This window comes from Malus sylvestris, chromosome 11, assembly GCF_916048215.2.
Source record: "Malus sylvestris chromosome 11, drMalSylv7.2, whole genome shotgun sequence".
Lineage (NCBI taxonomy): Eukaryota > Viridiplantae > Streptophyta > Magnoliopsida > Rosales > Rosaceae > Malus > Malus sylvestris.
Window position 1 is genome coordinate 9,465,954 of NC_062270.1, and position 273,209 is coordinate 9,739,162.

Here is a 273,209-nt window from a genome sequence, read left to right on the forward strand (position 1 = left end):
CGATGGAAATATCGTGATATTATCGATATCGATAAAAATTAAATAAAAACCACGGAAATTGTAAAAAAAACTTGGAAATTTTTATTGAAACTTTGCAGGATATTTATTTAGTCAATTATTTATTAGTTTATCACAAAAAATTGAAAGGAAATGCATTGCATGATAGATATAACTTATTTAAGTTGATTATATAGCGAGCTGGCAAACATTGTGAGTGTAGAAAATATGTAATAATTAATAAAAGAAGTTTAAACACACCATAATCATTTATATATAATGAAGTAGTACAATATTTTTCACTTTAGACATTGCATGGTAAGATAAATGAGTGACTTAGCAAGGTCTAAAATATCGATGATATCGGAAATATTGTAGTCCAAAAAAATATCGGTAGTCCAAAAACAGGGAAATTTCGATAGAAATATCGGGATATTATGGATATTTTAGACCATGGCTCCAGCGCATCGCAGGAATTACTGCTCTCTCTCTTTCTCTCTCCCCACCTTCAATCAACATCAAGCAGATACAAACACAAAACCAGGAATGCTGAATCGAAACCACGTTGCACCATTCTTGTTCATACACCTGTGGTGGCAGATCGAACCAGAATGGAAGAAATCTCATCTGGGTTTTTAGTTAGTGGATTAGAAGCCGTGAGAGAGAGAGAGAGAGAGCAGCACCGATTTCTCTGTAAAGCACGAAATTGCAGCTTGCTGGCTAAGCGAGTGACCATCGATTATGTAATTTGGTGGTTGCTTTTGCAAATTTGGATGCTTTAATTGGTTTCTGAATATGAAAGAAATTGAAGGTGGCAACGAGATCGAAAGCTAGCTGGGTTTTTTTTCGTGTTGGTGTAAAGGCTGTGTTTTTTTGTTGTTGGTGTAATGGCTGCTTGGGTTTCAAAAAACATATTTTTTTTTTGTTAAATATTCAAAAAACATATTCCTTCGTGGGGAAGTGGTGATGTTTAATTTTTTGGAAATTTTATTTGAACCTTTGTAACTTATTTCTACACCTAACTTACTCTCTATATCCATATTATTTTTAATTAAAAAATTAATATCTCTTTAAATCCAAATTTATTACCTAATATACCCTCACAAACTCAATTCAATATGTAAATTTATCTTTACATCCATTTAAAAAATAAAATTGCAAATTGAATAATTTTTAATTACAAAACTAATATTTCTTTAATCCCAAATTGAATAAAATCCCAAATTACATAAGCATAGAGTCGTATGGCGTGCTTTCGTTAATGTAATACAACATTACGTCATAGTTGATGTAGTACAACATTATGGCGTGTAGAAATTAATAGAATTTCTTAAGATGATGCGCCCCATTGCTGGAGCTGCGTACATCACTATGGCTCCCATGGCTGTTGTTGCTAATTCGTTTGTGTTTTGGTGTCTCTTTGTTGTGTTACCTGCTGCCTCCTGAATCCTGATGAAACAATTTTCAATTATTCCATGATCTAAGGTAAGTGGTAGCAAACATTATGTTCGTAAGTGGTAGCAAACCCTTGATTCTTTAGGTTAGCCCTAGATTTTCTACCATGGTGATGGAGTGGATTCGAGGAAACCAAATTGGCCGGGGAGGCTTCGCCACCATTTACATAGCAAAACACAATAACTCATATTTTCAACTTCCAGCGTTGATGGTTATGAATTAAAACCTAAAAACCTGTCTTCTCAACTCTAAAAAAAATTGAAATCAAACGTAAAGAATTGCATAAATCAATTCATATTTTAGTTGGATGATTTAAAACTTCAAATCACCATCCACCGATAAAAAATAAGAAGCTAGTTTTCTCTATAAGAGCTCTTAGGGTACGTTTACTAATCCGTAATCAGATTGAGAGGAATTGGATTTATGAGGAATTGAAATGAGATAGAATCAGAATCAGATTCCTGATGGAGTTGTTTACTAAAACTGTCTGGAATCGGAGTAGGAATGATGTTGAATACATATAAGTTGTTTACTAATTCACTTCAATCTGAATTAAAACTAGGTTAATTACTAAATTGCCCTTACATAAATAAATTATTTTCATACTAATTAATTAAATTTATATAATAAAATTCATCTATATCTTAATTAAATTAAATTTCTTAATCAGATTCCCTTCTCCACCCACCCATGCCTTTCCAAACTTGCCAATTACCAAATCCACCCCATTACGCCTCCATAGCCCGCCCTGCCTTTCCTTGCACTGCCCTTCACCCCCTGCCTTTCCTTGTCCAGTTGCACTTCGGTCTCGTTGCCGTCTCATACCCCAACTATCTTCTTTCATGGTCTGCACCACAAATACCCCAACTATTTTCAGCTTCCCCCCCCCTTATTTTTCCATCTACTTCTCATCTCCCTCCATCTCTCTCCAACCATACAGCCACTGGAATATACCCCACAACCACCATAGCAGTGGATCCACCACTACTGCAGGCTGCAACTTCAATTCCAGGTGTTAGAGTGTCGTTCAATTGGCAAATGACAACCCATTCCACCAACTAAGTCTTCGAAGCCCATCCATCTAGGGGTAATTTGGGTATAAAAGTTGGATTCATGGAAGAGCCTTCTCTCCAGAATCCAAATACCACCTCCATCTAGGGGATTCGATTCCGGGAGATTTAGGGATCTAATTCATGATTTTAAGTGGACCCCATCTTGTTTTTCATTCCGGAAATGTTAGTAAACGGCTTGAATGCCTGGAAAAGAATGCAATTCCGTTTCTTGCCATTCCGCTCCGGTTTGGTAAACACGCCATAATGGTTTTAGCCGAAATGAATGGAGGATAAACATTGTGTGAAATTATGGTTTAATTATTGGGTGTGAGTTTATTGATAAATTTTAGTTTTATTGTTGATCTTATTGTGTACAATACTTGATGGTAATTATACAATAGTATAAGAAAAACAATTCACATTTAGGTACCGTTTGGTACGCAGACGGGACTGAACATAACGAAGGTTCCATGACGGTTGTTCCGTTCTGCGTTTGGTAAGCGCATGATGGCACGGAACCAAAATATTAAATGACTAACTTACCCCTATTCCGTTTGTTATTTGGTGCAATGTTTATGCGTGGGAAGGGACGAGACATTTTTTAATTTTTTTTGTAACTTGTTCATATTTGAACACATATATGTTTATCTATGATATATTTTTTACACTAGCATTACTGGCAGATATAGACTTTCCTGTGTTCATATATTCGTACCGTGTATATAAGTTGAGAAAATTGAACATATGAAATAGCAAAGATGCATCTTTTTCTTCTCTGCAACCATTTCTAGCGCTTCTATATTAATGCGGGGAGGAATACAGAGAGAGGATTATTGAAATCTCAAGCACAACTAGACCCAAGGAACATATAGAGAACTAGTCCCTGTTTACATAAAATCATTCAAAATACTTAATCCCCCCATTCCTTAACAATTCTAGCCTTTTCATAGGCTTAGCAACAACCTAATTAAACACTAGCACAACTTCCTAGTCCACTACAACATAAGAAATAATAATCATCAAGTTCCAACCCAACCGCATAACTAAAAACACAATATTCTAAGTACTTGATTACTAGGATATTAACTAAATTTGAAAACTTAGACCATCCTGAATATCAAGATCCCTACTTAATCAACCTCCTTAATACATTGCATCATATAAATTGGAAGCTGCCGTGATATTTCCCTGATAAGGTAGGAAATGCATCAGCATGCATTGGTCCTCATTCTTAATCAAAACAATGAGTATGAGTAAGATTACATATATATTATAACATTCAAACAGTATGTATAGTTTATTACAATAATCCGTAATAAAACTGACTAATTTCGGAACACTCCCATCTTGAGGGGGCGGGTTCTGCTTTTGCAATTGCACCTGAAGAAGCAGCTCCCAGAAAATTTCAGTTACTCCATCATTAACACTCTGAAGATGCATCTTCCAATATATGAAAAAGAAGCCGTGCGAGTCCTGGCTATGGTGACGGCGTCGGAGAAAAAGGTGGAGCGCCGGGGGGGGGGGGACTGAATAGGCGGCGGTGGATGAGCTTCGACATCGTCAACGACGGTCTTGGTCTGCTCTTTGCTCTTTTTGTCGTCGTCGGTGCTTGCTATGCGAGTCCTCGGCGTCACTGGCGACGGTCTCGTCGTGGGACTAGCAAGAAGGAGGGAGGCGGTGGGAGGAAGCTGGGTTTGGGTTCAGATGGTTTGCTGGGATTGGGTTAACCATAGTTGGGTTGCTGGGTTTGTGGTGGAGGAGGAGGAGGCTACGTAAGAGGGAGGGTAGAAGAGAGGGAGGCTTGGAGGGATGGTAGACAGTGGAATTAACGAAAAAGAGGAGGGGTATTGTTGTCCAAAAAAATTATAATTTTGTATTCCACATGGTGGAACGAGTAGTTCTAGGGGAGAGAGGTGGAACGAAAAAATGACCAAAATTTGTTCCAAGGGATAGTGCATCCCACTCTTTTTAGCGCATCAAACGTGGGACGAGCGCATTTCGTCTCATCCCACGTACCAAACAGTACCTTAAAATTTAAGTTTTGTGTAGAAAGATGTTATATGGGTGAACAATACTTGCCTAGTCAAAGGAGTAGGAGTTCCTACTCAAAATTATTCGTTGTCGATTTTGTTGAACTTCGTTTTTATAATCAGAATCGTTCATTTTATAAATCATTCTGTAAATATCCCCTATGTAAAAAATCAATTAAAACTAAGGTTGTTTAGTCATCGAACTGTATAAAAACAAATGAATGAAATTGATAAAAGTATTACAAACCGTCTACGTGTTTGCTATAATAGATTAACTAAACAACCTTAGTATTAATTCATTTTTTACAATAATGATCTTTACAATGTGATTTATAATATGAACAGTTCTGATTATAAGCACAAAGCTCTGTGATTCAAACACGAAGAGTTTTTGAGTAGGAGTTTCTATTCATCTTTGAATAACCAAGTATTGTTCTATATAGGTTCGAATTAAATTTCCCATTCCTTTTTTATTTTTAAATTTTTTCTGTAATAATGTTTAATTCATTTTTTCTCTCTTTTTCTTTGTTTTTCTCCTTTTTTTCATCTTAACAACAATTATTATGTGAAATAATTTAAAAAAATTATTATAGTCCGACGTATTATCCGATGTAGAAATTAATCCCATAAAACACCAAACGCCTGATTATTTTAGTCAGTACAATTCGACGATTATTTATTATATTCGACTGAAATAGTCAGTACAATCCGAGCTGCTGAACAAGGCCAAAGTGTATTGCACTATTTGTTAAAAAAAAAGGTGTTACACTATTTCACCACTAAAATAATATGGATTTTTCAAAGTTATGGAACTCAACCACAACCTTCTCCATTGGCTAAGGTGTGCGATGGTGTGTTACGAACCATTCGTAATTTTTGTGTAAATTGACCAAAATATCCCTAAAAGAGTACATGTTGAACTTTGTTGACTTTATTTTTGTAACACGTGTGGCGTATTAATTAATATATTTTTGTAGTACTCATTACAAACGCGTGGACGCATTCGGAGTGAGAATCAAACTTAAAACAAAAACGGGTTGTTAAATGCAGGGGCATTTTTGTTATAACCACTAGTTGAGGAGCTGAAAATATTTACCATTAACAAAGAGATCTAATGAGTCATAGGCAAGGTATAAAATATCGATGATATTGGAAATATCGGTAGTCCAAAAACACGGAAATATCGATGAAAATATCGGGATATTATCGATATTGATAAAAATTAAATAAAAACCACGGAAATTGTAAGAAAAACTTGGCAATTTTTATTGAAACTTTGTAGGATGTTTATTTAGTCAATTATCTATTAGTTTATCACAAAAATTAGAAGGAAATGCATTGCATGATGGATTTAACTGATTTAAGTTGATTATATAGCGAGCTGGCAAATATTGTGAGTGTAGAAAATATGTAGTAATTAATGAAAGAAGTTTAAACACATCATAATCATTTATATATAATGAATTAGTACAATATTTTACACTTTATACATTGCATGGTAAGATACATGAATGACTTAGTACCACATAGAGTTCCTATGAGGTTCAAAATTTTCATTATCTTCATCATCTCTATGTGTAGAGTAAGTGTATTGTGAAGAGTAGTCAACAACCATGACAATGGCTTTCAAGAACCAAAACCCAAAAGTCAATAGGAAACCGAATACTTCAGTATTTTTCGGGATTACCAAACAAATGGGATTTGGAAACCAATCCCATATCAAAAATTTCGGTATTTTTCGGGATGGGATTCTTGAACTTCGGGATGGTTTTGGTTTGGGATTTTTCGGTTTGGGTTTGGGACTTTTTCGGTTTGGTTTGAGATTTTCGGGAATTTTTTCCAGCCCTACTACGTAAGTGACCAAATAAAAAATATAAAAACTAAAAACCACATGTCATTGACTAAGTAATTAATTGACACAATTTAAAATATAATACCACAAAAAATTTGGAATATGTGCAAATTTGTTTCTTGTAAAAAGAATTCAAAACAAAACCATATATATAAATATTTTAGCATATTATCACAAAAACATAAGTAATATGGTGGTTAAGGGGTTGAAGGAGTCAAATGGAAGGGGTTTGAATCATTCTATGCACAAAATTGAGACTTTTTAGAAATGCACAAAATTGAGACTTTTTAAGTATTTTTGGATTTCATATTGAACTTCACACATAAGTAATCTATGCTTTATCTTGCATACAAAGCCTCATACACCTTTTTTTTTTGCAGAAAAAGGGACTAGCTAGTGGCGAAGCTATGACAATGTATTTTTTTGGGGGCCGGGAAAACTTATAGAGATGTTTCAGCTTCCCGTCGATCACCATCATGTGATTTACCAATATCAAGAATCAAACTCATAACAAATCGTATGAAATATAGGTCTGAAATTCATCCCAATCATTATACCATTCGATGATGGTTTACAAAGCCTCATACTTGAAACACTCGAATTTATAGTCTACTTGTACTCATCCTCCACCGTCAAAACATCAACATCAGTTTGTTCCTAAAACTTAGTTTACCATTCCTAAATTTTTTATTTTTTTTAACAAACAATATTATATTCACTAAAGGAAAGAGAGTTGGGTTTAACCACACAATGTACTAATAATAATGTGATTTAAATTGACTTTTGACAAGAATCGAATCTAAGACCTTTCACTTACAAATTAAGAGCAATACCATTAGATTGTAGTGCTAAGTGACTTATAAAATTTGTTTAACAACCTCTATAAACAAATTTCACATTCTCCAAAATTTGAAATAGCTAACCAAAATTGCAGCGGGAAATTGAAAAAAAGGAAACATGGACCAATATCATGTGCCACTTTTTAATCACCAAAAATAAGAAAACAAAAAACCAAAAACAAAAGGACGATACTATCCGCACCCTAAATTTTACTTTTTACGCCTTGTTAATTTATGTTTTTTGACTTTCATTGGATCTGACGACTAGAAATTGAGAATAATGTGTGAAAAGTAAAAAGATATGTGAATAACACACCATTCAAACATATTTGGATCCTTTCCGAGGCAACTGGTCGGGATCCTCCTGATCAGTGTTTGTGGACCATTGGATTTTTATCCAACGGTTACAAACAGGGGGCCCTCTAAAAGTTATAATAATTGTAACTATTAGATAAAAATCCAACGGTCCATGAACACTAGTCAGAGGATCCCTCCCGACCAATTGCCACGGAGAGGATCCAAATCCCACTCAAACAAAAACAAAGCAAAAACCTTGCTCCCCATTGGTCAAATACTCACTACGCGGATGGCTACATAAGCGTCCACTACCGTCGATAAGACCCCCATCTGACGGCCACAATTCTCCAACCAGCTCCTGAAGCCTTCGATATTCCCTGAAACAATATGATCCACAATACATCCCACCCTATAAAGCGCATCCTCAAACAGATTACCTAAACCACTGTCTGAAAATTTTCAATTCTTTCTCTCCATTTCCGATTTGGATAATTGAGTCAAAAGGGTCTCAGATTCTCAGTGATTTAGGGTTGAGATATGGAGACTGGTGGTAAGTTGAAGAAAGGTGCCGGGGGAAGGAAGGGCGGTGGTCCGAAGAAGAAGGCGGTGACCCGGTCCGTCAGAGCCGGCCTCCAGTTCCCAGTCGGAAGAATCGGTCGCTACTTGAAGAAGGGGAGGTATGCTCAGAGAGTCGGGTCTGGAGCTCCGGTTTACTTAGCCGCTGTGCTCGAGTACCTCGCAGCTGAAGTAAGTTTCTCTCTCCTCTCTCAAGATTGATTTGTGGGTTTGATCTTGTTTTCTCGGCTAGGGTTTGAGTTTTGAGTGTCTGTGTTGTGCTTAATTTTGGGTGTATGTGTTAGCAGGTTTTTCCCCTAAATTTTGAGTTTTGAGTGTATGTGTTAGCAGGTTTTTCCCCTAAATTTCTGTTTGGTTGCCGAGAAAATTCCTGATGTGGGTTTTCTTGTTTTGTCCAGGTGCTGGAATTGGCTGGAAATGCAGCTCGGGACAACAAGAAGAACAGGATTATCCCAAGGCATCTGCTACTTGCTGTGAGGAACGATGAGGAGCTTGGAAAATTGCTTGCTGGTGTGACCATTGCTCACGGCGGCGTGCTTCCAAACATTAACCCAGTCCTCCTGCCCAAGAAATCAGAAAAGGCCGCCGGAAAAGAGCCAAAATCGCCATCGAAGGCTACCAAGTCTCCCAAGAAGGCTTAGGTTTCTCCATCAAATCAACCCACCAAATGTTTAGCTTTTTATGAATCAAACCTCCATGTTTAGATTTAGTTCGTGACCCTCCCCATTTGTATGTAATCTGTATGCAGGTCTATGTCTTTGTTGGTTGTAGGGAAAAGAGATACCAAGACTTGAAATTCCAATAATCTTATGTGATGATGATGTTCAAGTTTTAGGTTTATTGATCTTGTTGGAATCCATTTATGAAACCCCTTGTTTCTGGCATTACTTCCGTTTGGTATGTGTGTATGATGAGATGTGAGATTCTCTTATTCCCTTTGATTTGAGGTGCTATTTGTTGATGGGTTGCTTTATCGAATGCTTTTGAAGAAAGGAACCTCCTTTTTGCTTTTCTCAGGCATATGATTTCCTGTTTTATGCCATATTCCCTTTGCCTTATTTAGCACCTTTCTTAACTCTTAATCACTTGCGCTGATTTGAGTGGATTGAATAAGTCAATCTGGTTGATTACTGCGTAACTTTGTTATATTCAAGGTTTGTTAAGGAGTTGATTGAATAACTCAAACTAGTTGATTACTGAGTAACTTGTCATAGGATTAGGATTTTCTTTCTTTCTCTTTCCATCCTTCTTCATTTTCTCTTTTTACATTATTTATTTTGTCTTTTTTTTTTCTTTACAAAAAATTAATATAAAATATTGATGTAATTTTGTTCAAATAAGAGGGACGTGAATAAAAGAAGGGAGATAATTCTACTCTATGTCTCTGGTTATATTCAAGGTTTGTTGATGGCGGAAATGATAAAAATATTTTCATCTTTGAGGTTGAAGATGTATTACTCATGTAGGAATTTTATCATTTCTAGTGTTGTCAAAAGGTTTTTTTTAGTACCAATGCTTGGTGGTTCAAGTGTTAAGAAGTTTGTTCTTCTTAAGCAAGGTCTCAAGCAGGCCTGGCAATTCCTGACACGACCCGATAACCCGACACGACACGACACGAAATTAACAGGTGTTCGGGTCGACACGATAACGAAACGGGTCATTATCGGGTAACCCGATAAGCACCTGTTAAGATAACGGGTTTGTTCGGGTATACACGTGGGTAACACGATACACGATAAGCAGAATATTAATTTAATAATTTATAACCCTAAAAAAATACTATAATAATTATATATATATATTAATTTAACAATTTTATACCCCTAAAAACTATAATAATTATATATATATATATATATATATATTAAATTAACTATAATAATTATAATAATTATATATACTATAATAATTATACCCAAAATATTAACTATAATAATTATATATATATATATATATATTAAATTTTATACCCCTAAAAACTATAATAATTATACATACAAAATAAATAGATTTAAATCTACTTAATAAATAAATATATATATACACACACACACTATTGAACTTCATGGGATACGAATTATACGAAACTAATTTCAACGATCCAACCGTCAAACATGTCGCATACGCCAAAAATTGCAAAAAACAAACATTCAGAGAGCAAGTAACGGGACAAAACTTTTCGATGGTTATAAACGAAAAATCACGATTTAACGGTCATTTTAACTCCGATTTTGATGATTTTTTACAACCACACTCCTTGACCCTATATGAATACAATGATTGAATTCGATCTTCAATTTAAAATATTTACACTAGTGGATACCACAAAATCTTATGTTATACTTAATAAAAGTATGAATAAACTCTTAAGTATTAGTGAATCTATTGTTTTGATGGGATACTCATTCTACAAAACTAGTTTCAATGATCAAACCGTCAAACATGTTTGTATATACTTCGAGATCGCATACGCCAAAAATTGCAAAAAACAAACATTCAGAGATCAAGTAATGGGACAAAAGTTTTCGACGGTTATAAACGAAAAATCACGATTTAACGGTTATTTTAACTCCGATTTTGATGCTTTTTTACAACTACACTCCTTGACCCTATATGAATACAGGTAATGAATTCGATCTTCAATTTAAAATATTTACACTAGTGCATACCACAAAATCTTATGTTATACTTAATAAAAGTATGAATAAACTATTAAGTATTAGTGAATCTATTGTTTTGATGGGATACTCATTCTACGAAACTAGTTTCAAAGATCCAACCGTCAAACATGTTTGTATATACTTCGAGATCGCATACGTCAAAAATTACAAAAAACAAACATTCAGAGATCAATTAACGGGACAAAACTTTTCGACGGTTATAAAAAGAAAAATCACGATTTAACGGTCATTTTAACTCTGATTTTGATGATTTTTTGCAGCTACACTCCTTGACCTTATATGAATACAATGATTGAATTCGATCTTCAATTTAAAATATTTACACTAGTGGATACCACAAAATCTTATATTATACTTAATAAAAGTATGAATAAACTATTAAGTATTAGTGAATCTATTATTTTGATGGGATACTCATTCTACGAAAATAGTTTCAATGATCCAACCGTCAAACATGTTTATATATACTTCGAGATCGCATACGCCAAAAATTGCAAAAACAAACATTCAGAGATCAAGTAACGGGACAAAATATTTCGACGGTTATAAACGAAAAATCACGATTTAACGGTCATTTTAACACCGATTTTGATGATTTTTTACACCTACACTCCTTGACCCTATATGAATACAATGATTGAATTCGATCTTCAATTTAAAATATTTACACTAGTGGATACCACAAAATCTTATGTTATACTTAATAAAAGTATGAATAAACTCTTAAGTATTAGTGAATCTATTGTTTTGATGGGATACTCATTCTACGAAACTAATTTCAATGATCCAACCGTCAAACATATTTTTATATATTTCGAGATCGCATACGCCAAAAATTGCAAAAAACAAACATTCAGAGAGCAAGTAACGGGACAAAACTTTTCGACGGTTATAACGAAAAATCACGATTTAACGGTTAATTTAACTCCGATTTTGATGATTTTTTACAACTACACTCCTTGACCTTATATGAATACAATGATTGAATTCGATCTTCAATTTAAAATATTTACACTAGTGGATACCACAAAATCTTATGTTATACTTAATAAAAGTATGAATAAACTCTTAAGTATTAGTGAATCTATTGTTTTAATGGGATACTCATTCTACGAAACTAGTTTCAATGATCCAACCGTCAAACATGTTTATATATATTTCGAGATCGCATACGCCAAAAATTGCAAAACAAAAACATTCAGAGAGCAAGTAACGGGACAAAACTTTTCGACGGTTATACACGAAAAATCACGATTTAACGGTTAATTTAACTCCGATTTTGATGATTGTTTAGAACTACACTCCTTGACCTTATATGAATACAATGATTGAATTCGATCTTCAATTTAAAATATTTACATTAGTGGATACCACAAAATCTTATGTTTATACTTAATAAAAGTATGGTATAGTACTATTGTTTTATTTTTTTTCATAATTATTTTGGTAAACTTCTCATAATTTGAATGATTTTTAATGTTTGGTTTTTCTATGCTTAGTTTATGCAGAAGATAGTTATGACGTGGAAAACCTTACTGAAAATATCATCAACATAACTCTTGAAGGCAATAGATCAAGCCAAAGTTCCAATGCAATTTAATGATGATCGATGTAAATCGAGGATTTTGTAAATTGAGGTTTAAACTTTTGAGAAAGATTTCACAACCTTGAAAACAAAAACTGTTTCATTTTGCATATCCTTGCACATTTAAAATTTGTAATAGATTAGTAGTGTATGTATTATTTTTTTATTAGGCTCTTATTTTTTAGTGTAGATGTAGTACTTAAACGACAAATGTGTTTTAATGTTTTGAAGTAATATTTATGTGGCAATGTGTGGTATGTGCAAATTTAAGAAAAAAAATATATTTTTCTTAACGGGTCATAACGGGTCATAACGGGTCGGGTCACTTTACCCGTTGGGTAAAGTGACACGACCTGTTAAGGACCCGTTAAGATAACGGGTGTGACACGACACGACCCATTAAGATAACAGGTGTTACACGAAAACGACACGAACACGACTGACACGACCCGTTTGCCAGGCCTGCTCTCAAGTTCGAGCCTTGTGAATGGAGAAGTCAACATTGGGAGATCTTGCTCCCGAATGGGGTTCGACTTGGCTCAAGGGATTAGTCATCGCCTACGTGCAGGAAAACCCTAGATTCATCCAAAAAAGGTTTTTTTAGTTAAAATAGTTTATGAAATTGGTTAATTTCTTATTTTGATTCTTGACGATGGAAATCGATAAAAGTAGTTCTTGAGTTTATTTATTATAAATTATTTTGGTTATTTCACGAAAAACTTGTCAATATTTCCATTAAGATGTTGGGTTAACAAAAATGCTGTAAAAAGTGATCACATCATGTGGCTATTAATGTGACAATTTAATGAATGTATTGACAAAAGAACCAAAATAATTTATTGATAAATTCATGGACTACTTCTATTGATTTTCATTATCAGAGAATAAAGTAAGGAGTTATGTTAAACTTATGGACCATTTTGACACCTCCTTAAAATGATAGGATTTGTGAGTTCTTTCTCACTTTAATCGCTTCAGAATGAAAATTCGTCCAACTTTACTTTCAATGCACCTTTGGAGTTGATCAGCCCAATCCAATCCTTGATACTAAATGACAATTGGTGTTTTTGGGTAGAATTCCTTGCCCAAATTTGCAAGCCCTTTCTCTCCTCCAACAAACCCAGCAAACCCAGCTCGCCTAGCTCATTTTACTTGAACCACAGCCGGATAAACGAGCCTTCAGTAAGCTCATGACGGCGGTGTTTGGCAGCCATCTTCTTCCCAATAGACCGGCGCAGGGTAAGGTGAAATGAGATGCGCAAATGGCGTAGTTGGAATTCTGCGCATGTCTGTCTTGGCCAGGATTTTACTCACTCGCCACTCCTGCTCCAAATTGTTCGTTTCAGGTCTGCCAAACTTATCCCTTTCCTCCGTTTTATTTCTTTTTGAGTTTTGTTTTTCATTTTCTTCTGGGTCCATTTTATTTGAGTTAAATTTTGTGGTCGAAGCCTTCTTTTTTGGACAAACAATACGGATAATTTACGCTAAATTCATCTAAACTGTCGAAGAAAACTCGAACTTGGGTGCAGAGGGGGAGTGCACTGCTCTAGCCACCTCCGCCAATCCCAGGTTGAAAACTTATCACTAGCTAAATCAATCACTATAAAGGGTTTGCAGAATTGGCAACGGGCGGTGTGCCCGCACTCTTGCACCGGAATTTGAACCCCCTTCACTGCAGATAAGAGCAGTTTAGAATATCGCATTTGTATTTGAATTGTTGATGAAAGATATAACATTGAATTTTTGGATTTTAACTTCAAAGGCTTTTGATATTGTAATTACACTACAGCTTAAGTTGTCTGTAATATGCAGGACTTTCCTGGGATACAAACGAACCTGTTCTTAAGGAAGCTTTTGGAAAACATGGTGAAATAATTGAAGGTAACATTAAACTCTTTGTGGTTGTTATATTTGTAGATCTTTATTTTCTTGTGGATGATGTAATGATACCATGTACTTACTTGAGCAATTGGGTCATCGTATTAAACAGTTAAAGTTATATGTGATCACGTGAGTGGGAAATCGAGAGGTTATGGATTTGTGAAGTTTACTTCTGAAAGTGAAGCCACCACTGCTCTCAAGGAGATGGATGGTCAGGTAGTTTCATCTATCATGATTAATTTCTTTGTAATTGGCATGTGTGGAAAGCTTGAAATCAGCCCGCTACCTTCTTAGAAATGAAAAGTGGTATTATTGTTTCATGTTTGTGTTCTTTTCAGGTTCTGGATGGCAGACAAATCCGGTTGCAATTTGCACACAAGGAATAGTGACATTGATTTCAGGTAAAATTTACTTAGTAGATAAAAGTTTCATAGGATTTAAGTGCTCCTTTACGCTACTCTATGTTTTGGTTCTTTCCATGGAGTTCATTGATGAATTTGTATACGGCTAATTTTCATTGGTTGGAATTACTTTATTGGTTTGGGTGTGTATTCTTTGGTTACCACTTGCTGCTTCGCTGCTAGCTATGCCTTATATAACCAAGATCCAATTTTTCATGTGAAGGAAGTGACCAATTATTCATGTCTTGAAAACCTGGAAATTTCAACATTTTGGGAAGGGTTTCGGGTTAGAAAAATGATTTACCACCAAAATGTCTTGCTTCTCATGGATAGTAAAGGAGGTTATAGGCGGAGTTTGGCTTTTCATATTTCTGTCTCAGAAGATTGCTTGACCATCAATTGACACTGTTATAATGATTATTGCCTGTAGGATTTAGCTTACAATTGTCCAATTGATAATATATATCGTATAATTGGTTAGATTGGTTACAAAACATGGTGTTCTAAGGGAGTGTGGATGGTGGGAGGGAGCATAGGTTAAACTTTCTTCCATTTGCTCCCTGGACATATCTGTCTTGAACATGTAAGTGAGGACTATAGAGATTTGCATACCGTCTCAAAGTTGCATCTCCAGGGTTCCATTTGTTTTAGTACAGGGTTTGGTTGTTCTTAGAAGTTTTTCTGATCCAGTGTACGGTACTGTTGAAACTTTTGCATGATATAAGATATTAGCTATGAACCTATACCTGCGAGATCGTATTTTAAATGTAATCCAGAAAGCTGGTTTTTTGTTTATTTTGGAGCATGTATAATTTACGTTAGGATGCGCCAACTTACAGAAGAATACATGCTCCTTTTTCAGTGTATAGCGTCTCCCATCTGCCAGTATGTCAAATGTTTAAGTGGTAATGTCATGTCTTGGTGCTTTATTGAGCTGGTACAGTGGACTGGAGGGGGCATGATGTTGTTGGTGGTGGTAACCAGCAAGTCCAAGTTTGAGTCGCTCACAAATTTTTGTCTTCAAATGATAATTCTGTAAGTTCGTATTATAATTTTTTTGGAGTTCCTCTTGTTATCAATTCCGTAAATGAAATCAATATATTTGAAGAGACTTCATCAAACGTTATTAAGAAACATATATATTTCCCATGGCATTAAGAGACATTTTCCTCATGGTGGTCAATTGAAATTATCTGAATCGAAAACTTGTGTACTTTTAGTCTTACATATGGTTTGGATCTTTTGGTACGGCAAGGGTAGTATCTCCAAGGCTTAGCAGTTGGATGATCATGTTCATACACAAAAATAGGGAAAGGAACTAAGACCTTCACGCCCTTCTTGCCCCAGCCCTCCTGTCCATTTTGAGGTGGCTTTGCATGAGTACATATATCACATACACTGTGTTGGTTCTTGGGTACAAAAACCACGCAGGTATTGCTTCTGCCGTTAAAAAACAAAAATGAGAATACAAGTGGTGTTTATGAGATTTTGGAGCAAACTAAACGTGTTGAGATTGATTTAGATTATGGGTGGGCACTATTTGTTGGATTTGATTGACGAGTTCAAACCGGGACTCAATGTGTGATAACTTTTTCCTATTTTCCACATTGAAAAAAAATTGTCGATATCATATTAGATTGTTCAACCGAAAATGATAGTTCAGTGCAGTGTTAATTTGGTTAAGATGGGTGGATAGAAATGCCCTCCAAACAAAAAAATCCAAAGCAATCCAAAATAATGCATCAAATAATGTAGGGGTATTTCGTCATATAAACAGTGTTTTTTTAATAACTAATTCCTTTTATACAGTTTTTTTTTTTTTTTTTTTTTTAAAATATATAAATAGTACCTCACAATAGATTAGCAATAATCTGATTGTTTATTAAATATTATTTTCTCTATTTTTAAACACTTTCAAAACATCTTAAGAGGCACGTATAGTATAGGTTATAAAAAAAGTCTTTCGCACGCGCATAATAATGTGATTCAATTAGTTGTCAATTAATTCTTTTTTTTCGAACAAACGACAGAAAATTCATTTCCTGACATTGGCAATTCTGTCGCTTCTTATATTCGCCACTGCATTTATTTTTTGTCGGATTTTTCTTAATATTTGACAGTAATATATGTTTCTTGTAGGTTATCATAGCGACACTAATAAATGGTTTCGTAGTAGTGATTTCGTGAAAAAATTTCTCAACATTCTTGCTAACTAAAGCATTGGTTTGACAAAAATACCCTTGAAAGGTGATTATGTGGTCTTTCACGTGACAATTTAATAAGGATATTGACAAATTTTTTACGGAATGATCAAAATGATTGACGTTGGACAATTCCAAGGACCTATTTATCTATTTTCTTTGTCAGAGACTAAACTGAGAAGTTATGTCAACTTAATGACCATTTTGGCATATAAATGATCATTAATAATAATATGATCATATCAACATGTCTTCTTTTGATTTTCCTTTTTTTTTTTTGCATAAATTTTAATTGAATCTTCATGCTATGCCCTTGATCTTCTTCCATTCACCGACTTAAAATATGCAGGTTAATAGTGTAAAATTGGATCCAAACAAACTAACATTGGAATCATCTTTTTATGTTTTAATAAGTTTAGTTTAGTTTCCTCCTACGTACACAAATCTCAAAACTACTTAGGCACCTAACATTTGCATATTTGTATTCTCAATTTTTTTTTAACGCCGGAACTGAGACCTCCCATGGTCTTTTTAGCAGTAACCAACAAAGTTTATGCCATACATGCATGCAAAACTTCCTCAAAAGTTCAGGCGTGGCCAAGGCTACTTCTGATCTTCTCTTAAACGCTGTGACAAAAAATTATCTTCAATCTACTAGTTTTGTACTGAGTCTAATCGTGGTTGTGAAAGAATTTCTCGAAGATAAAGACCGGTAACGCAGAACAAAAATAAAGTTTTGAAAATTATTTTGGCTTTTTACAGGTAATTATCTCGTGGTTGAGAGTTAAGATAAGGAAAATGCTAGGAGACCAAGTTTTTGACCATGTTTTGGAGCAGGACCGTTGCTTGCTAGGGAAGATGGTAGGGAGTTTAGTTTGTTAAGATTTATTGCAAGGGTAAGGGGGGGAAGAAAATTATTTGTCTTTCATAGCATTAAATATTGGGGTGTGCTATCCACACACCATTTTTTACTTCTCACACACTCCTTGTTAATTTATGTCCGTTGATATTCTTCAATTCATCCGATCCAACGGTTAAAAATTAAAAAAATGTGGGAGAAGTAAAAAGGGATGTGTGGATATCACACCTCTAGATATTGAATTTTATCGGTGAATAGAGTATACATGTCAAATACTGAGTAGGAAAGACACAAAAGAGAAGATAAATAGGGAAGGTAGCTAGCATCTCAAAGAATATAGACAAATTTTGATTTATGAAGTCCAACATGATAGAAGCTTTCAGACCTCCTCTCACCATCAATTGTAGAACAAATTAAACTCTAAGCATTTAAGGGACATATGCGATGATGATAAAAAGTTGGGAACTTTAACGAAAAGCTCATAATACTGTTCACTTTAATGAAAAACCACATTTTTACTCTAAAAAGTCAATCATGATATTATTCATTTTACCTTTTATTTTGTGCTTATCGTTAAAACTCAAAGTTTTTAAATTATTTTTTATTAGTTTTCCTTAAAAAGTTTAGTTTTGATGAAAAGGTAATATCAATAAGAATTTCTTTAACAACTATAACAATCCCACGAATGCATAGAAAGAAATGGATTCACGTATGAGAAGCGATTGGCTTGAGAGAAAAGAGGGTGACTTACCAAAAATGGCTCATACCTGTTTTTCTATCGCTTTAATTTTTTGATAAATTAGCAATAATTGACAAACAAAAAGCAAGTAATCAAGAATCTATTAAGGGTTGTTTGGGATTGTGGTATTTTCAAATAAAGCAACTTATTAAAAAATTTAGAATATTAAATATGTTTGATAAAACAAAAAAAATTGTTAAAAAAAAAAAGAAAACTAATGAAAAGAGTTTGAAAGCTTTGAGTTTTAATGACAAGAACAAAATAAAAGGTGAAGTGAATAGTACCAGAATTGACTTTTTAGTGTAAAATGTGGTTTTTCGTTAAAGTGAACAGTACCAGAAACTTTTCGTTAAGTAGAAAAACATAGAAAAACAGAAGCAGAGTTCATCATACTTCTAAAAAAATGTTTTTTCTTTTCTTTTCAAATCATAGTAACCAATGCTCATATTTAATAAACTTTTTAAACGGTAAATATACCTCCACATGTTTTATAAATTTACAATCTTTACCCCTACATTATTGTCTTTGACAATTATTATTTCACATTAAATACTATATTCTTTTTAGTCATTTAACATATTCAAAGCAATTTATATAAAGTTTACCAAACAGTCATACACTGCTTTTTTTTTATTAAAAGCATTCTCACAAAGAAAAAGTTTACCAAATAGTTAACAACTTTATTTTATAGTTGTTTATTCTAATAGTATAGTAGAAGCAGGTTTTTTTTTTTTTTTTTTAAACACCGTAATAGCAAACTAGTCCTAAAGTCCTTAACAAACATTATAATCATAGAATTGATCACAATTAGTCCATATGAGCTTCATCTTTAGAATTTGGCACTAATTGCTCCTTCTACCTCTAGGATAGTCTTTGTAACATCCTACATCGTTCAGGGGAGTGGATCCTGTAAGCCTTATATGTATATTCTCATCTCTACCTAGCACGAGGCTTTTTGAGAGCTCACTGGCTTCGAGTTCTGTCGGAACTCCGAAGTTAAGCGACGCGTGAGAGTAATTCCATGATGGGTGACCCACTAGGAAGTTCTCGTGTGAGTTCACAGAAACAAAACCTTGAGGGCATGGTCGGGACCCAAAACGGACAATATCGTGCTACGACGGAGTCGAACCCGAAATGTGGTGGAGGCTCAGGTCGAGATATGACAGTCTTTATATGCATCAACCCAGCTATGCATATGCTAAATATGTAAATACTGTAAAATTAAAATAAAGGCTGCTCGAGTACATCTAAAACTTAAAGTAGACGCTCCTCAAGATTCTTTAAACATTGAAATAGAAATTCACTTAACATTTATAAGCAACAGTTCCTAAATTCCAGATTCCTAGCCCTAAAATTGATTTCTCTAAAATTTTCCAATTACGAAGTTCCTAACCCTAAAACTTAAGCTCAATATTGTGCTGTGAGAATAAACTCATCTTTGCTGTTTCACGTTTTCAGCTTATTTTCACCAAAAACTGTGAAAATAAGTTGTTTTTAAGTGTTCACCAAACACATTTTTGAGCTTAACTTTTTTGATACCCACTTTTTATAAAAGCACATCAGTACCAAACAAGTACTAATTCTCACATTGGAGAGAAAAAAAAACATATAAAATTAAAAATAGGAGAAATTAGGTTCACATCCTTCTTTTTGCTACTCCATTGATTAAAATCCTATTTATTTTCAATTTTTGATCAAGGTCCTTGGGTATTAATAACATTATTAATGATTTAAATAATAAAATATTTTTATTTTTAAATATATTCCTTTAGTGTTAAAAATGTTACAATTAGTATATTTATATTTATGGCTAAATTTTTTTATCATATATTTTTATTTTTAGTTTGTACCTATTTTTAATTTGTACCAATTTTTGTTTTCATTTTTAATTTGTAGCCATATATTAGTTTCTTTTTGTGCCCATATTTTTTAAAGTTTTATTTGTGTTTGTACCCATGTGTATGCCGCCATGTGACATTGTATATTTAATCAATGGTAGAAAAATTACATATGGTATATTTATGTTTTATGCCTAAACTTTGTATCGTATATTTATATTTTTAGTTTGTACCCACTTTTAATTTGCAACATTTTTTAAATTTGTTGTATTTTCTTTTTAGTTTTATTTTGTACCTATGTATTAATTTCTTTTAGCGCCTATATTTTTTTTTTAAATTCATTTGTACTTGTAATTTTTTAATCTTTTATATGTACCCTAATTTATTTATAATGTACCCATTCTTCTTTATTAATGTACCACTTTGTTATATGTGAAATGTACCAATTTTTTTAACACTATGGATACATTCTTTTGCCATTTATTATTTATTATTTATACTTAGTTTTTATCCATTTATTCAATCAAAATGTTTGAAATTTTTTATTGTAACCGTTTCTAATAGTATTATAATGAGGGATTTTAAATTTATAGGATTATAAATCTCATAAAATATCAAACAATTACTGTCAAAACTATAAAAATATAAATATTAATTGTAATATAATGAGGTGTACAAAGTCAAGGGACTTTGATCAAACTTTGAATACCACTGTATTTAGATGAGGGAAATAAACTTGGAATTTGGATAAAAGTTGAAATTTATAAATTGACATTCACCAATTCCTTGTTTGGATTTATAACATAGAAATTTAGAATTTCCGCGTGGAAAAAAAAACTTGGAATTTGGGGTCTTCAATTTCCAAGTTTAAATTCCACATAAGTCATTTCCCAATTTCTATGATTGAGAGTTTAAAATTAACAAATTCCTTTTCAATTCCATTATTCTTTTAAGTTAACCAAACAACAAAATTCACAAATTCTAGAAAAAAAATCCCTTCATTTCAATTTCCATCATTTTAAAATTCCATAATAATCTTAAATTTCTTCATTCAAACATAGTTTTAAGGTTTTAGTCAAAGAATGTTAGGGATTTAGGACAACATCCAAAGTATCCCTTAAAAATACGTAGATGAATACCTTATTACTGATGGTTATCTTCGAGAAAGGCTTGCAACTGGAGGGAGATCGACGAGGACAGTAGTCGTGCAGGAAGAACAAAATGAGAGATTTGCAGAATTGAGAGAGAGTGAAGATCGAAGAAGGATTGGAGAAGAAAAAGAAGTCAAGGAGAGGGAAAACTTAAAAAGTAGGTAATTCTTAGTTTACCATCCTGAAGTTTATTGATTTTCAACGTTTCATACATAAGTTTTTTTTTATTTTTTTAATCCTAGTCTAGTACCTAGAGTGTTAATTTTAGGATAATTTCATACATCCATTAAGTTTTCTGTTAACGCCGCTGTTAACTTGTGACATGGCGGCTACGTGGATTATGACTGGGCACCACGTGTCAATATGGGCACGTGAATAATAAAAAAATTTAAAAATTTAAAAACCTAAAAAACAAAAAAAGTCTCCAAATCTAATTTTTCTTAACACGTATCTAGCTAGTACATATTTTTTTTTTTAACAAAAAATAGTACATAATTAAATCACATATTTTTCAAACGCTACCTATTGCTCAACATTAGTGGACTCAACAATGCTATAAACTTGCAAGTGACTTTTTACTACAGTGATGAAAATGAGTTGAGTTATTGCATGATGATGTGAGTTTGAACTCCATCGATGGCTAATCTAACAAAATATATCGTTTGACAAAAAAAAAAAACAATGCTATAAACTCTGCCACTGTGTTCTCATTACCACCGTTGGTTTTGCAGCCATCTTTGCCGTTACTGGCCAGTATGTTAAGGACGAAACGCCAGGGCTTACACTTGGACAAGCTTATATGGCAAATAATGCAGCTTTCATAATTAAACCACCAAAACAAAAACCTAGAGTAACTCTCAGTTTACTACTATGAATGTTCTTTATTTTCAACATTTCATATATCAAGTTTTTTTCATCTTAGTCTGGTACCTAAAGTGATAATTCTTGGGCAATTTCATACATCCGTTAAACTTTCTGTAAAACAACAGTTAACATGTGACGTGACACCCAAGTGTATAATAACTGGGCGCTGTGTGTCAATCTAGGGCCCATGTGAATATTAAAAAAATTAAAGATTTTAAAATTTTAAAATTTAAAAAGTAAAAAAAGTAAAAAAAGTAAAAAAATTAAAAAATAAAAAATAAAGGGATTAAAAACATCGAGTTCCTAGTACGAGAATTTGTTCTCGAACCGGAAACTTACTTTCTAGGAAAACGAGATGGGCCCTCTTCCTTGGTTCGTAGTTAGAGCAATCAGTGCAGACTAAGTAAGTGAGCCAGACGAGATCACTGCCGGTATAGGTGACGAGAAGAAGGCACTGTGGAGGAGTTCCGATGCTAAGATCGATGAAGTTCTGTTGAAAATCAAGAAACTTCAAGGTAGTGAACTGAGATTTTTTCTAGTTTTTAATTTAAAATTTTTTAATGTCCACATGGCATGAGATTATCCACGTGAGCGCCACGTCATCAGTTAACGGGGATTCTGAAGAAAAACTTAACAAATGTATGAGAGTGTCCAATAATTATAACTTTAGGTACTAAACTGAGACGAAAAAAACTTTATGCATGAAATGCTGAAAACCAATAAACTTTAAGGTAGTAAACTGAAATTAGTAAAAAAAAAAATAAAAAAAATAAGAGCATCTACGATGAAGATGTCAAAGGATAAATGTCAAATGTTAATTTGATGACTGACATGATGATGTCAAATTTTCTCATTTTCCAACCCATATGTTTTTTGTTGTTATAATGATATTTATAGGATCCATTTTTAAAAAGAAATCTATTAAAATAAATTTTCAAGATTTATAATTGGTGCATTAATGAAACCCACACCATAAAATAATTTTTATATGTTAAATTTGACATCAAAAGATTAATATATCAATCCACGTAGAATTGATATATCAATTGAAGCTTTTCCTACCTTCAAATTGTTTTTTTTTAATAAACAATATTATCTACACTAAGGAGGGAGGGGGAGGGCTTATCCTTATATGGCTAGCATTAATGTGATTCGAATTTACTTTTGGCAAGAAACGAACCTAAGATCTCTCACTTGCAGGGAAATGATAATATTACTAGACCGTAATCTTCTATCTTATTTGGAAATGATTTAAGTTCCTCAATATCTCAAATCACAAAATGCCAAATTTCCTCACCTCCTGTATTACCATTCTTAGAAGCAGCAGCTCTAGCAGCACCTCCGCCGCCGGAATTTACAAAGAGAATCCAAATCCGCGGTTTTTTCTCTTTTGATTTGCTTTTGCTTCCTCAATCAAGGTGTACTTGGGGACCATGAGTGGGGGACGTGAGTTAAAAAATTACTCATTGTATGTACGCCTCATTGTATGTACCCCCTCTTCCTCAAGAAGGAGACAAAGTAGTGAGCAGCATCAACGAGTCGTCAACGTTGTGCAGGGACCTCTCATCTGCCGCCAACATGAAGATTGCGCGCGCCTCCGCTTTCTTGGCTAGCCTTGCGGCCAGATTCACGATCGTCGCCAAGACATTCGATACTGCCGGGGGAAGCTAGGGTTATTGAATTCGGGGTTCCGTGGGTGGGTTTCATGGCTTCAATAGATCAAGAACTGACCTGGGCAGAGTGGTGGCATGGATGCGGGTTGTGTGCAGATGTCGTTGGTTTGCAAGTGCAACTTGGCCCCATTGAACTCGAACCCATCAAACCCATTGAACCCGAAATCACGCCCACATCGCCACCTGAAGATCTGAAAAATTACAAAAGGCCAACCCATGGGTTGAGCCGACAATAGAAAACATTGAACAAACCCTAGCCGCCAAGTTCTCATGCTGCCGCCGAAGCACTTCTCGACGACCACAAACCAGCCTCCTTGCAACCGCTAGAGAAGAAGAAACCAAACCAAGCCCCAAACACAAAATGAGAAGCTGTCATTGTCCTCGATCAAACCTCACAATGAACCAATCTGCCACCACCAAGGGAATAAACCCAAGAAGGAAACCAATGGGACCATTGGCAACAGTGTCGAGATCGACACACAAGTGAAGGTGGTGGTGTGAACACCCGAGCCTGAGCTCTACTCACCTTCTGATGAAGGAGTGAAAAAGGGCGGAACAAAGTAGTGGTAGATCGGATCACAGGTGGAATCGAGAAAGGCCAAAGCCAAGTGGGAGGGGAAGAAGAAGAAGCAATTGGACGCATGGAGGGAAGGATAAGAGGGAAATCGGAAAAAGAGGTTTTCCGATCGGGGCAAAGCACGGCTAAAATTGTCAAGTGTGTTTGTATATAAATATTGTGTCAGAGATATCAATCAATTTAAGAGCTTTCATTTTTCATTTTCAATCTCTCTCTTGTTTCTCTATCGTCTCCTTCTGTACCAATTAATCTTTCATCTTTTGCAATGTAGTTAAGAAGGAGTTCTACTTTATTCGTCATTTGAAATTTAAACTTCATATACTAACTTAGTGTTAACATTATTTCCGTCCACAATATCATATTTCTTTCAGCTTTCTTGAGAAAACGTTTGAATCAGGATGTCGATTTCTTTTGGTACCTCCTTAGACCATCATTTTAATCTACAAATACGATACCAAATTGAACTGTCTATCCATCAATCCATTCAAAATTGTCTAGCACTGCCCATGCAAAGTATTCCTTAACTTTAACACCATTCCTGCATCCAACAAAACATAATTGAGAGAGAAGATGAATAATAAAATGCATTGATCATCAATGTAATGATTAACCAAAATGAAAGAGTGACATATATATATACACACTTACGTAATAGATGCTTGAAGATAACAGAGGTGCTCACGGTAGAAGTTGGTCGGGTAAAAGTGGTCTTCATAATTTTTTCAAGTTTTATATTTTTATCTTATTTTTAATTTGAAAAATAATTTTTTAAATAATAAGAAAGTCTCTCAAAATCTATTCAAGTCTTTAATCAAAGTCCATAAGAATTCTTGAAAAATCTTATGAAAGTTGTAAGGATTCTACAGTCCTTTGAAATCTTTCATTTAATTTTTTTTTAAATTCTCTGAAATTCAAATTAACTATACTCACTTAATTTTTTAAATCTTTTATTGATAAGCGCGATTATAAAGAATTTAAGTTTATAGATTGACAGAGAATTTATTACAAGCTAAAACAATTAGATGTCGTAGTATATTTTGCTTAGGAACCACTAGTAGAGATAATGTGGCCTAACGGCATTGATTAATTATCTGTGGCAATTTTTTGTCAAAGGCCACTGTGGGTGAGTACCATAGGCCAAAGGCCATTGATTATCAGTGGCTGTTTAATTGAACACTCAACAATAATTTATTTTCATAAAGAGTACATTACATTCATATAAAATTCAACCACAAAGGGGTACTAGCCATATGGCAATACAAATACGACACACACCAGCAACACATTCAACAAACTGATAATGAAATGAATTGTTGCAACTTATTCTAACTCAAAGTGCTAAACTATAAAAGCTAGAAACTTGTAGAACAACCAATAGAGGAGTTCTACTTTATTCATCATTTGAAATTTAAACTTCATACACAAATTTAGTGTCAACGACATTGCTGTCCACAATATTCAGATTTCTTCCAGCTTTGTTGAGGAAACGTTTGAACCAATATGTCGATTTCTTTGAGTACCTCCTTAGTCCATGATCGTAATCTACAAATTTGATACCAAATCGAACTGTGTATCCATCATTCCATTCAAAGTTGTCTAGCACTGACCATGCAAAGTATCCTTTAACTTTAACACCTTTCCTGCATCCAACCAAAAAAAAAAAAAAAAAGAGAGAGAGATAAGAATAATAAATTGCGTTGATATCAATATAATGATTAACCAAAATGTAAGAGTGACATATATACACTTACTTGATAGCTGCTTGAAGGTAACAGAGGTGCTCGCGGTAGTAGTCGATTCTAGCGATATCATTAAGGGCTTCCTCAAGTGGTAAGTTGGGATCATTGACCTCATCAATCCCTACAATATAATGCATTTTTTAAGTTATTAACTTTTTAACACACATATCCCACCATTTGTATAGTGACACATGGTGTACCACCTCGTGTGCCGGTTACATTGAAAAATCTCTCGAGAAATTGGCCTGACTCATATTACGTAGTTAGCCATAATAATTTAGATTTTAAAACAAGTAATTGTATTTTATGCCATTATATATGTGACAATTTGATAAATGTAATTAATTGTTTAAAAGTAATAGTTACCATTCTCAGTAATGTAAATGAATGGGTCATTATACTTTTTCATTGTATAGACCACCAGATCGTGAATTCCTTTTGGGTAAACATATAACCAGTCTGAACCAGCCTGCAACATCATAGAAAAAATAATTGTTATAATATTTTGGGTGGAAAACCAATTTATTAATAAATCCTCTAAATTTTAATAGCTTAAGCTAATAAGTTGATATGTACCTGCAGACCAATCGACTTATTATTACGCTCAGCTGCCACAACACATTATATAAATATGATCAACATTAGAATCTAAATTAATCTTTTAAGAGACCTTAATTAATTGGTCAAAAAGGTTTTCAATTTGTAATCACCTGTATTATTAACACAAGGATCTGATAAGTAGCTTGCAGGTTCAGAAGAATTTTGAAGTAATTTGCTCGCATATCTAGCAGTATAGTAATTTACTCCAATAAAATCAAATGACCCATTTATTAACTTTGATTCTTCGTCTGTAAATTTTGGCAATCGTTCTTTAACAAGACTCCGCATGCTGTGTGGATAGTCACCATTCGTCAATGGGTCCATATACCTACAAAAATATGGAAATTCTAAGAATGAACTTCTAAATATTATATAGAGTACTACTAGCAGCTAATCAATGTTATAATCATAAAAACAAAGCAAATATAAATATGCTGGTAAAAAATATGAATATAAATTAATAAATACACTTGCCATCCAAACACAAAATCCAAAGATCGAAATGCAGCATCTATATCATGCTTTGCCTTTGAAGCGGGTTCAAACCAAGGTGACACCAACGTTATTCCTATGACACCATTTTGGCATTCCTATAAAAGAAAATCAAGAACATTTTGTTGATTTAGAGATATAAAAGGTACAAACTTTGTATATCTTACTACACAAATTGTTTTCCTATTATATTGTAACTTAATAGTACTGACTCGTATAAATTATCAATTAGGACTAACAAAAGAAATTTAATCAACTGGACCTGATATTTATCCTTGTACAGTTTTACAGCAGCTCCATGAGCAAGGAGTAGGTGGTGTGTCACCAAATATGGCTCAGTAGCCGAATTTCCACCAGTGCAGTTTAAGTTTTGCCATGCAGAGCATCGTCCTGGTGCGTGTTTTCCAGTTGCATAACCATTTGTAGTAAATGTATATGGCTCGTTCACTGTGATCCAATGTTTTACTCGATCGCCAAAATACTTAAAACATAATTCTGCATAGTCCTTAAAGTGATCGCTATATGCATACACATTTCACAAGCGTAATAATTTGTTAATTAATTTGTATGATTTGTTTAAAATAAATTATCAACATTATACGTAGGATAGATTTTGTTCACTTACACAATTCGAGAGCTTAAGAAACCACCATATTCATCTTCTAAAGTTTGGGGAACATCCCAGTGAAAGATTGTCACAAATGGCTTTAGACCTATATATATATATATATGCATAATTATCAATAGAAGAAAATGAAAAGTTAGATCATTAGATGATGTTTTGTGAGTGCATGTAAACACTTATTATTTATTAATTAATTGGATAATGTATGAGATTAGACAGTTGTATCACCATTGTCTAGGAGTTCATCGATGAGATTGTTGTAGTATTCAATTCCTTTCGTGTTAACACCCCCAGACAACGTTCCATCTAGCAATTACAACTAAACAATCAAATATGCATCTAAATAAATTAATAGAAATTAAGTTAAGAACAAGTTAAACTATAAGTGACTGGTCTCAAATCGAATATATATGGATGTCGATGATCAACTTTACTTGGTAAAACTCTTGACCATGAAATAGAAAATCTATAAGCATCCATTCCCATATCCTTCATAATCCTCACATCTTCCTGTAATGACACAAAAATATACGTAATTTTATGAAAGAAGCTAAATTATTAAAGATCCCAAGGATCCAAACTTTGGTGGGGAATAAAATTCCGTGATTTTGCAACCTTATAACGGTGGTATTGATCAATAGCGACATCTCCATTGCTGCCATCCATAATTTTTTCTGTAATTAAACATAGAAATGTTTTACTACTTAAAGCATACAGTTGGTGGAAATCATACCATGTCACTAGTAAATGAACAGAATACAGAAACCTGGATGGTTGTGGGTGAAGGTGTCCCATATGCTTGGTCCTCTACCACCTTCCTTCCATGCACCTTCTACCTGAAATGTACATGCATATATGAAAGTACATTCAAAATGAAGATGTCAATATGATATATACTAATTGTTTCTGACATTGAAATTAATCTAAACCTGAGTATTATATGAAACTCCGAATAAACAAAAAATTATAATGAGTTAAGCACCAACATACTGACCTGGTAAGCAGATGAAGCTGTACCAAATATAAACCCTGGTTCAAAACTGCTACGGTTGAGAATGTCACAATGGACGGGTGGATATGTAGTATCAGCTTTGCTATTTGTCAATGAAAAGCCAGTGAGTAGTACCACACATAAGAGCAAAGAGCCTAACCGCATTGCCATAATTTACAAGGGTTTTTGATGGTCGAGATAACTAGGTTGGCTCTTGCCTGCATATTGCATGGGGTTTATATAGATAGAGGGACTACGTAGTACACGTGAAAGCATTTACTTATTTGTTTAGTTTCTATCTTTATTCGATATAGCAGACTTTTTTCTTCTTTTCAGACAAAATAAATAAATTACATCTTTATACTGTAAATCCAATCGGGACCGCATTCCACTATATATAGCATGCGTATGCAATACAAGAATTTAAGGGGTAAGAAATGTTTGACCATATTCATGAGTATTCTCATCAGATAAAGCAAGCAACATGTATCTCTTTTTTTTGTTACAAATTAAGCTAGCAGCATCTTTGCCAAAATTAATGTTAACAGTTTTCAAGGTAGAAATAACCATGCATGCTCATGAAGTTACTTTCTTAATTCATCACCTCAATGTGATGACAATTTTCAAGTTAAGTTTAGGATTTTTGGTTTCCTTTGTTGTTTATTTGACATTGAAAAAATATTCACTAGATTTGCTGAAAAGTTGGATGTCCAGTTGCACATTGTTCAGGTGAAGGTAGATATTGGATGGGGTTTTTGAACATTAATTAGTTCTTCAAAAAGATTAAAACTAAATAAATTGGTGTTAGATTATATACTCAATTTAATCCTTTGAAATACAGTTTTATTAAAATTTATATTCTATTTTTTATTTAAAGTGTAATTTTTAATGTCTCCACGTTAAAATTTCAATTTAATTAATATGCACATATTAGTTCTTTCAATTATAAATGAACGTAAATGAGAAGATATTAAAAGAAATTAGTGACACAGAAATATGTAAATACATAAGTGTACAAAAATATATTGAATTGATTTCTTTGTACCAAAACTTTTGTACCTAAATTTTTGTATCTAAATATATTATAATGAACCTGAATGTATGTTCCAAAATGTATTATATTAAATAGATATACTTAAATGTCAATACCGAAATGTATTTATCGAAATGTATTATTTGAACTAATGTACCTAAATGTAAATATTGAAATGTGTGTATCAAAATGTATGTACGAGAATGTATTATATTGAACTAAGGCTTTTTAGTCAAAATGGTCATTGAGATTTGCATAACACATAACTTTGGATCCTGATATTTAAAATCAATAGAAGTGGTTCCTGAGATTGTCCACCATCTATTATTTTGGTCATTTCGTTAAAAAACTCCGTTAAGTTGAGGGTATAACACATAACTTGGTCCCTGAGATTTGCATAACACATAACTTTTGTCCCTGAGATTGTCTACCATCCATCATTTTGGTCATTCCATTAAAAAGCTCAGGGACCACTTAACGGAGTTTTTTAATGGAAATACCAAAATAATGGATGGTGGACAATTTCAGAGATTACTTTTATTGATTTTAAATTTCAGGATCCAAAGTTATGTGTTATGCAAATCTCAAGGATCATTTTGGCTAAAAAACCTTGAACTAATGTACCTAAGTATTCGTAATGATGATGGACCAAAATATATCAAATGAATTAATATACCTAAATGAAGAAGATACAGATTGTATAAGAATATATTATATAAGAAAATTAGTTTACCTAAATGCCTACAAAAAAATATATATTGTGATGAATGAAATAAAATTTAAATGTAAAATTAGGAAGAAAAAAGAGAAATAAAACATCAAAATATAATTAATAAATGAGATGATTAACTGTACAAATACAATTTGGATTTCAATCTTACATAAGGTTATAGTCTAAAACTCATCTTTTATTCTTTCCAATCCCTATTATAGTTTTGTGAGAATTGGGAGGATTAATTTCTTCACAACTAATACGTCTTGTATCTTCACTTGACAAAAACTATAAGTAGACTTTTAAATTTTAAATTGAAAAGTCATTGACTTTAGTGAATTATAATGTGTAAGCTAATCATAATTAGCCAAAAGTTAACGACCCTAGAATTGAAATTACCAACATGATTTCCGAACTTTTTTTTATTGCAACTGAAAATTGCAATTACATGTACTTTTATTGTTTTTGGATATTGATTATTTTTATTTTCTTTCTTTTACACTTCAAATTTCTATATATATAAAGAGAGACGCAATTTGAAGAAACATTCAAAATATCAAAAAAAATTTCCGGCCCTAACTTAGAACTCCAAAAATCACAATTGAATCAGAATAGGTTAAATAGAAATTAAAAAAAAAAACCCACGCAGTTGGTTTCATGGGCTGCTTTATTTTCTTTTTTAATAAACAATATAAATCAATTTCTAAATTAAAATTAAAATATATATTAATTCATACAAAAACAATTGTCACACATATGCGCTTGTGATCAGAGACTGATGTATTGTGTAAAAGGGCAACTATTTGAACACCTTGCTAACCACTTCTAATATAAGTAGGTTGTACGTAAATAGGTAGAATATACTCCAATATAGGAATGACAACGTTCGGAATGGAGACAGATGTGCCATTTCCATCCTTGTAACTGCAAAAATTACTCACAACCATAACTATATGTTAACCATAGGGTAATCTCCATAACCACGCGCAAAGGTTATGGATCCCGTAGAGGTTAATGGGTTTATCGATTTCACCAATAAAAAATGTTATTTTCTCGTAATTAATGAAAAAGAAAAAATGGTTAAAGAAAAGTTATGACTAAAATATATAAAATTATACTTTCATATAAAATTTTAGAAAATATAGAAACGTGATGGTTACTGGTACAGTGTCCCTATTCGCATAACCATATCCCAAACGGCTTGGAAAATTTTCAGTTTCCCGATAATCCGTCCCCATACTCAATATCTATATTTAAATCTTGCCCAAATGGATGCGTAACAACATTGATCAGGTTTTACGAATGAAATGCCATCCCTAGCTACAAGTTCAATCCGCCAAATGCGTTTGTTTTTCTTGTATGCTTAGGTATAAATATGAGATTAATCTATCTTATGTGGTTAGGTATATAGTAGGTATATGTTATTAACCTATCCTGTATGCGTAGGTACATGTTATTTATCTGTGTTAACTGATTTGGGAGTACGATTTTCTCTCGAATGTTTTAGCATTTTCCCTAAAGTGCTATGCATGTATTATCGACACAAAGCAGAACTTTTGATTAGGCATGCGCAACTATTTAAAATCAGAATTTGTTTTTTATTTTTACAGAAAGTATCCCAACACACCATCCGCAGCCCCACCCACCCCAACCCAAAGCCACATACACTCCTCAAACCCTAGCCGGCAACAAATGGAGAAGCATGCATGTCGACACACGTAAAAAAATGTGATTCCATTCTTCACAGCATGCATGCTGCATGAAGAGCATAACTGAACTTTATAGAAGGAAACGAGAGTTTTAACCAAGGAAACCCAAAAAAAGAAAAGAAAAGAAAGGAATATAACTGAACTTTATAAAGGGATTCAGATCTTTTGCATGCATTTCGACACGAGGAGAAACATGCATTTCGACACGAGGAGAAACATGCATTTCGACACAAGGAGAATCATGCATTTCGACACGATGTGAAGCATGCATTTCTCTTTATTTACTGAAAAAATTATTAAATTTAAGTAATGTTTGCCGGGGTGTTAAAGAAAGTGACAAGTAGCCTTGGCCAAGCCTGAAGTTTTGAGGAAGTTTACATGCATCTATATCTATATATTGTAAAAACTGTGGAGACCTTACTTCTGCCATTAAGAATTCGAGTTATGCGCTAGTGTGCAAGTTGTTTGTGAAATTCTTGAGGAAGCTAAACTAAACTAATTGAACTAGAAATGATAGAATCCCAATGCCGGTAACATTGACTCTATCGTCAATGGTGTAGCATATCATATATATCTAAGGGTATGAGTTTTGGGAAGAAATGGAATTGGTGATATGGCGGCAAAGGCATAAGATATTATCCGGTCTAACGAAACTTCTCCATGTTGGATTTTCGTTTAAACAACACCAATCCACAACCAGCAGGCAACTTTTTTTTTTTCCTATTTTTTTCCTTGTTACACTGACTAATAGCTATTTACAGTATGTGAGAGATTTTGAAGGCCGGGTATTCTAATGATACTTTACATGTTATAATATAAGTAGAACAAATGATGTGCATTCTAAACTAAAATTATTTTCCGTATTTGTGTCGAAGTATGATATTTAACGAGTTGTAACAAAACAAATACAATGATTGTGACTTGCACAACGTAGGCTTGACTTTTGATGCCTCTCAACATACAAAATCCATGCAGGGTGGTTTTGAACCCTCCTTCGTCAAGGATTTTCTTCTAGCGAAAAGAGTGCATAAAGCAGGAACCCCTGTTGAAAAGCTGTTTGTTCTCAATAGGGAAATGTAGTCGATGTGAAAAATACCAAACAACAAATTAACAATTTTTGTTGTTGACAATATAGTTATTATTTAAGCTGAAAAGTCCCCGATGAAACTCTTCGAACCTATTTTGTGCATGAACAATTTGGTCTTGATGGTCTAATAGGCTTCCTTCTCAAACAATAAGATGGACTTTGGACTGGCTGAAAATAAGTTTGACTGATGGGTAGTCCTTGGATCGTATTTGTGTGTAGAATGCGCTCTTTATGATATTATGTATGATTGCGGTTCTGGTGTATTTAATTACTGCAACAAAAAATCATTTGTTCTTAATGAGATGATAGATATTAAGGAGTGCGTGAGTTTACAAATCATATTTTTCATTGTGGATAACATGCTGGTGCTGGTTTGAGAAAACCAAACATCAAGATGTCATAAATGAGATGGACAGAGCATGTCTAAAGATATTTGTTATGCGAGATGCTGCTATATTTGCAAAGGCATACATTCAAAATTTTGAGTGGCTAAAGGAAGCAACAATTTCTGTGGTGAAGATGAAACGGTCCTCGATTTTAGGCGCATCTTTGAAGTATTTTAGGGTAGGTTTTCATACTTCTTCCACTCTAATAACACGTCAACATTTCCCGTTATTAATATTCTGCAAGCCGTTTCTCATTTTTGTTAAACCCTTTCTCCACTTCTTCCTAATTGTACAGAGAATAACAAACAGAAATACAACAACTTTTCATTAACCACTTCCTTCTTCGTTACATCAGCTATTTATCCTCCCATTCCTAACTAACTACTAACACTCATGCACACGTGTCATCATTGTATTAAGCCATTTGGCAGCTACTAGGCCGTAACCTATCAATACCCCCCCCCTTAAAACTAATCTTACACAGTAAGATTACAAACAACTAACACAATATGTAAGACACAGAGCAAGAACACAACAGTCAACAACCAATATACTCAAGCTGTCAAAGATTTGCGATCGCAGGAAACTTCATCTTAAGATCATGGTAGAGTTCCCAGGTGGCATCATCCTTGGAATGGTTTTGCCATTGAACGAGAACCTCTGTTACTGCAGCATTATCCTTCTTGACCATCCTTCGATCTAAAATCGCAACTGGGACATCTTATAAAATTCCAGAATCTGTAATCACTGGTAAGGATACTGTCGCTTGGACTTGAGGTCCCAAGTGCTTCTTCAAGCAAGACACAAGGAAGACAGGATGCAACTTAGTAGTCTCGGGTAATTGCAATTTATAAGCCACTGGTCCGATCTTGGAGACTATCTGATAAGGTCCATAGAACCGAGGCTGTAGTTTATGAAACGAATGTGGTGCCAGGGATTTGAGTTGATAGGGAATCAACCTCAAATAAACCCAATCTCCTGGAGCAAATTCTCTCTCGGTGCGATGTTTATCTGCCTGGACCTTCATTCGACATTGAGCTGCTTCGAGATTAGACTTGAGAAGTGACAGCATTTTATCCTGAGCTTGTAAGGCTTGATCCACTGATTCTACTCTAGTAGTACCACTCTCGTATGGAATGATTGTTGGAGGTGTTTGGCCATATAGAATCTCATAAGGGGTCATCTTCGTAGAGGAGTGGAAACTTGTGTTGTAGCTGTACTCCGCCCATGATAGCCAGAAAGCCCATTTCTTAGGTTGCAGGCTGCAAAAACACCTGAGGTAAGTCTCTAAGCATCTGTTAAGCACTTCAGTTTGACCATCAGTTTGTGGATGGTAACCGGAACTAAAACACAGTGCAGAACCTTGTAGTTTAAAAAACTCCTTCCAAAATTTACTGAGAAAAACTGGATCTCGATCACTGATTATGGACTGGGGCATACCGTGCAGCTTAAAGATGTGATCCACAAAAAGCTGAGCCACTAAGGAAGCTGTATAAGGATGAGCTAGTGCGATAAAGTGAGCATATTTAGAAAATCTGTCAACCACTACCCATATTACTGTTTTGCCTTTGCAGGGAGGTAACCCCACAATAAAATCCATTGATATATCAACCCATACTTTCGTTGGAACTGGTAAAGGTTGAAGCAAACCAGGAGGAGACAGTGTCTCATATTTATTAACCTGACACACTGAGCAAGAAGCAACTCTGTCTTTGATATCTTTTTTCATCCCTTCCCAGTAGAAGGATTGACTTATTCTCTTATATGTCTTCATGAATCCTTCATGGCCGGCTATAGGACTTGAGTGAAGCTCAGTGAATATTTTTTCCCTTCACACACTAGTAGGGCTGATCACGATTCTTCCTTTAAGGAACCCATTATCAAACTGAAATCTGTAAGTAGCCAAGGGTACTGCATCATCCTCCTTACCAACCACCAATTTCTTCTTTTGAAGCACCCAAGGATCAGTTTCAATGTGCCTTCGAAGATCATCCAACCAACTTAAATAAGGATAAGAGATAGCAGCTAATGTAGCCATGTCTAAATGTGGATATGAAGATGTAATGTGGAGATGAGATCTCGACAAGACATCTGCAGCCTGGTTATCCTTGCCCTTCTTGAATTGAATTTCATAATCAAACCCCATCAACTTAGTCACCCATTTCTGTTGAAAATGAGTATGTGCTCTCCCGTGAAGGAAATATTTTAAGCTATGGTGATCTGTGAGTATGATGAAGTGATTGCCCACCAGATAGGATTGCCATTTATGGATGGCATGGACAATAGCAAGCATCTCCCGTTCATAGGCGGACAATGTTTGATTCCGTGGACACAAGGCTTTGCTAGTGAAAGCAATTGGCCTTCCATCTTGTTGAGGCACAGCACCAATGCCAATGCCGGAAGCATCACTTTCAATGATGAAAGGCTTATGAAAATTGGGTAAGGCAAGCACATGGGGGGAAAGCATAGCTTTTTTCAGTGTGTTGAATGCTGCAGTTGCCTCGGATGACCACAAAAAATTGTCTTTCTTGGTTAAAGCAGTCAACAGCCCCACTATCTTACCAAAATCAGGTATAAACTTCCTGTAGTAACCAGTTAACCCTAAAAACCCTCTCAAGGCTTTGACAGTCGTTGGAAATGGCCATTTGGAGATGGCATCCAACGTGCTAGGATATGCAGCACCCTTTTATCAGAGACAATATGCCCTAAATACTCCACCTGCGACTTGCCAAATGCACATTTGGATTGCTTAACAAATAAACTGTGCTGTTGTAATGTTTCGAAGACTGTTTTCAAGTGAGACAAATGCAGAGACCAAGATGAGCTATAGACCAATATGTCATCAAAGAAAACTAAAATGAACTTCCGGAGATAAGGACGAAAAATCTCATTCATAAGACATTGGAAGGTAGCTGGAGCATTAGTTAATCCAAATGGCATTACTAAGAACTCGTAATGTCCATCGTGTGTTCGAAATGCTGTTTTCTCTATATCATCATGATGCATACGAATCTGGTGATAACCAGCCCGCAAATCCAACTTCGAAAAATATTTGGCACCAAACAATTCATCCAATAGCTCATCTATAAGAGGGATAGGAAATCGATCTTTCACTGTGATGTCATTGAGGCCTCTGTAGTCCATACACATACGCCATGTGCCCTCTTTCTTCCTCATTAAAATTACCGGAGAAGAGTAAGGACTATTGCTGACCCTAATAAATCCGGACTGCATTAATTCCTTCACACACTTCTCGATCTCAGTCTTTTGCACGAGACCATATCTATAAGGTATGTTGTTGGGTGGTTTACAACCTTGTAATAGTGGAATTCTGTGATCTTGAGGTCTGTGAGGTGGTAATTGGGTTGGTGTAGCAAAAAGTGGCTCAAATTCAATCAAGAGTTGCTGCAATTGATAAACTTGAGTTGTAGAGAGGTTGTCCGAACTAGCATTCATAACTTCAGGTTCCATACTAGACACTGTTGCACCTTCAATCTCCAAGTGACACAAAATTGCCCCCACAGTAGTGTCTTGTTGCAGCAGCTTACTCATTTGTAAAGCTGAAATTTCCTCCAGTTGGGTAGTCGGTGATCCTGTACTAGCAATGCAATAAGTGGTTTCTTCTTCCTGAAACTGCATATACAATTTCTCGAAATCCCATAGAATTGGTCCAAGGGTTCTCAACCATTGAACTCCCAAAACAACATCACAACCTCCCAAATGTATGGCATACAAATCTGTAGTACAAGTATAATTCTGAATTGTCACAGGTATTTGAACCAAGGTACCTTGAGTAGAAACCTTACCCCCATCAACAATTTTCACATTAAAAGTGTGCCCAGTATCAAGGGTACCCTTTAACCTTTTAACCAATCCACAATTCACAAAATTATGTGAGCTTCCTGAATCGATTAATATGGTGACAGGACAATTCTTTACAAATCCTGTGACCTTCATAGTCTTAATAGTGGGTGGCGCAGGAATACCAAACAATGCACATGCTGTGATTTCCAGTTTTTCATTATTAGTTTCCTCATCTTCACAAGAGTCAGGATCTTGAACATCAATTAGTAGTAATTGCTTCTTCTCACAAGAATGCCCAATGAAGTATTTTTCCTTACAATGGAAACACAGACCCTTCTTTCGACAATTTTCCACCTCTTCCGGCGTCAATTTCCGTACAGTAGGAATTCGAGTTTTATTCTCAGGCAATGTGTATGTATTAGAATTTTGGAAAGGTGATCGGAAAGTAGACTGGGGTGCATGGGTCTTAGAGAAAGATCTCACCTTTAAGTCCGACAACTTAGCATCGAGTTGTTGTGCCATTGCTGAAGCTTCCAAGACATCTTTAGGATCACATCGTGCTTGAGTTCCGCTTTCAACCCGCCAATAAAGCAAGATTTGAGAAGAGATGAGCTGATGTCTTTCGTTCGATTTGCCAAACGTCTGAACTTCGTGATATAATCCTTCAAGGTACCGGTTTGCCTCAATTTCACCAAACTTTCTGCAGCATCTTCCAACTCGGATGGGCCAAACTCTTGGCACAGAACCCTGGAAAATTCTTCCCACGAAGGAAAGTTCTCCAAACAACGTGCCCATTGAATCCATTGCAGAGCCTCTCATTCCATATGGAACGATGCGAGCCTCACCTTCTTGGAGTCTTCAACGTTGAAAAACTCGAAATAGTGTTCTGCTCTGTAAATCCACCCCAATGGGTCATCGCCCACCATGAATCTCGGAAAATCCATCTTCAAGAATGGTTGTCTTGGCTGCTGATTGTAATTCTGCCCAAATTCAGGACGAAGGCCGTTCGTATTCATCCGATCACGAATTTGATTGTCGCTAAGAGTGGCTTCGGAAGATTCACCAATCGACCCACCATTGCAGCGCGTCATAAAGGATTGCAGTTGCTGGAGAATCGAACGTTGGTCTTGAAGTTGAAGAAGAATCGAACTCTGTGTTGACTTGAGTTCTTCCTGGGTAGCCTGAACGTCGCCGAGCTTGGATTCGATGTCTGAAACCCTAGACTCCATGGATCTTCTTGAAGCCTGTCGCGTCATACAAAAGGAAGGATTGAGGGGTGGAACGCCATGATTGTAAACATCTGACAACCATTGGCTACTTACAACTGACAGCTTTTTTTTTTTCACTTAGACAACTGACAGCTTTTTTTCTTTTCGAAGGTGACAACTGACAACCATGATTGTAAACATCTGGAGCGGATATTGCTATTAAGAGCACTTCCATTGGAAGGCCCCAGGGCAACTGCTTATTAAATTCCCTTTAATGAATAGTAATTACATTTAATGAACAATAATTATCTTTTGCATTTTTATCCATAAACTGAATAACTATGACAATAGATAATAACATATTAGTAATTTTTTTATTTATAAAATAATAAAAATAATTTTATTTGTAATTTCAGATAGAATTTAATCGGTCTCGTTGCGCCACGTGTCATTAAATAAGAAATTACAATCCAAAGTATTTGAAAAAATATAAAATTGTGGTGTAAGGCCATCTCCAACCAAGGGCTGTTAGCCCTCTGGCCCTCCAAGAAATTAACATTTTAATGAACAGTACAATGCCATATTTGCCTCCATCTCCAACCGAGGGCCAAAGGGCCATATGGCTCGTTTTAGCCCTGTCACAAAAAACCGTCTCCAACCGAATGCCAAACATAATTTTTGTGTTTGTTAATGTTATTTAATGTTGTTTCATATTGATGTTGTTTCATGTTACTTAATTTAATTTAATGTTGTATAATGGCTTAGGAAGTTATAGGAAAAAAAATATAATTTCAAAAAATATGAAACATATTTTGTAAAATAGAAGTTATAAGAAAAATATAGAATTAAAAAAATGGAACAAATTTTGTAAAATAGAAGTTATAGGAAAAAATGGAATTTCAAAAAAATATGAAACAAATTTTGTAAAATAGAAGTTATAGGAAAAAAATGTAATTTCAAAAAAAATATGAAACAAATTTTGTAAAATAGAAGTTATAGGAAAAAAATAGAATTTAAAAAAATATGAAACATATTTTGTAAAATAGAAGTTATAGGAAACATATTTTGTAAAATAGAAGTTATAGGAAAAAATGGAATTTAAAAAAAATATGAACCAAATTTTGTAAAATAGAAGTTATAGGAAAAAAATGGAATTTCAAAAAAATATGAAACAAATTTTGTAAAATAGAAGTTATAAGAAAAAAAAATAGAATGAAGTGAGATTGTATGGAATGGTGAAAATTATGTGAGAAATGGCTTAGGTATTTATAGGAAAAAAAAAGGTTTAAATTCATTAAAAAAAAATTGAATACAACTAGGGATGGGCAAATACCCATTGGTTATGAGTAACTGCGGTTACCCGCCCATTTAAATTAAACGGTTACGGTTATGGGTAACTGCTTAGATAAATAAACGGTTATGGGTATAACTGTTTACCCATTTAATTTATATATGTAAAACTAACACAAACTATGTTCTCAATCCAATAATACTTAGCACCCAATAAATTAGCAAGGAATTCATCGATCATTCTCTCAATAACACTGCTACAGGAATGATTGTTCTCATCATCAAGGAATTGGCCATATTAATTTAAATTCCTTGCGGGTAACCGTGAAATTAACAAAAATGCTTTGACAGAAATGTCTTCCAAACAATTTTTGTAACCCAATAATACTTAGAAATATTATATTTACCTTCATTGGTAACAGTTAAAAATATCATCCGTAAACTATTATTTCAATTATTAGAATGGTATAAGGACTTAAAAAATTAAAATATGGAAATGTATGATGAATGTACCTATAACGGTGTTTAATAATAAAAAAAAAGAAAATTATGACAATTTTTTTTTTAATTTTCAAGTTGTTAAAAAACATATAGACGGGTGAAAAGGGGGTAATGGTAAAAAAATAAAAAAATAAATGGGTTAAAAAGGATAAATGGGTAAACGGGTATTAAACGGTTACAATTAAATGTGTGTGGTTATGTGTATGGTTAACCGTTTATAAACGGTTATGGGTATGAGTATAACCGTTTAGGCAATTACCCAACGGGTAAATGGTTATGCGGGTATGAGCATAAACGGTTATGGATAAATAACTACGGTTACCCGCCCGCCATAACCGTTGCCCATCCCTAAATACAACAGCTAGTCAGCTAGTCGTTGGATTCAAATTTTTGTTTAAGCATTCTTGTCGGTTATAACCTACATGATTGCTCTGATTTTCTGGCCAGCTTTTTGGCCATTTCAGATTCCATGGGGTCCACAAGCCCTCTGGCCTAGCCCTCGGTTAGAGAGGGTTTTCAGGCTATTTTCGGCCTTCTGGACCCTTCGGTTGGAGATGGCCTAAGGTGGAAGATAATGATAAGATATTTATAGAAAAATTAAATCAATTTTTTTAAATTGCTTTACGATTTTTATTAATTTTTTACATTTTTTAAAATTAATTTTATAATGTGGCTGATGTTATGATCTTAGGCATTCGGGCCTTTGATTCGCAGCTCCTCTCTCACACGGCCCCCCTTAGCCTAATCGCCCATATGGACTGGAGTAAGGAAGGGAGGCAATTGGATTAAAAAGGTCCCTAGTCCACCGGGCATTTGCTAATGTTGGACTTGCTTATAAGACTGAAAATTGCACGCAGAAAATGATAAACCAATGAAATTGTGAATATATATATTTACATAAGATTAGATCATTCATTTGGTTAGGAAAATTGATGAAATGACAATTTTTTTTTATACCTTTGTAATGATATGTTATTTTCAAACAAAAACTTCTATTGATAGAAGAAAATGTTACATGAGATAACTTAAAAAAAAAATTGCTAGTAGGTGGACAAAAAAACCCAAGCAAATCATAAAATGATCCAATTAGACACCATATGTTAACGTGACGCAAATCGCCTTTGCCACAACCATCATGTACCTCACCAATCCTCCATCTAGTCAGCCGATACCAGGTCAACACCAACAAAACACAAGGGCCATACAACAAAAGCACAATTGCAAATAATTCCCAATTGAATAACAAATCTAATCTCTGATTTCATAACAACAAAGATGCAAAAAGAGTATACAAATTTGCTTATAAAATACTCAACAAAGGAAATAAGCAGCCAACGCCAGCAACCATATTCACCACCCGATGACCAGTAAGGTAAAACTTTTGATGACAACATTTTTAAATATGTTTCAATTGAACATTTTTAAATACCATTCAATGCATTTAATTAATATACATCACAATTTTTCATTAATCCTCGTCTGAACTAGAATGATATTATTGTCAGATTCAGACTCTCATTCCTCCTCGTCTATAGGCACATCAACATCGTCGTTCGTGCGCTTGGGTGCATTGTAACGCGGCAGATCCCTGAGGTCAATCGTACTGGAATCAATTGGTATTTTGATTTCAGAACCTCCAGCTACCTGATACGGTTCTTGTACAATAATCATATCCCGCAGTGTATATGCACCAAGTGCCATTGAAGTCTCCAATTGTTGGTAGTGTTGACCAATAGCAAACCATCGTCTCGCTTAACACCTCCAACCCGACGTGCGTTTGTATCAAACCAGTGACACTTAAAGAGGATAACTTGACACCAGTCTTTGTAAAGCAATTGCACAACACTTTTTAGTTTTCCATAGAAATCAATGTCTGCAATGTCGCCCACACCCGGTACATATACCCCACTATTTTGCGTACAAAGCTTGTCATTGCGATCAGCTGCCAAAAACTTGATGCCATTTACATGACAACCAGAGTACAATTCTACGCTTAGGGGCCCAATCGTCAAGTTGTACAATTCTTCACTGTAAGCGGGCGAATTAATTTCTTCAATTTCTTCACCTAAATAAAAGAGCAAAAGATGTCGTGTTAGTTTAACATTTACAATTATGTAAAAAACCCAAACACGAATAACATAAATTTTCACGAAACCATTGAGGAAACAATTCATGATGCTTTTTGGCATATAAATGTGAAGGATGTTCCTGCTTTATCAACTCTTCATGCTCATCTGGGTACGTAATTTTCTCGTCACAATTGTTAAGTACAAACCAATGTGCTACCTCAATGTCCTTTTTGTCAAACGGCTCCCTTCTGATTGGTTCGCCAAATGGTTGTGCAATTTAGGAAAAAACATAAACATTTTCACTTTTCACACCACTATCATTATTGCGTTGCTGTCAGTTGAACATAGTCTCAACGTCTTGTAGGTACATTGCACAAAATGTAAGGGACTCAAAGCCGACCCATGCCTCCACGATTGATCATTCGGGCTTTGCGCAGTTCCGTAACTCTTTTTTAATTCATTCAGTAGTCTTCATCAATAAACAAATTATCGTATAAAATTAGTGTAATTATACATGCATCATGAACTAAAGTATTTATGGCGATTATATACCTTTCAATCGGATACATCCATCGATGGTTAACGGGTCCGACTAGAAATGCCTCATCCAGCAAGTGAATCATCATGTGAATCATGCTTGTGAAGAAAGCTGGAGGAAATATTTATTCAAACTTGCATAGCACTTCAATAATATTGTCGCACAACTCTTCAACCTCGAACTTCCACAAAGTTTTTGCAATTAATTGAGAAAATATCTCGTCAACAGCATAATCGGCTTCATCACGTTTTCGGGTAAGAGGTGTCGAATTCCCACTGGGAGAAGGCGTTGAAGTATGACATGACAATCATTATTTTTTAGGCCAGAAAATTTACCTCCATCCATGTTTGCGCAACGACCGATGTTTGAAGCATACCTATCTGGAAACTTTACAGAAGATAGAAATTGCAAAAACTCTTTCCTCTTTTCCAATTTCATTGAAAACGATGCAAGCTTATTTCTGGTTATTTCTTTGTCCGTCGCCATCCATAAACCTGATCTAATGCCCATTTTTTCCAAATTGATTTGAGTTTTTATTGTGTCCTTTGTTTTTCCTTCGATGTCCATTATAGTTCTGACTAGTGTATCAAACACATTTTTCTCAACATGCATTACATCAATGTTGTGTCTCAATTTTAATTTGGACCAGTACGGAAGCTTGAACAACCTTGTCTTGTGTGTCCAGTTTAGATGTGTGTCTGGTCTTGTCTTATTTACGGACTTGCCCAATGGAGCAAAATCCAACCGATTCACCTGAGCCAAAATTTCATCGCTGGACCATGCTCTGGGTCTTGGCCTAAGCTATGTGTCGTTGAAAAATGTTGTCTCATTTTGACTCCACTTGTGGTCCCACGACAACCACCTACAATACCTTAGGTAACAAACTTTTCCCGCGTGCCAACTAGACGTTGTGTCCTGTTTGCAAACTGGGCATGCGTAGTAGCCCTTAGTGCTCCACCCAAACATTATAGCGTACGCAGGAAAATCGTTTATAGTCCACGTCACAGCTTCTCTCAAAGTGAACATCTTCGCGGTAGATTTATCATACATAGGAACACGGTTTTCCCATAATTATTTTAGTTCATCGACCAACGGTTGCAAATACACATCAATACACATGCTGTGATATTCGGTTATTAATAATGTCATCATCATAAATTCTTTTTTCATGCACTTCCAAGGTGGCAAATTATACGAAATTGCGAAGATTGACCAAGTGTTGTGGTATTTGTTTAGAACCCCGAACGGATTAAACCTATTCGTCGTAAGTCCCAATCTAACGTGCAAATTCGAGGTACAGCCGATCAAACTCTTTCCAGAACCTCTCCATCTGCAGGATGTCTCATAACATCATCATCTACCTGTCTATCCTTATGCCACCTCATGTCGCTTGCAGTGTGCATCGACATATAAAATCGCTGCAACCTAGGCTTTAATGGGAGATAACACATAACTTTTTGTGGAATCTTCGTTCTTCTATTCTGAGATGTCATTTTAAACCGCAACTCATTACATACAGGGCATTTATCCAACGCTTTATTCTCTTTGTAGAACAAAATGTAATTATTTTTACACGCATGAATTTTTTCATATCCCAATTCAAGACCACTCAGCACCTTCTTTTCACTTTTATGATCTTTAGGAAGGCAATTGTCATTTGGAAGCATTCTCTTAAAAACCCCAAAAAAGTAATCAAAACACTGGTTCAACATACGAAACTTTGGTTTTCCATGCATCAACTCAACAATGGCCGTGAGCATCGAAAATCCTTCGCAACTGGGATATAATTTTTGCTCTGCACTTTTTAATAGTTTTTCGTATTTTTTTAATGATTCACTGTCCATGGTGAGAGGGATATCATCTTCTACTTCCACAATCGTATTCGAACTAGCGGTTGGAAAAACGTCATTGATAATGTTCATAATTTGATCATTTGGATCCATAACAAAGTCAACTGTATCCACTACTCGGGTGGTGTCGGAGGATGAAACATATTGTATTTGTTCTCCATGATGATTCCATGTAGTATAGGTTTCCATCATCCCATTTCTCACTAAATGGTATCAAACAATTTCAAAATATTCAATCATTAAGTTGCTACACTTTTTACAAGGACATCGAATTTGAGTTGAACCGCAGTTGTTTGCAATTGCAAAATCGATGAACTGATTTATTCCATCTAAATATTCATCAGCACATCTGTTAGGATTATGTATCCACTGTTTGTCCATTTCGCCTGCAAACAAAAAAAAAATTACTAGGGTTACAACAACTTCAATTATGACATACCACCTTATGCCTCTGGTATGGGTTCTATCTCATTCGAGAATGCACAGTTATATGCTGTAATTTACGGTTCCAACACATTAGAGTTCGAGTGTGGAAAAAATTTGGCAGCATCTCCCTGCAGTTCTTCAAGTGCATACAAAAAACTATGAAGCACCCGAAGAACGTAAAGATATGCTACCACATTTCCCACGTTCAAATTCTAATGCGTGAACCGCAAACTACAACATGTAAATGTGCAATCTCAAACTGTCCAAAAATTTGGGACAATTCAAGAATTAATTGGATCACAGTCATGCTTTCGCATCCATTCGCGAAATCCAACTAATTCTTAAACGAGAAACTAAGCTCATATGAACATTGCAAACCATTTTTTGTACATCCATATAAAAATGATTGCATAAAAATACATAAACTCACAACACCTATAAACTACATAAAACACAATTTAAATGAATGGAAATTAGATAACTTAGTTGAGAAAAATTATACCTCAAACTGTTGGAAATTACACTAGGGGAAGGTAGCTGCTACAATTGTTTTGCAGCTTCTGCCTTCCTACAATCTGGTTAAGTTTAGTAAAGTGAAGAACTTTTGCACGACGCAACCATCGTCGCGCAAAACCTTGGGCTTCCACATTTTTGGCGCCATTCAACTACGATTTTCAGGGATTTTTGAAACCATTGCGCGACAAACTATAGTTTGTCGCACTTTTTTTTTAATTTTTTTTTTGACATTGACGTGGCCTTCAACTTTTTGCGCGCCTTTGACTTCCCGGGTTTTTTTAAACCCATTGCGAGACGAACTATGATTCATTGCGTGTGTTTTTTTATTTTTTGGGATATTGACAACATTTTTCCATTAACTCTTTAAATTTTTTCAAACCACATACATATTTAATAAATAATACCATTTGTGCATATTTAATTAATATACTTACTTATTAAAATGCATTAATTTCATTCATAATAAACCCTAATAAAAAAATTTCATACTAAAAAAACTTAAAATTCATATATAATTTTAAATAAGCAATAATATTAAAATAAGAAATCATATTCTACTCATTTGCTGGTACTTTTGGTTCTTGTTGTAGTGCTGTAGCCCATTCATTATCAAACTTCCACTCCCGGAATCTCGACTTGAACACATTGTCGATAGCCTTCATCAAATTTGGGTCATTTTTGTCAATGTCCTAATTGGCATGTCATGCAAAAATTAATAAATTAAAATCTAACTATTATATTATATTTAACAAACATAATTATTATTTAACTAATGAAATTAGCACATACAGCTAATTATCAATCATGTGCATCTTCATCTCCTCGGGGATGACTCTCTAAGACTCCCAATTCGCAGCACATTTGGTACACACCATTGCTCCTACATCGGACGAAAAGTTGGCGCGCTGATCTGACTTCACAACCCATATTATTTCGTCTGCAATGATTCGGTAATGGCTCCCCCATATGTGTGTCGGACCCATACAACATCTCTTTTCTTCTTGTCTATCAACAAAAAATAGGTTCATAATATCTAAGCTAAATAAAAACTTTATACAAAATGCAAAAATTTCAACGCAAACCGTTTCTAGAACCTTCTCCATCTGTTGCCTTTGATGAACGTGCATCTTTGTCGGCCATCGTACCAACACTCAAAGAACGAACTAATTATAATCGTCAGAACTGCAATGCGTTATTGAAACGAATTGTGGAGAATAAGGACAACAGAAGCGCATATTTATAGGAAGGTTAGGGACTTTGCTTGATGAAAGGTTTGTCGCGCAGACACATGCAGTAAATACGGTATTTATTTCTCTTATTCAGATGCACCAAATGCGTTGACCTATAATTGAATGCCCTTGCGCAACGAAACCTTTGTCGCGCAAGAGTTTGCACAACGACATCTTTGTCACGCAAAGGTTTTAGCGACGAACCTATTGTAATTATAAAGTTTACGTAAACACAGATGTCTATGTTTACATAAACTTTATAATTACCAACAAATTTTTAGTTCAATATGTATTCTAAAAATAATTACTACCTTAAATAAATTAATATTATATTCCATTCAATTAATACATTAAATAATTAGTACCTTAAATTATATTATATTTGTGACATCCCACATCGCCCAGGGGAGTGATCCTTAAATATATATTTTCATCCTTACCTAGCACGAGGCCTTTTGGGAGCTCATTGGTTTCGGGTTCCATAAGAACTCTGAAGTTAAGCGAGTAGGAGGCCAGAGCACTCCCAAGATAGGTGACCCATTGAGAAGTTGCTTGTGAGTTCTCAAAAACAAAACCGTGAAGGAATGGTAAGCCTAAAGAGGACAATATCGTGCTACGGTAGTGGAACGGGCCCAGGATGTTGTGGACTCGGGCCGGGATGTGACAAATGGTATCAGAGCCAATCCTTGGCCAGAAGTGTGCCGACGAGGATATCGGGCCCCTAAGGGGGGTGGATTGTAATATCCCACATCGCCCAGGGGAATGATCCTTAAATATATATTCCCATCCCTACCTAGCACGAGGCCTTTTGGGAGCTCATTGGCTTCGGGTTCCGTAGGAACTTCGAAGTTAAGCGAGTAAGAGGCCAGAGCACTCCCAGGATGGGTGACCCACTGGGAAGTTGCTCGTGAGTTCTCAAAAACAAAACCGTGAGGGAATGTTAAGCCCAAAGAGGACAATATCGTGCTACGGTGGTGGAACGGGCCCAGTATGTTGTGGACTCGGGCCGGGATGTGACAATATTCCATTCAATTAATACCTTAAATAAATTAGTATTATATTCCATTCAATTAATACCTTAAATAAATTGATATTATACTCCATTCAATTATTTAAATAACCAAACATGAATTAAAACATAATTAAGTCCAAATACATAACTTATAAAAAGTACCTTAAATTTAAATATTGTCATACAAAACATAACTTTAAAACTACTATTTCGATGGTCCTCCATTCCGCTAGACTTCATAACGCCACCTATTGTAACCTCTGTCCAATGCATCCTCTATTAACTTCATCAACTGTTCGTTCGTATCATCATCAAGAGTATACTTACACTGTTACACATATATGCAAATAATTAATTCTAACATATAACAAAATTTTCACAAAATTAATTATTGATCCATCAACAATATACTTACTAATAATTCATTCATCATCGCCTTCTTTGCATTCTCCAGCATATATTTCCAAGAACGTCACTCAGCAGTAGGACAATTGTTCCCCATGGCTACAACAATCGCATGCGTCGGTCATGTTATCGTCCTTGTTTTTATCCTACATCTCAGCACGAATAGAATTGTGAAGAATAAGGAGAACGTAATTGTGAAGAAAAAAGAGGGCAGAAGCGCATATTTAGAGGAAGGATAGGGCCTTTGTATGACAAAGGCTTTGTCGTGCAAAGACCTCACTAAATACTTTTAGATTTTGTTGATTCACATGCACTGAATGCTCTGACTGAAACTGATTGTAACTTGTGTGACAAAGCCTTTGTCGCACAAGTGTTCCTTGGTTTCCTAAGCGTTGAATGTTCTGCCCAAGAAAATGAACAAGCTTTGCGCGACGAAGCGTTTGTTGCGCAAAGATAAAACAAGCTTTGAGCAACGAAGCCTTTGTTGCACAAAGATATAACGGGAAAATCTTCGTTGCGCGTTAGGTTTCCCGCAAAAAAAAATCTCGTTTTGCTTGTTGGCTTTGCGCGACGAACATGTTTTTTATCGTCGTGCAAAAGGTTTTGCACGATTAAGTGCTCTATCGCACAAAGTTCATTACCCTTGCACGACGAAGGTCCGTTCATCGTTGCGCAAGGTCTCATTGCACGACAAAATTTTCTTTGTCGTGCAAGTAGTTTTTCGTACTAGTGGATGCGGTTTTTGTTGGGTTTTAAAGAGACTTCACTACTTTGGAGATGTTTATCTCCAAAGAAGAATGTAACGCAGCGGAAATTGATAGGCAAGAGAAAATGAACACTCAAGGTATAACACACAAAAACCTTTTATTCTCACACAAACTAATACAAGAGGAATCACTCAAAACACTCTTAGAAGCTATGGATGCTTCTTCTACTTATTCTCTTTTCTTTTAGGTAGAGAGCCTTCTTGTCTCTCTTACTTCTTCTTCTTTCTCTTTTCTTCACTTCTCATTCTTAAACATAACAACATACTCTATTTATAGGCAAGTATAACCAACCATACCAAGTGTGAATACCAAGTGTGAAATCATCCTAGCCATTATTCATGACTCTACTAAAGTAGCCCACCACCATGGACTTTGCTTATGGACACAATGAACACATGTCATTCTTATGCTAGAATTGTCTAGCATTTTCAATGCATGCACCGGCCACTTTTCTAGAAGCAAGATTACCATTCAACATCCCCCTTTAATCTTGTCTTGTGACACCGATTGAGTTTCTCAATCTGACAAAGTCTTCTTGTTTGAGTGGCTTGGTGAATATGTCTGCAACTTGGTCTTGAGACTTCACGTACTCAACTTGCACATCCTTTCTTGTAATGCACTCGCTTATGTAGTGATAACGGGTATCTATGTGCTTGCTCCTGTCATGGAATACTTTGGTCATCACTCTTTTGAACTCTTCAAACATGCTTGGATTACTTCCGGTAAAGATTAGATCATCCACATATAAGCACACAATCAGAATATCTTCATCTTTGATTTTGACGTAGAGAGCATGTTCATGAGCGCACTTGGTGAAGTTGTTCTCCTAGAAGTATTTGTCGATGCGACTATTCCATGCTCTTGGCGCTTGTTTTAACCCATAAAGGGCTTTCTTCAGCTTCAGAACTTTGTCTTCATGCCCTTTGATTTCATAGCCTGATGGTTGTTGAATGTAGACTTCTTCTTCAAGCACACCATTTAGGAAGGCGGACTTCACATCCATTTGTTGAATCTTCCATTTGTTTTGAGCTGCCAAAGAAATTAGTAATCGTATAGTTTCCCAACGAGCAACAGGTGCAAATACCTCATCATAGTCGATTCCAGCTCTTTGACTATAGCTTTTCGCCACTAGTCTCGCTTTGTATCTTTCGACCTTTCCATTGGCATTTTTCTTCATCTTGTACACCCACTTAACTCCGATGGCTTTGTGTCCTTTCGGAAGAATAGCGAGTTCCCATGTATCATTTTTCTGGATTGCTTCGATTTCGTCATCCATTGCTTTCCTCCACTTAGTATCTTGCACTGCTTCTTGGAAGTCAACTGGTTCACAATCAACAAAGAGACAGAAAAGTGTAGGATTATCAAGTCTTTCAGCTACCTCATAGAGATCTCGTAGATTTCTTGTGCGTGGTACTTCTCTTTCATTTAGACTCCCACTTGACGATGTTGATGCTGGTGAATTGCCATGATTGGTTGATGTTGGTGAAGCAGGTGGAGTAGTGGATTCTTGTTGAACCTTTCTTACTTGCTCCATCATCCTTTGTTCATTCTCTTCTTCAAATTGAGGAAAGAAGTGAAGATCACCTGCATGTGGGCCAAAATCTCATTCTTCTTCTTCATCAAACGTCACGTCTCGACTGATCACCGTCTTCCCATTGTTTGGATTATACAACTTATAACCTTTTGAATTTGAGTCATAGCTGATAAAGATGAACTTCTCACTTTTGTCGTCGAGTTTGGTTCTCTTCTCGTCTGATACATGTACATGGGCTATACTTCCAAAAACTCTTAGATGGGAGATACCTGACTTTCTTCCACTCCATGCTTCTTGCGGAGTCTTTCCCCACACACTTCTTGTTGGAGACCGATTGGATAAGTAAACAGCACATGCTACAGCTTATGCCCACATCTCCTTAGGCAATCTCTTGCTTTTGAGCATGCTTCGAACCATGTCGAGGATGGTTCGATTTTTTCTTTCTGCCACACCGTTTTGTTGAAGGGATCTTGGAACTGTCAAAGGTCGACGAATTCCATGTTCTTCACAGAATTCTTGAAATTCATTCGAAGTGAATTCTCCTCCTCGATTAGATCTTATTGCTTTGATCTTGCAACCACTCTCCTTTTCTACAGCGGCTTTGAACTTCTTGAATGCTCCAAAGACTTCTGATTTCTGCTTCAAGAAATATACCCAGGTTTTTCTTGAAAAATCATCAATGAAGAGAAGGAAATAATTATTTTTACGCAAAGAGTTTGGTTTTATTGGACCGCACACATCGGTATGAATGAGCTCGAGTGGCTTCTTGGCTCTTATGGTCGACTCCTTTGGAAAACTTTTCTTGAACTGTTTCCCAAGTAAACATCCTTCGCAAACTTGATCAGGGTGACTGATGCACGGTAAGCCTCTCACCATCTCCTTCTTGGATAATAACTCCAATCCCCCAAAGTTAAGATGCCCAAAGCGAAGATGCCAAAGCCAGGATATGTCTTTGTAACATGTTTTGAGGCACTTTGCAACATCATTTTGAATATTCATAGGAAACATCATATTCTTTGACATTTTCACCTTGACTATTAATCTTCCTTGGTCATCTCTAAGAAAAAGGCTATAATTTTTCATGTGAATATCATAACCCTTTTCTAAGAGTTGACCCAAACTCAAAATATTGCTTTTCATATTGGGCACGTAGTAGACATTTGAAATTAATTGGTGACCGCCATTTTTCAACGGAATTTGGATGTTACCTTTTCCTTTTACAGGTATTTTGGATTCGTCTCCAAAAGAAACATTGCCACTCACCGATTCATTTAGCTCTACGAACATGCTTCTTCTTCCGCACATGTGGTTGCTGGCGTCGGTGTCAAGATACCATGTATAGTCTTGGTCTCCATCATTATTCTTGCATGCTAGTAGCACAACGCCATTCTCTTCTTTCACATAATTGACCTTCTCATCAGGTCTGTTGCTTGGAGCTCTACATTCCCAAGCATAATGCCCAAACTTTTGATAATTGTAACATTGAACTTGAGATTTTTCATACCTCAAGTTTGAGCGTCCTCTTTCACCACATTTTGTTGATCTTTCTCCTCTTTCGTAGTTGTTATGGTTGTTGAAGTTCCAACCGCGTCCACATCCATGTCCACGCCCACATCCGCGACCTCAGTCACGACTTCTTTCGTATTGGCTTCTCTCGTTGTCAAAGCTTTCTTCTTTCTTCTTTGGCTGAACATGCGTCTTGAGGAGCTGCTCATCATTCCCTTGCCTCTTTTTATGTTTCTCTTCATATGCTTGTAGCGAGCCCATTAAATGCTCTATATTGATTTCTTCCAAGTCTTTTGTTTCTTCAATCGTCACAACAATGTGCTCGAATTTTGGGTCCCACGAGCGTAGTATTTTCTCCATAATTCTAACATCTTCTAACTTTTCACCGTTTCTTTTTAATTGATTAGAAACAACTAAGACTCTTGAGAAATAATCGGAGATTGATTCAGACCCTTTCATTTGTAGAGATTCGAACTCACCTCTTAATACTTGAAGACGAACCTTTTTCACTTGTTCGGCTCCTTTGTAAGAGGTTTGAAGCTTCTCCCATGCTTGCTTGGCGGAGGTTGCACTCGAGACCTTCTCAAAGCCATTGTCATCTAACGCTTGGTAGATGAGGTAGAGAGCCTTCTTGTCTCTCTTTCTTGAATCTTTCAAACTCTCCTTCTGGGCTTGGATTAGAGTATCTTCATCTTCTGGCTCGATGTAGCCTTTCTCCACAACTTCCCATACATCATGTGCTCCCAAAAGGGCTTTCATTTTGATACTCCAATTATCGAAGTTGTTGTTGTTGACCACTGGAACTTGGAAGGCAGCCATAGCGTTGTTCGCCATGGCTCTGATACCACTTTGTTGGGTTTTAAAGAGACTTCACTACGTTGGAGATGTTTATCTCCAAAGAAGAATGTAACGCAACGGAAATTGATAGGCAAGAGAAAAGGAACACTCAAGGTATAACACACAAAAACCTTTTATTCTCACACAAACTAATACAAGAGGAATCACTCAAAACACTCTTAGAAGCTATGGATGCTTCTTCTACTTATTCTCTTTTCTTTTAGGTAGAGAGCCTTCTTGTCTCTCTTACTTCTTCTTCTTTCTCTTTTCTTCACTTCTCATTCTTAAACATAACAACATACTCTAATTATAGGCAAGTATAACCAACCATACCAAGTGTGAATACCAAGTGTGAAATCATCCTAGCCATTATTCATGACTCTACTAAAGTAGCCCACCACCATGGACTTTGCTTATGGACACAATGAACACATGCCATTCTTATGCTAGAATTGTCTAGCATTTTCAATGCATGCACCAGCCACTTTTCTAGAAGCAAGATTACCATTCAACAATTTTGACAAAATCCAAACAAGTATAGAATCATACTCGTAAAGGCTGATGATATTCGATAACAAAAAAATCTCAATCCGAAAATTGATTGCTTCTTTGAAGGAATGAGTTATGAATCTCTGATAGACATGTAACCCCAAGAAAATGTTGCAACTATGAATAAAGAATTCAACTTAAATGTGAGAACCAAAACCACATAGAAGACCTAGTACAAACTTTTCAAAAAATAAAAAGTGAAGCAATAGAGGCAATGAATCACCATTCAAATGTGATTTCAGTTGGGCATTTAATCAAACTTCTTATAGGCGAATACAAGCTTCGCAATTGAAAACACACAAAATAAAAATTATGTAAGCACAAAGGATTATATGTACCATCGTATTTCATTTCTTGTGGAGGCGCACTTATTTTCGTCTGCCTTACTCTGGATAGTTTTAGAGTAAGCTGGAGGAATATGCAATTCAGACTTCTTCATGTTCAGAAATCCAGATCCATAACGGCCATGTGGTGTAGGATTCGTTCGGATTCATGAATTTTTTTCTTCTTACTCCATATAGTTTGCCCCCCGTCCTTTTCCATTGCAAGTTAGTAGTGGAGGAGGACAAGTGTGAATTTGTCACGCAGTGCTTTGCGAGTGACTTTGCTTTTAGCTTGTCAGAGCAGACTTGAATTGGTTGGAACCCTTAGGTTAATCATTAACTTGATCATAACTGTGTGTATGATGAACTCATAGGTTATTGCGGCATGTTATGCGTCGTTTAATATTAGTTCGGGGAAGAATTTGAGGAATTTTGCAGGGGATATGAATGGTAAAACGGCAGCGTTTTCCACATAGCTCGAAATTGAGTTCCGCAAAATTCTAAAGAATGCTAACATCCACATATTCGCGATGGTGTATAAAAAGAAACTTGGTTTGCTTCGAGAAGGTACAATTTAATATGTCAAGTTGGCAGTGCTGCTCCAATGTGTTGCTTGGGCTGGCTTGCGCCCAGCTGCTTAGCATGCTAGTTTTGGGATTGTTCTATTTTATGAAAAATTGGAAAAAGAAGAATATTGAAGCTCTGCATCGTATCTTTCCAAGTGTATATGGCATGTCACTGAGAAGCCTCTGAAATTTTCGTTTTTCCCTAGATGTGCAGTTCTGACAAAAGTGCAGTTTTGCCTGTTTTTATTTGTAAAACTAGAAGGTTTAATCGTGTAGAAAATTATGAAAGTTTGACATTATAATTTTCAGTGTCTTAGCTTTCGTGTGCAACTAGACTTGTGTCGAAATTCATATGCAAAGTCGATTTTCCGTTAAAAATCATCCAAGAAAGAATAGTGTGATGTGTGTTATATCGTGAAGCATTCTTGAAGCCTAGGCTATGGTGGGCATTAAGGAGATAAGTTCTTCATGGACGTGTCTAGGCATAGACTGCGGCAAATATAACAGAATATGCATGTGGTAGAGCATTATCTTTAGTTGTCATTGGTTAGATTATTTATAGAGGTCTTGAGAGTTCTTGTAGGGAAAGTAATCCTAATTAAATTGGGAGACTATCTCTGAGTAAATCTACGATAAGATATCCAATCTTTGTAGGATTACGTTGCCTATTTCCCAATATATTCTAATTTGACTTGAATTAGGGTTTTCAAACTTGGTTGGCAAGTAATATCTTCAATGGGTTTAAGCCTAGTATGGCAGACTAAGAATGTAGGACTATATGCTTCATGGGCATGGGCTACGAGCATTTTGATCATTTTTGCTACCCAGGTGCCATGTGTCATGGTTCTAGAAAATTATGGTCCCCCACACTTTAAGTGTTTTTCGATGACTCACTTGCATTTTTACTAAAGATTGATTCTAAAAACATGTTCACTAGAAACACTTTCAGCCATTTTAAACAATTCCAAATGAATCCTTAGTATATTTTGGTTAAGGAATCACTAGCTAGTATAACGTGGCCTAAGGCCATTGATTATCTATGGCAACGTTTTGGTCAAAGGCCATTGAGGGTAAGTGTACAGTTTAATTGAATACTCAACATTCAAAAACATTTATTTTCATAAATAGTACATTACATTCATATGGAATTCAACTGCGGAAGCGGTACTAGCCATAATGGCAATACAAATATAGAGAGACACACACTAATAACATATACAACAAACTCATAATGAGTTGTTGCAACTTATTCCAAATCAGAAAGAGTGAAGTTGAAAAACAAGCCCCACAACATTCATCATTTGAAGTTACACCTGATAGAGAAAATCAGTGTCTTCAACATTATTGGCCAAAATATTTGAACTTCCTTTGCGCTTCTTGAGGAAATTTTTGAACCAATAGGTCGAAAGTTTTGGGTATCTTTGGAGTTCATTGTCATAATCCACATAGTTAATACCAAATCGAACTGTGTAGCCTTCACTCCATTCAAAGTTGTCTAAAATTGACCATGCAAAGTATCCTTTCACATTACTACCCTTCCTGCACCACACAATAAATAAATAATGACTTGATATCACTGTAGTTGTTAAATAACTAAAATGCAATATAGTCCTAATTAGTATTTCAACAAGCACTTACTTGATTGCTGCTTGAAGGTAACAGAGGTGGCGATTGTAGTAGTCAGTCCTATTGGTATCATAGAGGGCATCATCGAGTGATAAGGTGGAATTATTGAACTCGTCAACGCCTGCAATATAATTCATTACATATGTATTTAGTACTTTCTCTCAAAAAGAGAGATGTAGTTGGTTTTAAATTTAGATTTGGAATTCCTCAACTGTATTTTACATCAATATATACATATATATGTCAGAAATTAAAAAGTGAAATTAAGTGAGGCTTAAAAGTGTCAATTACCATTCTCAGTAATGTAAATGATTGGATCATGATACTTATTCTTCGTGTAGAGAACAAAATCGTGAATTCCTTTTGGATAAACATATAACCAATCTGAAGCAGCCTGTAATACCATTTGAAGATATTTGAGATTGTTAGGAATTGTATAAAATTAATCCTTCAAATATATATAACTTAACCGAAAATTTGATGTGTACCTGAGGACCAATAGGAATGCCATCACGTTCAGCTGCCATAACATATATGAATGCGATCAATATTAGAATGTAATAATTCTAAGATATTAATTAATTAGTTGGTAAAAGGTTTCATTTGTACTCACTCAGTGTAGTAACATGTGGATCGTATAAGTAACTTGCAGGTTTAGAATAATTCTTAGGTACATCAGTTGCATATCTAGCAGAATAATAGTTCAATCCAACAAAATCAAAAGACCCAGTTAACATCTTGGATTCTTCTTCCGTGAATTTTGGCAATCGTTCTCTAACAAGGCATCGCATGTTGTACGGGTAGTCACCTCTTGTAATTGGATCCATAAACCTACAAAGATGTGACAATTCCAATAATCAACTTTACAAGTAAAAAATAAATAAATATAACCCAATTGATTTATAAATTAATAATACACTTGCCATCCAAACATAAAATCCAAAGCTCGATTTGCAGCATCTATATCTTCCTTTGCATCTGAAGCAGGCTCATACCAATGTGACACTAGTGTTATTCCTATCACCCCATTTTGATATGCCTACAAAGAAATTTCCAAAAATTATTTGATTTAGTGCCATACAAACTCCAAACTGTTTACCTCGCTATACTAAAGAGGTTTCCTCTTGTGGTGGAACCTAATACTAGTGACTCGTAGAGATTTTAGACAATAAAAAAAAGGAACTAACTAGTTAATTCATTATACCTGAAATTTATCCTTGTACACTTTTACAGCAGCTGCATGAGCAAGGAGTTGGTGGTGTGTTACCAAATAGGGTTCAGTAGCCGAATCTCCACCGAGGCAGGTTGGGTCTTGCCAAGCGGAGCATCGTCCCGGTGCGTGGATCCCGATTGTATATGCATGGTTACTGAAGGTATATGGCTCATTCAACGTGATCCAGTGCTTCACCCGATCACCAAAAAGTGAAAAACAAAGTTCTGCGTAGTCTTTAAAGTCATCGCTGTGTGTACAAATTTCAAAACATTTTTGTTAGATGCAGTACGTTTTATTTAATTAAGCAAATGATCATATTAAACTTGAGATAAAATTTGTTTACTTACACAATACTAGCGCTTAAGAAACCACCATATGCATCTTCTAACGCTTGGGGAACATCCCAGTGAAAGATTGTCACAAATGGTTGTATGCCTATATATATATATAACATTATCGGAATGAAAAAAATTAATAGTTTGATTCAATATTGTTTTATGAGTGCACCTTATTAAACTCTAATTATATATGAATGGATGGGATGATATGATATATATGAGATTAATTAGGTAGCTTTATCACCATTGCGAAGGAGTTCATTGATGAGATTGTCGTAATATTCAATTCCTTTCCTGTTGACACCCCCACTTAGCGTGCCATCTAATAATTAGAACATAATAATCAAGTGAGTTAATACCTTTCTATATATCGAAATCGAATTAAGTAAAACAGGTTAATCGATGAAGTAATTGGTCCCAAATCAAGTATATGGATGCGGATGTCAACATTACTTGGTAACAATCTGGGCCATGAGATAGAGAACCTATAAGCATCCAACTTCATATCCTTCATAATTGCTACATCTTTCTGTAATGACAAGAAAGGCATACATAATTATAAGAAAGAAGCTAAAAATTAATTAAGGATCTTATGTTCAATGTGCTGTTCAACTTCATAGTGGGAATTTAGGGTTTGGAGAATAATATTATTCCTTGATTGACAACCTTATAGAGGTGGTATTGATCAATGGCGACATCTCCATTGCTGCGATCAGTGATTTTTTCTGTGATTAACCATAGAAGTTTTTATTATTTAGAGCATGAAGATAGTAGGAATCATAGAATGAGAACTATTATATATGTCCATGTAATACATGTATAGTCCATATGTATCGAAAAATATACAGACATATACTACATGCCCAAGGGTATTTGATGATAATATGTAGAAGACTATAACCTGGATGGTTGTGGGTGAAGGTGTCCCATATGCTTGGTCCTCTACCATCTTCGTTCCATGCACCTTCTACCTGAAATATGCATATGCAGATTCAAACTGAAGATGTCAATATTCATGCTTGGAATCAAACTGAAATGTGCATGTGTGTGTGTGTGTGTGTGTGTATGTGTGTATGTGTATGCTATTGTTTTTCTGACATTGAAATCAAATTAGACATATGTGATTATATGAAACTCAAATTAATTAAGGGGTAATTAAATAGCTAAGCCCTAGCATGTGATTATATGAAACTCAAATTAATTAAGGGGTAATTAAATTGCTAAGCCCTAGCAGGGACTGGCCTGGTAAGCTGCTGAAGCTGCACCAAAGACGAACCCTGGTTTTAGAGCATCAAACTTGGTCCTGTCAAGTGAGTTACAGACAATGGGTCGATCTGGGTTAGCAGCTTTGGTGTTTGTCAATGCAAAGCCATTGAGTAGCAAGACACACAAGAGCAAAGAGCCTAACTCATGCATTGCCATAGTTAACTGGAGGGGTTTTGGTGATCGAGATAGCTAGGTTGGTTCTTCCCTGCATATTGCATGGGGTTTATATAGTGGGCTACGTACCACGTCTAAACCTGAGAATAATTGATAAGCATTTATTTACTAGAATTCGATGAACACGGGCAGGCTTTAAAAAAGTGAAGACCACTTAAAAGTCCAAAGCAAAATATACTTTTGTAACAATAATAATTAAATATGAATACTGTTGGGATAATACATATTTATACAAAAAAACTAAATATACTTTTGTAACAATAATAATTAAATATGAATACGTTTGCAATATTATATTTTTTTTATAAGTAAATAATTTCTCAAGCATGTATATAACGTAAAACTTTGATGGATTGGTTTTGGGAAATATATTAAGGAATGGAATTAAGTAAAGAGAAATATTTAAAAAAAATTAAAAATTGAAAAGTGGAGAAACGCAGTTCAAGATACTGTAGGATATGATACTTTTTCATCTTTAAACTTTTTATCCAGTTGGGACCTCACTAGCAAGCAGTGGCGGTGGCGGTACGTGCATGCATGGAATGGACCAGAAAAGTTAGAATCCGACCTCACGGATTCTTTACGAAAATCTATAAATCATGTTGGTTCATACATTATGCAGTCATAAATCAATTTAAATATTTTTATTTAAAATTAAACACAAACAGTACTTGATAAAAACTGATCGCAAAATGTATGATGAACGGACATGACATAGATTCCCAGGATTCTCACCAAAAAAAATCCAAACAGGATCATGCTGGGAAAAGTTAAAAAGTATTTCAATGAATTTATAATTTGATAAAACCCTTCAACAATATTTTTGGAACGTGGCCATTGATTGTCTTCTTGCCAAATGTTTTCTACAATATTTAAACACCAATCAAACCTAGTTATCCAACTCGCAATCAACTATATGTATGCGCATGAATGCTTTCTTAATAAAACCACCTTCGAATAACTAATAGTTTTAACTTTTCAAGTTCAGTTTATAAGTTTTAGAATTGAATTACCAATAAGGTTTTCCAAATTTTAAACTGCAGGCTAAATATTAAATTATTTTTTCTATTTCAATTGATTGCTTCAGTCAACGGGCATAATTCGTGGTTACATTACACTTGACAACGGGCTATAGAATTTAATATTTTTATCACATCTAGATTATGAACAGACATAGTGCCCGTGATTGATTGCAATTTACCACCGTAGTAGATGAGCTTTTTTCTTCTAGTGTTCGAAGCTTAGATCTGTGTATGTTTTGATATATTTAACGTGTAACTTGTGTGTTGTAATTGGAATGATCTTCTCTTGATTGTTTTAGTATTTTATTCATAACGCTTATTTAGAAGAAGGATTTGTATAGAAACGGAGGTGTCTCAAAGCAATCATGCAATTGCATGTATAAAAGTTACAATGCATGATGGCTTGCTGGGTTTAGAAAATGGCAGTCACATTGGGGCCTCCGTTTCATATACGTTCCTCTTCTTATTTTTGGCGGGGCTATGCTATATATAGACAATTTCTGATTATGGTGCTGGTAGCATGTAAGTTGAGAATCACAGTAGCATAACAGAGTATGAAACTATGGGTATTGTTTAATTAACCAAAATTCAGAAGAAGGAAAAAAGATTGTTGAGATGACCACATAGTAAGCAATGCATCTTCATTGACTTGGTTCTGGTATATATTGAGTTACAAGTTGTGTTTATAATAAGTGACCCTATAAGACCTAAAGGTCGTACCCAGTGCACAAAGCTCCCGCTTTACGCAGGGTCTGAGAGAGGTGAATGTCGGCTAGCCTTACCCCCACTTTATGGAGAGGCTGCTCCCAAGTCTCGAACTCGAGACCTACCGCTCATGGGCGAAGGCACTTGTCATCGCACCAAGTGCGACCTTTAAGTGACCCTATAAGACCTAATATGCAAAAATATAAAACACCCAAATAATAAAATAAATCTAAAATACTAATATTTGTCAACAATCCCATCAAACTCATGGTGGTAAATGACATGAGTTTGACAACAAACAAATGCGAATGCATACTCCATTAGGTGGATATGGAAGCGGGCATATTCTATTTGGCGTTCTCCAACATATGGATTATTCAGGTAGGCATATTCATGCAGTTAGATGTTGGGAGTATAGAAATGAAACATATGAATCCCCACCCCCCCCCCCCCCCCAAAACCACAAAACGAACAAGATTCTCTTATAACAAGTACAACAACAAACGAATATAAAATCAAATTTATCACCACGTATACAACGTTAAAAACTCTAACAACCGTTACTAAAGTAGTCACCAATCCAAGCACTTGAGTAGTTGTTGTTATAGACAATTGCAACATACTCTATATACAAACCCAACAACTTCAACATTTCTCACGCCACCCTTATAGGCCCGATTAACAAGAAGTACTTTCTTATCAACAAAACTTTTTTTCTCTTTTTTTTTTCTTTCCTTTTTTCTTTTCCCTTATCTCTTTTTTTCTCTTGTGGGAACAAGTGGAATGGACTCGATGCGGGTACAAATGAGGTGCGGTACCATGCCTGGTGGGTGTGCTAATGCAAAATCGAATTCATGGGTTCATCAGATCACGACACAAGTGGTCAGATCGCGACACATGTGCGAGTTTGGTAAGGCAAAAATGACTGAAGTGGTTCGATGTGATCGCGTTTCGTAGTCTAGCAACAAGCAGTAATGGCAATTGGGTTCGTCGGGAACAGAAGAAGAATTTGCATCAGCAGTATCTAGGTAACGTGACATGGACAACGACGAATATTGTGCGGGTCGATACGAATGCAGCAGTGCAGCCCAAAGTTAGTGGGAACGGTGGGTGCAAGATTGCGATACCACCATATCAAAGCACAGTAGCGAGCGACTAAGAGTTCGTCGATCAGCGGATTGGGACAAATGCAGTAGCAACAGTACCCAAGAAAACCTAATACTTAAAATATCTAATGGAAAAATTTGTATATAGTCCTTAATTACTAATGTTCATTGGCTGAAACCTTATTAGTTTTTAGATTTTGATCGAAGTTCTTAACATTAATGTATTAATGAATTTACATGTAAGTTACATAGTTTTTTAAAATAAAAATTAGTAATTGATTTAGGATTTTAATACTCACACCCTTATTAACTCCTAATTAATTTTCATTTCAAAACATTTCCAAAATAAAAAAAATTAGAATAAGTTTGTACCCATTAATTTTTTTATAAAAAAAAACTTAATTCTTTAATCTTAAATCTACTCATTTGTATAATTTTTTAATTTTTTAATTTTTTTAACCATGAATGTACCCATTCTTAAATATATCAATTTGTTATATGTGAAATGAATTATTTTTTAATATTGTACCCATTTTTTTAATGTAAAATCCATTCATTTTTTTTCCTAAACCATTTTCTAAACTTATATGGGTACATTCTATTTCATTTGATTTGATAATATATCCATGTCAAGTTTAATTGAAGAAATTTAATAATGTTATTAAGCCTAATATCATGTACCTTGTTTATATATACATACAATATACTGGATAGTATAATTTATCCTTTAATATTTCTAATCCCACAAATTATGGGTTTTATTTAAAATCTCATTAATATAAAGAACTACAAATTTCAATTTTTAATTTAAAAATATAATAACTTACATCGAAATACATTATTACATTAATGTCAATGACTTCAAACAAAAATTGAAAACCAACGAGGTTTCAGTCAATAAACATTAATAGTTAAGGACCGCATCCAAAGTATCCATTAGCTAAAACACTCAAACAATCAAATAAACCTAAAATGCTAATATTTTCCAACACTGTTTTCTCTAAACACCATCGAGACTTGAAGAACTTTAATATTAGGGAGTTTTAACGAAACACTCCCGGTACTGTTCATTTTAACGAAAAACCACATTTTTACTTTTACAAAGTCACTTCTGATATTATTCACTTACAACATCTTTTGAGGTATTTTTAATTTTTGCAAAATTGACATTGAGATTTCAATTTTCGCATATTGCATCATGATGTATTTAATTGTATTAAATTTACACCTTTTCTCTTGTTGAACATCCGATCCTTCATTAAATTAATGAGTTCTTTTTGTGAAAATTTGTCTTAAAGCATCTTCAATAGGGATGTCAGAAGAAAATTATCAAATGTAAATTTGAAAGTCTATGTGCCAATGTCAAATTTCTTCCAATTCATATCTTTATTTTTTTATTCAATTAATATTTGTAGGACCCATTCTTCAAAACAAATCAATCTAAACTACTTTTCATGATTTATGATTATGCATTACTAGGTAGATCTGTAAACGGGTCGGATTTATTGAATTTGGGTCGATTTTAATCCAAATCGTTAATTTAACGGGTCACCAAAAACTGAGCCCGTTTAGCTAACGGGTCACTTAAACTCAATCCGTTAATCTAATAAGTAACCCATTTGACCCGCTAACACCTAATAACAATTTCTTTTTATTTTGCATTCAAATACAAATTACACTTTAATCGAAATCACACATATTAATGAACAGTCTAACATTATATATATATACGGAAGTTTTATTGACACTCCAAAAATCTTATTCTACATTTCTTACAAGTGTATTTTTCTTTCCAAATATAAAAAGTTTGAAGTGTATAATGAAATTTTTTGAGTGCCGATAACAATTCTTTATATATATATATATATCAAATTAAATTTTTTTTTTTAAAAAAAAAGCCAAAGAAAAGGATGAGGTGTATCATCATCATCATCGCCATCATCAACTTCAATCATCTATCCAGCAGTAGTTATCCTGGTCAGAAAATTTCCATACCCAACTCCCATTTTTCTATTATTTTCATGCTATCCGGCACTAGTTTCTGGCAATTGGGTTTTCTTCATTTCGTCTCCAAGCTGTCTGCTGTATGAATATGAATTTTCCCCTTAGATTCTCATATGTTTTGTTTTGAAGTGGTTGGAGCTTATTGCTTTTAGTGTTAAATTGCTCGAGGACTTCAGAAGATAAGGCGGCTTTCATCAAAAGAGTAGAGAGCGAGAAGGCGCCAGAAGAAGGGGACGAACCAGAGCGGGGCTGCGAGTGTGAGTCGGCAGGTTTATTTTTTTAGGGAATTTTAAACCGTTCAATTTTACGAAAATCATATTTTTACATTATAAAATCAATTATAATACTATTTACTTTACTATTTAAAATTCAAAATTTTCAAGCTCTTTTTATTATTATTATTATTTTTACATTTAACAGATGTTATCGGGTGCTAACAAATCTTGCGGGTTGACCAAAACTAACTTATTATGTAACAGATAATTAACGGGTTCATCCGTTAACAACCCAGCTTCCATCCAAATACTAATTTAAATGGGTGACTCAGCCAGGTGTAAAATGTCAGGTCTATTACTAGGACTCAACAACAAAACTTTTTTTAAAAATAAAAGAGATTATATTTTTTTATATGTCAAAATTGACAGCACACAATCTTTATGTTAATTCATATAGAATTGACAAATCAATTAAAACTTATATCTACTTTCAAATTTAATTACATAACACTTTACTTAGAATAGGCGTCTCTTTTGAAAATGCTCAAATTTAATAAATTATCATACAATTTATTTGACCAATACACAAATGAATACAATTTCAATATCTCAACGTGGTGTATGTGAGAATTAAAATTTCTTGATCTATTTTAAAAAATCAGCCCATATATGAGGTGTGAAAATGTAGTTTACTCAACATGATTAAAGATATGGAATGAGGATCTTCTCCGAATCTTCTTAGTGAGGATTCAAGAGATTCTTCAATCGTGTCGGTTCATTATACATCATGCGGTCAGAAATTATTTTAAATATTTTTATTTAAAATTAAAAATAAAAAGTACATGAAGAAAACTAATCGCACAATATACGATAAAGAACATTATGTGAGGATTCCCAATATCCTCATAAAGAGGATCCGGAAAGGATCCTCCTACAAAGATATGTACCAGCTGAAGGGCCTTTTCTCTCTTTTTGCTTTCTTAAAGCATCCAAACCCCACTGCAAGTGACGGATCTGGATTGTTTACCCTTCCCATCACATACCCTTTTCATCCTCTTTTATTTTTGTGATATTAAGTCACGTTAATATTTTATATTGATTTCTTTTATAGAAATAATAAAATAAAAAATAATATGAACATAAAATGTTGATATGATTTAACCGTAATCACATAAATAAAAAAGTATGTGAAGGGTATGAAATGGAAGATCCAGGTCCGCAAGTGACACCCATCCGAAAATGGAATTCTATCTGATTTCAAATTGTAGATCCTAGGGATAGGATCCCCTCACAAGACATAACCCAAACCCCATAGCGACAACGACAGCTTTGATGTGACTCCACATTTCATGACAGCAACTCATCAACTTTACCAAAAGAAAAAGACGGGAAAGAGTGGGAATCTGATTTTTCATTCCACACGTGGAGTAATAGAACTGGCATCCACGTTGAAGAAAAAAGTGTCGTGGCTAGTGATTTAGTGCCGGGGTTTTGTATACCCGGTGATTCGAATGGGCGGTGCGAGGTTTAGAGTTTGCTGGACGAGGGAAGACTTTGATTGGGAACGGATTTTTCAATCTAAGGGCGTCGTGTCTTTGTGCACACTAGATTTGGCCAGATTTTTAATTAAGAAACTGAAAATGGTAGGATAAAATGGTCAATATAGATGGTTCCAAAGGGGTTAGTTTTTAAAATTTCTCTAATAAGTATTGTTTGGAGTGTACGAGAAATGACACAACATGAGGAGGAGATAGAATTTCCTTCCCAAACAAGAAGGCTAAAGAGAAGATTGCTAGCACTCCATAGAATTATTTACTTACTAAAACGAGAACACTAAGGCTATTAATTAGGCACACAAACTGACAACATATATTTGCAATAGTTGGGTCTAGATGTATTTTTTGGATAAACGATATTGTCTACACTAAAAAGATAGAGGAGTGGACTAAGAGCCTAAGCCTCATAATAGGCTAGTAATAGTATGGTTCAAATTCATTTTTGACGAGAATCAAACCTAATATCTCTCAAATTCGCCTTTAGAGAGTGCGGTAGTAATGTTGTTAATTTTGTTTGTCTAAATCTCCATTAATTAATGAAACATTATTTGTCAACCAAAAGAGAATGAAAAAACTACTTAGTCTTCTATCACACAAACAAAATTATGGGCAATAATGTAATTACATAGGTCTAAATTTTACTATTTTTTTTATTGAAGTATCACCTACAGGTGATGTTAAAATACCTCCAATATTAAAAAAATTTAAAATTAAAAAAAAAACCTTCCACTCCTCCACGTTCTCTCTCTCTCCCTCTCTCCTTCTCATTTTCTAAAAAAAAATGTGTAGGCAAATGCTAGTTTTCTAGTATTAAAAGAGCAAATGGTTTATTTCTTAAATATCCATTTTTTTTAATGAAATACGATAACTACTTTATTGAGGAATACATAATGAGATTACATATCCTGAGAGATCAGAACTAACTTTTAAAATTCTAATTAATTAGGTATATACCATCAGAGCATAAGTAATCTTTTTTTTTATCGGATGATAGTATTCACACTAATTAAGGGGTGAGGGAATAAGTTAAGCCTTACAATGAGTTTGTCATAATAATGTAATTCAACTTCGTCTTTGACGAGAATCGAACCTAAAACCTCTCACTTACGAGTAGAGATAAATAGCACTAGACGTAGTACTATGTGACAGAGTAGAACTAACTTTAACTTTTGTTTGTACCATACTAAGGGCCTCCGTATTTAGATCTCGTATAAATACTCGGGGGATTCAAATGTAATTATGTAATAAATGAAGAGGCTAATATGTAATAAGTGAGGAGCCCTTATTTTATAAAATGACCCCTCACTCTCCTCATTAAGGGAGGCCAATTCTTAGGCATGACCCTCACCCTCTCAAAGCCTCACTCTCAGAAGCTCTTTCCCTCACAATCCTCTCAGAGAAATACAATATCAGTGTGGACGTAACCCAAACATTGGGGTGAACCACGATACATCTTGTGTTATTTGCTTTCTTGCAGATTCACGGTCGGATTTACGTTGTTCCAAGACCTCCGGTTTTGTGCATCAACATTTGGCGCCGTCTGTGGGAATCGACACGAAAAGTTATGTCGTTCTCTCTCAATTTTTCACCTCCACTGTGAATATGCAAAAACTCAGCAAGCCAAAAGCAGAAAAACGGAGAAGAAGAGTATCATAGATTCAGAAATGGACTCCATTAAGTCCTTCAAGGGCTACGGCAAAGTCGAGGTGCTCGAAGAGCAGTCGTTCAAAAAAAAAACCAGAGAAAAACGACGAAACCGAAACCCTTGAGAAAACCAAAACGACATGTCGATGGCGGAGGTCACCTTCTTCCACCTCCACGACCCAGACGACGAGCCTCCCCATCTCACCTACCGCGCCCGCCGCGACTTCGACCTCGACCTTTACTTCTCTGATCCCAATTTCCTGTCCTCCGATCCATCCCTCCGTGCTCCCTGCATCGTTATCATCCGCAAAGATGAATCCGACGACCCCAACGGCGACATCTTCTCCCAGTACCAATCCATCGTCCACGTCATCGACAACGACGCCGCCCTCAAGAGAGCCCAAGCCCATCAGAGAAGAGGTTGCATCGAGCAGCAGCAGTAGCGGCCGCTCTTAACCATCAAAGTCGAGCTCGAGCAGCTCATCATCTCCATTTCTGTTAGAAAACCTCGCTTCTTTCTTGGAGAATTATTCAGACGCTCTCTCACTGAGAAAACTCCACGCTTGCATTTTCACTCATGGCCTCGGAAACAATATATTTCTCGGCTGCAAGCTTTTGAATTGTTACGCAAGGTTTAATCTTTTATCAGATTCCAGATGGGTTTTCGACAAAATTGTCAACGGGAATCTATCTCTCTGGAATGCAATCCTTATTGGGTATTTCAGATACGGTCAATTCGACGAACTTCTTCGGCGGTACGTATATTTGAGGCGGTGGAATATCTAGTTGGATAGCGGCACCATTACGTTTGATTTTGAAAAGTTGTATTGAGTTGGGGGATTTGGGATTTGGACGAAGGATTCATGGGGATGCTTTGAAGTCTGGGAGTAGTTCAAATGGATTTGTGGGTTCGTTGCTTATGGGGTTGTACTCTCGATGTGGGTTTGTTAAAGATGCAGTTGAAGTGTTGGATGAAATTACTGAGAGAGATATTGTTGTCTACACGTCGATTATTATTGGTTATGGTCAGAGTTACAAGAGGCTGGTAGCTTTTCGCCAACTAGCTACCTATTGAATCTTAATAAGTTGAAGCCCAAGCAACTTCTTCGTATTTAGTCTGACAACAGATTGGTTTTGGAGATTTACAAGAAGTTGGCATACTCGATCAGCCTCCAGTTCATTATCACCAACTCCTCATTCGAGTCCTCTCTCTGCAACCAAATCAAATTGTCGGTGGTAAGATCAGACTGCGATGAAAAATGCCCAATAGGAGACACACAGGTCGATTGAGAAAAAGAGAAAAGCTAAAGTAAAAAAGGAAAAGCATTTATGGGTTGTCTTCCATTTGGGGGATCCAGGTGAAAGAAGCTTTCCCATCCATTATTCTCACTTTCTTCGGATTCCCTTCTACTCATTCCTCTCGGCGCAGAGACAGACTGTAAAGATTAATTGGGTGCACATGCATGACAACAACGCACAGACAAAAAGCAAAAGCAGAAAGAAAGAAGCAGACATAATTGCAGTGGTGATGACATGCAGAAAAGGGAATTGTGGTCATGACCCATTAAGCAGAGGGTCGAATTTATTTTTTGAATGATGTAATTTATTTTTCTTATCTTTTGGAGATATTTGTATAAACCCCATCAGAGGGTAATAAAAAAAAACAGCAAGCCCAAAATAATAGGCTGGAATGTTATGTGGAGGACGAAGACCGATATGCCCAAAAGAGCCAGACCCTCTATTATCACAAACTTAACACTTCTAGTTGAACATCATTTCATTTTGAGGACCGCCTCATATCAAGTATCAGTTCAAGAAGAGATCTAGTTACTTCGGCCCACACATGGACTGAATTTCAAGTCTCCAGCCAAAAGACTCTCTTGACTGAAGACTTGGGGGTCTACTGTTTGTACCATACTTAGGGTCTCCGTATTTATATCTTGTATAAATACTCAGAATACTCAAATGTAATTATGTAATAAATGAAGGGGCAAATATGTAATAAGTGTGGAGCCCTTATTCTATAAAAGGACCCCTCACTCTCCTCATTAAGGGAGACCAATTCTTAGTCCTGACCCTCACCCTCTCAAAGCCTCACTCTCAGAGGCTCTCTCCCTCACAATCCTGTCAGATAAATACAATATCAGTGTGGACGTAGCCCAAACATTGGGGTGAACCATAATACATCTTGTGTTATTTACTTTCTTGCAGATTCACGGTCGGATTTACGTTGTTCCAAGACCTCCGGTTTTGTACATCAACAACTTTATAAAAATAAAATACATAATTTCTCTTTTCTTTTTTGAAACTCTTCTGACTTCATCTTCCACAAGCCACCAGAATGAAGAAAACCCCAGCAAAACTCTCCTCCCTCATTTTTAAATTCCTAGGATATCATTATCCCACATAAACTTGGGTTTGTTAATTGGTAAATATTAGATGGCTATTAATTTATTCTCGGATCGCCCTTGCATGTATAAAGTGGCCTGAAATGCTTTATATGTACGTTCCAATAACAAGATTATTGTCTTTGAACAAGGGAAATAGGATTGAAGTTTTGACAATTTATTAATAAAAAATTTATTTATTGATACAAAGCCCTCCATCTCAAATCTTCCAGATCAGTACGAAAATCATTTATTTCTATAATTTCGGTTGAGTTGGGGTTGGGGAAGATGAGAGGGGTTAAAATAAAATCTGGTTCTTTCACTTAGTGTGAAAAATTAAAAATTAAGAACTGCAATGCTGAACTGAGCAAATTCGAGGGAAACAACGATGGGGAGTTTTCTATTGATAATGTTTTTTTTTAACAAACGGTATTATCTACATTAAGGGAGTAGAGGAGTGGGTTAAGTCTCACAATGAAATAGCAATAATGTGATTCAAATTCATCTTTAGCGAAATTCAAACCTAAAATCTCTCACTTATAGCAAGTGAAAATGAATATTACTAGACCATAGTACTAAGTTACTTCTATCGATAAAACTTAAACTTACACCTTTAATGTCACATCCCGGTCCGGGGCGGATCACTTTCCAAGTCCGCTTCACCACCGTAGCACGATATTGTCCGCTTTGGACCCTGACCACGCCCTCATGGTTTTTTTTTTTGGGAACTCACAAGCAACTTTCCAGTGGGTCACCCATCATGGGAGTGCTATGGCCAGCTTCTCGCTTAACTTCGGAGTTCCGACGAAACCCGAAGCCAGTGAGCTCCCAAAAAGCCTCGTGCTAGATTGGGATTGGGCGATGTGGGATGTTACAATCCACCCCATTTAGGGGCCCGACGTCCTTGTCGGCACACTTTCAGCCAGGAATTGGCTCTGATACCATTTGTCATATCCGGGCCTGGGCCAGATCACTTCTCGAGCCCGCTCCACCACCGTAGCACGATATTGTCCGTTTTGGACCCTGACCACGCCCTCACGGTTTTGTTTTGGGAACTCACGAGCAACTTCCCAGTGGGTCACCCATCATGGGAGTGATCTGGCCACCTTCTCGCTTAACTTCGAAGTTCCGACGGAACCCGAAACCAGTGGGCTCCCAAAAGGCCTCGTGCTAGGTAGGGATGGGAATTTACATTTAAGGATCACTCCCCTGAGCGATGTGGGATGTTACATTTAAATTAGTTAAGGTTCATTTAATTCTTATTCTGTATATAATAACAGTTTTTTGGATAAAAGTAAATTAAATATTTAGTAATAATTAATTGGCTTTAAGACTTAATCTTGACCATTTATTAATGGATAATGCTAAAGAGACCAAAATTTTAAATCATATAATATGGATGTTGATGATTGGATTATTACTTAAGTGTTGATTAATGTGTTTATTTTTTATTAGTGGCACATTATTTGATTTGCAATTTTGATTTAAAATTTTGGTCTACCTAGCATCATCCTTTATTAATCTCAAGGTCAGAATGTCTAAATTCTCAAAAATTGTAGAATTCAAATTTCCATTGAAGTTGTACAAATTTTCTAGAATCAAAGTAAGAATGATATTGATTTCAAATAGGTCATTTTAATCTCGGTCTCTATTCCTCAATCGAAGGGGATATCAAATCTTGGATGAAAAAATCCTCAATAATTTCGGGTGGATCCTCGAACCATACTACTTCTTTACCAATTGGCAAGGCAAACTGAACTAATTTATGAGCTACGCCATTACATTTTCTAGGGACATACATGAACTATTTAAATTGATAAGACAGCCGCTACCTGCAACACGCTACCACAAATAATACAATGGCAAAACAATCCCTAGATTGGTCGTCAATGGTAGCAAGAGCATGAGTAGAGTCACTCTCGACCACTATCTGTTGCACACCTAAACGCTCTGCTAACCGGAGTCCTTCCAAATTTTCCATCAATTCGATGTGTGTTACGGACGCTATACCCTCTTTCCTCCAAGAACCGGTTACCACACAAAGTGTCCATACGAATCACGAATTACAACCCCCCCACACCGCCTAAGTTATTTGCAGATCGAGTGGCTCTGTCAACATTAATCTTAACCCAACCCTCCTTGGCACTTGCCATCTAACCAGCACGGGTTGTTTATTCACATTCGGCTTGGTGTTGAAATGTTGGAATTCCTGATACCACACTAGGTAGAGATTTAGTAGAAAAATTAGCTCATCGAGATTGGTAGTTTTTGGTATTGAATTTCTGTAGTGCATCATTATCGGATGTATTTGACTAATTAGTGAATGCAATGTCTTGAACTACTTAGCAGTTTGTGTAACCAAGATAATATTAATCACACTACACCATTCCAGACACCCATAATTGCTCTGTTATGTTCATTTCGTCCCTGTCATGAGTGCTCTAGAGAATTAAGTCCTTCATAATTCTCATATGAACTGCGTCATTCCACCCTCAAGGTAGACTTCGAATTAAAAGTATCCTGCAATATCCCCCTTGAATTTTTAAGAATTCCAGGTTATAGGAATCATTAAAACAAAGCTTAACATAACCCCACTAGTAAGCAACACTGTTATCCTCAAGGGTCACGGGTAAAAGAGTATAGCTCTGTAGTGCTACATAATTCGAGTTATCATAATTTACTTGTCATGTTTGAACTTAAATCTTTGAATCTTCAGCCAACTAAGTTGGGTTTCTATTATAATGATGGGCTTTTGACCCATTTCCTTCAATGACCAACTTACTATCTAACAATCCTTTAATAATTGATACCACTCGGTTGACTATCTCTTATGGTGTGTCTTCCATCTGATGAAATTATGCTTCATTCGGAAATAGTTGTTTTGTGACGTTAAATCCTTCAAACAAATATTTTAAGAATTAAAAAAGTAATTTGCTAATACCCAAACACATTCCTCCACATTTAAGATATTTGCCAACAAGGTTCTCTAACATTTTAATACTGTAAAATACCTCAATCGACATCCTTACAAGACCAAAGTAACTCATTCAAAATTTAACCAAGGACAACACCACTTGCATTGTCACCACTTGAACGGATGAGTAACATGGACTGGAAAACTCACTAGTGGCTCCATTACATTACTAATCTTTCTAGCAAGTACTCATCATTCTCCTTGGAAAATATTTGCAAAAGTATTAAACACACTAATTGTGAAAGACCATTTTTTTTTATGGCAAGTTACATCTTTGGCTGTCATACTGTTGAATTCTTTTGAAACTCAAATACTCACGTGCTGTCGTCGTAGCTTTGACTGTTGCAACATATAAAAGAATTGGACCATACTAATTAAATTCCATTTTCAACACTTGCAACAAAAATTGTAGAATTTTATTTTACTTGTTTTTATTTCTAAGGGTATCAGTTGTGCTGGATTATTTCAAGCTGGACGAACTTTAGAGACTAAGCTAGATTGGCTTAATTAGAATATACTAAGCTAGACTGGCTTAGAATGTATGTTAGATTGACTTCGTGAAGCGTTGGTGCATTGTCGGACTACGAAGTAGAATAATGAAAATAGTATGCACTACATTTTAATTGCTTTTCTATTAAAGATATTATCAAAAGTATTGTTGATGCACAAAATCAGTGAGGACTTTGGTACAACAGAAAGTGTCAAGTTTGTGACCTTCACTAGATTGCTCCGGTCACTAGTGTTGATAAGTATGTAAATGATAGAGACAGGGAAGCAAACACAAGATGTACGTGCTTCACCCAGATTGGCTACGTCCACGGAGTAGAGGAGTTCTCATTAATTGTGAAGGGTTTACACAAGTACATAGGTTCAAGCTCTCTTTTAGTGAATACTAGTAAATGATTTAGTACAAATGACATTAGGAAATATTGTGAGAGAATGATCTCTATTTATAGAAGAGAGTTTCTAGTTTTATTATGACATTGACACGTGTCGTGTTGTGATTGGCTTCTGATGTTGACATGTCGCGCTATGATTGGCTTCTGATGTCGACAAGTGTCGCGCTGTGATTGGCCTCTTGGTTGGAGGGAAACTCTTATGGGTCCTTGACGGTATAACGTTGATCGGTGCTCAGTAGTTTCGAGATTGGTCAAGTATGGTACAAACAAGTATTAGTACTGAATGAGAGTGATACTCAATCAAAAAGACAAACCGAATTTCTTGCCAACGAAAAGAATATATATGGTTCAAGAGTAGCATAATAATTGATAACGTAATATTCTGCAACATACTTACAATAGCTACAATATACGCTAGCTACAGTATTCTGCAACATACTTACAATAGCTAGCTACAATTATATCATTCAAAAGTTGATCCACATGATCCACTGAAGGTAAATTTACATTAACCAAAATACTTCACAGTGTTAAGGCTAAGTTGGAAGCCACGACTTAATGCCGTACGATCAACAAAACACAATTCATATAAAAAGACACCACATAATATACTCATCAGCTTGCTTTGTTGCTTAGAAGATTTTGAACGAAAACATTTTTGGGTTTGGCATCTAATGACTTGAGTACTTCCACATTTTGTGGTTTTTCTATAATAAGACTTGAGTACTTCCTCAGGTCCATATATATTCAAACTAAAAATTCCAAATTTAAAATAAAATAAAATAAAATAAAAAACCCATGATATATAGCAGAAGAGAATTTTTATTTGAATCGGTTTATCTTATCTTTACACTCAACTCAAAAACTTATTTAATAAAATTCTAAATGTGCCATGAAATAAATAGAAAGAATTTCAAAACATTAGAACTTGTATATGCTCCAGCCAACCCCATCGGGAAAACACGAAGGGAGGCTTTCACGCTCCCCAACAAGCCACGACATCCCTTTTTTCCAGCAAAGATAACTGAAGCTCCAACAATCCAATTAATCCTCTCCTTTTATCTTTTTGTGTTTCTCTGTGGGAACTTGGGTCCAATCAATCAGGAAAGAAAGGTGAGTGTGAATTAGTGTTGACGGAGAAGTGAGGAGTCATGTTCGATGCCCACGGATGGCACCAAAAGGAAATGATGGTTCATATTCTTCTCACGGTTATGATACGAGGGAGGAGGAGAAAAAGAAGGAAAAGTATGGAAGGAGTTGACAGTTGTTGATGACTTGGGGATAAATTTTGGTGGAAGTTTGATTTGGATTCGCTGGAAATAATGGTGAGGTGCAATGCTGTGGTGGGTTTAGGGTTATTGGGTGTAGACAGAAAAACACCCATTTTTATTTTCTTTTTCTTATTTATTAAGGGCAAATTTGAGAGTTTGTTGGACAAAATTGTTAAGTTGGGTGTAAAGATAAAACAAATGGGTTCAAATAAAATTTTCTATAGCAGAATCCCACTTGAAAAAGAAAAATTCAATTCAAAAAATAAAAAATAAAAAACGATCCCTTCAAGAAGAAGCATAAGCAAAGAAACCATCACAACAGAAGAAGAAGCCATCTGCAACATAAGAAGCAGAAAAAAAAAAATCCAGCTCATAACCAAACACTAAACATGGAGAGATTGGCCAATTGATCCGAGAAAACAGAGAAATCGGCCAATCGATCCAAGAAAACAACGAGAGAAATGAGACCTAAAGAAAGAAATTGGCTCGAGGCAGAGCACAGCCAATCGATCCACGTTACCAAGTTTTGACAAAGCTGACAAGATTTCTAGCAATGGTCTTACCAATCATTTGCTTTTCGGAGGGTCTCGGTAAGACGTTCTAGTGAGCCATTTAGTCGAAACGAGTCCTTTGTATTCCTATTAAAGTAGTCCATGCAGATACAAACACAGGACTACACCAACCTTTAATCCAATCCAATGAAGCCTAACTATGGCAAACAAACGCACCATGTTGGCTGATAATTCTATAGTTTTGTACTGGGGTTTGAAGGCTATAGGCTTATGATTCTTAAATCGAACCGTACTGTGCCCACCCAAGTAAGCAACACACATCCCCTTCCATTTTCTTTGCTAGTAATGTAGATTGATCCCAAGCCAAATTCATTCAACATTTAACCTAAACATTATTCATTCAGGTAAAATAGGTTGATGCATCTTTTAAACTGCCATCCAAACTTTGCAATACAAACAGAAACAACGGACATTTTCGTGCGAACCCACGCTTCAGTCACCACACTGAAACTGCATTTCGAACACGCACCCAAAACAGATTCAGCAAAAATTCTAGGATACTACTAGTCGTTAGATCATAATTGCAATGATGGAGAAATCAAGGGGCATTGAGGACCCAATGCATGACTGGGGTTTTTTGTACCCTCAACCTGTAGACTCTCGACAAATAAATGAACAAAAACTGCTTGTAGCATAATCCCCTACCAAGATATCCCAACAGTAGTTCAAATGAAGTTAAATAGTCATGGCAATTGAAGAGAAAGATAGAGATGAAATGGTGTTCATGCTCATAGCAATGCGGTTTTGACAAAAGCCAAACAAGTAGAGAATCATGCATATGGATTTGATGATATTCGATAACAAAAATTTGATTGCTTCTTCAAAAGAATTGAGTTCTGAATCTCCGACAGCAATGCAACACCATGAAAATTTTGCAACTACAATTCAACTTTTAATGTGAGGAATCAAATAAAAACCAAGTAAAAAACTTTCAAAAAATAAAAAGTGAAGCAATAGAGGCAACGAGTAAGAACCCCCAATCAGTTCTGTTGGGCATTTCATCAAACACCTTATAAAGCATTAAGGATTATATGAACCATCATATTTCATTTCCTACCAAGATAAAGATCGAGTTCCAAATCAACACAAAGTCACAAAAAATAGAAAGAAAAATGCACATTTACTAATTAAAACCCTAACCCTAGACCCAAAGGGCTCGATTTCAAATACCAGACATTGAAATCCACAAACCCTACGCCCTTTCAAGAGCTGGTGAACTTAGTCACGGCTTTTGTCCCTTCCGAAACGGCGTGCTTGGCGAGCTCGCCAGGAAGGACAAGCCTCACGGCGGTCTGGATCTCCCGGGAAGTGATGGTGGGCTTTTTGTTGTACCTGGCGAGCCTGGACGACTCCTGGGCGAGCTTCTCGAAGATGTCGTTGATGAAGCTGTTCATGATTCCCATGGCCTTGCTGGAGATTCCGATGTCAGGGTGGACCTGCTTCAGGACCTTGAAGATGTAGATCTTGTAGGTCTCCACGCTCTTCTTCGATCTCTTCTTCTTCTTGTCGCCGGCGGCGGCTCCGGCTTCCTTGGGGAGCTTCTTCCCGGCCTTGGGCTTCTTCTCGGCCGGGGCTTTCTCCGCCACGGCAGACTTCTTCTCCTCTGCTGGCTTCTTCTCCGCAGGCTTCTTCTCGGCTTTGGGCGCCATTGATAGAGTTGGGACTTGGGAGAGAAAAGTTTGGGGATTTTTCGATTTGAATTAAGAGTGTTGGATATTTTTGTGATGACTGAAGTGTGTGGAGATTGTGTTTTTATATATGGTGAGCGGTTGGATTCTATTGGCAACTGGGATTTCACGAGGATCGCTGTCTTGGGGTGTGGTTTAAGCCGTGGATTGGGTTTGGTAATCTTCGAAAATTGACGGTTGTGATGTGTTAAGCTGATTCAAGCGAATTGGTGCCGGATCGGTGAGTTTAAGTGGAATTGGACGGTGGATACTTATTCCATGGAATTGGTAATGGATGGTTGAGATGATGGGTGGATCGATGACATCATCTGGGTGTAGTTTTTTAAGGAAATGGATCCGGCTAGGAATTCTAGAGATTCCGTCATCGTGATCATGCATCGTACATTTAACGATCAGAAATTATTTTAAAATTTAAAATTTAAAATTAAATATAAATAGTACCTAACGAAAACTGATCGGACAATGTACGATGAACAGTTACGATCGTAGGATCCCAAGGAAAGGAATTCGACGAGGATTCTTTCCCCTTTTTTAATTTCCTTTTAGGGTGAACTGCAATTTAATCCCTGATTTATCACTTGAGTGAAAATTAGGTCGATAAATTATTTTTTTTAGAAAAATAAGTCTTTGAATTATAAAAATCTGGCAATTACATCCCTAATATTATGTTTGAAGCAACAATATTCAATTTTTCATCAATTTAAGTCACGTTACTTGCATCTTTGGATGAATTGTCTTCTAATCAGGAGATAAACTTATATGAAACGAGTTCACTACCATTATGCTATCATTGTCCAATAGTGCATTGACATGTATTTTAGACTAGCATGCCATGTAGAAGTGAACCCATTCCATTTAAACCATTCTCCCCGGTTAGAGGTAGGTGATGTGTTTGTCTGCCCCCTCTCAACAACCACTCTTACCAGCCACCCATTATTGGTTTTAGAAAGAGAAGTCTACTTTAGAAATTTCTTAGAAATGAAGCTAGACTAATTTTTAATGTAAAGTCAGCTATGTTTGAAGTCAATTACCCTGCTAATTAGGCTGATCCATGCCAACAATTTTATGGGAAGTAGGAAGCAAGGTGCTGATAGGGATTTTACCCACCTGTAAAAGTAGGGATAAAAACATTTAAAAATACTTGTAAGAGTACAAGGTTATCGTAGTATAACGGCTCAAGTACGATCGTTTTCCACAAGAATTAAATGAATAATTTATGTTTAAGCTAATTCTTAACTAATTATTTAGAACAAAGTTCTAAAAAGGTTGATTTTGGAATTTAAAATAATAAAAACGAATTTAAATAAAAATAATTAAATAATTGACAAAGTAAAGAAAGCAAAAGACAAAGGTTTTGGAAAACAATTTAAACACTAGGGTTCTGCTGTCACCATTAACAATTCTATGCAATTTTACCATTTACTTATGAATTTCTACATACATGCTTTGAAGGTTAGGTTTTCCTAATACATATTTTCCTCGTGATATTCAAGTGAAAACGTATATCTAACATGCAACTCGTCTGTGATGTTCAGATTAAATATAAACATGCAAGACTCATTAAGCTTTGTGAAAACCCTTGGAAAAACCACTCAACCTTTAAGAGCATGATGTTTGCCTTAAGTGAACTTACAATTACTAATCACAAGAAGCCCTCCTCAATTTCAGGGTGATGTTCCAACATAAATTGCATCAAATTAGTCTAAAAACCCTAATGGTCGCGAATCACCAAGACAATTAGATAGTTTAATCGCAGTGATTAATATTTCAAAGCAAGCATGCATCAATTCATAAGCAAATTAATAAAATCACATATTCATGCTAAGATTTAAGGCATCGCCCTAGCAAAAGAAACTAGCTACGAACAATCATAAAACAAAATATTATTGAGAATAAGGATAGAAAACACCTTGAAAATAAACTTGAAAAACTCTCTAAAGTGTGCGTGTGTTTCCTCCTCTCCTTCCCTTCTAACCCTAACGACTAAAAAGTCTTATTTATACTACTACAAAATAAAACCCTAAAAAGTCTTAGAATAAAACTAGGAAACATAACAAAATAATAAAACAGAAATGTAAAGGTTTCCTATTTAAACTGAAATTCGGATTTCTCAGAAAATCTGACTTTTGATTGACCAAATCAACTTCAATTTGGTCCAAAAGGTCTCTTTTGAAAGCTGGAGACGTCCCTTACAAATCCCCAAAATGAATCTTTCTCAAAATATGCCATCTTGACCTCAAAAATACCCAAAACATTCAGAAACGCCAATCTGGGAAAGCTACGCGCTAGGCCTTTATTTCACCATCACGGTCAAACGGTTTGGTAGAAAAATCTGAAACTTTGACACAATCATCTTGAAAGAGTCACGAACATCCTCCAATTGGAATCACTCCAAATTCATCCGTTTGGTCACTTTTTGCTTCAGAGGAAGTCGCATGTCCTACATTGAAAATATATAATAAAGTATCAAAATTCTACTAAAATAACTAATATATTAATACTAAGATAAGGGTAAAATATATGGTATAATATGGACTCATCAGGTGCTACCCTTAATTTCTACTTAAGATTTAGAGACACCAGTCACCGGCAATTAAGAAGTACTTGAAATTGTTTGTGATAATGGCTTTCTCTAGAGCTCCAGAAGCCTCGTCTTCCAATTCTTCTCCCTCTCATGTTGATATGATGTGTTCTTGAGTTTTTGTGGCGAAGATACTCGAAAGACTTTCACTGAATTTCTCTATACAACCTTTGTTGAGAAAGGCATTCCCACTTTCCTAGATGAAGAAGAACTTGAGAGAGGAGAAGATATTAAGCCAAATTTTAAAAAAGCCATCCAACAGTCGCAGAGTTCTGTCATCGTATTTTAAAAAAATACGTGTCTTCTAGATGGTGAGCTTGTCATGTAGGTTATATTTCAATAGGTGATTTCTAAAATGGCTATATTTTCAAATATCCCAATGGTCATGGCATATTATTTTCAAGTTACGAAGTGAGGCATCCTACTTGTGCATGAAATCACTGATCCTTCTTTTTCATGTGTCATTTTTTAACATTTATAAGCGGTGGCGGATACAAAATTTCATGTGTCATTTATTTGGCTGTGAGTACTCTGTTCTTGTTTTTGTATTTTTTTTTTTCGACATTCTATTAGGGAAGTGGCCACCCCCCAGTTAGAGTTAAGTAAAGTGTTTGCGTGCTTAAATTGCAGAGCAAAAGGGAGTTGGTTACTTTGAAAATCAAAGCCAAGAAGAATCTGACAAAGGAGATAGAAACCAACAACAGCGAAGGGGATATTTCTGTGAATGGTGTGCGCGGCAGGCAACTAACAGAAGAAGCAGAGAAAGGGATTGGTGATGTTGGACTGAAGCCCATCCGGGATTATTTTCTTGTCTAAAGGAAATCTTCTTCTAAGCTTTAGGCATAATGCACAATCTGGTTTTGCTAGTTTTCAGCCTGTTTCAACTTATTGGCTAGCTCTAGACATTCAAATGCCTAACATAACCATGGCATGCTCATCTGCGTTTATACGGCAGTTTCAACACTTAGTGCTGTCTTTTTATATTTAAGGTCGTTTTCAACAGCTCATATGGGATTGAAGGCTTCGAAGGCCTGTCTCGGGTTTCATCGATGCTATCTTTAAGGCCCCAATGCTGTTCTCTGACTTAACACTGTTGGCCGGATTTTGATACTAGTAAGTAGTCAAAATGCTACTTATGAACTCTGCTAACTGAATTTCAATCACTTGTTATCACGGCCATTTGATAACTCTACTTTTATAGGCTTCATCTGATTTAACTATTTTGGATTTTGATGTACCTTTCTTACTTATCTTGCTTCCCAAGGGTTATGCTGCTCCGGTACTTATTAGAGCAATACATCTTGAATTTCAGGGTGTTTATAGGTGTTTAACATGGAACAAGTTTCTGGATGTCTGCAGGGCTTATAGGACTTTCCCTGTCATATGCGTTAATGCTAACGGGGATACAGATTTTTGTGACTCGGATAATACCAGCCCCAATTATTGTCCGTTCTTATTTACGTTTCACAATAAAACCAACTGGTTCACTAAAATCAATTGGTCATATGAATGAACCAACTACTTATAAATACATGCAAAATTCATTCTTTTCTCAATTTGGTATTCATACTCTCAACAGTTGGACGTGTTTATATGTTTTCATTTCAGTAAAAAAGATTCTAGGACACAATGGACATTTTAAAAAGACAGAAAAACTCGCCTCAAAAAAATAAAATACAGCTGATCCATCAAGACAATACCAGCCACAATTATTTCTTTAACAAAGAGATGTCGTACCTTATTTGCTTGGCCAAGAATTCGTCGTGGCCTATTGCCTTTAGAAAGTCAACTCTATCTAAGGTCAACTATGTTTGAAGTCAGCTATTCTGCTATTCGATCTGTTACATGCAAACAATTGTATAAGAAGTAGGAAACCAAGAGCTACGGAAACCAAGAGCTACCAGAAATGAAGTAGTGATTGAAATTGTCTGTGATCATGGCATGTTGAGAGAACTTGTCCCACTAACCTGGACAGAAGGAATACTGCACGTGGGTACAATATTTCTTGTCAGCAGACTACCACATGGTTTCGACTCCTGTGCTCTGATGTGTTGCAGCATGGGCAGCAAGCACGCCACCTTTACCACATTTGTTTATTGCATGCATTTGTTTAAATGCATGCGTGTGTGTAAGATGTATATAAAACAAACTGCCATTACAGCAGTTAATTAAGACAACCAAATATTAAACTTAATATGGTATCAGAGCACAGATAATCCTTTGCTCTGCTCTGCCTTCACTCTTCCGCTGCTATACTGTGTACAGCCACAACCACTGCAAGCTGTATACTCGCTGCCTTGCCAAGCTACTACACAGCCATCGTCGCTGCACACTCACTGCAAGCTGCACACTCACTGCAAGCTGCATACTCTCTGCCTTGCCAAGCTACTACATAGCCATCGTCGTTGCTCTACCTGCTAGCCATTAAGCACAGCCGCAGAGCACTGCCACTGAGCACAGCCATTAAGCACAACCGCAGAGCACTGCCAAGCACAGCCACTGCCTGCCGACATGGCAACTGACTCTTCCAGCAAACACACCATGGCTCTCACTTCCGAGCAATATCACAACCTGCTTGCACTCCTTGATAAGAGTCAATCCAACTCCACATCTAATCATGTCGGTACCACCCCTACTATGAATAATTTGTCAGATAGAGTTTTTTGTGCTTCTGCTCTCAATAAGGGAAGAAACTGGATTTTCGATACAGGCGCCACAGACCACATGGTCTGCTCACCAAGCTTAATGACCACAAGTGTTCCGGTATACAATCGACAAGTGCACTTACCCAATCATGCACTTGCCGATGTCACACATATTGGCACAGTTCATCTCTCGAATGATCTCATCCTTCACAACGTGCTTTGTGTTCCATCATTTAAACTGAATTTAATTTCTGTCAGCAAACTCACTAATACCTCCTCTTGCTTTGTCATCTTCACTGATAAAATGTGTCTACTTCAGGGCCAACGATCGGGGAAGATGATTGGGACAGGAACTGAACGAGAAGGACTCTACTACCTTGATAATGTGATGAAAACCAGGTGCAATTCAGCGTCAATTGTTGCCTCTTCTTCTTCTCAGCTTTGGCATCAACGCCTTGGCCATCTTTCCAACACGACCTTACGGCATCTCTCTACTTGCATTAAAAATTTGAATTTTTGTAGCATTGATGATTGTTTGATCTGTCCATTAGCCAAACAAACACGTGCTCCTTTTCCTTTGAGTTCTATCACCACAAAGGCTCCTTTTGAGTTAATTCATGTTGACATTTGGGGAGGTTACCATGTTCCCACTATCACAGGGGCACAATATTTCTTAACTATTGTGGATGATTTCTCAAGATGCACATGGGTTTATTTAATGAATCACAAATCAGATGCACGATCTTATCTCATCACTTTCATCCACCTTGTTGAAACACAATTTTCCACACGAGTCAAGGTTCTTCGTAGTGATAACGGTCCAGAATTTTTTATGACCCAATTTTTTTCAGATAAGGGGATTCTCCATCAAACAAGTTGTGTCTCTACTCCCCAACAAAACGGGGTAGCAGAGCGCAAACACCGCCACTTACTCAATGTTGCTAGAGCCTTACTTTTTCAATCTCATCTTCCTAAGAAATTTTGGGGTGACGCAATCCTCACTGCCACTTATCTCATAAATAGGACTCCCACTCCTCTTCTTCAAGGCAAATCACCCTATGAAATACTTCACCACAAACAGCCAGCGTATGCACATTTGCGAGTGTTTGGTTGCTTATGTTTTTCTTCCACCCACCACCATCGTCCCACCAAATTTGATGCAAGAGCCACACGGTGTCTTTTTCTTGGGTATCCATATGGCACAAAGGGATATCGAGTTTACGACCTTCACACGGGTAAAATCTTTATCTCCCGTGATGTTATTTTCCATGAACATGTGTTCCCTTTTTCATCTTCTGCTGCAGTTTCACCACTTGTGTTTCCACATACTCAAGATACTGCCTGTGATGATCCCATCATTCATCCGTCCATTCTACTGGAGCAGGATTCCGTCGATCCATCATCTTCTTCGCCGGTGAGTCCTGTTTCGGTTTCATCTCCTTTTCTTTCCACATCACCACCTCGTCTTAAACGACCCACTCATGCACCTGGTTATCTTCAACAATATCACATTGACATCAACCTCCCTTCTCGGTCTGTCCCTTCATCTCACTCGGCGTTGACCAAAGTACCAGGTACTCCTTACCCTTTGTCTGATGTCCTCACATACGATCGTTTATCTGCTCGACATCGTGCTTTCACCACTTCCATTTCAGCTGCCATAGAACCCAGCTCATTCTCACAGGCTATACGCGACCCTCACTGGCGTTTAGCCATGGAAGAAGAACTGGCAGCCCTTGCTGCGAATAGGACATGGTCTCTGCAACCATTGCCCCCTGGCAAGAAGCCGGTTGGATGTAAGTGGGTTTACAAAATCAAATTTCGATCCGATGGATCCATTGAGAGATATAAAGCACGCTTGGTTGCCAAAGGTTATAGCCAAATTGAAGGCTTAGACTATCGAGAGACCTTTGCTCCGGTTGCAAAATTGACTACAGTTCGTCTACTCCTTGCTGTTGCCTCGGTCCAACAATGGCACCTCCACCAGCTTGATGTTAATAACGCTTTCCTCCATGGTGATCTTGAAGAAGATGTCTACATGTCCTTGCCTCCTGGTTTCGGACGAAAGGGGGAGACACGAATTTGTAAACTTCATAAATCTTTGTATGGGCTTAAGCAAGCCTCTCGTCAATGGTTTATCAAACTCTCTTGTGCTCTTAGAAAGGCCGGTTATCAACAATCCAAGGCAAATTATTCATTGTTCGTCCGAAACCATGATGGTAAATTCACTGCCCTCCTTGTCTATGTTGATGATATTATCTTGGCAGGAAATAACATACAAGCAATTGAAGATACCAAGTCTTTTCTTATGAAGCAATTCAAGTTGAAAGACCTTGGCCAATTAAAATATTTCTTGGGCATTGAAATTGCTCGCTCTAGCAAGGGGATCACCCTCTCACAGCGAAAATATGCCCTTGAAATACTTGAGGATGCAGGTCATCTTGGCGCAAAACCAGCCACCTCTCCTATGGAGCAAAACTTATCACTCAGAAAGGACGAAGGACAATGGGTTACTGATCCTTCCTCTTATCGACGACTTGTTGGGAGACTAATCTACCTGACAATCACGCGCCCTGATTTGGTGTATGCTGTCCACATTCTTAGTCAATTTATGGAGAAGCCTCGAACTCCACACTTGGAGGCAGCCCAGCGAGTCTTACGATACGTTAAGCACACACCAGGGCAAGGTATTTTCCTTTCTGCAAGAAGTCCAATTCAATTGAATGCTTTTTGTGATGCGGATTGGGCCAGATGTCGAGACACACGACGTTCTACCACCGGATACTGTGTATTTCTTGGAGAATCCTTGATCTCCTGGAAAAGCAAGAAACAAAATACTGTGTCACGTTCTAGTGCAGAGGCGGAGTATCGTTCAATGGCAGCAACTTGTTGTGAAGTCACTTGGTTGAAATCTGTTCTACAAGACTTGGGTATCAAACATAAACGTCCAGTCAAGTTATATTGTGATAATCAAGCGGCACTTCACATCGCTTCGAATCCGGTCTTTCACGAAAGAACCAAACACATAGAAATTGACTGCCATCTTGTACGAGAAAGGGTTCAAAGTGGAATGATCGAGACATCTCACATCTCAACCATGAAACAACCAGCCGACATCTTCACAAAGCCACTGAGCTTATACCAGTTTACGACTTTGCTTTGCAAGTTAGGAATAATCAACATCCATTCCAAACTTGAGGGGGAGTGTTGAGAGAACTTGTCCCACTAACCTGGACAGAAGGAATACTGCACGTGGGTACAATATTCCTTGTCAGCAGACTACCACATGGTTTCGACTCCTGTGCTCTGATGTGTTGCAGCATGGGCAGCAAGCACGCCACCTTTACCACATTTGTTTATTGCATGCATTTGTTTAAATGCATGCGTGTGTGTAAGATGTATATAAAACAAACTGCCATTACAGCAGTTAATTAAGACAACCAAATATTAAACTTAATAGCTTCCTCTAGAGCTCGAGAAGCCTCGTCTTCCAATTCTTCTCCATCTCGAAATTGTTATCATGTGTTCTTGAGTTTCAGTGGCGAAGACACTCGAAAGACTTTTACTGACAATCTCTACACGGCTTTTGTTGACAAAGGCTTTCCCACATTCCGAGATGAAGAAGAACTTGAGAGAGGAGAAGATATTAAGCCAAAATTTGAAACAGCCATCCAACAGTCACGGAGTTCTGTCATCGTATTTTCAAAAAACTACGCGTTTTCCAGATGGTGCCTTGACGAGCTTGTCATGATACTTGAACGCAAGAGGATCTCAGACCATGTAGTTTTACCAGTCTTCTATGATGTTGATCCTTCAGATGTGAGGAAGCAGACAGGAAGCGTGGAAGAAGCATTTGCCAAACACGAAAAAAATGGTCAACCATCCAACAAGATGAACCAATGGAAGAAAGCACTTGCAGAAGTTGCAGATCTAGCAGGGATGGTGCGAGCAAATCAAGCTGATGGGTAACTTTTTTTCTAACTAGCCATGTTCTATAATGATGTTTAACGTTTGATTAATTACGTAGTCCTAATTCATGTCTTAGCAGGCCTTTTCTGATAATTTGAATCTTTTGCTTTCAAAACCTCATAAACTATGTGCGGTAAAGTATTTTATCAAAACCTCATAAACTATGTGCGGTAAAGTATTTTCACATATACTAATCAATATCAGCTAAATTCCCTATGAATATGTACTATTTTTGGTTTCCTGTGTTGTCAATATACTTATCTGGTTGTAAGCATTCATTCATTGTTTGAACATTTGATAACATTGGCCTATTATTTGCATTCAACTTTGTAATTTATTTTTATGAAACATGTGTGACATGTCAAGTAATATGATTTATTTTTTGTTTTAATTCTAATGTTTAGGTATGAGTCAAAGTTTATCAAGAAAATTGTTAAAGTGATTGACGATAAACTAAGCCGCATACGCACACCATTTACTGGTGCATCCTACCTGATTGGAATTGATTCACGAGTTCAAAATATTAATTCATGGTTAAATGATGGATCAACCGATGTCGGCATAGTTTTAGTTAACGGGATTGGGGGAATTGGAAAGACAACCATTGCAAAATTTGTTTATAATTTAAACCATAGAAGATTTGAAGGAAGCTGTTTCCTTGAAGATGTCAGGGAAACTTCAAAGAAACCGAATGGTTTAGTGCAACTACAAAGTAAATTTCTTCGTGATATTTTGAGTGGAAGAAAAGTGAAAGTACATAGTGTTAGCGAAGGAATAAACAAGATTAGAGATGCCATAACCTGTAAAAGAGTTCTCCTTGTTCTCGATGATGTGGATGATATGGACCAAATTAGAGCAATATTTGGGAGACGAGATTGGTTTTTTCCAGGAAGTAAAATAATCATAACAACCAGGTATGCACAATTGCTAAGGGAACGTGAATTATCCATCTACAACATTTATAACGTTCACAGTCTGAATGTCGATGAATCACTGGAACTCTTTAATTTGCATGCTTTTGGACAAGATCAACCAAGAGAAGGTTACATGAAACTTTCGAAAAGGATAGCAGACCGAAGTGGAGGACTTCCATTAGCTCTTCAGACTTTGGGTTCTTCTCTATATGGTCGAGATATGGATGTATGGGAGAGTACACTGGACAAATTAGTAGATATTCCACAGAATGAAGTCTTTAAAAAGCTCAGAATAAGTTACGATGCTTTACAAGATAACCACGACCAAAATTTGTTCCTACATATTGCATGTTTCTTTGTCGGAAAGGAAAAGGATTATATTGTTAGAATACTAGATGGATGTGATTTCTTCACAATTGTTGGCATTGAAAATCTTGTGGATAGATGTTTGGTAACAATTGGTGAAGATAAAGTGGTGAAGATGCATCAAATGATCTGTTCAATGGGCAGAGAAATTGTTCGCCTAGAATCAAAGGATCCTGAGAAACGAAATCGATTATGGAGGGATAAGGATTCTTTTGATGTACTGAAATAAAAAAATGTAAGAACCATTCTCCTCTTATATGCGCGCGCGTGTGTGTGTATGACTCTTTTTGGGAATGCATACATCCTTGTTTTATTTATCAAACTGTTAATTTTTTTTCCTTCTGTTTTTTAGGGTACAGATTCCATTGAAGGTCTTAAGTTGAACATGCATGTGCTCTCGGCAAGCACTCTTTCAGGAAATTCAAATGAGATAGTCTTGCACACTAATGCATTTGCAAGGATGAACAAACTAAGACTACTCCAGCTTAGTCATGTACAGTTCAAGGGATCGTATAAAGAACTCCCGAAAGAGTTAAGATGGTTGAGTTGGCTTGGATTTCCTTTGAAATCTATTGCCAGTGATTTTCCTTTGGAGTTCTTGGTTTATCTTGAAATGCATCAGAGTAACTTGACGCATGTCTTCAACCGGAAAACAGACTTGAGACAAGTCTTGAAAGGAAGAAAGGTATGCTACTCCAGGCTTGTGCATTCTTTTGTGAAAAGGTGTTTTATGATTAATTTGATTTTACTAAGAATTAAACTTTGGACACTTTTCGTTTTTTTCTTTTTTCCACAGCACCTTCCCTCATTGAAGACCCTTGACCTAAGTCATTCCCATAGCCTAACTGAAATCGGTAACTTCTCGTTGGTTCCAAATTTGGAAAGACTTATTCTTGAAGATTGTCTGAGCTTGGTTGATATCCATGATTCGATTGGAAAGCTAAATAGACTGGTTTACTTGAATTTGAAAGATTGCATAAAGATTATGAAGCTTCCAAGGAATGTTTTTGCACTGCAATTACTTGATACACTTATTGTTTCTGGTTGCTTAAATCTGGATGCATTTCCAGCGGAGTTGAAGATGATGGAATCTCTAAAAGTGCTAGATGTGGCTGATATTTCAATAACAACCACTGGGGAGGTCAAATCACGCCTAAGGAGAAATCCAGAAACTTTTTGGGCATCTTTACCGCGTTGTTTAGCACATTTAAAGCTCACAAGTTGCAATCTTTCTGATGATTCTTTTCCCAAAGATTTTAGTAACCTACCCTTTTTGGCGTTACTTGACCTAAGCAACAATCTAATTTCTGGTCTACCAGATTGCGTCCGAGGTCTTACAGGTCTTGATCAACTCATCTTTTCCAATTGCAAGATGCTCAAAGAACTTGCAGAGCTACCAAGAGTAACATACTTGGGTGTGTTTGATTGCACATTACTTGAGAAAGTAACATTTCAATCGAGTTCCTGCATACCGTTTGAATTCCTATGCTTTTATAACCCTAACCTAGTTGAAATTGAATACACGTACAAGTTTGAACCCATTGAAAGATTTGATATGGAACTCATCCACCTTTTGGGTTTGTATAACTTGGATCCCACGGCAACCATCCAAATGATCTTCCCATGTAGGAGTGCGCGTCTGCCTAGGATTTTGAAGCTGGAGGATTGGATAAGGGTGTATCCCATTCAGGTGCCTCTCTCTGTCTCTCTGTCTCTCTGTCTCTCTCTGTCTCTCTCTGTCTCTCTCTAACAAACAAACACACACACACACACAAACATCACATGGAAGATAAGACTTGACTAGGATTCTGATTTGTGTGACATATGTTGTATGTATAGGGACTGTATGAATATGGGATATTTAGCACGTTTCTTCCTGGGAATGTGGTGCCAGGCCAGTTCAGCCATAGAAGTAGAGGCTCTTCAATATCTTTTACTGTGCCTTCTACTTCTAATCAAAGGGTTCGTGGCTTGAACATCTTCTCTGTTTATACACGTTTTGATGGTGGTTTTCGTCCTGGTTATCATTGTGATATAATTAGTCCAATAATCACTAAAGTTAGCAACAAAAGCACTGGTGTGAAGTTTATCTATGACCCATCATGCTTCGGCGATCCAGGTCATTCGGAAGAAGACATGATATTCTTAAGCCATTGGGATTTGGAGAATCAATTGAAAGGTGGTGATGAATTGAAAGTTTCCATATTTATGAGAGCATGGTTTGAATTAAAGGAGTGTGGTATCCAGCTTGTGTATGAGAAAGAAAAGAAGATGATTACCCAACAAGACACGACAACTCCTTCTTTTGCATCTGTCAGTTTTGAGCGTTTGGAATACCAGTTGATGCCAAGAACATACTTTCTCTCTCATGGACCAGTAACAAGGAGAATATTGAGGTTTAGGAAGTGGAGGAATTCGGTTTTGTTCAATGACATATTTATGGATTCTGATCAAGAAGCAGGTGTGTCTCACATTTATACTTTTACTTGTACTCTTGTTTTTCTCTAAAATCGATCACCATTCTTATCCAAAATTTTGGCATGGATTTGCATGGTTAACAGACAGAGAAGTACTGCAACAAGGCGAGCTGAGGCTTGCAACAACACAGCAGCATCCCCCGCACCTGAAACACGTCATATATGAAAATAGATATGTACATAATCACTTGTTTGGCTCGGTGAGATCATGGTCAATAAGCCCTCTATGAAATGTCTGTGTAGTTGGTTCAGTTATCTTTGAATTCTGTTTCAAATTATATCTGAGATGAGAGATATGCTTTACTCTTTATGCTGCACAGAACAGTTTCATATTTTTGTCTATTTCTGTTACAAATTTCCGAATGCAAATGTGGTTTAGATCACTCAATTTCTTGTTGGAAATTGCTGATCATATTCATCTCATTGATAAAGATTTAGCTTCGACATTTAACAAAAGTTGGTCTTCGATCCTGCTTTACAAATTTGAGACTGGTTACAGTTAGGGATGGGCAAAATACCCATGGGTTTGGATAATCGCGGTTACCCGTCCATTTAAAGTTAACGGTTACGGTTATAGGCAACCGTTTAGACGAATAAACGGTTATGGGTATAACCGTTTATCCGTGAAATTTAAATGGGCGGTTATGGGTATTACCCATGGTTATAACGGGTATCCATCAGTTATGGGTATTATCCGCATTTATAACGGATATTCATTTACCCATTTAATTTAATATATGTAAAATTACAAAAAAAATTAAAAACCTTAAATTTTCAATTTCTCCGCTAGAGTCTGAAATGCCCCATCCCCACTCATCTCTCCCTCCTTGCTGCCTTCTCTCTCATCTCCGCTGCCCTCTCTCTCATATACGCTGCTCATCTCTCTCTCTCTCAAGATTCTTACCTCGAAAAGTGTATCCATGCGTTCCCCTCCTCTCTCTCTCTCTCACTCGGTTTCTCTTTGATTTTAGTTTCCATATTTTCTTAGAAACCAAATAGGGCATCAAATTTAAATTTTCTTTTTAACTCTTATTCAGTGCTAGGTTTTGATTGCTCATTATTTCAAGTTTCATGAATTGGGTTTCTCCAAGAATTGCGATATTTTTATGAATTTTTGTGCTTTAGCAATTGATGAAGCTTGAATTTCTATATAATTGATTACGTGTTAAAGAATAATCGTACTTCTTTTTTTGTCAATGGAGAAAAGGGGGTCTAGATATGATTTTTACATGTTCAATTTATGCTGGGCAGCCTTCTAACTTTGTATTTTATAGGATTAAGTATTATGTTTTCTATGGTTGATGAGCTAAAATGTCGAAAAAATGGGTCTTCGTTAATGTTGTATATGTTGTGAAACAAAATGCAGTGTAACTATGATGTTTAGTCGTCTATCGAGCCTTTGAAATCTTTGAATTTTGTAATTTTAAAGTTGTTATAAAAAAAAACATGCAGACGGGTGAAAAAAGGGGTAAATAGGTAAAAAATGATAAACGGGTTCAAAAACGGGTAAACGGTTATGGTTAAATGGGTAAACGGTTATGGTTATGGTTAAATGGGTATACGGTTATGGGTATAGTTAACCATTTATAAACAGTTATGAGTATAGGTATAACCGTTTATGCATTTACCCAATGAGTAAACGGTTATGCGGGTATGAACATAAACGGTTATGGGTAAATAACCGCAGTTACCCGCCTGCCATAACCATTGCCCATCCCTAGTTACAGTATCTTGCTTATCTTATAAAATCAATATTGGAAAATATTATTTGGTAGTTTCGTATAGTTGTTTGACAAACTTTATGGGTGCGTTTGTTGCACCGGACTATCTCGGACTGGACTAGTTTCAAGGATTAAGCTGGATTGGCTTGGACTAGACTAAGCAGGACTAACTTAGTGAAGCGTTTGATTCAGTGTCGGACTAAGAAGTAAGATAATAAAATTAATAAAATTAATTCTTTTTTTTATTTTTCTATTTCTTTTTCCTGTTCTAGAACACCCCTAAAACCACTCTTCCCTCTTCTTTTTTACGTCCAAACTCCATACATTACAATCATAACTTTTCCTTCATTCCAATTGATAAAGTTCTCTGTCCAAATTCCACTACTTGCAACCATATCTTTCTCCTCCATTTGAATCGATAAAGCTCCCAAACACACAAACAATCAAAAATTCAATTTCAATTTCAATCGACTGCGCCCAGAGTAGGATCTTCCTCGGAGGTTTTTTGCAAAAGACGGGTCTTTTGCTGTGGCTTTGGATGATGATCGAGTTGCAGCTGCTGTGGCTGTTGTGCATGTAGTCTGAGATAGCAAAAGACCCGTTTTTGCCGTGTTCGGGTTAACCCAGGTGGCGGAAGACCCCAAATCGACGTTGGGTTTGCGGGATGGTGGAGAACGGCGAGAGTTGTCTCTGCTCTGGTCATTAGAGAAGGGGGTTGCAGCTGATGCTCATGTACGAAGGAGAATGACTGGGTTCACTGCTTGCAGATGATGGAGAGAGGACTAGCAATCCCGTTGTTTTGGGGGGGTCTCGCTAAGACCTCCTAGTGAAGGACTTAGTCGAGGCGAGTCCTCCTTTGTCCCATTAAACTTAATCCTGCCTAGAACAAACACAGGCCTACACTAATGTCTAATCCAGTCCAGTCCAGTGAAACCTAACGAGGCCAAACAAACGCCCCCTATAGGTCTACCATGGCCCACCATCAACATTGTTGATATTATTCTCACTTTACCACTTATTGTTAGGTGTGCAGTTTTATCATAAAATGCCTCAGTAAATGTTAGAGATGGATTTTCTCATATATTAATTGTATATTATTTTTTCATATGTTTGAGGTAGGATTCTATTCTTTGGAAAGGGATCCTCTCTGGATCCCTTCCACCAAATCCTCTCCATCAACTAATCCAAATCCTTGAAATTGATCCAACGACTACAAACAACGGATCAAATTTCAAAGGCCTGGATTGTTTGATAGGAAATATTTGGTGGAAGGGATTTGGACTAGATCCCTATTCTCCAACATTGTGTCTATAAAAGAAGAAAAGACCATGAGACAGAAAGAAGGGATACCTCGACCTCGAGGATGTAATGTTGTCGTCTTCCTCACTCGCAACTTTTCGTACAAGCTATGGGGAGCTTACCGTCTATTGGAGGAGGCTCTTGCTTGGTTGTATCCCTTGCTTAATTGTCTAATGAAATATGCATTTTGATTGAAAAAAGAAAGTGCATAATCTCTTAAGAGTCTAAACTCGTATCTAGATGACCCCCCATTTGAACAAAACCACGGCCGAAATGTTATGAACTTTCCTTTTTCTGCATGTCCTTTCTCTTCCAGTATTTGGGTTCTATCAAACTCCGCTAAATTATTTGCAGCACAGCTTTTATCCTGTTTCTCTTGGGTGTTTGATATGGAGAACTTTAAATTGATAGTGTCAAATTTCTTTCTCTGATCCTTGGCAACAACAGTGAGGTGTTTGCATTGCTTGAACAAGACATTGATCATGACTTGCTGTTAATTTAATTCAATTGCAGTTGAATGATTAACAAAAATAAAGGGGCGGCTAGACTATCCTAATTTTATTTATTTGCTTGACCAAGATATTTCATTACCTGCTTTTTTACATGATAACTGTTTTATATCCCAAGATTTAGCCTTAATTTTCAGACTCTTGAGACACTAGCAATGAAAAAGTGATTTCATATTTTTCTGCTATCATGGCTTTTTCAAGAGCTCAAGCAGCCTTCCCCTCCAATTCTTCTTCCTCTCTAGATAATCATGAAGAAAATCACAACATCAGTAACGTATAAGGCTAATATAAACAATTAGGAAGAAAGTTAGAAATATTAATAAACTTGGAGATTGAGGTTTGCATAAATATTATGTCCTAAAGACATAATTTTGCCTCTATCCTTGTGCTTGAAGTTCGGTAGACATCTGTCTCCCAGAATTCAAAAATCTATAATCCAAAGTCGAAGCACTCAAATATTTGGACTCTGGCGAACTTTATATATTTCGTACTCTCAGGATACGACTCAGAATTTGACTGACAATTAATAAAAGACATTGGAGAAAACTCTACTCTTGATTTTTAGACATGTCGAATGCTTGAGTTTATATAGAATTCAAGTCACCCATTTTGAAACATTGTGATTGTTGCTTAAAGTTCTAACGAATAGATGCAAATCATAAATTTAAATTCAACTATAACCTTACTCTTATTTTTCATTCATTCAAAAATTAAATATAATAAATTAATATTATAATATATAATTTCTAACCATCACTTGGAATTTGACAAATGAAGAGAGAAATAGTGTAACATCCTACATTGCCTAGGGGAGTGGATCATGTAAGCCTTATATGTATATTCTCATCTCTACCTAGCACGAGGCCTTTTGGGAGCTCACTGGCTTCGGATTCCATCGGAACTCCGAAGTTAAGTGAGTTCGCGCGAGAGCAATCCCATGATGGGTGACCCACTGAGAAGTTCTCGTGTGAGTTCCCAGAAACAAAACCGTGAGGGCATGGTTGGGGCCCAAAGCAGACAATATTGTGTTATAGCGGAGTCGAGCCCGGGATGTGGCGGGGTCCCGGGCCGAGATGTGACAAATAGGATTTCCCCACTCTATTTCTCAAGAATAAGAGTTGACTCACTAATTCATTATTTAGTTATCTTTCTACGATCGGAGTGCTTGAGTTTATATAAAACTCAATACATCTTGTGAGAACTTATATGTCTATTGGCTTTAACCATATGATACCTTTGAATACGCACTACAAGAAAATATGGTAATTGCAACACCTTCATCACTAATTGCTAATATTGTTGGAGGATTTTTTGTAATTGGAGCTAGTCAAAGAAGTATGTTAGCTTGGTTTTGTTTATTTATTCTTTAATGGCATTGGTGACTCAATTAGCAAGAGAAGCAGAAATTTGGGGGTGGATTAATTGGAGAAGGACGAGGAAGAAAGCATTGATGAATGCAGAGACAATGGCGGTACTTTTGTGAAGAAGCACGGAGTGGTCAGAAAAAAGGTGAGATTTGTAGAGGAAAAGGGAAGAACTGTTTGGAAAGGAATGGTGAATGATGAGTCGAAATCAGAGTAAGACGAAGGAGAAAATGGAAGTGTGCCTCTAAGGCCATCTTCAACCGAAGGGTTCAGAGGGTCAGAGGGCCGAAAATAGTCCGAAAACCGTCTCCAACCGAGGGTTAGGCCAGGGGCTGTGGAATTTGAGAGGTCCCCACGGAATCGGAGAGGACTGGAGGGCTGGAGCGCTGGCCAAAAAACCGTTTAATCCTGTCGGTTATAATCGACAGGAATACATTTATATTATTTAATATAAATGTATTATATGTATTCCTGTCGGTTACCGACAGGAATTCTTAAAAAGAATTTTGAATCCAACGGCTAGCTGGCGCCAGTTACCGTTGGATTCAATTTTTTTTTTTTTTTTTTAAGGTTTTTTGGGCCTTTTTTTTTTTTAATTCTCAAAAATTCTATTTTTTTTCCCTATCAATACCTAAACCATTCATTCACCATTCCTCGCAAAATTTTTAAATTTAAGTTAATGTTGTTTTCAAATTTAATTTGTAGTTTTTAAATTTAATTTGTCATTTTTAAATTTTAGTTATAGTTTTTAAATATAAGTTGTAGTTTTTAAATTTAAGTTGTTGTTGTTTTTAAATTTAAGTTGTTGTAGTTTTTAAATAATAAATTATGTTTGGCCCTCGGTTGGAGACGATTTTTTGTGACAGGGTTAAAACGAGCCACCGGCTCTCAGTTGGAGACGAAGGCAAATATGGCTATGTACTGTTCATTAAAATATTGATATCTTGGAGGGTCAGAGGGCTAAAACGAGCTCTCTGACAAACCTTCGGTTGGAGATGGCCTAAGAAAAGTGAGAATGGGGTGTAGTTTAAAGGTAGAAGATGAAGTGGGGCATTCTGATCAGAGCCGGCGTTGGGGGAGTGCGACCGATTCCATGGCACAGGGCCCCAAAATTTTGGGGGCCCTGAAAAATATTTTTTATTGAATATAATAATATATATAAAATAATATTATATAGAAATAATATATAGAAATACTAATCAAATCAAAATATACACATATAAAAATCTGATGGGCCAAAAACCATCAGACTACCACCTAAAAGCCATCATACTACTAGTAGTACTACCTACAACCTGTACAAAAATATATAAAATAATAATTAACAAGGGGCAAATTAATCAATTAAAGGGAAAACCCATTCATCGAGACAAATAATTCAGATAGACTACTTCTTTCATGCCAAAATCCCATCACTCTGTTCTATTTTTCTTCTTTTCACACCAGACTACCGTCACTACCGAGGCAAACAATTCAGCGCAGAGCACCAGAACGTGTGCCAGTGTGAGTGTCCCAGACTCCCATTGTAATTCCCTTTTCTCTTCGTATATCTCCCACAAATTATTAAACCCTAATTATAAATTTATGAAATTAAAGAGAAACTTCCAAATCATGATGACATGTAGACTTCGATCAAAATAAGATATTTACCAATTTAAGTATATTGACTCGAAATTTAAAGATTGGGGTATTTCTCATCTATAATGATTTTTTTTGGGTACTTTTCTAGACAAAATCAAGAGAAGAGCAGTAAAAAAAAAATCGCTAGACGCACACGTATTACGGACTATCAGGTTTCATTGTTCATACTTACTATAATTTTATTGTGATCTTGTTTGAGATATAAAAGATGACACCTACTAGAAAATATCCATCTGGCTACTTAAAGCGTCAAAGAAAAAGAAAAGTTGAACAATTGATTCAGTCTCAAAAATGAGTTATTGATAGGTTCTTTCTGAAAGAAAAAGAACAACAAAGTTCAGTGGATGATTTAATTACGGAACAACAGGATGACAATGAGAAATTAGTGGATGATTTGGGCAATGATGAAATTGATGATGACCTAGATGAGAATGATAATCATGAGGATGCTCCTATTGTCACTGATCAACTGAGTGAGTCCATTCCCTCAAACATTTATGATCCTCAAATTTGGGATAGTCTTGATCCCAAATGGATTGATTTGTTGGCAGAAAAAGGTCTTGCAAGAGATCTATCAATTGAGAAAGGTCCTAAAGATTAGTTTAATAGGCGTTTTAATGCAGCCTTTTACACTCGATACTTATCCAATGGAGAGAAACATAATAGAGATTGGCTAGTCTATTCAAAGCATGTTGATAAATTGTTCTACTTTTGTTGTAAATTGTTCAAGAAAGGGTCTCTCAAAGGTCAATTAGCAAATGAGGGCTACAAAGATTGGACACATCTCAATGTGAGGCTTAAAGAGCATGAAAACAGTTTTGATCACATCTCGAACATGACCACTTGGATTGATTTGCGTCTTAGATTGCAGAAAAACAAAACAATTGACAAAGTTGTGCAATACCAGATCAAGAAAGAAAATGAGCATTGGAGGGAGTTATTACGAATGTTGATTTCCATTGTGAAATATTTAGCTAAACACACACTGACTTTTCGTGGAAATAATGATATGCTTTATGAAGAAAGTAATGGAAATTTTATGGGTCTAGTTCAAATGATGGCAGAGTCTGATCCATTGATAAAGAATCATCTTCAACGCTTCTAAAATAAAGAGATTCGTTATCATTATCTTAGTTATACCATCCAGAATGAGTTGATATTGTTGATATTGTTGATATCTTGTGAAATCAAAGATGCAATCATTCAAAAAGTCAAAGAAGCTAAATATTTTACCGTGATACTTGATTGTACTCCTGATTTTGGCCACCAAGAACAGATGACCTTGATCATAAGATGTGTGGATATGAACAGTACTCCAGTAAAAGTAGAAGAATATTTTTTGCAATATCTGATTGTGAATAACATATCAGGAGAATGATTGTTTGAAGAGCTGCAGAATGCATTAAAAGTTCTTGATCTTGATACTGATGATGTAAGAGGGCAAGGTTATGATAATGGATCAAATATGAGAGGGAGACATCAAGGCGTACGAAAGAGGCTTTTGGATATAAATCTTAGGGCAATGTACACTCCATGTGGTTGCCATAGTCTTAACTTACGCTTTGTGATATGGCAAACTCTTGTGGCAAAGCAAAAGACTTTTTTGGAACAGTACAACGTATTTACAGCTTGTTCACAAATTCTACAAAACGATGGCTGATTTTGAAAGAAAATATAAAAGGACTAACTCTCAAATCATTGTCGGCCACACGATGGGAAAGCCGTGTTGCGAGTGTTAAAGCAATTCAATCCCAACCTCTACAAATAAAAAAAGTTTTACTCCAATTAGCAGAAAGTGACAATGACTTAGTAACAAGAAGTGCAGCTAAATCTTTGACAACATACGACATTGGGAATTTTGAGTTTTGATTGGGCATGACTATTTGGTATGAAATATTGGCTGCTGTTAATGAGGTTAGCAAAGATTTGCAATCTAAAGACATGCTTATTGATGTTGCTATAGAACAAGTACAAGGATTGACCGCTTATTTTGAAAAGTATAGAGAAACTGGGTTTGCGGAGGTTATGATTAATGCTAAAAAACTTGCTATTGAAATGGAAATTGATCCTGTGTTTCCAGAAAAGTGTCAAGTTCATAGAAAAAGACATTTTGATGAAAATGAAGGTGAATCATCCTAACCAACTAAACAATCAGCGGAGGAATCTTTTAGGGTTCATTACTTCTTGTATATAATAGATCAAGCTATTGGTTCATTGAAGAGAAGGTTGGTTTGAAGAATATCAAGCGTATGATGATATATTTGGGTTTTTGTTCACTTCAGAACGGCTGAATTCGATAGACAATGATAAATTAAAAGATTGTTGTGATCGGCTTCAAACTTTCTCAAGAAAGATGAGCTCTTTGATGTTGATGGGGATGCATTATTAGTAGAGTTGAAGCTTTTACAAGAGCGTTTGCCAAAAGAAATAAAGACATCCATTGACAAATTGAACTACTTGAAGAGGATGTGTTGTTTCCCGACTGCAAGCATTGCATACAAAATTTTGTTGACTATACCTGTTACCGTTGCATCTGCAAAAATGAGTTTCTCAAAGTTAAAGTTATTAAAATCATACTTGCGGTAAACCATGTTGCGGTAAAGGTTAAATGGACTAGCTTTGATATCGATTGAAAGTGATTTTTTAAACAAAATTGATTATGAAGGTTTAATTGATGATTTTGCAGCAAAGAATGCATGAAGAGCCATCTTTAAGTGAAGCTTCAGTGCTAGACTTTTTTAAGTTTTGTTTATTTGGTTTCTTTAGATTGAACTTATTGTTAGTTATTATAATATGGTTATTTTGTAGCTTTCCTTACATTTAATAATATTTAGAAACAGATGGTTAGTTAGTTTTAAAGTTTATTTTGATATTGTTTTTTAACATCAATACATTGTTCATTTTTTTTGTTTTTAAGATGTCTTATAAGAAGGGCCCCTTTTATGAATTTTGCACAGGACCTCCGAAATATCAGAGACAGTCCTGATTCTGATGACATCGATACAGAGAAAGGTTTGTGAAGAAGCAAGAGGGTAGGTTATTTTCTTGGGGGCATAAAGGATCATATGAAACAGGAAGAAAGAAAAGTAAATAAGCAGTCTAAGAAAGTAATTTGTAAATTTTATGTTTATGTCATTTGTTGTCAATGTTGTGATTTATAATGTAATTGATTTGGTATGCATACAGAACTGGTATTCTATGTTTATGTTGTCATTTATTGTGACTGTTGTGTAAAAATCTATGTTTATGTCATTAGTTAACAAAATTGCTCAAGTTCACCGCAAAGATTGTAAGAAGAAACGATTATGTATTCCTTGCATACATAAATGCCATGCATTAATTTGCTCTGTATCTTTTAATATTTCTGATTAATAACTTACTAAGATGTTGGGTTAATTGAGTTCGTTTTGTTAGAACGGCCACCACCTTTTGAAGTGAGTTGTCTCAGTAGAATCCAGTAAATGATGTTTGATTTGGTCTGGATATGGTTTAAATATTTCAATAGTGTTGTGATATCATCCACATTCAACCATCATGTATTTGTAGTGAACTTCTTCTGCTGATTCATGTATGTTAGACCATTAATTCTATTATTACATTAAGAGTTAATCCGCTATTTATCTTTAAGAAATGTAGCTACTTTCGTGTTGTTTTGCTGTAATAACTTGGTCTGTATAAAAGGCTGATCTATGTTATAAATTGGTGTCCTACTTTTCCCCTCCATCTTTGTTTCTTGTGTTTTTTCCCCTTATTTTGTTCCTCTTTCCCTAGAAATTGGCTTGGTTGGGTAAAAGCTACTGCTAAGGTCAAGTGAAATCATATGTTACTGGGATGAGTTGCATCAAAATTCCACTATAACAGGTAATACATAAAATTTCTAGGTTGAGTTCCATTTCTTGATATGACATCCGGTTATAAGCTCAGTTATAGTTGTATCAGTGGTACTGAAATTGTTCTTATGAAAGTAATTATACAAATGCTGGCGTTGTGCCGTTTGTTATAGTTGTATCAGTGGTCTGCAAGTTACTTTTGTTCCCTTGTCATTATTGATATCATTTTTGTGGTAGTAAATTATTGTCAACTACAGAGACTAGAAGTTGAAGAGGAGAGGCATAAAGTTTGGAAGGAAAAACACTCAAGGGGATCTCTTGCTAGGTTCGACAGAGAAGCACTGGTCTGATATAGTATTATAGACTATATAAATGTCTAATCATGTATATATGTTTAATTACTCCAAATGAACATTACAATCTCAAGGATTCCAAATAAGTGTTTTTCATTTTGTAAATTACATTGATTTGAATTTCAATTTAGTTTGGAACCTATAGTACAATTTCACATGAATTTTTTTTTTGTCGAAGCTATTAAAAATAATGTCATTGGCGTCCAATTTGAAGCCTAATATTTTTTTAAACCTGGTGGCAATTATTTGTGACGCGTTACTTGCCGTCGCAAGCCGTAGTAAATAGTATTTGCGACGTGCTCATAGCATCTCATATAATCGACCAACATTTACGACACATAGTTATTGCGACGTGTTACATGCCGTCGCAAGGCCGTTGTCAAAGGTCTATAGCGACGCTTTTGGCAGATTTTACGACGCGTTTTTACCGTCCCAAAAGGACTTTTTTTGTAGTGACACGTATAAGTTTTCAATGAAGGTTACGTATAAGTCGCAACCTTTGTGAAGTGCCACCGCTTGACAAAAACTGGCACCTATTCAAAGCAACCAAATATATATAGTTTTCACTAATTGACATCTAATAACAACAACAATTTTTCATTCAATATTAGAAATTATAATATCATATAATAATTTTTTCATTTTTTCTAATATTACTCTAATATAGTGGTGGAGGAATTTGATTGTGTTGGACGACATATTTAAGGACTCTGATCAAGACACAGGTATGTCTCTCAGTTATACATTTTAACTCCGCCCTTGGGTTGGGTGCCCTCATTGACAATACATTTTTATTCAATAAACTTTTCGTCACAAGTTCTTGGGTTTGCAAAAAGGATTATCCTGGAGGTATCCCTTAGTTATCTATCTTGAAGCCTTACCTTTTAGATGATCTTGGTGTATCCTTGATTTTTTTTTTTTTTTTTTTTTTGACAAACAATAACGTTAGTGGGTTAGATGGTTAAATGTTAAGGAAATTTGTGAGAATCGAACCCGCATTAAGTGCATAGGCAAAATTTATTTTTGTCACTGTGGTAAAGGTTCACCTCAATGTTATTGAACCCTAAATTTATTGTAATTCCCTATTTAATCTTTGTTTCGCATTTACATTTTGTATAAATAGAAAGTATATATGTGATTAATTGGGAGAATAAATACAGAGATTGTAATTCCTCCCGTTTCCGTTCTGAAATCAATTATGGAGTAAACTTTTGGGTTTTTGATATAGCCCCTCGTTTTTAAGCTTCTTATACTAAACATTTGTTTTAACAATTTGATTAAACATTTTTTTACAAATTTGGTGTTGTGTATTTTAATTAACCCATTTTAATGTACCTATATTACATGACCTGCTAGCATTTAACAAAACAGATTTTGGCTAGGTGTGTTGGTTTTGATCATCTTTTGAAGTCGAAGGTTTTTATTTTTTGTGCGTTGGCTCTGATTGGTACGTTTTGATAAGTGGATGACTAATACTATGTATTTGCAAGTGATGAGCATTTTGTACAATGAGTTGATAAGTTATATAAGTACTTGAGGTCTGGAAATTTGGAACATACCAGGAGTTTAGTACATTAATTAATGTTATGTTGACACATAATGATCGTTTGGTTCATGAAATAATATTAATTTAGGTTTTTTTATTAACATCCCACAAAATGTTGAATGCACCCCATATTAAAATTTAATGTTAAATGACTTATGTACCCTATTATGCAATGACAATTTTGACCTTATTAGGTTTAAAAAAAAATTTCTTAACACACCCCATATCACTTTTAACCTATTATTTATCTTCTTCAACTATCAAAACCTCTCACTCTCCATTGTTAAACAAAATCTTAACCAAGCTATCTGCGTTATTTTATTCTCTGATTTTGATTTCAAAGGAGATTAGTCCCACATATCTGCTTGTGATTTCCCATGAAACTATACTACCCAAGCCTATTATTGATTGATTTAAGCTTAATATTTATTTACAATTCCCAGAAAACCCGATTATCAGAAGGCTTCTCTCTTAGGAAGTTCCCACTATTTTCAATGGTGAATTACTACAACATAACTCATTCCATTCAATGGTTAATTATTGACACACCCCGACCGAGGTCAAGGCATGATGGTCGTCACATGAGAGTGATGTAACCATGTGCACTCTAGTAATGTGGTTTTTGTTTATTTGCTATCCGTATCTTGTAACATCCCACAACGCCCAGGGGAGTGATCCTTAAATGTATATTCTCATCCCTACCTAGCACGAGGCCTTTTGGGAGCTCACTGGCTTCGGGTTCCGTATGAACTCCAAAGTTAAGCGAGAAGGAGGTCAGAGCACTTCTAGGATGGGTGACCCACTGGGAAGTTGCTCGTGAGTTCCCAAAAACAAAACCATGAGGAAATGGTAAGCCCAAAGCGGACAATATCGTGCTACGGTGGTGGAGCGGGCCCCGGATATGGTGGACCCGGGCCGGGATGTGACAATTACTGCAATATAACTCATTTCGTTCAATTGATGCCTCTCAAGTGACTCTTTTCTTCTCTCCACATCAATCACACAGGATGTTAGAGTTTTACTCCAAAGTCAATTTAATTTATAAAAATTAAAAATGAGTATTATAAAATTTGACGAATGTGGGGTGTGAGGGTATTTTGGAAAAATATGTAGGGTGTTAATATAATAAGCCTTTATTTAAAACGTGCCAAAAGTTTGATACGTAAATTTTTTATTTTCGAAAAGTACCCGACTGATGAAATGTTATAGTGTGCGTTTGAAACGTGCCAATTATTTGGTATGTCTTTTTATGTTATTTCGAGTAATGGTATTTGGTATTAAACTACCAACTAACTGGTACGTTAATTTAGAAACGGCTAATGAAACGTTTGGTATTAAACCATCAAATGATCGTATGGTTCATGAAATAATATTAATTTATAACGTATAAGATGTTTGGTATGTAATGGTTATATTATTCGTATGTACCTGACTGATGAAATCTATATATATATAAAGGGAGAAGGTAAAAGAGGTGCAGCCTTCATAATACCCAAATTACCCTTCTCCCTTTAGGATTTTAAAAAAATTTCAGAAAAAAAAAAACTCACAAAGTGGGAATGTGAGTAGTTACGTTCATAATTTTTTAAAATATATTTTAATAAAAAATAATAATATCTAAAATTAAAAAAAAATAAAGTAAAACAATTAAAAGAGTCAATTGTCACACGTGTATGCGTGTGCTAAGAAGCTATGTGAGTTGAACCTGTTTTATTCAGTAGGCCTTTTATTATTATATTAATTTAGAAAGTAGAAATCATTTGGTATATAATATGCACATCGCTCCAAGTACAAACATGTTGCACTTTCAACTACAGTTGGATTAGCTAATATAATGAAAGAAAAAAAAATAACCGCAAGTCCTAAGATGTATGCAAAAGATCAAAACGTAACCAATAAGGTTTGATTTATTCTTCTATTTTCAAACCTACCAAAGAAAAGATATAAAAACATAATAGTTTATTACCAAAAGCAAAAATGCGTGATCAAAATATAATTTTAATATTCTAAACTAAACTTAACCATAGTCGGGACATAAACCCGCACTTCATTGTTTGGAATCTTCCATTAGATTTATCCTCTTGACTCTTGGGTCGTCTTTTTATCAATGGAGACTTGATGACAAAATGCTTGATTATATCTCAAGTGGTGGTTGTTGGACGTCAAGAAAAAGAATACCAGTACTACAAGAAAAGAAATCAAGACTTCTACTAAGCTTGAAGTAGTGTTCAATGTAATCATACGGATGGTTGCCATTTCCATCTGCCACCGCGTGAATGACTAAAACAATTGAACTTATTTTGACGAAGACAATTGAACCAAATGCAGAAATGACATAGAATTCAACCTACGTGCTAGACCAAAGACAGTTGAATTCGAATGCATGGATGAATAAAACAACGGGGTCAATAGTCTAAAGTGGAAGATATTTTCACATACCACTAAGTTTTGATTTTGTTTTTATTATTGTCTAAGAAACGTTTGTCATGTGTTAAAAAAATGCACAATTTTACCATAAATAATTATCACGTAGTAAAATAGTGACATTAAAAAATACATCATAAAATACTATATCTTAAAACTTTATTTTAAAATGTGACTGTCACATAATTGTTTAGTATTATCAAATAAATACACATGTTATTATAAATTTGTACATTTTTTTGTCGAAATAATAAATGTATACATTGAAACAACATGGATCAACAAGTAAACTGCCTGATTTCAAGAATCAGTAGCATTAAAAAGTGACATATAATAAACTTAATGACTGGTAACAATACAACATAACAAGGATGTGCCATCCAAACACCTAGTTTTACCTTCCACACACCTTTCTCAATTTTCGGCCGGTGAATCGAATGAATAGAAGAATATCAAATGGGAAAAATTTAATTAACAAGAAGTGCATGTGAAGTAAAAATGAGTGTGAATAACACCACTCTAAACAAAACATAAAAATTGCTGAATTGTATAACTACACCATATCTAAGACTAACGGGTGGTGCATGATATATATTCTGCAAATGGAGTCCTTTTTGGTGGTGTCTCGCACTTCCGCTTCAAGTAGGTTTCTGAAACATTCATATCCTCTCTCTCGCACCATATTCGCACCCTCTTCTTATCACCCAACTTCCACCGCCACCACCACTTCCACCAGCAATCCAAACCCTTACCGCTATCCCAACGTAAGACGGTTAGGCTCGTTCAGTCAAAGGCACCGTGGGGATACTTGCAGTCGCGTTGGCTTTGATCACAGACTCGGATCGCACATGTCGAGCTCGTCTTCACCTTCTACTGCCGCAAAGAGAGGTGCAAATCAAACCATCAGCAATGACAACGACAAGGTTGAGGGTACTTGGATCGATTTGTACCTGCCAATGCGAGCTCAGCCTTATGCTAAGCTCGCTCGCCTCGACAAGCCGATCGGCACCTGGTTGTATGCGTGGCCTTTTTGGTGGTAAGTGAAAAGAATGAGAGGAAAGTTTGAGTATTAACTGTTATGTAATAACTGTTATAATTAGGCTTATTTAGAATTAAGCCCTTGAAACTCTTATTTTTCAAACAAAAAATTCACATAATTTTAAACATTCCAATAAGACCTAAATTTCAGATAGATTGCCATGCAGACAAATATGTAATGGAACGGTTGTAAATTCAAGCCTAAGTTTAATTAATTCGACATACACTAGTTTATTTTTTTAAGTTTTTTCTTTAATTGGTGTGGAACTGGAAGTTAACTATGCTTATTGGTGGGTGCATGCATGCAGGTCAACAGCAATGGCAGCAAATCCAGGGCAGCTTCCTGATATTAAGATTTTGACACTACTTGGATTTGGAGCTCTGTTTATTAGGGGCGCTGGATGCACCATAAACGATCTCGTTGACCGGGATATTGATATCAAGGTAAAATTAAGTCCATTAAGGTCATTTTGTATGCGAAATTGATTTCTGTACACATTTTTTTCTGCAAACTTTTATTTATGTATGAAATTCTAAGGAAAACAATGGTGTACTCAATTTCTTTTTTGCATATTGGTTAGATAATGAATTTAATCCTTTGGCTACACTTCACAAATATTTATTACGGCGAACTGATGTCATCACTTTATCTTGTTTTTATTAATTATTTATGCCCAAGCTACGTTAGGAGTAATTATTGTCACTTGACGTTATTTGATCTATTATATAACTTAAATTAAAAAATTATTAACATCCCTAATACTACACAACATGGTATAGTAGAATGGTGTACTGGTGAGACAAACACTAAAAAATTATTGTTAAATCACTTGGGTGACTTGTTTGAAAATTGAAGTTGAGACTCCGGGGTTTGAAACCTTTGGTTTCACTAGACGTTTACGATTTCGCTTATATCTGGTTTGAAAGCAGCGTAATAAATTTCTCTAATGATCAGGGGAAAGACGAAGAAATTTAATTTTTGATGATTAATACTTTGTTTATTTGATAAAAGTTCTGCAATTGATTGATCAGGTGGAACGTACAAAGTCGCGGCCTCTTGCAAGTGGTGTTTTGACACCTTTTCAGGGGATTTCTTTTCTTGGATTTCAATTGCTTTTGGGTCTTGGAATTTACCTTCAATTGAATAATTATAGGTAATTAGCATCCTTATCTAAATTCATTATGATGATATTGGAGAGACCAGTTGCTTGAATTATATTTTGTAAATCACATGATGTGACAGTTGATAATTGATTTCTTCTTTAAATCATTAAAACAATAACTTTACCATCACCCGCTGCATCATGTGATTTATAAAATATGTTTAAAAACGATCTCCCTGGTATTTTTCCTTTAGTTAATCTGAATACTTATTAAGCCAATATTATTATAATATGCTATGAATATGAAACTAGTTTGTGTAACTCATTAATTGGAATTTACAGCTGCGTTTTGTGCGTTTCATCTTGGTTCCTAATTTTCACCTATCCTCTCATGAAGAGATTGACATACTGGGTAATTGATTACAATTTCGTGACTACATTTAACGACTAATTACGTCATTAAGAAGTATAATATGGTATTATATATCACATCATAATGCATCTATATTTGGTGCAGCCTCAAGCCTATCTAGGTTTGATGATAAATTGGGGGGCTTTAATAGGATGGGCAGCGGTAAAAAGAAGCATTGATCCAGCTATAGTGCTTCCATTGTACTTTTCTGGAGTATGCTGGACACTGGTCTATGATACCATATATGCACATCAGGTAAAACAACGAGTAATGCTATGCACACCAAACTTTTTTTTACCAAGTTATGTTCACCAATTAAATGCCTTAGATATTGTAAGTCATATGGTGGGACAGGAGACTGGACCTTACTTATTTTCAACAAGTAAAACTTTAACATGACATATAATTTAGTCATGAATAAATTTGGCAAAAAAATAGTTTGGTGTCTCAAACATTATTGAAAATGAACACGTCGCTATTGTGCTCCTTGTCAAAAGTTGTAATTTCCAAGATTTGAGCATCATTTAATTATGGAATAATTAAGTAGTAATATAAGATAACTTTTTCGATGCAATCCAACAAAATTAAGATGTTTTCTGACCATGCTTGCTTGCAGGACAAGAAAGATGATCTGAAAGTAGGTGTTAAGTCTACAGCATTGAAATTCGGCGACTCAACCAAAAAATGGATTACTGGGTTTGGAATTATGTGCATGAGCAGTCTTGCCCTCAGTGGATACAGTGCTGAAATCGGTTATTGTCTTTTTTCCCCTCTTTATTTTAATTTCATTTTTTTTTTCATAATTAATTTTCTCTTTTACCACATCTTCACACTCAAACCTTTCAACTATATATGGAGCAGGGTGGCCGTACTATACATTTTTGGGGGTTGCATTTGGACAATTAGCTTGGCAAATATCAACAGTTGATCTTTCATCCCCAGCTGATTGCAGTAGAAAGTACGTGTTGTCTTGGAAAAAAAAACAATATTTAGGGCTCATTTGAAAACCAATTGGTATTTAATTTTGTTTTTAAACAGTTATCAAACGGGCTCTTAAGCTTACAAGTATTTATTAGTTTTGTTTTGCTTTGAACAAGATAAGATTATTGACTAAGCATTTTTTCTTTTTGTATTGGTTCCAGATTTGTGTCGAACAAGTGGTTTGGCGCTATTTTGTTCATCGCAATCCTATTTGGACGACTTTCATCATAAGGTGGTATAAGGTCTATTAATTTTGAGCATATAGTAAGGTTGGTTATGTCTTCCATTAATTCTAATTTGGGGCTTTTTTGACAGGTACAGTTCATCTTTCTCTTGCACTGCAACAGAACTCGTGTATTGGCATGGAGGTTGCAAGGTCATCTAAATGCAGCACTCAACTGAGTATCAAACGTTGTAATATTTACTGTTGTGTTTCAAAAATAGACCGTTTTCTTGGGGCTTTTGGGAACTAAATGTTGTAATATTCATTTCAATTTGAAGTCAAACAGCAAATATGATGAAATTGCTCCATATTTATGCCAAACAAGTGTTTTGGTGCTATTATTTTCAGTGGAATCCAGTTTCAGAATATACATACAGTTACTTGCAAGTTGCAACCTTGATGCAAACTCGTCTATATTATTATCGATATTTCTCCAATTATAAATACAAAATATCCCTCAACAAATCCAAATCCCTCAGAATGCATAAGCCTAATTGCTCTCCTTGAAAATGGTCCATGGTGAGATTGCCTTGTATTCTGCAAAGAAGGATGATTCGTGGTCTCATTCTGGGCACTTGTCACCATCTCTTCTTGCTCGTGCACAAGCTGGATACAGCACTTCGTTACTCCAAAGAAATATCTCATGTATATGAAGTATTGTCACTCCTTCTCCACCTTTCTGTTGACTCCTTATATTCCAATGGCTTAAGAATATCATGTCTGTTGCAATTTGATGTTTTGATATTATTTTTTTGTTAATTTCTGGTTTTGGAAATAAAGTTGATGAAGAACAAAAAGGAATGAAGGAGAAAACTTGTATACTTCTGTGAAAGGAAGATTGCGGCTGAAATCATAGCAGAGCTTACACAACAAACATTTTCTTACATCATTGGCTTTAGATCCAATCTATTCCATACATAGTAGGTCATCTATGAGGACATGACACTTGGCTAAATCTAAGCCATGTGAGTCATACAAAGATGAATTTGAATCTAAACCTTACACTTGGCCAATTGACTAAAGAAACCATTGCAACTTAAATCAAATGAACCAGTAAAATAATTTACACTTCAACACTCCCATTAAATTGTTGACTGCTTTTATTCCAAGCAATGCTCTCAAGTAGTTGAATCATAGTTGAATCGATCCTGACAATGCCTTAGTGAACGGGACAAGGATTGTCTGCCCTCTCTTTTTCCATGCCCTTCCATGCTCTCCTATTTGTGTGGTCACGGTTAAGTCACGTCAACATTTTATATTACTATTTATTTTTGTCTTATTATCTTTATAAAAAGAATAATATAAAATGTTAACGTGGCTTAACCGTGACCACACAAAATAGGAGGACATGGAAAAGGGGAGGGTAGACAATCCTTGTCCGAATGGGACAAGGATTGTCTGCAACCTGTTTTACTGGGAAAGCGCTCATAAGAGTGCGAATATACTACACAATGTATTAAAAATGTGAGGCATGGGCGAGGCGTCCGAGGGATAGCCCAACCTAGGCGTGAGACAAAGTCTCATGGGACCCAAATTTTTTAATATATACACTGAGCATACACATATATTATATTAAAAAATATATTAATCAATAATCACCATGAGCACACATATATATTATAAATATATATACACACATATATATATACATATTATATATATATATATATATATATAAAATAGAGGATGACAAGCACAATGAGCAGTTTAGTACATACATAACAATGCACGCAGACGACACACACATCCATTATATAAAAAATAAAAATCAGAAGAAAAAAAAGGCAGAGAGACGATAGTGCAAGGAAGAGGTATGAGGCAGTTAAAACCCTACCAAAATTTGGGTTTGGGAGTATAAAATAAAATTAAAAAAAAAAAAAATCCCTTAAGGCGCGCCTAGGCAGCTTCGGTGACACCTTCCGCCCACTCCCTCAAAACAGAGGCGGCAACCCTCACACCCAACCTCAGAGGATGCCTAGGCGTGCCCTAAGGCGAGCCTTTTAAAACATTGATACTACATAAGGAGTTCTTCTGATCTGCAATACTTCAAATTCATAACACATTCTTGCAAGGCTTCTCAGATGAAATGGTATCTCATATTGATGTTCTCAGTTTTTTGGTGAAAACATGATTCTTTGTCGTAGCAATGGCTGAGGTATTATCAACCATAAGTGGAGTTACTTGTAGCTCCTTGAAATCATCAAGCACAAATCTCAATCAAATGGCTTGAGTTGTTGCTTCGGCTGCATTGACATACTCAGCTTTTGTAGTTGAAAGTCAAATACAATGTTACTTGATTAAGACCCTAGAGAACACTCTGCTTGTTTTTCATGTCATCATCACTGCCACTCCAATCACATAGTAACTTATCAACAAAGCTTATTTACCCTTGTGATACTCAATCTTCCATAGTCACTGCTACTCTAATATACTTCTTACTAGGACAATGCATAAATCTAGCTAGTAAGCTAGCTGCAAACATGATGTCTGGCGTTGTGGCTGCTAAATATAGCAGACTCCCAACATTCTGTCTAAACACATTTTCCTTTGCAGGATCACTGTTATCATTCTTGCACAATTTCTCACTTGTGACAAGAGGTGTGCTAACTTACTTGCAGTTCTTGTATCCAAATTTATTCAGCAAAGTCAATGCATATTTCTTTTGACAGGTAAATATGCTATGCATCATACCCATGCCAAGGAAATGATACAAGAGCCCCAAGTCAGTCATTTTATACCATGTCATCATCTCTGACTTGAATTCAGCAAGCAACTCTTCACTACTTCCAGTACACACACTGTCATCAACATTAATTGAGACAACTAAAATTCCAGAATTCCCCTTGGTCTTGATGGATAATGTTGCCTCACTTTAACTTCTGGTGTATCCACAGTCAATGAGATATGAGTCGATTTCTTCATACCATACAAGGCTTTCTTCAATTTGTACACTTTGTCTTCAGCATTTTAACCACAAAACTATCTGGTTGATCCACATATACCTCCTTCTTTAGTACACCATTAAGAAATACATATTTGACATCTGGTTGGAACAATTTCCAACCCTTTTGTGCTGCTAAAGCAATGAGAGTCCTGATGGTATCTAATCTGGCCACACGAGCGTATGTCTCGTTAAAATCTATCTCAAGCTTTTGTACATAGCCCTTGACCACAAGCCTTGCCTTGTGTTTTTTTATTAAGCCATCTAATTTCAGTTTGGTCTTATTGACCCATTTGACACCAATCACTGGTTTTTCTTATTAGTCTATTAATTAGTTCTAATATTTCATTCTTCTCAATCATCTCCATTTCAGCTTCTATGGCCTTTTGCTAAGCCTTGTCCTTTGCAGCTTCTTCATAGTTTTTTGGCTCAATTATGCACATGTTACACCTTGCATATATCTTACTAAGATCCTTCATCTTCACAGGTGTTGAGCTAGGGGTAGTTGCTTCTGTCTCAAAACTATGTGAACTTGAACCAATCTCAGATGAACTTGAGCCAATTTCAGCTTAAGAATCATGAGTACTAAAGGCTGGAACATAGGGAATCAACTGAAAGGTGGAGAGGAAGTGACAGTACTTCATATACATGAGATATTCTTTGGAGCACGAAGTACGGTATCCAACTTGTGCACGAGGAAAAAGAGGAGATGACAAACGCCCAAAACGAGTGACAGTACTTCATATACATGAGATATTTCATTGGAGTCCAGCTTGTGCACAAGCAAGAAGAGAAGATGACAAACGCCCAGAACGAGACCACGGATCATCCTTCTTTTCCATGTGTCATTTTTGAAAGTTTTACGGAATACAAGGTGATGCCAAGAACATACTTATCCCCATGGACCATTTTCAAGGCGAGCAATTACGCTTATGATTTGTTGAGGGACATTTCGTAATTGTGAATTGGAGAAATAACCAAAATTAATAATATATACGAGTTTGCCTCAAGGTTGCAACTTGCAAATAAAAATGGTGACCCCAAGCCAACAAAAGCTATCTCCTTTGCAAGGATCAGGGGAACGTCTATCATACGTAGCCATACCTTTGCTTTCCAAGTAATATATATAATATATATATATATATATATATATATATTCTGAAATATGATTCCACTGAAAATAATATCACCAAAAACACTTGTTTCATCACATCTGCTGTTAGACTTCCCAATTGAAATCAAAATTACAACATTTAGTCCCATAAAGCCCCATGAAAATGGTCCACTTTTGAGGTACAACGATAAATATTACAGCACAAACACTGATGACCTTGCAACCTTCTTGCCAATAGACGAGAACATTGATGCCCGCATTTGAGTCCTGCTTTTAGATGACCTTGCAACCTTCTTGCCAATATACGAGAACAGTGCAAGAGAATGACGAACTGCATCTGTAAAAAAGCTCCAAATTAGAATTATTGGAAGACATAACCAACCTTAATATATGCTAAAAATTAATAAACCTTATACCTCCTTATGATGAAAGTCGTCCAAATAGGATTGCGATGAACATAATAGCGCCAAACAACTTGTTCGACACAAATCTGGAACCAGCACAAAAAGAGAAAAGGCTAAGTCAATAAGCTGATCTTGTTCGAAGCAAAACAAAACTAATAAATACTTGGAAACCTAAGAGCCCGTTTGATACCAATTGGTTATCAAAAGAGCCCTAAATAGTATTTTTTTTGCCTGACAACACGTACTTTCTATTGCAATCAGCTGGGGATGAAAGATTAACTGTTGATATTTGCCAAGCTAATTGTCCAAATGCAACCCCCAAAAATGCATAGTACGGCCACCCTGCTCCATATATAGTTGCAAGATTTGGGTGTGAAGATGTGGTAAAAGAGAAAAAATTTGAAAAATATAGGAAATTATAAAAAAGATAATAACCTATTCCAGCATTGTATCCACTAAGGGCAAGACTGCTCAAGCACACGATTCCAAACCCAGTAATCCATTTTTTGGTGGAGTCGCCAAATTTCAATGCCGTAGACTTAACACCTACTTTCAAATCATCTTCCTTGTCCTGCAAGCAAGCATGGTCAGAAAACATCTTAATTTTGTTGGATTGCACATTGAAAAACCTATCTTATATTCTACTTAATTATTCCATAATTTGATCACACTCAAATCTTGGAAAATACAACTTCTGACAAGGAAATAGCGACGTGTTTGTTTTCAATAATATTAAACTATTTTTTCGCCAAATTTATTTATGACTAAATTATGTGTTTGTAGACAGTACGCATGTTATAGATTTTGTTGAAAATAAGTAAGGACCAGTCTCCTTTCCCAACATATGACTTACAAAAACTAAGACATTTTATTGGTGAATAAAACTTGGTAAAAAAAAGTTTGGTGTGCATAGCATTAGTCGTTGTTTTACCTGATGTGCATATATGGTATCATAGACAAGTGTCCAGCATACTGCAGAAAAGTACAATGGGAGCACTATAACTGGATCAATGCTTCCTTTTACTGCTGCCCATCCTAATAAAGCCCCCCAATTAATCATCAAACCTAGATAGGCTTGAGGCTGCACCAAATACGCATTATTATGTGATGTAGAATACCACATTATACATTATAACAACGTAATAAGTCGTTAAATGCAGTCATGAGATTGTAATTACGTACCCAATATGTCAATCTCTTCATGAGAGGATAGGTGAAAATTAGGAACCAAGATGAAACCCCCAAAACGCAGCTGTTAATTCCAATTAATGAGTTACACAAGCTAGCTTCAAATACATAGCAGATTATAATAATATTTGCATAATAATTAATCAGATTAACTAAAAATGCTAGGAATAGTTAATATATTTAAGATAATTACGTATTTACATACCGTTTCAATTCATCCTATTTCATCGGATTCAGAATGTGATTGACCATATTTTGTAAATCACGTGATGCAGCGGGTGATGGTTGATAAATCAAGTAAATGATCCTAGAATCATTCTAAATAAATATTAGTAAGAATGCTAATTACCTATAATTGTTTATTTGAAGGAGAGTTCCTAGAACCAAGAGCAATTGAAATCCAAGAAAAGAAATCCCCTCAAAAGGTGTCAAAACACCACTTGCAAGAGGCCGCGACTTTGTACGTTCTACCTGATCAATTAATTGTAGAACTTTTATCATATGAACTAAGTAATTTTTTTTTTTAATCAAAGAACTAAGTAATTATATCAAAGAATAAATTTCTTCATCTTTCCTTTGTACTCTCCACCTCATAATAATTTTTAAATTACGTGTCATAATATGAGTAGATTAATAATATTAGGTGACAATAATTAGTCCTGATGTAGCATCCATGTATGGGCATAACATTAAAAATTAAAAACAAGATGATATCAGTTCACCGTAATAAATATGTTGTGAAATGCAGCCGAAGGACTAAATTCAGTAGCTAACCAATATGCAGAAAGAAAATTTCATAAATAAATAAACGTGTGCAGAAAAAAAAGTGCATATAAATCAGTTTCGTATACAAAATGACCATATATAATGGACTTAGTTTACCCTGGCATCAATATCCCGGTCAAGGAGATCGTTTATGGTGCATGAGGCGCCCCTAGTAAACACAGCTCCAAATCCAAATAGTATCAACATCATAATATCAGGAAGCTGTCCTGGACTTGCTGCCAGTGCTGTTGACCTGCATGCACCCACCATAAGCATAATTAACTTCCAGTTAAAACAAATTAATTAATTACGTCGACGTTGCCAACGTTTAGAATGCAACTTATACGATATGAATATAATGTCACTGTAACAACTCATACAAGTGATATGTAACACGACATAAAAAAGATTTGTACATTATATCATTGATACTTGACAACAAAATACCCTTGCCATATATGTAAATCTTTTTTCTAGCAAACGTTAGAGCATCTTCAGTCTTGGAGATGCATATGTAGGTGGAAATTGGAAAGCCACTTTTATATTTTCATATACATCTATGGAGATGTAAATTTTAGTTTTGCTCCAATGCATAAATGTAAATGAGGAGATCAAAATTTTAATTTATTCGCTTTTGTGTAATTTATTTTCTTGTTAACTTTAAAAAAAATATTAACGTAACTATTTTCTTCCGCACAATTCGATCAAAAACATTCAAAATTTGGACAGCATGGATTTCATCTCATTTGGACGTTGGTTTGATCAGAAGAAGGTTGAAGTAAAACTAGAAAAAAAATTTGGATGCGGAAGTGTTTTGTGTGAGAATTGAAAGAAAAGAAAACTGGTGACTAGATGAACAAACGTTATGCCTATATTAAGGGGAATTTTTTTTCAAAGAAAAACTAATGAAAATGACTTTAAAACTTTGAGTTTTAACGAAAATGACAAAATAAAAGGTAAATTAAATAGTAACAGTATTAATTTTTTAGTGTAAAAATATGGTTTTTCATCAAAGTGAACAATAAATTTTCGTTAAAGTTCATTTTTTTTAAATGGTTTTTTTTTTTTCTGGGCGATTAAATAGTATTTTTTGGATTATTTACAACCATTTGATTCGCGAATCATGACCTTCCAAATGCGTGGCGAGTATTATTTGCGCGTGGGAGCGCGTTTGCTTGCTTTTCTTTCCTCTTCCACGTGAACCTCTCTGCAAGACTGGCGCAGATTCCGGCCATGTAAGATGCTCTTCGAAAGAATAACTTAACTGTAAGTTTGCACCTTTACGTGCCTCTTTCCGGTGAGTTGCAAATTTTGTAACTCATACATCTGTAAGACCGAAGGAGATTCAGGCCAACCAAGATGTAAAAGTGGGTTTACGACCTCATTTGCATCTTGGATTGGACATGCACCAAAAATAATGCTTTTTAGCCTAAACGGTCCCGCTCTTCACTTTGATTTTTGTGATTTAAAATTGATATAAATACTCTATGAGATTCTTCACTCCTGATTATTTTAGTCATTCTATGAAAAATCTTCATTAAATTGAAGAAACCACTAGTTCAAAGGGGGAGGGGTTGATTTGACAAAAATATTCTTAATTTAACGGAGATTTATCACAAAATAACTAAAATGATTGATGGTGCACAATCTCATGACCACCTCATTTTAAATCTCAGAGTGAGGAGTTATTTTATTCTCATGTACCATTTTGGATTAAAAATTCTAATTATTTAACGGTTAGCACTCGAACTTTCTTCTACATTCCTTTCACTTACCACAAAGAAGGCCAAGCAAACAGCCAGGTGCCGATCGGCTTGTCGAGGCGAGCGAGCTTAGCATAAGGCTGAGCTTGCATTGGCAGGTACAAGTCGATCCAAGAACCCTCCTCAGCCTTGCTGTTTTCATCGCCGCTGGTTTGATTTCCACCCTTCTTTGGGACAGTAGATGCTGAAGACTTGCTCGAGATGTGCGATCTGAGTCTGAGACCGAAGTCAAAGTGACTGGAAGTATCCAGACGACAGTGCCCTTGATTGAATGAGCTCAACCGTCTTGCGTTGGGATAGTGGTAAGGGTTTGGATTGCTGGTGGCAGTGGTGGTGGTGGTGGAAATTGGGTGATAAGAAGAGGCTGCGAAGAGGGTGCCAGAGAGAGAACGTGAAGGTTTCAGAGACACCACCAAAAAAGACTCCATTTGTCAGAATATTTCACTCAAAGATGCAGCACACTTTGGTCTCTTCGATATGGAGTAGTTATACAATTTATGCTATTTATATGTTTTGTTTTGTTCTATTGTTGACTGTTTGACGGCTATTAATTTATTATAGGGGAATTTTGATATATAGACTCCTCGTTTTCAAATGTCATAGATTAAACATCTATTTCTTTTACGATGTGATGATTGGTTATTAGAAAGATTGTATATTTTTTAAACACATAACAAACATTTATTAGACAATAACACTAACAAAATTAAAACTTAGTTGTATGAAAAAATGTCTCCCACTTTAGAGTTTAGACCTCTTTGTTTTAGTCATCCATGTATTTAGTTCAACAGTAATGTTAGCAATACCATCTATTTAAACGAAATTTTGTAAACTATATAACGTGAATGTTGATGATTTGATTACTAATTAAGTATTGATTAACGTACTTATTTTTTATAGATGACGCATCACAAAATTTGTAAATTTGATCTAAAAATTGATCTACATAACATTATCATTAGTCCGATTGTCTTAATCAAGCAAATAAGTGAAGATTAGTCTAGCCTTGTGCTTTTGAAATATTGATTTTTTTAGATGAACCTGCCGCCGCCCCTCTCCCTTCAATTGTCTTAATCAAGCAAATAAGTTAAGATTAGTCAAGAATTGTCTTAATCAAGCAAATAAGTTAAGATTAGTCAAGAATTGTCTTAATTATCATTAGTCCGATTGTCTTAATCAAGCAAATAAGTGAAGATTAGTCTAGCCGTGTGCTTTTGAAATATTGATTTTTTTAGATGAACCTGCCGCCGCCCCTCTCCCTTCAATTGTCTTAATCAAGCAAATAAGTTAAGATTAGTCAAGAATTGTCTTAATCAAGCAAATAAGTTAGATTAGTCAAGCCGGGTGCTTTTCAAATATTGATCTATTTTTGGATGAACCTCCCTGCCCCTTTTCCCAAAAAAAAGCCATGTAAGAGATGCTTTTGAGTTTCATCTAAAATATAAATCAATATTTCTTCTTCGGTTTCCACTTTTAGCGCATGAAGTCATGAATCTAGATTCTGTCTTAGTTTTTTTTTTTTTTTGAAAAGAGAGATTCTCTCCTAGTTTGAACAATATTAGAAACTATTATTAATACTTCTAAACATTTTTATGTATCTTATTGTTTATTTTGTACACGGAGAGCTGTATTAATTAATGTGCAAATAACAACTCTTTGAATTATGTCATAGCACAAGTATGAGAATTGTAAACTATGAGCTCGTTTGGTAAGTGTTTTTAAATGATTAAAAGTGCTTTTAGAAAAAATATTTTTTGGTTCCAAAATGAAGAAGCACTTCAAGTGCTTTTTCATGATTAATTTACATTTTTACTAAAGATTAGTTTCAAAAACATTTTCTTTAAAAGCGTTTTGACATAAGAAAATCATAGAAAAGCAGAAGTAAGGTCTACTATGTTTCTCAAATTTTTTATTTTTTTCAATGCATGGTGAACAATGCCCTTTTAATGAAATTTTCAAATGACAAGTATATGCCCGCATATTTTACAAAATTACAATCTTTACCACTGCATTATTCTCTTTGGAAACTATTATATGACAGTCAATATCATATCATTTTTAGTCATTTAACATATTCTTAACAGTTTCATATAAAACATGACCAAATACTAGATACTGTTTTCTGTTAAAAGCATTTTTAAAAAGAAAAAGAAAAAATGTTTACTAAACATTCAACAACTTTATTTTACAACTATTTGTTCTCACAACATAACAGCAGTAATTTTGTAGAAAAATCACAGCAATACCAAATTGGCCTTAAGATTGGCCAAATATCCTGGTTTTTGCTCTTTGTGAGTTTAATTTTCCTATGAGGGGCATAAATATGTGAATTGTAATAACGCAAGGTTCATAATCTCCCGTTACTTTTGTTTGGTATTATTTTCTACATTTGACATAAATTTGAAATCACTCAGTATTACGGCCTGGTAGTATTTCTCTTTACTTAGAAGTGAGAGGTCTTAGGTTTGAATCTCGTGACTGGCGAATTCGATACCAAATTAGACTGCCCATTGTGTAGCTTAGCCAAACTTTCCATCCCCCTAGTGTAAAAATACCGATGTAATCAATCAAATAAAAAAAAAAACAAACAAACAAACAAACATAAATTTGAAAATGAAGAATCGCCAGTGGGTTCCAAATAGCAAGGAGGATCCTAGGGATCCTCTTTGTGAGGATTATGGGGATCTTCCAATCACATATTTTCATCATATATCGTGCGGTCAGAAATCAGTATAATTTTTTTTTATTTAAAATTGAATATAAATAGTACCTGACAAAAACATGCCGCACGATGTATGATGAACGGATATGATTGGAGGATCCCTGAGATCCTTACAAAGAGGATCTGGCGAGGATCCTCTCCCTCCAAAGAGTGTATGACCCTTTGCCTTTAAAAAATAGTAATATTTTAATACGAATTGTTTGAGTTATTCAGTTTAGGGATAGAGATACACTTGGACAATTACTTTTCACTTGGGGGATTATATTGCCTATTACCCAAGGGGGTTTTTTAGGGGTAGAACTGCTCATATGAAAAGGTAATATCCGTAGAGGAGACAAGCATCTAGCTTGTGCATGAGCAAGAAGAAGATGAGCGACCAAGTACACGATCCTATGGCGCCTTAAAAAAAAAGTAATATAACAATTAAAAGAGCCAATTGTCATACGCATAGGCGTGTGGCAAGAAGCTATTATTATATAATGTGAGTTGAAACTGTTTTATTCAGTAGGTCATTTATTATTATGTTAATTTAGAAAGTAGAAATCATTTGGTACATAATATGCACATCGCTCCAAGTTCAAACATGTTTAAATTTCAACTACAGTTGGATTAGCTAATAGAAATACTAGTAGAAAAACATGTTTGCGCGACGGAGAAAATTTCGTCGCGCAAAGTATGTTTGCGCGACGGAAAACACAAAACGTCGCGCAAACTGTCTTTGCGAGACGTAACTTTGCGCGACGAAGGTTGGCGTCGCGCAAAACATCTTTGCGCGACGCAGAAGTTCCTACGTCGCGCAAAGTGTCTTTGCGCGACGCCAACCTTCGGCGTGCAAAGTTACGTCTCGCAAAGGCAGTTTGCACGACGAAGGCTGTCGTCGTGCAAAGTTTTTTTTTTTTTTTTTTTTTTTTTGGTTCTTGCATTGCCTTTTTCTTTTGTGGTATCCACATGTGTAAATGTTTTAAATTGATGATCAAATTAGTTCATTGTATTCATATAAGGTTAAAGAATGTAGCTGTAAAAAAATCATCAAAATCGGAGTTAAAATAACCGTTCAATCGTGATTTTTCGTTTATAACCATCGAAACGTTTTGTGTCGTTACTTGATCTTTGAATGTTTTTTTTTTGCGATTTTTGGCGTATGAGATCTCGAAGCATATACAAACAAGTTTGATGGTTGGATCGTTCAAACTAGTTTTGTACAATGTGTTTCCCATCAAAACAATAGATTTACTAACACTTGTAATTTATTAATACTTTCATCAACTATAACATAAGAATTTGTGCTGTCCAGTTGTGTAAATATTTTAAATTGACGATCGAATCAGTTTGTTGTATTCATATAAGGTCAAGGAGTGTAGCTGTAAAAAATCATCAAAATCGGAGTTAATAGAACCGTTAAATCGTGATTTTTCGTTTATAAACGTCGAAAAGTTTTGTCCCGTTACTTGATCTCTAAATGTTTTTTTTTTTGCGATTTTTGACGTATGCAATTTCGAAGCATATACAAACAAGTTGACGGTTGGATCGTTCAAATTAGTTTCGTACAATGCGTTTCTCATCAAAATCAATGGTATATGTATTTACTAAGTATATTTTCATTTATTTATTTTGTACTTATAAGCACAAGGGCCAAAAAAAAAATGAAGACTTTGCGCGACTTAGGTACAACTACGTCGCGCAAAGCCGTTTTGCGCGACGCAGAGGTACCTTCGTCGCGCAAAGTCTTCATTTTTTTTATTTTTTTATTTTTTGGGTTCTTGCATTGCATTTTTCTTTTGTGGTATCCACTTGTGTAAATGTTTTAAATTGATGATCAAATTAGTTCATTGTATTCATATAGGGTTAAAGAGTGTAGCTGTAAAAAATCATCAAAATTGGAGTTAAAATAACCGTTAAATCGTGATTTTTCGTTTATAACCGTCGAAAAGTTTTGTCCCATTACTTGATCTCTGATTTTTTTTTTTTTGTGATTTTTGGCATATGCAATCTCGAAGCATATACAAACAAGTTTGACGGTTGGATCGTTCAAACTAGTTTCGTACAATACGTTTCCCATCAAAATCAATGGTATATGTATTTACTAAGTATATTTTCATTTATTTATTTTGTACTTATAAGCAAAAGGGCCAAAAAAAAAAAAAAAACTTTTGCGCGACGCAGCGGTACCTACGTCGCGCAAAGTCTTCTATTTTTTATTTTATTTTATTTTTTTGGGTTCTTGCATTGCATTTTTCTTTTGTGGTATCCACTTGTGTAAATGTTTTAAATTGACAATCGAATTAGTTCATTGTATTCATATAGATTTAAAGACTGTAGCTATAAAAAATTATCAAAATCGGAGTTAAAACTACCGTTAAATCATGATTTTTTGGTTTATAGCCTTCAAAAAGGTTTGTCCTGTTACATAATCTCTGAATGTTTGTTTTTTGTGATTTTTGGCGTATGAGATCTCGAAGCATATGCAAACAGGTTTGACGGTTGGATCGTTGAAACTAGTTTCATACAATGCGTATCCCATCAAAATAATAGATTCACTAACACTTGGAATTTATTTGTACTTTCATTAAGTATAACATAAGATTTTGTGGTATCCACTTGTGTAAATATTTTAAATTGACGATCGAATTAGTTCATTGTATTCATATAGGATTCAGGAGTGTAGCTATAAAAAATAATCAAAATCGGAGTTAAAACTACCGTTAAATCATGATTTTTGGTTTATAACCATCGAAAAGTTTTGTCCCGTTACTCAACCTCTGAATGTTTGTTTTTTGCGATTTTTTGCGTATGCGATCTCGAAGCATATACAAACAAGTTTGACGGTTGGATCCTTGAAATTAGCTTCATAGAATGTGTATCCCATCAAAACGATAGATTCACTAACATTTAGAGTTTATTTATACTTTTATTAGGTATAACATAAAGATTTTGTGGTATCCACTTGTGTAAATATTCTAAATTGATGATCGAATTTGTTCATTGTATTCATATAGGATCAAGTACTATAGCTATAAAAAATAATCAAAATCGGAGTTAAAACTACCGTTAAATCGTGATTTTTGGTTTATAACCGTCGAAAAGTTTTGTCATGTTACTCGACCTTTGAATGTTTGTTTTTTTCGATTTTTTGCGTATGTGATCTCAAAGCATATACAAACAAGTTTGACGGTTGGATCCTTGAAATTAGCTTCATAGAATGCGTATCCCATCAAAATGATAGATTCACTAACACTTAGAGTTTATTTATACTTTCATTAAATATAACATAAAGATTTTGTGGTATCCACTTGTGTAAATATTCTAAATTGACGATCGAATTAGTTCATTGTATTCATATAGGATCAAGGAGTGTAGTTGTAAAAAATCATTAAAATCGGAGTTAAAACTACCGTTAAATCGTGATTTTTCGTTTATAACCGTCGCAAAGTTTTGTCCCGTTACTTAATCTCTGAATGTTTTTTTTTTGCAATTTTTGGAGTATGCGATCTCGAAGTATAAACAAACAAGTTTGACGGTTTGATCGTTCAAATTAGTTTTGTACAATGTGTATCTCATCAATTTCAATGGTATGTGTGTATATATATATTAAGTAAATTTAAATTTATTTATTTTGTACGTATAACACTTAAGAAATTGAAAAACATGTATATTTATTAAGTAGCTTTAAATTTATTGCAATTTTTATAACAATATATTATTGTGGGTTTTATGGAAAAAAAATTGAATTTGAAGGCAGTAAAATTACATTTTCAGTACATTTTATAATATTTATAAAAAATAAAATACCTTGCGCGACGCCACGTGTACTCGTCGCGCAAAAACCCTTTGCGCGACATCTAAAGGTAAACCTGCGTCGCGCAATGTGTGATAATTTTGGCGGTGCACTTGTTAAAAATAGGCGCTTTGTTTAAATTTTCGCTATCTGTGATAAACCCAAACTCTCTCTTCTCCCTCGGTCTCCCGAACTCTCTTCTCACTCCGTCTCCCTCATCCTCTCAAGCAGGTGAATCACCCTCTCTCTCCCTCTCGCTCATATCGTCCTCTCTCTCCCTTTCCCTCACTCGGTCTTTCTCTCCCCAAACCTGAACCCTCCCTCTTTCTTTCCCTCTTTATTTCTGAGTTGTGATAAATCTGAACCCTCCCTCCTTCTTTCCCCTTCTTTCGAACCCAATCTTGAACCCTCCTTTCCCCGTAGACCCCAAATCTCCCTTTCTTTCTTTCCCTCCTTCTTTCCCCTTCTTTCGAACCCAATCTTGAACCTTTCCCCGCAGACCCAAAATCTCCCTCTCTTTCTTTCCCTCGATTTACTGAAACAAAAGTAGGAAGGAGAAACTGTTTGATCATCAATGACTGGTTTTGTTAGAACGAGATCGAAATGGGTCACTTACCCGCTCGACGACCGGGTGAAAGATAGACTCGTAGGAGGATACAGCTTCGGACCTAGTGACGCCAGCAAAGGAAGTGAGCACTCCGGCGACTACGATTCCCCCTGCCTCTCCAAGCTCGTCCGCGGCTGGGTTTCACGACAACGAGTCCGACTCGGAACGAGTCGAATCGGGTATTGGGCCGTGGAAGGGACTTTGTAGTTTCTTCTTTTTCTTCTGTAGGTGTATGGGTAAGGAAGGGACTAATTAGGAACAAAGAGTGGGGTTAGGAGGTAAGTCCATATCTTCCTCAGTCAGAGTAATATTCAAATTAGGGAAAAGACAAGTCCTCACTATATTTTCTTAACATTTCCTTATTTGAGCACACTGTTAAGCGGCTTCTGCTTGTGTTATCTTTAATTAACATTTCCATTTAAACAGGCTCAGAGGATTGGCATGATCAACACACTGCAAGAAATGTGTAATGCTCCACTTGGCATGATCAAAGTTAAGGTGCAACTCTTTTTTATATACGCAACTTATCCTTTTTAATTCTTCCCATTGGGGTGGGTGCAGGCAGAATAAGCATCTTGAACCTTGACCATCATTGTTAAGTTCGGTTTGTTCTTCTTATGGTTCTGTAGCTTTAGTTGATGCTGTTGGTTCTTCCTTTCAATCATATTTAAATATACTATTAATAACAATATTAAATACAAGTGTTTGTGGTGGTTTAAGTGTATTGATTTGTACATTTAAGTACCCATCTCTGCACATTGTTTCTCATATCCTCTCTGATATGGTGGCGAGGATTTAATTTTCTATGTGTTATAGTGAAACAGATAATTCATTGGACACTCAAGTACCATTCCTCCCTTTGGTTGAGGTTTCAGTGAAGGCTTTACTTGTCATATCATCAGTAGCTCTACCTGCAGCTCCAAGTGCAGCAACACGAGTTTTGTTCTGTGCTCATCATCCATACTTGGTTGGAACTGCAAAGAGAGACGCAGTTTGGAAGGTAAATCTTTCTCTTGGACTTTTGTTATTTGAAAAAAGAAAAAAAAGTGATCGTCATTATGTTACTTGGTTTAGCAGGTTTTTCTGTTTCTCATTTTTAATCTGAAAGTCCCCATCTCAAAGAATATAATCTTGACCCAAAAAAAAAAATAATGACAATTGTTTCTTCCTCTTTTGAAAAAAAAAAAAAAATTGAAATGAAAAGACAAGAACAGATTTAAGAAGCAAGTAGGTCTTGGATGGCGAGGTACATGTCAACCAACACTCCTGCTGAAAACATGTCAATTAAGAAAACCAAGTACTGGAAGATTACTTCTCTTCCATGCAAGGCTCATAAAGTTTTTAAAACTTATTTGGAAACTGCGTCCATTAAGTTTTTGCCTATGTTTTGACAATAAGTCATGAGACTCTGAGAGTTAGGTTTTCTTCCCTCTTTTACTGGTAAAAAATATATGTTCATATAGAGTTGTGTGCCTTCCTATGCTAATTTTCATCTATTGTGGCATAGTGAAAATTCCGGTTGCATTTTTGAGCTGATTTGTTTGGTTCTTTTGGTCTTCAGAGGCAACGAAGATGTATGCATGCATGTGGTTTGGATCTCTTTCTAGATAAGTTCTGAGATTGTTCTCTCGTCGTTTGCTTGTATTGAGTTTGGGCATTAGTGAACCTATTTCTCTTTGTATGAGAGTCAAATTTCTTAATGCAGGTTCAATCGTTGCCAAGGATGGTTATCATGGATGAGAATGGGAAGCAGGTAACTTATCCAGCTTTCCTTTTCTTACACTTATGCTTCTAATCTTTTTCTTACACATGTCTACGGGGTTTGTTGCCAACACTTTGCTTGTATGGACACTTATTTAAGATTGATAAATGATTTCTAACGCGATGATTAGTATTGGTTTAAAGCATAGTTGACATCGTTAATTAGTATTGTTTCTACCATTGCACTACTACTTTATATATATATATGTGTGTGTGTGTGTGAACAAATGCAAGAAAGGATATGATATTACTTTGGCTGCTAATTGATTAGTTTCAAATGCAAGAAAGGACTAGTTTCTAATGTTATATTTTTATTGTTCGGTGTATGGGGAAAGCGCGGGTTCGTGAGACGGGTGCCTCCTTTTCCAGATCGACCATAGGAGAGGTCAATGCCTTGAAGGAGGAAGTGACAACCCTAAAAGATCAACTTGCAGCCAGGGCGAGCATATGAGGGCCTAGGGCGAGCAGATGAGTATTATTGTACGGGCCTTACAGATTTTCGGCCTCTAAATCCCGATGCCAGCACCTAATCTTGCTCCACCTTCGACCTCCCAGCCACTTCGCCCAGCCGATACCCAGTAGTCTGATGTATCAAACATAGAAGACTACTTGTAGTTTTTTCTTTTTTGTTTGGACATCTTGTATGTACATTTTCATATATTTTATAATTAAATACTTTTTTTTGTTTATTAATTATTGTTTAGAATTTACAATATTTATTAAAAATTAAATAAAAAATATTTTTGCCAAAAAAAAAAAAGTGGTTTGCGCGACGAAGGAGTAACATACGTCGCGCAAAAATACTTTGCACGACGTAGGATCTGCGTCGCGCAAAGTGTCTTTGCGCGACGCATGTTATACGTCGCAAGGTTCATTGCGCTAATTTTTGCGCGACGTTTTTTTGACTTTGCACGACGAAGGACCTGCGTCGCGCAAAGTGTTTTTTTTACTAGTGCCGCACTCCATTGTTTGGAATCTTCCATTATATTTGTCCTCTTGACTCTTGGGTTGTTTTTTTATCACTGGAGACTTGATGATAAAATCCTTGATTATATCTCAACTGGTGGTTGTGGATGTCCGGGAAAAGAATATCAATACTACAAGTAAATAATATCAAGACTTATACTAAGCTTGAAGTAGTGTTCAATGTAATCATACGGATGGTTGCCATTTCCATCTGCAACCGCGTGAATAACTAAAACGTTTGAACTTATTTGACCAAAGACAATTGAATTCGAATGCATGGATGAATAAAACAACGGGGTCTATAGTCTAAAGTGGAAGATATTTTCACATGCCACTAAGTTTTGATTTTGTTTTTATTATTGTTCGTGGTTAGAATTTCCGTCGGGATGTCTCCTAGCTGATGAGCACACAGCTCCCCGAGAGGTTGGCGCCGGTTGATGCTTTCTGTCGGGCTTCTGCTTCACTGGCAGGCTTGTCGGGCAAAGCTTGTCGGGCAAGGCTGAAAGAGAAGGACAGAGTTAACTTTGAAAGGTGCCTTTGTGGGGTCTTAGGTATAGGCCTTGAGGCTCACAATCAAGATTAACTTTTAAGTGCTCAGGCGTGCCACTGCCATCTTTAGCATGGCAGATGTAAAATGGATGTTGAGTTTTAGTTGTACATATACCCGAGAGGCCGTGTTAGTTATGACAGGTGCCTTTGTGGGGCCTTAGGTGTAGGCCTTAAGGCTTCCGATCAAGAACTAACCCAGTACTCGAATATACGATGTTTGTTTTATTGTTTGCAGAAGTGTTATAACCATTATACTTTTGATTATCCGAGCCCGCAAAGCAGAATGAACCCAAATATGAGCCTTTGTAGGGCCTTAGATATAGGCCTTGAGGCTTCCCATCAGAATTCCTTCTATACTCAAACGTTCTACTATAATCATAATATAATAGAAATAAAACTAAGAGATAGATCGATTACTTGCGCCCCAAGTAACTTCAGACTTCTTGTTATCAAAGCTTGTCGTGGATGGGTTAAGTCCACATAAGGTTTTTTTTTATGCCTTGAGGCCAAGGACTTTTGAATGATCAATCTTACATGCCCGAAAGCTTAGAACTTAGATCTGGTTTGAACTGTGAAGACATATTCAAATCGGATTCAAGAACTGAGAGAGTCTTTTAATCATCATCTTACTATAAATAACTTGAATACAACTGGAAGTATATAACATATTGCTAGGCTAATGAATGAAAAGACAAAAACAAAGAGGGTCGGGCAAGGCGTAACCTTGTCGGGCTAGGCTGATCGTCTTGCAACTTCCTATCTTTGTGGTTTATCAAGGGGTTTGAGAGCTTTAGAAAATGAGGTAGGGAGTTGATTTTGCAGAAAGAAATCAATACTACAGCAAGCTTAGGACAAGGTAGCAGAGCTATTACAAAGACTTTTTATGAGGGTTTATCCCTAAAGGGATGAAGGCTTGGGCTGACTACAACTTCGTTTGAAGGCAAATCTGGCTTTGAGCAGAGTTTGTGCTTGTATTTGTTTGTTTGATTGAGTGTCCTCATCCCTGATTTCTCTTTCTTCTTTTATAGACACTTTGGTTTGGCCTCCTGTAGCAGTAATCTTGCCCGAATGCAGCTTGAAGGGTAATGACTCATCAGCTATTTACTTGTACTGCCACTGTAAAGTGCTTTTGGGCTGATTAGCTGGCTGGTCTATACCACTTGGTCTCTAGGCAGGTGAGCAAGTGGTGCAAATGATATGTACCTAGTCGGGAAAGGCATTTTCTGCCTTCTGGGCTTTGGCTGAGCTTCGGGCTTTTCCTTTTTTTCAGACCTCCTTTTGGGCCAACTCTTGCTTAAGCCCAAAGTTCAAGTTTTAACCCAAACAGTGCCCCCTTCAATCAATATTCAGACTGGAATTCCAGGCGCCAATATTGATTGAATAGCTCCCAATTAATACCCACGTCTCTCTCTCTCGGGATTTGCACACTTTTCAAAGATAATCATCACTTTCCTGCGGTCATTCTACTAACTCACGAATCCTCTGCATTCTTAGCACGAAATTCCTCTGCGATTGAAAATTTCCTAACTTCCCAAACATTTTTCTTTTCTAAATCTTTTAAACTCTCTGCTGCTCTTTGCCCGACATCTTCTACCCTTGTCGTCTTCCTTGCCGTTCCTCTTCAAAACTTCATCAAATGGCTTCAGGATCCAGCCAAATCCAATTATCCTATGAATCTGGCGAAGGCACCGCCACCCTGCCCTGTTTACTCAACGGACTGCATCGCCCTCGGGTAGGTTTATTTTCTGAGCTTTTCTTTGAAGTGCATGGGGTATAATCGTTGGGTCCTGCATGGATTTCCCAGGTCCCTGCAGTGCTAGAGGACAATATGCCCAAGGATAACTAGTTTTCCCCAAATCCCTTTTTGGCTAAATTGGGCATTTCTTCATCCAAGTGGTCGTCATACCGCCGAGGCTTTCCTTTGATGAACGATTTGGCTTGGGCTCAATGGGTTGATGAACTAGAGCCAACTTTTAAGAAGAAATGGATGAATAACGGTATTTATGAATTGATAATACTCTCGAAAACTACCATTATTCCCAAGCCCGAACTGCTTGCTTCTTCTCTTCTTTTCTGGAATTCGGGCACAAACATTTTTTACTTCCGTATGGGTCCCATGTCTCCGACTGTTCTTGATATGGCCCAGGTCTTCGGGCTAAGGCCATCGGGCAGGATAGTGGATGTTACTCAAGACTGGGCTCCCCCCTCAATTGCTGGAAGCTCAGGCTCATCCGCCTCTTTCCTTTCCTTGGAATATAATGCTGCAACTTTCAAGAGTTACGGGACCTCCTTCAAGGGATTCATCCCTTTTGTAAAGGAGAATTTTGGAGCAGATTCTTCTCATGTTGATAAAGATCAAGAGCACATGTATTTCCTCTTATACTGGCTCAATAAACATGTCTTCCCCAATAAGTCCAAAGGAGTGAAGGTTGAATGGATCCCCTTGGTGTAAGCTCTTCATAACTTTGATGATGTAGCTACAGGTCCATTCCTTCTTTCTCATCTTTACCATCTTTTTTTTTTAAATGACTCAAGGCGAGCCATTCGAGACTAACCTGAATGGACCCATATGGATGATACAAACATGGCTTCAATGGTACTACCCAGAGTTTCGGGCTGCTAACTTAGAATTCCCAGAAGGTGTGGCCCCTGCCCGAATCCTAGCTGAAGCTGCTCCTACCAATCACTCCACCTTTGCCTGCTTTTACTTCTTCAAAGTTTGTAGGACTCGATCAGACTTGGAATGAGGCGCGTTAGTCTTGAGGAGATATCCTTGGTTTTCTGACCAAGCTTTTCAAGATGCTTCTAGGGAAGATGTCACCCCCTTTTGTAGGGAAAAATTTATTAGTTGTATTCAACCGAGAGACATGGCCTGGGGAGTTCGGGGCAATCGATATGATCGAGGGTTGGAGGTGTATCACCCTAACTTTTGCAGCAGGCAGTTAGGCTTTAGGCAAGCTATTCCCATCCTGTTCTTCGACTCTGTTCATTGTGGCACATCCTTTCATTTATCATCTCCTTCCGAGGTGACCTTTCGAGCTGCCCGATGTAGTCTTGAAGTCATGAGTCAGGCTGCCCGAAAGTCCATCTTTCTCAATTTTGAATGCACTTCACTCTTCTCTTCTTGGTGGGAAGACAAATGGTCCAAGAAATATGGAGAAGACTTGAGAGAGACTCATGATCGCCTCTTCAGTCAACTTTCACTTAAATCATACCCCAGTTCGGGCGAACTTGAAAATTGGAAGGAGATGATCCAGGAGAAGAATCGGTTACTTCTGATAGGTATTTCCTCTTCATATCTTGATTTTATATCCCTTCTGAAGCCCTTTAAATTTTACCTTGCTTGATCCGCAGCCTAAGTGGATGTTGAATTGGTACCCATGGAGTCCGATGATGACTCAGCTGATGCAGCAGTTCTTCATGGAGCTGCGGTAGAGGCTGAAAGACGAGAAGTTGGAGAAGGTGGGGATGTTTTCAAAGATTCAGGGGCTGGAGAAGAAGCGCATGAAGTCACCACCCAAGTGTCTAAGCGAAGGAAAGCAGTTGTGATCGAAACCTTAGATTCTGATCCTGCATCCCCACCTAAGACTAAACGACCAATTCCTACTAGAAAGAGTAAGAGAACAAGAACCGTCCAAACTCTCAATTCTTCAGCCTTATCTGCTCCAGTTTCTGAAGCAGGCAGAAAGAAGCAAAAATCTTCAAGTGAGTTTTTATTCTTTTTTATCAGATTGCCACCCTTCTTATTTATCTAATTACCCTTGTTTTCCTTGAAAACAAGACCTCAAGCATCTAAGAAACCAACCATTGCTTCTAAGGAGGAACCATTAGGAGCTGAAATGCACAAAAAGGCTGAAGAATTGCGAAATATCACCCTCAAAGAACTTAGGGTATAGTTTATGTTTATGTCTGCATAATCTTTCCTGCTTCTACAAAACCCTGAGCATGATTACTTGAGTCAGGCTGCAAGAGAGGAAAAGCTTCGTCTGCCCGAGGTCTCTTCGCCACTTGCCCGAAAAACAAGCCTCTCTCCTCCTCAGGTTAATCCTTCAGAGGTGCATTTTCTTCTTTCTCGAACCTTGGGTAACTTTATAGTCTCTAGAGCTAATGCCTAAACCTTTCTCTTCTTCTATCTTCATTCAGGTCAGGGTATCTGCCCCTTTGCCTAGTCAAGGTTCTCCTTTGAAGTCTTTGATTTCTCTTTCTGCCCTGGAGGCAACTCCATCTTCTCAATTTGATCCATCCACAGGAGTTACGTTGCACTTTGTGGATGAGGACAGTAAGTTGGTGAGTAACTATCCTTACATTAACTTTCTGTGCATTGCTTCCATATTAACTTTCATTTATACTTCTTGCAGCCTTCTCCATTATATGAACCACCCCAACCGTCAATGGCAATATGTGATGAACCCATAGTCCCTGAGATTCCTGTGACCTCAGGGGTAGCGGTTTTGCAGGTGTTTGCTTGCCCGACGGTTACCATCGATGAACCTCCTTCTTCTCGGAGTCAAACTCAGGTATGGAGGCATTTTCTTCCTGTTTTCCTCTTACAATCTGCTTACTAACAATTGCTGCTATCCCTGGATACTTCTAGGGCATTGGCGAAGGTTCAAGCGTAGCTTTTTCCTCCCCTGATAGTGGTAGAGAGTTTTCCCCTCAGCCAGGAATTGGTACTCTTTCTTGTGAAGCCTAATGGCTCAGTTAGGTATATTTCTTCTTCCCAAAGCTTCCCTTTGCTTCAAACTGTATTTTTGTCTTAATCTGGTCTTATTTGGTCTTTGCAGCAAGTTCTGGAAGAAGCCTCTCCTCCTCGCTTGGTTCGTAAATCAAAGCTCCCCCGGCCTCATTCAACTTTTGGAAGTGCCGGGATTTCCCATCCTGGAATTAAGAAGACCGGGAAGACAGAAAATGCCCCATCAGTAGGTACTACTTCATTAGAGGAAACTGGAGTGCGAAATCCTCCTCTTGCTTCTTTATTTTCAAAAACTGCTAAGTTGCCCGAACTTTTTGAAGAATTCGGGCAACTTGAGACAAAGCTGAAATCTTCAAAGCATTCTGCCGTATCTTCCGGTCTTCGAGAGCAGCAACAAGCTTTCCAAGAATGGGCTAGGAAGGACTTCTCAGCTTCGTTCAGCCTCAAGGCTCTTCATGATATAGAGAAGGTTACAATGGAGCTGTTCAAAGCCGGTCAGTTATCCAAAACTCAACATGATTCATTTCTCTCTTTCTTCGAGAACCTGAGGGCTCTCCGGAATCAACATAAAAGAGCTGAAAGACAAGCCAATCGTGTAAGATGTTTCCAGGAGAAAGAATCGAGTACTTCTGCTCAGGTTGAAAGGTTGATGGATGATGGTTTGTTGACAAAAGAAAGGATCGGAGTGGTGACTTCTGAAATCCAGAAGCTAGAGGAACAACTGGTTATTCTCAAAGCTGAACAAGCAACTCTTCTTGGCACCCTCAAAAACCAAATCGAAGAAGTGAAGAAGTCAGACTCGGAATTATAGCATACTAGGTCTCAGCTTGCAAATAGCCCTACTGTTTTGGCCAAACCTAGTAGGATTTTTGCCATCATGCAGACATATCATTCTCGAATAATCACCCTGAGTAAAGATGTAAAATTATTAGACTAGAATTATGTGTAACCTTTCTTTTAGCAGAATGAACATGTATTTTTTCTTTTGCTTGCTTTGCTTCTGGTTCTTGTCTGAACTTATTTCGGGCAACTCTTTGCCCCCTCATCTATTTTCTTCTTTCTTCTGCTTTCCTCACTAATACCAATTTTGGGACATGATCATGATCCCTTGGTCCCCCTTATAGTACTTTTATTTGAGCCAGGGTGTTGGGACAACCTAGGATCCATCTCTCTTTTCTGTCATAACAACTGATGACCCTGGCTTCCCCACCCAAATTAGATTGATCGTGTTGATAGGGGCTTCCGGGAAAGGATTGGTATCAACCATCATACTAGCTTGGGGCATGTTAAGTAACAGTTTTCCCTTCAATATAAGGTCTTGTATCCAGTCTCTGAACTGGACACAATTGGTTATAGAATGGTTAAAGGTATAGTGTAACTTACAATACTTCTTCCCACTCAGCTCTTCTGGCTTGGGCATCTTTTTAGTACTGTCGGGCAAAATTACTCTTGCCGGCACCAGTTCTTCATAAATCTCAGGTGCCTTGGCCAGATCGAACGAATAACTCTGGTACTTAGGAGGTTTCATAGGGACGAAGCCTCCATCGTTCATCACAATTTTCTGGTTTTTGAAGGGTTGAACTAATCCTTTCACCATCAATGGTTTGAAAGGCATGGTCATCTCAGCAGCACACACCTCAACTTCCTCTCTGTCATGGCCACCTTCATGCTCTGGCCTGATTTCTCCTACCTCCACATGATGAATTGCAGCTTTGTTTTTATAGAAGGGAGGGGCTTTGGAAGTATGTTTTTGTGGCAGCAATTACCAACTCATGTAGCTCGTTAAACTGTGTATCATAAAATCTTTTCCTCAAAGGTAATCTCAGAGCCCTTTGAGCAATTGATATGAGCTGAGCTTGGTTAACAGGGAATTGGCATTTCATCCTTGTCTTCTTGAACCTCATCATGAAGTCCTCTGTGGATTCATGTTCGTATTGTTTGACTTCAACCATATCATTAATAGTCATTTCTGGTTCTATTCTATAAAATTGTTCATGGAAGGCCATCTTCATCTACCCCCAGTTGGCAATAGAGTTAGGGTGTAATAAAGAATACCATTGAGATGCTAGTCCCGCCAATGAATTCCTAAACAATCTTAACTTGTAGTTTGGGTTGTCTTCATATGCCACACAATGGTTGGAGAATTTGAAAATGTGGTCTCTGGAGGACACACTGCTATCTTCACCTGTGAACTTTGGGAATGTAGGCATCTTGAAGTTGAGAGGAAACGGATTTTGCTCATCAACGTATTCAGGATAAGGCTTTTGATAGGTAACCCTCAACACTGGGCGAGCCTGTGGTTGAGCATTTTAAGCCACTGTCCTCCTTAATTCAGCCAACTCCTCCCTCAGTTGTTGAGTAGCCGTATTATTATTCTGGAAGAGAAGGGCAGACTCATTTTTCGGACTTCAGTCATTGCCCGCGAATGCTTCTTTCTTTGATTCAGGCTTTCTCCAGTTGGTTCCTCCTCCCTTATGAGCCAATGGGGGTGGCCTATAAGGAAGAGGTTTATCCGCAGCTGCAGAGCTTTCTTTTTGGCTGGACTCTCCTGTTGTTATGGGCATCCCATACTTCATCCTTTCTTGCTCGCTTTGCTTCCTATTATTAAATGATAATAATGGGAAGCTAGGAAATTCTTTCTCCAGAACTGGTTCTATCACGGGTTGACTTCCTTCAAGAACTACTTTCTTTTTTCCCCTATCATTTTCTTCTTCTAACAGCGGAAATAGGGGAATAACTGGTTCACTTCTGATGGTAACCTGACTCATCCCACTTCCCTGAGCACCTTTTGGAGTGGAAAACTCCAGATCTAACATTCTCTGTAGATTCCCTGTTAAGGTACACAGTCTATTGACTTCCCCTTTGGTTTCCAAAGAGATTTTTTCCATACTCCTTAATACTTGTATCATAGTAGCCTGTAATTCCTCATTAGTTCCTCTCCATTCCGACTTTCCGGATGAAGATGGGCTTTTCGGGACCACCTGTCCTAATGGGAAGAAGGATTTCCTGATTGATCTGCTATTTGTAGCAAAGGTGGAGAAGAACCGTCTTTCGTATTCTTTCTGCAAAGTTTATGGCTTTCCTTCTTGGACGTGCAAGATAAAAACAATGAGATCTCACCGGGCGTGCCAAAACTATGTTCGTGGCTAAAATTTCCATCGGGGATGTCTCCTAGTCGACAAGCACACAACTCTTCGAGAGGTTGGCGCCGATTGATGCTTTCTGTCGGGCTTCTGCTTCACTGGCGGGCTTGTTGGGCAAAGCTTGTCGGGCAAGGCTTGTCAGGCAAGGCTGAAAGAGAAGGACATAGTTAACTTTGAAATGTACCTTTATGGGGCCTTAGGTATAGGCCTTGAGGCTCACAATCAAGATTAACTTTTAAGTGCTCAGGCGTGCCACTGCCATCTTTAGCATGGCAGATGTAAAATGGATGTTGAGTTTTAGTTGTACATATACACAAGAGGCCGTGTTAGTTATAACAGGTGCCTTTGTAGGGCCTTAGGTGTAAGCCTTGAGGCTTCCGATCAAGAACTAACCCAGTACTCGAATATACGATGTTTGTTTTATTGTTTGCAAAAGTGTTATAACCATTATACTTCTGATTATTCGAGCCCGCAAAGCAAAATGAACCCAAATAGGTGCCTTTGTAGGGCCTTAGATATAGGCCTTGAGGCTTCCCATCAGAATTCCTTCTATACTCAAACGTTCTACTATAATCATAATATAATAGAAATAAAACTAAGAGATAGATCAATTACTTGCGCCCCAAGTAACTTCGGACTTCTTGTTATCAAAACTTGTCGTGGATGGGTTAAGTCCACATAAGGTTTTTTTTTATGCCTTGAGGCCAAGGACTTTTGAATGATCAATCTTACATGCCCGAAAGCTTAGAACTTATATCTGGTTTGAACTGTGAAGACATATTCAAATCGGATTCAAGAACTGATAGAGTCTTTTAATCATCATCTTACTAGAAATAACTTGAATACAACTGGAAGTATATAACATAATGCTAGGCTAATGAATGAAAAGACAAAAACAAAGAGGGTCGGGCAAGGCTGATCGTCTTGCAACTTCCCATCTTTGTGGTTTATCAAGGGGTTTGAGAGCTTTAGAAAATGAGGTAGGGAGTTGATTTTGCAGAAAGAAATCGATACTACAGCAAGCTTAGGACAAGGTAGCAGAGCTATTACAAAGGCTTTTTGTGAGGGTTTATCCCGAAAATGATGAAGGCTTGGGCTGACTACAGCTTCGTTTGAAGGCAAATCTGACTTTGAGCAGAGTTTGTGCTTGTATTTGTTTGTTTGATTGAGTGTCCTCATCCCTGATTTCTCTTTCTTCTTTTATAGACACTTCGGTTTGGCCTCCTGTAGCAATAATCTTGCCCGAATGCAGCTTGAAGAGTAATGACTCATCAGCTATTTACTTGTATTGCCACTGTAAAGTGCTTTTGGACTGATTAGCTGGCTAGTCTATACCACTTGGTCTCTAGGCAGGTGAGCAAGTGGTGCAAATGATATGTACCTAGTCGGAAAAGGCATTTTCTGCCTTCTGTGCTTTGGCTGGGCTTCGGGCTTTTTTTTTTTTTTTCAGACCTCCTTTTGGGCCAACTCCTGCTTGAGCCCAAAGTTCAAGTTTTAACCCAAACAATTATTGTCTAAGAAATGCTTGCCATGTGTTTAAAAAATGCACAACCTTTACCCTAAATAATTGCCAAATAGCAAAATAGTGACATTAAAAATACATCATAAAATACTATATCTTAAAATTTTATTTTAAAATGTGACTGTGACATAATTGTTTAGTATTATCAAATAAATACACACGTTATTATAAATTTATACATTTTTTTGTCGAAATAATAAATGTATACATTGAAACAACATGGATCAACAAGTAAACTGCCTGATTTCAAAAACAAGTAGCGTTAAAAAGTGACATATAATTAACTTAAAGACTGGTAACAATACAACATAACAAGGATGTGCCATCCAAACACCTATTTTTACCTCCCACATGGAAAAATTTAATTAACAAGAAGTGCATGTGAAATAAAAACTAGTGTGAATAACACCACTCTAAACAAAACATAAAAATTGCTGAATTGTATAACTACACCATATCTAAGACTAACGGGTGGTGCATCATTGAGTGAAATATTCTGACAAATGGAGTCCTTTTTGGTGGTGTCTCGCACTTCCGCTTCAAGTAGGTTTCTGAAACATTCATATCCTCTCTCTCGCACCATATTCGCACCCTCTTCTTATCACCCAACTTCCACCTCCACCACCACTGCCACCAGCAATCCAATCCCTTACCGCTATCCCAACGCAAGACGGTTGGGCTCGTTCAGTCAAAGGCACCGTAGGGATACTTGCAGTCGCGTTGGCTTTGATCACAGACTCGGATCGCACATGTCGAGCTCGTCTTCAACTTCTACTGCCGCAAAGAGAGGTGCAAATCAAACCATCAGCATGGACAACGACAAGGTTGAGGGTACTTGGATCGACTTGTACCTGCCAAATTTCAGATAGACTGCCATGCAGACAAATATGTAATCGAACGGTTGTAAATTCAAGCCAAGTTTAATTAATTCGACGTACATTAGTTAATTTCTTTTAAGTTTTTTTTTTTTAATTGGTGTGGAACTGGAAGTCAGCTATGATTATTGGTGGGTGAATGCATGCAGGTCAACAACAGTGGCAGCAAATCCAGGGCAGCTTCCTGATATTAAGATTTTGACACTACTTGGATTTGGAGCTCTGTTTAGTAGGGGCGCCGGATATACTACAATATAGGCTATCACCGGCGAAGCAAAAACCGACAATAAACCCAATTTCTGTCGAAAATTTGGCAAAAATCCGACATAAAACAGTGTAATGTCGGATTGGAATAGCGACACTAATGCTAGCGTCACGAAAGGCCTTCAGTGTCGGTTTGATCGCTTAATCCGCCACGATGCAGCATTATTTAAAAGCGACACTGACATTGATGTCGGTTTAAAGCAACGCACACTTGAACATTAATTATAATATATATATATATATATATATATATATATATATATATCCTACTATCGGTTCTAACCGACATTGTCATAAAATTAAATAAATAAAATATACCTAAACCGACATTAGATAACAATTAAATAAATAAAATATTCAAACTTACAATTTAATTATAATATATATCCACCCTACTGTCGGTTCTAACCGACATTGTGATAAAATTAAATAAATAAAATATACCTAAACCGACGTCAGATAACAATTACATAATTAAAATATTCAAACTAGTAACGGTCTTAACCGACACTACCCTTGTTAATAATTATAAAAATACGTGAATCTGCATTTGTTTTCAATTAATTGGAACTTAAAAAAAAATTGTATAACCAAATTAATAAATTTCAAGTATTGACCAAAACAAACATTAATAAAAATAATAAACAAGAAAAATAGTTCCCAAATATACAAATATTTTACATCTAACATTCCACTTAATATACAAAAACTCATCCGTCACAACAAACACTAAATCCGACATTACAAACATAACATACAAAATCAAAAAGATAGAACGAATGTGTTATATTTATCCGACAAGAAAGCGAACCAAATAAACTACTCAATCGAACCTGAGCCTGAATGTGGCCTAGTTCCTTCTCCTCCTTGAGATCCTCCATCTGCTACAAAAATCCTTGTCAAGTCCACATCAAATCCACCACCTACAAGCATTCCAAAAAACCCCCAGCTGGAACTTCAGGACAAAATCCAGCAGGAGTAGCCATCTCGGGTCGATATACTGGCATTTGATAAGACGGCGACTGCTGCATGTATGACATGGGAGGATGCTGCATATATGGCATGGGCGGCCACTGCATGTATGTCATGGGCGGCGTAGGCATCAGATACATAGGATATGAAGGTTGCTGATTATGGCCAGCATACGGATATGCAGGGGGAGGCTGACTTTGGCCCAACTGTTGAGGAGGCTGACTCTGGCCTGATTGTTGGGTTCCTGGGCTATACGGTGGTTGTGGCTGAAATTTTTGGAGAAACATAGCAAACAACTAATTACTTTGTTCAATCTTACCTTCTAGGTCCGAAATCCGTTTATTAGTAGTTTCTTCCCTCATTCTCAATTCATTATTTTGAGTCATCGGCAATGCCATTGCACTCTTAGATGACCTCATGGAGGAATTTGATGTAGAAGTTGAAGAAGATGCATAAGACACCATATTAGGAGTCGGAAAATTAAGGGAGCACTACCTCAACATATATGCTTCACTCTCAAAGCTTCAACATATAAGCTTCAACAAAAGAAAAAATTCAAAGAACTTAGTGAAGAAGGCATTGGTGTAATTAACATAATACGTTGAAATGAAGCAAAGCTTGTTTATTGATATCTCCAATAAGTTACAAATATGTACATATACATGAATAAAAATAAACAAACAAGAGGGAGCCTTCACAAATGTTGCTCATGAGAAGTCTCAGCAGTCGGCAGAGCCCCAGAAAGAGTAGGCACCGGAGGGTGATCATTTGAAGCCTCAGTACTGGGCAGAATCCTAGAAGGATGAAGCACCGAAGGTTTATCATTTGGAGCTTCATTACGCGGTACAACCCCAGCAGACGAAGGCAATAAATGCCTTTGGAACAAACCTACAAACCTCTGATAATCAAGTAAAATCTGACCATCAGATTCCTGCAGCTGGTCAAGCTTCCTCTTCATGTTTGTAGCATAGTCATGTGCGAGCCTGTGCAGCTGTTTATTCTCATGCTTGAGCCCTCTGATCTTCTGTTTGAGACTTATCACTTCAGCCGCCAATGATTTAACTTGGCAGGTTCAAGCAAATAGGCGTTGGGCCATATTAGACACAAAACTTGCACACTGAACACTGAGAGCCAAAGAATCCTTAACAGCCAACTCATCAAACCATTTGGAAAGTAGTATGTTATCTTTAGGAGTCAGAAGGTTCCTGGCCACCACCACAGCAGTCATATCATTCTTCATCACAGAGTCCCTAATAGTAAGATGACCAGTAGTGGATAAGAATGATGGGCGCCATATGGTGTCTTGAGAAGGCATGGCTGCCTCTTCACCAAAGTTCAAGTCAAAATGATGATCGGATGGGCCAGACATTCTCAGAAATAATGAAGGAGAAATAAGGTGCAATAAATCTTTTAAGCTCAAAAATAAGGAGAAATTTTCTAAGCAATAACTCTCTGAATGTACTTCTTGCACACAATTAGTGCCCTTATAAAGAAAGGGTAACAGGGCCGTTGGTTCAAAAATCGAAGAGGCACCATTCTTCGGATTTCGAAGAGGCACCACTCTTCACGCGCAACATCAGCTCCTCGGGTACAACAGATAACTTTGCCAAAGATCTCTAACAAAGTTTAGACACATAAATTTTGAAGGTCCAGCTACCCTACTATTACCCATAAGGGTAAATGAACATCACCACTGCTTGATAATTAGAAAGTCTCGATGTGTGTCAACCTCCATGCTCCATGGCAAGACAGACTGGCAAAAATTCCCAACCTTGACTCACATTCGAGAAAACACTCCCAACAAGATTGCTTGCTCAAAAATCGAATAGGCACAGCTCTTCGAATCTCAAGAGCCAAACTCCCAGCAAGATTACGTGCTCAAAAATCAAAGAGGCACCGCCCTCCGAATCTCGAGAGCCAGACTCCCAACAGGATTACGTGCTCAAAAATCGAAGAGGCATCGCCCTCCGAATCTCGAAAGTCAGACTCCCAACAGGATTACTTTCTCAAAAATCAAAGAGACACTGCTCTCCGAATCTCAAGAGTCAGACTCCTAACAGGATTGCTTTCTCAAAAATCGAAGAGGCACCGCTCTCCAAATCTCGATAGCCAAACTCCCAACAAAATTACGTGCTCAAAAATCGAAGAGGCACCGCCCTCCGAATCTCGAGAGCCAGACTCCAAACAGGATTACTTTCTCAAAAATCGAAGAGACACTGCTCTCCGAATCTCAAGAGTCAGATTCCCAACAGGTTTGCTTTCTCAAAAATCGAAGAGGCACCGTTATCTGAATCTAGAGAGTCAGATCCCCGACATGATTGCTTGTTCGAAAACCAAAGAGGCATTTCTCTCTGAACTTCGAAAGCCAGATTTCTTTGGATAAAGCTTGTCTGCAATCTTCACACACAACATCAGCTTTCCAGATACCACAGACCACTTTTTCAAAGTGCTCTGACAAAGTTAAAACACGTGAAGCTTGCAGCTCCCACTACATTGCTATGACCAAGAAGGGTAAAGGAATAACACTACTACTTGTTGTTAGGGAGACTCCTATATATGTCGACCTCCATCCTCCACAGATAGGCAGACCTGCAAATAAAAAAAAATGCTCAACTTTTCTTCACATCCGAGAGGGCACTCTCAGCAGAGTCTCTCGAAATACTCAGTTTCTTTTCCTCCCGATAATACCTCTGTAACCAAGCCACACCAGAGCAAGAGCATCTCATATCATCAGGGTTAAAAGCAAGAGTATCCCATATCATGTTTTTTCCTTGTCTTTTCCTTTGGCCTTGTTCTTACCTGCATGACAAGGAGAAAGAAAGCAATCAGTCAGCACTTGGAATCAAGCTTCCAGTCAGAAACTGACTGCCTGGAACCCCTTGCCTGATTACTTACCTGGCATTGCTCTTGAGTACTCATCTTCAACATCTTATGCTTCCAGAGAAGATACCACATCTGCCTGAGGAACAGATAGGGCAAGTGAGAAGGATACAAGGAAGCATGTGGAGACAAGCGTAACAGAACACGTGCCGATACATCCACTACTTTGTCAACAGCAAAAGTATCCCATATCATCAGGGTCGAACGTACTCTAGATTTGATGGACTTGTTTTAACCCTCAAATTCTTAAGTCGGCCTTATACTCTGGAGGAAACCAGAAAACCCTCTAGCCCAGTTCAAGAATAAGCCTGTGGAAAGTTACTTCTTCAAAAGAAAAAGTATCTCATATCATCTCTTCTACATTAGCTTCTCATTATCCTTGTTGCTGTTTACGACACAAGGAGAAGGAGAACAATCAACTGGAAGCCGAAGTCGAACCTCCGATCCAGGTTGCTTGCTTGGAAGTCTGATTGCTTACCTTATCTGTTACCTCATTCGGCAATCTCCTAGCTCGGCGACTGGGGGACTCCTACTATAGGGTTTGTATCGCACTTGACCAAGCCCGAAACTACAAGTAAGCTTCAAGTGAAATTGATGCATTACCTTGTGCATCTTCATCGGTTAAAGATACCACCCTTGGATGGAGGAAAAGTACTTCCAGAGAAGATGTCACATCTACATATCAGATAAGGCAAGTGAAAATGATACCACACTTTGGTACTTAGAAGTTTCATGATTACTCAATGGCTTGGATCTTGCAAGTCCCCAACCGAGGAGCTTCCCTCACTCGAGAACTTAGGGGAGCACTGTTTATACCATACTTGACCAATCCTGAAACTACTAAGCACTGGTCAACGTTATACCATCAAGGACCCAGAAGAGTTTCCCTCCAACCAGGAAGCCAATCACAGCGCGACACGTGTCGACATCAAAAGCCAATCATAGCGCAACATGTGTCAACATCAGAAGCCAATCACAACACGACACGTTTCAATGTCAGAATGAAACTAGAAACTCTCTTCTATAAATAGAGATCATTCTCTCACAATATTCCCTAATGTCATTTGTACTAAATCATTCACTAGTACTCACTAAAGGAGAGCTTGAACCTATGTACTTGTGTAAACCCTTCACAATTAATGACAACTCCTCTACTCCATGGACGTAGCCAATCTGGGTGAACCACGTACATCTTGTGTTTGCTTCCCTGTCTCTATCCATTTACATACTTATCCACACTAGTGACCGGAGCAATCTAGCGAAGGTCACAAACTTGACACTTTCTGTTGTACCAAAGTCCTCACTGATTTTGTGCATCAACACAAGAAAATGAGTCTCTTCCACGCCAACCCTTGTATGGAAATTTTCATTATCAAGAATTCGATCATCCAAGTTAGGTATGGCATAATCATCAATTGCATCACTATCCTCCAATACGTCATACAAATCCCTCGGCTGGGTTCGAACAACTACGTGCCAATTTTTTCAATTGTGTCATCCACGTAAAATGCTTGTAATGCTTGTGATGCTAATATGAAAGGATCCTCTTTAAATCCCAATTGATTGAAATTCACCATAGTAAATCCATATTGATCTGTCTTCATTTCTCGTGGACTTTCACTATTAACCCATTTGCACTTAAATAACATCACAGCTCGACCCCTATCTCTTACCTAGTAGGACCACAATATTTAAGTTCGAACATATCTACAACTCTGCCATAACAATTCACTTGCCCAAGTGCTCCAGGAACATTTGCAGGTACAAAGACACCACAATTTTGATTTTTATGCTTATCATCACAGATTTTATACGAAATCTAAAACCATGAACAATGTGACTTTTATATCTACTCACAACCCTACTTGGATAATTAGCTAGCCAATGCAAGTCTGAGATATCAACGTGTCATTAGCATGACATCTTGAATTCATCTGTAATAAGTATGAAGATAAAAATTGACAGAATAACTATAAACATGTTCTAATTAAAATGCAAAACAATAAATAAATAATGTGATTGTTATATCAACTCACATGTTGCTTGAACCATTCTAGAAATTCTTTCTTGCTTAGCTCCTTAATTTGTCGCATAGTTAACCTTTCTCGACGATGTTTAGTTTTCAAGAATTCCTTATGTTGCCTAGACAATTATGTCCAAATTAGATAATTAATTTTTCAAAGTTAAGAAAACCAATCAAACATTAAGATGTATGATTAAACGTTCTTACCTTCGAAATGGGCTAACTTCATCACAATTATTTAGAATGTATTTACGGCACTGATCAAGAACATTTAGATCTATCTCCACATTTTCTCTTGAACCCATATAACATCCTTTTAAGTCAAAAATTGATAACCCACCAGATACTCCACGTCCAATACCATCTTCATTTCGGCCTCTTCGGGTACGACGAGACTCAACGTCTTTAAGATACATGGAACAGAAGGACAAGCACTCATCCACCAAATATGCTTCAGCAATAGAACCTTCAGGACAACCCTTATTACGAACATAGCACTTCAGTGTTTGCAAATACCTACAATTATAAAATGAAATACAAATCATTATAATTATTAATTAAATTTACTACAATTGTAAAAAATTTATAAAAATTTATTCATTACCGTTCAATTTGATACATCAATCTATATTGAACATGCCCTGCAAAAGCTGCTTCATCTGCAAAGTGAACTGAGAGGTGCACCATTATATCAAAAAATGCAGGAAGGAATATTTTTTCAAGTTAACATAATGTCAAGGCAATTCTTGAATTCAATTGCTTGAATCCTTCCTCAGACTCCTTCTTACTACACAACTATCTGAAAATTGCACTCAACTCTAATAATACCATAGTAACAGCTTTGGCAAAACCGGGCGTATTGCAAGCGGGAGTAACTGCTGTATTAAAACATGGCAATCGTGACTTTTCAACCCATGTATTTTTCGTTCATTCACGTGTACACATCGCAACAAATTTGATGAATATCCATCAGGGACCCGAATAGTAGACAACACTTTGCAAAACGTAATTTTTTTCTTCTCTGTTCAATGTGAACAATGCTGGAGGTCGAAATGTTCTATTTCCTTTTCTACGTGGGTGTTGACTACGTTTTATGTTCAAGAATTCAAGATCTGCACGTGCAGCCAATCCATCTTTAGACTTTTCTATATCTAGCAAGGTTCCCACCACACTGTCACATATATTCCTCTCGATATGCATAACATCAAGATTGTGTCTAATCAACAGATGCCTCCAATAAGGTAGTTCATAAAAAATAGATTTCTTCTTCCATTGACTATTACTACTTGTACTACTCGAAGTTCTTCTGCGTTGCCCAACTGAAGCATCTTTGTTTGGTTTTCCAAAAGTAAATCTCAATGTAGAAAGTTCTTCGAGACATTGTAAACTAATTCATTGCCTTGGTACATTATGATGCTCTCGGCGACCATTAAAAGCTATGGTTTTCCTTCGAAACTTATGATTATCTTCAAGAAAGCGTCGATGCCTCATATAACAAATCTTACGACTCGCCGATAAGTAAATAGATTCTTTATCATGTATACAATGTGGATAGGCTTTATAGCCATGTGTACTCCATCCTGACAACATTCCATAAGCTGGAAAATCACTTATAGTCCATAAGACAGCAGCCTTCATCGTAAAACTTTGGTTGGAATACGCATCATAGGTGGGAGTGCCCACCTCCCACAACTCATTCAGCTCACCAATCAATGGACGCATGTATACATCAATCTCTTTACCAGGACTGTGTGGTCCTGATATTAACAGAGACAACAACAAATTTGGTTGCTTCATGCACATCCAAGGCGGCAAATTATAAGCAAAAAGCACCACAGGTCATGTGCTATGGTCATTCCTCATTTTCCCAAAATGATTAAATCCATCACTAGCTAACCCTAATCGAACATTTCAAATTTCTGACGTAAAATCCGGATATAAATTATCCAAATGCTTCCATGCTGGAGAATCTGAATGATGTCTCATAAACTTATCCTTAGGACATTCAGTTGCGTGCCACCTCATATGTTCAGCCATATGCTTCGACATAAAAATCGTTGCAATCGTGGTTTTAAAGGAAAATACCACATAACTTTAGCTGCAATTTTTTTCTCGAGCTATCATCTGCGTTGGTAATTTTATATCTTGATTTACCACAAACCGAGCACACGGTCAAATCCGAAGTATCTTTCCAATAGATCATGCAATCATTGGGACATGCATCAATTTTCATATACGACAGACCCAAGTCATTTATAAGTTTTTTTGCCTTGTAACAGGTTTCAGGCAAACAATCCCCTTCAGGAAACATTCTTTTAATTAACTCCAGTAAAGTGGTGCAAATCTCGTCTAGCATTCCCGCTAAACACATAATCCGATACAGTCTTACAACTGCGTCCAATTTCTTAAACTCCTTACAACATGGCCACAAATCTTGATTTGCCTCTTCAAGCAACCTAAAAAAAATCTCCACCTCTTGCCCTTCCCTAATAGGGGGTTCAGTAGACGGTCCAACACCTTCTTCTGTTAATGGTTGAACAAATACATCATTAAGAAAATTATGCATGCCAATCACCTCATCTCATGTTTCTTCTTCTACAATTGCCATATTTTGCTCTCCAATGTTTTGCTCGCCATGATGTCACCACCAAGCGTTTGTTGTAATCTTTATTCATATCATACAATATGAGATGTTCAACAATAGTGTTCCTAACAAAAGTATATCGATTACAATATCTTTTGCAAGGACATCTAAACTTATCAGGACCAACACCATTTGCAACTGCTTGATCCAAAAACAAATTAATTCCAGCTGTATAGCTTCAAAATTTTGAGGTATCGTCAACCAACTCTTGTCCATGCTTTACCACTTTACGAGGGTAAAATATTACGTTCACACTAAGATGCCTACAATCTTTCAATCCCTATCATGTAGGCATAACTATTAGAATTTTCAATTTCTATCTTTCAACCCTCGAACTATATCACGATTGCAATATTTTAATTTTCAACACCTATTATAGTAAAAAAAAATAAAAAATTAAAATGACAATAAAAAGTTATCAAAATTATGCTCATCTAATCCATTCTAATAAATACCAACCAAAAGTTATCAAAGTTATCAAAATAACAACAAAAACAAATTAAAATAACAATTACAGTGCAAAACAAATTAATTTAACATAATATATTCTTATATTACTAAATATTATAAGTTTATGTTATATTTAATATTGTTAATTTAACATAAATGGTAATAAATATTTTTCATTTCCATTTTCTCATAACAATTCAAGTGACAAAATTAATTAATTCAACTAAATATAAATTAATTTAACAAAAATAGTAGAAAATTAGAATTTTTAAATAAATAAACTTGTGTATTATACAATTTAAAAATTAAAGAATTTAGTGATAGAAACCTAAATTGTGGAAGAATTTTGTCGTCGATCAATTCTTTATATACTCAAGCAGCTCAAATAAATTCCCTACAAAAATGAATTGTAAATAAAAATTAAACATAAGAGGAGAAAATAAAAATATTAGAAGTAAGAAAAACTTACTGTTGTGAAGAAGGAACAACTGAAGTTTGAAGAACAAATAAGAAAGGTCCAGGAGAGAGAACACAGGGAGGGTTTGTAAGAGAGGAAGAACAAATAAGAAAACTGCAAGAGAGGAAGAAGAAAACACGGGGGAGAGTATATAAAGACCATCAATCCGTCGCTTACAACAGACACTAGGTTTCAAAATATTTAAAAAAACTAAAATCTATGTGGCTCAGAACCGACGCAAGCTTTAAAATATTTTTAAAAAAAATTACGTTGTGTCGCTTAAAAGCGACACTATTTTGTTTAAAGAGACACCAGTATTTAAAAATTATTAAAATATATGTCGGTTATAAGCGACATTAAGTGTTTACGTCAGTTTAAAAGCAACGTAGACATTTTATGGCGCTTATAAGCAACAGTAAATCCGACGTCATGTTCAGTTAGTGTCGCAACTGTCTTATCCGCCATTATATTATATTAAACTGACACCACCTACTGACACTATAAGGCCCTTTTGTAGTAGTATGCACCATAAACGATCTCGTTGACCGGGATATTGATATCAAGGTAAAATTAAGTCCATTAAGGTCATTTTGTATGCGAAATTGATTTCTGTACATATTTTTTTCTACAAACTTTTATTTATGTATGAAATTCTAAGGAAAACAATGGTGTGCTCAATTTCCTTTTTGCATATTAGTTGGATAATGAATTTAATCCCTTGGCTACACTTCACAAATATTTATTACGGCAAACTGATGTCATCACTTTATCCTGTTTTTTTTTAATTATTTATGCCCAAGCTACATTAGGAGTAATTGTTATCATCCCTAATACTACACAACATGGTATAGTAGAATGGTGTACTGGTGGGACAGACACTAAAAAATTATTGTTAAATCACTTGGGTGACTTGTTTGAAAATTGAAGTTGAGACTCTGGGATTTGAAACCTTTGGTTTCACTAGACGTTTACGATTTCGCTTATATCTGGTTTGAATGCAGCATAATAAATTTCTCTAATGATCAGGGGAAAGACGAAGAAATTTACTTTTTGATGAGTAATACTTTGTTTATTTGATAAAAGTTCTGCAATTGATTGATCAGGTGAAACGTACAAAGTCGCGGCCTCTTGCAAGTGGTGTTTTGACACCTTTTCAGGGGATTTCTTTTCTTGGATTTCAATTGCTTTTGGGTCTTGGAATTTACCTTCAATTGAATCATTATAGGTAATTAGCATCCTTATCTAAATTCATTAGGATTATATTGGAGAGACCAGCTGCTTGAATTATATTTTGTAAATCACATGATGTGACAGTTGATAATTGATTTCTTCTTTAAATCATTTAAACAATAACTTAACCATCACCCGCCGCATCATGTGATTTATAACATATGTTTAAAAACAATCTCCCTGGTATTTTTCCCTTAGTTAATCTGATTACTTATTATGCCAATATTATTATAATGTGCTATGAATATGAAACTAGTTTGTGTAACTCATTAATTGGAATTTACGGCTGCGTTTTGTGCGTTTCATCTTGGTTCCTAATTTCACCTATCCTCTCATGAAGAGATTGACATACTGGGTAATTGATTACAATTTCGTGACTACATTTAACGACTAATTACGTCATTAAAAAGTATAATATGGTATTATATATCACATCATAATGCATTTATATTTGGTGCAGCCTCAAGCCTATCTAGGTTTGATGATAAATTGGGGGGCTTTAATAGGATGGGCAGCGGTAAAAAGAAGCATTGATCCAGCTATAGTGCTTCCATTGTACTTTTCTGGAGTATGCTGGACACTGGTCTATGATACCATATATGCACATCAGGTAAAACAACGAGTAATGCTATGCACACCAAACTTTTTTTTACCAAGTTTTGTTCACCAATTAAATGCCTTAGATATTGTAAGTCATATGTTGGGACAGGAGACTGGACCTTACTTATTTTCAACAAGTAAAACTTTAACATGACATAAAATTTAGTCATGAATAAATTTGGCAAAAAAAATAGTTTGGTGTCTCAAACATCATGCTATTGTGCTCCTTGTCAAAAGTTGTAATTTCCAAGATTTGAGTATGATCTAATTATGGAATAATTAAGTAGCAATATAAGATAACTTTTTCGATGCAATCCAACAAAATTAAGATGTTTTCTGACCATGCTTGCTTGCAGGACAAGGAAGATGATCTGAAAGTAGGTGTTAAGTCTACGGCATTGAAATTCGGCGACTCAACCAAAAAATGGATTACTGGGTTTGGAATTATGTGCATGAGCAGTCTTGCCCTCGGTGGATACAGTGCTGAAATCGGTTATTGTCTTTTTTCCCCTCTTTATTTTAATTTTTTTTTTTTCATAATTAATTTTCTCTTTTACCACATCTTCACACTCAAACCTTTCAACTATATATGGAGCAGGGTGGCCGTACTATACATTTTTGGGGGTTGCATTTGGACAATTAGCTTGGCAAATATCAACAGTTGATCTTTCATCCCCAGCTGATTGCAGTAGAAAGTACGTGTTGTCTTGGAAAAAAAACAATATTTAGGGCTCATTTGAAAACCAATTGGTATTTAATTTTGTTTTTAAACAGTTATCAAACGGGCTCTTAAGCTTACAAGTATTTATTAGTTTTGTTTTGCTTTGAACAAGATAAGATTATTGACTAAGCATTTTTTCTTTTTGTATTGGTTCCAGATTTGTGTCGAACAAGTGGTTTGGCGCTATTTTGTTCATCGCAATCCTATTTGGACGACTTTCATCTTAAGGTGGTATAAGGTCTATTAATTTTGAGCATAGTAAGGTTGGTTATGTGTTCCATTAATTCTAATTTGGGGCTTTTTTGACAGATATAGTTCATCTTTCTCTTGCACTGCAACAGAACTCGTGTATTGGCATGGAGGTTGCAAGGTCATCTAAATGCAGCACTCAAATGAGAGCAAGGATCAAACGTTGTAATATTTACTGTTGTGTTTCAAAAATAGACCATTTTCTTGGGGCTTTTGGGAACTAAATGTTGTAATATTCATTTCAATTTGAAGTCAAACAGCAAATATGATGAAATTGTTCCATATTTATGCCAAACAAATGTTTTGGTGCTATTATTTTCAGTGGAATCCAGTTTCAGAATATACATACAGTTACTTGCAAGTTGCAACCTTGATGCAAACTCGTCTATATTATTATCGATATTTCTCCAATTAATAAATACAAAATGTCCTTCAACAAATCCAAATCCCTCAGAATGCATAAGCGTGATTGCTCTCCTTGAAAATGGTCCATGGTGAGATCGCCTTGTATTCTGCAAAGAAGGATGATTCGTGGTCTCGTTCTGGGCACTTGTCATCATCTCTTCTTGCTCGTGCACAAGCTGGATACAGCACTTCGTTACTCCAAAAAAATATCTCATGTATATGAAATGAAGTATTGTCACTCCTTCTCCACCTTTCTGTTGACTCCTTATATTCCAATGGCTTAAGAATATCATGTCTGTTGCAATTTGATGTTTGATATTATTTTTTTGCTAATGTCTGGTTTTGGAAATAAAGTTGATGAAGAACAAAAAGGAATGAAGGAGAAAACTTGTATATGTCTGTGAAAGGAAGATTGCGGCTGAAATCATAGCAGAGCTTTTTTTTTTTTGGTCAAGGAATCATGACACGTGGCTAAATCTAAGCCATGTGAGTTATACAAAGATGAAATTGAATCTAAACCTTACACTTGTCCAATTTACTAAAGAAACCATTGCAACTTAAATCAAATGAACCAGTAAAATAATTTACACTTCAACACTCCCTTTAAATTGTTGACTGCTTTTATTCCAAGCAATACTCTCAAGTAGTTGAATCATAGTTGAATCGATCCTGACAATGCCTTAGTGAATATGTCTGCAACCTGTTTTACTGGGAAAGCGCTCATAGGAGCCACGAATATACTACATAAGGGGTTCTTCTAATCTACAATACTTCAAATTCATAACACATTCTTGCAAGGCTTCTCAGATGAAATGGTATCTCATATTGATGTTCTTAGTTTTCTGGTGAAAACATGATTCTTTGTCATAGAAATGGCTGAGGTATTATCAACCATAAGTGGAGTTACTTGTAGCTCCTTGAAATCATCAAGCACAAATCTCAATCAAATGGCTTGAGTTGTTGCTTCGGCTGCATTGACATACTCAGCTTCTGTAGTTGAAAGTCAAATACAATGTCACTGCTACTCTAATATACTTCTTACTAGGACAATGCGTAAATCTATATAGTAAGCAAGCTGCAAACATGTCTGGCGTTGTGGCTGCTAAATATAGCAGACTCCCAACATTCTGTCTATACACGTTTTCCTCTGCAGGATCACTGTTATCATTCTTGCACAATTTCTCACTTGTAACAAGAGGTGTGCTAACTTGCTTGCAGTTCTTGTATTCAAATTTATTCAGCAAAGTCAATGCATATTTCTTTTGACAGGTAAATATGCTATGTATCATACCCATGCCAAGGAAATGATACAAGAGCCCCAAGTCAATCATTTTATACCATGTCATCATCTCTGACTTGAATTCAGCAAGCAACTCTTCACTACTTCTAGTACACACACTATCATCAACATTAATTGAGACAACTAAAATTCCAGAATTCCCCTTGGTCTTGATGGATAATGTTGCCTCACTTGAACTTCTGGTGTATCCACAGTCAATGAGATATGAGTCGATTTCTTCATACCAGGCCCTTGGTACCTGTTTTATACCATACAAGGCTTTCTTCAATTTGTACACTTTGTCTTCAGCATTTTAACCACAAAACTATCTGGTTGATCCACATATACCTCCTCCTTTAGTACACCATTAAGAAATACATATTTGACATCTGGTTGGAACAATTTCCAACCCTTTTGTTGTGCGGAAGCGGCATTCGACTGTAAGTGAATAGTAAAACAGAACAGAAACAAAACCAACATCAACAAGAACACAAGATTTATACTGGTTCGGCAATGCCTACATCCAGTTTGGAGACGACGGAGTATTCCACTATAATCAATGAGAACATACAATAGTGTTTATCACTCAATTTCCCAAAGACCCAAATAACCCCAAGCTCTCACACTTACAATAGGAAGAGAAAACCAAAAATACAAAGCAAGACAATTTGAGAAAATTATTCTCTATGCCAAATGGCTTCTTGCTATTTTTCTCTCTTCCTTGTTCTTCTCTACTTCTCCATGCTTATGAGTTGCACCTTGCTCTCCTTTTATAGCCAAAGAAAAGCTTCTCAAAGACATCAATGGCCAAAGGCCTAACATCAAGTTAAAAAGAATTAGGCATAAGTGCATCCAATTTTGGTTTCCCACATGTAGCATGCCATCCAACAATTTTGACCACAAAAGTAGCCCAAAGATTTGGACTTTGACTACATGTTTGAGTCAATAATCAACAATCTCCACCTTGACTCAAACCCTCTAAGTAGAACACCAAATAGTCGTCTCCCAATCCCCCATGGGGCAATCAACAAATTTTACAAATGCCAATCAAGTCTAAGCAATGCTTAAACTTGTGCAACGAAACTGGCTTTGTTAACATATCCGCAGGATTGTCAGCGGTCCCAATCTTCTGAAGAAGAATATCTCCTTCGTCAATAACCTCACGAACAAAATGGAACCTCACATCAATGTGTTTCGTACGTGCATGATGAACTTGATTCTTTGCTAAATGAATAGCACTCTGACTGTCGCAATGAACATCCACATGGTCTTGTTGAACCCCTAAGTCATCAAGCAACCCTTGAAGCCAGATGGCTTCCTTTATAGCTTCTGTTACAGCCATGTATTCAGCCTCAGTAGTCGACAAAGCAACTGTAGATTGCAGAATCGACCTCCAACTTACTGGACCTCCAGCAATAGTGAATACAAAACCAGTAGTGGACCTACGCTTGTCCAAATCACCTGCGTAATCAGAATCCACATATCCAACAACACATTTACCAGTAACTTTATCCTGCTGGAACAATAAACCAACATCCACAGTACCCAGAATATACCGTAGAATCCATTTCACAGCTTGCCAATGCCCTTTTCCTGGATTATGCATATATCTACTGACAATGCTAACAGCTTGTGAAATATCAGGCCTAGTACACACCATAGCATACATCAAACTACCAACAACATTTGCATAAGGAATTTGAGCCATGTACTGACTCTCTTCAACAGTTTTAGGAGACATAGAAGCGCTAAGTTTGAAATGAGAGGCAAGAGGTGTACTAACCGGTTTTGAATTTTCATTCATCCTGAAACATTGTAGTACCTTCTTCAAATACTGCTTCTGACACAGACTAATCTTGCCCTTCGCTCTATCTCTTTCAATTTCCATACTTAGTATCTTCCGAGCTTCTCCCAAGTCCTTCATCTCAAATTCATTACTTAGTTGAGTCTTCAACCTTGTAATCTCCACTTTGCTCTTACATGCTATAAGCATATCATCAACATATAAAAGCAGATAAATGAAGGTTCCATCTTGTAGTTTGCGAAAGTATACACAATGGTCATAGTGACTTCTTGTGTACTTCTGCCCGATCATAAATCTATCAAATCGCTTGTACCATTGTCTTGGAGACTGCTTCAAGCCATACAATGATTTTTCCAATTTGCAAACCCAATTTTCCTTTCCAGCAACCTTAAAACCTTCTGGCTGAGACATATAAATCTCTTCCTCCAAATCACCATGTAAGAACGCAGTCTTGACATCAAGTTGGGCCAACTCAAGGTCAAACTGCACAACCAAAGCCAACAGAATATGAATAGAAGAATGTTTTACTACAGGAGAAAATACCTCATTGTAGTCAATGCCTTCCTTCTGAGCGTAGCCTTTAGCTACCAATCTGGCTTTGAATCTTACATTGTCTTTTCCCAAAGATTCCATCTTTTTGGCATACACCCATTTACAACCAATTGCTTTCTTCCCTTTTGGTAACTGAACCAGATTCCAAGTCTCATTTTTATGAAGAGATTTCATCTCCTCATCCATAGATTTCTTCCACAACTCGCACTCTGAACTCATGACAGCTTCTTTGTAGGCTGATGGAATATCATCTTCAATAACGGGAAGTGCATATGCCACAATATCAGTAAATCGAGCAGGCTTTCGAATTTCCCTTCTCGATCTTCTGGTTGCAATATAGTCTTGTTGCTGTGGAGGCTCTTGGGTAAGTGCCTCCTCTTCATCATCCTCATCCTCATCATCAGAATTAACTGTAGGACTAGTGTTTGAAACATCAGACCTTACTGGAACAACTGGAGTCTTCAGTAACTCCACCTGCTTTGAGCTACTCATGGTCTCGGTCGCTTCAGTTTCACCTTCATGCTTGTTCTGATTAACCATAGCAGCCTCATCAAAAGTCACATCTCTGCTTACAACAAATTTCTTCTCATCTGGACACCAGAGTCGGTATCCCTTCACGCCAGTGCTAAAGCCCATAAATAGAGCTTTCTTTGCTCTTGGATCCAACTTGCTTTCTCTGACATAATAGTAAGCAGGACAACCAAATATGTGTAAAAACTTGTAATCAGTACAAGGTTTACCAGACCATACCTCCATGGGCATTTTGCCCTCATTCGCAGCAGCTGGCAATCGATTAATGAGATGGCTTGCATAAGTGAGTGCCTCAGCCCAAAATGCCTTGCCTAATCCAGCATTAGACAACATACACCGAACTTTCTCAAGCAAAGTACGGTTCATGCGCTCCGCCACCCCATTCTGTTGCGGTGTCTCCCTAACCGTGAAGTGCCTCACAATACCCTCATCTTGACAAACTTTCAAGAAAGGATCAGACTTATATTCACCCCCATTGTCTGATCTGAGAGTCTTGATCTTTCGACCGTTTTGCGTTTCAATCATCTTTTTCCACTTCAGGAATATCTTCAAGACTTCATCTTTACGCTTCATGGTGCACACCCATATTCTTCTAGAGAAGTCATCAACAAAGGAGACAAAATAATGGCTACCTCCCCAAGATGCATTCTTGGAAGGTCCCCAAACATCAGTGTGAACATAATCAAGAATGCCTTTAGTGTGGTGAATAGCAGTGCCAAATTTTACTCTAGTTTGCTTACCCAACACACAATGCTCACAGAATTCCAATTTGCATGCCTTTGCACCTTTCAATAAGCCTTGCTTCACCAATCCTTGCAATGCTTTTTCACCAGCATGCCCAAGACGCATATGCCATAACCTCGTGGTGTCTGTGCTATCTGCGTCAGCAGCTTCGGTGACAGCTGCTCCACCAATAATTGTACTCCCCTGCAAGAAATACAAGTTATTTCGTCTTGTACCTTTCATCACCACTAGTGCCCCGTACACAGCTTTAAGAACTCCACCCTCCATGGTGATCTTGAGACCCTTGGATTCCAATGCACCCAGTGAGATGAGATTTTTCTTCATATCCGGTACATACCGAACATCACTTAATTCTCTGACTGTTCCATCATGCATCTTCAAACAGATTTTGCCTATCCCTTGTGTTTTGCAGGCATTATTATTACCCATCAAAACAACTCCACCATCCAGCTCCTCGAAATTAGAAAACCATTCCCGAATGGGACACATATGATAGGTGCAACCTGAATCCAAAATCCACTCATTTGAGTGACCATTAGCATATGAACTAGCCAAAGCAAACTCGAAATCATCATCTCCAGATTTTGCAATATTTGCTTCAGAACCCGCTTTCTCCTTCTCTTTGTTCTTCAATTTGGGGCAGTCTTTCTTCCAATGACCCTTTTGGCGACAAAAAGCACATTCATCTTTAGCAGGAAACTTCCCTCGTGACTTTGAACGAGATTTTCCCCGCTTCCCAGATTTTCTTTCCTCTGTTCGACCCCTTGCAACAAATGCCTCGGTTTGTGAATTGTGAGTCTTCAGTTCCTTCTTACGACACTCATGATTCACCAATGCCGCAGACACCTCATCAAGTTTCAGCTCGGATTTTCCATACAACAGAGTAGTTGTCAAATGATCATAATCATCAGGCAATGAATTTAACAAACATAGTGCCTTGTCCTCGTCAGGAATTTTCACATCAAGGTTTGCTAAATCAGCAAGTATTTTATTATAATCATTGAGGTGTTCGTGCATAGAGATACCTGGACGATACTGAAATCGGAAGAGTCGCTTCTTCAAGAAGAGACGATTTTCTGCACTCTTGGTCATATACTTCTCCTCCAATTTCGTCCATAACTCCTTAGCAGAAGTTTCCTTCATATACGGGTATTTCAACTCCTTATCAAGGAATGATCGAATAGCAGCACAAGCATGAAGATTAATTCGCGTCCACTGCTTGTCATCAATATCTTCTGGTTTATCTTCCAGAACCATATCCAACTCTTGTTGATACAACACATCCATAACTTCACATTGCCACATACCAAAATTATTAGAGCCATTGAATTTATCAACCTCTAACCTTGTAGTAGTGGTTGGATGTCTATTGGATGTAGACGAAGACGATGCTGACTCCTTCCTTACAGATTCATCTTTATCTCCAGCCATCTACTCGGCACTGTTCACAAATACGGCACTGTTCACAGGTACAATATTGTTCACAGATACTGTAGCAGTTCACTGTTCACTGAACTGTAGCGCCAACACTATTCACGGAACTGGGCTCTGATACCACTTGTTGTGCGGAAGCGGCATTCGACTGTAAGTGAATAGTAAAACAGAACAGAAACAAAACCAACATCAACAAGAACACAAGATTTATACTGGTTCGGCAATGCCTACATCCAGTTTGGAAACGACGGAGTATTCCACTATAATCAATGAGAACATACAATAGTGTTTATCACTCAATTTCCCAAAGACCCAAATAACCCCAAGCTCTCACACTTACAATAGGAAGAGAAAACCAAAAATACAAAGCAAGACAATTTGAGAAAATTATTCTCTATGCCAAATGGCTTCTTGCTATTTTTCTCTCTTCCTTGTTCTTCTCTACTTCTCCATGCTTATGAGTTGCACCTTGCTCTCCTTTTATAGCCAAAGAAAAGCTTCTCAAAGACATCAATGGCCAAAGGCCTAACATCAAGTTAAAAAGAATTAGGCATAAGTGCATCCAATTTTGGTTTCCCACATGTAGCATGCCATCCAACAATTTTGACCACAAAAGTAGCCCAAAGATTTGGACTTTGACTACATGTTTGAGTCAATAATCAACACCTTTTGTGCTGCTAAAGCAATGAGAGTCCTGATGGTATCTAATCTGGCCACACGAGTATCTATCTCGTTAAAATCTATCTCAAGCTTTTTTACATAGCCCTTGACCACAAGCCTTGCCTTGTGTTTTTTTATTAAGCCATCTAATTTCAGTTTGGTCTTATTGACCCATTTGACACCAATCACTGGTTTTTCTTACTAGTCTATTAATTAGTTCTAATATTTCATTCTTCTCAATCATCTCCATTTCAGCTTCTATGGCCTTTTGCTAAGCCTTGTCCTTTGCAGCTTCTTCATAGTTTTTTGGCTCAATTATGCACATGTTACACCTTGCATATATCTTACTAAGATCCTTCATCTTCACAGGTGTTGAGCTAGGGGTAGTTGCTTCTGTCTCAAAACTATGTGAACTTGAACCAATCTCAGATGAACTTGAGCCAATTTCAGCTTAAGAATCATGAGTGCTAAAGGCTGGAACATAGGGAATAAACTGAAAGGTGGAGAGGAAGTGACAGTACTTCATATACATGAGATATTCTTTGGAGCACGAAGTACGGTATCCAACTTGTGCACGAGGAAAAAGAGGAGATGACAAGCGCCCAAAACGAGTGACAGTACTTCATATACATGAGATATTTCATTGGAGTCCAGCTTGTGCACAAGCAAGAAGGGAAGATGACAAACGCCCAGAACGAGACCACGGATCATCCTTCTTTTCCATGTGTCATTTTTGAAAGTTTTGCGGAATACAAGGTGATGCCAAGAACATACTTATCCCCATGGACCATGTTCAAGGCGAGCAATTACGCTTATGATTTGTTGAGGGACATTTCGTAATTGTGAATTGGAGAAATAACCAAAATAATATATACGAGTTTGCCTCAAGGTTGCAACTTGCAAATAAAAAGGGCGACCCCAAGCCAACAAAAGCTATCTCCTTTGCAAGGATCAGAGGAACGTCTATCATACGTAGCCATACCTTTGCTTTCCAAGTAATATATATAATATAATATATATATATATATATGTATATTCTGAAATATGATTCCACTGAAAATAATAGCACCAAAAACACTTGTTTCATCACATCTGCTGTTAGACTTCCCAATTGAAATCAAAATTACAACATTTAGTCCCATAAAGCCCCATGAAAATGGTCCACTTTTGAGGTACAACGATAAATATTACAGCATAAACATTGATGACCTTGCAACCTTCTTGCCAATAGACGAGAACATTGATGCCCGCATTTGAGTCCTGCTTTTAGATGACCTTGCAACCTTCTTGCCAATATACGAGAACAGTGCAAGAGAATGACGAACTGCATCTGTAAAAAACTCCAAATTAGAATTATTGGAAGACATAACCAACCTTAATATATGCTAAAAATTAATAAACCTTGTACCTCCTTATGATGAAAGTCGTCCAAATAGGATTGCGATGAACATAATAGCGCCAAACCACTTGTTCGACACAAATCTGGAACCAGCACAAAAAGAGAAAAGGCTAAGTCAATAAGCTGATCTTGTTCGAAGCAAAACAAAACCAATAAATACTTGGAAACCTAAGAGCCCGTTTGATACCAATTGCTTATCAAAAGAGCCCTAAATAGTTTTTTTTTTTTTGCGTGACAACACGTACTTTCTATTGCAATCAGCTGGGGATGAAAGATTAACTGTTGATATTTGCCAAGCTAATTGTCCAAATGCAACCCCCAAAAATGCATAGTACGGCCACCCTGCTCCATATATAGTTGCAAGATTTGGGTGTGAAGATGTGGTAAAAGAGAAAAAATTTGAAAAATATAGGAAATTATAAAAAAGACAATAACCTATCCCAGCATTGTATCCACTGAGGGCAAGACTGCTCAAGCACACGATTCCAAACCCAGTAATCCATTTTTTGGTGGAGTCGCCAAATTTCAATGCCGTAGACTTAACACCTACTTTCAAATCATCTTCCTTGTCCTGCAAGCAAGCATGGTCAGAAAACATCTTAATTTTGTTGGATTGCACATTGAAAAACTTATCTTATATTCTACTTAATTATTCCATAATTTGATCACACTCAAATCTTGGAAAATACAACTTCTGACAAGGAAATAGCGACGTGTTTGTTTTCAATAATATTAAACTATTTTTCACCAAATTTATTTATGACAAATTATGTGTTTGTAGACTGTACACATGTTATAGATTTTGTTGAAAATAAGCAAGGACCAGTCTCTTTTCCCAACATATGACTTACAAAAACTAAGACATTTTATTGGTGAATAAAACTTGGTAAAAAAAAAGTTTGGTGTGCATAGCATTAGTCGTTGTTTTACCTGATGTGCATATATGGTATCATAGACAAGTGTCCAGCATACTGCAGAAAAGTACAATGGGAGCACTATAACTGGATCAATGCTTCCTTTTACTGCTGCCCATCCTAATAAAGCCCCCCAATTAATCATCAAACCTAGATAGGCTTGAGGCTGCACCAAATACGCATTATTATGTGATGTAGAATACCACATTATACATTATAACGACGTAATAAGTCGTTAAATGCAGTCATGAGATTGTAATTACGTACCCAATATGTCAATCTCTTCATGAGAGGATAGGTGAAAATTAGGAACCAAGATGAAACCCCCAAAACGCAGCTGTTAATTCCAATTAATGAGTTACACAAGCTAGCTTCAAATACATAGCAGATTATAATAATATTTGCATAACAATTAATCAGATTAACTAAAAATGCTAGGAATAGTTAATATATTTAAGATAATTACGTATTTACATACCGTTTCAATTCATCCTATTTCATCGGATTCAGAATGTGATTGACCATATTTTGTAAATCACATGATGCAGCGAGTGATGGTTGATAAATCAAGTAAATGATCTCTCTAGAATCATTCTAAATAAATATTAGTAAGAATGCTAATTACCTATAATTGTTTACTTGAAGGAGAGTTCCTAGAACCAAGAGCAATTGAAATCCAAGAAAAGAAATCCCCTGAAAAGGTGTCAAAACACCACTTGCAAGAGGCCGCGACTTTGTACGTTCCACCTGATCAATTAATTGCAGAACTTTTATCATATGAACTAATTAATTTTTTTTTTTTAATCAGAGAACTAAGTATTTATATCAAAGAATAAATTTCTTCATCTTTCCTTTGTACTCTCCACCTCATAATAATTTTTAAATTATGTGTCATAATATGAGTAGATTAATAATATTAGGTGACAATAATTAGTCCTGATGTAGCTGAAAAAGTTTAAGCTAGGGTTCGAAAACTGTGAACTGCATAAACTCATCAAGGAGTATGGTTTAGCTTTCTTACTATCTACATCATTGCAGTATGGTTTTTATACAGTTTTACATACACCTGCATGCCATAAACAATAGTACACGCATGCAATAAATAATGTGAGATCATGCAATATTCTTCTGCCCATCTTCGACAGGACTTCATGGGTTTCATTTAGAATAGTCCTTTCACCATGTCAGCAGCACATGGATTATATGTCAGCAGCAGATGGCTTATACTCAGGTAGTTTGAACTGAATATTTGGTTTATCACGCCCCCGCAAGCTGAGTGGGCGCGGACGAACAGGAAGCTTGGAAAGAAGATAACTGAACCGTGCGGTGGACAAGCCCTTTGTTAAGAGATCGGCAAGTTGGTCAGTAGATGAAACATATCCCACAACAAGTTCATTTCTAGTGACTTTTTCTCGAACATAATGATAATCAACTTCCACATGACGCATACGAGCCTGATAAACGGGATTGGAAGCCACTGCCAGTGCACTGATATTGTCACACCACAATTTTGGTGGAGTGAGGGGAAGACGAAGATCACAAAAAATGTGTCTGAACCAAGATAAGGTGGCAGCTGTGTAGGCCATTTGGCGATACTCGGCCTCCGTACTTGAGCGAGACACGCCGCGCTGCTTTTTAGAACTCCAGGAGACCAAGTTATCCCCTAGAAATATGCAATGACCACCAGTGGATCGACGATCATCAGGGTCACCAGCGTAGTCAGCATCGGCAAATGCTGTGAGGGACAAAAAACTGGGTTTATAAACGAGACCGCGATCATGAGTGGCTTTCAAATAGCGAAGAATGCGTTTGACGGCAACCCAATGTGTAGTGGTGGGCGAATGCATATACTGGCAGACTTGATTCACAGCGAAAGCAATGTCCGGACGTGTGAATAAGAGATATTGAAGGGCCCCAACAATACTTCGAAAGGTTGTTCCATCCGCCAAGGGCTCGCCCTCATACAAACTAAGCTTGCGGCCAGGGAGGGCTGGAGTAGACAAGGGTTTGGCGTCAGCCATCTGAGTTCGTTTGAGGAGGTCCAGGATATATTTTGACTGTGTTAAGTACATGGCCGTTGGCGTTCTCGTAATTTCCATTCCCAAAAAATAATGCAAGGGACCAAGGTCCTTCATGGAGAATTTTCGACCCAATTGATGAATCAAGGTGGAGATGTGAGCTGGATTATTACCGGTGACGAGGATGTCATCAACGTAAATGAGCAAGTAAATGACATTAGTTCCATTGCAGAAAATGAACAGCGAAGAATCTGCCATGGAGGCTTGAAAGCCGAGCTCCTCCAGATGGTGAGAGAAGCACTGAAACCAGGCACGTGGAGCCTGTTTTAAGCCGTATAAGGACCGGCGAAGACGGCATACATGTGACGGAAACTGCGGATCGACAAAACCAGAAGGTTGGCGCATGTAGACTTCTTCATTTAAAGAGCCATGAAGGAACGCATTTTTGACGTCAAGTTGGCGAATTGGCCAGTTAAAATGAAGAGCCACGGAGAGAATGATCCTGATGGTAGCATGAGTGACGACAGGACTAAACGTCTCACTGTAATCAAGCCCTTCTTGTTGATGGAAACCATTGGCAACAAGACGTGCTTTAAATCTTTCAATGGAACCGTCAGATTTCCGTTTAATACGGTAGACCCATTTATTTGGTAGGACATTCATGGAGGGATGAGAAGGAACTAGGGACCACGTTCCTATGCTTTGTAGAGCATTGAACTCTTCTGCCATTGCCATACGCCATTCGGGAGACTTATTTGCCTGTGTAAAACAAGAGGGCTCAACAAGTTCATTAGTCACATCAGAAACAAGAGCATACTTGGGGTTTGGCTTCTGAATGCCATCCTTTGAGCGTGTAACCATGGAGTGAACAGGTTGAATTTGTCTCTGAGAGGAAGGTGAGACAGGAGCAACACCCACTACAGTCGTAGGGGATGGAATGGAAGAAGGGGCAGGGAGGTGTGGATTTGGTGGGAAATTAGAGGAAATAGGGTTAGGTTGGGGGGATGGTATAGTGGGATGCATGTGATGGTGCGGATGTGGTGGTAAAGGGCAGGGAATAGGACTAGGGTTAGGTGGGTGAGATAATATGGGGAATAAGTTGGACGGATGCAGGTTTGGTGGTACAGTTGGGAAAATGGGGTTCCTAGAGGGATAATGGAAAGAAGAGGGGTCAATGTTCAATACCATAGACGATTGGGAGGATGAGGACGTTGTAGAAATGGATTCTTTGTATGGAAAATTGGTTTCATCAAATAGGACATGGCGTGACAAAAAAATGCGACCTGTGGACGTATCTAAACACCTATAACCTTGTTGATTTAATGAATAACCTAAGAAAATGCAACGTTTGGAGCGAAATTGCAGCTTGTTAGTATTATAAGGACGAAGAAATGGAAAACATGCACACCCAAAAACTTTAAGAAAATCATATTGAGGAGATTTTTGAAACAGTTTTTGAAAGGGAGACTCATCATGGAGAACTTTAGTGGGTAAACGATTGATCAAATAGTTTGCTGTATGGAAAGCATCATCCCAAAAAGAAGTTGGTAAGGAGGAATGAGCAAGAAGAGTGAGACCAGTTTCAACGATATGACGGTGTTTACGTTCGGAAATTCCATTTTGTTCAGGATGATGTGGACATGTAAAACGATGTAGAATGCCATGTTGAGTCAAAAAAATTTTGAATTTGTTGTTTACGTACTCCCCTCCTCCATCAGTTTGAAAGGATTTAATTGTAGTGTGGAACATGTTTTCAACCAGTTTCTTAAAGGACACAAAAGTGAGAAAAACATCAAATTTTAATTTTAAGGGATATGGCCAAGAGTAGCGAGAAAAATCATCAATAAATACGACATAATATTTAAAACCATTGATAGAAAAAGAAGGTGAAGTCCATACATCGGAATGAACCAATTGTAAAGGAGATGAAGACCTAGAGACAGACAATGGAAAAGGTAACTTGTGACTCTTGCCCATGGGACATGAGTGACATAACTCACTAGTTACAACGCCCTTAATAGGCAATTTGTTCCTAGAAACCAAATTTTGCAAAATATGAGAAGATGGATGACCTAACCTAGAGTGCCAGATTGAATTGGACACTCTAGTTCCTAAAAATGCAGACACGCCTTTAATGGAAGATGAAACACCAGAAAAAGGGTAGAATCCATTCCTACTCGGGCCTTGTAAAAGCATCCTCCCCGTGTGAAGTTCCTGAACACAGTATGAGTTGGGATATAAGGTTAGAGAACAGTTATTATCGGTAGTAAAACGATGGATAGAAATAATATTGGTTGATGCATTAGGGCATAGTAGTGTATTAGGTAATGTGAAAGTAGAGGTAGGTGTACGAATGGAAGTGTTGCCTATGTGTGAAATTTGCAAACCTGTGCCACCAACAACTCCATTGACTTGGTCCATGCCAGTATAAGGATGAGGATGCGCAACAGTAGCAAGATTATTGGTGATGTGAGCATTGGCCCCGGAGTCAAACAACCATTCATGTATGGCAGGTGCTGTTGCAGAAGCAGGAGGAGCACGAGCAGCAAAGGCTTGAAGACGTGGTGCAGGGACACGTCCCTCATAAGACATATTTAGGCGGTTGAAGCAGTCAATCGCAGAATGACCATAACGATTACATATTTGGCATTGAATCCGGCTTGTAGTAAAAGTACCTTGGGAAGGAGAGGTGCCAAGAATCCCATCATGTGGGCGGGAGTGGGATACTTGGTGACAGTTGGACCCTTGGTGATAGTAGGAACCTTGGTGAGAGGGTGAGGAGCTGTAGTGGCGATTGGTAGAGCCGCGACCAGTATTGAAGTTACTACGACCACGGAAGCCAGTAGAGGATCCTCGTCCTCGAGAAGATGCAGGTGCGCGGTTGCCATTGCGAACGGCGGCAAGGACAGTGAGCCCACTGTCAGTACCAAACGCGGAATGTATTTGCTGTCGTCTTTCAGCGCCAAGGAGGAGGGCTTCCAAAGCACTGTAGGTAATAGCCTCATCACGGGCTTGAGCGGAAGCAACGGTACTTTCATAGGCCGGACCAACGTTGTTGAGGATGATGGCAACGATGTCGGAGTCGGAAACAGGAGCACCAGAGAGAGAGAGGGTATCTGCGAGACAATTAATTTTATCCAAAAATTCAGAAATGGAAGAATCACCTCGGTGAGTATTCATCAACTCACTACGAAGCTGGAGAAGGCGACCGGTGGACTGAGAAGCATAACGATCACGTAGTGTTGTCCAGGCAGAGTGGGAGCTGGTTTTCCCAATTAAAGCAGCAAGCACGGTAGGATGGACGGAGGAGTTGATCCATGACATAACAGTTGCATCCTGTTGTATCCAAGTGTCGAAATCAGGGTTGACTTTGTCAGTGATGTTTCCATCCTCATCTGTCAGCAATGCTGGGGGACACTTACTAGTTCCATCAACAAAGGAAACCAGATTTCGACTGCGGATGAGAGGTAGCATTTGGGCTTGCCAGAGAGGGTAGTTGGTACGATCAAGTTTGATCGTGAGAAAATTGGAGACATTAGGAAGGGGAATGGGAGAGGAAGATTGAGAAGCCATGGGAGAACGGGGAAAAAAAAAATTATTGTCGCTAGACTTTAGCTCTTTGATACCATGAAAAAGTTTAAGCTAGGGTTCGAAAACTGTGAACTGCATAAACTCATCAAGGAGTATGGTTTAGCTTTCTTACTATCTACATCATTGCAGTATGGTTTTTATACAGTTTTACATACACCCGCATGCCATAAACAATAGTACACGCATGCAATAAATAATGTGAGATCATGCAATATTCTTCTGCCCATCTTCGACAGGACTTCATGGGTTTCATTTAGAATAGTCCTTTCACCATGTCAGCAGCACATGGATTATATGTCAGCAGCACATGGCTTATACTCAGGTAGTTTGAACTGAATATTTGGTTTATCAGTAGCATCCATGTATGTGCATAACATTAAAAATTAAAAACAAGATGACATCAGTTCACCGTAATAAATATGTTGTGAAATGCAGCCGAGGGACTAAATTCAGTAGCTAACCAATATGCAGAAAGAAAATTTCATAAATAAATAAAAGTGTGCAGAAAAAAAAAAGTGCATATAAATCAGTTTCGTATACAAAATGACCATATATAATGGACTTAGTTTACCTTGCCATCAATATCCCGGTCAAGGAGATCGTTTATGGTGCACGAGGCGCCCCTAGTAAACAGAGCTCCAAATCCAAATAGTATCAACATCATAATATCAGGAAGCTGTCCTGGACTTGCAGCCAGTGCTGTTGACCTGCATGCACCCACCATAAGCATAATTAACTTCCAGTTAAAACAAATTAATTAATTACGTCGACGTTGCCAACGTTTAGAGTGCAACTTATCCGATATGAATATAATGTCGCTGTAACAACTCATACAAGTGATATGTAACACGACATCAAAAAGATTTGTACATTATATCATTGATACTTGACACCAAAATACCCTTGCCATATATGTAAATCTTTTTCTAGCAAATGTTAGAGCATCTTCAATCTTGGAGATGCATATGTAGGTGGAAATTGGAAAGCCACTTTTATATTTTCATATACATCTATGGAGATGTAAATTTTAGTTTTGCTCCAATGCATAAATGTAAATGAGGAGATCAAAATTTTAATTTATTCGCTTTTGTGTAATTTATTTTCTTGTTAACTCTTAAAAAAATATTAACGTAACTATTTTCTTCCGCACAATTCGATCAAAAACATTCAAAATTTGGACAGCATCGATTTCATCTCATTTGGACGTTGGTTTCATCAGAAGAAGGTTGAAGTAAAACTAGAAAAAAAAATTGGATGAGGAAGTGTTTTGTGTGAGAATTGAAAGAAAAGAAAACTGGTGACTAGATGAACAAACGTAATGCCTATGTTAAGGGGAACTTTTTTTCAAAAGAAAACTAATGAAAATGACTTTAAAACTTTGAGTTTTAACGAAAATGACAAAATAAAGAGTAAAGTGAATAGTAACAGTATTGATTTTTTAGTGTAAAAATATGGTTTTTCATTAAAATGAACAGTAGCTTTTCGTTAAAATTCATTTTTTTCAAATGGTTTTTTTTTTTATTTTGGGCGATTAAATAGTATTTTTTGGATTATTTACAACCATTTGATTAAACTTTGCATGAATCATGACCTTCCAAATGCGTGGCGAGTATTATTTGCGCGTGGGAGCGCGTTTGCTTGCTTTTCTTTCCTCTTCCACGTGAACCTCTCTGCAAGACTGGCGCAGATTCCGGCCATGTAAGATGCTCTTCGAAAGAATAACTTAACTGTAAGTTTGCACCTTTACGTGCCTTTATCCGGTGAGTTGCAAATTTTGTAACTCATACATCTGTAAGACCGAAGGAGAATCCGGCCAACCAAGATGTAAAAGTGGGCTTACGACCTCATTTGCATCTTGGATTGGACATGCACCTAAAACAATGTTTTTTAGCCTAAACGGTTTGTCTCTTCACTTTGGTTCTTGTGATTTAAATTTGATATAAATATTCCGTGAGATTCTCCACTCCCAATCATTTTAGTCATTCTATGAAAAATCTCCGCTAAATTGAAGAAACCACCAATTCAAAGGGGGAGGGGTTGATTTGACAAAAATACTCTCAATTTAACGGAGATTTCTCACAGAATAACTAAAATGATTTATGGTGGACAATCTCATGACCACTTCATTTTAAATCTCAGAGAGAAGTTATGTCATTCCTTTCTTCTACATTCCTTTCACTTACCACAAAGAAGGCCAAGCAAACAGCCAGGTGCCGATCGGCTTGTCGAGGCGGGCGAGCTTAGCATAAGGCTGAGCTTGCATTGGCAGGTACAAGTCGATCCAAGAACCCTCAGCCTTGTTGTTTTCATCGCCGCTGGTTTGATTTCCACCCTTCTTTGGCATAGTAGATGGTGAAGACGAGCTCGAGATGTACGATCTGAGTCTGAGATCGAAGTCAAAGTGACTGGAAGTATCCCGACGACAGTGCCTTTGACTGAATGAGCCCAACCGTCTTGCGTTGGGATAGCGGTAAGGGCTTGGATTGCTGGTGGCAGTGGTGGTGGTGGTGGTGGAAATTGGGTGATAAGAAGATGCTGCGAAGAGGGTGCCAGAGAGAGAACGTGAAGGTTTCAGAGACACCACCAAAGACTCCATTTGTCAGAATATTTCACTCAAAGATGCAGCACACTTTGGTCTCTTCGATATGGAGTAGTTATACAATTTATGCTATTTTATGTTTTGTTTTGTTGTATTGTTGACAGCTATTAATTTATTATAGGGGAATTTTGATATATGGACTCCTCGTTTTTAATGTCATAGATTAAACATCTATTTCTTTTGAAATTTTGATTAAACATCTTCCTTACAATTTTGGTGCTTAATATCATTTCATTTTATTTTCTTAGAAGTCTATTCATGTTTTTTTTATTGAAATATTTATGTTAGTCAATTAAATAGAAGGTAAAATAAACTTCTTGTTAGGTACGTTTGGTTATATCGGTATGTTTGATTATATCGGTACATTTGGTTACTTATAAGATGAATATATTTGATTTATGGTATATCTGAATTTTTGGTACATTTAATTTCTTGATACATTTGAATTTTTGGTACATTTAGTTTCTTGGTACATTTGAATTTTTGATATGTTTGTTTTCATTACTTTTTTTTTTTTACTAATAATGAGGAATTACTTTAATTATTATTTTTTTTACAGAAAGAAACATTAATTAAAAACATAGGAGTTTAAATTACTTTAATTAGTTATTTTTTATAGAAAGAGTCATTAAAACGTAGGAGTTTAAAGGACTGGGAAATTAATTTCCTAGATTGTAGGCAATTAGTTAAAAAGTGAAGTGAAGCTGCCTTTAAACTAATTATAGGTAATTTTAAAAAAGAAAAATGTTGACGTGGCAATTGGTCAAAGCCTCTTAATCTAATGTTAAAAAAGGAACCAGTGTTTGATCTAAAAAGTATTAAAAAATGCAGGAGATTCTAATTTCTCCTTTCTTAAATGTCACATTTTAACGCTACTTGTTCTTGAAATCAAGCATATTACTTGTTGGTCCATGTTGATGCAATATATTCATTTATAATAACACGCATTTAATTTCTAATACTAAGCGACAATGAGACGGTCACATTTGAAGAAAGAAAAAATCTTCGGATATAGTTTTTTTAGGATGTATTTTCTCAGGTCACCATTTTACGATGTGGTGATTGGTTATTAGAAAGATTTTATATTTTTTAAACACATAACAAACGTTTATTAGACAATAACACTAACAAAATTAAAACTTACTTGTATGAAAAAATGTCTCCCACTTTAGAGTTTAGACCTCTTTGTTTTAGTCATCCATGTATTTAGTTCAACGGTAATGCTAGCAATACCATCTATTTAAACGAAATTTTGTAAATTATATGACGTGGTTGTTGATGATTTGATTACTAATTAAGTATTGATTAACGTACTTATTTTCTATGGACGATGCATCACAAAGTTTACAAATTTGATCTAAAAATTGATCTACATAATTATCATTAGTTCAATTGTCTTAATCAAGCAAATAAGTTAAGATTAGTCAAGAATTGTCTTAATCAAGCAAATAAGTTAAGATTAGCCGATGCATCACAAAGTTTACAAATTTGATCTAAAAAAAAAGTTTTTTTTTTCAATGCATAGTGAACAATGCCCATTTAATGAAATTTTCAAATGACAAGTATATCACCACATATTTTACAAAATTACAATCTTTGCCACTGCATTATTCTCTTTGGCAACTATTATATGACATTCAATATCATATTATTTTTAGTCATTTAACATATTCATAACAGTTTCATATAAAACATTACCAAATACTTAGATATTGTTTTCTGTTAAAAGCATTTTTAAAAAGAAAAATAAAAAAGGTTTACCAAACATTCAACAACTTTATTTTACAGCTATTTGTTCTTACAACATAGCAGCAATAATTTTGTAGAATAATCATAGCAATACCAAACTGGCCCTAAGATATGCCAAATATCCTGGTTTTTGCTCTTTGTGAGTTTAATTTTCCTATGAGGGGCATAAATATGTGAATTGTAATAACGCAAGGTTCATAATCTCCCGTTACTCTTGTTTGGTATTATTTTCTACATTTAACATAAATTTGAAATCACTTAGTACTACGGTCTGGTGATATTCCTCTTTACTTAGAAATGAGAGGTCTTAGGTTCGAATATAGTGGATGGCGAATTCGATACTAAATTAGACTGCCTATTGTGTGGCTTAACCGAACTCTCCCTCCCCCTAATGTAAAAATATCAATGTACATATAAAAAAAATTAAAAAAAACATAAATTTGAAAATGAAGAACCGCCAGTAGGTTCCAAAGAGCCAGGAGGATCCTAGGGATCCTCTTTGTGAGGATTCTGGGGATCCTCCAATCACATCTGTTGCGGTCAGAAATCAGTATAAATTTTTTTATGTAAAATTGAATATAAACCGTATCTGACAAAAATAGTATATGATGAACGGATGTGATTGGAGGATCTTGGGATCCTTACAAAGAGGATCCGGCGAGGATCCTCTCCCTCCAAAGAGTGTATGACCCTTTGCCTTAAAAAAATAGTAATATTTTAATACGAATTGTTTGGGTTATTCAGTTTAGGGATAAAGATACACTTGGACAATTACTTTTCACTTGGGGAATTATATTGCCTATTGCCCAAGGGGTTTTTTAGGGGTACAACTGCTCATATGAAGAGGTAATATCCATAGAGGAAACAAGCATCTAGCTTGTTCATGAGCAAGAAGAAGATGAGCAACCAAGTACACAATCCTATGGCTCCTTTTTCTAATGATTTTGAGCCGATCTGAGTTTATGTATTTTTATTAATGGAACCAGCTCATCTGGATCCGTTTGATACGATCCAGTTTCTAGGGGGTAGAATGGATATCCGTAGAGGAGACAACTGCTCATATGAAGAGGTAATATCCGTAGAGGAGACAAGCATCTAGCTTGTTCATGAGCAAGAAGAAGATGAGCGACAAAGTACACGATCCTATGGCTCCTTTTTCTAATGATTTTTAGCCGATCTGAGTTTATGTATTTTTATTAATGGAACCGGCTCATCTGGATCCGTTTGATACGATCCAGTTTCTAGGGGGTAGAATGGATATGTTTCCAATCGTATGTCGTTTAGCATAACAACAACATAAAACAATCTCTATGGTTTTCCATTAAGAAAGAATTACGTCTAACAAGGTCAATAACAATAATCGTCATTTTACTTTTTCTAGGGTTACATAGATATGATATTATAGATCATGGGCTTCATTATGGACTATTAATAAAATGACACGTGCTAAGACAATCCTTAAACGGTCCAGGCCGAGTTACCCATACATAAGAAATATGAACTTGGTTTTGGACTCGTTTTTACATAAGCTGGGTCCAACTCGGATCGGTTTGAAAATCAAAAGTACGAAGTGAATGATTTTACATTGGGCCGGTAATATGGTTCGGATCCACAGGTCCAAAGACCCATGGTAACTACATTCAACTTTTACTTTTCGAAAGGATAAAAATTGAAAGTCAAAATTAAAAAACTCAAGAAAGTAGTGTTTACATTTTGTTTTTATTTATTATTATTATTATTATTATTATTTTAATTGAAAGTTAAAAGTAGTTACCAAAAGAGTTTTCATTTAAAAAAAAAAAGGAAAAACTAAAAGTTGAAAACGAAATGGTGGATAGCCTTCAACAAGTCAGTTTAGTGCTAGAAAATTAAAACATGTGCTTCACCTTGTATTCAAACACACTATATCAAACACTTTACTATTGTAAAAGTTTTATGAACTGATCCTCTCAAAATGGAGATCAGATTGACTATCGCATACAAGTTATTATTATTGTTGTGGCGAGAATGTTTGAGTTGTGCAATGGTATTGGTGGGGGAAGTGCACTCGGGAGTAGGGTTCTGGTAAACCTGCTATTTACTTAATTTGTTCAGTTAGAGTTTACTATTTGTACCATGTAAACAATTTGACGCATTTATCAACATATTTTGACAACATATATAGTCAAGTGATACACGAGTTGAATTTTAGGGAGTTCAGTGCCAAAATTTGAGTTTCAAAAGGTTAAGTGAGACTTGGTTAAGAAGTGTAGAAGTAATTAAGCCTTAAAAAAACATGTAAAGGAGATGGGCATCCGGCTTGTGCATGAGTTCTAGTAGCGAAGCCAACATGGGGTCATTGGTTGTCCTTGACCCCAACAACTTCAAAAACCCCATGTATATTTATTTGTATATTATATTTGACCACTATAAACAGCTAAGGAAACTAAATTACAACCTTATCCTCCTACTTTTATTTTCTTCTATCATATTTGTCTTCATTTTCTCTCTTCTTGTAAAAAATACTTTAGTTGAAATGCCTTGACAGTCTTCAATTATTGCACAGTATCCTGCATGCACACAAGCCTCTACAAATGTTGACGTATGTCGGCATAAACATTCGGCATGTCTTGAGAGGAATTAGAAGGTGCCTACTAGATGCTTGATGAAATGGAAACTTTTTTTATTAATATTATGACCCCATTATTTGAAAATTCTGGCTACGTCACTGGTTCTATGTGACGTTTTTAAACATTTGGCTAGATTTCGGGGTTGATGCCAAGAACCTACATCCTGTCCTATAGGCCAGCATCAAGGAGAGCAATGAGGTTCAGTTCCTTAATGCTACTTATGCGTTCTTGTTGCTTTGTTTTGTTGTTTTTACTAGGGTTCCGAAACAATTGAAGGTCTTGCCTTGACTAATCCAAATGATGCAGCCCTGGAAAGTAATGCTTTTGCAAGAATGTGTACAACCCGAAACTACTCCAGCTTAGCCATGTACGACTCAAAGGAAGGTATAAAGAACTACCAAAAGGATTAAGATTGCTGTGTTGGCTTGAATTTCCTTTCGAGTGCTTGGTTTATCTTGAAATGAATCACAGTATCTTGAGACGAGTCTTTACCCGGAAATAAAACTTGAGACGGGTCTTCAAGGCAAGAAAGATGTATTACTGCTTCAGGGTGTTTTACCATGAATATCCAAATTAACTCCTCGCCTTCTTTCTCTCTTCCGTTTCGTTTTTCAGTGCCTTCCCGCATTGAAGACCCTTGATCTAAGTCAATCTCACAGCCTTACTGAAATTGGTATCTTCTCGCTGCTCCCCAATTTGGAAGAATTACAGACTGTATAAACTTGGTTTATGTCCCTGAGTTCATTGTAAACCTAAAAAGGCTCTACTTTATAAAGATTAGGAAGCTTGAATCTCTATAAGGGTTAGATTTAGCCGATATTCGAATGGCTCAAATACTCATGAACGCCACTGCAATGGTCGAATCATGCATAAGAGAAATCCAATGACATATTGGTGGCAGGGTTGAGGATTACTAGTGGCTTATTTCAGATCATTGCTTCTGGGTACAGGTCTTTCAAAATTTCAGGCACCAGCAAAACTGAAACCGAGTTTGAGCCAGCTGATCAAATCAAAGTGTAGATGCCAAGAATACAACCATTATCAAGGAGACTACAGTATGTCTTAAGCACTCATTTAAGCTAGAAAGAGCAACTTCATGACGGTTTTCGTAAAGCAGTTACGAATCTCCCAATTAAAATGGGAAAAAAGCAGCTCAAGCCTTCGTCCCAATGTTCATCATAATGTTCATCATTGGCCTTTTCCATCTTGCTCCACAGTTTAGCAATCAAAGATCAAACATTTTGCAGCAATAAGAGATGAAGGAAGCCTCAAAAGATGACGACTCCGCGAGGCAGTCAGACTAGAGGTGAGAAACCGAGACTGTATCGCCAGCGGACGTGTTTTTTAGAAAGGTTGGATAATCGAGGGCGACATTTCATGGCGCCAACTTAAATTTTAACTCCCCGTAAACAAACTGATGGCGCCAATTGAAATACAAAGATAAACCCAAATCAAAACGTTGCCTGCCCGAGTTAATTGATGGCGCCATTGAAAGAGCATCTAAAATCCTAACTTTCCTTTCATATTCTACCGATTTTCTGATTTTTCACCCCTTTCTGCGGGCAACACAGATTGAAACGTATTGGAGACATCGAAAGATTTCCCCAAAACAAAAATCCCTCCCTTTCAAACACCATTGTGGCAAAAACAAATGACCCCAAACCCATTTCATTTCAATGGGACATTTTATCAAACACTTTCCAAAATCAAATGAAACTGTAAACTCCGGAATATACAAAAATCCATCTTACCCCATTCATGATTTGAAAATTTGAAACAGCACAAGTACAGAAATAGGGTTTTGATTTCCAATTCGAGAGATTACAGAATCCAAGTTCATCAATCCATACCAGTACAGATTTCAGATAATATAAGCCATAGTATTTCATTCAAAAGAAAGATAAGCAAATTACATATCTACTAATTCGAAACCCTAAACACTAAACACATAAAGATCCAATCTTCCAAACCCTAAAAGACCCTGAACCCACCACACTTCAAGAGCTGGTAAACTTGGTCACCGCCTTAGTCCCCTCGGACACCGCATGCTTAGCGAGCTCACCAGGAAGCACCAATCTCACAGCAGTCTGGATCTCCCGAGAAGTGATGGTGGGCTTCTTGTTGTACCTGGCGAGCCTGGACGACTCCTGGGCGAGCTTCTCGAAGATGTCGTTGATGAAGCTGTTCATGATCCCCATGGCCTTGCTGGAGATTCCGATGTCAGGGTGGACCTGCTTCAGGACCTTGAAGATGTAGATCTTGTAGGTCTCCACGCTCTTCTTCGATCTCTTCTTCTTCTTGTCGCCGGCGGCGGCTCCAGCCTCCTTCGGGAGCTTCTTCCCGGCCTTGGGCTTCTTCTCGGCGGGGGCCTTCTCAGCGACAGCCGACTTCTTCTCCTCTGCTGGCTTCTTCTCGGCGGGCTTCTTCTCAGCTTTGGGCGCCATTGGGGTGGTGAGAGAAAATTAGGGTTTGCGAATTTGGGGGTTTTCGAAAGCGAAGGGATGCGATTCGATTAAAGAGAGTAGAAATGCAGATTCTTTCGTGTGTAAATTAAAGTGGAGGAATGGGTTCGTTTATATAGAGGGGAGTCGGCTGTTGTTATTGGTTGGTGGGGGTTTCACGCGGATCCTGAGGTGGGTGAGCTTTCTGGCCGTACGATGGGTTTTGGAAAAGCTTGGGGATCGACGGTTGCTATGAGTGCGGACGATTGAAGCGACTCGGATGGATAGCTGAGTTGGCGCGTTACTGCACCGCCGATTCTTTCTGCTTGATAGACGGTTGAGATATGTCGTTTATTCGCTCCGCCGTACCTGTATGCTCCATACCATATGCAAGCGAGGACTTTCGTTCTTCAAAGTTTTTTTTTGGGCAAAAGACTGTTTACTACCCTTATGTTTCGTGGTTTTCAACATTTAGTACATCAAGTTTTTTTCGTCTCAGAGTCATACTTAAAGTGTAAATTTTGGGACAGTCTCATACATCCATTAGTCAAACTGTTAAGTCTGCCGTTAACAGTGACGTGGCGCACATGTGGACAATGACTGGATGCCACGTGGAAATTTAAAAAAAAATAAAAAATTATATATTATAAAATAATAAATAAATAAATTTAAAAAAAAAAACGTTTTTTTTTTCTTCTTCCTCCTTCCTTTTCCTTCTTCTTCTTCTTCCTTCTTCTTCCTCTGGGTAGCAGATTCGTTTTTTTTTTTTTTCTTTCTTCTTCCTTCTTCCTTCTCCTTCTTCCGAATCTGCCCATATTTTTTTTCTTCTTCCTCCTTCTTCTTCCTCTTTCTTCTTCTTCCTTCTTCTTCCTCCTTCTTCCTTCTTCTTCTTCTTCTTCGAATCTGCCCAGTTTTTTTTTTTTCTTCTTCCTCCTTCCTTCTTCTTCTTCCTTCTTCTTCCTCCTTCCTTCTCCTTCCTTCTCCTTCTTCTTCGAATCTGCCCAGTTTTTTTTTTTTTTTTTTTTTTCTTTCTTCTTCCTTCTTTCTTCTCCTTCTTCCGAATCTGCCCATTTTTTTCTTCTTCTTCCTTCTTCTTTTTCTTCCTCTTTCTTCTTCTTCCTCTTCTTCTTCCTTCTTCTTCCTCCTTCTTCCTCCTTCTTCCTTCTCCTTCTTCTTCTTCTTCTTCTTCTTCGAATCTGCCCAGTTTTTTTTTTTCTTCTTCCTCCTTCCTTCTCCTTCCTTCTCCTTCTTCCTTCTTCTTCCTCCTTCTTCTTCCTCCTTCCTTCTCCTTCTTCTTCGAATCTGCCCAGTTTTTTTTTTTTCCTTCTCCTTCTTCTTCCTCCTTCCTTCTCCTTCTTCTTCTTCTTCTTCTTCTTCTTCGAATCTGCCCAGTTTTTTTTTTCTTCTTCCTCCTTCCTCCTTCTCCTTCTTCTTCTTCTTCTTCTTCGAATCTGCCCAGTTTTTTTCCTTTTTTTTTTTTCTTCTTCATTCTCCTTCTTCTTCCTCGTTCTTCCTTCTCCTTCGTCTTCTTCTTCTTCCGAATCTGCCCAGATTCGGTTTTTTTTTTTTTTTAATTTTATAATATATATATATATTTTTTTTTTATAATTTTTTTTTAATTTCCACTTGGATGACACGTGGCGCCCAGTCATTGGCCACATGGGCGCTACATCACAGTTAACGGCTGACTTAACAGTTTGACTAACGGATGTATGAGACTGTCCCAAAATTTACACTTTAGGTATGACTCTGGGACGAAAAAAAATTGATGTACTAAATGTTGAAAACCACGAAACATGAGGGTAGTAAACAGTCTTTTGCCCTTTTTTTTTATACAAACGATATTATGCTTTAACAAGAATGGAGATATTTGAGAGGCAATTAACTTGGTCACATAATAAGCCAATCACTTGCTAGACATCGAACTTAACGTAAATATAATACTTCAGCCATATGAGTTAAATTTGAACCTGAGAAAAATTAAAAGTAAATCCTTGGAAAAAATTAGACTTGTTTAAGTCATGAGCTAAGTTTCGACAAGCCAAATACAATCCAAAATCAATGCAAGCACAAGATATTTCAAGTTGATTTGCAACTTCAGTCTCTATATTTAAGGGCTCATTACTTATTCGTAATGGAAAAACAAGAATCATATCATTTAGAATTTTAGAATATGTGCAAGAATAACTCATTCACATTAAGTTGTTTACTAACCACATGAAATCAAATTAAAAATGAAATGTATTTCCGTTGTTATTGTTTACTAATTCTAATGAGTTGGAATAAAATAAACAATGAGGAAATTTTTGACAAACATGGGAAGAAAGGAATGAAAATCATAGTTAAAAGACTATATTTCTCTCCATTTGGTGAGTCTTTCCACCTCTGTGTGAGTGCCCTCCTTTCTTGTCTTTCTCCTCCTTGCCGCTGGCCCTAGCTATGGCTAGGGTTGGTGGCAGTCCTCTTCTCCTTCTTTTTCTTTACCCTTTTTCTTTTCTTCTCCTACAGCTTCCTTTCTCCCTTGTTTTTTGGTTCAAACATCCCTGTCCTCCAACCTCTTATGCATATGCTTTCATTGTGCTTAGGCCTTACTTCCATTATCCACTTCCTTCCACCTCTAAGCCACTCCCTTTCCTTACCACCTCTAACGAAATTTGGGATGAGCAAGCCACCCGCACACAAAGCGCTCCCATAATCCAACTTTAACATCTACCTAACACCAAAGTGTGTCGTTGAGGAGACACATTTGATGGGCCAAGTAGCGAGGTTGGCCGTGGAAGAATGACTACGGGAAGAAACATCTAAGTTAGAGAGGGGCATAAAGCTTAACAATAATTGAGACAAAAGCTCAAAGAACACCAAAAGACAAGAGCCAAATTGAAATATATAAAGGCTAATGCCTGTTGGAACTTTTGTGATTATGTGGGACTCCCAGTCCCACATCGCCCATTTCCCATCTTTAAGTCATCTTTATAAGTGTGTTCTCACACTTATGGTTTGAAAAGAATTAGGCAAAGGCCATGGACCTTGGGCCTAAGACTTGGAGGGTTTGGGTGTATATATTAAATGTCATAGATGGGCCTTAGGTCTTTGGGCTCTTGGGGTTGGATGGACGAAAAACACAAATTACGGTTTTTATTTTTTGGATTCGGTTTTTCTGAAAGGATAAAAGTGATTGAACAGTTATGTCTGTTTTAAAACTGATAAGAATGAACGGTTACATCTATTCAACTTATGCCATTATATATATGGCAATAAGATTAGAAACTAATATAGAATTCCAATCGCTTCCTTTTCATCTTACATAGAGAAATGCACAACCAATTCGCCAAGAATCCAAGTTCGAGTGCAAGAACTTGGATTAGATAGTTGTATCCTGCAAGATAGACGTCCATTGAACTACTACGCGGGTGTAGGGGTGAATTTCTGTCTTAGGTGATTGCATTTGCAAGCCTCTATCTTCAAGAACAAGTCAATGATTTGTGATTTTATATGCAATTTACTTAAGTGTTTATACTTTGATATTTATTGTATTTGTTGTTGAATTTTTTCATTAGAAAAAAATTGTGCAAATTGTATATATATTGTAGGGGTGGGTTCGGTTTAAATCGGTTCGGTTCGGTTCAATTTTTTTTCGGTTCGGTTTTTTCCGGTTCGGTTTCGGTTTTTTGTTTTTATTTTTTTTCAAAAAATGAAAAACATTGAAATTTTAAATTTTAACATATCCAACATAATCATAACATAAACATTCTAACTAGAATCAAAGACAATGAAAATAAACATTTAAAGTTGAACTAAAATCATCAATCAAGTCTTTCAAAGTCCAAACTAACAACCTCACAACACAAAAATCACACAAAAATCGTACAAATGACTTAGAAAAGTTAAATTGTATGATGTTGTTCAAAGATCAGTGTTGTTTGCTTGTAACTACATGTTGACAACTTGATTAGTAAAGGTAATGCGTGTGTGGATTTATTTAGTGTGTGTTGGATTCTTTTCCATCACAAATTACCCAAGTAATCTACCCAAAATAAATGTTTATGGATTATGTTACATGTTATATGAGAGTAGATTTGGAAAAGAAAGCTGGCGCAGAAGTAGACAGTGCTATGGAGATGGATGTAGGTACTTCGGGAAGAGGTTTGGTTCCGGAACCTTATATGGGGGAGAAATAATAGGTTAGGGTTTAGAGTTTTTATAGGCCTTTTTTTAATATTTTGAGCTTAAAGTTTGGCAACACATTGGGTTAGCACATTTTAACTTACAAATTGGGTTTAGAAAATAATACCCAAAACAAATAATTAAATAAAAAAATTAATTTAATTAATTCGGTTCGGTTTCTAGATCACTAAAACCGAACCGAACCAAAAGAATTCGGTTCGGTTCGGTTTTTTCAATTTGGTTCGGTTTTTTCGTTCGGTTCGGTTTTTTCGGTTTCGGTTCAGTTTGGTTTTCGGTTTTTTGTTTTTTGAACCCACCCCTAATATATTGTATCAGTGACATTTGATTGGTTTCTAACAATGCGATAAGAGAGAAGGAAATAGTTGGGATTGGCAATGGGAGTTTGTTAGACCCCATTTGAACCTTAACTCATATACACAAGAACAACTGTTATTACTCAAGAACCGTAATACAATCAATATCTTCAACATACTTGCCATGCACAAGGGCATTACTAATCAGCTTCTCTCTCTGCAAACTAGCAACTAATACCGTCACACTTTGGCTTTCCTTCTCCGTCGTAGAATCATAGACCACCGATGCAGACTCCACATCCACCATGTTAGACATCTATATTTCTTGTTGGACAGTGTGAATACATACCTATTAACTCAAATCTTGAAAAGGTGAACTTTCTTTCATTCTTTCTGTTCTTGTCCATACAAGCTTCTATATGATGCAATTCCAAATTACCATCATACTTCCCATCAATGAGCATGAAAGGCTTCTTAAAACTCTCATGCACTCAAACAACGTTTCATCTTCGTCCCGAATCCTAGTATGAAATGCTTCAGTTCACTTAATAAAAACCCTGACTGCTGCGGAAGAATCAAAACCTAGAAAACAATTTTATCCTTGGATTTCATGAATCAAAATCAAGAAGTGGCCTCGCCTCTGACAACAATGACTTTGCTTGTCGTCGTGGTGTTTGGCACAGTCATGAACCTTGTTGAATTTCTTCAATATAGGTGTCAAACAAGGAAGGTTCTTGGGCTTGTATCTTTGACGAAGTTGAGAGAATAACTGATTCACTTTCTCTCAGGCCCGAATCTATTCTTCATGGAAGGATTGAAGCTTGAGAACGATGTTATCCAATTTCAAAACCGAGATACGAGACTCCATTGTTTGGTTTGCAACACAAGTGTTATCTAAGTCCAACTTGATTAAGGGTTGAAGCTTCGAAAATTGAGAATCTTGATGGCCCAAACTGAAATCTGGCAGTGTCGCACCAAAACTGCGGTCGAGATTGCAGAAATCACCATGCACACTGCCATTTCGACAGAGCTAGCTGATAGCATAGTTGCAAGATTCCGTTGTTGATAGTTGAGAAACCATTGTTGAAATTTGAGATTCAAACAATTTGAGTGAACTCCTTTCACTTCAACTCTTATTCAATGAACGGTAACTTTGATTAATTGGTAATCACTTCTACAACGACTAACCTTTCAACTAGCCTTTATCTAAATTAACTAATACAACTAATAAGATAACAAACCTAATAGCTCAACCAAATTTGTTACAAACAATTGACACACGTAGAGTTAAAATGATGCCATTTGGCATCATATCAATAATGTTAGGATGCTATTAAGATCTTGCCACGTCACATGCCACGTCATATCATTTGTGATATGATTTTATTGGTCCATGTGTAATATTTGTTAGGAAGTTAGTTTGATCTTTAGCAAGCAACAATTTATATGTTTTGCTCTTGTGCATAATAAAATATGTTGAAGATATTATTGTATTTTGGTTTTTGAGTAATAGAAATTGTTCTTGTGTAGATGAGTTAAGGTTCGATCGAGGTCTAACATTGGTATCAAGCCAGTGATTCCTACACTTTGTTGAAATGAGAAGTTTGCTCAAATTGTTTGAATCTCAAATTTCAACAATGTTTTCTCTACTATCAACAACGAAATCTCGCAACTAAGTTGTCAGCCAACCCCTTCGAAATGACAGTGAGCATGGCGATTTATTCAATGTTCTTACTCATAAGGACTAAAATCTTGGCCAAAGACCTTCATGAAATCTTCCTAGCAAGGATAATTGTGACAAAATTCACCCATTATAACCATTGCAGAGCTTCCCCTTCCATGTGGAAAGATGCCATCTTTCCTTTCTTGGATTATTTAATGTTAAAGAAATCAAAGTAGTGCTCTGCCTTATAGACCCAACACAGTGGTTCGTTGCCATCTCCAAATCAAGGAAAATCCATCTTGATAATGATGCTAGCAAATTTGGGGCAAAATCTATGAGATGGAAATTAGGTTGAAATTAGGGTTTCTCCCTCCTTGGAGATTAGGATTGGTGTATGTCACATCGGAAGATTACCGGAGATAAACCACTCATCACCCCGAGAGATTGAAGCCGTTGAATGATCAATTCTTGGCTGGCTTTGAAATCGTTCTTGAATTCGACGAACAAATTTTTCAGATTTGACACTTTTGCCTTTATAGCTCGACGAGAAGCTAATCGAGTCATACACTAAAAAGGGGGCTCATGATCCCTCTCCGATACCAATGTTAGACCTCATTCGAACCTTAACTCATATGCACAATCAATAACTAGAATACAATCAATATCTTAACATACTTTGCTATGTATAAGGGCAATATATAAACTATCGTAAGCTAAAATCAAACTAACTTCCTGACAAATATTACTCATGGACCAATAAAATCACATCATAAATGATAACATGGCATGTGATGTAGCAAGAGCTTAATAACATCCAAACAGAGTTGCCACCGACCTCCAGCCAAAAGTAGGAATCAGTTGCAAAGGAAGATTAGGGTTTTTTTTGCGCTTTCAGCAAGAGAGAAGGGTCTCGGTTTAGTTGATCCAATTCCTAATTTTTAGCTATTCGATTAAGAAATTTAATTCCTTACGTGCAAGTAAACATAAAAAAGTTAAGAGTTGAACTTATTCTCTTTCTTTTCATTCATGTTACTCATAAGTAAACGAACTCTAAGTTTGAAACTTTGAATGTCTGCTAGAAAATCGCTTTAACTAAAAAGAAAAACATGGTGGGTTTGTGGGCTTGCCCTTCTTCGATGTCCGTGACCCAATGGTCAACACAGTGGGCTTTGTCCCAACCGAAGTTCACTCATCGCCTAAGGTTATTTTCGTAAAAGAACAGTCATACATTAAGAAGGCTGAAAGCTCCTCACTCCTCATCACCTCAAAAACAAAACCCTAGTGCCTTCCTCTCCAAACTCCATCAGCCAGCCGCCTAGTCCGAGCTCGCAGGTAAAATTCCAATTCTCCACCAATCTCCAAAATTTTCGAACAATTTAACACCTAACCAGTATCCAAAAACACCATGATTTGTTGACTAAATTTTGTTTCTTTTTCCATGCCTGCAGATCTACAGCTTTTGGTTTCGTTTTCAGCTCGCACTTGCGGAAATGGTGCGCGTCAGCGTTCTGAACGACGCTCTGAAGAGCATGTACAACGCCGAGAAGAGGGGAAAGAGACAGGTCATGATCCGGCCGTCGTCCAAGGTCATCATCAAGTTCCTCCTGGTTATGCAGAAGCACGGTTCGTATTTTTGAAATCTTGGGTTTGTTTTGGAATTTTGTGTTTTATTGGGTTCGATATGTGATTTTTTATTGTTTGGTTTTTGGGATTTGTGTAGGATATATTGGGGAGTTTGAGTATGTTGATGACCATAGAGCTGGAAAGATTGTGGTTGAGCTCAATGGGAGGCTGAACAAGTGTGGGGTTATAAGTCCCCGATTCGATGTCGGTGTGAAGGAGATTGAAGGCTGGACTGCTAGGCTTCTGCCTTCCAGACAGGTTTGATTTTCTCACTCAATCACTGTATTGGGTTTTGGTCTGTCATATTGTATGGATTTGCAGGATTGCGCATTTTCGTTCGAGTTTTCACGCTGTGATTACGAATGCAATGTGTATATATGCAGTTTGGATATATTGTGCTGACCACCTCTGCTGGAATCATGGACCACGAAGAAGCGAGGAGAAAGAATGTTGGTGGCAAGGTCCTCGGGTTCTTTTATTGAAGTGAGTATGAAGCGCAACTTGAGGAAGTTTTTGTGAGATTTTGGTTTCGTTTCATTTGTTTTTGCCGAAAGAAGAGAACCCTTTTTCTCACCAATGCTGGTTTGAAAAGTTTATTGTACTAGGATATTTAGTTTCGTTTTCTGTTTTGATCGACTCTCATGTTATTGCAACCTTGAATGTTAAAGTTACGTGAAGCTTGCGGTTTATCTTTTGCGTTAGTGTATTGGACAAATGGTGTTCTACAGAGCAAGATCTTTTCTTTATTGGGATATGTAGATCGGGTAGAGTCTTGACCATTATTTATGGAAGAGAGATTGTTTTGAGACTAGGAGACCTTAGGAAACTATCATACAAGACTATTACGTTGAATGTTGCTTTGGAGTTCATCAGAGGAATGACTATGCCATTGAAGTCATGGATACATGTTAATGGAAGTCAATATGATCCTGGAGGTATGTTTTTTGTGAAATCTCTTAGGCTTCTAGTATCGAAGCCTCAAGGCGAGGGCTTCAAAGCTCGATTTTGACTTGTCATGTCCATCTTTTCTCCAGGATTTGATTCTTTTTTGTGGCCCTGCATCTTTTATGCAATGTTGTAGCTGTTACAAAATGTTTGGAGCTCCGGATATCTATGGTATTTAGCAATTCAATTACGAGTTGATGTTAGCGTCTACTTTAGCGTTGTGATTCATTCATACTGCAGTAGAGTGGGACTAGTTATTGTTTCTTGTAAGGCTTAGCGCGAGTACTGCGGCAGGACTAAGAGCATCCCAGCCCGGGGCTCTGTATGGGGCTGGAACGGGAAAAGTGATAGATATAGCTTATTTTAGAGCTATGAGGAATCTTTGGGGTTTTATAAAATAATCTTTTCCAATGAGGGGTTATATCTTTTGGGCTGTATATGAGGCTGTATATATTTATTGATGTGGTAATTTGATTAAGTGATGATATTTTTTTTTTTGTGTTAGCTTTTCTTAAGTTGATTTTTGGATGTGCTATCTTAATTTTTTTTAATTTTTTTTTATGAACTCTTCAACCTAAAATGTTCAAATTGTGACAATGTTAGATTTATCACTTATGAATTGTTCGTTTGATTAGATTCCCTTATCTCAATCTTATCCGTTGAAAGAAACAAACTCTCATTTCGCCTTCTGAAATAATTTGATTTTCACGTATAACACAACAATTTACCTAGCACCAATTGGTAAATTAGTATCAATCAATTTGAAAAAAAACAAAATTTTAAAATTTCACCCATCAATGCTTATGAATGCTAAATCAATTTGAAATTTTAATTCTTATGGAATTTAAAACAATCATTAATTAGTCAAATTGCAAGAAAAATAAGTAAGAAAAAAGAATTAAAAAAATAATAAAATGAGAGTATAAGTGTATTCGCAAGTAGAGAGAGAGTGATAGAATTTTGCTTACATGGATTGTTGTTTTTTTTTGTGGGACCCGCTGATTTTTGGGGTTAGATATAGTCCGATTTTATGCTAACTAAGAAAGGAAGTTGCTAGCCCAGTGGTGGATCTAATCCTATTTTCTAGCTCAATGAATTTTCTGGTTAAGGCTGGAAATTGAGAAGGATAAAGCCCCCATTAGAATGCTCTAATGATCACTTGTATAGAAATGGTCGTGGAATTGCACCCATCGTTAGTGTCATGGACGCGGTGCAGCTCCCATTGAAAGCACATAGTTAGTGTTACGAATCCATCGTCTTCAGCCTTCTTCGCTTTTCTTCATCGCGCATCTCGTCCCTTTCCTTTGTTATCTCCTCTCTCCTCTCTTTCTATGGTACCGATTAGCAATATTTTCGAGTGGGCAATTTTTGTTGAAGGTGGTTAGTGGTGGTTGCAGTGGAATTTGGATTTGATATTCTGTTTTTTATTTTTACTTTTATTTTTTATTTTTAAGGTGGCGTGCTTTATGGCGTCTGGGTTTTTGGCTGTTCCTTTTCTGATCGAAACTCAATCCACAGAATTGTTGGGTGGAAGTTTATTTTTGTTCTTTCCAATTTATAAGAGAAAATTGTAGAAATTGTCTCTCGATTTTGACTTAATTGGAGCAGTAGTTTTTCAACTAAAAGTTCATCAATGGTCCCTTAAGCATACAACTATGGTCTTTTTTGTCAATTTCGTCAGAATTCTGTTAGAATTCCGTCAAAATGAGTTATGTTGGAATGACAATTGCTCAATGGGGCTAAACTTGAGGGACCATTTCTCTAATTGGTCATTTGGTTTTCCATTTTTTGCCCCTTAATCACTTGTGTGGCATGCAACTCATTTTTATGAAAATCCTAATGTAATTGATGAAAATGACTATAGTTGCACGTTTTGATGAGTTAAGAGATCAATGGTCACAAATTTTTAGTTGAGGGACTACTACTCCAATTGGATTAAAGTTGAGGGACCTTCCTACAATTTTCTCATTTGACAAAAGCAAATTTTTTTAGCCAATCCAAGATAACAAGAGTCCCCTCCACTTCAATTACATCCTGTCCCATCCTAAATATTAAGTCAAATCTCATCCGAACCACCAAATGTGTACTCCATATGGTGTAGTGATTTCATTTCATCCATCATAAAATCATGTGCTTTTCGCTTTTTAGCTGATGAGCTCCGAGTTAAAATGCATTCATTCAATTATATTTTTAGGTTTACGGTTGAGACTGAAGCCCTTTTCACTCGTACACTCACTTTTTTCTGACATACATGTCATGCAATAAATCAAGAAAAATATTCGACTCCTTCCATTTTAATTAGTTTTCATTTTTTCTAGCAATCACTTGTTTGTTAGCGTAGAGGAAAGTTTTCTCAAATGTAAGAAACCAAGCAGTGTTACGCTGATTATATTGTACCGAAATTATCATATGATTAGAATCATATAAATTGAAAGTTATCACACATATGTGGTGTTTGATGTTAAACATTTTTCTGTTTGCCATTTCACAGATTGATTACAAAGAAGGAGAATAAAAAGATAGATATCCAACCACCATGAAAATTATAGATTGCGAAAGAGCCACTAATAAATAAGGAAGCTAAGCTCTAGCAAAATAGTAATATCCCTTAACAATGTTTCTTCCTTTCAAGCTTAAAACAACATGAAAGAAAAGATACAAAAACCTTGAACATATGCTCTGCCAAAGAGTCCTTAGTTGCCCAAACATATCCCAACTTTTAATGGCCACGATTCACGAACTCCTCATCGTTGTCGTCCTCCTCCTCACCATCACCACCGTTGATCTTCCCACCGCACGTCCTCGTTGCCATGGAGGGGTGGAGCAGCAGTGGACACCTAGATGGAGGCCATGGATGGCTTTAAGAGGGAATGAGTGAGAGGGAGGTTTTGTGAGCTTTAAAGGGAGGTTTGGTTTTGTGGTAAGAGTATCTTCCAAGCATATGCTTAAGCATTAACTTGGTGATGGCCCATTCCTTTTCCACCTTTAGGTATTTTTATGGGAGCATGGATGTAAGTAGGACTTCTTGCAATTTGCACTTGTCCCATTTTTCTATTCCATTTTGCTTTCGACTACCTATATTGTTTTCCCTCCCAAGACACGTGTGCAACCAAATGTGATTGCTAAACAAACTTTGGAACAACCATGGGAAGGGATGAGATCATCTCTGGATCTCTGCCTTCAGAGTAGGCAGATCTGATTTTTGGGTCTGTCTGCTCCTAAGGCAGAGATTCGAAGATGATCTCATTCCCCATTGAAAGAGACTCAAAGGGTGTTGTAAGTGTAAAGGTGGCTTTTGCTTGAAAAGATTATTAGCAATTCAGTTGTATGTTTCCTTGTGTCTATAATCACGTCATAATGTAAAATTGACTTTTATTTAGAGAGACCCTTAGTCATTTCTGGTTGTGCATCTTTTGTGTCTACCATATGACACAAGAGGATGTACAACCGAATACAGAAAAATTATCTTTGCTTGGATGACATTGAAGTGAAATAAGTGAGGGAAAATCATAGATTGAAAAACTCTAATCATATAAAAGTGCTCATTCACTTTGTGCTTATTATTGACAGTGTATGTATATAGGTGAGTGTAAGCAGCACTCCAAAGAAGTAAAAATGTAACTGTTGAGGTCTTAAGCTCGATTTATTGTATTACAAAAAGAGAAAATTCTCCCACTATATATGTTGGAAAAAGTGGCTTAGATTAGAGTCGCATTAACATCCTATACGAGAGATTTGTAAGGAGTCATCAATTAGTAAATAAGGATTAAGGAATTAGAATCGAACCCTTTAATGTCGAAGGTGAACTCCAAAAAAAAAAAAAAAGAAACTAGAGCTCATAGCATCATACTTTTACCAAGGCGTTTGCTGCTTGATTACCTTCACAAAAAATATGAGCCTAAGAGTCATAATTAATAATGATACTTATTCAGATTAAACTAAACCAGTCAGGGATTTGATTAGTTTTGGTTATGTTTGTCCCTTGTATAGTTGTACATTACCAGGCAGATATATAATAGGTATATCATTATTATGTTTGTCCCTTGTATAGTTGTACATTATTATGTTGCTGCTTCACAAAGCTTGTGAGGCATATCATTTTGTATTAATTGATACAAAAAAGGGTATTAGGACCAACCAATGATGAAGTCAATTAGAGTTTGAGTACTTTTTTATATGTACAAACAAAATGACACCATTTTCTCTCTGTATACCAATCATATTTCATTTGAGAGGCACCATGATTTTGTGCAACATACATTTGGATATCCGCTAAATATAGCAAATTAGTCGTGTTTGTCGTGTTCATTTCGTACTTGTTATCTTAACAGATTATGTTGTGTCAAACCCATTATCTTAATAAGTTTTTAATAAGTGACTTGATAACAACGCGACTCGTTCGTAGGTTGACCTGAAACTTATTATATTCGTGTCGTTTAATGTTGGGTTAACGGGTAGTCCAAGAAATTGTCAGGCCTAATATCCATATAAATTACCACTACTTACTCCTTTATCTGTCTTGCTTCTGAAATGAGTTCTTCAAAAAGCTAAATCCTTAATTTTTATTAAGTTTGATGCAGATTTGGAGAGAGAGATTCGAACTTAAATGTAAAGAACAAACACAATACTTTGACCGACTAGCCTAACCTGTATCAGCCTAAAACCCCAATTTTTACTTTCAAATTGTCATTGTATCTTGAAGATTGCTGACAAAAGCTAGCGGTGCTCATGCCTTAAGGAAAATATTAATCTTGAAGATGTAAAAAAGCATGAATCTTGAAGATTTTCAAAGACCCACAATATTTGTTTGTACCATACTTGACCAATCCCGAAACTACCGAGCACCGGCCAACGCTATACTGTCAAGGACCCAGAAGAGTTCCCCTCCGACCAGGAGGCCAATCACTACTCGACACGTGTCAAGATTAGAAGCCAATCAGAGCGCAGCACGTGTCGACATCAAGAACCAATCATAACATGACACATGTCAATGTGACAAAACTACAAGTTTTTCTATAAATAGGGGTCATTCCCCCACAATATGGCCTAATGCCATTTGTGTTAAATCATTCACAAGAACTCACTAAATTGAGAGCTTGATCCTTTGTACTTGTGTAAGCCCTTCACTACTAATAAGAACTCCTCTACTCCGTGGACGTAGCCAATCTGGGTGAACCACGTACATCCTGTGTTTGCTTCTCTGTCTCTATTCATTTACGTACTTATCCTCACTAGTGACCGAAGCAACCAAGCGAAGGTCACAAAACCTGACACTTTCTGTTGTACCAAAGTCTTCGCTGATTTTGTGCATCAACAATATTCATAGGAGAAATTTATGTGCAGGCTGCCGAAGCTAGCTAGATTCTCATTGTTTATGCACCTCTATCTGCTCAAGTATCCAAGCCAACATGCGATGAGTGGAAGGTATGGACAAAGGGAGCATCAACTTGAACTAGAAAATTGAGAAATTAAAAGGGGAAAGCCCAGCTAGAAACAAAACTGATTCCTTTGACCTAATCTTTTTGTTTTGGTTAGCATCCAACTGGTGTGTTTATTATAATAGGCAAATTGCGCCAACTGTTATGATTGACTTTCTCATGTGGGTGGGTTGGAAAATCATTGGAAGGCGTTCAAATGAGGCTAGGATCATACTTGATTGTAGACACATGAGTCTCACAATTTTACGTTCAATTTAGATTATGTGGTGCATATTGTAATTATTATGTGACTTACATGCATCTGTAGTTAAAACACATCAATCACACGCAATAGGAAGAAAGAGTGCAAGACGATATGAGAAGAAAGAAAATATCCTTTCTTTGCTACCATAGATGCACTCAAGTTCCATAGTATGCTAGGGTTGTTCTTGACCATGTGATGTATGTGAGCTTTGTTATGTGACTCACACGCAGCTACGATCGAAATCACTAATGCACGTATGTGCGATTGACCTAGCAATTCTCTAATTGTCGTTTTATTATCGTCCCCCATTCTATGAAGTTGAACACATATCACATGTATTTGTTCAATGCCTTATCAATGAAGCAAAGAGTGCAAGACTATATGAGAGAAGAAGAGTGGGCAAAGAAACATCTTTTTGGCATTCATCAATCAAAACAAGAAAAACAGATAAGCATAAGTTGAACTGGCCCTGCTGTATTTAACTCCATGGATTTGGCCAAGACAATTTTGGCTTTTGGCCAAGACAATTTTGGCTTTTGGCCAGTCAAAGTCGCCAACCATGGAGACATTTTCACAAACTCACCACCAGTTGTCACATTGTGGGGCCACTATCAGTTATCACTCGATGTCATAATATAAGTGATTGAATTTTTTTTTTCAAATATCCATAACACTTGGTATAACGAGTAATATTTCTAACACACTTGAAAAATCTATTAACCCACATAACCCCCCAATTATTATTCAATATTTGATTAACTCCACCACACCAGTCTTTAGTTTGGTTATATTGCAAACCATGGAAGCAGCATCGTTTGACGTTTTCCTTGCTTTTATACACAACCAGTTGCTATATGATTAGATGAAATTAACAGGATATTTCTCTTAATTAAAAAAGTCTTAAGATATTTGTACCTGCTTGAACACTGAATACTCAAAAAAATTTCTCCAATAGTTCAACATTTCCTACAAGACTCGTTCATATACAACACGTATTTGACTAGTCATTATCGGTGTCCATATAAGACTCGTTTGTATACAATACTTCACATTTCATGACATAAGTGAAGAAAATGATATATTTTTTTTTTGTATTCCTCCGCTTATTTTATGACATATAAAGTACCGTCTGAATACCCGATACTTAAAACTTTTCTCAAAGAGTTCAACATTTACCGGACCACATCTCACCACCACCCACTAACCCCACTCCACGTGGCATCCAAAGCCAGGTTTACAAGCTGTCAAATCCTCATTGGCTCCTACTTTTCCTTAGTTCATAAACAACAAACAAATCCGTTCTCTTGCGTAAATGATTGAGATCTGCTAGCGTGCGCATGGTGTGCAGAGGGTGTAAAGGAAAATAAAGGGTGAAAGAGAAGGAGACGGTGCGCATTATTATTAGCCAAACCACCATAGTCGGAGCAGGAGCTTTGCTAGGTCTGTGTGAACCGCTCAAGGTCTCCCACCCTCTAATTCTGGCACCCAAACCCTAAAAAATCCCCATCTCCCTCTCTCTCTCCTCCTCTTTCTCTCTCTAAATCTCTTTTTGTTGATCTGGTATTTTGCTGCTCTTAATTTCTCCTTTTTTTTTTTATGGATTTATGATTTTTTCTGGAGGAATGCTTTCTGGGTTTTTGATTTGGTTTCTCTTTGATTATGTATGCAGAGAGAGATAGTGTTTGGATTTGATTGTATTGGAGTTCTCATTGATTAGATAAAAAAAAAAAACCCAAAAAAACAGAATGGCTGCTCCACCGGCAAGGGCTAGAGCCGATTACGATTACCTCATAAAGCTTCTGTTGATCGGCGACAGCGGTGAGTATTTTTTCCTGGATTTTTAGATCGATTTTATGTTTAAATGTGTCAATTTTGCAGCAAATGGTATGATGTATTGGAAAGTTGTAGCATTTTCGCATTGAGATCACAAGAGTGTGGCTTTAGGTTTTAAGATTTGATGAGCTTAGGGTTTCAATCAGAAGTATATTGGAAAAAGGAGTTTTCCTTTCTGGGTAGTTTAGATCTGGTTTGATTCAGATTGAAATTATTTTTTCCTGATTTATGAGCTTCTGGTGTCAAAGAATGTGAGCATTTGATTATAATGTAGTCGAATTTATGAACGGTTGTTTGAGCTTCTGATTCAGATAAAATGAAGTCATGCATTCGTGTTTATGATTTTTCAGTTTTTTTCTTTTAAAGTTTGTGTTGAATGCAATGTCTTGCTAGTTTAGTCGCGTGTATTTGCTCATATACGTGAGTAGTAACTTATAATAGGTTGCTAACCAAAATGTGGTTTTTATGAACCGCTTTATCGATTATATTATGGAGCTTTTGCTGCAATATGTTTAGATTAGCAAATGCCTAACTAAGTAGTATCTGTCAATAAATTGGAGACTCTAGTTCTTACTTGACACGGTCGGTAGCATGTTGACTGCTTCAATTGGTATAGGAATTTTGATATTACAAATAATGTACTTGGCAGATAGGCTAAATTGGATACATTTCTTAATAATTTCTATTTATCTTTGCAGGTGTTGGTAAGAGTTGCCTTCTTTTGCGTTTCTCAGATGGTTCCTTCACCACTAGTTTCATAACAACCATTGGGTGTGTGTTCCCTAGCCTTAGCGTTAATTGCATCTGATAAGTTTTTCTGTTTAGAAGCTTCCTAAACCTCATGGGCTTATTTATCCTTGTGAAGCATTGATTTCAAGATAAGGACCATTGAGCTTGATGGAAAACGAATTAAGCTCCAAATTTGGGACACAGCTGGTCAGGAGCGGTTCCGTACAATCACAACTGGTAAAAATTTATTATCATAGGTACTTGCATGTTGATTTTACAAAATACTGATGGTAGTATATTCATTGCCCATGTTGCTCTTGATGGAAGATGGATTTGCATGAGATTTTCGACACCTTTTATTTTCCACTTTTTAGAGTTTTTCTAGAGACAAGGTTTTAAATTCTACATCCTGAGTTCCTTACTAAAAAATTGGCCAGAAAAGTCATAGTTCTTTGTTACAAGTGGCTATTGAAGAAAATAGCGATTGGATCCAAATAATGTGCCTTTTAAAAAGAAAAGAGTAGAGTGAGGGTCCCATTAAAAGGTGGATTATAAGCAGGCTGTTACCAGAATGGCGCTTGGGGAACATGGGAACCCAGCAGTAAAGGAGGAAATGCAATGCTTATGGTCATATATTCTAGACTAGAAAAAGGGTATAGGTTGACTTTTAGTGCCAAGCAGGCATGCTGGACAAGTAGGTCCCAAAATAAGGCATGAAACAGGCACATTCAGATGCAGAGCATCTTTTACTAGCATGTACATTGGATGACGCTTACAAAAAGAAACTGGGAAAGATGTCATTTCTTGTATCTGATGAATTCCTCAATTGGTGCTGGCAGAGCCCAGTATTTCCATGGGTTTGCAAGCCCATAATGAAAGTTCCCACAAAGTATTTAGTTACTGGAACTGTGATCAGTTAACTAGCTGCTGCTTGAGTCTGTTACTTGCGGCAGGGTGAGGAGGCACATTGAAGTGGCCTGCGAGTACCCTATGTTTTTTTAACCAAGAGCTAGAAGTTTATAAATAATGGATGAAACTTTTTATGAAAAACTTTGCAATAGGGCCTGCGAGGCACATGGAAGTGACTTCATATCTTTGAATGCCCTGCTGGTGTGTTGTGTGTGCTCTATTACTTTTTAGATAATAAATTTTCTTCTCTATTAACTATTCCTTCTGTCCCAGCTTACTATCGTGGAGCCATGGGCATTCTGCTGGTCTATGATGTAACCGATGAATCATCTTTCAATAGTAAACTTCTCTCCCTTGCTCTAATTTCTTACCTGTCAACATCTGCCTCTCTTCTACTTTTGGTTTACTTGAATCTGCTTTGTTCGAAAGTTTCTCACTTGGCTTGTTGCTGCTTTCAGACATAAGGAATTGGATTCGCAACATTGAACAGCATGCATCAGATAATGTTAACAAAATACTTGTAGGGAACAAGGCTGACATGGACGAAAGCAGACGGGTGAGCTTGAGCTTGAAATTTATCATCATAAGACTCCTTTATTTAGATTGCTTTGAGTTATCATTGGGCAAGCTTGTTAATCTTGCATGTTGATGATGCTTGTTGGCACCATAGCAAGAGTTTTCTTCCTGGTCTTAGTAAATGGGGCAATTCTTATCAGGGTCCTAGTTTTGCTCGGAATTTTTTTAGTTACGGAAACATATGTTTGCACCCTTCCTGATCTTATCTTCACTCTCCTTTTAGGCTGTGCCTACCTCCAAGGGCCAAGCACTTGCTGATGAATATGGGATCAAGTTCTTTGAAACTGTAAGTAACGCCTATGAATTCCGGAAACTAGTTGAATAATAAGTGTTTCCGTTTACTGAAGATATTGTGTAACGCAGAGTGCAAAGACGAATCTTAATGTGGAGCAAGTTTTCTTTTCGATAGCAAGAGACATAAAGCAACGGCTTGCAGATACCGACACTAGGGCTGAGGTATTTAATTTGCTTTCCTGGTTTTGTATTAAAAAGATATAATCTACATTTATTTTTTCGAAACTCGCTTGTTCAAGGATTTGAATGACTTTGGTTTTGTTCCGGCGTTGTAGCCTACCACAATCAAGATCAACCAACCTGACCAGGGAGCCGGGGGCGGTCAAGCTGCACAAAGATCAGCCTGCTGCGGTTCTTAAGTTGGTTACATTGTGATCAACGGGGGGCATATTGAAGACATACAAATGTTCGAAAAGACGAAAAAGCTAATTGTATTACGATACAATATGATGGTGCTTGTTATCTTCTCTTTCCTTTTTTTCTTCCTTTCTATCATTCTTTCGAAACTTAGCGTGTGAAAGGTAGTTTCTTATTGTTTCAGATTTTTATCCTTTTACTTTTTCGTGGTAAAGAATTGACGTGTAACACCCGTGGCAGGCACATTTTTGTTTACTGCCCCTTCTTCTCAGTGTGTTAAAAGATAGATTGGATGCTTATTATCTGAAGACTTTCATGTGTCTAAACGTGAACCCTTTGCCACATGTTTTTATAGTTTGCAAAACCCCTCATCATAATTTGATACCCTAAGTCAGGATGTAACGTTCGTCCAAACGGTATCGCCACCGGAAAACTTTGTTCCAATTTCATGACAAGGAATCTGAAACCATGTTCACCACTAGCCAAAATGACTGCCCCAACCAGTGCCATAGCACACAGAGCAGCACCGTAACCTTAGTTCCGACATCACCACCGCCACCTACTGCTGACAGTCGAGGGTGAGGAGAAGGGGAAGGGGAAGGGAAACAGAGAATGGTTATTTGTTTTCTAAAATTTTCAAGGGATAATGTCGGAATCAGAGAAACCTAAATGTATGATGGGTTAAACGAGATTGACTCATAAACTCTGCCATAGAAGATAAAGGGCAGTTGAACTGTACCCAATTTAACAAAAAAACATAAATTCCTCCATCCATTTACATACAAAATACTTTAAAAAGTGATTATTTCACGCGTAAAAAGAAAAACTTTCTCTCCAATCTTCTATACAAATACGCCTACAAGTTCAGTTCCTCCTTTCCATAAATACGCTTAAGTTCACGAGTTGCCGCTTGAAAGGATTCTGAGGAACAAACGTGTAAATAAGCGAAAGGACGAGAGAAGCTATGCTGGATACAAATTTAAAATTGATGAATGTTTAAAGTCACAGAAAGAAGAGAACAATAATTGGAATTCATTACCTTTCCAACTTTTAAAAGCTTTCTGATTGATCGGAGCACCAAACACAGTTTGAAGTGCATCAAACAACAAGCTCTCAGGCGTGCTCTTTAATTCCTGCACTATCTGATAGATGGTCTTGCCGTTCTCAAAGAATATGTGATTGTTTGGATGCTTTGTTTTGCAACCAGCATGGCGCTCAAACTCGTAAGCATTAAGCACCTTCCATAAACCAAATATCCACGTTGTGTCATGATAAAACGTAAACAAGAAGAGAAACAATCGGATGATTTACCTTAAGAGTAGTTTATTGAGAGGAAGACTTACCTTAGCATAATTACATGATTGACACCCACATAGATAGCCGACACCTTTGATAATCCCTCGAAGCTCCTTGTTACATAAAGGGATATAACAAGTCATTAGAACGAAATCCTAGATTCCTAACTGAACAAAAATGAACAAGAAGCTCAGGAGCTTACCTCACGTGCCAAGGAAACATATTTTACAGGAACCCCATCAAGCATGCCCGTAGAAATCAAGCTCCTAACATTCGACGGGAAGCTGTTTGGAGCTTGTTTCCTTGACGTTTTGACCTCGGGTTTATTCTTCAAAACTGACTCAGGTCTTGTTTTGGCTACAAAGGCAGTATTATCAACTGCACTGGCATTTGATGTGTCCAATTCCTTCTCGCACGCAGTTTCTGATATTTGAACTGAAGAAGGATGGTATAATTGATCATAGTTACCAACGGGTCTTCCCATGGCTACATCTTGATCACCAGGAAACACCCCAAAAGATATCATACTTGCATTCCCTTTATTATAACTGTCAGCCAATGCTACCACACTTTCATCCCCCTTGCCATAGTTGGGACCTATTGGTCTGCCATGGTCATCCCTCTGGTTGTAGGCATGACCCATTAATGAGACACTACCGTGCTCCTTATCATAGGCCTGCCCCACTGATAAAAAACCAGTTTCATTTACCCTATCAAATGCCTGATTTGTGGACAGGTTACTATTATTTTCCCTATTGGAACCATTTTCCCTCGACGCATGCATGCCATTGTCACCGTCCCTGACCTGATTGACTTTGACTTTTCTAATTCCAGCATAGCTTAGAGTTTCAGGATCTTCCATAGCATGAGATACTGACAAACTAACAGATCCAACTTCTCCAAACTGGTCACCGATACCCTTCCTTAGATTCCAATTATCTGATCCGACAGGAGACACGTTCCTTTCAGCAAAGCTGACAGAGCTTGCTGTATCAGATCCAAATAACCGGTCAATGAATTGATGCGGAACTGACTGGAAGCCTGAAGCATTCTCCCAAGAAGGGACATTTTCATTTGACATTTCCGAGCTCAATTTTCTGTTTGGAATATGTACTGCTTGCTTCTTGTTTGGAAACAGCTCTGCTTCACCAGCATCTACAAACCATTGCTGAGATCGCTTTGGCTCAATTCTTGATGGGTTGCCAAAAGTTCCCTCTCTCTCATTTACATATCCGCCGCTCTTTGGCATCCAAAAACCCTTGTTCTGGAAAGACTGCCAGTACCAAATACTCAATAAATGAAACTTTATCCATTGCATGCTTAAACATGCACACATGTCTAATGATTAAGACAATAACACTAAAAGGAAACTTTTAAAGCATTTTACTTAAATCAAACTGCGAAAAATTTCATCAACTAATCATATGCTTAATCCTTTCAACTTTGGACCATCTAAACATTTCAGAATTTTGACAATCCTAAAAGAACGACACAACACCTGGAAATCTATCTACAAACATGATATACTGATATACCAAATAAATGAGAACTTCAAGTGCAGCCGAAACAAACTATAACACACACTCTAGTCGAAATCACCCTTCTCGCTAGCCTTGTATTATTGCAGCGTCGAGGTACTAACAATAACCACACAATGCCAAAGTTTAAGAAGAGGATTTCTTAAAATTTTTAACTTCGAATCGTACCCCAACGAAAGAATGTTGCAGTCATAAACACCACAAGGATAATTAATTTGAAAAATAAATCACAATAAGCAAACCACACCAACACACAAAAGCCACAATTAAGCAACCACCAGCACCAAGTCCAACCAGATGAACACATTGGAGTTAGTAGGGGGAAAAAGTTACAACTTACCATTTTCCTCCTCCTACTTCACAGTAAAAAATATCCCCTTTACTCTTCCATTTCTGCCGTGAGCGTCAACACGCACGGACTGATGAATTCCATCTGCATATACGCACACATACACAGAGATGTTCAAAAATTAAAAATTCAGAAGCGTATGAACTTTCTGTCAATTCAAACCCTAAAATTCAACAAAATCCCTACAAAAAATCCCCAAATTTCTTCCTACAACTGCATGAGATAGCAAAAGCGGTGAACCTAGAAATGAAGAAGGATATGATATTACAAGCAACCGTACCCTTAGCGGCAGCAGGCCCATGGTCGGTCGACGACCGATCAATTTGCCGGCGAGGACACTCCGGCGACGAAATTAAAAAATTGAAAATTTGAGAGAACGAGAGAGAGAGAGAGAGAGAGAGAGGGGAGGTTAGGGTAGCTGAGGAGCACTCGATCTTTTCTCCCGGAAAAGAAAATAAAAATTCGGTGAGGCCGCATGCGAGGAAACTCACGGTTACTTTGGTCATCACCGTCCATGTGTGCGATTAATAACGAATCACAGCCGTTTATTACAAAGAAGGTCTTGAATCAAGTGTAGTTTCGTCTTAGGGTGTAATATCCACACATCATTTTTTACTTTTCATACTCTTTTAATTTTAAGCTATCGGATCGAATGAATTAAATAAGATTAAAAGACATAAATTAATAAGAAGTGTGTGAGAAGTAAAAGATGTGTGTAGATAACACACCCCTTTTGTTTTTGGCTTTTGCTTCAATAGCAAATTAGGCTTTTTATCATTTTATTTTTTCTTTAGATTTTTTTATATTTTTATTTTAAAAATTAAGGGGAAAAAAACTGTCCATTACACGTGTAATTTAATTCTGTTGGTAGATTTTTAAATTAAATTTTAATTAAAAGGGCGTATTTTTTGGAATTAGCCTTCTAACTTTATATATGACTAGCCTCTTGCCACATGCATACGCGTGTGGCAATTGACATTTTTATATATCTTTTATTTAAATAATTAATTTACATATTTAAAAAAAAAAATTATTTAAAAAAAAAAGAAGGAATGAATTAAAAATGTGAAACCACCCACTAATGTGGGAGGATTTGTTTTTTTTGTTTTTTTTTTCTATAATGTTAAATATTAAATTCATTCAAAATAAAAATATGGTTAAATACTTTAGCTTCTTTTGGTTCAATTGTAATTTATGAAATTCTTAAAAGACAATTTATGGTATTTTGAATGTTTCACCATTTTAGGGTGCTCACTTTATATATATAGATAAAACGTATAATAATTTCTTGATTGTTAAGAAATATTTTTGAACACAATGCCTCTCCAATTAGGATTGAACTTTTTTGAAAATCCTAGACCATTTTTTATTAGGAGTTACCCCACCTATATAAATAGGGTAAAACACTCATTCACCAAAACCACCAAAGCTCTAAGAAAACAAAATTAGAAGCCTTCATTCGCTTTTCACCAATCAAACAAGACCCCAAGCAACATGTCTTGCATCAGTTTCACGACACTTGAATCATCTGCTCGAATGGAACACGAAGAACTAGAGTCTAAGTTTGTGGAAGCTGATCAAGTAATGGTGGATCATGAACCAACCATCCAAGAAGAACTACAATCTAAGTTTGTGGAAGCTGATCAAGTAATGGCGGATCATATACCAACCATCGACTACAAGCGACTGACATCTTTCTTGGAGTTCGATAACTCGTTCTTGACGCCGTGGAACTGGAACCCTAGTGCCCCTTCAACAAGTGATAGTAAATCAAGTTTGGAGACAACAAACCAAGATTACATCATGTTCCAACCTGGTTCATTCTTTACCCGTGGATACGAGGGCGAACTCGTTGCAGTAAGAGACGATGATCATGATCAGTATAGGTACTACAATGAGTTTACTGCAATGATTTTAAGGGGCTGTGATCTTGAATGAATAATGAACGAGAACCATGGCAAGTCAACGTAGTAGGAAGGAGAAACCATCAAGGATATAGAGATTGAGAAGCAAAGTGAAGTAGTTTACAAATTGCGATTTCTTTTAATGAATTGTATTTCTTTTGTTACAATGTAAGACAATTGATTTTGTCTTTATTAATGATATTGTACTTTAAACTAATAAATTTCTTTTTTAAGGGAAATTTTAATTCGGAAGCTTATATAGGAAAAACACATCCATTCTATAGGTACACCCACGTATGTGAAAAAAAAAATTAAACCTTTTAATGGATTAGATTAATCTAATGAATTATTATGATAGAATGGTAAACTCGTTGATCTAGTAACTATAATTATACTCCAATACGGAGAAGTTCGTGTTATTAAAAATCCAACATTATAATCCCTTCTAATGTGTCTAAAGAATTTGATATCTTCCATCGACTACAGGCAACTGACATCCTTCTTGGAATTCGATAACTGGTTCTTGACGCCATGGAATTGGAACCCTAGTGCTCCTGCATGTAAGCCAAGCTTGCAGAAAAAAAAACAAGAACACATTAAGATACAACCTGGTTCATTCTTTAGCAATGAGTACGAGGGTAAGTATATATGATTTCTTGAATCTTGATTGTCATAATATATTCTTGATGCATAATTGCATATGTAATCTTCTAAAGGACTTCCCTTTTTTTTCTTTTTTTTTTCTAAAGAACTTTTTAGAATATATATGTATTATGACAATCAAGATTTCATATGCAATGACACTGAAAAGTCAACGATGAGCAGCTTAAGTGAAGTACATATAGTAGTTTACAAATTTTCATCTCTTTTTCATGTGTAATGGATATTGAAGTTCTCTTTTAGACTATGTTTATTACGCTTGAAATAATTGTAGAAATTAGACTGATTTTGTATACTTGAGTATAACGAATAATTAATTACGTACCAAAAATTACTTGAAACAGTCAACAACTTCATCAAAATTTTTGTTATCCCTAAACCCTAAGGGTAGTGCTTATAGAAACTGACTTTTCATTCACATTAAAAAAATAATTACAACAATACAAGATGATATATATAGCCACAGTCTAGCTACACTAGTGCCCTTAGTTTCTAAATCTAATTACACAAATACCATATCTAATTGGTTACAGTTATGACTAATCAGTGACTTGTTTGGATGATTTGGCATCTGTCTCAATACACCCCCTCAAGCTGAGCTTGGGATCAACCATTGAACCAAGAGGCAGCTTGGATTTAAGATAACTGAATCGACTTTTGGATAGGGACTTGGTGTGAATATCAGCTAATTGGTCTTGACTGCAAACAAACTGAACCGTGAGGAGATGAGCCAACACCAATTCTTGGATATAATGGTAGTCGATTTCAATGTGTTTAGTGCGAGCATGAAAGACTGGATTGGAAGCAAGAGAGATGGCTGAAATATTGTCACACCATAGATGGGGAACCTGAGAGAGTGGGAAGCCAATGTCACGGAAAATTTTGCAAATCCAAGTAAGTTCAGCAGCCGTATGAGCCAAAGAACGATATTCTGCTTCAGTAGAAAAACGAGCCACAATGGATTGTTTTTTGGCATTCCAGTTGATAAGATTGGATCCCAAAAAGATACAATAACCACTCGTGGATCGTCGATCAAACGTATAACCTGCCTAGTCAGCATCAGAGAAGGAAGTGAGACAAGTGGAACCCTTTTGGAACCAAATACCTTCAGTTACAATACCCTTAAGATATCGAATAACCCTCTTCGCAGCTTGCATGTGTTGAGCACGAGGAGTATGCATGAACTGGCATATTTGATTGAAGGCAAATGAAATATCAGGACGTGTCCATGTTAAATATTGTAAGCCACCAACAATTGACCAATATTCTGTAGGATCAGAGAGAAGATGACCCGTGTGATCAAGCTTTTTAGAACCAAGTGGGGTACAACATGGCTTAGCACCACCCATATTATTTTTTCTGAGAATATCCAATAGGTACTTTGATTGATGAAGAAAAAGACCTGCAGAGGACCGATGAACCTCTAATCCTAAAAAATAGTGCAAGGGTCCTAAATCTTTGACTGGAAAAAGAGTACTGAGCTTTTGAATGAACAGATTGCACACAGAAGGATTAGGTCCAGTTACCAAAATGTCATCGACATAAACAAGAATAATGACTAGTGAATGACCTTTGAGAACAAACAAGGAAGCATTAAAAGAAGACTGCTGAAAACCAAACTGAAGTAGGGCTTGAAAAAGTTTGTCAAACCAAGCCCGAGGTGCCTGTTTAAGGCCATATAGTGATTTTCGCAATTTACAAACATGATTTGGCATACTGGGATCAACAAAACCTAGGGGTTGCTGTATATACACATATTCTTTCAAATCCCTATAAAGAAAAGCATTACTGATGTCTAATTGGTTTAAGAACCAATTAAACTGGACAGCAAGCTATAGTAATACCCGAATGGTGACTGGTTTAGCCACATGATTGAAAATTTCTTGGAAATCAATGCCTTCTTGTTGGTGATAACCCTTGGCTACTAACCGAGCTTTAAAATGATCAACAATGCCATCAGGCTTTTTCTTGACATGGAAGACCCACTTGCAGCCAACAACATTATAGGAAGAAGATGGAGGTACTAAGAGCCAAGTACCAGTGGATTGCAAGGCATTGAATTCGTCCTGCATAGCTGATCGCCAATGTGCATGCTTGGAGGCTTGTAGGTATGTAGATGGGACAAGATTAATATCCACATGAAGTGGATGTTTGGTAGCGGCATAGACTCTAGGTTTATGGATTCCAGCCTTGGAATGAGTAACCATTGGATGAATGTTGTCATTGGACTGTGGAGAAGATGTGTCAGTTGAAGAAATAGGTGCTGGAATGACATATGTAGGATTGAAAAAACTGGTAGAATGCGGAGCTGCTTCAATGTTGGAACTGAAAGAGACAGGTTGGTAAGTTGCAGACCGACGAAGTGAACCATCAGAAGCAAAATGAGATTTCATCAATGGAATAGAGAACTAAGATCCATAGAAGGAGAAACAGAGTCTTGAAGTGCATCGGAAGGTGGAGAAATTGAGTGAAAAGGATATGAAGATTCATCAAATTGCACAAGACGAGAAATATAAATCCTGCGAGTAAGAGGGTCAAAGCATCGATAATCCTTGTGTTGTAAACTATATCCCAAAAAGACACAGCCTTTTCTTTTAGCATCTAGCTTAGAATGAACATAGGGCTTGAGTCACGGAAAACACCTGCAACCAAAGACCTTCAATCTGGAGTAGTCTGGTGACTTGTGAAAAAGCAATTCCCACGGTGACTTAGAGAGCCCAGAAATTGGTAACCTGTTAATAAGGTATATAGCGGTAGAGAAAGCTTTCACCCAGTAAAGAAGAGGAACATTAGAAGCAACTAGTAAGGTCCGTGCAGTTTCCACAAGATGTCGATGCTTTCTTTCAGCACAGCCATTCTGTTCAGGGGTATGAGGACAACTGAATTGTTGTAAAATACCATGAGTATGAAGAAAAGATTGAAACACAGTACTGAGAAATTCACCCCCTGAATCGGAGCGTACAACCTTTATTTTATTTCCAAGAAGATTTTCTACATATTGTTTGAATACAACAAAAGTAGAATAGGCATCAGACTTTGCCTTTAATGGAAATAACCAGCTATATTTACTGTAATCATCAACAATTAACAAGTAGTATTTAAAACCACTAGGGGAGACAATAGAAGCAGGGACCCAAAGATCACAGTGAAGTAATTGCAAGCTGTGAGTAGTAGTAGAAGTAGCCAAGCCGAAAGGAAGCTTATGAGCTTTAACAAGAGCACAGTCGTGACAAAAGAAATCAATAGTTGACCTGCCTTGTACTGCAAGCTTATTGATAGAGAGAACCTTTCGAAAAATAGAAGATGATGGATGACCCAATCGGCGATGCCAAACCGTCACAGGAGCTGTAACACCTATGAAAGCTGATGGTGATAAAGTGAAGAAGAACAAGAGCCTTGCAGAGGATAAAATCCATCTTTAACTTTGCCTCGCAAAAGCGTCTTCCCCGAAGTACGATCTTTTACAGTGGATCCATCAGGGTCAAGAGTCAAAGCACAATTATTGTCTTTGAGAAATTGATAAGCAGATAGTAAATTGTGCTTCATATGCGGAACATGCAGTACATTACTCAACTTAAAAGAAGTAGAAGGAGTATTTAAAGAAGAAGAACCATTATTATGGATAGACAGACTTTTAACATCTCCTATGTAGACCTTGTCTTCACCAGTGTAAGGAGAGGAGACAGAGAGATTAGCAATATCATTTGTAATATAAGATGTAGCTCCATAGTCCAGTAGCCAAGATGGAGAGGGTTTGGAAGAGTAGTGAGCACATAACGCAGCAAGCTTGGCAGGTGGTACCCTTCCAAAAATCTCAGGATTCATCCTGTCAAAACAATCGATGGCTTTATGGCTAGTAGAACCACAAATTTGACATGGAGTTTTGCTACAGATGAGGAGGAGTAACCATAAGAATTGGACCTGTAACCTGGATGAGAAGTACGATTTGAATTTCCACGATATCTGCCATGGAAAGAACCTCTATTGGTGTTGTGATTTCGATTCCCTCTGTTGAAACCACGATGATGTTTTCCACGATTAGAATTAGAGTGAAACGAATTCTGGAATGACTGATGAGATGCAGCAAGAGCCTGTGGAGAAGGTGTTGGCAGCAACGATGCTTGAGAGTGAGTAGAAAAAGCCTGAAAGGGCTCAGTGACAGAAGAAGACACACTGTGCTTGCGACGAGCCACATAAATTTCTTTAGTAAGTAGCAGTCCATGCAATTCATCAAGAGAGGTGGAAGACAAGCGAAGCATGATAGAGTCAATGAAGGACTCGAATTCATCAGGGAGACCATAAAGCGTTGCTGCAATGAGATCTCGATCAGAAATTGGAGCACCAGCAGCTGTGAGAGAATCCGAAATCTCCTTAATCTGTTGAAGATATTCCGAGATCGATTAAGAACCTTTATGAATGGACTAAAGACGAGAGCGTAGCTGATGAACATGAGCATCATAAACTCCACCAAAACATTGTTCAAGCTTCTGCCATAGCTCACGAGCTGTGGAGATGCCAACCGTAAAGGGAAGGAGATTTTCAGAAAGTGTTGAATTCAACCAAATTAACAGATTCTGATCTTTCTCAAACCACTGCTCAAATTGTGGATTCACAGAGCGATATGGAAGAAACGGAGCCGGACAAGGCTCAATTCCATCAATGAGACCAATGAGCTTGTAGCGACGAAGGATCGGAGCAAACAATGCCCGCCATGGAAGATAATTGGAGCGCTTGAGCTTGATCGGCACCCTACTGCCAATATTCTGAATCGTAAGAGACAAATACGAATTTGGAGAGGAATTAGGGTTTGAGAATGGCGGTGGATCCATCGGAGACGAGGATGCAGATAGAGAAGCCATAACAATCAGAGGCTAGATTTAGACAAAAAGAGAAAGAATTGGGAATTAGAGGTAGAAATTGATCGAGAAACAAAAGAAATCAATCAAGAAACAGATCGAGAAATCGAGGCGGTGAGTAGGTCGGTGAGCGGAACAAAAGAGGATCAGCGTCGTGAGGCAATTGGGTGCGATACCATATAGAAACTGACTTTTCACTCACATTAAAAAAATAATTACAACAATACAAGATGATATATATAGCCACAGTCTAGCTACACTAGAGCCCTTAGTTTCTAAATCTAATTACACAAATACCATATCTAATTGGTTACAGTTATGACTAATCAGTGACTTGTTTGGATGATTTGGCATCTGTCTCAATAGTGCTATCCACACCATGTTAATAGAATTTTCAAAAGAATCCATACTTTGAATATCATTGCTCATAGTTTCAGCGATTCAACATGTTTCTTGCTCAATGCGAACTTAGACGAAGTCGGACCCATCAATATCTTGTTATCCCTTCTCGTGGTGCCGTTTATCTCATCATTTACCTCTCTGTTGATGATATTGTTCTCACAGGCAATATAGCTTCCCTCTATTATGTTGACATTTATTGGCATTCTTGACAAAGAGTTTTAATTTAAGGAATTTGGTCATCTTCACTATTAGATTAGCACTAAGGGCAATGCTCCTTTAGTACGTAGCTAGCCTTCATCTCACTTAAACCAAGTATGCTCTCGATCTTCTCAAACGCAATGACATGCTGTAAACCGTGTGATACATATGTGACCATCGAATCCCAAACTCTCCAATCAAGATGGCACACCTTAAGAATCCCTTGGAATTTCACCACTTGATTGACTTCTTGCAGTACCTCACTCTTGTTGTAATTTTTGAGTAGAAATCTCATTATAACTCATTGTCTCACATTGGTTGGATAATACTATGAGACAAATTTTTAAACTAAATTTGCAAACTAAATGATGTGTCACCGATAAAAAATAAGCACATTAATCAACACTTAAGTAATAATCCAATGATCAACCATTACATCATTTGATTTACAAATTTGGTTTAAAAGTTTTGGTCTTCCTAGCATTGCCCCACATTGGTCGCCACCAAAAATTTCCCACACTTTATAACACTTTGTCCATCTTACAAAGTGATTGGAGAAATGAACCAAGGAGAGCAAATTGGGCTAAACATTGGGTATGAGCTTTGGGGGTGTTATAATTAATATATAATTAATTATTTTTTAATTTTGGATTTTAATTAATGAAATTTTTATACCAATAGATTCATCCTTTCAGATGAAGTCTGAAGACAATGAATGAACACCAAGAGCTACGCACCCCTCTAAGCAGATGCATCACATATTCATACCTATAGCGAACATGCATATGTATATTATATATATCCATCTGCATGACATTTAGAACATTGAAAAACAAATTCTTTTTCTAAAATTCAAAACCTTCTTGCTGAGAGAACCACAAAGATTTGCTAGAAACCAAGTTTTTCGGTGCTGGAATTCTGGTTTGATCGTTGAATCTTGGTGAAGCAGACATCCATCGAACTACAAGCACTGAGTAGGGACAAAATTTTGTTTCAAGGATATTGCGGTAAGCAAGCCTCGATCACTGTTTCTAATCTGTCAAAATATTGAGTAGTATTTATTATTTATTAGCCTATCCGAATTTATTTTCATAGATATAAATTATTTGTTATTGATTGTTGATCATTTTCCAACAACCCTTACTCTATTTGCTTTCTTATGTAGTGTGTCTTGTTTCTCACTTTAGGGTTTCTCTATCTAACCAATACTCATCTCATTGCCCCCAAAAGGCGCTCTTAATTGACTTTGGTATATTTACTTTCGTCCCCAATTATGCAGGTTCGACCAGCTAGGATGGATGGGCTGATACTCGTCTGTCCACTTCTAGCTTTCTTGTATTTCTTGGATCCAATCGCTTTTCTCAAAGTTCATTTGAGCAACACACTATTTCTTGTCCAGCATCGATTCTGAATATCGCGCCATGGCCATACATGTGTCCAAACTCTTGAGCTCCCTTGGCGGTCGACATTATATGACAATCTTGAGGTTCATGCTCATACCAAACACATTGATCTCAATTATCATTTTGTTATGAATAGATCAAAATGGGTCATGATATTGATATTCGTTACCTTTCTTTCATGGAGAACCGATTCGCATCCTCACTAAGGGCCTCACCTACTTCGAACCAAATTGTATTACCGAAGTCATCAAGTTTTAATTAAGAAACATAATAGAATAAAGCCCTAATTAGATTTTGTAATCACTTGAGATTTGTAGATCACTTGTATATGTTTATATAGATTACTCCAAGGAATTCCATTCTGGCGTAGTACGGATTTGTGATGTATGTATAAAAGGATTTGCCCATCAATCAAAATCATTCAGTTTTAACTTTTATACAATTCTACATCCCAGCATTTAATTACACCGACAAAGAATAATTATAAAAGGATTATTCTCCACCTGGACCTCAAGGGCCAGTGGAACCACATAAGACACGACTTCATGTTACAGGGCATAACCTCACATGAACTACCTGACAATAATATTAAAAAATTCGAACCATTTCCCCCTGACTTTTGCCTATTGGTCGAGTGGCCATCTTTGCTAGACAATCCCGGATTTGGATCATCTCCTGAGCTCAGCTCTTATTCTCCTAGTCGTAGGGATTGTTGGATTTGGATCATTTCCTAAACTTAGGAGGTTAAGCTTTCTAAGCAAAGCACACAAACTGTTGGATTTTGATCAAACGGTTACAATTATTATAACTTTTAGAAGGCATCCTGTTTGTAACCGTTGGATCAAAATCCAACGGCCCGTGTGCTTTGCTCAAGAGGCTCAGCCTCTTAAGTTCAGGAGAGGATCCAAATCCGACAATCCCTAGGACTAGGAGAGTAAGAGCTGACACGTGCTACAATATTTATTCATTTTCTATTTTAACTCTTTTTATTTGATATTTTTTTAAGATAATACTTTCGTTCTTCATGAGAGAATTGAGTTTGTTCCCTCTTTTGACCAGGACCAATCCTCTATCCATACATGTTCTTTCTTTTAAAAAGGAAATATACAATCTCTAACGTCTCTTTAATCCAGCCAATCCACATGAGACGATTGCTCTCCAACCGATGCCAAATTGCCAAGCAGGTCTTTACCACTGCAATCTACGCCGAAATTCCACGGAATAAACCCTCCCATCAACTGTTCTCCAGCGCCATGATTTTCGAATCGCTTTTGCTCAATACATGTGCAGAAATGAAGCCCAGAAGCAATAAATTGAATTTCACAGTTGTCGAAGTCATAAAAAAGATTTTATGATTTGGGAATCAAAATCAAAACCCTAGACATTGATTATGAACAACTTGGCACTAAAAATTCCTATGCAGCAGTATTTTTTTTGGAGGGCTTTTGGATTCAGTTAAAAAAACACAGTTGTTTTTGGGACTGGGTCTATTTATCCAATTACATGTTTTGATACCAATTTTGTTGTTTCAGATAAAAATATTTAAAACTACTTAGTTTTGTATCATTTGCTCAAATTTTCAATTTTGAATTTTTTTTTAATATATAAATACTCAAACTAAAGTATTATCTAGGAATTTTTTATTAAAGACAAAATATTAAGATTTAAATAGAGCATGTATAATAACATATATAGGCTACATTATAGGACAAACGCAAAAAATAATTTCATAAAACTAATTTCAAATATCTGCCTACTATATAGGTAGAAAAATAAAGTTGATTTTCAATAGAGGGAGGAAGATTACAAAATGAACCTGTGATATAACAGGTAGAAAATTTGAGACATGCATGTATATACAGGTAAGTTATGCAAATATTCTTTGTGATGGAGGTATAAAACAAAGAAAAACTAAAATATGTGGTAGAGGTAGACAAAAAAAACCCATGTGTTATAGGTAGATAATACCATGTTTAATTAAGAGCAGCATACTGATACACCAGCAAAAAACAAAAAGAATAAGAAAAACCAACAAAACCCAGGAAAGGAGGAGGATATGGATGAGGAAGAAGATGATATGTGAAGAAAAAAATACATAAAGAAAGAGAAGATATTATGAGAAAATAATAAGGAACAAACGATGAATATCCAATTAAGAAAAAATAAAGAAAGATGGAGATAGAATTAGAAAAGAAAAGGGAAGAGGGAGGACACGAAGAAGAAAAGTAAGGAAAAGAGTAATGCTACATTTGCCATCTATTTGTACTATATTTTTTATAGAGTTATGTAGGGCCCGTCAACACGTGTGGGTTTTATCTCTGTTAGAGAGATGATACAATTAGATGGTAAAAATAACATTTTTGAAGAAAAAAAAGATAAGGAGTTGATGAAGAGAATCAGATAAGCAAAGAAACAGTTATGTTCTCCTAAGGTCCTGATTTTGAGGACCTATGCATATTAGCCACAAGAGTATATACGTTTAGCTCCAAAAGATTAAAATATTTGACAACTTAATAAAATAAAACGAACTTAAAATTCATCAACTATTAGAAAACTCATTTTCTTGTTTTGCTTTTATTAAAAGCATCTCAAGTGGAGTTCCTAAATAGAGACAATCACCGTATAAAATGAGTATATAAAATAAATATAGAGACAAAATAAATTTTCAATGGATCGGAAAGTGAGTCCCTAAAGTATAGGGACTTACTAGATACATAGTATCTGTCATTACATGTAGGGAGTGTATAGGGACAACCTTGAGTGAAAAAACTAGGCTCACAATCTTGATTGAAGCTTTTAATGCTTTTAATTAATTAAAATATGGTTAACATAAACAAAAAATGTGTACCTTAAGTGGAAAACGAGGCTCATAATCATGATTGAAGATTTTACTGTTTTTAATAATTTTAATTAATTAAAAAAAAAGTTAACATAAACAAAAAATGTGCAGTTAATCAAATTATTACATAAAATTATAAAAACTTCAAAGTTAGGGGTTCTATTATAAGGACTCTACCACTGAAGGCAATATTCCTTTAGGGACACAAAGATTTCCTTTAAGTCCTTAAATGAGTACTCAAAAGTGGTGGTGGAAGTCCCTAAATGGTGATGTTAAGTTTTCAAATATTTTAAGCCATAGATCTAAATTAATATAATCTTGTAGCTAATATGCATTTGGTACTCATGAGTCCTAAAAAATGAGGACATTAGGAGAGCATTACTCGCAAAGAAAATGGAGGAGAGAATTCCCAAATCAGTTGGAGAAATTAAAGGAAAAGACGAAACTTATGCAATTAATTGAAAGGATAATATTTAATAAGCTAATCTTACAATTAAGGAAGAGTATCTAATTAATTTATTAATTACTTACGCGTAAATTAAGAATGAAAGTAACAATAAGATGACTTGGAATCATAATTATTGGACCCTTTTCAATAGAGTGGACTATTCCTAATAAGGCTCACATAAAATGAACTTATATCTAGTTTACTCTTTTGTGATTAAAATGCCACATGTTTGAGTCATGAAATAGCCTATTTTCATAACAAAAATAAACCTACATATGATAAACATTCCTCTGCAAACTCTCACAAATGGAGAGTTTGTTGGTTTAGTGTTGCCTTTTTTCACTTGCAAAATACAATTGATTGCAATGAACGGATAAACTTGGGCACTTATATACAGCGTTAGGTCTTGAGCGAGTTTGTGCAAGTTATTTTTTCTTGTATTTTTCTTTTTAAAAGAATGAACATGTACCAATATTGTATTGGGCCAAGTCAAAGTGGGGAGCGAGCTCATTTCCTTATGAGCCGAATGCAAGTATTGTCTGTTTTTTTTTTAATATTAATTAGCTCGAACTCTTTTGTAATATTATCATACAATTGATTGCAATGAACGGATAAACTTGGGCACTTATATACAGCGTTAGGTCTTAGCGAGTTTGTGTATGTTATTTTTTCTTGTGTTTTTCTTTTTAAAAGAATGAACATGTACCAATATTGTATTGGTCCAAGTCAAAGTGGGGAGCGAGCTCATTTCCTTAAGAGCCGAATGCAAGTATTGTCTGTTTTTTTTAATATTAATTAGCTCGAACTCTTTTCTAATATTATCATCAAGTATAGAGATTTATTATAAAAATAATTTATAAATCATCTTATAGAATTCTACTCATGCATCCTGATTTCAAAACTCATCTTTTAAATTATTATAATATTTTCAAATTGTCTGCCCTTTTTTGGATAATAATAATTTAAAAAAAATCATCCCAATTAGAAATATACATAAAAAATTAAAAACAAAGAATGCAAATATAGCATAAGTGTTACGAAATATATAATACAAAGTCTCATAAAATTAAGAACAAAATATGTTCCCAAATGATCACGAAAACAAATCCAATACCTCTTCTATGTTTCAATATAAACATCGAATCAGAAAATAAAAGATAAAAATCTGACTATGATCTATAGGAATAAATATACATCAAAACTAAAACTATATGTATGTCAACGCCAATGGAGGAAGAAAAAGATAAATTAAACATGTAACAAATTAAGAAATCAACTGCAGCTTCGTCAAATCATATTGGTGATAACCCGGTGGTGCCAAATGTAAATCCAAATTCAAGTCCAGATTCAAGCACGACACCCTTTTGCTGCTATTCGACTTCTTCAAAACCGGCATCGGCGGTGACGCCTGAGTCCGAACAGCCGCAGCTTGCATGACCTCCCTATGTCTCCTCATGTGTCCTCCAAGCGCCTGCCCAATCGCAAACTCAAGCCCGCAAATCGGGCACTCGTGCGTCTTGGGCTTAACCGGCGACCCCGGTGACTGTGCCAAATGTAAAAGGTCGGCAGCCCCACCGGGCATCAGCTTCGGCTTCTTGTGACTTGCTCTGTGGCCTCCGAGGGCCTGGAACGAGGGAAACTCCCGATTACACGTCTTGCATACGAAAACTCGGTCTTTGTTCGTGTTCTCGTGTTTGATTGGGGAGGAATCGGGTTCCCTGGACAAAAGCATTAGGCAATTGACCAAGTCTAAGGTCTCGTCTTGCCTGCTTCTCTTCATGGCTGACAGGTTTAAGGTTTCGGGTTTAGGGTTCAGCTCGCAGGAGCAAAGCGAAGAAGTAAGCTGGAAAGGAAAGATTTGGAAGTGGATGAGATTTGTGTGAGTGTTTTCGAAACTTTTAAGGTTGTTCTTGCTGATGCTCGAAGTGGATGGAATGAGAGTTGGGAAGTTAGAGGGGACGTATTTATAGGAGGGAGGTATGTTTTGCAGACTTGTGGCTTACGGAGTAAGCGAAGTGGTGCTAGTCTTGGGGGTTAAGTAACGGAACAGTTTGGATAATTTTGTTAAAGTGTTTTAAATTTGAGTGGTGATTGTGGTTAGCGCCGTCATTGTTAAGTTCCGATGGCGTCACCGCGTTGCTGTACTAAGCTTCCCGAAGCAGTCGTTTTGTTGAGGCGATCGGTTGGAACTCTGGAATGTTATATTTTTGTTGGTCAAAACTCTGGAATGTGCCGAACGTTCTAGATCCTTTACTCGGTATCCATGGTCACACGCATCCAAGGCGCGTGTCAAACATAAACTAGTCTTTTTCTTTTTCATATTTTCTTTTGGGTTTACAAATAAGTTTTAAATGTAGGTGTGCGGAAAGTTGAGTGGTAGAGTATTTATAAATTTTTAATATTTAATACTGTAGTTTTTCATGAACAATTTATAATAAATTGAGTATTGTTGCAGTCCTATTAGATTAGCGATGTAGTTGTGTAAATCCTAGTATATTTTGGAATATCTCTTATGTTCCTATTAGAAGTTGATTACCTATTAAATGTTGTAATCATAAAGGGAATTTTTTTTACCCATCATACTACTATAATTAAAGGCACAATGAGGTGGAATAGAACACATCTACGATTACACATCTCCCATCTTCTCTCTCTAGCCGCACTCTCCCCATCTCTCTATGGCCTCCATAATTGTTTAGTAAATTATGCTTACAACACGTTATCAGCACGCTCTTGACACTACGCTAACAAGAGAGTTTGATCTTCAATCAGGGGAGTATTACGTAATCATTCTTCTTATGATTAATTAATTATTTTATTGAATTGATCTACATGATATTGATTCAATTTCATTTTTCTGTGTTGAACGTGATACAACGCATTGGAGATGCAATTCCGGCTTTCTGAGAAGAATTTTCTACAAATTCAAAGGTTTTTGTCATTTTCTGCCAATTAGGTACGCTTAAAATAAAGTAAAATATTTGAAACGAGCTTGAAGCATGAAAACATTCTCCATGATGCATGAACTCCCCTATGTTTATATTTTCCTTCTGATATATATATATATATATATATATATATTGTATATGTTCATATATTTGTCAATATATATATTTGTTTCATGCATCGCATAATTAAATTGTTATGTGGAATATGTAAGTCAAAATATCAAATTAAATTAGAAGCAATTCTAGGGTTTCTTAAACCCTACCTATGTTGAAAAATTGTGGGAATTTGGATATGGTATGGCACCACCCATTGCGGCACAAACTGGGCAGCAGCCCTCTGGGCTTTGCTGCATTCGCATGGACCTTGACTGCAGCTTTGCTGCGAGCATATGCACACCTCAGGCCTTTGGCCTGGTTGGGTTGTCTCGGGCCCATAGTCCCCAATCATCAAGGAAGTCTGCAACTTTTCTTTTTGGACCCCCCTTTGCTCTCGGCCCATGCCAGCAAGCTGTCATGCTTGCTAGGCCACTGTTCCGCTTGCACCAAGGCTTATTGCCTACTCCAGTATCAACCCATATACATGGGTTTGGTCCCTGCATGACGCCAGCCCCTATGGCTGGGCTTCAGTGCATTAACAGGCCATCAAATCTACTGGGACTTGTCCCGTGCCATCCCCTTGGCCCAACCTTGAAACCCAGCTACGGCTGGGGTTTCTCTCTCACCCCCGTGGCCTACAACCCACTCCCAAGGCCATTTAGGGCCTTGTCTTTTCCTCAAGGCACCTAACCCGAGCCCAATTATTTTTGGGGCAATATTTTTCGACCCAAATGCTATTATTTTAGCATTCTAAATAATTTTAACCCGTATGTTAATATTATTTTTGCTTCTACAATAAACCATGTATGGCCCGATTTATTGAATTAATTATAAGTGACTTGCAGTCCATTAATCTGAAAATGAATCCAAAATTATTGACCTGAAGATTACTTTTGGACATTAACGATTCAATAATTTATTTTTATACTTTGAACTGTTGACTTACGTTCGTAGTCCTGAAGCTCTCATACTTGAGTTCCTGAAGAAACTCAAATCCACTACACTTAGTTGTATATTGCATTATGTGTTCTTGCAGGAACCTCTATTTTACAAACTAAACGTTCATAAACTAAATTGAACCTATAGTTTCAAATTTGGTGCCTTTGAAACCTGAAGTTTTCATAAAACAATACACCCATGAAAACCCAACATTTTTCATGAAAACCATGTCTTAGAACTCGAATGTTCTAACTTTGATGCTTATGGATGATTCATTCCCATAGCACCAATCACAACCTTGTTCCCTCCAATTTGGTGAATTGTCAAACTATCACAAGTTCAATTTCCCTTATTTGGATGTTTGTAAAAGAAACCACTTTATGTGGGGTACAAGACGTGAATATCCACTTAACTATCGAAAAGCTGAGAAACCATTGTAGCAAAAAATGGCATGGAAAAGCTGAATAAGCCTCTGCCATATCTTCATTCGAAGACTTATACTCAAAGCATTGCAAATGGAAATACCTCCCGATCGAGGATTCCATGGCTCTTTGGCTCGTTCCTACGGACTGTCTAATCATGAAAAACATTACCTGAAGTACACCATGATTCTAAAGTCATAAATCCGATCGAATTTTGATTGGAGAATACTTTTCTCGTCCTTCCATGTTTCTAACTCGCCCCTGAAGCAGCAATGTAGAAAGCGGAAGTTTACCAAATTCTCGAATCTGATTACTACCACAAACGTGAGAGAAAGGTATAGACCCAATTCGGTTGGAGTCTAGTGAATAGCTAGACCCAGTTCGGGCAAAGCCTACCTAATGGTGATGCACTGCTTTGGTAGGGATCCACCGAATGACATATTCTCTCATAATCCAATTTCTAGTTTGTTTTTATAACATATGGTAGAATCAGGGCTTGCCAAGGTGTGGCATCATGCCTGAAGCATGATCTTTGGTACCTAAGACCTAAAACTTCAAGAATAAGGGATAGTATTCCCAAACCTCAACCCTACAAAATTTACTTCCGTCTTGATGGAATAGATCATTGGTTATGCATTTGTTCATACCCCTACCAATGTTGTTGAGGAGTACCATTCTAGTAGTCAATATCTGAGACTAATTTTGCTCCACCAAACACCGTTGGAAGAGCAGAATTTTGACATGGATGGCCTTGTTGGCCGAAGCCCCTTAGTAAACCATTTACTTTGTGAACATTTTTCCATGTTCTTGGATTCACGTTTGGTGTATGTTTTACTTAGGGACAATCTTATTGATATTGTCCTCGAATATGAGTTAATTGAATCATGTTTCTTAATACATGTGACCGATTCAATTAAACACGTGATTAGGTAGGAATGTGGGAAAGTTAGTTCTCTGGATAAATGTGTACTACGCACACTAACTTTACACTTAAATCACATATCTAACAGCGACTTCAGGTCTATCCAACCTGATTAAGAGCATTGGCACGCTTCTCGTTGTATGAATAGTATTGAATCACCATTTAAGATCTTAAATTCTCCATCAGGTTGAGTTTTTAAGGATATTCGAGATGACAATGATCATAAATGAACCACTAAAGAAAACATAGTGAAATATATTTGCACCACCTCTAAAAATGAGCCTGAAGCTTTAATTTAGGGCCAATACATTGTCTCCCAACTGGGAATGCACCACATGTGGCTGGCCTGAAGCCCGGTGATTGAGCAGTTTACTTGCTTTGGCACGACCATTTGGGACATTTAGGTCGAACAATGATGCTACAACGCATCTTCTTACCCGAAGCAAGGATCTCGTGCCTACAAGCACACTTTGCCAAGACTACTCATTAGGGAAATTGATTTTCTATATCATTTCTCGCAAATATACAAAATCACTCTTTTTACAGTGGATTCAAGGGAATATATGTGGACTAATCTAACCAAAATGTGGACCATATAAATACTTATGGTTTTGGTTGATGAATCGACAAACTGGTCCCATGTTTGTCCACACACATTGTTGCTAAACCTCTTGGCCGATTAAGGGTTCACCACCTTACTTATCCCTTAAGGTCCGGAAGACTGGATAATACCAGAGAGTGCATATCAACGGTTTTCAATAAAGTATTATATATATTTTGGGTTTATAATCGAATATTGAATTCCCATGTTCACCCCAAATAGCCTCGCCTAGTAATCATAAAGCGCAATTTAAATGATCACCCGGATTTTGATAAATGTACCAAGTTTTTGGTTTCTGCTTAGGGCTATGCAATCTTGTACGCAGTTATGTTGGTCCGCATTGAGGCCCATTGCCACCCAACCTATATGACGTTACAATTGGTTACTAGGTATGAACCTGACGATTTTCGTGTTTACGCATTTAGGTGAGCATTCCATGTGCTAAGTTGCGCCACCGCAGCGTACCATCATGGGTCTTTAAAAAAGGATTTGTATCTTTTGTCGATCATGATTCTCCTTCACATTAGCTCTCTTCGAGCCCTTGCATGCGATATCTTTACCGCTCATTTGCGGGTTGTCACTTTAATGAGACAGTTTTCCCGCCATTAGGGGGAGATAAGAATGTCAGCGTTCTTGGAGAATGGGGCGAATTTGCATGGACGTTGCCCACTATGTCTCATCTCGATCCTCATACCGCACAAGTGTGATAAGCAAGTGCGATGAATTCTAGCTTTCAGAATGTTACTCCAGAAGCATTCTTCTGATCTAGTTAAAGTGACAAGATGCCTGCAAGGATAAACGTACTTAACAGACGTCGAGTCAACATCCCTGGAGGGGGTGCCACCCTGTTGGATGGTTTGGAAGTCCCTTGGACGGTCCTGTATACCGGTGGATAACCAATCAATCTATCTTGGCCTGGAGCACGATAGATCATTCGGTTCATAGGATTCATTTCCCTAGAAGAGGAAGATATGGCACAACAATGAATCTAAACTTGATCGTTGTCTCAAATCATTTCCATCTCATGATATTAATCCGGATTACTCCCGAGACTTGAAGTTCTTGGTCTAGTATACTAGTTTGGATGAGCAAAGGGATTTGAAATGAGATTACCATCGATGATGTTTTCACTTATATGATAGCTACCGACATAAATGAAAAGCGACGATATCGAACTGTGTTCCATTGATTAAGTGACAACTTAGAACTGATTGGATAACTAAAGTTACAATCCAGGTCAAATTCCTTACCAATGTGTGTTTTGGACTTGTCGTTCCTACACTGCCCAAGGTAACCCTATTGTGTTACAAATGGGAAAGGAAGCGTTATGAAATGAATGAAATAGTGTGATATGATGCACGCCTTACGGCACAAGGTTTCTCTCAAAACATCATGTGATTGATAGCAACATTATGAAATGTGGTTAGTATTTTCTCCATGGGGATATAAATATGAAGATTTACATGTAAGTTCTCGAAGAATTACATGGGCCGGTTCAAATAGTTCCAAAACCACGGAATACCCTCTTAACTTGCTTGAGGTGTTCACTTACAATCCGACGGATGTGGTATACCCGTCTAAGTGATTATTTGATCAGTCAGGGATATGAATTATGCCCTTGTGTGTTAAACTATGAAGCCTTATTCCAAATTGCTAGTGTTACAATCTATGTCGTTAACATGAATCTTACTAAGACTTCGGAAGAGCTTGAGAAAACTGCCTTGCACCTGAAGATGGAATTTGAGATGAAGGATCTCGGGAAAACTCGTTTATGTCTTGACCCGAAATTGAAGCATTGTTTTGACGATATTTTTATCTACCAGTCGAACTACACCCCGAATGTGTTACCTTTGAGTATACATATGATCGTCCATACATTATATGCAAATGAGACCCTTGAAGAGGTTATGGAATACAAAATTCCATATCTAAGTTCAACTTTGCGTTTCGTCATACTTAGCTCATTGTATTTAGACATGACATCTCTTTCGCAGTTGATCTTGGTAAAGATGCAGCATCGCGCCTACACGCAACCACTGAATTGGTATTAAAGACGTACCCTGAAGGTACTACGAGGGCAAATCCTAATGCATCTCGAGAGGATCCAACCCCCTGATCCTCAGAATGATGTTTGCCTTGTTTGTTATGCTGATGCATGTTACTTATCAAACCAGCACAAGGCAAAATCCCCAAATGGTTATGTTTTTACCATTAGGGATATTGTAATATCTTGGAGGTCCACGATATGACCTTAGTTGCGAAATCTTCGAAATGTTCCAAGACTCACCTCACTTTACTGCGCCACAAGTGAGACATGGTTAGAAGTTCTTGTTGAGCATATTCGAGGTAGGGCTGGGCAAACGGGTACAAGAACCGCAGGTCGGGGCAGGTAATGACGGTTCAGGACGGGTACGGGCCGGTTTCTACTTTTAAAAAAGAAAAACGGGACGGGCCGGGGCGGGCCTTTGTGATTTTCGGTTCGGGCTGGTTCCTGGAGTATAGGAACCGCGGGTACCCGGACCGGCCCATTTGTAATTAAAATGAATGGACCAGATTGATGAATAATCTACCATATCTAATATGAACTGTTGTTTTAGTTTTGCCTTAAGTTCTCTAGTCTATCTCTCTATCACTCTATCTCTCTCATCCCGATTCCCTGACTCTCACTCTCGTCTCGGCCCTATTATGAACACCGCAATCTTATCTCGTCTCGGCGACCCGAAAGCGCAAGTGTTCTTCGCTGGAAGTATTTGTTTCTATTCATTTTCTTTTCCGATTATCCAAACAGAAGCTAAGAAGAAGAATCAGTCAGACGAAATCTCACTGACCGGAGCGCCCAATCCAATGGCGATTTCCGTGACGGCGTCCACGATTCCTTGTCTCAGCTCTGACCATAGGGCTCGCATAGTTGCGGCGGCGGCATCATCCTTTTCTTCTTGTTCAAAGCTATCCTCCTTGACTTCTCTACGATTTCCATCACACCTTCGACACGTTCGGATCGGAACACGGGACTCACGGCCTCGGATTCTTCCTCCGGTAATCAATTTTCCAATTTTGTAGTTTCGCGGTTTGTTTGTTTCCCGAGAAAATCAAGGAAAATATTTAAAATTTCTGGAGCTCGCAAGTTAAATTCCTTTTCTGAAATTTCTCTAGTGGATTAAATTGCAAATTTTAATTTAGGGAGCAAAGCATACAACTGGAAATCTTATTGTTATCATATTTATTGCAAGAAACCAATTGCTTTGTATTTCTTTGCCCTTTCCGTTTCCTCTAAGTTGTGAGAAAACCACATGGGTTGGTTTTTCGGGTTTTCGAAATTAAAGTCTTTTCGGGAGAGAAATATAATTCATAGTGAAGTGCAGGTAAAGTAAACTGTTAGTGAGATACCCATATGGTGAATTTGTGCAAAATCTGCACAAATGCAGTGTCACTGTGATTGTGCAGTTGCAAATTGCAATCTGAGCAGTTTGCAATCTGTGCAGTTAAAAAAAAAAAAAAAAGAAGGGTACCCGTGGACCCGGCCCGAATCGGCCCGTTTCAACCGGGCCGGGTAATGTGCGGTTCCTATACTAGAAAATCCAATCCCCGCCCCGTCCCGACCCATTTCGTTTAAGCTCCGGTTCCTACAAACTTAGGTTCGGCCCGGCCCGCCCCGGCCCGTGCCCAGCCCTAATTCGAGGTACTTGCTATTTTTCATCCATCGTTGAGTCCCGACGACGATCCATGAAGATTATGCCGCATGTATCCATTTGACCAAGACATGATACATCAACAAAGTCAACGCCAAGACATATTGCGTCTACATCAGCAAAGCATTAGGAGATTGAAATCATGCAAGCCGATCCCAAACAACCTGCCGACCTCTACACGACATCACTGCAGAAGTCAACCTTCCAGAAGCTTGTCTGAGGAATTGGTATGCCTAACTATTCATATGCAATGATTGTAGTTCTCATTTAGAAGTTATGTCAAACTTAGGGGAGTATCCAGATGTATACTCACTTGATCTTAATGTACTTTTTTTCCCTATGATTATGAGCAATATTCCCACTGGGTTTTTGCTACCTAACTAGGTTTTAACGAGGCACTCATCTTGGGCTGATCATACCTTTGTGAGCTCTTCTACTTGCGTCCAAAAGACGTATAGTTTTGACTTAATGCAACTTCTCACTTTTCTCCTTAGTTTATGGGTTTTCTCCCACCTTGGGTTTTACCATAGCAAGATTTTGTGAGTTTTACTTTTTATGCATTCTTCAGTTGATCTGAGACTCGCATTCGCTCATTGTGCCGACGACTTCATCAACTATACTTGTTTCATCACTGAAGACCTAATGCGCCATTTACTTGAGTATTTACACACCCAAGGGGGAGTGTTGCAGTCCTATTAGATTAGGAATGTGATTATGTAAATCCTAGTATATTTTGGAATATCTCTTATATTCCTATTAGGAGTTGATTACATATTAAATGTTGTAATCATAAAGGGAAAAGTTTTTACCTATCCTACTACTATGAATAAAGGCACAATGGGGTGGAATAAAACACACCCACAATTACACATCTCTCATCTTCTCTCTCTATGCCGCACTCTCTCCCTTTCTCTATGGCCTCCATAATTGTTTAGTAAATTATGCCTACAACAAGTATTTGTTATTATTTTTTGTGAAAATAGAGTATTTATTTTCGCATTAAATCTATGATAATGTAATTTATCAAATACAGTAAAAAATTCCCTTTAATTGAAAAAAATATCAATCTTTATAAAGAATTTTAAATAGGGAACTTTAACGAAAAGCTCCCGATACTGTTCACTTTAACAAAAAAACCACATTTTTACACTAAAAAGTCAATCCTGGTACTATTCACTTTGCCCTTTATTTTGTCCTTATCATTAAAACTCATAGTTTTCAAGCCTTTTTCATTAGTTTTCCTTTTTAAATATGGTCAAAATTTTAGTTTATTTTTTTTTATCGAACAAAATTTCAGTTAAATAGACTTGAATATACCTTCAGTTTATTTGAATAACTAATTGTTAATTAAAAGCTCTGATCACCAATTGATAATATGGTCTACCAAAAGGTTTTCTGCCTATCATGAAGAAAATTAAAACTATAAGAAGGGGAAAATTTTAAGGATATCAAGAAAACGTATCATGTGATAAATTCATTTCTACATGTAATAATAAACGTGGTCATTTAAAGTCGATGTGTCTTTAGTGATATTTCTCTTCATTTGTTAGTGAAAGGTTTTAGATTCGATTATCGTCAATGACAAATTTTAAACCATATTATTGCTAACCCATTGTGAGACTTAATCTACTCTCCCACTCAATTAATGTAAATAATATCGTTTGTTAAAAACAAAAAGTCGATATGTCTCACTCAAAATATATCAATAAAAATTAGGGAAGTGTTATTGACACTCCAAAAATCTCATTCTACACTCTTCACAAGTGTATTTTTTTTCCAAATATAGAAAGTTGGAGTGTAGAATAAGATTTTTAGAGTGCCAATAACAATTCCCAAAAATTAAACCTATGTTCATAATTTTAACAAAATAATAATGTCTCATATTCGGAGTGCACGTCATGGCACCTAGCTTCATATTCTTCTGAGTTCTGAACGTGGAAAGTCTGTCCAGCATAATTTTGTTTACTTTTTCTAATCCAGTTAGTCCTCATCAGCGTATAGCATATAAGTGGTATAAAAATCTACATCACAGCGCGTGGACAGAGAAAGCTGAGTCGAGTCGAGTCGAGGTGAGGTTCGAATGTGAACTGCGAAAGCAACTAAATTCTTAAAGAACAAGCGAGTCAACAGAAGAAACGAAGCTACTCGCTGAAGAAGGCACAAAAATAACAGATGTCGACGGAGGAAACGTGCAAGCCAAGTAGCCATGAGTAGTGAGTTAGCCCTAGCTAGTGGGTTACTAGAAAATCTACGCGGTCCATGTCCATCAACATCCACAGTAGTTGTGCTTGCGATGCTCCTTCAAAAAGTGAGTTCCTAAAGTATAAGGACTTTCTAGATACATAGTGTGTGTCATTACATATAGAGAGTGTATAGGGACAACCTTGAGTGAAAAAATGGGGCTCACAATCTTGATTGAAGTTTTTAATGCTTTTAATTAATTAAAATATGGTTAACATAAACAAAAAATGTGTACCTTAAGTGGAAAATGAGGCTCATAATCATGATTGAAGATTGGGTTGTGCTATCCACACACTGCATTTTACTTCTCACACATCCCCTTGATAATTTATGTTTGTTGATCTTCTTCAATTCATCCGATCCAACGGCTGAAAATAAAAAAGGTGTGTGAAATTAAAATGGGGTGTATGGATATCACACTCCTTGAAGATTTTACTGTTTTTAATGATTTTAATTAATTAAAAAATGTTAACATAAACAAAAAGTGTGCAGCTGATCAAATTATTACATAAAATTATAAAAACTTCAAAGTTAGGGATTCTATTATAAGGACTCTACCACTGAAGGCAATATTCCTTTAGGGACACAAAGATTCCCTTTAAGTCCTTAAATGAGTACTCAAAAGTGGTGGTGGAAGTTCCTAAATGGAGATGCTAAGTTTTCAAATATTTTAAGCCTTAGATCTAAATTAATATAATCTTGTGGCTATTATGCATTTGGTACTCACGGATCCTGAAAAATGAGGACATTAGGAGAGCAAGACTCGCAAAGAAAAATGGAGGAGAAAATTCCCAAATCAGTTGGAGAAATTAAAGGAAAATACGAAACTTATACAATTAATTGAAAGGATAATATTTAATAAGCTAATCTTACAATTAAGGAAGAGTATCTAATTAATTTATTAGTTACTTACGGGTAAATTAAGAATGAAAGTAACAATAAGATGACGTGGAATCATAATTATTGGACCTGTTTTAATAGAGTGGACTATTCCTAATAAGGCTCACATAAAATGAACTTATATCTAGTTTACTCTTTTGTGACTAAAATGTCACAGGTTCGAGTCATGAAATAACCTATTTTCAGAACAAAAATAAACTTGCGTATGATAAACGTTCCTCTGCAAACTCTCACAAAATGGAGAGTTTGTTGGTTTAGTGTTGCCTTTTTTCACTTGCAAAATACAATTGATTGCAATGAACGGATAAACTTGGGCACTTGTATACAACGTTAGGTCTTGAGCGAGTTTGTGCATGTTATCTTTTCTTGTGTTTTTCTTTTTAAAAGAACGAACATGTATCAATATTGTATTGGTCCATGACAAAGCGGGGAGCAAGCTCATTTCCTTAAGAGCAAGTCCACGGGAATGAACTGTGCCCAGCATCTAGTCTAAATATCAAGCTGAGGGTCAGCGAATTCACTCTAGCCCGTCGGGCTGCTTGGAACCCAGCCCAAGCCAGGCAACAGACCAGCCTATTTTTGACAGACCCAAGAGCCGGCTTATTTGGCTAGCGCGTGGACTAGACTCGCACTTGGCAGCAAGTATGGGACAAGGGCAGACGCTGTCAGCCCATTTGTGCTGTAGCGACTTGGCTTGCACAGAGCCGTTGGATTTCAACCGGTAACAAAATTTTAAATTTTACTTTTAAACTGGACCGTCCGATCACATATCAACGGTCCACGTTCCCTCTAAAAGGGGCCCAACGGTCAGATTTATGATCGTTGGCCACGTGGCAGATCCTTAGCTCTTAGATTTGAATATTTTTCAAATCCAACGGTCCAGATTAATTAACTACATTAAAATTAATTAAAAATTATAAAAAAATACAGAATTTTTCTTTTATAAAAAATACAGTAAAATTTTAAAAAAGTTAGTTTTTTTCTATAAATAACTAACCCTCATCTTCCACCTTACACCACATTTCAATATTTTCTACTTTTTCTATACTATCAACATTTCAATAATTTCTACACTTTAAGAGAAAAAAATGTCTTCGTGGAAGCTCATTGAAGATGTTACGTTGTGTGAATGTTGGGTTCACACTACTTATGACCCGATTACGGGTAATGAGATGGATAAGCGAGAAATGTGGAGTAAAATTACGAAGGCGTTTTGCGATGTACATGGAAATGACGCCAGAACTAGTCAAGGTCTTCAAGGTCGTTGGAAAAAAACTCAACGCATCCTTTACTTGTTGGAAAAACGCCATCTCTCATGCTTTCGGTAACCTGCGTAGTGGGACAAGTTTAGCGGATTAGGTGACAATATTTTTATTTATTTATATGCATTCCACCCACATCAATATTTTAATTTATTTAATTTCGTATGTAATTTTTATGTTATTTCTTAAGTAATTTTTATATGCATTCCACCCGCATCAAAATTTTAATTTATTTAATTTCTTATGTAATTTTATTTAATTTCTTATGTCATTTTTATGTAATTTATATGCATTCCACCCGCATCAATATTTTAATTTATTTATTTGTGTTACACCCGCATTTTTTAACACTATCTTATCCCACATTTTTATAGACACTACAAGCTCAAGCATTCTACAATTCAAAGAACCAGAACAAATCATTCAACAAATGGGAATGTTGGGAAATTGTCAAAGATTTCCCTAAATACAAAATTGTGGCAACCGGTCCAGAAGTTGTCATGCACGGCATGGGTCTACATAGTTCGGCAGAACCAGACACGGCCGAACAAGAAGTCGACACATTTCAAGACACGGAAGGGACGCCTGAACAAGTGCCTGATACCCAACCGACTCGTCAGTCCCTCAGGCCTCAAGGTAAAAAGGCATCAAAGAAAAAAGGTAGTTCTTCCAAAAATGACTACACTAAATATATGGAGGAACTTGCTTGCCAAGGTGAACTGAACATGGCACGGGAAAAGGCTAGAGATAAGGAAAAAGTTGTTGCTATGGCAGCAATAATAGCAGCTACTGAGGCCCGTGATGCGGCAGCTGATAGACAAAGAGAAATAGTTAATCGAGAGAACGAGCTGGTTAGACAAGCACTTCATCGAGAAAATGGAATGCTTAGAGAAGAAAGGATGGCTCAAGCAGATCGTGACACTATGAGCAAGTCTCTACTAGGACTGTCTCCGAATTCAAAATATTTTTGGACATCGGAAAAAAGAGATGTCGTGCGAAGGAGGCGTGCAAGAGATGCGGAAACAAGTCAAGGCGGTTCTAGCTACACAAATCATAGCAACCAAGATCCTAGCACCACATATCCTAGCTCCAGAGACTTTGTATAATTTTTATGTAATTTCTTTTTTTTTTAGAATTTTATTTAATTTCTTATGTTTTTTCTTTTTCTTTTTTTGAACTTTATTTAATTTCTTATGTAATTTTTATGTTTTTTCTTATTTCTTTTTAACTTTATTTAATTTCTTATGTTATTTTTATGTTATTTCTTATTTATTTTTAAAACTTTATTTATTTTTATTTTATTTATTATGCAATTTTAATGTAATTATTTATTTATTTTTGTACTTTATTTAAACACATGAAATAAGATTACATAAACTCACCAAATAAGATTACATAAACTAACCAAATAAACTTAAAAACAAAACACACTACATAGAATTACATAAACTTAAAAAAAAAAAACACTTTATTCTTCAACCACAAGCCTCATTTTAATTATCTTCGCCTTCATGCAATCCCCACTGGTGCTCAATCAAGTCATTCTGGCGGGTTACGTGCCAGTATGGCTCTTGCACATCAGTGTACCGCTGAACGATGAATTCATTGTAACGTCCATCGCGTTCCAACGGCTCGTGTTGCACAGGATCTTCGGTCCGGTCATGAGTACAGTAAATACATGTTCTTGAGTTGTTCATCGGATCCGGCTCATATTCATCGACGGCATCATAATCATACTCATCTTCAACAATCATGTTATGGAGAATAATACACGTCATCATGATGGATCGAAGAGCCTCGACATCAAACATTCTAGTTGTAGCCTTGACAATCGCCCAACGAGCGTGTAGGATACGAAAACAATGCTCGACATCCTTCCTACACCCTTCTTGACATTTTGCGAAGTGTTTTTCCTTTTCAGTCTGTGGATGTGGCATTGTTTTGACAAACATTGACCACCTTGGGTAAATGCCACCTGCAAAGTAGTATGATCCCTCGTATTGGGTACCATTAACCTAATATGTGCATCTCGGCAATTTTCCTTGCAGCAGTTCGTCGAACACTAGGGATTGGGCAAGGACATTTAGGTCATTCTGAGCTCCTGGAACACCAAAAAAAGCATGCCAAATCCATGTATCAAATGAAGTCATCGCTTCCAAAATGATGTTTTTGGCTCATTTTATGTCGCCATAAGCTCCTTGCCACGCATTTGGACAGTTTTTCCAAGTCCAATGCATGCAGTCGATGCTTCCAATCATGCCAGGGAAGCCTCGCATCTCACCCTTCCTCAGAAGCCTTCGCATGTCCCTTGGCGTGAGTGTCCGGAGGTACTCATTGGTGTATAAGGCTTCAATTGCAGAGCAAAACCAAATTAGGGACTCCAGAACAGTTGTTCTTCCCATCCTCGCGATCTCATCCACTTGATCTGTAGATGCTCCATATGCAAGTATTCGCAAGGCAACCGTAATTTTTTGCTCGGGAATAAGACCTAGAACATGAAAAGCATCATCTTTTTGCATAAAGTATGGATCATGGTTGCAAATAGCACTCATGATTTTGTCAAACAAATTTCGTTGCATTCTAAAACGACGTCTAAAAACATGATTAGGGAATATGCTGTTGGGAATAAAATAATCTTCTAAGAGATCTTTACCTCGTCTTTCCCTTTTTCTATCGAGGTTTGCAGCACGTCTGGGTTTGGCTATCTGACTAACGGCTTCTATGACACGGCGGGAATGTGAGGCCCTCTGCCTTTTATGGTGATCATCCTCATCCTCCTCCATGAAGAAAGCCTCATCTCCACCCCCACCTTCCTCGAGATTGGCCAATTCTGCCTGTTGTGCCAACAACCTTTTCTGTTGCTCCTGCAACTGTTTATAAACTCTCCTTGAAGAAGACATTGTAATAAGAACTCAAGATTTGAAAACGATAAACAAGGATTCTGAGCTAAAAATAAGGATTGAGCTGGGTGTGAGGATGGATGTAGGGATGTAGGGTTTATATGGACAAAAAAAGAAAGGATGAGGTTCTGGACAATGCCACGTGGCACTACATGATTGGTTGAAAATCCTATCGAAATCTTGGCTAAATTATTGTAAACTGGAAGTGACACGTGGCACGTCGGGATTGGTCGAAAATCTTATCGGAAATCTATCCACAAAATAGTACGTTCGGATATTGACACGTGGCATGACGTGATTAGTTGAAAATCTTATCGAAATCTTGGCTAAATTATTGTAAAACGGAAGTGACACGTGGCACGTCGGGATTGGTTGAAAATCTTAGAGGAAATCTATTCACAAAATAGTACGTTCGGATAATGACACGTGGCATGACGAGATTGGTTAAAAATCCTATCCGAAATTAAAACTATTTTATTTTTTTTATTCTTTTAGAAAAAATTTAAAAATATTTTAAATGGGCTGGGTGCCAGCACATTTTGTAGGGGTGGAGATCGTTTGTGCCAACGCATTTTTTCACTAGGTGCCATCGCATTTTTTTAGGGGTGGAGATGCATTGGCCTATTACTGTTCATTGTAGTCTATTATTGTTCACTGGAGTGGATAAATGGGCTAGGTGTTGGCACAAAGTCCTTAGGGGTGGACTTGCTCTAAGAGTCGAATGCAAGTATTGTCTGTTTTTTTTTAATATTAATTAGCTCGAACTCTTTTCTAATATTATCATCAAGTATAGAGATTTATTATAAAAATAATTTATAAATCATCTTATAGGGTTCTTGTAAGATCCCACATCGATCAATGGAGAATGGGTGATGTGCCTTATATGTACATGCTCCTCTCCCTATAGTACGAGGCCTTTTGGGAACTCACTGGCTTCGGATTACATTGAAACTCCGAAGTTAAGAGAGTTCGGGCAAGAGCAATCTTAGGATGGGTGACCCACTGGGAAGTTCTTGTTTGAGTTCCCAAAAACAAATCCGTAAGGGAATAATAAGCCCAAAGTGAACAATATTGTACTACGGCGGAGGCGAGTTTAGGATGTGACAGAATGGTATCAGAGCCATTTTGTCGTTCGGTCACTGGCGAGGACGCCAGGTTCCCCTTAAGTGGGGTGGATTGTATGATCCCATATCGACTAACATAGATGGGGTGATATGCCTTATATGTACATGCTCCTCTCCCTATAGTACGAGGCCTTTTGGGAATCATTGGCTTCGGATTCCATCGGAACTCCAAAGTTAAGCAAATTCGGGCGAGAGCAATCCTAGGATGGGTAACCCACTAGGAAGTTCTCGTCTGAGTTCTCATAAACAAATTCACGAGGGAATGGTAAGTCCAAAGCAGACAATGTTGTGCTACGGCGAAGGCTGGGACGTGACAATTCTACTCATGCATCATGAGTTCAAAATTCCTCTTTTAAATTATTATAATATTTCTTAATCGTCTGCCCTGAATAATAATAATTTAAAAAAAAATCATCCCAATTAGAAATATACATAAAAAATTAAAAAACAAAGAATGCAAATATAGCATAAGTATTACGAAATATATAATACAAAGTCTCATAAAATTAAGAACAAAATATGTTCCCAAATGATCACGAAAACAAATCCATTACCTCTTCTATGTTTCAATATAAACATCGAATCAGAAAATAAAAGATAAAAATCTGACTATGATCTATAGGAATAAATATACATCAAAACTAAAACTATATGTATGTCAACGCCAATGGAGGAAGAAAAATATAAATTAAACATGTAACAAATTAAGAAATCAACTGCAGCTTCGTCAAATCATATTGGTGATAACCCGGTGGTGCCAAATGTAGATCCAAATTCAAGTCCAGATTCAAGCACGACACCCTTTTGCTGCTATTCGACTTCTTCAAAACCGGCATCGGCGGTGACGCCTGAGTCCGAACAGCCGCAGCTTGCATGACTTCCCTATGTCTCCTCATGTGTCCCCCAAGCGCTTGCCCAATCGCAAACTCAAGCCCGCAAATCGGGCACTCGTGCGTCTTGGGCTTAACCGGCGACCCCGGTGACTGTGCCAAATGTAAAAGGTCGGCAGCCCCACCGGGCATCAGCTTCGGCTTCTTGTGACTCGCTCTATGGCCTCCGAGGGCCTGGAACGAGGGAAACTCCCGATTACACGTCTTGCATACGAAAACTCGGTCTTTGTTCGTGTTCTCGTGTTTGATTGGGGAGGAATCGGGTTCCCTGGACAAAAGCATTAGGCAATTGACCAAGTCTAAGGTCTCGTCTTCCCTGCTTCTCTTCATGGCTGACAGGTTTAAGGTTTCGGGTTTAGGGTTCAGCTCGCAGGAGCAAAGCGAAGAAGTAAGCTGGAAAGGAAAGATTTGGAAGTGGATGAGATTTGTGTGTGTGTTTTCGAAACTTTTAAGGTTCTTCTTGCTGATGCTCGAAGTGGATGGAATGAGAGTTGGGAAGTTAGAGGGGACGTATTTATAGGAGGGAGGTACGTTTTGCAGACTTGTGGCTTACGGAGTAAGCGAAGTGGTGTTCGTCTTGAGGGTTAAGTAACGGAACAGTTTGGATAATTTTGTTAAAGTGTTTTAAATTTGAGTGGTGATTGTGGTTAGCGCCGACAGTGTTAGGTTCCGATGGCGTCACCGCGTTGCTGTACTAAAGGTTCCCGAAGCGGTCGTTTTGGTGGGGCGATCGGTTGGAACTCTGGAATGTTATATTTTTGTTGGTCAAAACTCTGGAATTTGCCGAAAGTTCTAGATCGTTTACTCGGTATCAATGGTCACACGCATCCAAGGCGCGTGCCAAACATAACCTAGTCTTTTTCTTTTACATAATTTCTTTTGGCTTTACAAATAAGTTTTAAATGTAGGTGTGCGGAAAGTTGAGTGGTAAAGTATTTATAAAATTTTAATACTTTATACGGTAGTTTTTCATGAACAATTTATAATAAATTAAGTATTTGTTATTATTTTTTGTGAAAATAGAGTATTTATTTTCGCATTAAATTTATGGTAAATTATACTTTACCACCTTAGATTTGAGATCTATTGCAACCTCATACAACATTTTCAAAACATTTCATTTTCATAAGTACTATTTTATTTCAATAGAATACATCCGTTACATTTTCCATCCATTGATCCATTAAGAGCTGATGTGGCTACCACATTTATGCCACGTGCTACCAAATTAGTGCCCCGTGGCAAAAAAAATAATTGTTAATCCAAAGGTAAATCGAACCCATTTTTCGCAACAAACACTTCCCCACCAATTCAGAGAAAAATCCAACCTTTTAGGAGAACAATCGAACAGGACCAAAACCCAGAACATACAATCATCCAAATCTTGAAAACAAAGAAGTAGAAGAATCCAAGAACTCAAAGAACATTTACCTTGAGGGAAAAATTGAGAGCGACGGAAGGGTAGTAGCGAAGGACGCTGCTGCCATTGCCTCTCCAAAGAGACATGATGCCTTCTTCCCTGATCGTCTGGGCGATGCAATCGACCATCCCCTTGTCGTCCGTCCGCTGCCAAGAATGGCCAGGTTGCTCTTCTGGACAAAAACTTAGCCCTCTCAATTGGGGCCATAATTGTGTGCACCACATCGCCCATCACCTCCCCTGCCATCAGATCGCGGTGGAAGTTGGTCAGCCAATCTGGCAGATGTGATTTCGACACTTTCGCTTCTGGGTCATCGTCATCTTTCTTCCTTTGTCTCTATCCCTCTTCTGTGAGAAAACCTAGTAACCACCAACCCACAACCCAACCCCGTGAGCCGCTGGAAATGGGTCATAATCAAAGACCGAGAGAAAAATGAGAGCCGCCGCCCGTCCCGATATTCCATAAGCAATGTCATAACAGTAAAACCCTTATTTTCTTTTTGGCTCGTGACTTTCCCAGCAACCAAACACCAAACCAGCCTTCCTCCTCTTCAAGCAAACACCAACCCCTCTCCTAGCAGTCCTTATCTGTTCCAGATATCTCTTAGCCTCAGCATCAACACCTTTCGACTGCTGCAACCCGGTCCTCTTCATAAACAGGAACTGGTTACCACTCGCCCAGACCCTACTCCGCCTCGCTTGAAAATCTAAAAATTGTCCCTTCTGGCTGCTCCTTGAAGCCACTGATCTCCCACTGAAGCAGGTCAGACAGAGACCGATGGGTTGTTGGGAACTGGGCGGGGAGGCTTCGCATTATGGTCAGCAGAGGGATCGAGATCGGCGGTGGCTGTCATTTTTCTCTCTTGGTCTCTGATTGGGACCCATTTTCAGCGGCTCACGGGGTTGGGTTGTGGGTAAAGGTTGGTGGTTGCTGGGTTTTCTCACAGAAGAGGGAGAGAAACAGAGGAAGAAAGGTAGAGGAAGGAAAAAAAAATTAACTTTTAATTTTTTTAATTTTTCAATATTTAAGTGAGTCCAAATTGACACGTGGCGCTAAGTCATTATTCATATAGGCGCCACGTCATCAGTTAACAAAGATTCTGACGGAAAACTTAACGAATGTATAAAAGTGTCCTAAAATTTTAACTTTAGGTACCAGACTGGGATGAAAAAAACTTAATGTTTGAAATGTTGAAAACCAAGAAACTTCAATGTAGTAAACTGATATTAACCCTATCAATTTTTATAAAGACTTTTAAATATAGTCAAAATTTCAAAAAAAAAAAAATTTGTCGAACAAAATTTCAGTTAAATAGACTTGAATATACCTTCAGTTTATTTGAATAACTAGTTGTTAATTAAAAGCTCTGATCACCAATCGATAATATGGTCTACCAAAAGGTTTTCTGCCTATCATGAAGAAAATTCAAACTATAAGAAGGGGAAAATTTTAAGGATATCAAGAAAACGGACCATGTGATATATTCATTCTACATTTAAAGTCAATATGATTTTATTGGTATTCCTTTTTATTTGTTAATGAAAGATTTTAAATTTGATTATCGTTAAAGGCGAATTTAAACCACATTATTGTTTGCCCATTGTGAGACTTAACTTACTCTCACACCGGCTTAGTGTAAATAATATCAATTGTAAAAAATAACAAAAATAAAAAAAATCTATATGTGTCACTCAAAATATATCAATAAAAAATAAACCTATGTTTATAATTTTAACAGAATAATAATGTCTCGTATTCGGAGTGCACGTCATGGCACCTAGCTTCATATTCTTCTGAGTTCTGAACTTGGAAAGTCTATCCAACATAATTTTGTTTACTTTTTCTAATCCAATTAGTCCTCATCAGCGTATGGCATATGAGTGGTATACAAATCAACATCACAGCGAGTGGACAGAGAATGCTGAGTCGAGTCGAGGTGAGGTTCGAATGTGAACTGCGAAAGCAACTAAATTCTTAAAGAACAAGCGAGTCAACGGAAGAAAAGAAGCTACTCGCTGACGTCGACGGAGGAAACGTGCAAGCCAAGTAGCCAAAGTAGTGAGTTAGCCCTAGCTAGTGGGTTACTAGAAAATCTACGCGGTCCATATCCATCAACATCCACAGTAGTTGTGCTTGCGATGCTCCTTCAGTGTGAGCTTCCTACTTTCACACCATTATTTTATGTCATGACATAATTCATCATGCCTTTCCTATTAAGTTTCCTTCCTGCTTCATGAATCTTCTTCCACTACTCCATTATCTATAATTTTATATCAATTTATGCCTTAATATATGTTACAATTTATATTCATATATCATAGATGTTACAATTTATATTCATATATCATAGATGTTACAATTTATATTCATATATCATAGTTTATGTGATCATTACCATTCATCTATGTCATGTTATATATAAGAATTTTACTTTACTTATTAGGGATATTTGGAAGTGATTACAGGAAGGTCAGAATTATTTCTGGAAAGATGCACATGAGAAGTATTTCTTCAATTTTTTTTCGAGATATTTTGTGGAGAAACACCCCTTATTTGATTCTCTGAGAAATAATTATGAATCACTTTGCAAACAGGACCTAGTTTACTACATTTCTATTAAAGTTGCCTTTATAATCTAAAGCTATATCTTCTTCTAGTTTAGCCCCAATGTTTAGTTCTAATTGAGAAAATTAGTAAAATAAGTTGAAGATCGAGAAGGCTTTCTATACCCAAAAAAAAAAAAGTTTTCTAAACCATAAAAAAAGTGGTTATTAAATAGAAAATGCTAGGGATACCAAAATTTTATATTATCTTTTGTAAACCATATGATGTAGTTGTTGATGGTTAATTTCTCTTTTAATAATTTGAAAAATAGACCAATCATCAACGGCCAAATCATATAACCTACAAAAAATAATATAAACGTTTAATCTGACTACCATCACCCTATTTGTAGAATTATAAAACATGCTCGCAGATTTGACGTGAATGTTAGTTGTTAAATACCCTTAAATACTCGACACCATGTCATACCTTATGTATTTGACTTTCAGTTTGCTTTTCAATGTCACAGTTGGTTAACCAAATCTATCGCTCAAAAGCATATGAAGAGAAGTTGGTGGTACTTGTATTGCGATTTCTTTAGTTGAGACAAACATGTATATATGGAGATATAGCATTCTCCGTTATTAAAGTCACATCCTTTTCGTCCATGTTTAGTGTTAGGTGTGCTATGCCTACCTGAAATTTGGTCAAAGATAAGACAAAGTCTTGGCATATAATTTCGTTGTATATTTATCAACTTTCTTTGCCTTCGAGAGCTTCTAGGTTTTGCATGTGTCATCTTCATATTGTTCAGTTTTGAATTAGTTTTGTATCAAATATATATGTTTTTCTTTTCTATGCAACCACTATGGAGAGATGAGAAAAATCGATCACATAACTTCATAGAAGATAAATAATCTTAACTACTTAAAATTACAATTTGTTTGTTTTATATATTCATCCACTTAGTCCACTACCTAGAAACTCCACATGCAAGGGCTGAGTCACCCAGGCTAGAATGACTCTAACCCAATATAAAAAGGTAATGTTATGAAGACTAAATTTATAAATAAAATTCGCAAACTAAGTGATGGGTCACTGTCGACCTTAAAAACTATCAAGCCTATGTGGCGCGCGGGCCGAGTAATTAATTAGCTAACTACGTCATTCAGTTATGTGTGGGGCGTTCCAACTCGTCGGTCGAGCTCAGCCATGGAGTAAAATATGTTGATGTGTCGTTGGGTGCGCTGCTGACTTCTTGATCTCGCAACTGCCGCCGAGGAAGGAACACGTATCGGTCTTCAAGTTCTAGAGCCTGAAGACAAGGCTGCTAGTTCTGCGAAGTTCAAATATTAAATTCGGCTTTCAATGTGCCGAATGTAGTAACCTATAACATCTCACTTCGCCGAGAAAGCTGATGAGATGATCTACCAACAAGGACTCGAAAATCCTTTTCGACCGAGACTTGGATAAACAACCAGTCAGTCTTGAAGCAGTGATGTTTATCTAAATGAAGGTGCTCCTTGATTGGCTAATTCTACAACTCCAGTGCTGTTTATCCAAACTGAATATGTCGCCGGTTGCCTTCACAGTGCTATTTATCCAAACTGAAGATGTGTTGGCGGAAAAAGAAAATAAAAATCTCAAGGTGTGTGAGAAGTTTGCGCAGGGCAATTTGTGTGTTGAATTGGAGGGGCTAAAATGTTGTATGCGACTCTGTATTCATAGCATCCATACTTTTGCTTGGCACAACCTGATAATTTCGTAGAAACCGATTGAAATTCAAACTCGTAGAATGACTAATCCGTGGCATAGGCTAAAGCCTATCTTCATATGGCTAACTTTTCAAAGATAATAAAAGCATATCCAGGCTTATCCCATCATGACCAAAAGCCTAGTCTATCTAGGCTTTCTTATCTCATCATAATTCCATCACCCATCCATGTATCCTAATCCCCATTGAATGAATTTCAAATTTATTTTAAATTCATTTCTGACTACTTGTCAATCTGTCACCACCAACGCACGCCAGATATCGCAAATCAATTTGAATTGTACCGCTTGCTTAGGGATATAATCTGTATCATATCTATCCCGTTTAAGAATATGCCAAGATAATTCATATTAAAAGGTAATTATTATAATAAAATTCACAATATTATCCTTTAACAATAACAAAATTATCTTCACTTTCCTATCCAACTGTTGGGAGCTATGCTCACTCAATGGCCTTGATTGCACGGGCCGATGATGTAATTTTGGGTCCAAACAATCATCAATAAAAATGAGCACGTTTATCAACTCTAGGTAATAATTTAATCATTAACTTACATGTCATTTAGTTTACAAAATTTTGTTACTTCCATGTCATATAATTTACAAATATTATCTACAAATTTAATCTTCTTAGAATTACCCGGTCCAAAATATGGGTGATTGAGATTCTGGTGCTAGTTTTTATGAAGTTTATTCATTTACTGAAAATCAGTCCATTCCATCCAATTAAACGCATAATAAACGAAAAAAAGGAAAAAGTATAATCCACCTTTTGATGGTGTGCTTTAATAACTGTGGTCTGATAAACGTGCATGCTTCAATTTACGGAGTAGGATTCTCTCATTTTCTATTACCATTCTCTTCCATCCTTTCTTCTCGCACTCTTCTTTTTGTTTTATTCTCTATATAAAAAAAATTAAAACAAAATGTAGACGTGGCATAATCACAACCGTTTAAATAGGAAAGAATGGAATGAGAGAAAAAATAGAAGGGGAGAGAATCCTACTCATCAATTTACACCTACAAAACATACACAGTAAGCCACCTATTCCAGTTATTTACATTGGCAAAGACGGAAGGCATTATTTTAATCCTCTCGCGAGTCTGTAGTGTGTGCTGCGTCGGCCATAAAGATTTTGGTGTTCAAACCTTCTAGATCTTTCAATGCTTATCCTAATTATAGGAAAACTAATGAAAAAGGCTTGAAAACTTTGAGTTTTAATCATAAGGATAAAATAAATAGTAAAGTGAATAGTACCATGATTGACTTTTTTAGTGTAAAAATGTGGTTTTTCGTTAAAGTGAACAGTACCGGGTGCTTTTCGTTAAAGTTCCCTATAATTATAGTTGGCTATCTGTTTGAGCTTCTTTCAAAAGGGGATCAGTTCCAAGCTTAGAAATTCAATCTGTGGGATCAAAGTTTCTCTAATAAAAAATCATTGCAGGTTCATATGTGTATTTTACGTGCGAATGTCACCGAATTTTATATATCACTATACTATAGAGCGTTTGTCTTGAGATAGGTAGCGTACCAACTTTAATAACGTTATTACCATTAATTCCTTCGATTCTTAAATTGGGGCAGGGTCGACTCATTATCGACAGAATTTTCCAAAACAAAAGTTATATTATATAAGTTTCTTCTTTATCATGTATATAAAATTTGTTGTGGCTAATTTAACAAAATCTTTCGTTTGAAAAATTTGTTGTGCTCCTGTTTGAACACTTCTACTGTAGCTGGAAACATGAGGCGCATTACAGCGCGTAGACAGTTATAGATGTGGTTGTTGTTGAGTCAACGGAGAAAATGTGCATCGGAAGTAGCAACGTATGCTTCTACATATGTATGTTGCAATGGTACGTTAGGGATAGGGTTAGGGTTAGGGTTAGGGTTAGGGTTAGGGTTAGGGTTAGGGTTAGGGTTAGGGTTAGGGTTAGGGTTAGGGTTAGGGTTCCATTGGCATCATTGTTATACTATGTGACCTTCCTACCTTCACACTATTATATGGTAGTCTTCTGTCACACACGTGTCTGTCAATTTATTCTTTTGTATGATATTTTTTTTTTTGTAATTTTATTCTTTTTATTTTTGTTTTAAATTTATATCTTTATTTTAAAGAAAAAATACTACATGGATAGCTTTATTCTGCTAGTTTGGATGTTGTTTTAAATTTAAATTATTTTATTTAGAAATCTTAGTTATAGAGAATTATTTTTATGAGTTAATTTCAATTTACTATCCTGAAATTTCTTGATTTTCAACAATTCATACATTAAGTTTTTTTTGTCCCAATCTGATACTTAAGGTGATAATTCTGGAACACTATCATACATTCGTTAAGTATTTCATTAAAACCTATGCTAACTGATGATGTGAAGCCCAAGTGGTAAATGACTAGGTGACAAGTATTAATATAGGCCACATGGACATTAAAAAATTTAAAAAAAAATGTTTCTCATCAGATCCAAAAAAAAAGAAAAAAAAAACCACCTGAGAGAGCGCTTGCTTCGTACAAAGAGCTTGGAAGAGGAGAGTTTAGAGTTGAAGGTGGTGGTAGGGGTGGCGAGGAGGCATATCAAACACTTGGGCTGCAGTGTTTTGGGGCTGAAGGTGGAGGACAAGGAGGAAGTGGGGTGGGATTGGAGGTTGTCGCTCCTACGCCATCGCACGCACGCATGTACGTTGTTGCTCCTACGCCATCGTACCTAGTTGGGTCCATCCTTCCCCCACCGAGGCCATTGACCTCACCTCCGTCCGCCGTCCGCCGTCCGCCAACCGTTTTTCAAATGGATTTAGTCTTGGCCTGCAAATCTGTTTGCAAGAAATTTCAGGGTAGTAAATTGAGATTAACCCATTCTTTAACGGAAATTCTAACAGAAAACTTAACGGATGTATGAAAGTGTCCCATACTTATGACTTTTGGTACTAGACTGGGACCAAAAAAACTTGAGTATGAAATGTTGAAAACCAAGAAATTTCAGGGTAGTAAAATGAGATTAACCCCTTCTTTATTTGTCAACAAATTTAGGTCTTTGTAATGCCCTACCTTTGAAATACGATTGAACATCATTTCCTCAATGCTTCTACTTTAACATTCATTTTATTAGGCTTAGCCATCTTACCTAAAGCAACATAATCTTCCTCTACACCTAATGTGCAAATCCGCATCTATATAATTTAGATTAGTTTGGTACAGACAGATTAAAACTTGTGTAAAAACAATTATGTTGTTATAAGAACTATGGTCTTTTATGTGAGATATATATATGCCGCATCATTTACATTTAAAAATGTGAATAATAAGTCAAAGTGCTTAAAACCCAAGTATTCTTTTAAAAGCAAAAGTTAAATGTGCTCGAAAAAGAAACTCTATGTGCATAGAAAAATGTATGGCGGAGAACTTAGTCAACAAAAATAGGAATTTGGTTTATGGTGCCTCTTAAGTTAGAAATTTCAACTTTGTATTTTGGGTATTGAGCTTCCTTGCTTTACGGAGACTGATCCTCTTTAATCTGTACTAGATCACTATTTAATAAGCCTTACATGGTTATTGTTCTTTGCATCAGCGTCCGAGATCTCTCTTATATACACAAGCACACACATAGAAACACAGATCAAGCACACACTTATACACACAGATTCAAATGGAGCATTCAATGCGTCTTGTTTCAGCCGCCTTCGTTCTTGTCTTGCTTTTGGTTGCTACCGGTAATTATACCTCTTTTATTTAGTAATTAATTTTTTATGATGTTTTGAATAAAGCATCTTACTTAACAAAAAATTTGATCTTTAGATATGGGGCCAATGGGTGTTGAGGCAAGGACTGAGTCAAACAAGGCAGTTGAAGGGAAGATCTGCGAGTATCCGAGCACCCTGTTCAAAGGGTTGTGCTTTTCGTCTAACAACTGTAAACACACCTGCAGAAAGGAGCAATTCACTAGAGGCCATTGTAGTGTCTTCACCCGTGCTTGCGTGTGCACCAAAAAGTGCTAATTAATTAGTTAAAAAGAAATGTAATCTGTGTAGAGACCGTGCTTGTGTAATGTGATGGATTGATATGGCCCTGTATCCACATGGTTGCTTTTGCTAATAAATTGAATGACCCTGCATGGATCATTATTCATATGTCTAGTGTAGTGTTTTCATCACACCCGACGTACTTTTAGTCACCTATTATCCTATATGTTTTTCTTCAGGGTTATTATTAACATTCCAGATAATCACCACAAACTATTCTTTTGTTTATTGACTTTCAATTAAGAAAAAGTGCACGATGATTATCGTGAAATGCTAATAGCAATATTTTTTTTCCCTTTTGACAAGGAATTGAAAATTTTCACGTAGTGTACTTGGATTCAACACATTACTTTAATTTGTGTCACAAAGATTATTTAAGTCACATTGTCGATTTCAGAGGTACTTTTTTATCCACACCTTCTGTTGTATTAAGTTCTTTTGCCTTTTAAACCTGTAGTAATAAACGTAAAACAAGGTGAGGTTGATGCACAAGAAAAAAATTAGGAAAAGGTTCGAAATTGCTTAACCAACTTTTAAGCAAAGACTTAATTGTTTATTTTTATTTTATTTTATTTTATTTTAGAAGAAATAATCCTTAAAGATTAATATATTCTTGATAACATTTTAAAAGACTCTTCCAGATTTTTTTTACTTAAAACACTTTCATATTTTTCTCTCATTTTTCTACATAGTATGTGTGGTATTGCCAAGAACGTAGCCACCTTGGGCCCAAGGGGCGGATGCCCTAACTTAGTTTTTTTGTGAAAAAATTGTACATATTGCATATAATAATTTCACGTGATAAAACATTTTCGGCTATGAAATTTCTAAATAATCAATTGAGAAATTGTAAGAAAATAAAAGGATGAATGATAACATGGTTATTGTTATAGGAAGAGATATTTGATGGTATTGGTAATGAAATTGTTATGCAACACTTTCAAAACTTGAAAATGCCTCGTGAGAGATTGTAATATGTTGTATAAAATATTTTATAGATTAATGTATGTGCATTGTTAGTAAATTCTTAAGCCTTTTAATTTGTGACTTTATTTTTTAGGATGTCCCGATTCATATAGATCTCAGACTTCATTCCTGATGTATTAGTATGAATTTACAAAAGCTTATTGTGGAGCCAAAAATAATCAAGAAAAATATGGAGGCGACATGTGAATTTTTGGGTAGAAAATGACAAGATTACCCTCGAGGCACACCAGGATTTCTACGTGGGAGCAGTGGGAGATCATCCCTCAATCAAGTCAAAAGTGCCCAAAATAGGTATTTATTTAAAACCTACTTCATCCATCCACATCAAATATTCTCCACAAGGTAACCCCCAAATCTTTCCTTTCAAGTTATATTAATTAGCTAATTAATTGATTTATTATTCAATTAATTTATTAATTAGCAACAAATCATGAATCTCACCAAAAAAACCATCCAAGTGGCCGGTCCATCTCCTCCCAAAGGGGCTGGCCACACCCCTATAAATACCATCTCATTTTCTCCAAAACTCAATTCCAACTCCCTTGCAAAATTCTCTAAATTCACCAAACACTTTTCCCTCAAAATTCTAACTTTGGCAGCGGAGGTTCTTCGGCCAAAGCCCTCCCCCCCCCCCCCAATTCATCGTGGGCGCGTGAGGCTCTTGGCATTAACTTAAGGTGTTATTTGTTTGTAGGTTCAATTTTGTCCAAGAAGAAGAAGTAAGAAATTTGCATCCAATCTTATATATATATATATATATACACACACATTTTTTGAAAAAAATGGGGATTAGGTGTGGGGCCCACTTCACATCTAATTTCAACGATCCGAACCGTCTATTTTGTTAGTCTCGATTCATAGACCATCCTTGCAAAATATTAGCTAAATTGGAAATGTTTAAGACATCTAATTGGGTTCGAGGAAATGAACGAATACTTTGTTATATAAGAAAATATGAAATTTGATATTGATAATTAAATAGGCAAATGGTTTCGGATTGAATTGAATTTTTGCAAGGATGATCTATGAATCAAAACTAACAAAATAGACGGTTCGGATCGTTGAAATTTGATGTGAAGTGGGCCCCACACCTAATCCCCATTTTTTTCAAAAAATGGGGATCTCTTCCCTTAAGCTCTCTGTATATATATATATCGATTGCATCATTCTAAGTTACCCTAATTAAGTTTGAAATCTTAAGTGTAAACTTGTTACAGATACATAAAAAAATGTTCCATGCGTTTCTCCTAACTATATGCTTCTTCCTGTTGCTTTTGATGGCCACCGGTAGTATTTCTTCTTGCTTGATCTTTTTAATTAACTTCATGGTTAATATACATATTATTACGATTATAAGCATGCATAGTACTAACCATATTTTGTTTGGAATAATTGTTTATTAGGACGATAGTTGCTGAGGGTTGGACATGTGAGTCTCAAGTAACCGTTTCAATGGAACTTGCGCGAGTAAGAGTAACTGTGCAGTTGTTTGCCAAACTATGGGCTTCCGCGGCGGCTGGTGCTTGGGTTTATGCCGCAGATGCTTTTGCACACAAAACTGTTAATTAGCTAATTAATTAAGCTAGTGATGAGCTGATCACTTATCACTTAATTATTAGTGGGTACATGGATGCACATACTTTGGTACTGGCTAGTGTGGAAGTAGCTGGAATAATTTACGGTTGGGTTGTTAATTAATATCATATCTCTATTATGGTTTTTAATGTTGTTGTTTGTTATGCATCATCGTCATGAGTTACTTTGTATAGTATGCTGAACTGCGTAACTTCTTTATGGGTATCTCAGTTTACTACCCTAAAATTTCTTGGTTTTCAACATTTCATACAGTGGCGAAGCTAGAAATTTTTAAGGGGAGGGGCGAAATTTAAAAGCGTACAAAATTCCAAAAAATATGTAGACAACAAAATCCTTTTATATAGTAAAAAGTTTAAGTGTCGTTCGTAATATATTAATACAAACAAGTTATAACTGTTGTCGTTCATAATGTATTAATACAAACAAGCCTATACGTGATGTCACACCCCACTCCTAATTAAAAATAGTTTTGGGGTCTTAATTGGTGAGCCCAAGGGCCCACCCCCTGATATCTGTCCCTTTCTCCCGTACTCCCTCTCTCATCTCTCTTCCTTTCTCCCCTCACTCCCTCTTCTGCTCTTCGAAGCTCCCCGAGCTCTCTCTCCCTCAAGTCGCCCTCACCCTCTCCCTCTCTACCCGTGAGCAACATCCATACCCACAATCTTATACACACGCACACCCTAGGACCCTCCCAAGCAAGAACTCGAACCGAGGACAGGTCCGTGGTGCACCACAGTGGCGGAGGTAGAACAGCCATGGAGGGGTTGGGTTTTCCGGGAGGGGAGGCTGAACCTGCGCTGGGGCTGTGTTTTCCGGCGAAGGGAGTGGCGGACGCCACTCCTCGCCCTCACGTGGCTTCGCCACTGGATGGAAGAATGGGTGTTTAGTGCTTTGTTGAGGAATTGGGTGGGGAAGTCAGGAAGGAAGAAGTGGTGTTTGGGAAGGGAGGATGTGCAGGGAAGGAGGGTCAGACGAAGGATTTTTTTTTTTTTTAATTTATAATTTTTAATGGTTTTAAAAAAAAATTAATATTTGCGTGACCTATATTGACACGTGGGGGTTACGTCATTAGGTAAGAAGGTTCTGATGGAAAACTCAACGAATGTATGAAGATGTCTTAAAATTATAACTTTAAGTACCAGACTGTGACGAAAAAAACTAAATGTATAAAATGTTGAAAACCATAAAACTTTTAGGATAGTAAATTGAGATTAACCTTATGTTTAAAATTATGAATTATTCACCTTTTGTGCCCTCTTATATATATATATATATATATATATATATATATATATATATATATATATATATGATCTAGTCAATGGTGAAACCACGAAAGAAGTCTCGTGTCATAAATAAGGTACCTCTTAGTCTTAAATTCTAAATTTTGGTGGAATGTTCTAATCAATGGCGAAACCACAAAAGAAATCTGGTGTCATAGACAAGGTACCTCTTAGTCTTATATTCTAAATTTTGGCGGTTTTTCTCTTCCTTGTTTTAGAAAGGGTATATGTAGGTTGTAGTTACTGAAAATACTTGCATTCTGCAACACAGTTACACAGGTGAAATTGCACAGATGCATGCATCTTGGCATGTGTACATATGCAGTCTGCAAATTCATGTACAGGTGGTATCTTTACTATAATAAAGCTGATCCCTCTTTCGGGTCAGCGACTTAACCTATAGATATTGCGGTTATTGCCTTCACATCTGTAAATTATGCTAACAGAACAAAATAGTTGTTATTGTATATTGAAAACGTCAAATGAAGAGAGATTGGACAGAATGCAAAGAAGGAAGTTGTCAAAAGGATTTGAGGGAAAGAGAAGGTGGGGAAAACTATGGTCTTAGATGTTCTGTGCTCAAGATTTCTTTCCTCTTCACAGAATGAGCATGATATTGACATTGTGAAATGTATTTTAGACGATCCATTTGTTCTAAAAGAGAACATTTACGATGTTTGATTTCTATAATACCATTCTCTTTTTCTTTTCTTTTTTTCTCATTTTTTGCAGACTTATATTGAGCCAGGGACTGGAAGGCGGTTCCACTCTTTAGTAGTAGTTGAGAGATACCTGACAGAAGCAAATGAAGAAGTTCCACTCAAGGCATTGATGCCTACCAATAAGTCTAGTGTATGTTCTTTTCCAATTAGTGATCAAACATAAGTTTATTAATCCGTTCTCCATGATCGTTGACCTTGTCCAGTAGCTTTGCTTGTGTTTCAGATATCGAGTGGCTCTTGCCATCAGCAGACAAAAAGTTTGGCTGAGATCGATCCCCAGAATGTTGTTTCTAGTATTCTGAAGAGAAATATTTCCGCAGAGAATGATTGACCTTCCAAGCTCAATATTGGCATGCCACCACGCGGTCCTGGAGGGAATATGTGGAACCCCGTCAGGAACGATTTCTACGGTCCCGATTCTGTCAAGCAGAGCTGGTCCGAGAGTTTCAAATCGTCCATCTCTGGTGGAAATATTAGTGCACCAAGTCTATAAGTTACAACTGTTCTGCTAAAGTCGTTGAACTTCTGTTCATTTTGTTTGGTCATTTACTTTTGATGATAGCCCCAAAGTTCTGCCGGATCCTTTTTTCTTGGAGGGTTACATTGGAGGAAATCGAATCCGACCAGCATTCGCATCTCGTTTTGACCTAGAGTGACACCAATGGTGGTCAACTCGCAACTCTTCCGACCTAAACCTTGCATTGCCGATGAGCATAGGCCTCAGAAAGCCTTCATTGAAGAGCAAACCAAGATTTGGAGACCCTTTTTCCAAACACGAACCCAAAAATCAAGAGAATTTAACAGGTAGATCTACTTAACATGTCTCGTGCATGAGACGTTGACTCACAATACGGTTGAATGTAACATCAGGTTACGATGTGAAGGTCGCACTAATAAGTGTGGCTTAGATTACACTCAAATTTGAGTTAATTGGCTATTTTCTTTTAATTGCAAGCGATATTACTACTTTAAGCTATATTAAGGGAATGAGAGAGGTTTTGAACTCATAACACATTGAGTTGAAAAGAAAGATCTTATTCACTAGAACAATTCAACACTTGCAAATCAAGTGGCTGATTTAACGTGAGGGAATTAAGGAAACATCACTCCAAGGTTGGAAAGAATCCCAAATTTGAGTCTCTTAATTGCGTTTGAATAACGTGAGAAAAACTTGTACCGGTTGTATGCCACGGCTCCTTTTTTCGTCTCTCAATAAGAGGAAGAAAGATTATGGTGCATACAATACATATGCCATAACCAAGTTTTGTTGAATATCACCCAATTAATAAAAGAAAATGATAAATACATTTGTTTTTGTCTCTTATATACTTAAATTTAATTTTGTTCGATATTTCGTTTGATTTTTTTAGTCAACGACCATAATAAAAAAATGGTGTGTCAGTAGCTTAAAAGGTGTGAAAATAAGAATCACCTCCCTTACTAAATACACGAAAGAAATACTACGAAGATCATGTTTTTAGACTATATTTTGTAAACCACATGATGTGACGGTTGATTATTAAATACTTTCTTTAATGATTTAAACAAACAATTCAATAATCAACTATCATGTTACATAGTTTACAAAATATGATCTACGTCTCTAGTATCACCAATAAATCAATCCAAGTATAATCATTTGCCAATAAAATAGGAAAATTGTCCAAATAGTTCTTATGAAACCGGAATCATACTGCGTTGTCACGCTCTGTAGACCCGATTCCACTTTTTTCGTTTCTTGGGCTCTGCTGGTCCAAGGCACGGTTAACTTTAATACCAGACCCCCAAACAAGCACATTGCTAAACTGCTACAGTGACAGCTCAGTGATGATGGTGAAGGGGGAATCGTCACAGTCGGAGCCGATTCCGCTGCTAACAATGAGGCCAGGGGAAGAAGGAGAAGAACCCAGAAGCAGTGGCAGCAAAAGGCAATTGCAATTGGTCACCACCTCCCGGTCCTTCAGACTCCCCGATGGTTGGTTGGTTGAGGAAAAGCCCCGTCCCCCTAGCTCTACCAACCCGCGCCAAACCCATAGCGACAAGGTTCGATCTTTCTTTCTCTCTCTGTAGAATTGTTCTAATTGGAAATGCATGTACAATGTATATCCTTTGCATGCATGGATCATGGATCATGGATCATGGATGGATGTACGCATGTATGGATTTTTGTGGTTTTTCCAGGGTTTTGACTGGTGCTAAAATCCATATGCTTTCCAGCATTTTAGAGGTTCTGGGATGGTTTTAATTATGGGTTTGTGGGCAAATATCATTGCAGAGTGAAAAACTGGAAATTTTTGACTGAATTGATCATGTCAAATTTGTTTATTTAGTGCCAATTGATCTTGTCCAACATATTTATCTTTTTTTTTTTTTTGGTTAATAAAAGGAGCTTGGTTAAAAATTAGAAATAAAGAAATTTGGGTTTTTGCTAAAACCTTGTAAATTTTTATTTATTTGTAACATTTTTTTTATTTTTGTTGCACATGCTTTATGATTTAAAATCTGTGTGTTTTCCCCTTATCTGTTGCACGTGTTCTCTAATTTACTGTTGGCCGTGAAACTTTTGAATTGGTACATCTTAATGATCTTACAGAATAACACCGATAACTTGTTACGAATCAAACTTTGAATTCAGAAACTCCATTCATCGTGTTCTTCTAAAGTGACCGTAAATTTCATCCAGAAAGCATAATGCTTGAGCAACAGCAGTTGTTTATGCTACACATCCCACATTGCCCACATTGGGTTTTTTGGCCACGCAGAACAACAGCGTGGTAACCGTTTGCACTACTATGCAAATGGATTTTATGAGTTTTTTGGAAATGAAACTTTATGTTATCTGCAGTTAGAGTCCTTTTACCATACGGCATAGTATACAATGCCTTTTATGATTTACGTGGATCACATCTACCGGTTAAATTCAGCAATGTATGTCATACATTGGTGTACTGTAGAATTTTAGGTGCAGTTGTAATGATAATCAATAATATCCGTGCAGCTTTAGAATTTCCATTCTCTGTTAAGTGAATTGTACAAATCTTCTCCTACCACACCTACTTAACGTTGCCATGTCTAATGTTTCTTTATTGAAAATTCACCAGAAAGATTATTATGTTCTGAAGTTCTTCTATTAGATCTTATGTGGCCAGGTCTCAGACCTTTTATTTTGTTTTGCAGTATTACTATGAGCCTGGCACTGGACTGAAGTTTCGTTCGCTGGCAGCTGTTCAGAGATACCTAACAGAAGGGCAAATCGAACAACGTACCATAAGATCAAAACCACGCAATGAATGTAATGTGAGTTCCATGATTTACAGGTAATATTTAGAAACAGAGGAAACATAAGTTATGCTTAGTTCATCACCCCCTTGTATCCTCTGCACTAAATATACAAAATCTCTACACCTTTGGATTCACTCGCATGGTTTACTTGATGGACCACTAGATTGAGGTACCATAACTGTCAAAGTGATTTTTTTTTTTTTTTTAAATTCTCCTTGTTTTGTTACCATACGCTTCAATATGATTCCAGAACTAATTCATTTGTTCTTATATATTTGAACAACAACAACAAAGCCTTTTCCCACTAAGTGGGGTCGGCTTTCTTATATATTTGAAGATGTAATAAAATTACAATCTAGTAAAACTGTTTGAAAAAGATAACCATGATGAAGGAGTTAAAATAAATGGATGTTACAAGTATCTCTGGTCACCGTTACAGCGGTCCGAATTGAGGAAGAAAAGATTGCGATGCCTAAAATATTAGGGAAAAATCCTTATTGACAGTGTCAATGCAGATGCTGCTGACGCCACGCACCAGGAGGACCAGTTCATCCTTTGTACTACCTGATGGTTGGGAAGTTGAGGAGAAGCCACGAAGCAATATCAATTATTCTGGTCACATAGACAGGGTATTTGTTCTTTTTCATTATAGTTTTGGTGGTTCTTCTCTTCTATGTTGTAGAAAGGGTATATCTAGCCGTACATGCTTTAAATACTGGGTGAAATTGCAAGGATGTGCGTTTCTGGGTCATCTGTGCATATATACATGTACATCTTATGCATACTATTCTAAAGCTGATTGCTCTTTTGGGTCACTGACTTCACCGAAACATATGTATTCTGCAATATAGTTACTTACATTAACCATGCAAAATGGTTGTTATCATATATTATTGGAAAATGTCAAAGGCACATTGACATGTGGGAAGGTAAAACACTTGGCCACACATGTTAGTTTTGGGACACCGCCAATTTGGCGTGCCCATTTCATGCAAGTCTCTATAACGGATATGCTGTTTTCTCTGTTGAGTTGGCATAACAATTGGCATTTGATAAACTTCTCCTGGCAGACATTTTATATGCTCAAATAAGGCTTTCTTTTTATGATCCATTTGTTCTGAAAGAAAACATTGTGATGTTGGTTCTTGTACACCGCACTCCAGAAACCTAATACTTTTTTCGGGTGTTGCAGTCTTATATTGAGACAGGGACTGGAAAGCGGTTCCGTTCTTTATTATCTGTTGAGAGATACCTAACAGAAGCAAATGAAGATTTTCCCCTCAAGGAATTGATGCCTGCCAACAAGTCTGGTGTAAGTTCTTTTCCAATTCCTGATCAAACAAAAGCTTATTTTCTCCTCCATTAAGCTTGACCTTGTCGAGTTTCGCTTGTGTTTCAGCTTTCGCCTGGCTCTGGCGTTCAAAAGATGAACAATTTGGGCGAGATCCTGTCCCAGAAAGTTATTTCTAGTTCAGTGAAGAGAAATATTTCGGGCGATTATGATAGACCCTCCAAGCCCATCCCACCGGCAAAGGTTAATTGGGTCCTCGGCGGTCCTGGGGGGAATATGTGGAACGCCTTCATGGACGACTCTAAGGTCCCGGATTTTGTAAAGCAAAAGTGGTCCGAGACTTTTGTATCATCCGTCTCTGGTGCAAGCGTTAGTGTAGCAAGGTTTTAAGTTATGATTGTTCATCCAAACTCATGTAACATAATGTTTTCCCAGATCCTAACTTTTTAGAGATCTGTAGATGTATGATAGAGAGATGTGTTGTAGAATACAGGAGCAGTTTGCACATCATTCAACTGAGAAATACGACATCGAAACGACAATGCCTAAACGATAACACAATTTGGATCATATCCTAAGAAAACTTAATGTTTATTCCAATACAATATCACTGTCAGGGGCTCACCTGCTAAATAAACAGCCCACAAGTCAAAACCAAAACTCGGGAAAACCCGACTTCAGCTCTATAATTTTCGGTATGAAATATGTCGCGAAAACAACTTTAAAACTGAAGACTACAACTGTCTTTGATACCTAACACTCATAAGAAAACGGAAAAGAAACAAAATCAAGGTGGCATTGGCATCCTTCTTCCAGACAGGTAGAGAGACAGCTTTTCTCTCAGATGAACGCCGTTTATGTCAACAGTTCCACAAATCTGTTGGCGGTATTCTGAGTCATGTTTGTGAGACTGAGGCATCTCGTCTTGAACCCCGCCTTCCATATCTATAACAATGTTGTGAAGCAAGCAGCAAACGAGAATGATCCTCGGCAATCTATGTTTGTCAGGTCTCCACATCACTCCCTGAATGATCCTCCACCTATCCTTCAACCTCGCCAATGCTCTCTGCGCTACCTTCTGCGTAGCATAATGCCACTTATTGAACTGAGCTTTCGGCTCTGGGAGTTCTTTCCCTTCATAGGGGATCACAAGATAGGGCAATAAAGAAAACCCCAAGTCCCCGAGTATGTATTCCCGGATATCCAATCCTGTGGAGAGCTCTAACCTTTTCCCATTCAATCTCTCACCTCTAGCACAGAGCTGATAAAAATTCGAACTCTGAAACACCGACCAGTCCTTCATTTTTCCTGGCCATCCTGTAACTATGTCCCGAAACCTCATGTCAGGGTCCACAATGGCTTGCAAGACCATGCTGTGATTCTTCTCTTGATCGAGCCACGCGTTACTTGTGGGGTCAGAAGCAGGCAAACACATCATGATGTGAGTGGTATCAACAACTCCGCAACAATTGGGAAAGCCTCGTATTTTCTGAAATTTGGATTTAACTTCTGCCATTTCTGCTTCAGTGGAAGGCCATTGCAGGTGGTGAAGTCCTCTTTCTTCCATGGCTTCGACAAATCGCCAGGTCACTTGAGACACAGTTGAGTGGTTCACCCCAAACGAATCGCCAATTGTCACTAGTGACTCACCCGAGCTCAATCTTCTTAAGGCTACAGCGACTTGATCATGCAAAGACAAGGGCTTACCATTTGTAAACACAAAATGTGCCGACTTTGCCATCATATCTTCACTCACAAGTGAACAGATGTACTCGAAGGTTTTCCTGGATAGCTTAAAAACAGATTCAAACTTGTCTAAAACCTTTGATGGAGACTGCATACCTGCAAACAGGATGGGAAAGAAAAGAGGAATATTATTATCCCCAAACGTGAAGTACTTAGAGGTGACTTTGAATGCTTTATGGGAGTGTTTTACAACATTAGAAGTAACAGTAATCTCAAATATCAAGATCAAATTATTCAAGCATAAACTTTGATCCTTCCTTTATGGAACCAAGTGCAAAACTGAATGGAAATAGCGGAGCCAGCATAATCAGGATATACTTTTTTCAAATCCCTCATCCAAGCGTAAGGTAAGTGTCACAGATGTATAATTAACGCATCAAAGCCCTCATCCAAACTGATATGTCAGTTATATCAAAACACGAAACTGATTTGTTTGCATTTCTCCGTAACAATTTTGATAATTTATGATAGCAATCTGGCTGATAATTTGCACAGAAGAAGACTCACTCGTAAATTCGGTCACTACTTGAGGAACCACAAACCATGGTGAAAATGGCAAAGTCAATGCAGTTACAACCTAACCTCTAACTACGCGAAGGGAATTTACAAAATACATACACACTTCCGATATTGCTCATAGGTTTAAGGATGGTACAGTTCATGATCTTTGAGGCTTACCAATCCATGAAGTACAATACTTGTACAAATGATGAATCAAATTTTTATTTCTGTCCGCGTTAACTCTAACTGGTATAAAACAAATTACTCTAGTTATAAACTTGGTCTCTTTCCCTACACATGTGACTATGTTCATCCATATTAATATAGTTTTCACGCTTATCAGACTCAGATACCCTTGTGTCTGTTGAACTTGAAATATAGATTGCAGATTTCAAGGTCTTCAAATATTATTCTTACCAAGAAGAAGCACTTTGTCTCCTCCTTTCTTTTTTATTTTTAACGGGGCCGGGCATATGCCTTATGTTCGATCACAAACTTGACATAGGCAACTACAGTTACATATACATTGGCTATCTCAAATCACATCGAGGGTAGTTGTATGCACAATCAATCTCCAGTGCCCTCCAAATTAACCAACAGCTTCTGAGACAATTTCAGAAGGAACACAGAAATGGTTTGTAATATACAAAAATCAACAACAACAAAAAAAACTTCAAATAACTCCATGATTAAGTATTCTTTTGTGAATTTCACTCCAGCCCCGGAACTGCATATCAAATCAAATTAGACCTAAAAGTATTATGTTTCTTTTAAGTTCCTTGTACCACTAGGGATATACCTTCTGAATAATGGAGAAACTTTTAAACATTTGGTACCTAAGTCTCTTTACAACCAGCTCGACACTTTATCAATTCCCACATCGTGTAACACTCAAACTAATGATTATCGGCATTTCCAAACTTAAAAAGATAACTGAACTTTTGGTCTAAACTTTTACGGTGTCAGTCATCACGTAAGATGATCATTTCTATGTGGACGGTAAACTGCCATCTTTAATAGCTAGTACATACTATCATTACCCCAAGATTTCGGATTAAATGGGTGTTCTTCGAGCAGTGCTATTGTTCAGTCGTTAAGTATGATGATCAGTAATGAAAACAAAGGTAGAAAGACAGCTAGAATTCACACAAGCAAACTTCTTCACAGAATTCAAATGTTATATTACGAGTTAAATACCTTTGAGTTCCTGATTGCATAAATCCGATAACAATGAACCGTCCTGTTAATTATAAAATGCATAAATGCTGCAGGCATTGTAGAAGGACCTATTTGAGTTAGACAGAACATAATTAATATAATTAATCTTATCTTATCCTAGACTTAGTATAATTAATCTTATCTTTTCTAATATTCAAGAAGGCAATGAGCCAGAATGTTAGGTCAAATTCAGATTAGGGATCCTTCTTCATCGTGCATAAACGCATTCGCAATATATCGACACAGAAGTAGAATGCGGAACAAAACATAAACCAATTTGAATTAGACAGAATCAATTTACCAGAAGTCCATTCAACATTAGAAGCACATACACAATCAACATAATATAACTGTTGAAAAAAGCTGACTATAAAGCAGCACATCATAAAGCAAAAATAGACAAACAAAGCAAAAACAAATAGAGTAAAAAAGCAATCAAAATATCAAGGGAAACAATACCATTAATTCTTCTGGAGAATTCATCCCACCAATCCACAGGACCTTCCTTCTCTGATGACCCAGAACCAGAAGCATTCTCCTCACCCTTCTTCTCAGCCTTCTTTCTCTTCCTAATCCCTCTCACAGGACCCATCAGCGCACAGCCCACAACCACTAAATCGAATCAAAACCCAGAAACCCTCCAGCTCCAAACAACAGGAAGAAGACAAACCCTGATGCAATTCATAAAAATATCAAAAACCCATCTGCCATGACACAATATACGTGCTGAACAACAAGCAGAGAGATCAACAGAGAATGAGCAAAAGCAGCAACATGCAAAAGTGCTTTTGAACAGCTGTTGCTACTCGCAGTGTGTGTTTTCAACGGATGTTCTGAAACGTGCAGGAAAAATAGAGAAAAATGGAGAGCCTCGATGAAATAAATAGACGAAACTACAGGTGAGAAAAATCCAAACTTTGACATGTGGGTTTGTGTTTGTTTAGGACAATGTGGCAACGCGAGTGAGAGACATAGGCATTGCTGCTTTTGCTACAGATTATATATCGATATATCTGTCTATATATATATATATATATATATATATATAGCCACACTATAAATATAAATACACAGAATTTAGAGAGAGAGAGAGAGAGAGGGTGAACTTTACAGAGGGTTTTAAATTGGTTGGAGACTGCCTTCAAATTTCGAGAAACGATGGGGAAACCAGAAAGCAAATTTTCTCATGGGTTTCGATTTATGTGTCGGATGAACAAATTGAGGGTCAAGTTAATATGTGCAATGACCAATATGCCATTAACTCCAAGTCGTGGCCCAATTCTTAGATTTGGTAAAAGGAGTGTAAATTCTGTTATACACTACATGGCAACGTGGAAAAGTGGATATTTTGCCTTCTACCACGAGAATTTTTCAGCATGACGGGACACGATCTGATACGGTAAATGTAATATTATAATTGGTTGGACACAATCTGATACGGTAAATGTGATATCGTAATTGGTTTGAACTTTAAAAAAAAATTCAACTAATTATATATATGACATGTGGTGTTCCGAGCCGTGCTTTCAACACATTAAAAAATGAATAATGCTAGGGAGACTAAATTTGAAGACAAAGTTTTGAAAACTAAATTACATGAAAGTTGATGATTAATTGATTACTTAAACGTTGACAAACGTGTTTATTCCTATTGGTGACACGTCATTTAGATTACAAATTTAGTCTTATTCTAAAAAAAATTCTCTTCACCACAACTATTTTTTTCCTTCTTTCTCCCTTTTTCCTTTTTCTATAATAAAGGAAACGTATACAACTACATGAATATATCATTTAACGTGTAATCTAAATTCTCAATCTTTTAATGTAAATATATGGTTGTATTAAATATATTTATGAAACAAAATTATTTTCATGAAAATATATTTCCGTATATGAAATAGTAGGAAACTTGTTTAGGTTAATAAATAATTTTATAAGTCAATGAAAACAATTTCCTCTTCAACTAAAACTTCTAAAAACAATTTTCCTCTACAACAAATGTCGATATCGCTTACCATAATTTTCCTTGATTGATTTCTTCTTACAACCACAAAGTATTGATTGACCCAATCCTAATATTTGTAAATATCTTGTAACTTCAAACAAAAATTGCCCCATGAAGTGAAGAGTATCTACTTAATTTGGCCCGCTACAAGCACTACAGTCTAGTCAACTCCTATAACGATAAGTTTTACACTAATCTTTTTTATTATTTTTTGGTGGGAACTTTAACGAAAAGCACCCGGTACTGTTCACTTTAACGAAAAACCACATTTTTACACTAAAAAGTAAATCCTGGTACTATTCACTTTACCCTTTATTTTGTCCTTATCATTAAAACTCAAAGTTTTCAAGCCCTTTTCATTAGTTTTCCTTATATCAAATGGATACTTCTGACCAAAAAAAATATATTGAAGGGATACTAACATTGAACGAACATTGACTTATTTAAGAAAAAAAACTTGTATGACACGGGTACATTGCCATGGTAGTGTCTAATACCAATGATATAAGAACGTAGAGAGAAACTAACACATATTTTATATAATTAACGTAACTGTTTATCCTTACCATACAAGTCTTCTCCTACTCTAGGACTTACAAAGAACAGACGACAACATCTATCTTCGTTAATGTACATGTTTTCTTTCATTTGTCACTAGTGTAATTCTTAGTCATTTTCTTACACATCATATCGACCATAAACCTTTTTGTCGACGAGCGTCAAGGGCACATGGACTCAGATGCTGTTCAATCGTACACTGATTTTTACGTCATGTTCTGAAAATGACTGTAGGATGTAGCAAGTTATGAACATCGTCGCGAGACATGAACGTTTTTATCTAGAGAGATTGATAACGCTGATAACAAACTATGAAGAAGAACTTATGAAGAACTCAAGAAAGCTTTCGACGAGAGAGAATGTAGAGAGAGAAACTGTATTATCATTATATCCAACTATTACATCATACATCCTTATAAATACAATGACACATAACTGACTTCTAGAGTTCCCAATACAATTGTGACACCTGGCAATGTAAAACAATACTAATCTTTTATCCTAACATTCCCCCTCAATTTTATGCCGGGCATTGGCGAGCATAAGATTGCTACAATGAGAACTAAACAAAGGAAAACAGAGACCCTTTGTAAGAATATCAGCAAACTGTTCAGATGAGTTAACAAACTGCAACATAATGGTGCCTTGCTGCACTCTTTCCCGCACAAAATGACAGTCTATTTCTATGTGTTTAGCTTTAGAATGGAGAATGGGATTGGTTGCTAAAGCCATGGCTGATATATTGTCACAATGGAGTAAAGGAGTTGTGGAAGGAGATAAAGATAGATCCTGAAGTAACTGCTGAATCCACACAACTTCAGCAGTGGTAGTTGCCATTGCGCGATATTCTGCCTCAGTTGAAGAACGACTGACTGTATGCTGTTTCTTGGAACTCCAGGAAATTGGATTATCACCTAAAAACACAACAAAACCAGTGGTTGACCGTCGATCATTGGGATCCCCAGCCCAATCAGCATCTGTGTAAGCTCTTATATCCAAATTACCAGGTTGAAAACACAAACCAAGATGCAGAGAACCTTTGAGATACCGCAGGATGCGTTTGACAGCAACAAAGTGACTGTCAAGAGGAGAATGCATAAACTGACATACCTGATTAACAGAATATGCTATATCAGGGCGAGTGAAAGTCAAATACTGTAATGCCCCGACGATACTTCTATAAAGACCGGGATCATGGAATGGAGGACTACCATGATTTAAGAGCTTTTGATGTGGATGACAGGGAGTGGTACATGGCTTACTGTCAAACATATGGACCTTATGCAGCAAGTCCCTGATATATTTGGACTGATGAACTAACAATCCCTGAGGTTGATACTCAATTTGCAGCCCAAGAAAGTAGTGGAGGACCCCTAAATCCTTCATATCGAACTCCCTGGTTAATTGACTGATCACAGACTGAACATGTACATCATCATCACCACTGAGTATAATATCGTCAACATATAACAGCAACACAACAAGGGAAGGACCATCACGTTTTACATATAAGGAAGGATCGGCATAAGAGGATGTGAAGCCCAAACTGAGGAGGAAGCTCGAGAACCTTGCATTCCAAGCACGAGGGGCTTGTTTGAGGCCATACAAAGACCTTTCTAATTTGCAAACAAAATCTGGATGATCCTTGTCAATAAACCCTTGTGGTTGAGACATATACACTTCTTCATCTAGAAAACCATGCAGAAACGCATTTTTAACATCTAACTGCTTAAGTTTCCAGCCCTTTGTTGCAGCCAATGAGAGCATTAACCTAACAGTAGTAGGCTTAACCACGGGGCTGAACGTTTCATAGTAATCAAGGCCGGCTTCTTGAGAGAACCCCTTGGCCACTAAACGAGCCTTATACCGAGCCACAGATCCATCAGGATTTCTTTTGACTTTATATATCCATTTACAACCCACCAAGTTCTTATGAGATGGGAGAGGAACAAGAGTCCATGTATGCTGTTTAATAAGAGCATCCATCTCTTCTGTCATTGCTTGTCTCCACTGAGATGATCGAGCAGCAATACTAAAAGACTGAGGTTCCTTGACATCTTCGTGAACAACAGCAGAAAAAACCTTCTTTTTGAAAATCCCTGACTTGGACCTTGTTTGCATAGGATGAGTATTAGAACTGACTACAGAAACATGTTGCAAATCTGGAACTTGAGAACTTGTTACATCAGGATGAGACTCGGACAGCAACAATGAAGATGCAGAACGTGAAGCAGAATTGCCTCCAGTAGGACCAAGATCACCAAGTTGCTGAAAATCGGACTGAGTAACTGATGGGTGAGAGGATATGTGTGGAAATGGTATTGGAATAAATGGAGGATGAGAAAATGTAGTAGGAGGAGCTAGTGAAACTGGAATTGATGCAGAAGAGACAGTAGAACTGAAGGATGAAGAAGACATACCATATGTACTAGGGAAGACAGATTCATCAAACAAAACATGCCTAGAGACAATTAGTTTATTATCACTTATAGCATAACAAATATACCCCTTATATTGAGCAGCATACCCCAAAAATATACACATAGTGGTCTTAGGATCAAGTTTATTGGTTCGATAAGGTTTTAAGGAAGGGTAACAAGCACAACCAAAAACCCTCAAGTGATCAAGTGTAGGTGGGGATTTATACAACACTTCAAATGGAGAGTGCATCTTCAACACGGAGGTAGGTAGTCTATTAACAAGATATGTACTTGTGGCACATGCATGAAACCAAAACTTAGATGAAAGAGAGGCTTTTTGAAGTAATGTAACAGCAGTTTCAACAAGATGCCTATTTTTCCTTTCGGCTAAACCATTTTGCTCAGGAGTGTATGGACAAGATTTTTGATGGACAATGCCTTTGGTGGTGAGAAAGTTTTGAAATCGAGTACTAACATATTCCCCTCCCCCATCACTTTGCAAAACTTTGACAGTTGCAGAAAAATAATTTTGAATATAGGCATGAAACTGAACAAAAATCTCAAAGACAGCAGCTTTATTATTCATGGGAAAAATCCATGTATATCTGGTACATTCGTCAATAAACGACACATAATAGCTATACCCTTCTATAGACTTGGTAGGAGATGGACCCCATACATCCGTGTGAATGACCTCAAGTGGAACAAAAGATTTGGAAGCCATTACAGGAAAAGGTAACTTGGTGAACTTGCCTTGGAGACAAGCAGTACAAGTTTGAGATGGGGAATTACAAGAGGAAGTAATAGCTGACTTACTAAGAGCTACTTGTAGAACAGAATTGGTGGGATGACCCAATCGACAATGCCAAAGAGAATCATTTATTTTCTGTCCAAGAAAAGCTGCAGGATTAGTCTTTGGTGGTTTGAGAAGTGGAAGAGGATAGACAGCTTGGTTACTCAGTCCTTGATAGAGAACCTTGTTGGTGACCTTGTCCTGTATACACACAGAAAACTCATCAACAATACACCTACAATTGTTGTCTTTGCATAATTGATACATAGACAGTAAGTGTTGTGACAATTGTGGAACATGTAACACAGAATTTAACTCGAGTGTATGAGAAGGAGTGTATAAGCAAGCTTGACCAATATGAGAAATTTGTAAACCTTCACCATTAGCACCAGTCACAGTTTCTGATGAAGCATATGGAGTAGCAGCTTGCAGATTTGACAAATCAGATGTCATATGATTAGTTGCTCCCGAATCCAGCAACCAATACTCATGTGTGGGGGTGGATGGTGAGACATTAGTGCGTGCAGTAAAAGCAGCCTGCGAATTATTGAGAGGAGACATCATTCCATTAGGATACTGTGATGAAGACATCATAGTAGGATGCTGCACGGGAGATGAAAATGAAGGTGAAGAGTGAGGATGGGGCTGCAACTGTGAAGAATTCTGAGAATATGAATGCTGCGGAAACATCATAGGAGATGAGGAGAAAGTAGACATAGGCAAAGATCCAGTATTGTTCCTGTCAAAGCAAGTGGCAGCTGTGTGCCCTTTTCTGTGGCAGATTTGGCAGCCATTCTGAAAGCAGTTCAAAGCTACATGGCCCTTTTTATCACATATTTGACAAATCAGCAGTGGTTGAAAAGATTGTCCCGAAGCCATTTGAGATCCAGAATTCTGAAACTGAGACTGTGACGGAAGAGAGGGTTGAGCAAAGTGTTGATGTCCAGAAGGTTGTTGAAAACCAGTGTTAAACCTTTTCCCTTTACCCTTGTTTCGATAGTTAGTCCCCCTGAAATTGTTGTAAGTTCCAGAACCAGTCTGAGAAACAAAAGCAACATGACCATTGGGAAATGGCAATTGTTGAAACTGAGCCATTGGTGAAAATGAAGAACCACCAGTATATGGACCAGTATGAGAACCCAGATCAAAGTTTCCAGTATACGGACGAGAATTGGAAGATCCACCAGTTTCATAAGTTGTGTTGGAAGCATTAGCAAACATAGCTGCCATTAAATGTGGTTGTTTAAGACCTTCTTCCAAAGTAGACTCCTCTGCCTTCAATTGAGACCGAAGTTCCTTCAAGGAGACCAAACTTTCTCTGCCCCGAATCACAGACTTAATGGTATTGTAGTCTGTAGGTAATCCTCTTAAAGCCACAATCACAATATCTTCATCAGAAATCACAACACCAGCAATAGCTAACTGATCTCTACATTCTTTAATCCTCTGCAAGTAAGCATCAATCGATTCTGACCCCTTCTTAATGTTCTGCAGATCAATCTTCAGTTGAACAATACTAGTGCGAGACATATGAGCAAATCTTTCTTTCAAATGATTCCACATCTCACTGGAGCTTCGACATCCAATAACACAAGATAAAGCAGCAGTAGATAGTGTGGCAGTTATCAAGGTCATAAGAGCTTTATCATGAATTTGCCAAACTTGATAGGCATCAGTCAGTGGAGAATTATGTACAATCGACTCATCATCAGACTCCAACTCAGTATATTTCTGAGGACAAGGAATGGTGCCATCAAGAAATCCCATAATTCCATTCCCTTCTAGTAACAAAGAAATCTGGAAATTCCAAGTAACAAAATTGGAATCATCCAATTTCACAGTCACCGTGTTTCCAACACTAGGTATAAGCGACGAAATTGGAGATTGAGTGAGGGCTAATTGTGCAGCCGTAACCATAATGCAAGAACAAGAATCAATAGATCAAGAAATCAACAGAGAAACACCTCAAGAAGCACTCAGCAAGAAATACCACAAAGCAATAATTGTGATAGACAAAATCTTGCAAATATCAATACGGAGAAATCGAAAGAAAACACCTCAAGATGATCACGACGGCAGCTGCAAAGATCAACGAACAAATCAACCGTTGACGACTACAGAAGACACAACCAACAAGAAGAAACTCCACCGACGTAGAGCACCAGACTACACGAATCACGGCACGGCAGTAGCTGCACAGAACGACGAACAGATCAACAGTCTCTAATGGCAGAACAAACAACCGACAAGAAGAAATGCCACCGACTTAGGGTTTGAGAAATCAACACTTCTCTGAAATTGCGAACAACCAGCAAGGATCCGATGTCGGTCACCGGAACAACCACGACCACGACGACTACGACTACGACGACGACGACGACGACGAGCGGAAGCACAGGAATCGTTAATCACAGGTGTTAACCATGGCAGGCGAAGATACCATGATAACGCTGATAACAAACTATGAAGAAGAACTTATGAAGAACTCAAGAAAGCTTTCGACGAGAGAGAATGTAGAGAGAGAAACTGTATTATCATTATATCCAACTATTACATCATACATCCTTATAAATACAATGACACATAACTGACTTCTAGAGTTCCCAATACAATTGTGACACCTGGCAATGTAAAACAATACTAATCTTTTATCCTAACAGAGATTCTTAGTTATTTTCGGTTCTATGTAATGTCAGAAATAAGAAACAATGGGATATACAACCGAATACATAGCACAATATTTCGCGTGTTTGATCAGAACGTTTCTTGGTGCTTACATTGTGCTTGTATTGGATAGTGAGTGTCGTTTTGCTCCAGCAGATGAAGCCTACACATTAGGTACAGCTTCCTAGAGTACCAGTCTAAAATGCACACGGATAAAAATTTGAGAGAAACAATACCGAAGGAGGGAAGAGTCAAACTTAAGACCTTGGGTGCAAGAATTAGTGCTCCTGTCCCTTGGCCTACAAACGCCCTTTGTGATAAGGATGATAGTTAGTGTTTCCTCTTATATCAAATGTCTAAACTTGTGCAAGGTTTTATGGAACAACTAACTAGCTCTTAGCCTAGTTACAAGTGTCTGAAATCCCTTGTTGATCAAATGTGAAAAAGAAAATAAAAGATTTTAGTGAAGTTGGCTACGGAAGTATCTGCATGCAAGTTCGGATCTCTTTTCGTGATAATTTAGATAAATTAATGTAATTATTCTATCGTTCATAAAAAAATGGCAATTGAATTAGAATGGAAGCAAGAAAAATAATAGCTTTGATTTTGTTGATAAAGCCCAAAAAGTGCATTTGGACTGATGATTTACTTTCAACTTGGGGAAGCCAGAAATAAAAGAGCCCAAACCATTAACGGGAGAAGTGGAACAAGAGAAAGAGAGAGGAGTGGGCTAGTATTATGTATTGATCCATATATTGAATAAACGATATTAGTTACACTAAGAGAAAGATGATGGATTTAGTCTCACGATGAGCTAACAATAATGTGGTTCAAAATCGCCTTTGGCGAGAATCAAACCTAAGACCTCTCACTTACAAGTGAAGATGAATATCACTAGACCGTAGTACTAAATGATAATCTCAGCAATTATTAAAATATTGACATTCATGACGACTATTTTAAAATGGCAATAATAATTTTTAAGAAAAGACCGAATATTAAGTAAAAATGTTAGAGAGCCATACATTTCATGCGAGCGACTAAGTAGATATATTCTTTTTGTTTGTGGAGAAAAGTTCTCCTAGTAAACTACCAATAAATGTATGGTCACTCATATTTAAATTTGATATTAAGGATTGAAACTAAAACACTAAGAACGCATGTATCTATTCCTCACCCTTGATGTCAAAATCAAAAGCCGATGCCAATAAACATTGGTCACTGACCAAGAGAACAAGACTGTTTTTTATACTATATTAACGTCGTTACAAAATGTGGAGGATCACAATTGTCATGTCTTTTCAAAGTAAGAAATAGTCATATCATTCGCTCATAGCAATCATAAACCATTATCTGCACTGAAAAAGAAATGAAAAAAAAAAACAAAGGAAAAAAAGGAAAGAAAAGAGGTACATTCTTGATGAACACAAGCATGGACAATTGGAAATTATGATGTCATATCTCTAATACCATATATAGAAGCACCTCTACTTTTCTACATCATTCCTACACTCAAAACCCTCAATTGCCTACTACATAAAGAACCACAAGCGAATTCCCCATGTCTTTCTTTCTTGGAGGAGGAAACATTAACCATTTACCTCTCCAATCTCCAAAACACGGCTCACGTGGGTGGTCGAAAACGATGCGTTTTGGATGCCTAGGACATTATTCTTTCTATTACCCATGTCCCAAGGTCAAAAACTCAAAACAAGGGCATAGACTTTAGCAAATATTCACATAAATCAAGGCACAAACTTCGGTCCCCCATAGAAACCAAGACGCAGCTTCAACTCTTCTAGCTTTCGTAAGATTCCCACGCCCCATGCTTTGTTTCCTCGTCGAAGCTTACGCTCATTGTGCCGTGAAATGCAATGTGCTACCTAAAACGCTGCCGCCGCCGCCGCGGCGGCGTATTTTGCCTATGCTTCTCGTTATCATTCATTCCGCTATTTTTCAAATTTTAGGGTCTCAATGTCCCCCCATATACTTTACTTCTGGTTGTGTTAACCACTTTCTATCTGCTAAAAAGATGTGTGCATGACATGTATAGACGACTGGCCGTAACACAGCTCCGCAGCTTATTGATGAACCTCGAGTCGTTTGCTCCCTCCTACATGACCGTTACTACTAGTACAACTACCATCACTACAAGAGGCGATGTGGTTGATCTCTCTCTTGGTGGGTATTCCTTTGGGTTTCCTGGGAATGCACTTTGCTCGCACTCCACCTTTCTCAGTTTCCTCCAATTGCAGCTGCGCACTCCTGCAATTCCGTGCATATTTTAAATCAATTAATCAAAATTACTACATAAAAAAAATTGATTAATCAATAAAATTGCCAAGAAAACCATTTTTTTATCAATAAAATTAAACAAAAATTAATTTGGTTCTCGAGTTGGTATGAAAGAGATGTTCACGTGACGATTTGACGGATTTGAATTCCATTTCTGTCTGCACTCAATATTTATAGAATTAAATCCTAAACTTGCAACTGTAATCTGCAAAGATCACAACTGCAGGGGCCCACATTATCAAGATAACAAGCTTAATTAAGGTCACAAAAATCCTACGATGCTCCAGCATATGACGTACACCAATGGAGAATTAGCACTAAAAAGTTATATCGTACATTATGCCCCGATCCATACTAAAGAGTACATATCCTTTTCGGATCTAAAAAAATGAAGTCCAAGGATCAAATTTGATTCAACGGTTACAAATATGAATCTTCTAAAGTTATAATAATCGTAATCGTTAATCAAATTTCAACGATCCGAATCATTTGATCCTTAGGCTCCTCCGTCTGTTTAGATCCGGAGAGGATCTATACTCCATACTAAAAACTAGAAATGGCATTCAACAGGAAAGTGAGTACGCAGGCAGAGCCAGCTGGCGACGTCTCAATTAACCGTACGAATATTTATTAAAAAACGAAAGCAGACCAAACGGGCTATCAGAGAATCAAAAACTTTCTAACTCGAATCTCCGGAAAGCCAGGGAAATAAGGAGGAGGATTGTCTGCCCTCCAAGTTTCGGTGCCCTTCCATGCCCTCCTGTTTTGTGTGGTCACGGTTAAGTCACGTTAATATTTTATATTATTTTTTTATAAAGATAATAAAACAAAAATGAATAATAATATAAAATATTAACGTGGTTTAACCGTGACCACACAATCAGGAGGGCATGAGAGGGCACGGGAACTTGGAGGGCAGACAATCCTCCTCCGGGAAATAAACCTTCATGATGCAATAAACTTGCTTAAAGAGGATAAGCATTTGCAAGGTGAAACTTCAAATCAGCTTTTTACCTACCTTACATCACCTGCCACTGCAGATGCTTCTAAGTTAAAATGTGTGCCTACTTTTACATAAACATTCATAAAATTATTAAAAAAACGTTGAAATTTTACCACAAAATTAAGAGACTTGCTAAAAGAGTGCTAGGATGATCTTGCGGATCCTCTTTGTGAGAATTCTGATATCTTTCAATTACATTTGTTACATTATGCAGTCAAAATCATTGTAAATTTTTTTATTTAAAATTGAATACAAATAATTCCCGACAAAAACTGACCGTACGATATACGATAAACAGATATAATGAAGGATTCTTGAGATCCTCACAAAAAGATCCGGCGAAGTTCCTCTCTCGAAAGAGTATAAACATTTTCAAGGTGAAACTTCAAATTAACTTTTTACCACATTAAGTTAAAATGTGGGCCTTTTAGCAAATGATGGTGCAAGTTAAAACGTAGGCCCCGTTCGACCTTTTACCTACCACTGCAGATGCTTCTAAGTTAGTGTGTGCCTACTTTTACCAACAACCTTCATAAAATCTAAAAATTAAAAATTCACTGCAAATAATCCTAAGTTAGAAAGTTATAAAGTCAACAATGAAATGAAAATTTAGACCCGAATTATAGCTACATTTTTAAGTTTATAATAATTACAAACAAAAATTGACATAAAAGCACCGACATATCCTTAAAAGTATTAATACACCAAGTAGTCACTTGCAATTATTAGCTATGCTTGTAATAAGAAAAAATTATGAGTTCGCAATTATTAGCTATGCTTGTAATAAGAAAAAATTATGAGTTCAAAATCGATAGATCGACTAAGGATAGATTGGAAGTTAGATCTATCCAGTTTCGATCTATCCAGTTTGAACTCATAATATCAAAGTACATTAGTACTCTTATATCAATTTTTTGTTGTAAAAAAAAAGATAACTATAATTCTATTTAAGGTTTAAATTTTAATTATTTTTTCAAATTTTCTAAATTAAAAAACAACTATTTTAAAATGTTAATAACAATTCCGATAAAGTCCTACAAAATTAAATGCATAAGCAAACGTACCTATCTGCGTTGTAAGAAGAAGACCTCTTTAAAGATGGAACCGCCTCTTTCTTGGTCTCAATTAAGCTCCCGCTAAAATACTCCTTATCTTCCAATTTTACCCCCGCTAAATTCGAAATCACGCTCTCCGTCCCGACCTGATTTCCCGTCAAGCCACGTGGTAGCCTAGGCTTGTAATGCCCAATCAGCGAGAACCCCTGCTCCCTCACCGCCGTGGATCCGCAGTCCCTGAACGAGATCGAGCCGCACGATAACAATTGCATCAGGACCGTTGACGCTTTCATCTTCCCAGTTGGACAGATCTCAGCCGTCTGGTTCACTGCCTCCTCGTTCGCCCCGTTCGTGCAGAGCACCAGCCGCCCATCCGCCTTCATCAGCGACTCGAGCGTTTCGGGGCTCGAATCAGACGGCGGAGGCGACATCTCGCCCCTGCTCAGCTCCGTACTCTGACTCTGAATCTGAATCACCTCGCGCTGACTTTGACCTTGACCTTTTTCCTCGTGCTCGTCTCGAACAACACGACGTCGGTGCCGGTTTTCGTCGGTCTGAGTCGACGCGTCGGCGGCCGCTTTCCTGGCGGACTCGCCGACTGACTCGGTCTTGTACACCTTGTACTCGTTCAAATCGATCGAACTCCACGACTGGTTTCGCTGGCGTGAAATCACCGGAGATTCGAAATCTTCGGCGGACTTCAGCGCCTCTGGTGGCGGTCTCAGAGACCTCGACGACGCCGTCTCGAGAGCCATATGGTTCAGCGGCGGGTCAAGAAGCTCCGACCCCTTGAGCACGTACTCGTGGCCGTGCGACGGGTGTATCAAATCGTCCTCCGTCAAATCGTGCCACACGAAGCCGGTTTTGTAGCTCCTGAAATTTCAATTCCAAAGAAGTCAAGCAAGCAATCAGACCGTTGAAAAAAATCACTAATTAGATCAGACGGTATCTGAGAAAGCTCGCTCTTACCGTTTGGAAGACCAGGAGTACATCAAAGCCATGCCCTTGCCACGTAGCAAGTTCAACCGGTTAATAACATCTGAGGAGCGAAACGTACAAATTAAGTTTCTGTGATTTGGGCCTGTTTGGTTGCCGAGAAAGTGGAGAGAAATAAAATCTTACCTTTGAGAAAGAGGCCACGGGGAGAGGAGAGAGGGACTTCCATGAAGTGAGGGTGCTCGAGCTGGCCGTTCCTGGAGAGGTAGTAAACGACAGGGACTTTTCGGGGAGTGATGGGGAGACTGGGACCGGTCTGGGCAGAACTAATCCGGTCCGGACTGGTTTCCGAGTCGCGCCATTTGCTGGGGATTTGGAGGTGGGAGGGCCGGCCTCTGGAAGCGACAGCCATGGCTGATGGCTCTGTAGAAACAAAGAGTTTGGAGTCAGAGAAAAGAGCAGTTTGGTTACCGAGAAAATTGTGTGGAGGTGGGGGGGGGGAGAAAAAATGCGGGAAAATGACTGGTGGGAGAGAATTTAGGAGAGGAATGGAATACGAGGGGAGAATAATAATATATATGGAGGGGAATTAGGGGATGTGTGAATAGCAAATTGAAGATTTTGGAGGGTACAAATGTATTCAAAATGGGGATGCGGCAGACAAACGCTACCAAACAAATGCCGTTTCAGATTTCAGAACCTTGGCAACACCTGCACTCTCTCACTGTAAATTATTAATTTTTAAATAAAGTAGATTCTCTTCCTTCCTTTTTTTTCCTCTTCTCATATTTAAACGGTCACGGTTAAGTCATATTAATATTTTATATTAATTTTTTATAACAAGAAAAAGATAAAATAAGAAAATGCGAGAAAAGATGATGGAATGAAATGAAAAAAGTAAGGGGAGAAAACCCTAGACCTTTTAAAATTCTTGACAAAATAAAAATTTTACTTTTTTAATTCTTAGATCCAAAGAGCAATCAAAAACCTACCAGTTTATAGACTTGTCTGGAAAGTGTTATGAAACGTACGAAATTGTTTTTCGGGAAAATATTTTTGAAATTAATTTTTAATAAAAATGTAACTTTTTTTAATACATCATTATTTTTATATTAAGAAAAACAAAACTTTGAATTCGTCATCTACGATATTTGAACATAAAACCTCTCATTTCTAAGTGAAAAAAAAAAAATCACCAGACCTTAAAATTGAGTGGCAGTAAAAATGCAACTTAATTTTGAATCAAGTGTGTATTTTAAAAAAATGATAACGACTTGCTCACTTGGCATTGTTGAAAGTGTGTATGATTTGTTTGAGGTGCTCCTAGTTTCATTCATGATGTCCTTGTTTAGAGTTTTATTGATCGAGTGTCAAGTTTCATACCCAGCAGTTCATCAAATCGTATTAATTAATATTCTTGATTTTTTTTTATTAATATTCACGATTTTTATCTTATTGTCGAAGTTTTATGAGAAAATATTAGTACCTTATATCAAGTTACATTGCAGACTTTTTCACCCACTTATGGCTTGTTTACGTAACCGTAATCAAAATAGGAGGAATTAGATTGAGAAATAGTTGGAATAAGGAAGGGTCAAAATTGGATTCCTATTAAAGATGTTAACTTAAATGTTTTGGAATCGGAGTAGGAATGAAATTGAGTTCATATAAGTTGTTTATTAGTTCACCTGAATCGGAATATAAATCAATATAATTACTAAAATGCCCTTTAGTTCTTCATTTTTATTTTTATTTTTATTTCATCTCTATTTATTTTTAATCACATTTTCATTAGTTATTTTAAAATGTCCTCATCCACCTCCTCAGCACCGCCATGGTAGTTCCTGCTTTTAACTCCAATCCTCCAACACCACTCTCCTAGATCATCTTCCAGTTCTCACCCTCAGAAGAAAATACTATTTTAAGAACCTAGCCAAATTCATCTTCCCAGTTCCCACCCCGCAAAAAAAAATAACATTTTAAGACCTTAGCCTATGCATCTTCCCAGTTCCCACCTTGCATAAAATATTCCGAACAACAATTGGAGCCAAAGACCAGAAGAGCGTCAACATCGCCAACAACACAAGCAATTTGGCCTCGAACTTCGAGGTCCCGATTGTCAAACCAACGTCACACGAGGATGAGCCAGCTGTGTCGACAGTGTCGAAGCGTCTGCCGAATCATCTGTGAAGACTCTTGATAAGAGGGCATAATTGGAAATAAGAAATACATTCCCGATTCCTTCACCATCCCGAAATCCAAATATCTCATCCATGGAAGGAGTCAAATTCCTCCAATTTAAGGAATTGAATTCCATTTTTTGTGTGGGTCCCACACACTATTGATTCCTCTAAATCGTAGTAAACACAAGAGTTATCCGTAATAGGAATTGGATTCCTTATTTTCATTTCAATTATGGGTGCGTAAACAGGCCTTTAATGCATCATCAAATTAGCATATAATTGACAAATCCTAACTTTAAAAAATCTCAATCAATCCTAATAATTTCAAATAACAATGATGAACCAACTTTATGCAATTCCCCAATAATATTTTCTTGAATAAGAAGAATAATACTAGGCTTTTTAAAGGATAAGTCAGATGTTTTTACTTAAAATTGTTTGCTGTTGATTCATAGAATTTTGTATTCGTGATCAGAATTTTTTATAGATTGACTAAACGATATTAGTTTTGATTTATTTGATTGTAGAAGAGTCGTTCATAATCTAAAAAGTTTATCATAAACACCAAATTTTATAATTCAAATACAAATTTGTTTTAAGTAGGCGAGCATTGTTGAATTAAAAATCCATTGCAATTAGATACTTTCTAAATAAAAAAACTCTCTCACAAAATTCAAACCCACTAGATGGGTTGACCAATATATCCCTTGTTTGTTTAATTGTTGTTTACCACTTTGGTCTTGACTCTGGGGCCACCTAACTTTGACTAGAAACCTTAATTACTTTTCAACACCCTTTCCGCAATTTTGAAAAGTATCTAGAAACAAAGTGGACCCCAAGCTGACGTGGCCTCACCTCCTTAACTCAATTCGTTGACTAATATTCCAATTTTCAATTTTTTTTTTTTTTAATTTCCCATCACATCACATAGAATGCGATGAATACCCATAAATCATAGAGCTGAGAGAGATTGGACAGCTCTGATTTGAGTTTTTCAGAACACGTGGACGGACCAGATCAAATGAGGCTGTATCAGAAAACGTACAGACGATCTGGGAGCGGATATGCAGTGAAGTATTTTAGGTGGTACAAGGATAGTCTGCCCTTCACTTCTGGTGTCCTTTTCGTGCCCTTCTGTTTTTTATGGTCACGGTTAAGTCACGTCAATATTTTATATAATTTTTTGTATAGATATAATAAGATAAAAATAAATAATAATATAAAATGTTTGTGACCACACAAACAAAATGGCACGGAAAGAGCATCAGAAGTGAAGGGCAGAGAATCCTTGTGTGCTGTCTTGTAGTTATTGTCATCCTCCTTCCCCTGATCTTCTCAGGTATATAGACGTCGTCGCTTCTGGTGTACGTTTGAGAGTAGGGAAGTCATGTGGGCCCCAGCCTCTCTGCAAGCCTAATTAATCTCGGGGCCCGTTTTATTTTGTGGGTCAAAAACGTGGGTTTGGATTGCGAATTAAACCGGGTCGTTAAAGTCCAAGATATCGGCGAAACGGTCCAGGGTTCAGACTACATATTTTCCAAAGGGGTTTGACGACTGTTCGCACGTGCGGATGCACATGCGCTCATGTTTCACATTGCATTCACAGCTGAATGTGAACTTCGTTGTCTTGTCTCCACCGACACGAACACACTTCCATAGATGAATATAAATAAATAGAACGAATTAGATGTTGCATGGAGCTCTTTCATTGATTACAAAAATAAATGAAATATCTTTATGAGTTTTTTCGGTCTCTGAAAAATGTATTGTCGTGCAAAAATAACCAGCTGATTTTGGTTTTTTGTTTTTTAAGAATTAGTCAAGTTCACTACAATTGCGTGTACAATTGCGTGTTTCTTCTGCTTTTCAAGTTTGAATTTTATTTTTCGTAATTTATATAAATTTTAATGTAGAACGTTGCTTAAATCAAAAAACAAAAAACAAAATTGAGTTTTAGATGTTGAAATCTTGAAACATGCGTGGCAATGCTAGCTAACGTAGATACGCTTCTCCTTGTGCATTTGGGTACCGTTTGGTACGTATACGGGACGGGACGAAACGAGATGGAATGAAACCTTATGTTTGGTACACGTAGGATGAAACGGGACAATTGTTCCGTTTTGCGTTTGGTAAAAGCATGACGACAGTGAACCAATAGATTAAATGACTAATTTACCCTTGTTCCACCTGTTGTTTGGTACAATGTTTATGCGTGGAACGAAATGGTACTGTTTTTTTTTTTTTTTTTTTTTTAACTTGTTCATATTCAATTTAAAGGTATGATTCAATGATAAAACAAAGTGAAGCATTAGTTTTTTTAATAAATAATCATCGGTTCAAAACTACATCGAAAGCACCAATCCAAAATCTAAGTAGATCTCATAAATCTAATTAAATATTTCTATGTAGATTTAAAATATTTAATAATAAAAAATAAATTTTATTTTTATATAATTAAAACTTAAAAATTAAAAATTAAAAAGAAGAAGATGAACTGTTCCCTACGCCGTCTTCTTCCCCATCACTTGTTTTGAAAAGACTTTCAATCTTTATTTTGTTGCCCTAGCAAACCCCCATCAAAACAAAAGTTTCCCAAAATCTCTATCTCACTAAGATTTTCAAACCCAACAACAAATAAGCAAAGATCTTTTTGTCCTGCAGATTGAGATTTTGTTTTCTAGGTATATGGCATAGAAATGTTGTAAATCGAAGACTCCAAGTTAGAAATCCGATCAAAAAATTTGTGAAAATAATTTACAATTTCTAATAGAATTCCAATCCAAGATCATGAGCTGGTGGTGGGCTGGAGCTGTTGGCGCTGCCAAGGCAATCACAACCACAACTCCTCCTGCATCGATCCCTTCCAACTAATTATTTATTTTTTTCCTAATTAACGTTTTTAATTCCAATTTTTGCAGACAAAATTCGATGAAGAGGAACCGCTGCAAACTCCCCATAGCGTGGGTCTGTGGTGAGGGAGCATTGAGGTCGAGGAAGATGTAGCTGGGTTTGTGATGGAGGAGGAGGAGGCTACATGAGAGAGGGAGGGTAGAAGAAAGGGAGGCTATGGGAAAGAGAGGGAGGGTATATAGTAGAATTAATGAAAAAGAGGAGGGGTATTGTTGTCCAAAAAATTATAATTTTGTGTTTCATGGGCGTGGAACGAGTCGTTCCAAGGGGAAGGTGGAATGAAAAAGTAACCAAATTTCGTTCCGCAGGATAGCGCATTCCATTATTTTTAGCGCACCAAACGTGGGACGAAACATCTCGTTCCACTGTGTTCCGTCCCATCCCACCTATCAAAGATGGAATCATTCTTTTCGCAGCTAGAGTTTTCTTTTCCACTTAGGAGAACTTGCATATCTTCGTGGCTTTCAGGAATGGACGTTCTCTTCTTGCTGCACGTAAAGAAATTAATAGGTGTCCGCACGACAACGATGATGGGAACAATTGGGGACCTAACTAGGTGCACAACCATTTGACTAGTGTGGTATCATGTGCAGTACGAGTAACAAGTTCAATCCATCGTGCAACACTCTTGTCCATGGTGGGGTACAAAATGGGCTCAAGTGCCTTGACATTGTAGCAATAATATCTATTGTTGAGCACTTGGCCAACTCATACTTATTGTGTGTTTAACGTCCATCTTTATCTTTTTTTTTTTGTTATTTTAATTGTATCTATAGGGTCAATTACGCAGGGATGAAACTAGAAATAACATTCATGAGGAGCACAACTAAGCAATGGCGGATGCAAGTTCTTGTGGACTTTCAAAAAGATTGTGTGTTGCCAATTTTTTTTTTGTTTCAATTTTAAGTGAGGCATTTTGTCAAGCGCTTGACCAATCCATACCCATTATGTGCTTAGCGTAATGCAAATATTTATGCAGTTGCTTTGGAAAATTTTAGTTAACCAGTACTGTTTCATTTGGATGGGAAGAAAACTGCAGGAGTTCCGACTGTGATTCTTAAAATCTCTTATTTCACAACCACGAGAAGATTTTACCCTTTCAAGCTCTTTCTGTAACTAATGTGTAACAAATCCTGATCATTAGGCCATCTCAGACGTGTTGATATCGAGGACGATGAATGAATCATTTCTTTGGAGACTATGCAGGACAGGCTATACGGTCGCTCAAGTTCCCTGCAAATCTTTCTTAAAAGATCATTTGGAATCTCTTAGATGATGTGGTAATTGAAGTCAGATGCCACCAGTTGATTACTTTACGACCAAGAAACAAACACTTACATAAATAATAAACCAGAAAAAGAAAGAAGAAGATTTCTAACAAAATCCGCTTCCATTTTGTTAACGGCAATAGACCTGTTCGAGATCAGTATACTGCGGTATATTTGCTGCTAACCGATTTTCCATTGCGATGCTTCAAATGGAGAGTAGAAAGAATTTTCCATTTTCTGGACAAAAAGAGAAGGAAAATATCCAATGAGGCATCGAGTAGCAGCACAAGGGACACAAGTGACTGGTCTCCAACCACTGAACAATGCAATCTCTGTGATAAAATGTAAGTATGGCAAGTGAATGACTTCAACACCAGGCTCAAACAGCTTCGTACAAATAACACTTTCTCCCGAAGCTTCCGAGCTATCAAGTCTTACTCTCTCCAAACCATCAATGGATGATTTAGTTGCAGGACTAGGCTTGATCTCATACATTTCCATGGATTCTCTCGTAACCTTTTCAATGACATCAATAGGATTGCCAATATCGCATCAGTCGGATTGCCAGTATTTCTGCGCATTCGCAAGTAACCTCCACTATTTCGACAACAACTGGCAGCATGGATAGGGTTGATTCAACGTACTTTTCCAACAATGACTGGCTGCTCATCTACTTGGACATGCATTCCAGAAAGAATTTTGCGATTACCAAAGTACCACTTTCGGATAATAGCATTTTGTAGAGCGTAAAATGGACTGGAAGTGCGTCAATTAAAGGCTGAGACTGCCGGGTGATCTTGGGTTTGCTTATCTTCCACACATCGGTTTTCTGCTGCACATCGCTAAGATCATGTAGGTGACTTATCATGCCTGAACAAAGCTCATCAATGGGGGATGCTAATTGAGAATCTGAAGTATTCAACAATTTGTAAATATCTGCAGGGTTCATGAGGTGTTTGCGTGCATATACATAACACTAATATATAACCCTAATTTCCACTAAATCAAGTTGGACTGAAGTTTTCTAGACATATTCAGCAATCATAAGATGCTTAGTCACTCATACAAATATTCCTTAATTCGTATCACTCAGCAATCGTGACATGCTCGATTGAATGACCACAACGATAACAATGGTTACTAATACGGAAACCTGTTGATTCAAACTTAATTGAATGCTAAATAAAACCCTAAACTAACACCTTAACTTATAACAATTTAAAGAAAATTCGACGATATGAGTGAATTTATTAATAAACAAAAATGATACACTTAGTCTCAATGTCTCTATTAGAGAGATGATACTTAGGCCCAGTCCTTCATGATTGGAATTCTTGGTTCCAATATTCGTCTCATGGTAGTATGAGAATTTGCTTGGGATAACTTATGAAATTGTTCAAATTGTTTTCTAACAACTGAAGATACTTCTGAGTACGTGTAAAAGGAAAACTTAAGTGTCTCCAAGCTATAGAAATGCTTTCTGAAAAAGCACATTTTCTTAGAAGCACTTAAAACTTTATATATGTTTCTACTAAAACCACTATTAAATTTTTGAATTAAGTACCTAAAATCCTCCCACCTTTTATTGTCATTCCAAATTAGTTTCAACCTTTCAAACATTCCAAGCAAGTATCTAATCTATTAAGAATGTCACATCCGTTAAGCCTCAATCATATTTACGTTAAATTAACTAGGGCTCACTTTGTCTCTAACATCAACAAAAGGTCATGGAAACATGGCCTTCACCAAATGACGGTCATCACCACCCCCTTTTGGCCATCACCTCCAAATATAGCGTACAACCACAAACTCCACCCTACATTTGAAGCCGCCAACATTGAGAAGAAGTTCATGGAGGTTGCTAAATTAGTATGAACTGTCATGATACGGCCACCACCATCTTC

At 36.9% G+C, this 273,209-nt stretch overlaps 22 protein-coding genes and 2 pseudogenes across 32 annotated transcripts; 11 read left to right on the forward strand and 13 right to left on the reverse strand.

Moving 5' to 3' along the window:
- The first annotated feature begins 7,922 nt into the window (after window positions 1-7,922).
- LOC126590531 (histone H2A-like) lies at window positions 7,923-15,851 on the forward strand (annotated as a pseudogene).
- A 9,861-nt stretch (window positions 15,852-25,712) lies between these two features.
- LOC126590564 (beta-glucosidase 24-like) lies at window positions 25,713-29,184 on the reverse strand. Its single transcript, XM_050256019.1, has 13 exons — window positions 28,999-29,184; window positions 28,771-28,840; window positions 28,620-28,678; window positions 28,439-28,514; window positions 28,233-28,310; window positions 28,005-28,092; window positions 27,642-27,897; window positions 27,362-27,477; window positions 26,998-27,215; window positions 26,864-26,895; window positions 26,654-26,756; window positions 26,300-26,408; window positions 25,713-26,188 (listed from the first exon to the last, which is right to left on the reverse strand). The coding sequence occupies exons 1-13, from the start codon at window positions 29,164-29,166 to the stop codon at window positions 25,957-25,959; spliced, it is 1,605 nt and encodes a 534-aa protein (XP_050111976.1). The 5' UTR covers window positions 29,167-29,184; the 3' UTR covers window positions 25,713-25,956.
- Window positions 29,185-44,636: 15,452 nt separating this feature from the next.
- Window positions 44,637-47,264, reverse strand: LOC126590202 (uncharacterized). The gene is made up of 3 exons (XM_050255723.1): window positions 47,207-47,264; window positions 45,467-45,568; window positions 44,637-45,385 (listed from the first exon to the last, which is right to left on the reverse strand). The coding sequence occupies exons 1-3, from the start codon at window positions 47,262-47,264 to the stop codon at window positions 44,637-44,639; spliced, it is 909 nt and encodes a 302-aa protein (XP_050111680.1).
- Window positions 47,265-55,953: 8,689 nt separating this feature from the next.
- Window positions 55,954-59,505, reverse strand: LOC126591566 (beta-glucosidase 12-like). The gene is made up of 13 exons (XM_050257298.1): window positions 59,272-59,505; window positions 58,931-59,000; window positions 58,696-58,754; window positions 58,483-58,558; window positions 58,274-58,351; window positions 58,039-58,126; window positions 57,683-57,938; window positions 57,402-57,517; window positions 57,092-57,309; window positions 56,967-56,998; window positions 56,770-56,872; window positions 56,491-56,599; window positions 55,954-56,391 (listed from the first exon to the last, which is right to left on the reverse strand). Exons 1-13 carry the CDS (start codon window positions 59,449-59,451, stop codon window positions 56,160-56,162), a joined length of 1,617 nt encoding a protein of 538 aa, XP_050113255.1. The 5' UTR covers window positions 59,452-59,505; the 3' UTR covers window positions 55,954-56,159.
- Window positions 59,506-76,851: 17,346 nt separating this feature from the next.
- Window positions 76,852-77,560, reverse strand: LOC126588836 (probable histone H2B.1). The gene has a single exon (XM_050253974.1). The coding sequence runs from the start codon at window positions 77,471-77,473 to the stop codon at window positions 77,027-77,029; it is 447 nt and encodes a 148-aa protein (XP_050109931.1). The 5' UTR covers window positions 77,474-77,560; the 3' UTR covers window positions 76,852-77,026.
- Window positions 77,561-80,042: 2,482 nt separating this feature from the next.
- LOC126590203 (disease resistance protein RUN1-like) lies at window positions 80,043-80,909 on the forward strand. The gene is made up of 3 exons (XM_050255724.1): window positions 80,043-80,112; window positions 80,225-80,373; window positions 80,724-80,909. Exons 1-3 carry the CDS (start codon window positions 80,043-80,045, stop codon window positions 80,907-80,909), a joined length of 405 nt encoding a protein of 134 aa, XP_050111681.1.
- A 5,210-nt stretch (window positions 80,910-86,119) lies between these two features.
- LOC126590205 (disease resistance protein RPV1-like) lies at window positions 86,120-86,800 on the forward strand. Its single transcript, XM_050255725.1, has 2 exons — window positions 86,120-86,129; window positions 86,199-86,800. The coding sequence occupies exons 1-2, from the start codon at window positions 86,120-86,122 to the stop codon at window positions 86,705-86,707; spliced, it is 519 nt and encodes a 172-aa protein (XP_050111682.1). The 3' UTR covers window positions 86,708-86,800.
- On the forward strand, window positions 86,567-90,823 carry LOC126588830 (disease resistance protein RML1A-like). The gene is made up of 6 exons (XM_050253964.1): window positions 86,567-86,703; window positions 87,112-88,222; window positions 88,340-88,672; window positions 88,784-89,677; window positions 89,827-90,448; window positions 90,549-90,823. Exons 3-6 carry the CDS (start codon window positions 88,373-88,375, stop codon window positions 90,692-90,694), a joined length of 1,962 nt encoding a protein of 653 aa, XP_050109921.1. The 5' UTR covers window positions 86,567-86,703; window positions 87,112-88,222; window positions 88,340-88,372; the 3' UTR covers window positions 90,695-90,823.
- Window positions 87,104-88,216, forward strand: LOC126590206 (disease resistance protein RPV1-like). The gene has a single exon (XM_050255726.1). It carries the CDS (start codon window positions 87,104-87,106, stop codon window positions 88,214-88,216), a length of 1,113 nt encoding a protein of 370 aa, XP_050111683.1.
- Window positions 90,824-105,649: 14,826 nt separating the features above from the next.
- Window positions 105,650-150,363, forward strand: LOC126588832 (4-hydroxybenzoate geranyltransferase 2-like). Of its 3 annotated transcripts, none has more exons than XM_050253970.1 (9): window positions 105,650-106,187; window positions 106,498-106,633; window positions 107,222-107,343; window positions 107,635-107,704; window positions 107,810-107,959; window positions 108,321-108,456; window positions 108,566-108,662; window positions 108,847-108,917; window positions 150,253-150,363. In XM_050253970.1, exons 1-8 carry the CDS (start codon window positions 105,736-105,738, stop codon window positions 108,914-108,916), a joined length of 1,233 nt encoding a protein of 410 aa, XP_050109927.1. In that variant the 5' UTR covers window positions 105,650-105,735; the 3' UTR covers window position 108,917; window positions 150,253-150,363. The 3 variants fall into 3 exon arrangements, with proteins under 3 accessions (XP_050109927.1, XP_050109926.1, XP_050109925.1); XM_050253969.1 differs by lacking the exon at window positions 150,253-150,363 and adding an exon at window positions 109,007-109,284; XM_050253968.1 differs by lacking the exon at window positions 150,253-150,363 and adding an exon at window positions 109,001-109,284 and having other exon boundaries at window positions 105,651-106,187.
- Window positions 113,004-117,571, reverse strand: LOC126588833 (4-hydroxybenzoate geranyltransferase 2-like). 2 transcript variants are annotated; one of them, XM_050253972.1, is made up of 9 exons: window positions 117,096-117,571; window positions 115,438-115,573; window positions 114,905-115,026; window positions 114,550-114,619; window positions 114,299-114,448; window positions 113,803-113,938; window positions 113,613-113,709; window positions 113,380-113,453; window positions 113,004-113,294 (listed from the first exon to the last, which is right to left on the reverse strand). In XM_050253972.1, exons 1-8 carry the CDS (start codon window positions 117,509-117,511, stop codon window positions 113,384-113,386), a joined length of 1,197 nt encoding a protein of 398 aa, XP_050109929.1. In that variant the 5' UTR covers window positions 117,512-117,571; the 3' UTR covers window positions 113,004-113,294; window positions 113,380-113,383. The 2 variants fall into 2 exon arrangements, with proteins under 2 accessions (XP_050109929.1, XP_050109928.1); XM_050253971.1 differs by having other exon boundaries at window positions 113,004-113,300; window positions 117,096-117,570.
- On the reverse strand, window positions 113,217-168,232 carry LOC126588831 (4-hydroxybenzoate geranyltransferase 2-like). 4 transcript variants are annotated; one of them, XR_007611635.1, is made up of 10 exons: window positions 167,701-168,231; window positions 166,089-166,224; window positions 160,534-160,655; window positions 160,176-160,245; window positions 159,925-160,074; window positions 159,430-159,565; window positions 159,240-159,336; window positions 159,004-159,077; window positions 158,805-158,925; window positions 113,217-113,245 (listed from the first exon to the last, which is right to left on the reverse strand). XR_007611635.1 is itself a non-coding variant. In XM_050253967.1 (9 exons), exons 1-8 carry the CDS (start codon window positions 168,111-168,113, stop codon window positions 159,008-159,010), a joined length of 1,194 nt encoding a protein of 397 aa, XP_050109924.1. In that variant the 5' UTR covers window positions 168,114-168,231; the 3' UTR covers window positions 158,746-158,878; window positions 159,004-159,007. The 4 variants fall into 4 exon arrangements, 3 of the variants coding, with proteins under 3 accessions (XP_050109922.1, XP_050109924.1, XP_050109923.1); XM_050253967.1 differs by lacking the exon at window positions 113,217-113,245 and having other exon boundaries at window positions 158,746-158,878; XM_050253966.1 differs by lacking the exon at window positions 113,217-113,245 and having other exon boundaries at window positions 158,795-158,925.
- On the forward strand, window positions 137,325-150,363 carry LOC126588834 (4-hydroxybenzoate geranyltransferase 2-like; annotated as a pseudogene).
- Window positions 168,233-174,260: 6,028 nt separating the features above from the next.
- LOC126588835 (probable histone H2B.1) lies at window positions 174,261-175,034 on the reverse strand. Its single transcript, XM_050253973.1, has one exon. It carries the CDS (start codon window positions 174,916-174,918, stop codon window positions 174,472-174,474), a length of 447 nt encoding a protein of 148 aa, XP_050109930.1. The 5' UTR covers window positions 174,919-175,034; the 3' UTR covers window positions 174,261-174,471.
- Window positions 175,035-182,246: 7,212 nt separating this feature from the next.
- On the forward strand, window positions 182,247-183,368 carry LOC126591106 (40S ribosomal protein S15a-1). Its single transcript, XM_050256671.1, has 4 exons — window positions 182,247-182,388; window positions 182,505-182,679; window positions 182,777-182,937; window positions 183,063-183,368. Exons 2-4 carry the CDS (start codon window positions 182,547-182,549, stop codon window positions 183,159-183,161), a joined length of 393 nt encoding a protein of 130 aa, XP_050112628.1. The 5' UTR covers window positions 182,247-182,388; window positions 182,505-182,546; the 3' UTR covers window positions 183,162-183,368.
- A 7,211-nt stretch (window positions 183,369-190,579) lies between these two features.
- On the forward strand, window positions 190,580-194,312 carry LOC126589649 (ras-related protein RABE1c-like). Of its 3 annotated transcripts, none has more exons than XM_050255013.1 (9): window positions 190,580-190,746; window positions 190,976-191,124; window positions 191,838-191,910; window positions 192,005-192,105; window positions 193,051-193,116; window positions 193,236-193,333; window positions 193,577-193,639; window positions 193,717-193,809; window positions 193,923-194,312. In XM_050255013.1, exons 2-9 carry the CDS (start codon window positions 191,052-191,054, stop codon window positions 194,004-194,006), a joined length of 651 nt encoding a protein of 216 aa, XP_050110970.1. In that variant the 5' UTR covers window positions 190,580-190,746; window positions 190,976-191,051; the 3' UTR covers window positions 194,007-194,312. The 3 variants fall into 3 exon arrangements, with proteins under 3 accessions (XP_050110970.1, XP_050110971.1, XP_050110969.1); XM_050255014.1 differs by having other exon boundaries at window positions 190,598-190,766; XM_050255012.1 differs by having other exon boundaries at window positions 190,599-190,866.
- Window positions 194,313-194,695: 383 nt separating this feature from the next.
- LOC126589647 (uncharacterized) lies at window positions 194,696-197,643 on the reverse strand. Its single transcript, XM_050255011.1, has 6 exons — window positions 197,468-197,643; window positions 197,179-197,271; window positions 195,503-196,573; window positions 195,348-195,413; window positions 195,044-195,242; window positions 194,696-194,925 (listed from the first exon to the last, which is right to left on the reverse strand). The coding sequence occupies exons 2-6, from the start codon at window positions 197,179-197,181 to the stop codon at window positions 194,861-194,863; spliced, it is 1,404 nt and encodes a 467-aa protein (XP_050110968.1). The 5' UTR covers window positions 197,182-197,271; window positions 197,468-197,643; the 3' UTR covers window positions 194,696-194,860.
- Window positions 197,644-210,898: 13,255 nt separating this feature from the next.
- LOC126588888 (zinc finger protein ZAT12-like) lies at window positions 210,899-212,030 on the reverse strand. Its single transcript, XM_050254037.1, has one exon. It carries the CDS (start codon window positions 211,675-211,677, stop codon window positions 211,162-211,164), a length of 516 nt encoding a protein of 171 aa, XP_050109994.1. The 5' UTR covers window positions 211,678-212,030; the 3' UTR covers window positions 210,899-211,161.
- A 16,374-nt stretch (window positions 212,031-228,404) lies between these two features.
- On the reverse strand, window positions 228,405-229,452 carry LOC126588887 (zinc finger protein ZAT12-like). Its single transcript, XM_050254036.1, has one exon. The coding sequence runs from the start codon at window positions 229,159-229,161 to the stop codon at window positions 228,646-228,648; it is 516 nt and encodes a 171-aa protein (XP_050109993.1). The 5' UTR covers window positions 229,162-229,452; the 3' UTR covers window positions 228,405-228,645.
- An 8,668-nt stretch (window positions 229,453-238,120) lies between these two features.
- On the forward strand, window positions 238,121-238,695 carry LOC126588889 (defensin-like protein 2). Its single transcript, XM_050254038.1, has 2 exons — window positions 238,121-238,280; window positions 238,366-238,695. Exons 1-2 carry the CDS (start codon window positions 238,217-238,219, stop codon window positions 238,563-238,565), a joined length of 264 nt encoding a protein of 87 aa, XP_050109995.1. The 5' UTR covers window positions 238,121-238,216; the 3' UTR covers window positions 238,566-238,695.
- Window positions 238,696-244,874: 6,179 nt separating this feature from the next.
- On the forward strand, window positions 244,875-248,260 carry LOC126588886 (methyl-CpG-binding domain-containing protein 7-like). Its single transcript, XM_050254035.1, has 5 exons — window positions 244,875-245,220; window positions 246,355-246,474; window positions 246,975-247,088; window positions 247,652-247,771; window positions 247,859-248,260. Exons 1-5 carry the CDS (start codon window positions 245,005-245,007, stop codon window positions 248,138-248,140), a joined length of 852 nt encoding a protein of 283 aa, XP_050109992.1. The 5' UTR covers window positions 244,875-245,004; the 3' UTR covers window positions 248,141-248,260.
- A 60-nt stretch (window positions 248,261-248,320) lies between these two features.
- On the reverse strand, window positions 248,321-252,423 carry LOC126588884 (protein ALP1-like). Of its 2 annotated transcripts, XM_050254032.1 has the most exons (3): window positions 252,327-252,423; window positions 251,675-251,886; window positions 248,321-249,592 (listed from the first exon to the last, which is right to left on the reverse strand). In XM_050254032.1, the coding sequence occupies exons 2-3, from the start codon at window positions 251,805-251,807 to the stop codon at window positions 248,538-248,540; spliced, it is 1,188 nt and encodes a 395-aa protein (XP_050109989.1). In that variant the 5' UTR covers window positions 251,808-251,886; window positions 252,327-252,423; the 3' UTR covers window positions 248,321-248,537. The 2 variants fall into 2 exon arrangements, with proteins under 2 accessions (XP_050109989.1, XP_050109988.1); XM_050254031.1 differs by lacking the exon at window positions 252,327-252,423 and having other exon boundaries at window positions 251,675-252,212.
- Window positions 252,424-257,053: 4,630 nt separating this feature from the next.
- Window positions 257,054-258,336, reverse strand: LOC126588885 (uncharacterized). 2 transcript variants are annotated; one of them, XM_050254034.1, is made up of 2 exons: window positions 257,372-258,336; window positions 257,054-257,192 (listed from the first exon to the last, which is right to left on the reverse strand). In XM_050254034.1, the coding sequence occupies exons 1-2, from the start codon at window positions 258,219-258,221 to the stop codon at window positions 257,152-257,154; spliced, it is 891 nt and encodes a 296-aa protein (XP_050109991.1). In that variant the 5' UTR covers window positions 258,222-258,336; the 3' UTR covers window positions 257,054-257,151. The 2 variants fall into 2 exon arrangements, with proteins under 2 accessions (XP_050109991.1, XP_050109990.1); XM_050254033.1 differs by having other exon boundaries at window positions 257,056-257,192; window positions 257,366-258,336.
- Window positions 258,337-261,069: 2,733 nt separating this feature from the next.
- Window positions 261,070-265,492, reverse strand: LOC126588883 (protein SOSEKI 5-like). Its single transcript, XM_050254030.1, has 4 exons — window positions 265,131-265,492; window positions 264,978-265,047; window positions 264,018-264,881; window positions 261,070-261,920 (listed from the first exon to the last, which is right to left on the reverse strand). The coding sequence occupies exons 1-4, from the start codon at window positions 265,354-265,356 to the stop codon at window positions 261,737-261,739; spliced, it is 1,344 nt and encodes a 447-aa protein (XP_050109987.1). The 5' UTR covers window positions 265,357-265,492; the 3' UTR covers window positions 261,070-261,736.
- Between the last annotated feature and the right edge of the window lie 7,717 nt (window positions 265,493-273,209).

Coding starts and splice junctions, on each gene's coding strand:
- LOC126590564 (XM_050256019.1), bottom strand. CDS start 29,166: ATGGCAATGCGGTTAGGCTCTTTGCTCTTATGTGTGGTACTACTCACT. Junction 28,311..28,438: donor ATGGTCAAGAGTTTTACCAA/GTAAAGTTGATC, acceptor TGTAATTGCTAG/ATGGAACGTTGTCTGGGGGT. Junction 26,896..26,997: donor TCCTTGTGTTAATAATACAG/GTGATTACAAAT, acceptor GTGTTGTGGCAG/CTGAGCGTAATAATAAGTCG.
- LOC126590202 (XM_050255723.1), bottom strand. CDS start 47,264: ATGGCCGACAAAGATGCACGTTCATCAAAGGCAACAGATGGAGAAGGT. Junction 45,569..47,206: donor TGGAGAAGGTTCTAGAAACG/GTTTGCGTTGAA, acceptor TTTTGTTTGCAG/GCGAAATGGACAAACAGTGG. Junction 45,386..45,466: donor TGCAATTGCAAACAACTGCG/GTTCAACTCAAA, acceptor GATACCATTTAG/TGAGAAATGGGATGATGGAA.
- LOC126591566 (XM_050257298.1), bottom strand. CDS start 59,451: ATGGCAATGCATGAGTTAGGCTCTTTGCTCTTGTGTGTCTTGCTACTC. Junction 57,939..58,038: donor TTCTTAAGCGCTAGTATTGT/GTAAGTAAACAA, acceptor TTGTACACACAG/CGATGACTTTAAAGACTACG. Junction 56,600..56,769: donor CATTTACATTACTGAGAATG/GTAATTGACACT, acceptor ATTATATTGCAG/GCGTTGACGAGTTCAATAAT.
- LOC126588836 (XM_050253974.1), bottom strand. CDS start 77,473: ATGGCGCCCAAAGCCGAGAAGAAGCCTGCGGAGAAGAAGCCAGCAGAG.
- LOC126590203 (XM_050255724.1), top strand. CDS start 80,043: ATGGACTCATCAGGTGCTACCCTTAATTTCTACTTAAGATTTAGAGAC. Junction 80,113..80,224: donor CAGTCACCGGCAATTAAGAA/GTACTTGAAATT, acceptor TTTGTGGCGAAG/ATACTCGAAAGACTTTCACT. Junction 80,374..80,723: donor AGTCGCAGAGTTCTGTCATC/GTATTTTAAAAA, acceptor CTTAAATTGCAG/AGCAAAAGGGAGTTGGTTAC.
- LOC126590206 (XM_050255726.1), top strand. CDS start 87,104: ATGTTTAGGTATGAGTCAAAGTTTATCAAGAAAATTGTTAAAGTGATT.
- LOC126588830 (XM_050253964.1), top strand. CDS start 88,373: ATGCATGTGCTCTCGGCAAGCACTCTTTCAGGAAATTCAAATGAGATA. Junction 88,673..88,783: donor AAGTCTTGAAAGGAAGAAAG/GTATGCTACTCC, acceptor TTTTTTCCACAG/CACCTTCCCTCATTGAAGAC. Junction 89,678..89,826: donor TAAGGGTGTATCCCATTCAG/GTGCCTCTCTCT, acceptor TTGTATGTATAG/GGACTGTATGAATATGGGAT.
- LOC126588832 (XM_050253970.1), top strand. CDS start 105,736: ATGATATATATTCTGCAAATGGAGTCCTTTTTGGTGGTGTCTCGCACT. Junction 106,188..106,497: donor TATGCGTGGCCTTTTTGGTG/GTAAGTGAAAAG, acceptor GCATGCATGCAG/GTCAACAGCAATGGCAGCAA. Junction 107,705..107,809: donor TGAAGAGATTGACATACTGG/GTAATTGATTAC, acceptor TATTTGGTGCAG/CCTCAAGCCTATCTAGGTTT.
- LOC126588833 (XM_050253972.1), bottom strand. CDS start 117,511: ATGGAGTCTTTTTTGGTGGTGTCTCTGAAACCTTCACGTTCTCTCTCT. Junction 113,939..114,298: donor ATACCATATATGCACATCAG/GTAAAACAACGA, acceptor GCTTGCTTGCAG/GACAAGGAAGATGATTTGAA. Junction 113,710..113,802: donor TGGATACAATGCTGGAATAG/GTTATTATCTTT, acceptor TATATGGAGCAG/GGTGGCCGTACTATGCATTT.
- LOC126588831 (XM_050253965.1), bottom strand. CDS start 168,113: ATGGAGTCTTTGGTGGTGTCTCTGAAACCTTCACGTTCTCTCTCTGGC. Junction 166,225..167,700: donor TTTGCTTGGCCTTCTTTGTG/GTAAGTGAAAGG, acceptor GGGTGCATGCAG/GTCAACAGCACTGGCTGCAA. Junction 160,656..166,088: donor ACCGGGATATTGATGGCAAG/GTAAACTAAGTC, acceptor TTAATTGATCAG/GTGGAACGTACAAAGTCGCG.
- LOC126588835 (XM_050253973.1), bottom strand. CDS start 174,918: ATGGCGCCCAAAGCTGAGAAGAAGCCCGCCGAGAAGAAGCCAGCAGAG.
- LOC126591106 (XM_050256671.1), top strand. CDS start 182,547: ATGGTGCGCGTCAGCGTTCTGAACGACGCTCTGAAGAGCATGTACAAC. Junction 182,680..182,776: donor CCTGGTTATGCAGAAGCACG/GTTCGTATTTTT, acceptor GGATTTGTGTAG/GATATATTGGGGAGTTTGAG. Junction 182,938..183,062: donor GGCTTCTGCCTTCCAGACAG/GTTTGATTTTCT, acceptor GTATATATGCAG/TTTGGATATATTGTGCTGAC.
- LOC126589649 (XM_050255013.1), top strand. CDS start 191,052: ATGGCTGCTCCACCGGCAAGGGCTAGAGCCGATTACGATTACCTCATA. Junction 191,125..191,837: donor TCTGTTGATCGGCGACAGCG/GTGAGTATTTTT, acceptor TTATCTTTGCAG/GTGTTGGTAAGAGTTGCCTT. Junction 193,810..193,922: donor ATACCGACACTAGGGCTGAG/GTATTTAATTTG, acceptor CCGGCGTTGTAG/CCTACCACAATCAAGATCAA.
- LOC126589647 (XM_050255011.1), bottom strand. Junction 195,243..195,347: donor AATCATGTAATTATGCTAAG/GTAAGTCTTCCT, acceptor GGTTTATGGAAG/GTGCTTAATGCTTACGAGTT. Junction 194,926..195,043: donor AGCTTTTAAAAGTTGGAAAG/GTAATGAATTCC, acceptor TTTGTTCCTCAG/AATCCTTTCAAGCGGCAACT.
- LOC126588888 (XM_050254037.1), bottom strand. CDS start 211,677: ATGAAGAGAAGCAGGCAAGACGAGACCTTAGACTTGGTCAATTGCCTA.
- LOC126588887 (XM_050254036.1), bottom strand. CDS start 229,161: ATGAAGAGAAGCAGGGAAGACGAGACCTTAGACTTGGTCAATTGCCTA.
- LOC126588889 (XM_050254038.1), top strand. CDS start 238,217: ATGGAGCATTCAATGCGTCTTGTTTCAGCCGCCTTCGTTCTTGTCTTG. Junction 238,281..238,365: donor CTTGCTTTTGGTTGCTACCG/GTAATTATACCT, acceptor TTTGATCTTTAG/ATATGGGGCCAATGGGTGTT.
- LOC126588886 (XM_050254035.1), top strand. CDS start 245,005: ATGATGGTGAAGGGGGAATCGTCACAGTCGGAGCCGATTCCGCTGCTA. Junction 247,089..247,651: donor ATTCTGGTCACATAGACAGG/GTATTTGTTCTT, acceptor CGGGTGTTGCAG/TCTTATATTGAGACAGGGAC. Junction 247,772..247,858: donor TGCCTGCCAACAAGTCTGGT/GTAAGTTCTTTT, acceptor CTTGTGTTTCAG/CTTTCGCCTGGCTCTGGCGT.
- LOC126588884 (XM_050254032.1), bottom strand. CDS start 251,807: ATGGGTCCTGTGAGAGGGATTAGGAAGAGAAAGAAGGCTGAGAAGAAG. Junction 249,593..251,674: donor ATTCTCCAGAAGAATTAATG/GTATTGTTTCCC, acceptor TCCTGTTTGCAG/GTATGCAGTCTCCATCAAAG.
- LOC126588885 (XM_050254033.1), bottom strand. CDS start 258,221: ATGGCAGCTATGTTTGCTAATGCTTCCAACACAACTTATGAAACTGGT. Junction 257,193..257,365: donor GACTGGTGCTAATGGTGAAG/GTTTACAAATTT, acceptor GTGTGTATACAG/GACAAGGTCACCAACAAGGT.
- LOC126588883 (XM_050254030.1), bottom strand. CDS start 265,356: ATGGCTGTCGCTTCCAGAGGCCGGCCCTCCCACCTCCAAATCCCCAGC. Junction 265,048..265,130: donor CCGTGGCCTCTTTCTCAAAG/GTAAGATTTTAT, acceptor TTCGCTCCTCAG/ATGTTATTAACCGGTTGAAC. Junction 261,921..264,017: donor TCTTCTTACAACGCAGATAG/GTACGTTTGCTT, acceptor ACGGAATTGCAG/GAGTGCGCAGCTGCAATTGG.